Here is a 288358-nt window from a genome sequence, read left to right on the forward strand (position 1 = left end):
GAAGAGCCGTATCAGGCTGAGTTCCCGCGGCCCCCTCAGGCACATTGCTAGTCTTGGCAGGTACTGATTGCTGCACACAAGCACAGTGGAGTAGAAGGCTAGAGTGAGTAAGGAGGAAAAAGCAATAATGACCCTCTATTTAGGTCTTTGTTCATCTCCCAATTCAAAGATTTTGAAAACTCTGCTCACGGTTTTCACAGGAATGAATGAAAAGAAAACCTAAAGATGGGTTATAATGTAAAACGGAGGAATATTCTTAAAACTGTTGCTTAAAAATAACTTCACAAATGTGCTAAAATATGCTTAATAAAACATTGTTTATAGAATTGTTAATATACATAGGTACATACATGTGTGATGAAAGTCTTTTTATCGTTTTTTTTAAAATATATGGGAAACAAACATGCAATAATGCAAAAAAAAAAAAAAAGAACTTCTCGGTGATAACATGTCTTCCTCCCTTTGTGAACAGAAACCTGGCCCGCCAGGGATGCACAGACGCCTTCTCAAAATAATTAAGCCATCAGAACTTTGCTTCTTTGTTTAAATCCCTTTTCTCCATTTCTAGAAAAGTCAAAGCTTTCTCTGACCTCTCAACCCATGCACACCTTATCTTGACTTAATACATTTTAGATTTATAACTCTGATCCTGATGGATGATCTAAACCATTCTTATCCTTCATGTCCTCCAAGCACCACAGTCATTACTTAACCGTTTCCTTTTCAACACTGATTTAAATACTACGGTCTAGCACAGACATCGAAGACAAATAACATGACTTAGCCACATCACAGAATAACATTAAACAGCATATACAATTAGATACCTTTCAGTTTTTCAAGGTATTTTCTCTTTTTTTACAGTAATGTTTCTCACAGAAGTATTTAAACCCCTTGCACTCTTTCCAAATTTAGTCTCATTACAGCCACCAGCTTCATCATATTTTATTGGCATCGTTCAATCCATCATCCAAGGATGGAAAGAATATGGCACAATTGCAAACCTAGGAAGATGTGCCCATCCACCAAATTTGCCAGGCAGAGAACCAGCTAAACATGAGGAATTCCCCAAAGAAAACCTGGCAGCAAATCACTTAGGAGTGGAGCAGAGGATCGCCTTCCAGCAGGAAAATGACCCTAAACATACAGCCACAGCTACAGTGAAATGGTTTAGACTGAAACATATTCATGTGTTAGAATGGTCTAATCAAAGGCTATTCTGTGTCAAAACTAAAAATGATTAAAACTGACATTATTTGAGCTTCTTTGCAAAGAGTTGAAGCTGTAATTGCACAGAATTTCATTAGTAATATATGTTGAAGCATCTGTATCATTTTCTTTCCACTTCCCAACTGTGTGCTACTTTGTGTTGGCCTATCACCAAGTATTCTAATAAAATACACTGAAGTGTGTGGTTGTTACGTAGCAACATGTGTAAAGGTTTCAAGGGTATAAATACTTCTGAAAGCCACCATAAATTCTTAGACCCATTTGTAGGTGTTGTAGCTGGAACATCCTGGTAATATAGCAGGAGGCAAAGATTTTGGTTTAAAATAGATCATTTAGTCATTTTGATTGACACAAAATACTTGTTGAAATGTTAGCAGACCACCATGTGACAACTGTATGCAGACAATTTGGTTTAACATGAACAACAAAAACATAAAAGGAACGTATGAGGAGGATTTTATAAATTTTCAGGTATTTAGACTAACACCACTGGGGTGTTGGTGTCACATATTCAATAATGGAATTTGCCAGATCAAGATGGTGGAGGTGTTATCCTCGTGGCGAGACTGTTTGGTCTTTTTGTTGACCCTGCGGTGCCCCAGGCCTCCAGACACAACTAGTAGAGAGCTGACATCCACCTTGCTTGAGCGGCGCCCCCTCTGGTGATGGGCGGGGTCATGAAGCAAGTCATACAAGGCTCCGTCCTCCGGGCCGTGCTCCAAGGGACCTTGTGAGGGGGCTAGGGAACCACAGGAGGAGGAGGACAGAGACTCCTGAAGAGCCATGGTGGTACAGCCCGCCTCTCCCAGCCACACCCCACGTCCCAAAGGAGGACTGGAGGCTGTAGCTGACACAAGCTGGGCACTCTCTGAATCCACAGACTCTATCTGCTGGAGTGAGGAGGAAGTGGTGGAAGATGGCAGGCTGGACGACCAGTTACGCACTGCTGTAGCCACGGTGAGGAACTTGACTGGCCCGTTGTGTGCATGTAATGACACCATTCCTCGACCTAAAGAAAAAGTCAAACAAGATGAATCCAGGTCTGTAAATAAGCTCTGTGCCCAAGCACTTACTGTAAATGTATGATGTATAACAAATATACAGTGCACAATCAAAAGCTTATGAGGAAAAAGCCTACCAAAAACCAACAAATTTACTGTATAAGACAGGTGGTGTGAAACCAGTGTGTTACTGGGGATACAGCCATGTGGCACTATTTCCAATACCAGCTGCAGGTCATTTGGGCTGAAGCTACCCCCTTCCATCATTCAGGGGATTACAGCAGCAAAGCTGATTTTCAAACCATGGGGGGGCAAATTCAGTGTGAACTGGTGGTGCACAATATCAAGAGGATATGTAATTGTGATGCTGATGTCGATTCTTTCTTTAAGATGCCTCCACCACTCTGTGATCTTTAGTATCTCAGCCTCTAAAATATGCATGTTATGTGGGCAATAGGTGGAGTTAGAATCAACCTATCTGGCCAAATATATCAACAACATCCAGAGTGGAAATAGGTGACATATAGTATCCCACCAAGTATTTGGTCCAAGCAGTCCTTTGCGATTGCTTTATTACACACTGATATTGCAATGACGATTGTGGTTCGATATATTGTGCAGCTCTAGTGCGAAAAACCCAATGGATAACGTAGAAAATTGTGAGCTGGATAGAACTTAACTGGATCTTCAGGGAGCTTTAAAAGTGTAGCATACACACTTACAAATGTTTGGAGGAGGTAAATCCTAATGGGGTGGAATTTTTGCTGCCTACGATTTTTTATTCCACTTCGGTTTCGTAGTTTCAAAAGCTAGACAACGATACATAGCAAGATTACTCAGCCCTTCTTTAAATCTGCCTAGCACATCTAAAATGGATCTTTTCAAATTGCTGAAACAGTGGGCAGCTATATTCTTTTGAGACCGAGCACTGACATTTTCACACAGAGACATTTCAAACCATCTACTTAGCCTTTAAGAGAAAAATAAAATTTATTATCTATAGTAAACTCCACATTTACTTTTTTATAAAATGATGTGTACTAGAGCTATCGGCACCTCTGCTAAATACTGTGATCTTTGACATTTCCTCTTTGCTTAACCTCTTGAGAATATCAATGCAGTCACGTGAAAGCCTGACTGATGTCCAATTTTTGGTTTTCTGGCATGGACCATCAACTTTTTATTTCAAATTCCTTTGTATTGCAGACAATCCATGACTCCAAGCACTCTGGCAAAGTTCCCAGGTTCAGACCCAAAGCATCACATAACCTCTACCATGCTTAACATCTTTTTCCACATGCTAAAAAACACACTCAATCTTAGTTTCATCTGACTAAAGCATGTGGTTTCAGTTAAAGCCCCATTAGCAGGTAGAAAACTTCATGTTTACAATTAGTAGGGACAGAAAAGGCTTTTTCCTAGCATGCATCTCAAACAGCCAGCTGGCATGTAGATAGTATCTAATGGTAGTTATGTAAACCTGGTGACTTCAAGATGCCACTCTTTGTTGCAGTTTTCCATCAGTAAACTCTCCTGTTTGAACTCCCTTACCGTCCTGCACATTGTGTGTGGTGCAAAATTAACTTCAGCGTAGTGGCCAGGGCTGAAGTTGGTCCTTGTGTGTTGTTGTATTTAAACGCCAGGGAAACGGAAAGAGATGGATTGCAGAATTTGAAGTCTCAAGCCTCTTTAAAGTAAGAGCTTTAGTTACATTTATTCAGTAGAAATTGTTAGGACTGTCAATATGTGTTGGACCAGTGACATTTACTTCTTAACGTGTACTCTTTCCCCCACTGAATAAATGCAATCCAATTAGAGGTTTGGTCTTTCCAAAGTTTCAGTCTTAGATTAAGCTACTGCAAACAAACATACATTTACTTTAGGGCTTTTTACACATCTTTATCAAACAAATGTTTACATGGCAGGTGTAACGCAAACTGCTAACTCAACTTAATTATGTATTTTCTAAAACCTTCATAGTACTCTGTGTCCTTTTCCAGGATGCTCCGAGTGAACATATATTAAAACGTACATCTTACACTAATTTCTGCAGCCCTGCTTGCACTTTGTGAAATATAATTCACTGTATTTCTGTGTTACCTGTTACTTTAGGGATCCCTTGTAGTCTAGGGACAGAAAGAGCCACAGTCACTCCCAAGTTAGTCCCTACTAGTAGCAAACCATGGCAAACCAGCAGACTGCTCACAGAGACTCTCTGGTTTCCTGCAGAAAAAGCAAAACAGGTTATTCTTACATTAATTAAAGTGTTTGATAGAGTAAATCCAAATATATCTGCATATAAAGAGGCAAGGCTTTGGCAAACATATCCTTCTACACAGGGGGTCTCCTGGAAAATTAGAAAAATGCACAGTTAATGATTCACTTCACCAAAAAGGGAAGGAGATGCTTTGTTTCAGTATGTGGCAGCATTTTCTGCGGCCATGATGTTCAAAGCGTGCTTGTTTCCAGGGCAACATGAAGAGGAGCGTGGATAAAAGCAGCCCTTTTCAAACGGCTGAACAAAGAAAAAATCAGCATTATGGCCAGCTTTGAGTCAAACAAACAAACACAAGCAGTGTTATGTAACTGGCTGAGTGAAGCGTAATGTTGTAATTAAGGAGGAAGAAGCTCTGCCTCTATTCAGAAAACTTATGGCTATTACAGCAGTACAAGCTGACAGGACCTTTTTCTTTATCTTCTGTTCAGAAAAATAACTGAAGCCTATTTGGACTGTAAAAGCTCCGATTGTTAAGTTAACAACACCTTTCAGCAAGGATGCCAATAAAATTAGGCAGCTGGCTGTCCTTTTAAATACGAGCAACTTCGGCCATTCAACGCATAAACTCTTTCATGGAAGCTTTTTGAATAATCAGCTATGCCACAAATGATACGTTAATAGCCGAATATTTTTATCATATTTGTAGGGATACAAAAAGATTCTTACAGTTTGCTAACACAGTCTTTTCCGGGCCTGCTTCGTGGGAGGTGAGACTGCCATGAGACATTACTGCTGTAACAGCTTGACTTGAATTTCCTCCCTCAAAGTAATCCTCTTGGGGTTTTTGAAAAATTACTGCTGGTCTATGTGCCTGACACCCCCCCATATCCCGCCTTGTACCCACCCCCGCTTTACTAGTGCTGACCCCGTGCATGGGGCACACACGCCAGGCTGACATACTTCTTAAATTCCTGTCAGATAGGCAGGCTGGTACAGTTTAACACAAACATCTTGCCCACATGTGCTTCTAATGAGGGCTCAGAGTCAGGGGAAATGCACAGATTTCTGGTCAGAGGCCTTGGTCAACTTCCTCCTTTCATAATATTTGGAGTTCCCCACTCAGAGGGTGAACTAAAATAAACCCTAAGAAAGCATCAATACAGCCCTGCCAGGCCCTGATCCTGCAGGAGAGAATTTCTTTGATCCAGACCAAGACCTGACAATGAGCAGCAGGAGGGAAGAGTAGATTTCAAAAATTACAAAAACACGCCCCATCAGCCATTCAGTCAGTCTAGAAATAACTCGGATCAGCACATTGTGAGTAATTGCCTACTGCTGTAGCTGTGACCCAAAATCTTTTCCTACATACACAGAAACTGCTACGACAACAAATTGAGTAGCTTTAACCAGAGATTATATAAAAAAATTGTCACTCAGTTTGTTGGGTTTGACAACGGAGTAGAACAGAGTTGCCAACTTCTTCATTATTGTGTCCAGTTAGCCCCTAAATTAACTGGTACCTCCATTTCGTACCAATTGGACCTCGTCTTTTGAGTTGTTTTTCGATGCATTAGCTGAAATATGCAATTTTCTTTTTGTTTTTAACCTTTTGAAAATGATTCGAAAAATATTTCAATTACAATACTGTATGTTTTTCTGTCATTGTTTTCATTGTTTGTTTCATCAATATGTCCTATATCTGCTTTAAGATGCCTGCAACAGCAGTGGTGGAAAAACAGAGAAACATGGAGGTGTTATTTACCAGCCCCCTGATATTTGTGTCCCATTAGACCATGCATGGCTGCATATTTAGGTCACACAGCATGAGACAAAGGCAGACCTTCACCGTTGCAGCCAGCCAGCCACCATCCTTATTGGCATGATCACAAAGCAATCCAATCCCATGGTGGACTACTATCTTCAGTTTGTTGGACAATCTTTCAAAGTATTAGTCCTAATTTGACTGTAATAAATAAACCTTTTCCCTTTTCCATAATGACATGCTTATTTTGATGCAGATTGCTTGTCCTGGTTTATTTGTGAAATTCGGTAGAACCAACTTTTCTCCAAATGATTGCTATTACAGCATATTAGTCATCTGTGGGCATGCTGCTTGGATAAGGAACCTCTGTCTGAAAAGGAAGGAGTTGGCAGAATTGCTTCGACGTGCATTAACATGAGAAGGATAACTCCACCTGGAGCACCTCCTTGAATCAACTCTGCACCATTGAAAAAGCCAGTCACACTGAGGACAACACCCTGTGCTTTTTTAATTTTTTTTATTTCTCAGAAATAATATTGCCGAATCAGCAGTGGTCTTGGCTGTGCTGAAAAGTCATAATCCCATTAGAACTTCGTACAAACTGGAGAATCATACCTCAGTGTAATGTAATGCCTTGCTATCTTCTTTATAAACAGATGATGTTATTCCACCTCTGTGAATAAACAGCAATGTGGTGCAGGATTGCACGGGAACCAGGCCTCACTCTTTCCTTCTAACACACAGATTGCAGTCAATCCACCCAGTCCAGTTTGGCTCGCATTCCCAGTTACATCAGAGTTTGTGCAGAAGCAGCAACATTTTGGGTCTCGCTATGTTCCTCAGCAGCCATAAGTGTAACACAAATAGCAGGAAATGACAAAAACGGAGGCAGACAGGAGTTTGTGCAACGTTTTTGCTAAAATATCCAGAACTTTGTTATTGTTGCTCAACCTTGCTCACAAAAAACTTAAGACTTCCATGCAGAATGACAGTCTCCAGTCCCAATATCATTATAAGAGGAAATGAGCTATTGATGGCTCTGCCCAAAATATGAACACTTTCATGTCTGTTGGTTTGTCCCAGAAGCAGCTTCCTCAGTGGCATCAAGGATTCTATTAACCAATAGACATGGTGAGGTCCCACAACTGATCGCTTTTATCACCCACATCCGTCAGACAAAGAGCACTTCTACTTCGTCCTCTAAGAGGTGGACATCATATGGACGCTCAAACACAGTACATACTCCAGGCAGTGTGTCAGCTTCTACATATTTACGTTAATTTGGACTTTTTCTTTATCCCTTGATCATTTGAAGTTACTTCCTGAGCGTAATGTGGTGTGGGCCAAAGCCAGAAAAACACATGCTAACTCAGATTGAAAAACGTCTTAGGAAGCTCCACAATGAATGCATTGTGGCAATAACAAATGCAAAGGCTGTATATTGTATTTCAGACATTTCAAAAAATTAAAAAAAACTATACTAAACTAAAAATTATTTGACTTAAAACACTTAAGTCAATATATGGAAAAAAATACCATGCCAGTGGTCCCAGTCTAAATAATTAATGATCAACCTCAACAGAAAAGCTTCTTAAGGCTTTCTGTTAAAAGATTTTAGAAATTAGCTCAAATCAATAACAGGTGAGAGCTATAAGAAACTGGTGATCTGAAATCGGACAGAAAAATCTCTAATCGGTGTGTCTCTGGTACAGACTGAAGCAAAAACAACAAATAGAGAGAGAGTAAAAGCAGCTACGACTGAATGGTTCACACTTCCAATTGCTACCCACAAAAGCAGCAATGCTTTTAGGTCGTGTGTTTTTGGGTCATGCTGATATAATGCAGCAGATTACAAGATCCACAGCAGCAGGTCACTGATGATTTCAGGCACAAACACGTGTGATATAAACCTAATGTTTTACTTTAAGCCTAAATGCTAGGAACATGTCCTGGTTTCGAACTGCATGGAGTATTTTGTGTCTTAATGAAACTGCTAAAAGATGCATCCAGAGATAACAGCAGGCCTCCTGGTGCTAAAGGACATATCCAGATATGCAAAGCTGTGTTTAAGTAGAACTCAATTTTTTTTTTGGCACAAACTCCATGCTGCTTCCAAAGTCAATTTTTCTTGAGTGTTCTCCTTTAAAGCCCTTAAAATAAACATTTGCTCTCCACAATAAAACCCATCTGGATTCGAATCTTCTATGAGCCATGGCTCATTTCCCTTAGTTCTGACAGTGCAGTGCAGATAGCACAGCTTGTTAATGATAGGTTTACGGCTGCACTGCCTTACACAATCACAGACTAAGAGGTGACCCATTTTACCAGAAGGTTTTAAAGGAAAGAAAACTGTTCCTTAAAGAGAAAAGACAAACCACTGTTCTCATAATGCCTGCTTTTACTAGTTTCGCTTTATACTGCATTTGTCGGCTTGTTGAAGGTATTTGAAACCACAGAAACTTTGACATTTGGTTTTCTGTTCTCTGTTAGTCCTAAAGTAGGCTTTTGCACAGTCAACATAATCACAACTAATATTCTGTTCATGCATTACTTTTTGAATAACATTCTTTTTATCTGGTTGGACAGTTATTTGCATGATCAATTTTTCTTCTTCCACAAAGGTGAAATTTATTATTGAAATTCAGGCTTGTTTTCTTGTTAGACGGCCAAAATCCACATCACACAAAGCTGCCTTCAAAATGAGTAGCAAAGGACAACCTGTGTCATAAAACCCTATGAAAAGAGGAAAAGAAGTGGGTCTTGGTTTATTGCCAAAGAAGCTTTTGAAAGGGACAAAAGTGTGAAAAATCTCTGTAACAGAAGCTGCCTTGATGTGAATCTATGCTGTGGTCAGCTGATACCTGGGTCATGATTTGGAGTGCACTTTTAAAATGTGAGAATGAAACCTCTGTCATAGAGTTGCTGAAATAACTATCATTTGCTGTTGTATATAAACCTGATATAGGCCCTGTCCCAATACCCACACTCCACCCTACGCCCATCTATGAAGTGTGTACTTTGTACAAGTGCATGTAGGGGTTGAAGTGCGCAGGTTACAAGCGTGCAAAATTGGAGAATTGGGACAGTAGGGGTGCACCATCGACTTGCACCTCTGCACCGTAACTGCAACTTCAAAAAGGGAGGGAACCAGCGCTGTTTTCACAGTCTTGATGCTAAAAAAAACGATTTAAAACTGCAACAAGCAATTGTTTTGAGGAGAAGAAAGTGCAGGAAGCGAAGGAGGCTTATACACTAGACTCTCACCGCGCCAGTGTTTGTTTGAAAGGTAACTTCATTGTTCTGGCCTACTGACTGCCCAGACTCACCCTGAACCCAATGGTTTCTTACAATGTTGAGCCTGGAAAACCAGTAAAAAAATATATTTGTCGGCTTGCTGTCTAAAGTTTACGCAGTTCTTATTATTCTGATTTGATGGCTGGTTACGTTGACGGTTGTGATTGGTTTTTGCTCAGCAGTGAATTGTGGGTAATATACTTCGGCGAAGTCCGCTTAGATGTGGGCTTCGCCGAAGGGTGGATGTGGGGCACAAAGGGGGTGGGGCTAAGGACGACTCTGGAGAATTGGGACACACTACGCACTTGAACCCATCAACGGGAACGCGCAATTCAGGGACACAAGGGTGGAAGTGTGGGTATTGGGACAGGGCCATAGAGTGTTTAGTTTTTGTCAGGCCTATAGATTAATTTACGGAGTAATGTATGATATCAAAAATAGCAAGGAAGTTTTAAATTTGGTAAGAAACAGTGAAACCAAATCTTCAAATCCTATGAAAGGCTTTGGACAGCACATTCCTTGCTCATTTCCAGACCACTCAGTGAAGGGAAAACTGGTGAGATGGGCAAACAATACTGTCTGTCAGTGTAAAGCAATCCAATAAAAAACTAGAGTATAAAACATCTTTACTTTAGCATTATTTGCGAGAGAGAAATTTATGGCGTTGTGCGTTTAATCAGGTAAAAGCAAATATTTTGCCCCTGTGGGAAACGTGGCTAATCAGTAATGCAATTTCAAGTCTTTGCATGAGTACATGCAGCAGCAAGTGTTTGATCAGTCCTACACGTCTGTTTGAATGAAGAAATCTTCTAAAACTTCGATTTGGCAAACAACAGCAGAAAAATATTAGGGATAACAAAAACAGCATAAAGTCAGAGTGCCTTGCAAAACTATTTATATCCCTGGAAAGTTTTTAATATCCACAATTTATGTGCTAGACCAGCAAAACATTAACAACCAGCACACATAAATGAAAAGTGGTAGGAAAATGATTAATTGAATCTTATAAATATCTGAAAAGTGTGGCAAGCCTTTATAATCAGCTAAGTAATCAGCAAAGTAAATATTTTGTAGTACCACCATCACTGCGATTCCAGCTACAAGGTTTTTTTGAAACTGATATTTTCACAAAGCAACTCGGTTGTCATTTAGATTTAGCTCTGGACTTTGACTCTGGTTGCAAATTTATCCTGTTGAAAGTTGAACCTCTACCCTAGCATTAAGTCTCCTAAACCCTCTAGCAGGTCGTCTCCCAGGATTGGGCTCAATCCTTCTTCCCATAAGATTTAACCAGTTTCGCTGTACCTGTTGACGAGGAGCATCCCCACAGCTTCATGTGGCCACCACCATGTTTTAGGGGCATGGTTTGTTCAGGGCGATGTGCTGTGTTACTTTTTAGCCATATATTGTGTTTAGAAAAAGGGCTTCTGGGTGTATTTGGAAGTACAAACTAAATTAATTCTTATGCTTCATTTCTTTAATGGTATGTTTCAGATAAAGTCTCATTTAGGTCTACAGCCTTACCAGGCAGGATATTGTTGACGGTTGTGGCGATGTTTATGTCCTGCAGGTGCTCCAAGGTTTCAGTGTGGAAGAGGCGCAGGGTTGAACCGGAGCTGAACGCGATCCAGATGCCCACCCCGGCCACCACCATGTGAGACACCACCATGCCCTCTTCCTGGTGGGCCTCCAGCTGCCTCTAGATGGGAGAGACAGAACAAGGTGATGATATTTTACAAAACCAAGACACATCAAATTAAGACTGAATCATCCTTTCTTTTCATGACTTTGAAATATAATTAAAGTGAAAAGCTCTGAAAGCTACAGTACCTTTCACTGTTATAAAATGAATTATAATTGGAGTGAAACTGATTATATGAAATTAGAAATGAATGTCATTTGTTTATTTTCCCATACAGTGCCTTTAAATGTGTTATGTTATGAATTGCTGCTATACAGTCAGATTGAGTTGAATCAAAACATAGCTTTTAGACAAATAAGGAAGCTACACAATCTTAATTATCAGAACATCATATAAAGCTAAATAACTCTGTATTAAACAATAACTGTCACAAGCTTTAATTCCCATTCATTAAAAAGAAAAATCACCATCAGCACAAATATTGGTATCTCTGCTGTCAATCCTTTCCACAGTCCCCTTTTTACCAACAGGACAACACTTGTTCTATAACCTGTCACGGTTGGAGACTCTCCAATGATGGTGCAGGTTCTCAGTCATCCAAGACATGATAATCCTAAATGCTCAAGTAGAAGAAAACTGGACTTCCTCCATATCTTGAAGATGTCTCACCACTTACCCAAAATGCCTCTTTGTTCTGAACATGGTTGGAAGTAGCAGGCTTATGGGTTGTATTTAGAACAATGGGGCCATTAGGGTCACTAATGGGGCCATTAAGGACATGATGCAACCCTCCATTCAGTTCACAATGTTTAGCTCACTGTCACTTGACGATCCCATCGCTATATTTAAACAAGTGTCCCGATACCATGAGATATAAATGAACTGCTAGGTCTTGACCTGATGAGTTTGCTCTTCTGTGTTCGGTCATCCAACTGTTTTTTAGTTTCCTCAGCGTATAGGTCTGAACCTTCCTTGCTGCACTGGACTTCACATACCACACCCATGAGCGTGTGTTTGGGTGTTTGAGGTTCTGGGTGGACCAATCTTTGCCTTAGAGTGCTGCTTAAAATTGGTCCTTCTTAGTTTCTTGGATACCTAAGCTACATATGGAATGACAATGTTATTCAGCCTCTTCTTTTTTCTTTTACTGGACTGAGGCAAGTGCTATTTTAAAATCCTTCACATAAGCTTACTTAGGTTACCAAAGACATGACAGGAGAAGAAATCCAGTTAACTTCTGCATGAGCACTTAAGAGTCATCTCTTATGCTCTTTTCTCTTCAGCTCACCCAGGTTTTAATAATATTTTGGTCTGGGCTGAGATAACTATGGAAGGTTTATTTTGTCTCTGGTGAAACATGTCTGTGAATGTTTTAGACAATTATTCTACTCAAAGGTCAACTAGTGACCCATTTTCAATGAAACTGTCAAGGCCAACAGATTTTTCTTAACGTACATCTATTTCAAAGAGTTCATAATGCCATACACTCTAACATAAGAGAAATAGGCCTAGAGCATCATAGATCCACCACCGTACTTTACACTGGACGTAAGGTGCTATTCCACAAATTCATTCTTTGTTTTAGGCTTAACTCAAACAGTGTTTGCTGCAGAAAAGCTCAATCTTAAAAAACAGCTTTTTGTGTTTTCTATGCATTGTAGGAAGATAAATGAGTCCTCATCCAGTCCTTGTGAGCTAGAAGAAACCAGCTCATAAATATAAACAAGGAAACAAATGACTCATTACAAGATTCTAATAAAAATTATACAGTTATATATCCGTGAAATTTAATCTAATAGGAATGTTAAGGATAGCAATAACTGTACCACTGGTGATTTTGTTTATTTTAGGATTATTTTTCAACTAAAAAGATGTTAGATTTTTCCAAATCTTTCAGTGAGAGTTTGTGCTACTAGACTAACGATGAATGTGTCTTGAGACGTTTTACACACCATTAGCAGGGTGCTAATAAATGTGAAGGGCACTGTAATTGTGGAGGTGTTTGCAGAGCATTTTATATTCTGCCACTTGTTGACTGTGCATGATGAACAACCTGCAACACACTAAATCCTTGCTTAGACTATGCTATGTTAGTGGCTGCTATGTCTGCACAGCTTTACAGACAAAATAAAACATAAGAACATTTTTTAAATATTTAAAACAATTTGAAGAGACCAGCTGGTGAATTTATTTTATGTATATCACATTTTCATCCATGTAGAAGGACACAAATCATTTTAAATAGTGTTGAAATTTTTTTATTTTGCGTGTAGACATGTAGTAGTTGTTAGCATGACTTCATATTACATAATCTCAAATGCTGCTTAACATGTGGGTGGATTCAATCTTGGCAACAAAGAATCAATGTACAAGGATTTTAGAGCAGATTTTAGACAAAAGCCGACGTTAGAAAATCTGGATGTCCTACATTTTAGATTGCCAACACATATAAACCAAATCCACATGTTTAATGTAACACTGAGACTTTTGCCCTCTTTTCTGTCTGACTTTTAATTACTACTCTGGACTAACTGTAAGTCCTGTGTGAAGAAAAGAGAGCTAACAAGCAGGTGGTCCAACATAATGAGCTTAATGAGGCTAAACCCATTATAAGTGAGTGCATGTCACAGGAATGTTACTATTCCTGGATGCACAGCAGGTGCTCCCATTTCATAAACCAGTCTGGGACTTGCATGAAATGCCATTTGCAAAGGTTTTCAGGAAAAAAAAGTGAGGAAAAAATGGCTGCTTAAATTGCATATAATTTCTTCCTTCTGCACGTTATGATCTTTATTTTTTTTGTCTTATCTCTTAAGAGAGGCTCAGACTTCTTACATTCATAAAAGAGATAGAGTGATGATATCTTTCTTTGCTACAGCTTGTTTACTGAGTGATTTACACAAGGTAACTGGGAGAGATGCACAGATAAGATGATATCTCAAACCCAATTTATCTTTTAAATCACCCTGTCCATGAAGAAAAGATTGTAAAACCAGCCGAACAAGATTCTGATTGGGTTACATACCTCCACACAGTGTGTGTGAGTGCTGATGATAAGAACTTGTCCACCTGAAGAGGCCCAGAGTTGATCTTCCACAGCCAGCATGGCCTTAACTGGAAGGACTCCTAGCTTCAATAACTTGGGCTTCTCAAAGCTCCAAGAACCATCTGAGAGAGCAAACACAATACAGCCAATTCCGAACATTATGATTTTATTCAACATGTACAAAAAATACAACACACCTCAGATAATAAATCCTATAAAAGCTCTTAAATTGGAATTAATAAAACAAAAAAACATAGTCTACAATTTATCCAATTTAAAAATGTTATTCTTTTCCAAACAGAAATTTCTAGATTTCTTCCTGCAGACTACCAAGAACACTCCGGGTTTTAAATATATCTTCTTCATATCATAAAACTGCCAAAAGTGCCACAATGCAATACGAAGTCAATAAGTTGTAAAATAAATATTTATGTATGTGATAATTTAAATATACCTGGAAATTTTTACATTAAATAAATACAATGAATTTTTACATTTTAAATATTTTATTACATATTTAAATGTGAAATAATTCATGAAAGTGCATTATTATTTTAAGTAAAAAGCATTACAATTATTTAAATATTTTATTTTATTTGTTTTATAGTCCTGTGTTGCAACAAACCAACAAACACCTTAAATGTCAAAGTCAGTGGGCGGGGCAAACACTGCAACGGACTAGGTGAGTCAGTGGGCGGGGCAAACACTGCAACGGACTAGGTGATTGGTCTACAGTTACATTTTAACCAATCAGATGTTAGTTTTTATTTGATTAGCCATGGTAACTTTAGGTTACTTTCGTAACCCCGGTGCTCTGAGTAGCATGAGTGAGTGTCACATTGGGGAACGCCCTCGGCGTGACTTCATCAGAAGCTCCTATTGCATTACGCCAGCCACAATTGGCTGGAAATAAGCCTGTCAGTGTCAGAGAGGGCAGGGTCCCTCCCCCTATTTATAGGGCTGTCGCTGCACTGATAGTTTATTCAAAACATTCACCTCTTCCTCGCAACGTCAAAGCAAGGAGGGTGACTTGGTGAGACACTCACTCATGCTACTCAGAGAACCGGGGTTACGAAAGTAACCTAAAGTTCTCTTTCATAGCATTCGTTTCGTGTCTCACATTGGGAACGAAAATATACCGACTCCCATATTGCTCAGCAGATTACACACTGCATGTCAGCAGATTGTAAAACAATCAATCACAGTTCTCTATAGCGCTCGGTGCCACACCGAGTACTGAATGAGCCAGCGATGATGCTGTGATGTCTAGTTTGTAAAACCGAGCAAAAGTGTGAGGAGACGCCCAGCTTGCAGCAGCACAAATCTCTTGTGGAGATACTCCTCTGAGCAGGGCCCATGAAGAGCTTAAGCCCCTAGTAGAGTGGGCAAGCAGGCCCTCTGGAGGCTGAAGCCCTTTTGAACTATAGGCTAAGGAGATTGCAGCAGTGATCCAATGGGCGAGCCGCTGTTTTGACACCGGTTTCCCATAATGATTCTTAGCCCAGGAGACAAACAGCTGGTCACTTTTCCTGACCTGTTTTGTTCTCCCTAGGTAGATCTGTAAAGCACGTATCGGACAGAGGTTGTGCAGCTTCTCCTCTTCCTGTGAGGAGAAAGGAGGGGGATGAAAAACCACCAACTCAATTGGAGAATATGACCCCAACACTTTAGGCTCAAAAGCAGGGTTGGGGAGCAAAACCACCCTAGTTTTGTCAGGAGAAAATTTTGTGCAAGAAGGATGCACTGATAAAGCATGAATTTCTCCCACACGCTTAGCAGAGGCCAGTGCCAACAGGAGTGCTGTTTTTAGAGCTACTATCTTTAATTCCACCTGATCCAATGGCTCAAGGGTGGGCTAGTGAGAGCATCCAGCACTAGTGGCACATCCCATGATGGAGCAGTGGGTCTTGAAACGGGGAGCTTCCTGCGAGCCCCTCGTATGAACCGGCCAACTAATGGGTGCTGTCCTGCAGTTTTTCCTTCAAAACCTACATGGCAGGCTGAAAATGCAGCTAAGTAAACCTTAATAGTGGAAAAAGCTTTTCCCTTTTCAATCAGGTTCTGTAAGAAGGCTAAAATCACCACCACAGAACACTGAAAGGGGATTTCTTGAATTTCAGAGCACCGTTTTTCAAAAACGGACCATTTGCGCTCATACAAAGATCTTGTAGCAGGCGCTCTGGCATTCTGTATTGTTTCAATGACATTCTGAGGGAGACCTACAGATTGCAGATTGAACTACTCACGGGCCAAGCCCACAGAGCCAGATTTTCTGGGTGGGGATGGAATATTTGTCCTCGTGCCTGAGACAGCAGATCCCTGCGTGCAGGAAGATGCCACGGCTCCTGGCAGAGGAACTGTGTTATGTCCCTTAACCAGTGTTTTGCTGGCCAATGGGGTGCAATAAGGATCATTGTCAGGCCTTCTGCTCGTACCCTGGCTAGCGTTGGTGCAATGAGAGCTATTGGGGGAAACGCATAGAGCAGAACACGAGGCCAGGTGTGGGCTAGTGCGTCCACCCCCCAGAGGTGCGTTCTGATCGTGCAGGGAGAAGAACAGGGGGCAGTGATTGTTCTCCTGTGAAGCAAACAGGTCCACTGATGGATGACCGAACTTCTGCCAGACCAGCCTGGCCACCTCCGGATGGAGCTTCCACTCTGCATACAGAGGATTCCCCCTGGAGAGAAGGTCTGCTCCACAGTTCAGTACTCCTGGGATGTGAGTGGCTCTCAATGACAGAAAATGTCTGCTGCTCCAAATTATTAGTTTGTGAGTCAGCCTGTGGAGCCTCAGTGACCTCAGACCTCCCTGCCTGTTGATATAAGCCACCACAGTGGTGTTGTCTGTTCTGATCTGCACGCGGTGTCCCCTCAGGATAGGGAGAAAATGTTTTAACGTCAAGTGAACAGCCATCAGCTCCAGGTAATTTATGTGAGCTGACAGCATGTTTGGGCCCCAAGACCCATTCACCATTTGTCATTCGCATATACCTCCCCAGCCCGACAGGGAGGAATCCGTCGTGACCACCTTTCTGTTTTGCACGACTCCGATCGGAACACCCTCGGTCAGCATATCGGCATCCCGCCAAGGACGTAGTGCTCTTGTGCGGGCTGTGGTGACCCTCACTCTCTGACGGAAGTGTGGGTTCAGCCTCTGATGAGAGGCCACCCATCGTTGGATCCCTCTCATGTGGAGCCGTCCCAGCGGGACTACTACTACTACTGTGAACGATACCAGATTTCCTCTGTGAAACATGGACAAGCAGTTGAGTATGGTTTTCACTCTGTCCTCTGTTAGTCTCACTCTGGCCTGGACTGAGTTTAGAGAGAGACCTATGAAGGATGTGTTGAGAAGGAAGCAGGACACTCTTCTCCACATTTATTTGGAAACCCAGATCCATCATGTGCTGTGCTAATACAGCTGTGTGGTCTGCAGCTTCTTGGTGGGAGGACGAGGCGATCAGCCAGTCGTCTATGTACATCACCACGCGGATGCCCCGCCTCCTGAGCGGACCCACAGCAGCCTCCGTGCACTTCACAAACACTCTGGGGCTCAGAGACAGTCCAAAAAGCAGTACGAGGTATTCGTAACAGTTTCCCTGAAATGCAAATCTGAGATATTTTCTGTGTGGTGGGTATATGGGGATGTGGAAAAAAGCATCCTTGAGGTCGATTGAAGTAAACCAATCGCCGGGACGTAGGAAGCGCAGCAGGGAGGTGTGGGTCAGCATCCTGAATTTGTATTTTCTCAGATGCTTGTTCACCGCCTGGAGGTCTAAAATTGCACGCATCCCCCGCCCGACTTTCTTCGGAACGAGGAAATAGCGCGAATAAAAACCGACGCCACAGTGTTTGTGAGGAATCAGTCTTATCACTCTCTTCTCCAGCAACGAGGAAATTTCCTCCTGTAGGAAAAGAGCGGCTTCCCCTTCTGCTTGTGACTGAATCACTCCCCTGAAGCATGGAGGGGATACGGCGAACTGCAGCCTGTATCCCCTCCTTATTGTTCTTAAAACCCACTCTGAGTATATGCATTTTTCCCAAAGATTGATTTTCACTGTCAGGCGGCTGACAGGCCAGTCTTTGGAAAACGGGCTGAGAGCGCCGCCTTCTGGCGCTTGGTCGCAAAAAGCTCCGTCTTGTAGTGCGCATGCGCGCAGTATTGGATGCGCAACAGAGCTGCTCACACTCGGGAAAGGTCTCACTCCTTCCGAAAAAGGAGGGATCAAATCCCCAAGAGATAGTGCGTTTATATTTTTCAATGTTTTTAACTGCGCCCTCGGCTCGTGGCCTGGAAGCGGCAGTTTGTGAGCATTTATTTTTGTTGAACAGAAAAATGTGCTTGTGGGACGTGAATGGGGGTCGCTGTGGAATTTCCCATAATGAACACAGTCTCTCAGTTTCTTCGTGGCGTGCTGAGCAGGCTCGAACGTCCTCTCGGTCACGCACTGAAATCGGCTGAACTCCTTGAACGGGCTCGGGAACAGAGCCGTGGAGGGAAGCGATCCCTGCTCGCTCCCTCCGTCCAGGGAGGAGGTCAGGCCAACCGCTTCCTCCTCCTTACCACCTGAGTGGAGGTGGGAGGTGGCTGGTCAGGGCAAGAGCTTTCGGGCTTCCTCTGCCACTGTGCCTTGGAGGCAGAGGGTTTCTGTGGAGCCTGAGCAGCTGATTGCGCTTTCGGTTGTCTCGGGATCCTGAAGGTGGGGGGGAAGCGTGCTGCCGCCTGGGTAAAAGTCTGGCGCTGGGGTGGCGGGGCCGTGGTCCCAGTAGCAAATGTGCGTCTGGGGAGACACAGCTTCAAGGCTTCATCATCACTCTTCTTCTCCTCCCACCTTTTTTGCATCGAGGTGACCGCTGCTCCGAACAGCCCCTGAGGTGTGATGGGGGTGTCCAGGAGGTCCTCCTTCTCTTTAGTGGAAAGCATGGTGAGGTTCAGCCACCTGGCTCTCTCCGGCAGAACCATGAGCCCCATGGTTCTGCCCAGAGCCTGGATTGCCACTTTATGGAGGTAAAGGCAGTGATCTGTTATGATGCACACTTCCTCCCATAATGCAGCAGTCAGGTGAGGCGGTCATCTGCTCCTCGTGTTCCGCCTGATAAGCCATCAGCAGCGACGAGGCGTTCAGAGCACGGACTGAGAGCGCCGCAGCCCTGTAGGACTTATCCGTCAGGCTGGACTGAAATCGGTCCGCTCTTGAAGGGAGGGCGGGACCACCCGCTGACATGGAGGTCTTCGGGTGTAGATGCGCTGTCACCGCCGGCTCGACTGGTGGCATCTGGAGGGGACCACTTTTTTCCATGTTGCGCCAGGAGACGGCCAGTTCTTCCAGTAGCTCTGGGAAAAACGGCAAGAGTTGTCTGCCTGTTTTCCCGTGCTTTTGGTAGCTTCTTTCCGTCGAAACAGGAGCGGACTACATCCGCCTGAACCTTGGGCCACTCGATGTTTAACTTGGCAGCAGCGCGTTTCGGTTACACACGAATCCGAATCCGGGTCAGAGAGTTCATCGTCTCCCGTCACCAGGAAATCCAGCGGGCCGGATGCGGGGCCGTGCTCGGACATTTCAGGCGGCAGAGGGTCCACGGCGTTGAGGATTTCTCCCCAACTTGGTCCGGCTACTGCATCGGTGGTCAGAGAAACCGCTTGATCGGCTGGTTCCTGTACGGATGCTGTCGAAGCCAACACTGGGTCGTTGCTGGACAATGTCGACTGACGGGCCAGACGGCGACGGAGCACCTTGAGGCAGAACCGGCTACAGTGAGAGCACTCTTCCCCGGGCTCAAAGGCTGCTTGAGCGTGTTTCAGACCGAGACACACCACACAAGCCAGGTGGGTATCCCAGCTTGAAATTTTATTGCCACACGGGTAGGTTCGTGCCTGTATGCTCTCCTCAGTTTTTGTGGAAGACTTGGAAGTCTCCATGTTTGAAGGAGATTTGGCTGTGAGGCTACGAAAAGGAAAAGAAAACTAGCTGGTGACAGCTAAGCTATCCAGGTGTGGCTAGGTTGGGGGGAGCGTTGCGGCTTCCTTATGGGTAGCTTACAAAGGGAGTATTGCTACTCTGTAACGGACAACCGTAGCAAGTAAGTTGACCCACTTTTTTTTTTTTGTGAGTATTTCTACTCTTCCCGCGGTATTTCTACCGAGGGAATAGCTACTCTCCGTGATACTGGACAAACCCAGAGCAAAGCGCCCGGTGACCGAGCTTGCGCACGTGTCTGTGGACAGTTTAGCTAGGCTCCGAAGAGAGGCCGTATCTAATGAAGAGCTAGTTGGAACTTCTGCTCGTTGCGAGAAGAGGTTTTTGAATAAACTATCAGTGCAGCGACAGCCCTGCCCTCTCTGACACTGACAGGATTATTTCCAGCCAATCGTGGCTGGCGTAATGCAATAGGATCTTCTGATGAGGTCACGCCGAGGGCGTTCCCCAATGTGAGACGAATGCTATGAAAGAAAACTGTTTAGATCATTTCATAATGAACTGTAGCACAGGAAATAAGACATAAAGTTATTTTTTACACAGTTAATATAAATTTAATAGCTGATCATAACATTTTGTTGTATATTATGTTACCTATCATTTTAAATTATTATTTTTTTAAATAATTAAAATGTAGTGTATTGTTTTATTTTAAATGATCATTCATCTTAATATCTAACAATTCTGTTTGGATTCTTACTTTTGGTCATCAATGGCTGGCATTCGATTCAGCAATGTGGTAAAGGGCCATACCACCACAGCTTTTTTTTTCCTAGAGCAAGACCAGCTCCATTTCTATTTTTATGTATTATACATACCAAAGCCTTGATTGAAATATCCTATATCAAATACAGATTATTTCAATCAATATTTAGAATTTGTTTATCAGTTTAAAAACCTGATGCAAGATGGTATATAGGCAAAAATAAGTCGTGAAATGCCTTTTCTTTTTTTTATTTCTCCACAGAAAATTGTTAAAATTAAATTTCATATTGTTCCAGACATCTAAACACTACAGGAAGCCTGCCTTTAAACAGTGTACCGCACATTCATAAGGATTTATTTAATTGACTGACTAAGAAATGCACAGTGCATAAACAATACAGTAACAGTCAATCCGTCTTTATAAATGTCATCTATAAAGGTTACCTGCATTTATAACTCTGCTAATGGTTGATAAGTGGCCATTAATGGTTTTCACAGCGCTTCACTATGAATATAGATGGGCTGTTAAGTGTTAGTCAGAGCCAAGCTGTTTCCCACATGCACCTCCTACACACTCGGTTCTGCATGTGCGTGGTTACAGGGTGGGCTCGGCTGCAATAAAAACACCCCCCTGGCTGCAGTAGCTTTATGAATATCAACAGTTCGATAACTTGTGCATGTACTTGAGAATTCAGTTGTTAAATGGAAACAAAGTGCGCATAAAGGACGATGATCACATTCCCTTTGGCTAATCTAGAACAGGAGGCGAATGAGACTTCATGGATAATATTTGTTTAAATGAAAGTACAAAGATGGCTAATGATGGGGAGGCCATAATGCAGAAAAACATGAATTTTTAGAAGTATAGTAATCACTAAACAAGCTAGATGGAACTAGCACTGCAGCCATGCCCCGTGTATATTATTGGTACAATGGCACAGTGCAGGTGAATGTATGAAGCAAATGCTGCAAAGAAAAAAAGGAGCAGTGGTGAAACAATAAAGACAGAAGAGCCAGCTTTCAGGCTTACGTAAGTCCTCTCTGCTGGTGTATCTGCCCACTTCTTTTACTTGTTGAACCGTTGCATTCCTCTGTCACTGTCAGCTACAAAAAAAAAAAGCACCAGTGCAAGCGCTCAAACAAAATAAAAACACTTCAAACAAAGAAGCTCATAATTCTCTCTGGGAAAAATTTGACATTACAGGCTGGCTGCACAGAAGAAAACCGAGCTCATGTTGTGCTTTCTGACTGTGACGTGCAACCATTGCTGAATCATTGCCTCCCCCTTTCTCAATTTCTCAAACAGTCATTCACTTGGGAAACAGCAAACATGGCAGAATGAGGCTGCCAGCTTCAGAAACACTGCACAAACAATAGAGTCACATTTCCCATGCAGCTTCAGAAACTCAACACTGAAGGCATTAGAAACCCCTATCTGTTCGCTTGTTTTGATATCCGTAGGTTTTGAAGATACCCTTCAAAAATTATGATACGATTCAACTCTCAGCAACATAAACCATAAATCTGGTTAAAATGCAAGTGGAATATAGACACTGACAAAACACAGAAGCTGAAATGTTTCCAGCATGAGTCAATTTTAGCATTAAGCATCAGGTTCCAGATTGGGTGTGAGAGTTAAAATGGGATAAAAAAAGGAAATCATATACAGTATTTCCAACTGAAAATGTTCAGGACCAAGGCTTCCACCTGGTCAGAAAATACTGCCATATACTATGCAGCTGTCTGCTAACCAATAAGACTAAAGAGGGGAAAAAAAACTGTCATATTCACCCCAAACAAGGTGTAACGAATTATTCAAAAACATTCCACAAGCGTTGCACACACTGATCATTTCTTCCGAGTGCAGCTGGACAAAAAAAGCAAAGAGAGAATACTTTCCCAAAGTTTTTTTGCCTGTAGGCAACCATCTATATTCATCCGTCTTTGTTTTTCATACTCTAATGAACCCAAACCTTTTCGAGCTAATGACAGCGCCTTGCAAAAGTGACCATCAACCTTTAGACTTTTTCTACCTTTACTGTATTTTATTAGGACTTTATGTGACAGAACATCTCAAAGTAGCACTTAATTGTGAAGTGGAAGGAAAAGGATACATGCTTTTCAAATGTCATTTATATTCAGCCCTTTTTACCCCTAAATAAAATCCAACATGTCCAACCTGTGTGTAATTTAATCCCAGTGAAGATACAGCTGTTCTGTGAATCTTCAGAGGTTTGTTATAGAACATTAGTGAACAAACAGCATCATGATGAGCGAGGAACACAGGAAACAGATAAAGTTGTGGAGAGGTAGGGGACACATTTTTTTTTTACATAAGTAAGGTTTTAGTCTGCAAGCAACACACCATCTGTGGTGAAAAAAATAACATGCAGCAAGTGACCGTAAAACATTCCCATTGTGGTGGCAGCATCAGAGCTTCAGAAGAGACAGGGAAGCTGGTCAAAGCTGATGGGAAAATGGATCAAGGGCAATTCTGGAAGAAAACCTCCAATAAGCAACTAAAGACTTTAAACTGATCTGGAGGTTCACCTTCCAGCAGGACAAACCTACAATAGAACAGTTTAGATCAAAATACATTCAGATGGTAGAATGGCCCAGTCAAAGTCCAGAGCTAAATCCAATTGAGAACCCATGGCGAGATTATAATGGATTTTCATAGATTCTCTACATCCAATTTGATTAAGGTGGAGCTATTTTACAAAAACACAAAAATAAAAAAGGATTTGAAGAGAAAGGGGGTTAATAAAGTCTTGCCTCCGGGGAGCTGACAACAAAAGGATGCCAAACATGTAAAGATTTTTATTTGTTTTCACTTTCTTATCACCTCAAAATTTTGTGTTGGCCTGTCACTTGAAATCTGAATAAAATATTCTGAAGTTTGCGTTTGTAACATGGCAAAACGTGGAAAAATCCAAGATACATAACATTTGCAAGGCACTGTTATAAGCAAGAGCTAAATGACTTGAAATGTACAAAAGTGGAATTTTACGATTGTGATTCAGATTCATTCTCTCAAAAAAGAAAGAAAGAAAGAAAGCATATTTCCACTCAATGAGAAGATGGGATACAGAATCCCAGACACACATTGTCTGCATCACCACGACAGATGATGACAGTTGGGACAAAATGGAGAATGTGAAAAAGTGTGGGAAGAGTTTGGTCCAGTGTGAGGCGTCTGGGCTCGGAAGCACACAAGGAAAGACGGTAAATAGGTCAGTTAATATAGCGGCTTCACCCGGACAACAAAGCAAATGGAAACAGAGTTTAAACACACAGCAGAGGACCCTGACCCAAGCTGCACCCAGAGCAGCTGACTTACACACCAACAGTCATACCATAGACATTGGATTGTATGTTAAAGCGTGTCAGTAAAGCACCAAACTATTAAAAAGAAATAACCAGATCCAAAGCTGAGGCAAAAGTTGTCACGGTTAGGATTTTTAAGCACTGACCTATGAAATCCTATAACTGCCTTGTATTTATACTGTCTTTTTAATTGATTTCACAAACTTTATCAATATAGATTTGAAAGGACAGAAAAATAAAGTTTTCAAAACTCAAAATTGCTTCTGCAATATTTAAAGCACACACCTTGTGATTTGGAGTAAATTGCGATGGAGCCACTAACCAGGCCGGCGTACAGACAGGCCTTTTTATAGACCAAGCTGGTGACTGTGGACTTGTCTGGGGTGAAGAAATGCTGCAGACGTATTTTCTTGGACCGCTGGCTGCTCTTATACACAATGATGCTAAACAGGATGAGTGGAAAAGAAATTACAGCAAAAAATTACTTCCATATGCATAATTGTAAATAAGGAAAAATAAAGTAATTAATATATGTATATTTGAATTGTTGGGAGAATTTCTACATTTTCAGGAGATTTTCCATGTGTGGGTGCATAATTGTACCTTCCCTCCTCCATGCCTAAACAAACGGTGGGGGTATCACAGGCCTTTGCAGGGGAAACATCACTGCTCTCAGGGAGCTTTTCCCCATCCTCCCTAAGTTGCTCTGCTGGGACGTAGGCCATGCATAGGATTCGAGACTCCACATTGAAACACTCGGTCACTTTGGGGCTGGAGTTCTGCATAGCCACTATAGCTATTTGGCCCATCTGATTGGTGCAACTCGCAACCTGAACCAAGATAAAGAAACCAAATAAATCAGTTGAAAATTATAGACTTATATTGCATAATCCTGTCATCTTATTGTTTTTGGTTGTGTTGGGTAATTTGGAACTTCTTCTAAGACATATAGAAAATAATCTCACCCAGACACATCCGTGGCCAACAACAGGAGAGTCGGCTGTGCTTTCTGTGTTTATGTAGGGCTCTGGGTTGTGAACAGCACATTCCACCTGCCACAGAACAAAGAAAACCTCTGATAAACGCATGCACTTGGTCACCATGACAAAGTCACAGATGTTTGTGCTTTCAAGCTAATCGTAAGAAGTTGGACATTTTATTCAATACTCAGCTCTCCTGAAATAATCAAGCTTGGTAGAGTTACAGTTAAACAACTAGTCACAGCAAATGCACCAGTTGTTTAACTGTGATCCTGCCAAGTACATCTTGGATTACCTGTTCAATACCAAGGATCTATTACATTATGCTGTTCAACAAAATCATTCAGAACAAGTGTTTACTCGTTTAAACTTCTGAGCTACAACTTTTTGCTCAGAGTTGTCAAAATCAACTGGCCCATACGGGGATTGAACCCACAACCTTGGCATCAGTAGCACCAAGCTCTAACCAGCCATGTAAAAGTCCTCATTGTTGGCAGCCCACCGTGTGACTCAATCTGCCTGCATTCTCATGGACTACTGTCCTGTGACAGATCAGCTCACCAGTGTATGATCCAGTTCATATTTCAAGTATCTCACTTGAGCAAGACCCACACAAGTTTCCTACAAACCATTGCAACATGTCATTCTTTTCCAGATTTACATTTCTAAAGGTTTCTGCAGTAGTTTTTATAATATACTGGGCATCTGAGTACAAAACAATTTACCTTGTTGGGCTTTTCTTATCTACATGTTCTACAAATCATGAAACAACTATATAACAGAAGATGGCTTCCAATTCAGCAGTGTGGTGACTATTTCACTGCTTTTGTTTTTCATCTGGACCATTTTAGTAAACTAAATCAAATCAAATCAAATCTAAACTGGATTATTGTTCTTTAAAGAACAGTTCGTCATCAAACTAAATTCAACTGAAATACCAAACCACAGGTTCAGTTTAAAACTCTTATTTAAAAGGGTCTATTTTTTAAAGAATATGCACTTATCTGTAGGCCCTGTTCAAACCTTAAAGCAACTTTTTCCTAGAAAGTGAGAATTGTATGTTTTAAATAATGGAAAACTGAATAACCTCTAAAAATGCAACAACTTTACTCAATTTATTTTTTTAAATACTTATCAAGACTTTGAAATTGCCTTATCATGTCTGCATGGGAGCCCTACTCCTATCTGCCCTAACTGTGTTACACTAAAACATAACTCATCAATCTACAGCTAGAAACCTTTTGGGACAAAATAAATAAAAGCAACAGCATTAAGATTGTGAGAAACAGCAGCATTATGTGAAGTGTGCGCAGGTAAAAACACCATTGCAGTTCATGTGGAAGAGTTGCACACCAGCTGTGCAAACAATACATGCAGCACTTCACTTTTGTTTTTGTTCTTACATCACCAGTTTAAGGCTTGTAAACAGCCTGCAATGGAATAGCATTTTTAGTGCAACTCAAAACAAGCAGTAGCACCTTGACTTCTAGAGTTTCTCAAGTGTGGCAACTATGTTTCCACATCTAAGATCATTTTCAGTGAAGTAGAATCAGATCATGAATCCTATTAACTTATCAATTAACAACACATATTTCATTGTATTTACAGTGTGTAAAGCGACGGAAACGGATGTTTGAAATGATTTGTGGCACCTTAGGATCAATACTTTCTTTTATATAGGTAATTTAATTTTGTTGCACAACCCAGTGTGGCCAAAAACTTTAAATGCATTTTGACAGATTTAGCAGATTTACAATTTATTTTTATTCTCCTTCACTAATTGTTTGGACCTTTATTGAGTCAAACCAAAATCCAAATAGAAGCAAAAACTTGTTAAAAACTGCTTAATTAAATCAATTAATTATTGCTTGAAATTTAAGCTTTACAGCCTGCCCCTTTCTATGCTGTAGTGCGAGTAACTACCTTTCTTCCATTTTTAAACTTATACCAGATTTGAAGGAACATGCTTTCTCTCTAAAAACAAGGATCAAATAGAAATGGGTTGTTACTGGTGTCAGAGAACACCAAGGTTTTAAAAAGCTACAGTTTCTACATCATACAGCTAGAAAAAGTGACAGAATGGTCGCTGCTTTTTATGATTGTATTTCGCAGAGAGTAATGTGTGATGCCACTCCCCAACCTGTTGCTGCCTACTGCTGGTCAGCTGGCTGAAAGAAGAAGACTTTTCTATATAGAGAAAGACAGTCAGCTGTTTGGTAATATTTTCAGTTGTGACAAACACTAAGAGTCTCTGTGTGGCACCACGTACCACTTTGATTAGGAAAACGGCACTTAGAGTTGGTAAGCTATGAGATGGCTTTGAAATTTTTATTTTTCATTACTAGAAATTTACAACAACAAAAAACAACACTTTTTTGTAACAGAGTGAAAAGGTGGTTTTCTTTGGTGTATTTTTGTTAAGGAAATCTTTATATGTTTTCAATTTCTATGAATCTCTTAAGAAAAATGTTAAGTATCTACAGTAAGTTATCCAACATTTTATCGCCCATATTTCTGTATTTAATAGTGGAAATGTTTTGTAATTTATTTTGTCTGCAATATTCCCGCTGTTAACCTACGAGTGTCATTTTTCAGGATAGCAATCAATCAAATGTTAACTAAAAAGAAGACAATGACTGCAGCAGATCTCTAAATTTCCTTCACAAAAAAAAACCAATTCTTAATGGCATAAAAGAGTTGTGCGAAAAGAAACTCACCTTGAACTCTTGCAGTTTAGACATTACCACAGGCATCTGTCGAAGCAAAAGGGGGTGTTTCTGCTTCTTGATTTGATTACCATCATCATCTGCAAAGAACCAGCCCTGCAGGTTGTCCTCCTCTGATTTAAAACACAAATAACACACACAAGTTATGCAGAGAACAAAGCCATCTGTTTTCAGTTAGAATGCTTCAGGGATCAGATTGTAAAAACTTAAAATTGTCATCTCAGGAATTCAAACTTTTAACAGAAATTGTGATAAAACTTTCAGGTTCTTGTTGGATGTGAGCAATCTCAACAGGTCCACATTTGGCTGTTATGTTGAATGAAAGGACAACAATTATATGTGGACAGAAAAGGGACATGGAAGTACACTAAGATACCTAGAGCCAACTTTGCCATCTGCAGATTACTGATCCATGACTGCTTGATGGCTGGGCTGAGTGTATTAAATACCGCACTGAAGTATGTGAGCTTACCCGCCCTGCCAAAATAAGAGAGGACAAAACAAACACACACATCATTAGAAAAATAAAAGATCTTACAATTCTTCAAATTAGTGCTTGTCTCATAAAAACCCTAACATTTAACAGCAAAGAGCATCTATCTAAAGAGACTTGAACTGCTTTTGCATCCCAAAACTGGATCGAGAATAACTTTTCTAATATTTTTCTGTTCATAAGCTTTATCCATATACATCTGTCTGTTTTCGATCAAGTTACCTAGAGTGCCTTGCAAAAGTTTTGATCTATCTTGAACTTCTTCACATTTTGTAACTTTACCACCAAAAGCTTTAAAGTATTTTATTAGGATTTTATGTAGACCAACACATAAGTGATTTAGTTTTATTTTTCTTTCACTAATTAAAATCTGAAACGTTTGGCATGTGACTGAGTCTGCTAAGTCTAAAAAAAAAAACATCTTTCACAACAATTACAGTTTCATCTGCAAGTGTTTGGTGCACAGCTGGAGAATGAGAGTTTTACCCATTCTTCTTTGCAAGTAAACTCAAAATCAGTTAGATTAGACGTCTGTGAACATCAATTTTTTAAATTGGCTTTCAGATTATGAATTGAATTCAGGACTGGACTTTGATTACACAATTCTAACACATGAACATACGTTGATATAAACCCTTCCCTTGTAACTCTAGCTGTTTGTAATGGGCCCCTGTCCTGCTGGAATGTGAACCTCTGTCTCAATCTCAAGTCTTTTGCAGTCTCTAACAGGTTTTCTTCCAGGATTTCCCTCTATTCATCTTTATCCATCCTCTCATTAAATCCAAACAACTTCCCTTTCCCTGCTACAGAAAAGCATCAATTCAGCTTGATGATGCCACCATGTTTTAAGATGAAGACAGTGCTTTCAAGTTTTTCACCACACATGGCATTTTGAATGTAGGCTAGAAAATTCAATAATTGACCAGAGCACCATCTACAAGATTTTTTCTGTGTCATAGGCTTGTTGCAAACTGCAAACAAGACCCCTTATTGTTTTCGAAAGTGGCTTTCTTCTTGTCCCTTTTAAATTAAGGCCAGAACAGTGTTTGTAACATGAAAAAAATGTAAGAAAAATATTTTAGGTGTATGCATATTTTTACAAGGCACTGCAAACTGATATCTAATAGTTTAGAAAAGGGGAAAGTGTAACACAAGTCAAAGTAAATTATGTTTACTATAAACAGCTTGTGTAGCCATGAGTGTGTGTCTGAAATGCATCCCTTCTCTAAATAGCTGGAGCTCAGAAGTGTTGTATTCTGCAAAGAAGGGATCAGGAAAGGACTGAGAGGGGGCAGCTGTGTTTCCAAACATACTCTTGGATAACCCCAGAAGTTAAATGCAACTGAGAGGAATGACATAATTGAGAAGAGAAATAAAGAGCAGGAGACTAAAGACAGTCACGATCGAGGAACCCTTGGGGGTCCATGTGTAGTGTAAAATAGTGTGGCTTAATGTGAAGCATGAATATTTGTGTACCACAGCTGGGTAGAGTCTGGTTGCAAACACTGATGTGCATTTCCTCCCTTGTGATTCGTGCCTCAGATTAGAGCTGGCGGAAAAACTTGTTTATCCAAATGTGGTCTAATTCTCTCTCATAAAGCCCAGTGCATACATGGGAGGCAGTGAGGATGCAAGGAAAAAAGCAGGTTTAAAGGGAATAAAGTAAACTGTAAGATAAACAAAACATTTGCGGGAGTAAAGCCAGGGACAGGGCAGGTGAAAAAACAAAAAGAAAAAAGGAAAAAGATGTGTGCTTTTCTTTAAGTAGAAAACAGACTTGTCATGTTTGCCAGGCAGCTGGAGTTGAATCCTGCACCGGTCAGCTGCCCTGATCTCTTCTTCCTTCTTCAATATTAGCCTCTGGAGACCTGAAACCCAGTCCTGCGCCACAGTGGAATTTACATTCTGCACACAAGAATAATGGAGAAAAAATGAACAAAACAGAGTAAAATAATATTGAGGAGAGAAAGGATTGTATGGAAACTATGAACGAATGAGGAAAACAAGGGAAGGAGAGGAATAAATGTTTTCCAACAAATGATATTCTGGTAAAATCTGAAGAACACTGTTTGTAAGGGGTTAATATTCACATTGCAAGCCCAAATAGTAGGAAATTGTGCCTTAAAATCTCATTATCAATGACATCCCAACCCTGCACATGTATAACTAGAATAATGTGTGCATAAATTAGGACGAGAAATTTAGTGCTGAAATTCTTGGTACAGTATGTCTTGCTTTCTTCTTTCTTTACCCTTTTCCTCTGCATTAGCCTCCATCCCTCCCTGCATCTACTTGGACACACAGCTTCTCTGTGAGTCTCTTCTTGACTGCTCTCTGAATTAGACAGACCTACCAGCACAGCAGAAACACAGAGTTACTATTTCATCACCACAGGCAGTCTTGTGTGGACATCTGATATGACAGCCCTGAACTATTCAAATCAAGGCCTACGAGGCACCCAGTCTCCATAAGAGAAGTTTCTCACAATAGTACAGACCACAGATTGAATGTTGTTTGTAAGTATTGTGAGGGAGTAGGACAATCAAAAAAACAGATCTTCTTCTGATCAGTAAACACACCATACCTTCTCTTCATTGTGGATGCTGTTACTGAGGGAAGAATTCTGGTAGTTAGCTATTTCCAGCTTCACTGAGGGGTTAAAAATAAAGTCAGAGAAAGTACAGAGATGTAAGGAGACCTGCAAAAGTAAAACTGTAGCTTCTGCAATATCGACATATCGAGCTGTATCTGTGGATCATTCAGACTGCAAGAGAAAACTTTCAGCAGATGCCAGTAGGGCTGAAAGGAGTACAGTGAAGTTGATCTGCTTTATCCGTTTGAGGTTATGACCTGTGTGTCATGGAACATGCAGGATTTAGAAAAGTTGTCAGTCTTTTGCAGAGCTCAGTTAAGGTAAGTATCCATATTCTCCAGGGCATACAGAGAGATGGCTTGTGATGCTAGCCTTGCCACCCGCTGTAATCGTAATGTAAAAAACTGTTTAAAATGTCAATTATAAATCCATGCGTCCATTATTAAATAGTAAAATCTGTCTTCTCATACATCAGCTTGTCATTGCCTCCGCTCATAATATAAATAATTAATGACCACCTATAACTTTTTTGCTGTTCTTCCGTAATTGTATATTACAATTCAGTACGAAATCAGTATAAGCAGGTCATATTTTTCTTTTTCTTGTAAACAAAAATCTGAAATCGAACAAAAAAACTAATTGGTGCGTTTCTATATTAAAAGATCTAAATTATTTGAAAGAAATACAGTCCTGTGAAAAGTATGTGCTCCTTTATACATTTCTATTGTATATCTAAATAAACCTGGCTATATGTGAACTTATAAATGCTCTCCTTGTTAAATCATTGACCTGTAGAATCAGGAAATGACAACATGAAGTAAGCCAAAAGAACAAAAAGCAACATATCATGTTCTGATCTAAAGAAATTCAAGAACAGTTGAGAAAGATGAGAGTCTGGAAAGTGTTACAGAGCCATTTCAGGGGATGTGGGACTCCAGTGAACCACAGTGAGAGACGTTATCAACAAATGGAGAAAACCTGGAATAAGTGTTGAACTTTCCTAAGAGCGGCTGACCTACCAAAGCAACTGGACATCCCTGACTTATCTAGGAGATCACAAAAAACCCAGAACATCTAAAACACTGCAGCCCTTATGAGCAGAAACTCCATAAAGATAATCAATTTAATGTTTTTCTGACGAAAACATTTAGTCAATGTCTTTTTTTCTCGAAATGTATAAAAACTAGAGTAAAACTAAATGAAGTCAAGTAAAATGATGATGACAAAAATATGTGACACTTTTGTCCTCAATCCAATAAAATCTAATTTTAGTCGTATGAAAAGGCAGGACTAGTTATTTCTAGCTAACTCTATGCCATTAAAGGATAAATATTTCCTCCAAGTGCAATGAAATGATTTTCATTTTAACTTGTAAGAGAACCTAAACAGGATTTCCTCTTTGACTTCATAATTATGTCAACTAAAGTTGCAGGAAATTTAATCGACTAAAATGTAGTAAGATCTAGTTGGCCAAAACTAGACTAAAACTAAAATGTTTACAAATGTGACCAAAATTTAACTAAAATGTGTTGCCAAAATTAGCAATGCTCTGGTACTGGAATCTTATTTTTGGGTAATAGCCTCTGGCTTTATTTCTGTGTGAGTTTAGTGCAGGTATAGAGTACCTGGTAGTTCCCTTTGAGGCTGCCAATCATGCCAGCGATCTGGTTGACCAAACTGAGATCGTGGATTAGGTTCTGCAGGTCTTGGTACAGCTGCCCGGGGCCCATATAAAGTTTGTCTACAATAGAAAAAAAACATCATGGTTTTATTACCCCAAATAATTTTATGCACTGACTGAAGCTCTCCTGACAAAAAAAGAATAATCTGTGTATGGAAACTAGCAACAAGGACTTTGGCAACAGTCTCAGTTTGCAATAGTTCCCTTAGAGAAGACTGGATACTCAGGCAACAATGAGAAACATTGGAAGCATTAGTTGGAAATGGGACAAAGATCAATGAAGGGTAAATACTTAGTTTCCCACGGGCTACAATGACAGCTTTACAAACTTGCCTTGATTTTCCTCCACATTAGTGTTTGCTCACAAGGAGACCAATGTTCCACAGTTGGCTTTCACAACCCGGCTTGTTTAAAATTATACTTTTATTTCTTCCGTTTTATTTCCAAGTTTCTCACAATAAGAATTTTGGATTTTTTTAAAACATACTTTAAACCTAAAAACATTGCTGTACAGAAAACGCATCCAAGTTGCAGCACTTTTTGATAAACATTTTGATGACACATATTAGTGTTTTTTTCTATATTCACAATCTATTGTTGCATGTTTTATCTAGCTTTCTGAATAGCTCTTTGTGCAAGTGCCAAATGTCAACGTTTGCTAACATAATAACATGTTTATCACAAGGCCAGTCAGTTATGAAGTAACAAACTTCTAAAAAGCTAACCGCTGCAGGAAATTGCGACTTTGAATTACCTTTTTTTTTTTTTTTTTGCCAGCGTAGAGACACCATACAAAGAGAAGCAGTGTTTCCCCTGTTGTCATATTGGAGGGGCCCAATATGTATATCTCTACCAGCTTAGCGATACACACCAAACGATTGAAATTTTTGGCCAACCAAATATTCAGAATAGCTAAAGCCCAGTCATACTGGATAAAGAGCATCTGAGAATCTGTCTGGACACAGATTTTATTTGTTTTTCCTTTTAGGAAACCCCTTTATTTAACTCCACCCATCTCACCATTACCTCTAATCCCCTTCCATGTCCCTGCCAATTTGAAAAGTGAGAAAACGTTAAAGTACGTATTTCTGGAAAGGTGCAGCAATTAGATCCTGTTAGAAGGATGCAATATGATTTTACATGGCATCATAGGAATATATTTAGAAGAAGCTGGGGACCTGTGTCAGTTACAACTCTACAAAAAAATAAAAACGAATAGTCAGAGCAGATCCTTGTGCCATCTGCACACACACTTAGCTAAAACCTGAAGTGAAAAACAAATAAGTAAAAATAAAAAGCTGACAAAAAAGGCAGAAACTATATCCAAAGAAAAGAGCTTTGAAGTAATCAGACAGATTCATGTGTACTTTATGCTCAATAGCATTGGAGGGTTTTTAATGGGAGATAAACATGACACAAGGTAAAAAGACTGAATGCATGGTAACTGTACAAAAGAAGCTAGGACATGGGTGCACTGAAAAAGGCAGTGTATAATTTAAAAGGTAGCAATTCCAGCCTGGTGCCACAGTAATAGTGTGGGCTTTACAGACAAGACATAACTCTTTATCAAAGCATTTAACAACTCAGCAATAAACCAGAGTATATCAAAAATAAAAACAACAGCAGTACAACCACAAAATCATACACTCTTTATGCTTGTTTGTCTGATTTGGGTCTTTTAAAATGCCGGAGAAGCTGTTTGTAACAGAGGAAAGGACTCAGTAGATAGCAGATCAAAGGTCTGCAGAAGAGGGAAAAAAGGTTCAGCTTCTGAATTTAGCTAGGATTAAGGAAAAAAAAAAAATGTGACACTAGTGACCTTCACTCACAGCCAACTGACAGGAAATGGGCAGAGAGAGAAAAGGGTAGACATGCAGCAAAGGTCACGAGGTTGTGAGTCAAACCCCGGATGTCTGCAGCAGAACCAATCACTATCCCTACAACGCATGCCGCCCCTAGCAAGCATCATTTTACTGTATACAAGGAAGTACACAGTTGCAATCTTCATCTGTTGGTACTGCCAACCAAAAGTTATTGTTTTTTCAGCAATGGCCATAATAAGATCCTCAAGGTAGGATAAAAACACAATGGTTTGAGCTTTCAAGGAACACTGTGTTTCATACTTGGCTTAGCGTTGATCACCACCTTCTCCCCAGCGTGAGGAGCTGGATATCGGCTGTTATCGACCATTTCCTCACTGGATCCAAACTCCAGCACCTCCACAAAGCTCAATGGTACACTCCACTTCAGAAGAAACCTCTGGTCAAGTGGAGCATTTCCACTGCCACTTCCACTGCCATCCTGGCATCTGTTGAGATTAAAATGGAAAGAGGGATGTCACATATGGGGAAAAAATAGAAACACATCTTGGAAGGAAGATTTACCTTCACTTCTGTGAGAAAGTGACACCAACATGCAAGAAGAGTTGGTGTCAAGAGTGGAGAGAAAGTTAAGATTAGAAGCCCTGGAATATGGTTCTCTGCAACTTATAGTCAAAAATTATACAAAATGGAGAACACATGTCTATTATTCAAAGCGGTCAAAGGTCATCCCCAGGACAACAGCACCATTCAGAATTCTACAGCATTTGTCCTGAAAGGGTTAAGAGCTCCCTTACCGGATATTGGGCGTGGCACACATGAGCACATCATTCAGCAGGAAGAGACATCGCTCTTTGGTTTTCATGATTTCACCACGCTCATTGTAAACTGTCTCCACCATGTCGTCTGAGCGAATCAGGTAGCGGCTACCATTACTTAGAAGCTAAAGGGTGAGGATGAAAATGACAGAGTTTTAGATTCCTGATAAAAATCTGCAATTTCTAAACCAAAAAAAGAAAAAAACACCACAGAAAAGAATTTGAACCTATAAAATAAAAAGGATATCCAGATTTCCTCAGGCTACAATGACTCCTTGTTTCCCACATGTTTGCTGTGACTCCTCTGTGAAAGTGCTTGTTATGGACAACAGTATATAAAACTATAATTGAGAGTAATTAAAGGCTGAGATGAGTAAAACTCTACAGACCCTCGCTGTATGACCCATAAACAAGAGTTAGCCAAGACGCCAGAGTAGGTGACACAGACACACAAATATTTCTAACATGAGAAATGTTTGGATTATCTGCAAATGTTAAAGACAATTAACAAAAAAAGGCAAAACTAAAGAGGCAATACAATCCTAAGGCAACAAGAAATCAGCTGGTAAATGGAGTCGGACAATTTTGCTGCTTGATCACTCCTCGTGGAAATTCAAAAATCTAAACTTTTTTCCTGTCAGTGAATGCACCATATTAAACCAGGTTGCAGTGACAACATTCTTTGGGGTGGATGCTGTCACCAAGGAAAGAAGACCAAACGTTTGACATTTTCAGCATCAGTGGGGGCTTTCAAAATAAAATCAGAGGTGGCGTGGCGCTGATGGTATAGGGGTTAAGCGCGTGACCATATGCAGAGGCTGCAGTCCTCAAAGCGTCTGTCCCGGGTTCGAGTCCCGGACCTGGCGACATTTGCCGAATGTCTCCCCCTCTCTCTACATCTCTTTCCTGTCTGCCTACTGTCAAAAGAATAAATAAAGGCCGCTAGTGCTGAAAAAATATCTTAAAAAAATACAAATTAAATCAGAGGAAGTACAGAGATGTAAGAACATATTTAAACCGAAAATTGTTTTTTGTTTGACATGTGGAGATATCTCTGAGGCTCATTCAGGCAGCAAAAAAGCAAGAGAGAGCAAATCTTACAGTAGATACCAGGAAGACTAAGCAACATGCAATAAACCTTTATCCTTTAACTTTCAAACTCTGTCTGTTACGGAGGATTCTGAAGTTGAAAATGTAGGCAACGTTTTGGAAATCTCACAGTAAAGGTAAGAATCAACATTCCTCAAAATAGTGGTTACAAAAATATTGAGATTCTGACTCACAAAATAACAGTGGAAGAGACTTTTGACCCAGAGTATCAAGCAAATATAATAGTCAATTAAACATGGCCAAAACAATAGCTCAAAGATCAATATATCACTTTATTTATTCATAAGTACTGATTTAAATTATTTCAACCATTTAGAGTATGAATATGATTTGCTATCATTTTTGTTATTCAAATATAGAATCTCAAAACACACTGGTCAATTCACGACCCCCAACTTTGGGAACCAATTTTTAAGAATACCCACATGGAAACTGCCATTTTTATAATAATAGCTGAGGCCATCGCATATACATATATCTTATATTTCATCATTAATTATAGTTTTCTAAGGAAAAGTCAAAATCAGCTAAAAATCTGTATCAGCAGGTCGAAGTTTTACAAATATCTGCATATCAGAAATTCAACATATGCACAGCCTTCCACCCAAGCCCACAAATACAGACCTTATTAAGGTAGCGTTCATTCATGGCCTTTGCAATGTGACGGATTTCACATCGCTGGTCAGCTTCCTTCTTTTTTTCATTGAGCTTCTCAGCCAAGGTCTCCAGCTCAGTCAGGGCCATCTGCAGGGGCAGACGGTCTGCATGACCCACCGGTGTGTTCTTTAGCATGTCCTGATGACAACGACAGAAACCCAGCATTAACACTGGAAAGCAAACGGTTCAGTTGAACAATTATTTTCCAGCTTTATGTGTATATTTTCATATTATATGCCTGTATTGTTTTACTGGTACACACACTGACATTTAAAATGGAAAGCAAAACTGTGCTTTGAATTTTGTGAAAAGACACAGACAAAAATAAAAAAAATTAGGGCAAAGGAGAGCAAAGCTGAAAGGAAAAGAAAACCACCAGATCCCACCAGAGCAATTCCCTTGCTGTCAGTGCTAAAGAAACAAGGGGATTCATTAGCGAATGCCCCACTCCCCCTGCTGGTGAGAGCGTGTATAACCAAGTGTTCTGCTTACCTGAAGAAGCAAGATGAACTGTGGGAATCTCTGAATGGGTTTCATCATCAGGCCGTAAAGAGTCATGCGGTCACCGCTAGTTTCTTGACGATGCTGTACGTGAGCAAAGTTGTTATTATAATGCATTAAAGAGTACTGTATATTATTGTTTATAAAATAACTACAATAATTTGGTTTTTTATTGTACAAATAAGAGTGAAGTACGAAGCTCTGACATAGATCAAAGCGATTTAAATAAAAAGCTGTAAAGACTTTTAATCAAAACACAACACATGGAAATAAAGGAAAAAAACATAAGACATCAATGCAAGACCAATATGAATCCCATTGCCGCTCTAATAGTTAGTATCAGTTTTTCAAACCTTCAGGAATTCCAGGAAGCCAGGTTTTGAGACGCAGGTCTTCCTTACAACTGCCATCGCTGTGCTAAAGTTGTTGACATACTCGCTGTAGGCATCCAGCACCATGGATTTAGAAAACTGTACAGAAACAAAGATTGCATATATATATACACTACTGGTCGAAAGTCTTAGATACACTTCCTCACTTAATGGGTCTCTTTATTGTCATGACTGTTTGCATTGTAGATTCTCACCAAAGCCAACAAAACTGTGAATGAACACACATGGAATTATGTAGTAAACAAAAAGTGTGAAATTACTCTAAACATTTCTATATATTAGATTCTTCAAAATAGCCACCCTTTTCTTTGATTACTGCTTTTGAACTCTTGGTATTCTCTCCATGAGCTTCATGAGATGGTCATCTGAAATGGTTTTCCAAAGAGTCTAGAAAGAACTTCCCAGAGGTTCATTGAGACTCGGCCAAAGGTTAATATTTCAGTCATCACAAAGGGTGGCTATTTTGAAGAATCTAAAATATAAAACATATTTAAAGTTCTTTTACAATATTTCGTTTGCTACATAACTCTATATATGTTTATTTAGTGTTGATGCCTTCAGTGAGAATCTATGTATAATGTAAGTGGTCATAAACATAAAGAAAACCATTTAATGACAGTGACTGCTTGGCTATTGATCACTTACTGCACCACTAAAAAAGAAAGCTTTAAGGGTAAAAAGCTAAATGGAAAAAAAAAAAGATGACCTGAAATAATATGTTGTATGCATTTATTATACAATGAATTCTTACGGATGCCACAAAAACATCCCCGATCATCTCCAGGCTGTCCCACTCGGACACACGGCTTGCTAGTGCGATCTGGAACAGGAAGTGGCACTGCAGGATCTCCCGTACTCGATAAAAGATGATCTTCAACTTCCTGTCACTGAGCAGCCTTGGCTCAATCTGGGAAAGGGGTTTCTCATATTGCTAAAAAAGCAAAAAACATTTGACCTTTAATAACCACCACTTCAAAACGAAAGCGCCAAATTGCTCCAACTGTACTTACACACCTCTAAAATCCTTTTGAGAGCATCAAGATAGTTCTTCTCACTTTCTAAAATAGAGTCCAATATACATCTTCGCACAAGCTGTAGATAGAAAACACAAAAGCATTAGTATTTGCTATGGTTTCCTGTTTCTAAAGAGTCCTAATGAAAAGTCATTACCTGCTGCTGAGTGAGACCGTCTGGTGTTGGACAGAGCACAGGCTCAACATTAAAGCAGTCGACCTCGATGAAGAGCTCAGACTCATCCTCAAAGCAAGCTGACTTTCTCTCTGAAACATTAAAGCAAGAACTGGTGTTATTAACAGGGATGTTAGCTGCGTGGTTTTGCAAGGATCACGTACCTTGACAAAATGACTTTGTTTTGATGAAAGAACGTCCCCTCTTCACCGCAGCTTTAGTTTTCTCAAGTCCGTCTTTCGTCCCCTCCTTAGCTGCCTTCACCAGCTTTTGCATCTTGGATGAGAGTGAGACACTATAATCTACAGCCTAATAGTAACTCAGACTTGTGTTTTACCATCAGAGCTCTGTCTAAGGTGATGTTTAGTTCACTTCATCTAAACTTAGAGGTATTAAGCGGCTGAGCTACAACGGGGTAAGAGGGTTAGAGTACAGATAAAGATGTAGGAGACAACAGGATCAAAGAATGGCAGAAACTGAGACTTCAGCACAAAATAAAATTTGGATTTTATTTCAAAGTAATACATTTAAGATATAAGACTTTGACTGCAGTAAACATGTTCCGCAGATTTACTGTACCTTCCTAAACAATCATAACTTTTACATTTTTGACATTATGTTGCATTATAATCCCAACCTTTCGTGTATTTGATTGGGAATGTATGTGTTAGGCCTACAAAAAGTACAATATATTTGTGAATTGTGAGGAAAAGGATACAAGGTTCTCCAAAGTTGTTTTTAAAGAAGTCTGAAAAGTGTGGTATTCAGCACCCCTGAGTCAATACTTTCTTAATGCAAAATACCTCAAAGTCAGTCAGATTGGATACTGAGCAACTGTGAACATTTTCCAAGTCTTGCCACTGATTCTTAGAATGGTCCAGTCAAAGTCCTAGACCTAAATCCAGCTAACACATGGACATGCTTTGATCTAAACCACTGCATTGTAGGTCTGGCTGTGGGTTTATGGCCGTTGTCCTGCTGGTAGTCTTGGCTACTTCTAATTAATGCTCTCCATGCCCGGCCTGTCAGTTTTGCTGGAAGGTCATGTCTTAGTATTTTTGCAGCTGTGCTATACAGTTTCTATTTAAGATGGATTGAAAAGAGCTCTGAGAGATGTTCCAAGCTTGGGATATTGTGTTAAAACCAAACCTGTCTGCTGTTTGTGGCCTTCATGATGCTGTTTGTTGACTAATGTTCACTAAAAAACCTCTAAGGTCTTCAAAGAACAGTTGAATTTATATTAAAAGAAATTACACACAGGGGGAGGGACTTTTTTCTAATTAGGTGACTACTGAAGGCAATAGGCTGAACTGAATTTTATTTTTGGGAATCACGTAAAGGAGGCATAATTTACATCCACACCACACTTATTTTTATTTGTATAAAGTATTAAAAACTTTGTATAGTTTTCCTTATATTTCACGCCACTTTGTGTTGGTCTATCACATACAATCACAACAAAATCCAGTGAAGTATGTGTTTGCAATGAGATGAAATGTCAAGGAAATTCCAGATGTATAAACACATTTGTATGTGAAGGTGTTGGCTGAACACTGAATAAGAGCTGGTGTTGCTGGTGTCTCAGTTTACCGTCAGCTAAACTCAGCTATGTTAGAAAACAATTTATTATAACCTTTACAACCTCTGGTGCAAAAACATATTGCAAGACATATCAATTAAGCAGATGGTGAGGTAAATAAACTGGATGTTAACCCATCACCAGTACCACCACCACAAATATTACACACCAAACCAGGATGAAGGTACCGAGTCAGTGGGGTTAGCCAGACTAATAGTCAAAAGGGTTGGGACTAGTTTTTTTTATCTAACACAGACACATTAAGTGAGCCTCAGGTAATTTACCTTCTGCTCGTGTTTCTGTTTTAACTGCTGCAGCTCTACCGTTCCCACTGTACTTGCCATTAGATCTTTCATCTTTTTTTCATAGTGTTCTTTCAAACGTGTCAGATCTTGAGAGAGCTAAACAAAAGCAAAGCAAGCATTACTGGTCATGGTTTTAGAGTTGGGCTGCAGCTTCTGGTGTAAAGAAGCCCAGAGTTTGGTCTTAAAGGCACTGGATTTAGTTTTCTCCATATCCAGGTACAACTCTATTTATTTCCTCTGGGGGCAGAAATTTTGAAAAGTGCATTCCCCAAACATCCTAAAAAATAAAAAACTTAAGAAAAAATAAAATAACAGATTCATTATATTTAAGATTACATGTGGTTTAGATACAGCTGATGGTCTTAATTTTAATTATTGTTTTAATCATCAGTTCTTTGTTTCGCCCTAAGTTGAGGAATAAAAAAAAGCAAAAATCAAACTTAAGTGCATATTTAGTAACTTAGCACAAATTAAAACCAATAATTTCAATCTAGATGCAACTTCTAATTAATGGGTTTCAGTGACGTATTTCTGAGGCATCATAACTGTTTCTCCTCTCTTATACGTGTGGATAAGAATGAGACCAAAAGGTGACAGTGTCGTGTTATTTACAGAAGACTTTAAACCCAAAATGTTCCTACACACAAATCATCTAAAACTTCTATATCTTTCTAGACTTAACTCAGTCATTAACGTCCATTTAAAATAGAAAGTTCAAAAATTCACATTGAATTTATTGTATAAATATTTTTTTAGTGGGCAGACTTTAAATATAGGAACCTGAAACATTACAAATGGAAGGAAAGCAGGAAGAATTGAAGGAAGGTAGGGCACAAGGAAGGAAAGAAAGGAAGAACAGAAGAAAACACTTATACTGAGAAGAAGAAAGGGAGGTGGGACAACAAAGAAGAGAAAGCAAAGAAGGATACAAAGAGGTGAGAAAGGAAAAAAAAATTTAAAAACTTAAGGGAGAAGGGAAGAGAGGAAGGACACTGAAAACAGAAAGATGGGAAGAAAAAAAAAAAGGAAGGGCATAATGAAGAACATACATGTATGAACGCCACATAAAAACAAGACACGAAGGACAAGAAAAAAAAGAAAGAAATAAATGACAAAAGAGAGGTAGGAAGGAAGTATACAGGGTGGAAACTCTGACAACATCATCAAATTTAGTTTTTTTTTCACCCTCACCCAACAGGTGAGCCTGGCACTAGTCTGTGCTTCATACAGCTTGAGCAATCTTCAGTCAGTCAATCCCCTCGGGAACTGAAAATAAATAACTATTAAGGGAACCCACAAGATACACATCCCTTGTTCTGATGACTGGCTATTCAATTTCATAAGCATTAATAAACTCAATTCTGCATATTAATAATTAATTAGGACAAACTTTTTCTGCACATAAAAAAAGTGTCCACTACAGCTTCATGTAAAGGAGATAGAAATGTACAAGCACTGATTAATAAACTGACACAGTTCTTGGTTACTGGCAGGAAGCAATGCTGGAAATGAGAGGGTGATTACTACACTCACATGGATTTTCCTCTGCGGTGGCTTTCCTCTCATGAAGGCATGGGGAAGGCCGTTCTCAGGACGACCCTCCCCATCGCTGGCCTCGTCGTAGCTTTCAAACTCACTCGAGCTCCAGCCATTATCGAGGGAACTGCTGCAGCCGCCCTCCTCACCGAGCTCCACGTCATCATAGATCATCTCATCTGGATCTGTGTTGGACGACAAAAAAGCGTGAGGAAATTCTGTACCTTCACCAGGCCCTTCAGGAAATACTTGTTAAACAATGGTTTATTGGGTTTTTGTATCAAAAACGGGTCACATTAAATTGGCCTTACATTTATTTCAGTGCATACTGAACCTAAAAACATAAAAAAATACTGATTCTAATTTAATATACTATAGCTGCGTTTCATAAAGTTTTCTAGATATATTGCGAATGTTTTCACATCAATAAGAGAAAAATCGCATTTTTCAGAAATGAGTGCAAGCTAAGGAAACGAAAGAAACAGTGCTGCCTCCTGCCAACCAGAGAGGAAGCTTTGTTCTGAGCTTGAAAAAGAAAGAGTACCAACCTGTGTTAGAATCCGAGTTCTCTCTGGGGACATCATCGTAGATCACCTCATCGGGGCCTGAAGCACATATAAAAACATCACACGAATAAAATGTTCGGCTGCTCACAAAACGACAGCAGGACTATTCATGGCACATTCGGAGCATAATTTAAGGATCATTCAAAAGAAAGGCATGCAGAAGGGACTGCTTCCTCAAATAAAAAAGGAACTGTCAATTGTGTAAAAAGGAAAAATGAAAGGATACTCTGAGCGTTGTGTGAAAACACTGTAAATAACAAATGAATTTATGTTTTTTCCCCAACCAGTCACTTTACTTACTTTCCATCCAAGCAGTGTTGGCAGGATCTGATGCCCATTTAGCCAATGCATCTACCTCTGCAATAGGTGGATACTCTTCACTGAAAACACTTCAAAAGAAATATGTGTATACACTCTTTTATATTTGTTTTCACAGTTAAAAGGTCCAATAACAACAGAATTTACTTTTTAATGTGATAGACAGTAACTACACAATGAATATCTTAAAATGATTTGAAAGATTTCAATAAGCATGTAATGGTTTTCTACTCTGGGACTCACCTGTCAGCAGAGGTGTTGCTGGTCCCTACCACTGTCACTGAGACAAATAGGAAAGATAAAAATGTTACACACCAGTATAAATAACATTTTACTGCCAGTAACTGAGTTTTTCCACAGTTCTGTATACAACTGCAGTCGCCAATTGTTAAAGACTTCATCTAAAAATCAGCAACAAGCCTGTTCAAAAGGCTGTCCCGTGTAGGCTGTGGACCAACTGTAGCATAAGCCAACAATATCAGAAGGATGGCACTATGAGGCAGAGAAAGGTTACCAAAATATGTATGGAGTACTTCCTGGATCACATATAGACAGAATAGTACAACATTTATATTTATGTTCATATTGTTTAGATACATTTCCTTGCAAAAGTATTGATAACTCTAGAATGTGTTTTACAATATTGCCATATTAATAATGAGAGAAAACCTAAAGGGATTTAACTGGTATTTAAGGTGAAAGACCACATCAAAGTCGTGCATAATTGCAAAGTGGAAAATGAGTGGGAAAATCTTCAAATGTAACATAATTAAGTAAATGGAGTCCGGCTGTGGGCAATGTAATCTCAGTATTAATGCAGCGGTACTGTGAAGGCCTCAGAGGTCTGTTAGAGAACAGACAGACAGGTTAGGGACAAGGCTGTGGAGCAGTTTAAAGCAGGGTTAGGTTTTCAATCAATACTTGAGACTTTGAATATGTCACAGAGCACTGTTCAAGCCATCATCTGAAAAACAGAAAGTGTATGATACCAACAGAAACCTACCAACACACTGCCTTCCACCGAAACACCGAAAAAACACAAGGAGAGAACTATTAGGGAAACAGCTAAAAGGCACATGGTAACTCTGGAGGAGTTGCAAAGATCAAAACTCATTTGCGAGAACCTGCATACAGGATAACTATTTTAAATGCACTTCATGTGTTTGATCTTAATGGAAAAGCAAAACGAAAAGAAAGGAAATAAGAAGTCATGTTTGGTACAAGCCATGTAGAGATTGGGACCAAAATTAAACTTTTTGGCCTGCATAACTCCATGAAGAAAACATCTGAATGGTGAGACATAGGGGTGGCAGCATCATGCTGTGGGTATGTTTTTCTTTTAGGACAAGAAAGCTAGGAAGTTAGACGCTGAAAGAGGAGGTTCACCTTCCAGCAGGACACAGATCCTAAACACACAGCCAATCAAATTGTGAATTTGTGGCACGTTCACAGATGCTCTCAATCTAATCAGATTGAATTTGAGTTATTTTGCAAAGAACAATAAGCAAAACCTGTCATCTCTACATGTGCAAAGCTGGTAGAAGACTTGCAGTTAAAATGTAGTTGTACAAAATTTGTCTCACTGGGGTTGTAAACAAATGGATGCCACACATTTCAGATTTTTATGTGTAAAATGATGTTAAAAATCATCCATTTTTTTCTACTTTACAATTCTGCACTACTTTGCATTGGTCTATCACACAGGTGTCAAACTCTATGGGTGGCTGGTCTCCTGCAACTTTTATATAGTTTGTCTATATATATAGTTTGTAAATATTTTTGCAATGTAATCAGGGAAACCCCACAACCAGTCACAAATGTGAATACTTCTTCTGCTAAAGGTTTAAATCAACACTAATTAGCATGATTTAATCAAAACAGTTTTAACTATTTTTAAGCCTTTTAATACCAGAATTTCAAATATATTATCTGCCACTAGGTGTCACTGACTGCTCCCTACATAACATGAATGATATTTTTCAGTAAAGCTGCTATTTAACTTTACTTAAGCAGGATCTTGATATTTTTATTTTTTTTTAAAAGTCCTCACCACGTCATAATGCAGCCATGTTTGGCCCAATCGTTTTTCAGTGGGGAGAAAAAGTTATACAACTTTAGGATCAAACACATAAAAGTCATTTACAACAATAAAATTTGTATTTCTTTACTTCTTTAGTAATAAAAGAGCATTTCAACACAATGTGATCTTGGAAAGATAATAATGGTGCTTTTAGACTGCTAAGTGTGCTTGTTCCACACGATTTTCGGGAAACCGGAAAGTCCTCACAGCCAGCACAGATCTGTGGGGAGGTCTAAATTTAGTCTATACTTCCTTGTGGCAAGGCTTTAGGAAAAACAAGAAAAGAAAAGACAGGGGCTGGAAGTAACTGACAGTGTTGTGGGCTCAGGCTTTGACAATAAAACACTGAGAATCATATGATTATCTGAATTAAAAAAGCAAAACGTTCTGCTTTCATGGATGTCTCCAGCGAAACATCAGAAAATTGTCCCATCTGCAGCCAAATGAATCACAATTATCAAAAGAAGCATTTTTAAAGGTTTCATGGTTACAAACTCTACTTTACCATCTTCATCCATGGAGAGATGTCGAATGATGACAGGTGTGGTGTATGCAGGTGTGATGAGCGGTACACCAGAAGGGGTTGCATAGCCACACGGCACAGGCACAGAGTATCCTGAAGTAATTCCGGATGAGCTGGTGTGGATATCCTGGCCCTCTTCCTCTCGTACTTTTGACTCAGTTGGTGAGGAAGTGGAAGAGGAGGGTCCATGTTGCTGCTCTACCTGCTGTAGCTGGACAGGAGTGATATGAATCACAGAGTAAGGGTTGACTTTACTCTGAGAGGAAGTCCTGGGGGGCAAAGCGTGTGGAGGGTGAGGGTCATTCAGGGATGCACATTCCCCTTCAGTGTCTGTTGAGGGACAAAGGATACAGCTTCAACATACAGTTAAAGCAGCAGCTTGATGCCAAATCCACCACTTTAAAGGGTTACTAAGTTGAAATGATTTGTAATGCTTTCAAAACAACAGACTTGTTAAAAAATATTGGCTTAAATATAATGGTTTCCATTTTCAGACAATTTGGTACTAGATAATATAGCTTAATTTTCATTACTGACATTTAAATAAGGCCGCCTCCATGTGGAGTTAGGACAACGCTACATTCTTTAGAACTTTCAAAACTGGAGAAACTCAGTTCAGTGGGAAGGTAAGTATGACCCCATTTTGCTCTTGGTCCTAAACACAAAGTTTTTTCCCCCCACTGTTTTCTTATATAGCCTATCACAATGACACCACCTTAGGTTTCACGTCTGAACTACGACTTCTCCTCACAATCAGGCAAACGTTTTCTGCACCTTGACCATCAGTTTTAGTCTTGTTGTGGTTAAGTATTTTATGAGGTTATCTGTAACATGAGAAGATGCAGCTAAGGGTGGCTGGTGTGAACCGCAGATTATGCCATGTTGTGCAATATTTTTAACTTAGCAATGGGCTCTGTGCACATCTAAGCTTTTTATTTTTCAATGATAACACTGACGTTCTGAAAGTAAATACCTTATGTTTTTATGAGTGGTGCTGTGACTACTGAAAGATTACATCGTAAACCCTTTATAAATTGCTGCTTGCGCTTTTTAGTCCTTCTAGTTCTACTGTTTTTCGTTCTCCTCCCTCCTCATCATCGGTAAATACAACGTCAAGGCTTCTCACTGAGGTGTGATACAAATACATTTTGAATTTTAACAGCCTGAAGAATTCAGAACTTCCCTTGATCGCACAGCGACTTATGCATGATTTGGAGGTGTGTGCGCTTCTCTTGCTCTTTAGCTAGGAGTTAGAGGAGTGGTTTGCTCAGTTAGGAAGCTTGGTGAGATAATATGTGTAGCAGCCTGAGCAGCCAGAGGCAACACACTTAACAGTCAGAGTGACAAGACTGTTACAATAAATTACTTACTTACTTGCTCTGCCAGCCTAACATGGGCGTGATCAAGTTGTAACCTCAGGTCAGCATGGCCACTTCTCCTTCAGATTCTTTAATGATATCTATGTGCCACCACTGCTGCTACAATGCTCCTCAATGCTCAACCCAACCCCCACATATTCTGGTAATATGATAATGAACCATCACAATCTCACCACAGGGGTTTTGTGCAGCTTTAAAACTGTCCAGAAACATTAAAGCTCCATCAGGCATCACCGGCATCACCCTGTGGTTTTTGGTGCACCCCGAGTTCTGAATGATTTTTGATGCTGAAATGCAGTCTTAAGTCTTACAATGAAGGTCCAACCATACAACATATAGCAGGTCATACAAACGTAATTTACTCCCTTTGTACCATGATCCAAACAACTTTGTTGAAAGCATTTGGTATCAGATGATGGCCTATTTAGAAAGGTGTATCTTAAGAATAGCTGAAACATTTACAGTGGGAGCTAGAATCAGGAAATTTGAGTATGATTTATTTTAAAGATAACAAAACAATAAGGGAAAAAAGAAGGTGCTTTTTGATCCCTTAAAACCACAAAAGTTGGAACATGGTGCAGTGGGGATGTTTCTGGATTATGAGGCATCAGAATGAAAATAGGCTGTGATGATTTTCAGTGATAAACCATGAGAGAGATGGACAATCTTTCTTTTTGTCCTAACTTTAGCCAGAGCTGTAGGGCTGGAGACTGTAAACAGAGAGTACCAAAAGAATGTGTGGAATTTAAGATCACTGCCAAAACGGCAGTGATCTTATTTATTGTACTTAAGGTGCCAGTAACAAATAAACATTTTCTGAGCACAGATTTGGTAAAGACAAACAGTTAAAATGACAGCACATACCCTCACAATAAATACAAGTGAAATGTAAACACTCTGGTTTACAAACCTGCACTCCTGGCATCTGTCTGTAAGCCATAACTAACAGGAGGGGGTGGAGACGGAGGTGGTGGCAAATCTTCTTCCCTGTCATTAGTTCCCTCAGCAGATGTCTCTTCAGCTTCTGTCGTTTCTCTGACTGCTGAGGAGGGTTTGCTTCTGGCTACTGCAGCGTCTACTGATGATGGTGCCGAGTTGGAGAATGGTGCTGGAGGGTCCAGAATGCTGTGAGAGCCCTCAGGTTGACTGGTCAGAGAATTATCTTGGCTCTGATCCTCACTGGGGAGGACTGTAGGTGCTGGAGGTGCCTCAGGGATGTCATCGCCACTGTCAAAGTCAAAAGCTTCTCCTTCATCTTCATCATCAAAGGGGACATTGTCTGCCAGCACTAAATGCAGAGGTTTTGAAGAGTAACAGATTTAGACGTAGAGAAAATAAAGGAATGTTCTGCATATTACTTCATTAATTTCACTGCATTTTCAAAACAAAATCAAAGTACAGTACTACTATGACAACAGCATGAGAAAGTAAAGAGACCCTTAATATTTAGGTTGTGTTTGACCCTGTGTCCAAAGCAGACATTTAATTAAAGGGGTAGTTCACGATTTTTTGTAGTGAATTTCTGTTAGAAGGTTAAAAAAAGTAAAAGTAGGCATCCTTAATTAGCATAAATCAAGATGAACCGGAAAGCTTAACCCAAAAGCTAATATAAAAGGGGAAAAGACACAAGTGGACCTCTGCTGTTTTAATCATCGGCTGTGTAAATAAAGGCCCAACCGTGGCAAAGCTAACAAGTGACTTGATGGGTATTTTTTCCTTTGTGTTTGTGTAAATCTGCAACCACATTGATTTTTCAACAACATCATCTGCAATACCTCTGATGCACCTGCAAGTCAGCAAAAACAAAAGACATTAACTGCGTAAAATTCAAAAGCAAATCCTGAGTATGGCCAAATCAGTCTTTGCCTGAAGTTTCTTGTGCATGTATGAATGGATGGATAAAAAATATATATTTTAATGAATAACATTCAAGGAGAATCTTTGCTAATAAGTTATATCTTGAGTTTTGCTTTTAAAAACAATACTCGACCCACTACACTATTACTCTAAGCTGTCAAGATAAGACATGTGCAAAAAACAAACAAAAACTACATGAAGATGCCATATCGTACATTAACTGTATGTAAAATATTACCCGTTTATAAACATTTAACAGAACTTTTCAAAAATCCTGAGCTATCCCACTAGAAGTGGTTTTAACCACTGTTGTAAGTTTCCAGAAAGTTTTACTTTAAAGATTTGTACCGAAACAGAACATCAGCTGCTTTGCTTGTTATGCTCAGTTTATCGTAAAAACTATAAGAATTAGTTACTGCAGCCTTCAAAGGCATCACATTCACACTGTAGTACTGGCTTGGCAGCAGACAGGAAGGAAACATGAAATATTTTTCCAGTTTCCACTCTGCAATTAGGCCAGAAGTGAAAGAAAGCCGTTACTCCCTTTAGTGAGCAGTACATCCTGAATTTTAGGATTATTCTTTAGGTGATGATAAATGTGTGGGATTCTAATTAAAGAACTAAATAGACTGTAAAATAATTAGGAAAGCAAAAGCTTCACCATCTCTAACCCACCATCTCATCTTTCATAAAATCAACTTGAAATCAGTGTTGTGATCAATAAGTCAATTTATGTAAACAGAACATGAATGGACGATGTATTCCGAATGTTTATTGTTCTTATAGTAACATTTTATTTAAAGAAACCAATTTCATTATTTCAATTACTTCAAATAGCTTTGTCTTTCACAGTGCTGCTGACAAATACCACAGATTCCTGAAAGCACGTTCATCATTAGAACAGCTTGACTGTATAAAGCTTTGGTCTACCATCTTATCTAAACCCTGTAGCCAATATCCTGACTGTTTTCCCAAAGTAAACAGAACATTCCCAGTTCATATGGTGTCACCTTCAGAGTGGTGTCACATTGATGGGTGTGCCAAAATAGCTCAGCAGAGAGAACGTTAGATTGAAGACCCAAAGGTCCCTAGTTCAAACCTGGGTTTTGGCATTTTTAATCCAAGGCTTTCTTACAGCCCATGTTGGATGCTAATTTATGTGAAGAAGGACCAGGTTCCTCTTTACACAAAATTAATGTAAATTCTTTTGACTTTCATGTGTAGCTATCAAGCAAATTTTAACTGAAAGACTGAAAGAAACCACAAGCAGCAAAAAATAAATAAAATAAAATAAAACACTGAAGTTCCTGAAAGCAATCCATGGAGCTCTAAATCACCAAAATGACTCCTTCAGGCTCTGCCAGGTAGCTGTTCTATCTTTCCAGTGTGTGAGGAAACACTGAGTAATATCCCAGGTCGGACCCGTAACCCCATGTCTATCTGATCTGTTCGCATCTACCTACGACGGTGAAAGAAAAGAGGAAGGGGCGAAGTGCAAACCTGGAAACTGAGATGTTATCTATAGTTTTCCACATGTGGAATAATAAAACGTGTGGAGAGCAGTGATAAAGTACGGATAGCCCTGTACAAGACTGGAGTACCAGCACAATGAGATCAATGTTCATGTCGCCACTTCCAACAATAAACAATATAAATATAAAATAAAGTAAATGGGCTTGCAGCACTGGCAGAGCTGTAATCCTCTATATATCTCCAGGTGATCAGCATTCCCAGGGTAGTTGTGATATTTATGGTAGCGTAGCCCCAGGGTTTGCTAGAAGACCACTGGTGAGCAAACCTTTTCATTCTAAGCATCATTATGGAACAGTGTACCTCCAGATATTATGGAAGACATTATCAGTTAATGTTTTAGTTCAAATTAAAGAGCATTTAGTTTTGAACTATCAGTATTTTGCCTATGTAAGGTGAAAAGCACCAAATCTGTGAGAAACATGATTGAAGGGTGACCCTATAGATGCACAGGCATGCAGCTTAATTATAGAGTATGTTGGATGTTTACCTTGTAGCATTATATAAATACAAATAACAAAACAAACTTGCATCATGACTTAAGAATTTTTCTTTTTTGCTTTTCTCATACTTTTCTCCACCTTTGCTAAACAGAAATAAGTGAACTGTGCATGCTAATGCCTTGAAGAGTTACCCATTGTCAATTCATACTAACAGCATGAATTCTGTTCTCAGAACTTATCTCCACTGTGCTATATAATGATCTGTTGAAATGAGTCATCGGGTTACGACCCGTTTCTGCAGCCCCCTGGCAACAAAGCAAGTGCCTAGCCAGCTGGAGGCGAAGCATTTTTCTGTCTCCATCACAAGATTGTGTGTGTGAGTTTATGCTTGTGTGCGTCTGCAGCAGTATTCAGCCTTGTACTGACTGAGGGACATTGTCTGGTATTCAGCACATTTTAGCCTCCTTATTCCTTGCGTTCCTCTGCCCACACACTTCACAGCGACAGAGAGGAATTTGTTGTTTACTCATACTGTCCAGCTTCACCAACCCCCCCCCCCCCCCCCCCCCCCCCCCCCCCCACCGCCAAGAAATAATGGCCAATGCCAAGATCTACAGCTGTTAGCATATACTCCTAAGGGCTTAACATTTTAATGTCTCTTTTAATAGCCAACATGTACAGTATTTCATTAGCAATGGTGTTAAGGTTTAGATTTTTCAGATTTTAAAAATGACAGCAAATTCAACAATAGATGCAAAATATTTGACTTCGTTCAATCCACAGTCTCAATCCAAACATAATCATTAAAAACAAACTACAGTGATTTTAGTTTGGAAAAACAAATAATTGTTGCTACTTGCCAGTGTCATTCAAATCAATTGCTCTTTAATTGCTGAATTTAATTTCATTTAATTGATTTGTATATGGACAAGTGTTAAGTGTTAGCAAATACCATTCAGTTAAATATTTATAGTCTAGTTAATTTGTGATGTCTGTCCCACCTAGGAGTTTGGTTATAAAAAACAGTAAAACATGATACAAGATTTAATACAAAACAAAAAGGAAAACATAACACTCAATTAAAACCCTTCAGAAAAATAATGATGTTATGCAGATGTTTGGCTGACATTGTTCTGAATGTAGGCATTACCACAAAGGAGATTTTTTTTTTTTTATCTGGAGAGTCTTTTTCTGCAGGCATTTCGGACAAAATACTTCAAAACTTAAAGGGATCACAAGATTTGTATTTTTTCAGCTTTTTATCATCTTTTATTTATTTTTTCAAATTCCAGTTTAGGTTTCAGGAAATGTTTTATCAAATATCGCATTTTCCTGCATAAAGCTGATGATGAATTACTGTACTGTTCAGGTGAGTTTCTACAGTCCAGTTTTTGCAAATAAATTCTTCCTGTTGCCACATGTTTAAGCATACATAAAAATATAGAGCAACATATATTAAAAGTGTTGCTATTTTATATAATGTGACTTTGAAATAAAATACTAAATAACAAAAAACAATACAATAGCATATTAGCTAATACTAGTATACCAGTTAACATGCTACTAAAGGCATATTACTTAATGTTAGCACATCAGTTAATATGCTAGTAATAGCATTTTAACTAATATTAGTATATCAACTAACATGCTATTAATACCATGTTAGCCTATTTAACAAGTATTAGCTAATGTGTTGTTAGTAGCATACTAGTATTAGTTAATATGCTACTAATAGCATATTAACTAATACTAGCATATCAGCTAATATGCTACTAAAAGAATTTTACCTAATGCTAGCACATCAGTTAATATACTACTAATAGTATATTAACTAATACTAGTATGCTACTAACAGCACATTAGCTAATACTTGTTAAATAGGCTAGTATGCTACTAACAGCACATTAGCTAATACTTGTTAAATAGGCTAATATGCTACTAATAGCATGTTAGCTAATACTAGCATATAAGCTAATGTTAGCATACTACCTCATTTGTAACTAGCAGAAATTGTGTACCATCAACAGTAAACTGCAACAAATAGTATGTTAGCAATGTATTTTATCACTACTGTAAACTTTAAGACCTTCCACTATTGCCTCTATAGTGGTCTACTACATTGCCTTCATTGCACCATGTCTAGTTTTTCCTTTGATAGTTTTCAATGTATTTCTGTAACAGATTTCTTTAAAGATTTGTTTCCTCTTCTAAAGTTGCAGCTAGTTTTTACTCTAATACAAATGCGGCTGTTCAGCTTTTTCCACAAATCAGTTTTCCAAACAAAATTTGGGTTGGTCTGTACAACATTTTCATAAAACACCATTACATTTTTTAACAAAAAAGTTTTTAAAATGGGTATTAAAATCATATAAATGGGAAAAATCTCAATATTATATTTAATTGCAACTTTCAATTGAAATCCAATGATTAAAAACCAAAAAACTATGCTCTAATATGCCTCTTTTTATTTTCATATACAATATGAAAAATACATATACAATATGAAAATAAAATAATTCATGCTGTTAGTAATAGTTTCAGAGTCAGACCAGACACCAACTGGAAACAAGGTACACCATATCTATATTTTCTGAACCTGCACATAGTACAGAAGGAGGGTACCTAATTACACAAAGTAAGTTTTTAGCTAAAGTGTAAATGTGTCTGCTTCTGCCTGTCAAGATGGCATTCAAAATATTTGGCCCGTACGGGGATCAAACCCACAACCTTGGCGTTATTAGCACCACACTCTAACCAAGTGAGCTATCTAGCCCCTGAGTCAGCCCTGTATGTTGTATGAGGGTTGTTGATTTTACTTTCTGGAGGTGGGGGAGGAAACTTGTCCACGTCCATGGTTGATTCTCTTCTCCTGGTCAAACTCCACAAACACCAGTCTGCAGGCCGTAAACTATGCCAGCAGACATTCCTAAAACAAAAAGACAAATGTTAGAGAAAGCTAAGCTATTTGACAGAGGAAAAATAATACTGAATTCAGTTTTTCAAACACATCACTGAATTTGTACACATGAAGTTTATTGGTCAAAAAATTTTAAAATTGTTTTGTATCATGGCATCCTTATTCAAATTGTTTGGGACTGAAATACAAATAAGATGAACTACATAGCATTAATAAATTTGTCACATTCATTATTCAGAAACTTTCAAAGTAAAGGTTAAGCCTTTCTAGATCACAATTCACCAGCCACAATTCAACAAAGACTGCCCACACTTATCAATTTGTGAAAGCAGCACACAATTGGCATCTCTATGTGGCGCCTGGCATCTTTTTACTTCAAAATCTTGATCTGAACTGCAATTAAATTAAAACAAAATTGGTACAGCAACATAAGAAGCTCTACCATAAATGATCTATTTAAGTAAGCATAACATAACACTTTAACATAATAATTGGAGCTGCTTGTAATGCCATGGCTTGTGTGTTGTAACAGATAAAAAATAAGCTGTGGAAAGGCTTATGAGGGTGTGACACTGCTCAAACAAAAAACCTTTCAAACCAACTTAATGTTCAATTATCTTGAAAATGAGTCAGTACAGTCATGCATCAATTTAATCACAATCAGCTAATCTATGCAGGTCTAAAGTTAGTCATTTAACTGATATTTTTAGCAAATAAAGTCAAATGTAGGTCATGCAAATGCATGACCTAAAGCAACATCGGTTGTTGTTGCTTTAAAAGGCAACAACAACTTGTTTGCATAAGACAAGAGAATATGAGGTTCTAGACAACTATTAAAGCCTCTTGATCTTTTCTTTCTTTGGGGTTTAATGAAAAAGACCAACATAATTATGCAGTGCATAATTGTTAAGTGGAAAGAAAAGATGGATACATGGTTTTAATCTTTCTTTTTACAAATAAAAAAAAATCTTGTGTGGCATGCATTTGTATTCAGCCTCTGAGTCAATACTTTATAAAAACCACATAGGCCACTAATTCTAAAATTGAAGTTAGGTCTGGCATTTTGCTGTGCAGTTTTAACAAATGAATATGCTTTGAATGTAAATCTGTTGCTGCTAAAGAAAAGCCTCTTTTTTTGATGATAAGTTCAGGGTGGCGTGTCCTGTTATGTGTCCTCCACAGAAAACACTTTGCATGTATACCAAAAGGTTTACCTCTATCCACGTTTGTTACTTTGCCTAAATGGCTTTTGGAAAACTGGAACTTCTTACGGCTTTCTTCTTGCCACTCTTCCATAAGGCCCTGATTTGTGAAGCCCACTATTTATAGTTGTCCTGTCAACAGAATCTGGCACCTGAGCTGTGGATCTCTGCAGCTCCTCCAAAGCTTGGACTCTTTGGTGCTTCTCTGATTAATGCTCTGCAGTCTGTCAGTTTAGGTGGACCAGATGGGTTGGTAGGTTTGCTACATATGGTGTTCCTTGGTCCTGCTTTTCACTAATATTCTTCAACCTCTGGGGACTTTACAAAACAACTGCATTAATACTGAGATTAACTCTATTTGCCAACTAGATGACTTTTCAAGGAAATTGGTTGCAATTTCTTTTTTAGGAGTATCAGATTTAAAGAGGGTCAGTGTAAATGCAGATCACACTTTTCAGATTTTTACCTATGTCTAATGTTCATTTGACTTCACAAATATGCTGTACTTTGTGTTGGTTCATTACATGAATATTCTAATTAAATACATTTAGTTCCGTGGCTTAATGTGACAAATTGTGAAAAAGTTCAAGAGATGTTGTATAGCATCATGTTTAAGTAAACAAACATAATGCTACAAGTTGGAAAAGAAATGACAACCAGAACTATAGAATTCATAACTTCCCCCAGAGGACAATAAATTATAAACAAACAAAAATTGTCATTAACACTCTTGAATCTTTGCTAAGAAACGCTGAGTTTCACACTTTAAGTTCTTCAGAACCACAAATTTTTTTGGTATTAACCCGAGTTAATACCAACAGCAGGCTGCGGCAGGAGAGACTTTGGGTCCTGCACAGGATACATTACATTACTGTGCAAGAGAAGCTTTGTCCGCTGATGTACATCATGTATTAACAAGGACAGTTTCTGCCAATGGCTCTCTGACAGAAACAGAAGAAAAGGCTGTGCTATTCCTTGACTCGTCCACATTCCTAATATACCCACTGAGAGATGGCAAAATCATGACATCATGTTATACCATAAAGCAGCAATTGTTGTAGTTTGTATAGCCAGTATTGTACCCCAACAATATCCATATAAAACAAGACACAACACAGGTTCACAATCTGTCTATTTCTAAGATAAATCTACTTAAGAAAATGAGGGACAAGAGCCACAACTCATCCTGAGACTCAAAGATTGTTTTGTCTAGGAATAATGTGAGGTCTTCTGCCTCTTTGTGCTCTTTCCCGCTCGTGTTGCCCACTGCCAGAGCAGAAGATTTGAACATACAGGGCCAGTGTCTGCTGAAAACAGTGCAACTAACAGATAATGCTAGCGCTAGCAGAGACAGGTCGAAGGTGCATCGCCTGAGGTGATGTTGGCCTACGCAATACAGAGAGGAGTCCACAGGGAGAGACAGGAGGAGTACCAATGCTGTACAATCTGAGGAGGAATCCGTCGATTACGGAGCACAGGATGAGGAAGGTGATATGGGTGTATGAAACAGGTAGCTACATGACAGAGGTTTGGAGTCAAAACTAACAGCTGGGAGCTTTAGAGGGTGAATCATCTTTCCCCTCAGATCCACTGAGATTTAAGACAGCGAGAGAAGGAAGGAAGGGAGGATATACAAAGGAAAAGGCATAAAAAAACTTTTCTTTTACTTTAGTTTTTTGGGATTGTGTTGAATTTTCTTCCCACCTTTACTTTGTTTTTACCTGTTTTCAGTGATTACTCAGATTTTCTCCTTTTATTCGCAACTGGAAGAAAACCAAAAGCCCCAGCCGTGAATTATGTCTTGCAAAGCACTTATCATGTTGTGACCTGAGTACCAAACTACCACCCGTCTCATTCTGCGGGAATGATCAGGTCAAAGAAAGCATTCCTTACACCTGCAGCATGTCAGACACAGTACCACAGTAAACAGCGAGATGTGTGTGACAGCTAAACAAAAACAAGTTTCAAACCACGAGGCCAATAGAATCCAACATAACTATTTCTCAATCACTCGCCTCATCAGCAGAGTGTTTAATTAAAAGGCACTGTAACACAGTTGAATGTGAGTAAGAGCAGCAAGGTAAAGCCATCCCCATGGTTGATGACAGACTCAGCTGAGCATGTCATTACACGCTCTGCAGCTTAGCTGTATTATGCAGACAGGAAAACAGTCATCTAGCCTGTTGGTGAAATGTACACAAATTGTTTGTCTGAGTCCTAATATCTCCACTATGTTAAAGAACAAACAACAGGTACACAGAATATGTAAACACAATCCCTAACCTTGGGAAATTGCTACCTTTGTGCCAATTTTACAGATGCAGGTGGAAAATTTAACTAAAAATGTACACATCAATACTTCAAGAAATAATAATTTCAAAGAAATACTTTCACAATAGCACTGCGATGGACTGGCAACCTGTCCAGGGTGTACCCCGCCTCTTGCCCGTAAACTGCTGGAGATAAGCACCAGCTTCCTCGCGACCCACTATGGAATAAGCGGTAGAAAATGACTCAATAAGTGATGACTTTCACAATGAGATTTGTGTTAATAAAAGTAAAAAAGTGATTAATTCTGTGGTATAAATACCGCTGGTGGTATTTGGGCTGCCTTTAGTGGTACTGAAAATAAAGTTTGGTATCTGTAATTATTTGCATCGGTAATTATGTGCACGGGTAATATTAAGGAACTGATGATGCAGCACAACTAAGAACCTACCACCAAAATGAAGAGTGGTTCAAGATGGATGGTGCTGTGGTTCGTCAAAAACTTTCCAAAAGAACAATAAAGAAGAAAATCTTTCAAGAACTTTCCGTATGAACCCAAGCAGACGACAGTGAATCAGGAACAAGCTTTGGCAGCTACTGACTCTTTGTTCAACTCACCTCTGAAGTCTGAACTTGGATACTGGAATGACCTCAAACCCAACTTAAACGTGTTCCAGGTCCAGTTTAAGGGATTTTCTAATTGTTGTCCACAGTGACCAGGCTACAATACACTACAGCTATCACTAAGTCTTAAATGCAAGGAAGCCATTTTGGATTTTGTGGTCAGGGCTCGTGAAAAATGTCTGACTTTAGAAGGACCGTTCTGTTAATTTTTCAAACCAACTTCTGAATAACAAAGAAACATAATTAAATTGCATCCTACAACCATTCAAGAAACAATGTTTATTAACAGAAATATAAAGTCAATCCAATCCAATCATATAAACATATTGACAGCCAATTAAATGCATTCCGATTTATTCCTAATCATAAAACTAGGGAATAAAGTGGAACTTTAAAAACCTGATACTTACAAAATGGAAAAAGTAGAATTTTTCAGTTTTGATAAATTTACTAAATTGAGAAACCATCTGATTTTTTCAGGCAGTAGAGGAAAATAAGCTCATTCGATCATCGGCCAAATGAAGGGAACACATGGAATTTTTTTTGATTTAATAGAGATTTGTTGAACCACGGAGCAGAGATCAATCAGCTCATGTTGTGAGGTACTTTTAAACATCCAACACTCTGACTTGGTAAGAGATTTTGTTTCTGCTGTTGAGTTTTCAAGAGTCCACTTAATGAAAAGTGGAATTCCTCTTATGAGCTAAGAGTCATCAACAAAAGCCCAGAGGGGAAGGGCGGTGGTGGTGCTTGTCGGCTGCGTCGGTCTGTCTTTAGGTAGCTGTTTTATTTGGCAGTGTACCCTCCGACCGGGATTACAGCAATCGCACCATGGGCACAAAAAGAAGAACCCGGGTCAACAAAGGCTTTAAAACAGAACTGTAATGTCATTTGTCAGGAGGGCATGGTAGCACACAACAGGATACTGAACAAGAGAATAGGTAGCTCTTTATAGGTTCTTCAGTATTAAAATTTTCTTTTGTGCCAAAGACCCTTGCTATAGTTTCATTCGGAAAAGATCTGCTGCTAACCCAAAAATCAGGCCAGCGTCTGGGTCTAGTAGCTTCCACAACGCAGCTCACTGCACCACCCATTCTGACCTCAAATTGGGTGGGGAAAGATTTACAAGCAGGCACAAGATAGCTCACATTTTAAAGAAATTTGAGTGCTGGGAAGTTGAGAAGGAAATTGATGATGAGTTAGAAGTTTTGAGTAAATACCTAGTAGCTGTGGATTATGGAGACCAAGCTTCAAATAATGAGGCCCAGACAGAAGCTTCTGATTTTGAATGTGAGATCAATCCAACATGTGAGATTACATCTGCATTCAGTGGCTCAACATACATGGAAACTCTGCTTCTAAACCGAATGTGGTCCATACTAATCCACCAAAGAGACTCATCACTTCATTACATTATATAAATAACATAAACAGGATATATGAGATTGCCACAGTAGTGCAACATCATTCCCATTTTAATATAGCTGCAATAAAAGTCACTGTTGCTTTACCTGCAGCTTGCTTAAATAAAAAATAAAGTCAAAACATTGTTAGCAATTGAAGAGTAGGACTGTGCAGTAAAAGCAGTGTACATTGCACAGTCTTGGCTATCATTTATAACTGGTCTCCACCCATTCAGCGAGCCACACTATAGCATTTAGAGCCCAACATGTCACCAGAAGAACACTAGTGAGTGTGTGTGGAGTGGCGGATAAGCAGCAGTTTCAAAGAGCTTTTGTTGACAGCCTGGAAGTGAAGGATTTGTAATGGGAATACAGTGAAAACTCCTGATCCTACCACTGTCTGTTTCTAAACTGGCACTGGAAGGGTGGAGAAAGCTTTGTGAGGCCAAAACTGGATGGTTTGTACAATTTAGGAGAATGGTGATAATATATGGACATAAATAACAGTATATGACTGTGATTTACAATGCCTACCATAAAGGGTTTAATTGCCATGCTATTGGGTTAATTCTGCTTCCAAATATAAACAGGTTCCCAGCTGTTAAACAAGCATGTAGCGTGTGATTTCTCACACGCACCTGCAGACCAGCCGAGGGTTTTCTTTCCCAGCTGTTGCCTAAATATTTTGCTAAACCCTATATAATCTTAGTGGATCACTTACTGGGTGATGGGTGGACAGTTACTCCATGTCAGACCTTCTGAAAATGAAACAGCTTTTCAGGGAGTTGTTATTGCCAAATAGAGCTACTGTCTCATCACACTGAAGAATTTGGCAATTTCTCCAATCTGGTATTTCTCCTCGAAAAAGCATGTCTTCATGGAATATTATTATTTCTGTTAATTTTGATGATTATGTCTTACAGCTAATGAAAACCCAAAATACTGTTTCTCAAAAAAAAAAAAAAAAACCTGATTTGACAGTTGTCCAACAGTCACTCACTGACATTCCCCACGAGGAGGGTTAACCACAAAAGGTCAATGATAAATAAGCTGGCTGTTCATAGAGTGCTGGTTCCAAATATATTGATGGAAGGTTAGGTGGAAGGAAAAAATGTTGTACATGAAATTGCAGAGGTGACAGGGATGACAGCAATCTTGAGAGAATTGTGAAGCAAAGACCATTTAGCAGTATGAGCTGGATTCACAAGGAGAGTGGAATCAGTGTTGAGGTCAGTGTTTCAGAAATCACCACACACATACATGTCCAGGACATGGACCATAACTGTCCCATTCCCAATGTTAAAGCTTTACCATCCTTTATCTTACCAAGGCCAAGAAGAAAATGAAGAAAAATACGTTTTGCTTAGAGGTGCAGAATCCAAGTTGCTTGGGTTCAGTGAAACTTTCCAAATTCAGTGACAATTTTAGGAGCCATGTCATCCGTTGGTGTTAGTCAGCTGTGTTTTTATCAAGTCCAAAGTCAGCATGCCCCTTTCTCAAATTTTAGAGCACTTAATGCTTCCTTCTGCCGACGAGCTTCATGGAGATGCTGATTTCAGTTTTTAGTAGGAATTAGCACCTGCCCACATTGCCACAGGTACCAAAAGCTGGTTCTGTGACCATGGAGTTACTGTACTTGATTGGCCTGTAAACTCACCTGACCTAAACCCGATATAGACACCAGATCCAACAATGCAGATGAGCTGAAGGTCACTAGTGTGGCAACCTGGGCTTCCTTCGCACCGCAGCAGAGCCACAGGCTAATCACCTCCATGCCAAGTTGCATTAATGCAGCAATTCATGCAAAAGAAGCCCCAACCAAGTATTGAATACATATACTGTACAGTACATACAAAAACCTCTCAGTAGGTTAATATTTCCGGTTTAAGGTTAATATTTCAGACTTAAAACCCCCTTTTTTTTAATTGTTGTTACTGGTCTCATTTAACAAGGCATCGGTATTTGCAGCCGGGCCACCATGCTTATTTGCTAAACAAATCACTCACATGGACTTTTGTATACTTGCATAGGAGTGTGACCCCCACCAAATGTTCCAAGTCAGCATTGTCCAGACAGAATGAGCCGGACGTGCATGACACCAGACAATACACATCAAAACCAAAGAGCTCTTTGTATTTTAGACCATTTTCTGGTGGCTTATAAAAGCTGAGAAGTTCCGACAACGGGAAATGGTTGAATTACACCGAGGTTTTACGACCTGCTTAGAATGAACTTCCAGTTGACTAAATCTGTGCAGTGCTCTCTGACTGAGGAATGCTATGCATGACTACTTGAATTTGTAGCTGAGCCGCATCTCAGGAAGACTGCCTACTGCAGGCTAGTTTAAGGTCCAGAGGATTTTTGATGTCCGCTACTTAATGCACAGGGTACATTTTCATTTAGCGTAGTTTTATGTACTATTAGGGGTGAAAACTACACTTACTCTTTATTTAAAATCAGGAATGAGCTACGACTTATAATGTAAACGGAATACTTTAAAAGAGACAGTTTCTGCCTATTATTAATGCAGACAACAAGTGACGAGTGATTTGTAACACAACAAAGTAGTAGTAAACCTGTCCACTTCTTGTATATTATTATTATTATTATATAGTAAGATTCTCAGTAACACACACTCGTAGGGCTGTTTGTTTAAGAGCGACCAAATAAAGAATATGTAGAAAAAACAGAGGGTCTAAATTAAGCTGCATGCTATATTGGGGGGCTGACAGAGCTGGGAAATCACAATGTTGACGCCACGTTACATCCATTTCACAATACTGTTTATCAATAGCAAAATACGTCCATAAAATTGTATCCCATTTTCAGCCCACTGTAACACATACTTAAACAGCAAGTACCAAGAAAAGACCTCTTAAACTTTCCTAGAAAGTTAGAAAATATGTGTCCAACTCACCATTTTATTGCTTTCCCATTGTCCAATCCCCGTGTAGCTCCACGATATTACGGACACGTTTTAAACTGAACACATTTCTGGCTGTAAGACAACTTGTCCCGCACCAAAACATCCACTTTTCGACCCTCTTTTCGGCTCTTCCCGATGTTAGCAGATTCTACCCGTGAAAACTCTGCACCTCCACTCAGCAGCTGATTGGTGGACAAGTGATGTGTGACGAGCCGTGATTGGTTCAGTGTGACGTCAATCAACATTCCAAGGCTCTTTCCCGTAGGACGTATCAGCAGCTAGAAAGGTTCCCCCTTGACATGCACCATAGACAGAATAAAACCCTGAGTAACTTGATTTTTGTACGTGATTTAATTATATTTTAACATGTAATATGCTGAAAGGGTAAACAGATTGCTTATGATACTTCAGGTCAGGGTTTGATAAATGTTTCATGCATATAATGCTTTAAAGCTTGAAATTCATCAGCAACATACAGATGCAACTTAATAAATTACAGTATCACCAAAATCTTTTTTTCAGTATTTCAATTCAATGATGTATTTTAGGCATTTATTCCTGTTCATTTGGATTATTATGCCTTATAGGCAATTAAAAAAAAACAAATTCTGTTTCTAAGAAAATTTGATTAGAACATAAGACCAAGCAAAATTGATTTTTAAATATGGTATGTTATGGTCTATACCATCCCGGGGAAACCCGCTAAATTGACTGTTGTCCAGCAGACATTCACTGAGACCTTCCACAAGGGTGAGCCACAATAACTCATAAATAAGTTGGCTGTTAACAGGGCATTGGATCCAAGAATGCAAATAGTAAGATGTCTGCAGGAAAAACTGTGGCAGGAGAAAATGCAATAGAGGCAAGGATTCTCGCAGCCTTGAGATTACTGAGAAGCAAAGCTTATTCAAGATTTACATTGGGAGGTGGAGTGAGTGCTTCAAGAGCTACCACACACAGATGTATCCAGAACATGGGCTACAACTGTCACATTCCTTCTGTACAGCTAATCCTGACGTAAGACAAAGTCAGAGGCACCTTACCTTGGCTAAGGAGAACTTGCCTTAGTGGTCCAAGGCCCTCCTTTCAGATGAAAGCAAATTCTGTGTTTCATTTGGAAACCAAGTTCCATAGTCTGTAGTAAAGGTTTTGAGACACAGAGTCGAAGTGTTAAAGTTTCATTGATGATCTACTCTATGATAGTATTGGTCCTTAATTGGTTATTTTATCAAGTCCAAAGTGAGTTCAGCTCTCCTTCTCATCCTTCCCTCTGCTGACAAGTTTTAGGAAAATGCTGATTTAACTTTCCAGCGGGACTTTTGACCTGTCCTCACAGACAAAAGTCCCAATACCTACTTTAATGACCTTTGCATCACTGTGCTTGACTGGTCAGCAAAGTGACCTGACCTAAACTTCATAAAGAATTTATGGGGCATTGTCAAGATGAAGATGAGAAACACCAAACAAGCTGACAGCCGTTTTTAAAACAACCTGGGCTTCCATAACACCTCAGCAGAACCACAGGATGGTTGCCTTCATAAAACACTGGATTGCTGCAGTAATTCAGCCAAAAAGAGCCTCAACACAATTTTGAGTGCAAATAATATACAGTACCTGGGTATATTTTTCAATACGTCAACATTTTTGAATTAAAAATCGTATTATTATTATCTCCTGTAATATTTTTTGAGAAACGTAATTTTTGGTTTTCATTAGATGAAAGCCACAACCATCAGCATTAACATAAATACTTGAAAATTATCAATATGTTTAATAAATACATAATGGTACAAGATTACTTTTGGAAGTCTATTATTACTAGTATTAGATTAATTAATCACATATTAACAGCAACATGTGGAATTGAATGAAAATTATATAATTTATGCCTATATATTTCTGTCCCTCTATCTATCTATCTATCTATCTATCTATCTATCTATGTTAAAGGAACAGTTTTGAAACTAAAGGAGTATTTGTGTAAGATAGCTCCCACAGTGCCACCTAGTGTGGTAGTCCTCAAGATTGCTCTTGGTCCTACAACTCAAGGTGTTTTACACTAGAGCCACCTTCACCCACTCGCACTCACAAATGTGCACACATTGATAAGCAGATTGCTAGGTCACTTGGCACCTAGTGCCTTGCCCAACAGCACACCAGCATTCAGCAGGAACAAGCTGGAGTCAAACCGACAACTTTCTGATTGCTAAGCAACCATGCTACCCGTTGAGCCACAGTTGCTCCACAGTAACAAAAACAATAACACACAGAAAAACAAAAAAAGACATGCATTGTTTCAGAATTTTTTTTTATTGTGAACCTAACATTCTTGTATTTTCCCAGAGCACACAAAAACACAATGGTGCCAAGGTGCAACAGCTGAAATTAAAAGCTGCAAGGTCTATTTATAATAAATTAAGCCTTAAAGTTGGAAACCAACAATGTAAGATACTAAAAGCCTTTTTTATTGAAACAAAGCCACTTTAAGATACCAAAAGACAATTCTACACTTACACAGTATATTGATTATTATGCCAATATGTATGTCTGGCATATCTCAACTACAAAGTACTACTTGAATGCATTATTTGGTAGAATGTAATACTTCACACTCAAACTCTGCCTACCAATAATACATTTGGCTTCTTCGATAGATGTTCATTGGTCTCATGCCTACATCTGTTATAAACATTAGTAACTAAGATGATGAAGCTTAAGCTGAGTTGTTAGGGACGTTCAAATAATAAAAAAAGAGAGTATCAAGGAAATCGTGGGTTAACCATAATCACCATTGCCATTGCAATATTTGATAAACACACAAATGCATATTCTTCTAATGTGCAGCCATAATTTCTATATCTATCTATCACAAACATATAGCATTTCATGGATGAAAAGCAATTGTCAGTTTATTCAGACCAAGACCATATTATGTTTCGACCTGAGTCAAAATAATATATTTAATCCAGATCAGAAAAAAAAAAAAAAATCACTTTTCCCCAACATCTCTTATTTAAATGCTGATCCAATTCAAGAATATTTATGGTGATTGCACAGTCCTTTCCAGTGCCTGTAATTTTGTCATTTAACCGTTCAAACACTTCATACAATTTTTGCAGTGGGATTTAGAGACCAAATAATAATTAGTACATAGAAAAACAATAAGAAAATGCTTGTAGCACTGACAAAAAAAAAAACATTCAGATGCAGTACAGTGAAGCAACTGTGAGCAAAGAAATGCAATAATAATAACAAAATGTTAAATACACCCAACTTCTGCAATTTAAAGTACATTTCTTACAATATAAAAATACATTTAGGTTTAGAGGTAATTTGCTTGTTTTGTTGTCAACACTGGTTTGGTTTTGTCAGACTGCATCTCCATTTCAGACAGTAAGGCCTTTGTTAAGGCAACAATTCCAGGGCTTTCTTCCAGCCAAGGAAAAAAGCTTTCTGTGTCATAGCACTGATGGTGGAAGACTTGCACTCTGAGACCACTGCAAACTAATTTTCCCAATTAGGCTTAAATGGATCCAACAAATAAAGTCACTTTCCTCAAATTAAACACCAAACTCTCTTATGTGTGCAGTAAGGTCAGAGTAACTTTATTAGTGAGAGCGGAAACAGCCTATTGATGTAATTTTTTGTCATCAATGGCAGATATTAAAGCATCTGATAAAACAGAGATTGCCAAATTTTAAACCTTACACTGCTGCAGTTAAACCAGTTTTCTTTTGTAAATGAAAAATAAAAACACAATGACGCCAATTTGGATCATTGCAAAATATACTGGAGATCACAGCAAAGCTTAAGAATTAAATACACCCTCTTTTAAAAGCAAACAAGCTGGACAAAACCAAACCAGCCCGATGCAAGACTAGGTTGCAACACGCAGCATGATGACATCTCATTTAACTAAAGTGTTTTTCATGTTTCTAAAAATCTCAATCTAAAACGTCAGAGATGTGGATTAGAAAAGCAGTGTAAGTTCAGCAGGTTGGGACCTTTTAAATGCTTTTTAGCTTTCATGGGGTTTTTCAGAAACCACAGACTGATCCCCCACGCCGCCATTAACCGGTGCCGGAATGTTCCCAAAGTTCCAGTCCACAGGATTTAGCAGCTGCATGGTCTTCTTCTGTGTCCAGATTGGGTTGATGATGAATGTGAGCAGAGCGAGTCCCGAGAAGAAGATCAGCCTTTGGAATAGCGCCACGTGGGTGTTGATCCCTTCCCAGTGGGTCAGAGTGATCCACCACATGTAATAAGTGAGCACCATGCGGCAATGGAACATGTGGATCATCACCCACTGGTTGGCTCTCCAGAAGAGAGTGCGAGCCCAGCCAGCCTTTCACGGGGGGAGAAAGGAAACAACCATTTATTCATGAATAACATCACATGTAAATATGTTGTGAAAAAGTACAGAAAAACCTTAGGCAGCGCCACAAATTCAACAACTATGAACCTTATATGTTTAGAATCACATGTTCCTGAAGACCTAACGGGAACTGAAACTTGGTAGCAGAGGAAGTCAGTTCAAAATTAGGTGACAGCAATCAGTTATGGGCCAAAAAAACAACAAAAAACACTGTAGGCCTGAGTCAGATAATGGTCTCAAGGTAAAATCGGGTTTTGAAGAATAAAAGAAACATATTGATGCTGCTTCAAAACATTTTTATGGTTTAGAGTCCTTTAATCAGTGCCATGGTGACCTGAGTTTTTGTTCAGCTGTAAGTGTAAAACAGTGCTGCCCATGCCCCAAATGTTTCTACGCACTGCTGGGCAGCTGGTATAAATAGGCAACAGCGCTTTAAAACTGTATTTGGCCAACCATGAGCAGCTAACTAATTACCCAGCTAATATCAGGTTATGTAACAGTGTATATGAACACTATGATATTCTAAGAAAAAGCACCCAAATCCTACAACTTTACTGTTTTTGTTTAAGCCTAGGTATAAAAACTTTTACTTAAATAAAACAACAGAAACAAAATAAGAATAAAATGCAAATATAAAATAAACTATATTAATCAGTTCTAACAAAAAACAACAAAATGTTTTGATTTTAATTTTTAAACTAAATTCGATCATGTTTTACATTTGTTTTTAATTTTTGGAATTTGTATCATGGTATTTTACTAGACATGCTGCCATCAATGAGTCTGCAGCTGACATTTGTGCACCAACTGCTGGATTTATGGATTATAGCTAAATAGCTCAATGTCACTGTATTGTGACAATTACATATTCACCCCTGCTTAAACTATAAGTTAATAAGGATAGAGTAAAGACATCTTTTGTAATAGGTACTTTAAATTGACAAAGAGACACCACAAGGCCCTTACCTTAAGCAGCATCCAAGAGATGCAGGTAAAAGGCGTACTCATCTCCAGGAGGAGAGTAACCATTGCCAGGAAGTGTCCCTGAGAATCAAACACCACAGCACCTGCAAATCCTGACAAGGCAAAGAAATGGTGTGTGGCCAGGGGAAGATCAAATGACCGGAACGCCACACTAGATGCATGAAGTGCTATGTTCTCAAACACAAAAAAGCCTGTAGCTGTGAGGATGTGAAACCACGACCAATCCTCCTGGCCCCTCACTTTGTCTTTATTTAAGGCAGATTCCTCAGTCAGAGCCCGAAGTCCTGCCACCGCGCTCTGTATGCCAAACGCTGCTCGAGTGGCTGCCAGGTTCCAGAAGACCTTCTCCTTGCCTGGGAGAGCATTGTAGGTGCGGCACAAAGCCAGTGAGAGGAGGTGGGAGAGGAGAAATACAGATGTGTAGAACCCAAAGCCAAGGCTGATGAGCTGGAGGCGATAGTCCCAGGAAAAGCACTCTGGGCTGGGCTGGGGTAGAGCAGTAGTCTGCTGTTCAGTGGTCATGGTGATGGAGGGAAGAAGCCGAACTTTAGCTGGAGAAGATCACCTGGAGGTGGGAGCTTGAACTGGCACATGCATACTGTGGGATACCTGCAAAACAGTTAAATGTAATGCGATGTAACAGAGTGAAAGCTTATGAGTAATCTAATTAGCACTTGAAACAATGGCTATTTCACAGTATATTATGACTCTAGACTAGGGCTGCACGATGTAAGGAATACATGGACATAAACGACATTAAATCATTTTACAAATGTCAAAATGCGGTTTTCATAATAATGATTGGTAATAATAATCTGAAAACATCTCTTGTAGTTATTTACCGGCTAAAAATGAGGAACAAAACGTTATCTTCTAAGAGTCTGACATGACGAGTCAGACTAAACTTTTAACCATAATTACAGTAAAAATCAACCAACTGCCCGGCCAGGACAAGCTCACAGTTAATCAGGTAATTAAGGGGAATTTTACTCACCGTATATCCCTTACCAGAACATCATCCAAACGACTACAGGTCTGAGGTATTTATAATGAAAACGATGGCTCTGTATCACCAGGCTCAAACAGGAAGTCTCACATCATGAGACCAATTTGGTCACGTGACACCCAAACAGGAAGTTACGCCTCAGAAGGAATGTCATTGATACTGGAATTGGCTGTCAACAATTGCCCGAAATAAACGCAAAACAAATACACGACCAACTGAATTCAAGAGAAAATTATCGTTAAGATACAGACCATCAAACATTTTATTGCAGTTTTACTTTACCTGCATCCGAGTCTTTGCTGTCTGCCAGGTTGTATTTGTCCAGCAGGGGGCAGCGTTGCTCCGCACATTTGTGATTTCACATATGACTTTTCCTTTTTATCGAGAGCCAAAAGATTACATAGATTTTAAATAGATTAAAAAGTCGTTGAATAAATGTTTATATACGTGATATCTTAAATAGAATTTGTATATATATGCATAGAAAATGTATATATTAAATTTAAACACCTCTTGCAATAATCAAGTACGTGTCAATAGCATTTGAAACACAAAATAAAAGTCAAAATCTATTAAAATGTGAATATATAATATTTGATCATTTAACATGCACAGTGACCCAACAGAAAACAAATTGCTTTTGTCTATAGCAGGGTTAGCTCCCCTCACAGACTTTGAATGGTGGGTTTAATAGATAAATATACCCACTATGACTATAGAATAATTAAATGAAATATGTATTTATATAACTCTATATTTACCACACAAATCCAAATTTCAATGAATAATTAAATGTATTTATTGATTTAATGTATGGCTTTCCAATTTTATTTAAAATATCACATACATTATTGAACTTATTATAGAAGTTCTCTAACTCACATAGGTTCAATGTTATACATACAAGCTTAAATATATACATACACCACCACTAATATTGACAAAATTTCCATTACAAAGTGCAAATTTGTAGCCATCTAATTTCTATAATAATTCTGATTGGAAATTTGATCACTGTTCTTGGCAGAATTGGTTGTTTGATTAAATTGTGTGGTTTACTAGCACAGACCTAACTTTTAAGCATTGTCCAAAAATGTTCACCATGCTTGAGGTCAGTGGCACTCTATAAGCTTAATGTCCTAATCCTTTCCAAAACCAGATTTGAAGTGTTCTTGGGATCATTTTCCAGTTGGAATATCCAACGGTGTCAAAAATTGTGGTCCATTTTGCAGCATTACAATGGGCCTAAGAGCTCCAATGGAATCTCCAAAGTTTAGAGTTAAATCCAATTGGGAATATATGGTAATACTTTAACATTTATTTTCACAAATGCTTTCCATCTAATTTGATTGAGCTTGATGTATTTTGCAAAGTAGAATTGGCCAAAATCTCAATTTCTAGATTTCACACAGAATCACAGGTAAATGCATTGAGAGTTGTGGTTGCCACTTGAAAATGTGGAAGTTTGTGAATATTTATGTAAAAAACTCAGAGGCAATTGTCCAGACTTTTCTCCAAAAATTTAATTGCAGAATTACTTACAATGGATGTCCTAAGCAATGACCAAACTGCTCAAAGAGGGAAACATTTTCAATTGCTCAGTTTGGAAAGAAAAAAGGAGGATGCATATGTTTAACACAAATTATACAAAATAAAGAGCGGAACACGTTGCAAAGATATCACCCACACTGAGAAATGCACGCGTGTTTGACCTAAATAAATACAAAACATCAGTGGGACAGTGCTGTAACCCTGAACAGAAATTAAATAAATAAATAAATACATTCAAAATCTCAGTGTTTTGCATGCCATCATATCAGCTTATAAGCAAATCAAAGTAAGAATAAAAGCAGAAAAGACAGAAAAAGCAGAAAATAGTTATTTTCCAAAGAAGCATATATTATATATTTATGTTTCTGATATATATTTATATATATATATATATATATATATATATATATATATATATATATATATATATATATATATATATATATTTATCTTTACAAATAATGAATATTTGGTATTATATTCATTCTTACTATAGATAAGATATACAAGAGATGAAAATAGTTTTAGCTAAACAACTACCTTTTTTACTTTATCTAGTAATCATAGAGTCATCTCACATTCCAAGTTAAAGGAAGTGTTTTATGAGTCTCAGTGATGCTCTTTCAGCAGCGCTGTTACAAAAAAGTCCCCTTGAAGAATTTCATACGGTAGGTTCTAGAGTTAAAACATTGACAGTCACCTTAGATGTGAGGCCACAGAATGCTAAAATACAAGCATAAATGTAAAATATTAAACGAGAGAGTTGTTCCCTCATTGCTTCATCGCATAAAACCCATTGAAAGTGATGCGAGAAATGATTTTACTGTATGCTGAACATGTCAACATGACACATTTTGTGTCCTTGTCATTTTTGTAATGTTGTGAGCATATCAGAATAAAATAATAAAACAAATTAAACAAAAACTGCAGGTGCATTCTTAAGCAAGGGCACACATTATGATGCCCAAATCTGCGTCACCCAAGCAGGTCCAGCATAGAAAACCCTTTAAAAGGAGTTTCAAGGGAATAGTGTCTGTTTGTAGGAGGTGGCCTTGTAGTTCCTCATGAAATAGACTGCTATTAATGAAAAGGTGAAGAAAAAACACTTTTTATGGAAGGAGCATTATTCACTCTTGGAGACAAACTTGACCCTTCCGCTGCAGCTGTTTCTATGCATGTGTTGGAAAAAGACTTTGACAGAGAAGTTTTAAAGGTATATATGGTCAGGTGGAAAAATTAGGGCACCACCTGAAAGCCTGTATCTTTTTCTAATATCTTCGGGCATATGGATATTTAATACCAATTTCAACAATGCAGTGTATTTAAAGTTATAGAAATAACTGATTAAAACTGGAGAAAATAACTTTTAAATGTGCTGTAAAGTATCACTTAAAACATTTCTTGTGAATAAAAAATTGGGACTCTTTATTTATTTCCATTTTAAATGGGGAAAATTATCATATTGGTCCCCATGATTCTAAAATTATTAATCAGCATTTTGACGGGGGTTTGCCCTGCTTAAATCTAAGACATTGAGTTTGGTGCGCTTCTGACTGTTGAAGTTGTCTAAGGACTACAGAAAGAAAATTGTTTTAGCTAATGAGTTTGCTAAGGGATTTTAAGAGTTCTCAAAATAATATGAAACCAGCCATTCCACTGTACAGAAAATAGTCTATGTAAGTGGAGAACTTTCTAAACAACTGCCACCATGCCCATGTAAGCAAATTCATCCTGACAGCAGACCACAAGGTGCTAAAAGAATTCTCTAAAAACCCCTAAATTGTCATCATTGAACCTACAGTAGGGTATTTCTACTGTCGATATGAAAGTGCATGCCTGTACAATCACAAAGAGACTGTGCAACTTTAACCTTCACGGGAGGTGTGCAAAGAGGAAACCATTGCTTTCTAAGAAAACCAGAATAAAGTTTGCTAGGGAGAACATAGACAAAGACCACGACTTATGTATCAGAGGGTGTTTAAAAAATTACAGCTGAAGCCGAACTGAACAAAACCCTGAAACATGACAGTGGCCCAAAACATACAGTAAATCCACCAAGGACTGGCTAAAAACTAAGAAATGGAAAGTTCTGGAATAGTCAAGTCAAAGCCCAGATCGTGATCTCTTTGAGATGCTGTGGGGTGACCTGAAACAGGCTGTTCATAAAACCCCTCAAACATCTCATAGCTGAAAGTATGGTGTGTGGCAAACATTCCTCAGACCAATATCATAAACTGGTAGATGGATACAAGAAGCATCTCACTGAAGCTATTTTAGTTTACTTGACAATAACTCACTTTCACTTCAGGAGGTAAATAAAAACTAAATTAAATGTTGATATTTAAACATTTCTAAATGAAGAACTGAATATTTAGTAGGGTTCCCTAATTTTTTATCATAAGGATAATGGTAATTTCTGCAGACCTACTTCTGTTGCTCACATCTGTTTAACCCTTTTAACGCCCTTGTGAGTTCTGGCACTGATCTTGTTTTGCTACTTAGAGCTGTTCATTCGTGGAAAGCCGAGATAAATGGTCCCATTGCAGTTAGTGCTACTTGGAGGAGCAGGAAGCCATACTTTGAACTGAACCCAGGTCATGGATATGCAACACTTCTTCTCAGTTCTGCTCATTTTGCATAATGAAGATAGTTCACAGCTACTTCAGTGACAGCCTTCAACAAAGTGAGCCTGGGAGAAACTGACAAAGGCCAATGAATGTAGTGCTGATGCTTAAAGTTTTACAGCGTGGGCCACCATTCAGCAACACATTTATCAACACAAGCTCTGAAGGGCCTTGGAGGGTATTTGCTTGATCTCACCGAGGACCCAAAATCTTACATAAGCTGCTTTGCTTAGTCAAAGTCAGGCTTGAAATTACCCAGTGCAGCGCCTTGCCATTCTCACTGAACAGCCTTGCAGCTACACACAGCGTACAGCACCAGCAGTTCGGGGCTCAGAGCAAGAGCTCTCTTCTCTATTAAGCCAGAATATGTCAAGCCGAGTCTGTCTCTCTACCTCTTACTGCCTGCCACTCTGGCAACATCAGGGAATGAGTTGGCTGTGCCAACAGCCTGGCATCAAACACATAGACAAAATTTGGAAATCCAGTATTGTATTGTCTGCAGTCTATTTGACCAATTGCTCACAGTTAACATATTTTTAATGATTCTCTTGTTATTGTTGTCTGTCTTGTCCACTATGACATGTGCTGCTGCCTTTTTAAGCCAGATCATAGTTGTGAAAGAGGTCTTAATCTCGGTGGAGTTTTTATCTAGCTTAATAAAGGTTTAATAAAAATAATAAATAAAAAAATACAACATGCTGCTTTCAAATGATGATTTCATTTAATAAGAGAAAGAAAGCTATTAAGGCCAACCTAGCTCTATGTGAAAGAGTAGTTATCCCCTAAACTGGCAACAAGCATTTGGGATAACTGGTGATAAGACTTTTACATCACTGTGGAGGAATCTTGTCTGATACGTCTTTGCAGATTTTTTAATTAATTGACTGACTTACAAATGTTCAGTTACTAAAAAAGACTAACAAATGTTTGATGGACCTTTTGTGTTCTTTTTGGTGAGCGTTGGTTTTCCCCTTGGAACTGTAAATAAAAACAACAAAACGGGTGTACCACTAGGTTCAATTTTAGGACCACTGATCTTCTGCTTTAACATTACTCTATCTGACAGTTGTAAAGATGTTCAGTGCCTGATGTACGCTGTCATTTATGTTAATGGTCTACCTGTAATTAAAACAAGATAGATTTTAGAGTTTTGATCTGCCCAGGTGAAACAATTACTTAAAACAATGGAAAACATGTGAAAACTTAAGCACAATAGTTTACAAAACCTACCCTGGAATGTAAATTTGTTTATCTGTTATTTTTGTTTTTAAATAAGTTTATTTTGTGTTAAAAGCCCAACCAGGGACTGGGCCTGTAAATTAGCCTGTAGCCACAGGACCAATAGACAGGACAAGGGTTTCTCTTTTTCTAAATATGCCATTATTCTGTTCACACAAAAGAAGGGAAGCTTTCACAAAAAACTGTAGGACAGGGATAGGCATTGTGCTACAAAAGAACGTTTTGGCAGACCAGCATGTTTACAGTGAATGTTTTAAAATTCAAACAGAATAAAAAACAGGATAATCATTACATCTAATATTTAATAGATAAATGTTACTAACCGATTCAAAGAAAGAGACCAAAATTTGAATCCGTAATACAGTTGTTTTTACCAAGTAAAAGTTTTTTTTAACCCATTTAAAAAAAAAAGAATAAGCAGCATCAATGATATTCATATTTATTCTTGACCTCAAGCAAATTCTATAATATTTCTGATATTGTGATCCTAGTACAAGAAACCATAGACACAGGCACTAGAAGAGCTGACAGAATTGAGGATGAATTAGATTAAATGGTAACCAAAAGATCCATCTTGGTACCTCTGTTTTCACAAATGTTCTTAAAATGCTGAACATGTCAGTCAAAAATGTGATCAGTTTGCACCCAAATAATAAAAAAAAAACTTATACCCTCAATAAGTTAAAGTTGCAGGTTTTATACTCATATATTGCACATTAAATATTAGGTAACATCCCCTGTTCTTAACTCTGTTTCAGATGGCACATTTAAATGTGTACAGATAATATGTGCGCATATGTCCAATCAGATATTTCACATCACCTTTCATATGTTCAACTAAATTCTACCATGCTAACATTTTCTCTGTTGGTTCTGTTACCGGGGTAAATGTTACACATTATATGGTAGACGTCATCCAAATATCTAATGGCAACTTTGTCACTGAAACTTATTTTAGTTATACTAAAATGCCATTCAACTGCCATTAAACACACTATAATAAAATGAAGCAGAGCCAATACACAGTAAGGGGTGGCTCAGACCTGATGCTAACATGATCCAATTAAAAGTGCACAGCTCTATGTAGGCATGAAAACAGCTGAAATTAAAATGTGTGTTCTTGTGATCAGCTATTATATGCTCTGGGAGAAGGTCACGTCACGCAGTTGGAGGTCAGCTTGACTCAGCCCGTAACAAGAACCGCATCACTATTAAGACACAAAACACTTTAGATCTGCCAAAGCCACTTAAATTTCATTTCACTCAAGTTCTGTGTATACCTCAAGTAGATGCACATGCAACATACTGTTGGAAAGCTACAATTTGCTTGACTTGACTAATCAATTGTGTTATGATATGACCATAGTTAGAACAATAAAGTTCAACAGAAGTCAAAACCTAAATTTGGTCTTAGGAGCATCTTACTTGTTAATCCCCTAGAACTATTATTATTATTATTTTTTTCTGTTAAAAGCATTTATTTTAACAAGGGAAGTTTAAAAAATCCAGATCAGTTAATATTCTAGCTTAAAAATATACTAAGCAATGTCCCAATCCAAACCAAAGTATTAGCTGAGAGTCCCAATCAAGGCTTTTTAATTAATTTCAGGAGTTCCTAAAAAAAAGACTCAGTTTCCTTTTTCAGTGGGACAAAAATCCTGATCTAGATATCTCAAAATAATATTTGTATTAGGTTTCAACTTATTTCTGTTGCCTTGTTTCACACTAGTATCCGTTCCTCATGTTGACACTGCTTTTTCTTAGTTTACAGTTTAGGGTGGAACAAAATACGTTGAAAATGTCCAAATTTGCCTATTATAGGTTCCACTTTACTGGAATAAGTAGAAGATGAATAAACAATCTCAATCATTAATCTAATTGTATTGGTACCTTATCCAACTATGCTTACAGTTTTAATCTGTGATGATAATTATTGACAAAATATACAGTCATTGATCAATTTTAAATTATATGCGATTCTTAGAGATCCCCCGGACATTGTCCACATAGAAAAACACTGGACACCACTGTCTAAGACCAACCCTGAATATCGCCAAAATCTTGCAAGAGTGGCTCTGAATGTATTAAGATCAGCAGGGAAATGTGTTGGCATCATGTCTGAACAGTCTTAATGTTTTACAAATGTTTAAATAAATAAAAAAATAAAACTATTAATATCACTAAAAGGTGTTTGCCCACCAGAAGTATCGTCTTATTATTTATCTTGGATCATCAGTCGTTCAGAAAATAGACGTATTTGTTACTTTAATCTACTCACAAAGCAAATCTGTTCTGACACAGCAATGGAGCCAATTCCACCATACTGTTTGCCGCTAACAGGACACATCACCATAAAACAAACAAACAAAATGGAGTTATCTTGCAAGAGAAAACCCCCTTTGAGCAAGAGTTGTAGGACAGGAGAGCACATTCTCTCAGACCAGTATTGATTTGGAGTGACTCCTGGACGAGAAAGAGCTCTGATTTGTCACATCGTTGTGCATGATTTCAAGATAGATCGCACGTTATCATCCACACCGACAATTAATATTCCATTTTATGTTACTTTTTAGCAAGATACTTAAAAGGTTTCAGTTATTTGAGACTTTATGTTTGCATTCCCCTGAAATTTCTTTGCCCCAGTTTCAGTTTGTTAACTCTGATCTTTTCGTTAGAGGGACTTCATTATGATAATGCTTGGGGACACTGTTACAGACTGGGAGATTTTCAGGAAATTTGAAAATTAAGACAGTTCATAGCTTAAAGAAATATTGACATTTTGTTTATGTTTTGATGGTTACTTTTATCATTTCTCATTAGCTGTGGAGTGAGGGCGCATCTTCAAAGGGCTTGGAAAATGATGTAAACTCAGCAGAGCAATTCTACTTGCATGATCACCCAGATTTTTCAAAAACAAAGAGGAAGAAGAGGAAAAAAAAAACAGCATAGCTTTCCCACTCACAATTAAAAAATACAACAGTACTATTGTGAACTTGGGTATGCACATTTCCCTTGGAAATAGTAAGAATTATATTAAGTGCATAAGTGCATTTGTCTACACATTTTAATCTAAGGAGTTACACAAACCTTCATAGTTTTTTGTTTCTTTTCTACTGCATTGACGAGATGAAAATGTGGGCACAAGACTTGCACGTTTACAGCTTCATGTAACTTACTGAAAGTTGGCAACATGATCATTGGATATTGAGAATATAGGTGTGAAAGGTGCAGAAGTGGGCAGATGTCATTCTTACGCCAGTTCACTTAACTAAGGTGCATCTCAGTAAATTAGAATTTCATCAAAAAGTATTTTTTTTCAGTCATTCACTTCAAAAAGGGAAAAACATATGTTATATAGATTCAATACACCCTTCACAAGGAGTGTAAGCCACAAAAGTCATTGTTAAAGAAGCTTGGTATCCAGAGAGTGCTATATCCAAGCATGTGAGTGGAAGGTTGAGTGGAAGGAAAAAGTGTGGTAGAAAAATGTGCAGTTAAATATTTCTATATGAAAAAACACCCTTTTTGTTTGTCTTACATAATCTTCAAAATTTGCTCATTAGCTGTAAGCCATAATCATCAAAACTAATGTATATAAAGACTTGAAATATATACATTTGTGTGTGATTAAGTTTTACTTTTTGAACTCAATTACTGAAATAAATAAACTTTTCAATAATACTTAGATTTATTGAGATGCACTCCTAAATATTTGATCATAACTAGATATGATAGAAGGCTACATTTTTAATGTGTAACCAATCAAAAGCTTAGTAAGGATGGCCTGAAGCACCTTGAATAGGTAACCTGTGCCATGTGCACATAGTAGAGGTATTTCAAGCATTGGCACTTTTTAAAACAAAACAAGTTGGTGATATTTAGCTCTGATTTACTCTTTTAACAAGTGCAGAAACAAAGGTAATCTGAAGAGACAAAAAAAATAGTGAAGGATTACAAACTTTGACCAAATCCATTAATCTTCAAATAAATGCATTGATGGTTAGCTCAAATGTCTGGTTGCTGGTAAGGTTTTCAAAGCTGCACTTTTCTTCTTCTTAAAATGGCACTTGCAAATGCTGAAAAACTACAGATGTGCCCATCCAGGACATGAGGGAGCTTGTAGATCTTGAACAAACAAAGACAAATATCCAACCAACCCATGTCAGATGTACATTTTTGGCAATGGAAGTAGAGCCATGGCACATCCTACAGTCCAGTGAAGTTGGCGATGGGCACTGAGGATGGCTATCGGACCAGAGATGGATAAAGGAGGAGTGGAGAGACAAGCAGTCTAGAAAAAAAAGGCTAGTTTTAAAGTTGCTGGAGCACAGGAGCAGGGAAAGATATAGATCCCTGATCCAACATTTTTTCAAAGTCTAGTCTGAGCCTCTGGGATATAGATCTCAATGCTGTCCGCTCGCTCCGAGGCTGAGTTCTGCCGGAAGGAGGCTGCGCGCTTGACTGCCATTAGCCGCCGACGTGCCTCCTGCCGGTGCCTGTCAGGGAGGTCCAGGGATTTCTCCCTCGTCACTGCACTTTTCTGTCTTACTGTCTTCTTTGGTATAGGAGCTGGTGGCTGCAGAACGAGGAGACAATGGTTATAAAACCCCTTTCCCCCCCCTTAAAACTTAAGTTTGTCTGTTAGAAAAAAATCATGCAGGTTAAAGAAAACAGTGATATGTGGAGTCTTTTTGACTTCTTACCTTCTTTTCTGGGCTGTCAATTGGCCTCCAGTTGTTGTTCTTGATCTGCTGCAGCTGGTCAAACTTCATGTTGACGTCATCAATGGAGAGCTGCAGCAGGTCCCAGAACCCCGCCAGGTCCTGAGAAGTGGGTCGCGGCATGGCACTAGGGTCCTAGGGAAAAAAAAAAAGATGCAGGAAACACTACTTACAGCATTTCAGCTCAGATCCACTAGGTGTCGTTATCAGCCTCAGGAAACACACAGTATGAGTGTGTGGGGACTAATTCTGGCATATTTTCATGGATGAGGTATGAAATAAACTCTCTTTGTCACGTCGGTCCTATTCATCATCTGATTTCGCAGACGAAAAGAACATCAGATTGAAAAACGCTTCACTGTCTTTAAAGATGGCCTGCTGCAGGTTTTAATGAGTCATGAGTTCCTACTTAATGTATAAATTTGCTTTCTGCTCACAGTTTCTTCCCAATAAATCACCCATTTCTAACAGAATTACTTGTTTTTAAACTTTCTAAAACAATATAAGACAGAATGAGATATAAAAGGGCAATAACTAATTTGGTACCGGATCATTCAGACGTGTCTTAAAGAAATTTAATTTAATTGAAAAAGCCAAACAAAATCAGAGATAAGAACAGACTCTACAAATTGTAAGGACTTTCGACTGAAACTCCTTTTGCTGTTAACTATCTTCATATCTGCTAAGACAATTCTGTACAACAGATGTTTTTTATCATAAAGAGACTGAGGACAAGCATGTGAGGAATCATCTCTGTCGTGTATGAATCATGTATAGCAGAGGAGCATGATGCAGCAGCTTGAATATGCTATATTTACGAGCCACATTGGGGAATTATCTCAAAGCATAATCTTTACTTCTAAAGTAAGAATTAGTTATTGACATACACTTTGTAAAAATACACATAACCTTTTAGTTTCAGTCTCATGCCACAGCATCAACAAATTAGAGTAAAGGTTTCATGTTTTCTGTCGGTAAGGATTACCTAAATAATTTTTTGGTGTTAGATGACAGAATTAATGAGAGATCCTTTGTTTTTATTACTTAATATAAAGCCTGAAGGTTACATAAACTACTATTTGTAGCCTTTAACAAATTTGGGAAAGACCAGATGATGATACAAAGGCTGATGGGTTAATTCACAACATTTGAGTGAACTGGAGGCACACCAGTGGGTGTATTTTAAGGCAACCTCTCAAACACACTGGTTCTTTCTGTGACATCATGGGAACATCAAAACCAATCAAGCACGATATCAGGAACAGAATGGTGGACCTCCACAAGTCTAGTTCATCCATGGGTACAGTTTTTTAGAATCTGAAGTGCTGAAAGTGAAGGGGGGTGGTTGGGGCATCATGTGGTGAGGGTGTTTTGTTGCAGGAGGGACTGATGCACTCCACAAAATAGATAACATATTGTGAAATAAATATTATGTGGACATTTAAAAAATGCAAATAAATTGTAGTAATCCTAACCAACCAAAAGCAGGAAAATATTAGTTTAAATTTCTTGTCAAAAAGATAAGAAAGGTCATGCATCTTTTTATACCGTGTGCATAAATGTCAACTGTATCCAATCACAAATTAGGCAACAACACGACAAAGATTTGAACTCTAAACCTACAGATCCATGAGAACTTTCAGCTTTATGTCTGTTATTTGCCAGATTTTATATTGTTTTCACCCATTTTCATGAGACATCTATGAATAGACATGGCAATTTGATAAACCAGGAGATACTTTTTCTTGTGACATTTGGATGGTGCAACTGCTGATTGTCTCTTGCAGCTGTATGAAGGTTAGATAAAAATCACAGTTCTGTAGAAGAGCTTGGAATTCTTCATTGTTCTATTGTCATCCCTTTTTTAATTTTGTTTTCTCTATTTTCCTTTTTCTACAGTGCCTTGAGGCAGTGTTTGGTCCCTAAGGGATTTAGTTTGTTGTTGTTTTGTCACACTTATATGTTTTAGATCATCAAACAAATTTTAACAGCAGAGAAAGATAACCTGAGTAAATACAAAATGTTATTTTCAAATGATGACTTGATATTTTGAAGGAACAATCTATTCAAACCAATGTGAAAAAGGATTGTTAAATATCGCTTGTTAAATCCTGAATAAACGATTAACGTTTTTTTGAAAGGCTTTTAGTGGCCAGATTCAGGCCTGATTATGGACACACCTGTAGACTTTTAGGAAAATAGTTAAAAATAACCTGTCTGACAGTATTAAATGTGATAACACTCCTGAATAGCTCTGAAAAACTTAATCATGGTTCTGGACTGGCCTTGTTAAAGTCTTAACTAAATGTCAATGCTCATGTTTGAGAACCCTCCATTGCAGCTGAATTAAAATAATTTTGCAAACAGAGTCGACCAAAATTCCTCCACAGCGGTACAACCAGTTATTAGATCAAAGGGGCAATCATGTTTAAACACAGAGCCAGAAATAGCTTTGGATAGCGTTTTTCCTTTAATAAACTAAATCAACCTTTGAAAACTTGTGTGTTTACCTAGATTATCTTTCTCTGATCCAAAAATGTGTTTGATGTTGTAAAACTTTTGGGAGTGACAAAAAAAGCAAAGCCATAGAAACCTGCAAGGGAGCAAATACTTTTTTATGGCACGGTACTGTGGATTTGCAGCATGGGTTCATGAAAAATGTTAACAAATCCTAAAGAAGAAAGAGAGCGTATCCCTCAAGCTGCCACGTTTTATAGACATTTATGAAAAGGTTCAAACTGTACATCCAGTATTGACACAGAACATATCTTTTAAGTTTGAAATCTCAGCTAATTCTGTATTTTAAGGGACATTTAACAGCAATTTACAGAATGAAAGAGAAGATATTGAAAAATTGTACTGGTGCTAAATAAAGGGCTCTTTAAAATCAGTCTGGACAGCATTTTATCATCGAAATTCAAAATCTACAAGACTGGAAAATCCTAAATTTATTAGATTTATCAAACCTTTATTCTGTGTGAAAACACAAAAAAGGAGCGTATAAGGAAATTTTAAGGAATGAGCTGTTTTGGCACATGAATCACCCTAAAATTATGACCATTACAGATTTTTTAAAACAGATTTTGTGATTTGAGAAACCTTCTCACTATGTGTAAGACATATTTTTGTCATCCCAAATTGTCTTCCTAAATGTTCTTACTCAATTGTCTTGTGAATTGGGTGCAGTCGTAGAAATTATACTTCAAGAATATGGCAGAATAACTCAATGAAATCAAAATATATTTTGGACCAGATAAAAAAATAAATGCTAAACTTTTAATGTTAGGCAAGGCGTTCATCTAAGTGGAAATCTGAATTGTACTTTGGCAGAGCTGTAAGATTTTATATGAGTTGGGAGTTCTTAGCCCTGGCTTTGTGAGTATGAAATCCTGTAGCTCCTCCCAAAGAAGTGCTAAATGTTTGTTGTCTCTCTCTGAAGCATTTCAAGTAAAGCCCTCTGAAAGTTAATTGAGTAGTTCAAGAGGATCTGAATTAAAATAAGATTTCCTTTTACGCCTCTAATTTGTGGGGATTTTGCAAATCAAGCTAAAATGTAAAGTAAGGTGATGTTTTTTACATATAGCATTTTGCAGTCAGGCATTTTTAACTCAAGTAAGTTCTTCCCTAAAGTTACATAAAACGTTCTCCTTGAGCAGGAAAATGACATGCCGTTTCCTGTAAAGCTGGTTCACAGTTCCTAATCCCCAGTTACCATTCCTTCTGAATTAACATTTTCTGCTGCATATTACAAAAACAGCAACTCCACCTCTTAAAACCCCAAATCTATGTTCTATAAAACAAGTTACAAAGAGCACAATTTTCTTGTGCACAGGACAGACCGTGAAGCACATATCCATTTCGAAGCTACGTTACCACATACGCACCCACCCATCCTCATATCGGTTTGATTTCAAAATGTTCAAATAAATAAAATGGATAGCTATTGATTGACAATGTTGTAGATTTCATCAATCGGTTCTATATTCAGGCAGCTCTGAATCAGTTTGTAAAAGGCAGCTAAAGCATTAAATGTGTATTGTAGGCCAAGGAAATAGATTTTGAGGACACATGTATCCAAAGACAAAATATTATTTCACATTGTAGTCGAGACTTTTTTTATCCTTTAAAATAAGAATGTGAAGTGATTAATGGATTATGGAAAAAGTTGCACAGTTGCAGTCAGATTTTCAAAAGTTCAATCTGGACTTCATTAATCAGTGCAACAAAACTCAGTAAGACCCATTTAAAGCTTGAACATTGGAGGCACCAGAATGACCCTGCAAGGATAAGTGGGTGTGGACAATGGATGGATGTCTGAAACTGTGAAAAACAAAAAGCATTAAAGGAAAAAAGTGAGCACAAGGCAGCCGAGAACATAGCAGTGTTGACGCTATGTTTGGAATGCTGAACTCAGGCATCAACACACAACACAATGGTTGGCCAAGATAAAAAAAGTGTCCGGTTCGAATTTGAGTGCAAAAAGTGAAGATTTATAGGGTGATTCATCTATTCAGGAGGAGCAGGTCAGAAGAGCACTTGCCTGGAGACATAACAAACTGACACTCTTACAAAAGCAACTTAAAAGGTCTCTGTGGTAATTCCAGTATTCCTGTAATTTACCACAGTGGTTACTGAATACTTGTGACAAAAACTGTGCATTCAGGTAGAGATTTTCTGTTCTGGTTCTGACCAGCATTGTTACTCTTATCTCTGAAGGGGGTCAGCAATCCCTCCTATCAGAATACTTTATAATGGTGGGTCATAATCGAGCAAGCCTCAATTTTCTTCACATAATCAGTTTCTTTTTAAGTTGTCAAAACTTTTATTTACTTAATTTATTTGTCTAACATCAACAGGTTGTTTGGCTTTAAAGAGTCACTTTTAATGGTAGACAGGGGGAGTTGTGTGGTTCAGCTGACAGAATGGGTGCACAATATGCTTGGCTATTGTCCTGGCCTGTCCAGAGTCTCAGGCCATTTGATACATGTCTTCCCTATCTCCTTCCACCCTTTTTCTTGTAAAATTGCTGTGGACTCACTGAGCCATCAGTCATAGGCATGGAACAAACTGTGTTATGTAATCTTCCCATTGGGTCTGGGTTGCTTCTTCCACTAAATCCAAGATTCAAATTGTTTCATAATCCCAAAGACCAAAAAAAGTTTGCAACAAAGAGTGTTTTTCGTGGGTGAGAAGAAATCCATTCTCCCTTCCTGTGTTTACTTCCACAGATTTCACCGCATTTTCTGCATTGACGATTTTTGAGGTAAGAGTGATTGCTCTATCCTTCTGCAGGGACATGTCCAATTAAGATGGTCTTTTTTTGTCAAGAAAACATGCAACAAAGCTTGAGACAGTTTCCAGTGGTGTCTCACTGTTTGGTTATTTATTTTAAAAGACAACTAAAAGGGTAATAATTATTTCTGTTTGACATATTCAAGATTTCAAGGCTTTAAAGTATGTCATGTGACCATTAAATATCCAATATAATAAAAAAAAAAGTCTGCTTTGCATTTTTTGCATTATCAGTTTACATGTGGAAAGTATGCAGAGCTTAGTATAACCACGTTCCCAATGCAAAACTGTGTCTTACCAGGTTTTGCTGACACAGCCAGTAAAATTGTTGGAATTTCTGAGACATGAGAAGCTGAGCACTTCCAACAGCACTTCGGATTTTACCTAAAGCTGAAGAAGAGAAACAGTGTGACATGTTTTCATTACAATGCATTCCTGGTTCAGGCTTGAAGTTTAAAGCAGAACACTTACTTTCCTCTGAGAGGTCATTCTCCTCAGCTTCTGCCTCCATCTCTTTACACCAGGCCTCCATCCTTTTGGTCTCTGTGTGGAGCAACTGCATGAACCAGCTTCCATCCCTACGCAAGGACGGAGACACCCTTCCTGACTCCCCTGACGAGGCTGCACTCTCCCGTGGGGAGGGAGGTTCTAGCTGCCAGCTTGTCTCGCTGGTCGTCTCGCGTGGACTCGGGGGCTCAGCGGGAGTGCGGTAATCCTCGCGGTAGCTAAAGAGGCCCTGTGTGCGAACGGTGCGCACCGCTCCGTATTGGGTGGGTGTGCTGGGCTCTGAGTGGCGCTGAAAACCCCCGCCAAACTGCAGACCCTTGTCCTCCATGGTGGGAAAGCCCTCCAACTCCAAGTCAGCCTGGACAGCTGCCGTCACACTATTGGAGCGTTTAAACCTCCCCTGTCTGAGGAACAAAGCAAAAAATAAATGAAAATCTACAAAGTGGCACTGAAAACATTGCTAGCATTTATTACTGAGAGATCAAACATCAAAGGCAGAATTTTTATAATAATGTTAAAACCTAGGTGCCATTAGCTCACCCTTTTTTGTTATCCTCCACTTGGATCCCAACAGAGTGGTACTCCCGTGAGCCTTTGCTTTCAGACTCGGAGTCGGTGGCTGCCTCCACCTTGTGTGGAGAAACAATAAAAACCAACAGTGGTTCTCATTATGAGGGCTGCCATTCCTCTGCCTCTGGGTTTATTGGGCTGGGACTGTACTGAGCAACTTAACTGTACATGACACGTCAGAGAGTAAACATTGCATGATTTATGGGATGCTGCAAAGGCTAAAAGACAACAGAGGTTTCCTACTATGGACTATGGATTTGTATAGAATTTAAACGAAACAGGAAACATTGTATCAGAGACCATAAAGTAAATTGTAGCTGGGGGTTTATGGTGGGCCGATATGCTAAACCATTTCTAGATTTTTAGAAAAATGAATCTCAATAAACTCTGTAAAATATTTGAGGTCATCAACCAAAGCTTTTTTCTTGACAGTTCACACCTTTGCTGATTAATTGTTGGTTGCTTTTATTTATTTAAGTTCAACCTATTTTTTACCGGGTAACAAAACGCTTGGTAGAGTTTAAGCGCCATTTCTGGCTGACATTAGGAAAGCAGCAGGGTCAACTAGAGAGTTCACAGAGAATAGCAGAGGTACACACACTACGCTTAAAGAATAAATCACTTAAAGCTTCCCAAAAACTTTAGTGTATTTTAAACAAATTTTAAGTGATAAAGAAACAAAAAGGAATGTGAAGTGAAACGCAAAGGATGCAAGTGTGCTATGTATTTGTATTCAGCATCTCTGAGTAGATGCGCTTTTATAGCTGCTATTATAGCTGCAATCCTTTTGGTTTATTTCTCTACCATCTTTGCACATCTAGACACTGAAATTTGTGTCATGTTTCTTTGAAAATAGCTCCAGCTCAGTCAAAGTAGATAGTAGGGGTCTGTGAACAGAAATGTTTCTGTTTTTCAACAGATTCTCAGTTGGGCTTAGGTGGACCGAGGTTTCATAACTGTTTTACATGGGTTTATGTGTTATTTGTATGTGGGTGGAAATGAAGAATTGCTCATTTGAAGGACATGGCAATTCTGGGCAGACAGTTAATTAGCAGTGGGATCTTTTTAGTAAACAAATTCTATTTTGGTTGCACCATTTCACAGATAAAAATCGCAATGTGTTTCACAAAGAGAATACAAACATTAAAACAGGATTACATTAAAACATGATAAAGAGCAACTTAAATTATTAAAAAAAGTATTAATTATTTTATGGCAAATAACAGTTTTTTGTTAAAATATGCAACAACCCAGTATAGTTTGCTTAAACTTAGCAGTAAGTTTAAGATTTGGTCAAATTTGCTTCTGAATGAGCCCTATTAGCTAATCTCCTCAGTTAGAGCACCTCCATGATTCATTGGCTTCTTATATATACTCCATAAACATCCACTTTAAAATACTGAACTATTACCTTATATCTAATGCTAAGGAAAACAACAGATTGTTGCCCTTGTTGCACATTTTTGCCCTAACACTATATTTCTGTTGTGTAGAGGGGTAGACAAAGGGGAAGAGCCTTTAAGCACCTCTAAACAAATGGATATGACCTGTGCTTGCAAATTAAATACCAAAAATGTAAATATTTAGTCATTTTAAGTATTGTATTGGGAAAAAAAACTAAACAAAAAGATAGCACTGTCTAGATTGAAGTGTTCTGATATATAATGAATAAAGTTTGCTATTATTGATGATGATCCTTCATTTTAAATGTCACAATAAGCATATTTACATCTAATTTGACAAAAACCAATGTGGTATCATTGTCAGCTTTTCTCAAAAAGCACAGATATAAAAACTCTACAATTTCAACTATATCCGAAGTTTGATGGGTTATGCTAACAAGCATCAGCTATTTTGCATGCCGATTCCTTTTGGCGGTTTGAAAACAGTGGCTAACACATAGAGAATAGGCAACAACTGAGGATGTACTAAATTCATGAAGGACTATTTCATTTTTCAGTGGCCACTCTCAAAGTTCAAACTAAGAACAGAGAGGTAGGCATAGACAAGGGGTAGTATTGCTTTACCAAAAGGTATTCAATAGGAAATGACCCATACTTACATAGAAGCTTTCCTTAGATTTAAAAAAGGTCTTCACAATTTGTTTAACACACACACACATACACACACACACACACACACACACACACACACACACACACACACACCAAAAATAGCTGTATTCCTTCCAGGACAATCCTCACTGCACCTCCTCTAATGGCACTTTTAAACACTTCAAAACTCTTAATTTTTTCTATTTGAGGGTGGTATTAATAGATTTTTTATTTTTATTTTCAGATTGCTCACTTATGTTTTTGCCATATTTTATTCCTTGTAGGATCTCAGCTCCTCTCCTCCTGGTTGGTTCTGGCAGCTCGTTATCAGCAGCTGCGCTCACTGGGCTTCTTAAGGCAGCTGTTGGAACAGGTCTTCGCTGGAACATAACCTCAGTTATGTGGACTGCCTGTCTGCCTACTTGCCTGGCTATCTACCTACCTGCCTGCCTGTCTACCTGCCTGTCTACCTGCCTGTCTACCTGCCTGCACCTTGTAAATACTCACCTAAGGACTGCACTGTAAATATACTCACCATCAGCACTCTCACCTTGGATTCCTGGATTCCGTCCTCCTCCTACGGTTCCTGGACAACACCAACCCATTATCCTGTGCAAGCCTACACTAAGAACAAACTTCACTTACCGTCTACATCCTGTGTTTTGAGTCTGTTTTCATCCTCTGGTTTGTTCTACTTCGACTACTTTAGTGATTCATAATATTATGTTCCAGCCATCTAACATGTTGAAGAACAATTCAGATGATGAATAGACTTCCATTAAAGAACGTTTACAATCTAATGAAACCATGCTCCAACAGCTACTGCAACAACAAAAGACTACAGATTCCCATCTCACAGAACTTGGTGGTATGGTTCATGCTCTAAGTGAAATGCTAACCAAACTCTCACCTGCTTCTCCAACTCCTCCAGTTCAAATAGAGAATCCTCCAACATCCTCAACCCTCACTTCTGGGATCCGTGAGCCTGACTTCCGTCTATCTGAACTTTTTGATGGTAATCCTAATAACTTTGGTGGCTTTTCTCTCCAGTGTGAGTTAGCATTCAGTCGTTCCCCCTCTCTTTTTCCTACCGCTGCCTCCAAAATTACCTATATTGTAACCTTGCTAAGGGGACCTGCTCTGCGCTGGGCACACGCCTATTTTGCATCTAACCCTGTTGAGTCTCTTAGTTATGCTACTTTTTTCAGTCACTTTAAGAGGGTCTTCGACCAACCACTCCAGCAGGAGGCAGCGGCTAAGATAATACTCACCCTCAAACAGGGAAGGAGAACGTTGGCGGAGTTCGTCATTGACTTCCGAGTTGCAGCGCAGGAGGTGGGTTGGGATGAAGCGACACTCAAGGGTATTTTTGTTAATTCCCTTGCAGATCAAATAAAGGACCAGTTGGTTTTGAGAGATGAACCTGAAAGACTGGATGAATTAATCAACCTATCGATACGCATTGACAACCGTCTAAGAGAGAGAGACGAACAGAAAGAAACTACAATTCCCAGTGGCATCACTCTCTGGCACCTCGAACCACTTTCCTCGACGCACCCACTTCCGTTCAAGCTACAGAGGGGTCTACGGAACCGGAGCCGATGCAGATTGGCCACACTCGACTCTCCCCAGAGTAACGACAACGACGCTTTGAAGCTGGTCTGTGTTTATATTGTGGACAAAGAGCACATTACATCGCAAGATGCCCTAAAAAGGCAAAGGAGAGAGCTCATCAATAAAACAGGGGACGTTGATGAGCATATCCCATTCTTCCCCTGTCACCCGTCTGTGTTTTCCGGCCACTATTATTGTCGGCCAAGAGAAGTTTCCTGTTGACGCCTTTATTGATTCTGGTGCTGAACAAAATCTTATTTTCTCTGACCTGGTTAATAAACTTCAAATACCCTCTCAGCCTCTCAACCACTCCATCTCTGTCACTGGCATCACTGGTCAAACCATGTCTCAAGTGAGATTTAAAGTTGCTCAGCTTCACATCATTACCTCTGGTAATCATCATAAAAAGGGTGAGTTCTTTATTATCCCTTCCATCTCTCCACAATTAGTTTTGGGGTATCCTTGGTTGCAGAAACATAATCCCACTATTAATTGGGTGGAGGGCAGAGTAGAGAGATGGAGTAAGTTCTGTCTCCAGAATTGTTTAAGAACTGCCATCTCTCACTCTACTAAATAACTCAAACCTTCTGAGCCTGTTGGTTTATCCAAAGTTCCACCTGAAAACCATAATCACGCACCTGTGTTTAGTAAACAAGGGGCTCTTTCTCTACCTCCGCATCGCCCCTATGACTGTTCCATTGATCTCCTCCCAGGCGCTCCACTACCATCCAGCAGACTCTATAATCTCCCCGGACCCGAGAAAGAGGCCATGAAAGAATACATTGAGGATTCTTTAGCATCTGGGATCATTCATCCGTCCACCTCCCATGTTGGCGCCGGATTTTTCTTCGTAGGGGAGAAGGACGGCACATTAAGACCTTGCATTGATTATAGAGGGTTGAATCAAATTACTATTAAAAATAAATACCCACTACCACTTATTGACTAAGTACATGAACAACTGCATTCTGCCAAGATCTTCACTAAGCTCGACCTGCGCAACGCATACCATTTGGTCTGGATCCGTGAGGGCGATGAGTGGAAAACAGCTTTCAAACCCCCCTAGGACGTTTTGAGTATCAAGTCATGCCTTTCGGTTTAACTAATGCACCTGCTGTTTTTCAGGCTCTCATTAATGATGTTCTTCGCGATTTCCTCAACCTCTTTGTTTTCGTTATCTGGATGACATTTTGATTGTTTCCCAGGACATAGAACAACATCACCAACACGTCAGAACAATTCTCCAAAGGCTTTACGAAAATCAACTATTTGTTAAAGCCGAAAAATGTGAGTTCAGCATCACCTCCGTGTCTTTTTTGGGTTTCATTTTTGAAGCAGGCGAATACAGAACTGATCCTGAGAAGACCAAGGCAGTGGCAGAGTGGCCTACTCCAACTCATCACAGGCAACTTCAAAGGTTCTTGGGATTTGCACATTTCTACAGGAGGTTTATAAGGAACTACAGTCAGGTCACTTCACCCCTCACTCAACACACCTCCTCTCTGAGAACATTCCATTGGACCCCTGAGGCGGAAAGGGCATTTGGTGAGTTAAAGACTTTATTTTCTTCGGCGCCCATATTGACCCATCCTGATCCGTCTAAACAATTTATCGCAGAGGTTGATGCTTCCGACATTGGAGTAGGGGCCATTTTATCTCAATGGTCCCCTGTGGACGATAAAATACATCCATGTGCCTATTTTTCTCATCGCTTGTCTCCAGCAGAGCAAAATTATGATGTGGGCGACCGTGAACTTTTAGCCATAAAGTTGGCCCTTGAGGAATGGCAGCATTGGTTAGAGGGTACTGAAATCCCTTTTATCATTTGGACTTATCACAAGAACCTCTCCTACATTCAAAATGCCAAGAGACTTAACCCCAGACAAGCCCGTTGGTCTCTGTTTTTTGCTCGCTTTCATTTCTCTATCTCCTACAGACCCGGTTCCAAGAACACTAAGCCTGACGCTCTCTCTCGCCAGGTCTCTCATTCTAACCAATCCAAGACTGAAACCTCCATCCTCCTGGACTCTTGTATAGTGGGCGCCCTCACCTGGGCTATTGAGTAGGACATTAGAGGGGCACAGGGGTCTGAACCTGACCCAGGTACTGGCCCAGTGTACTAGCAAGATGTTTGTTCCCAACTGTGTCGTCAATAAAGTTCTAGATTGAGTGCACAACAATAAGCTGACTTGTCATCCTGGGGTGACTCGCATGACCACATTTACCAAGAGGTATTTCTGGTGGCTGACTATGAATCTCAACATTAAAGACTTTGTTGCAGCTTGTCCCACATGTGCTCGGAACAAGAACACCAATCAACCCCCTGCTGGTCTTCTTCAACCTCTGCCCACCCCTAGCTGCCCCTCGTCCCACATTTCCATTGATTTCATTACTGGTCTCCCTCCATCTGACACCGTCATCCTTACTGTTGTTGATAGATTTTCTAAAGCAGCCCATTTTGTTCCATTATCCAAGCTCCCGTCTGCATTTGAGACAGCCCAACTCCTGGTTCTCCACATTTTTCCCATCCATGGTATTCCTATGGATATTGTTTCTGACCGAGGCAATAACCAGACTCTGGTACCGGAGTAATGCCACTGTTCTTTTTTCTTTCTTTTTTACATAGAATGCTTTTGCAATCAGAGACAAAGAGATGAGATGAAAAGTGTAGTCTTTACTGGAGCTGATCTTAAATGAGGATGAGCAAATAAAAAGGAATTTTCAAGACAAAGACGATCTGCTGGTTATTAAATGGCACAAGCACACATAATTTAACACTACACCATGTTTGCAACTCTGTTACTGTAATTTCCTGAAGGAATGGTGGATCACTATTGCTGTTTTTTTCAGAAATTACTTGGCCGGTGCTTGGGCTAGATCGAGGGGCACATTCACACTGCTGGTCCTGTCCAGCAATTCATACCTTCAGTTTGCTTTCACACAGAAATGTTTTTACACTGGACCAAAAAAAGTCATGCAGTTCCAACGGATTGTTTCAAGGCATTATTGCGCGGATTGAGAAGAAAAAAAAGCATGAAGAAGAAAGCCAGTTTCATCTGAGTTTCTGTTGCTACTTTGGTGTTCAAATGTAATTGTGTGTCTGTACATCTTCACTATTCCACGAAGCCCAACGAGACATTTTCCAACTCTTTTGTCTTCGAAGTCGCGCTTTTACTTTGTTTTTCCCTCTACTTCTTCTTCTACTCAAATGTGCTGCTCTTACATTACATCCTCGCTTCTTGTTTTCGGCATGTAGGCCTGGTACACATTTATGTTGCAAGCGAACCGATCCAGGGTTTGGATAAACCGTGTCGAGATTGGCAGTTGTAACTGTTTCAGGATCCAGGATGGGTTCATACTGGCGTGATTACAAAACATTTCAAAGGTTTGGTGTGAAAGCACTGTAGGTCTAAGGATATTGGTAATACTTTTACAGACATGAGCGGGGTGTCTTTTTTTAAAACTTAAACTACTTAAAATCCTTGTCTTAGACCATGCACATAAATTTGCAAATAATTCTTAATTTCCCTTTGGGATTAATAAAGTATTTTTGAATTGAATTGAATTGAATTAACAGTACCTTACAATATGATCATTTTAGGCATGCTGGGTAAATGCTGAATTTAGGCTTACTACAGTGTAGGTTACAGGTGTGCTGTGTAATAACAGCTGTTTTTTCTTTTGTGTAAGCCGCTGACAAATTTCTTACCCAACTAGATGTAGACTGTGTGCATTGCTGATAACACTAAATAGTTATCGATATGTAAAATGGTTGGTAGCCTGAACACTCATATTTTGACTAAATTTGCTCTCTGGCATCTAACATGGGTCCATGTCATTGACTAGATTTCTGATTTTCGTCCTATCTTCCTTTAATATCTGCTTTCAAAACTTGCCTTCCTGCATCTGTTGCCATGGTAACACTATTTGTTTGTCTTCCAAGATGGCCCATCGGTACTTCATTGTAAACACCTTATACAGGTCCTTCTCAAAATATTAGCATATTGTGATAAAGTTCATTATTTTCCATAATGTCATGATGAAAATTTAACATTCATATATTTTAGATTCATTGCACACTAACTGAAATATTTCAGGTCTTTTATTGTCTTAATACGAATGATTTTGGCATACAGCTCATGAAAACCCAAAATTCCTATCTCACAAAATTAGCATATCTCATCCGACCAATAAAAGAAAAGTGTTTTTAATACAAAAAACATCAACCTTCAAATAATCATGTACAGTTATGCACTCAAAACTTGGTCGGGAATCCTTTTGCAGAAATGACTGCTTCAATGCGGCGTGGCATGGAGGCAATCAGCCTGTGGCACAGCTGACACGGCAACCCAGACTATCACTGACTGTGGGTACTTGACACTGGACTACTGGCATTTTGGCATTTCCTTCTCCCCAGTCTTCCTCCAGACTCTGGCACCTTGATTTCCGGATGACATGCAGAATTTGCTTTCATCCGAAAAAAGTACTTTGGACCATTGAGCAACAGTCCAGTGCTGCTTCTCTGTAGCCCAGGTCAGGCGCTTCTGCCGCTGTTTCTGGTTCAAAAGTGGCTTGACCTGGGGAACGCGGCACCTGTAGCCCATTTCCTGCACACGCCTGTGCACGGTGGCTCTGGATGTTTCTACTCCAGACTCAGTCCACTGCTTCCGCAGGTCCCCCAAGGTCTGGAATTGGCCCTTCTCCACAATCTTCCTCAGGGTCCGGTCACCTCTTCTCGTTGTGCAGCGTTTTCTGCCACACTTTTTCCTTCCCACAGACTTCCCACTGAGGTGCCTTGATACAGCACTCTGGGAACAGCCTATTTGTTCAGAAATTTCTTTCTGTGTCTTACCCTCTTGCTTGAGGGTGTCAATAGTGGCCTTCTGGACAGCAGTTAGGTCGGCAGTCTTATCCATGATTGGGGTTTTGAGTGATGAACCAGGCTGGGAGTTTTAAAGGCCTCAGGAATCTTTTGCAGGTGTTTAGAGTTAACTCGTTGATTCAGATGATTAGGTTCATAGCTCATTTAGAGACCCTTTTAATGATATGCTAATTTTGTGAGATAGGAATTTTGGGTTTTCATGAGCTGTATGCAAAAATCATCCGTATTAAGACAATAAAAGACCTGAAATATTTCAGTTAGTGTGCAATGAATCTAAAATATATGAATTGTTAAATTTTCATCATGACATTAAGGAAAATAATGAACTTTATCACAATATGCTAATATTTTGAGAAGGACCTGTATAAGCTGCTAGAGACAGTTTAAAATGTGACCTCCATAATTACTTTTTCTCTATTTTAAAATAAAAGTGAAATCCTATTTAACAGTGACCACTGTCACCTTTGCTTCTAATATAAACAGTTATGGAATGCTCATGTCAGGAAGGAAAATAAATCAGAATCAGCCGGATTGGCAGGTTTCTGCATGTCAAAGCTTTACGCAACACTGAGATCAGAAATTGGTCACAAAATTCTGATTGGTGCATTTCTAATACATTATGTTTCACAATTGCTGTGAAAAGCGACAGTTTCAGAAACAATTGCTGGTTAAAGCATTATTTATCACACTATGTAGCACTCCCTGCAGTGTAAAGGTAAAACTATCTTTTTTTTCTTTTTAAATATAGCTTTTTACAATGTCTTTTTCTGGTTGCTTGCTGCTCATCACCTCCTAATTTCTGTCTTTCACCTCTCTTTGTGAAGCATTCACATTAATTTCCTGCGCTGTATTGCCACAGTCTTTCTTCTTTCTTTCCAGACTGACAGAGGCTTCTTTTTGTCGTTTGTGTTTTTTCTTCTTCTGTTCAGCCTAGGTTTTTTTTCTTTCACTGTGACAGTAACAGCTACAATTTGAGAGGAAAAAAAGGCTACTGTTAGATATGTTTGTTTTTATTAGGACTTATGGGGTGATATTATTTTGTCAGTCCCCTTAGTTGTAGTGAGTGTTTTTATTTAAATAATGCCAAATTTATATAAAAAAATTAAATAATAGATAATATACACGTAATCATATATAATTTAGATTGACACCCTCCTAGCTTCTCAAGGATTTTGAGGATGGCCCGACTTTACTCAGGGCCAAACAACGCATGCAACACGGTCTCTGGAAAAAATTATCAAAGCACTGGCTCTATTTTTCTGCAGCCAAGCACAATTCTCGCAGTAATTCCCAGGCATGAGTCAACTGGAGTTAATTTATCTAATATTCAGATCATGACAAAATGCCTACTCAACTAATGACATTTCTGGCTGTCTCATGCTGTCTGCCATGGTTTTAACAGTCGGCTTAACACACAGCAGGCTGGCAAGGCTTTAGGATTAATATATCTGCATTTCTGTTGTGGAAACATGTTTCTCCCTGCTTACATTTCTACAAAAATCTGGGAAAATAATCTAGAAACAAATAAATGGATCATTCTAAAACACCTTCAGCATTTGCTAAGCATATTGCTATAGATTGACTACGATCAAAAAGTTCCAGAAGGTGCTTCCATTATAGATATATAAACTGCCTTCCAAAAGCAATTATTACATTTATCACATTACAATCACCAACTTCTATGTCTTGAGAATTTTATTTGATAGACCAACAAAAAGTAGTGCATAATTGTGAAGTTGAAGGAGATTCAAGTTTTTCCAAAGATTCTACAAAAAAAATCAGAAAAGTGTGGAGTGTGTTTGTATTCTCTGAAATTGCTATGCAAGGCTATTGTGGAATGCCTCCACTGGCTTTGCACATCCAAAGACAGACAGACAGACAGACGGACAGTCTATCTATCTATCTATCTATCTATCTATCTATCTATCTATCTATCTATCTATCTATCTATCTATCTATCTATCTATCTATCTATCTATCTATCTATCTATCTATCTATCTATCTATCTATCTATCTATCTATCTATCTATCTATCTATCTATCTATCTATCTATCTATCTATCTATCTATCTATCTATCTATCTATCTATCTATCTATCTATCTATCTATCTATCTATCTATCTATCTATCTATCTATCTGTCTGTCTGTCTGTCTGTCTGTCTGTCTGTCTGTCTGTCTGTCTGTCTGTCTGTCTGTCTGTCTGTCTGTCTGTCTGTCTGTCTGTCTGAACCCTACTTACTGTTTGACTTCTTAAGGCAATTGATTACACTTAATTTTATGTAGGATACAGAATAAAAAAAGGCATTAAACATGCCATATATCTTGTTTACCTTGAAATAATGTGTACTTTGTGTTGGTCTATAACATAAAATCGAAATATAATAAATTAAAGTTTGCATTTGCATTGTGAAAAAATGCAGAAAGGTTCAAGGGGTGTAAATACTCTCACAAGACACTTTTTCAACTCAGCATTTGGAACGGAGCGGTCAGTGTTTAAGCTGGGGAGTGACATTTTTGAAGATCTACTTTGTATTCTGTCGGCGTGTCTGAGAGAAGCTGTTAGCGCGAAGGAAATGAGTGTGCGGCAGCTTGCCGGGGTGACCTCCATTACTTTGTTTTAGACACAGAGCAAAGTCCGGCTCATGAAAAGAGAATGAAGGCTGATGAAAGACAAAACAGCCAGGAGGCTTTGCAATTTATGTCCAACAGGATTACTTACCCTAAAGGTGCTTTGGTATATGTGTGCAGGAACACCTAGGCGTGCACATGCTTTCACACACAGCCTCAGTGATCACGGTCACAGTGACAACACAAGTGTGGAAAATATGAGTATCAGCAAAAAGGTGAATACCGGGCAACTTTTCAAGCTTAAGGTTTAAACCTTCAGTTTACATGACCTCATCATGATGATGCCAATTAAAAGAGGTTGCTGAAAATGTAATTGTTTTTTAGTTTAAAGGCAGAAAACGTGCAATGAAAGTGGTCCCTGTGGGAAGCCCTGTGAAAGGTTAAGACAAGACTGTCCATGAGGTTAAAGATTTCATTCTTAAACCGGCTGACCTCCTACAGGACACAAATCAATCCAGAACTAAATTTGGGCTGATTACACCACGAATAGAAGGCTGATTGTCTGTTTAGAATGATGAGGTCGACAGAGGTTCTCAGCAATGAATCGATATTTGAAAAGTCCCTGCAGTGTATATAAGTCTTATCTATATGATAACAATAGGAATTTTCAAACCAGGAAAGATCTGAATAAAAACAAAAATAATAAAATACAAATATTACCAACAGGGTAATATATTATTTGTCCCCTATACTGGCAGCCCAGGTAGAAAGGTATGAAACGGATTTACCACTTAATGACTGAATTTACTTACATCTGCATAAGATAATAAATAATTTATGTTTGCTGTCAGACTGTGAATAAAGATTGCTCATTTGAATGTAGTATATACAATGCATACATAAATTTAGGTATTACGCAAATTAGCGAAATTAGGCATATGTGGGCATAACTGCAAAAACAAGGTAGTGGAAAGTTCCAAATTAACTTGTATGTGTTGAATAAGCATCAGCAGGCATTAGTGATACACATACAACACTTTGGGTGGGTAGTGGTTTAAGGCAAATTTACAACTATAGTCTACAAGGTGTGAACTAGCTATCTCACAGAGAAAATATTTAATATCCGGTCTTAAATCTGAGAACATTCAAAGACGGGGGAGAACAATAAGATTTATTCATTAAAAAAAAATCACTGGTGACACAATCATTAGGCCCCTTCCTGTAAAATAAACTGTAAAAGAATCAAATTTTCAGTTAATAACTTTACTTTCTTTAAGTCGATAATATCATCTAGAAACTTTTAATTAATTATCCATAACTTTCTGCTTCCCCTTGGTATAAAAAAGACGTAACACTGAGAAAAATGAGAAAGACAGAAGAACAAGAAGAAAGTGCCATTCAAATTGTCTTTATCTTTATAAGTCAGGAAATAGCTAAAATAAATTATTGACTCACCTAAACCTACTCATATCTAAGGTTAGAGCAACTTTTAATAAGCTTGAAACAACTGAAACGGTGTTAACAGGCCAACACAAGTAAAAAGAGGTAAAACAAAATCACAAAATATTGATGTTAAAGTTCTGCAGCACATAGCTCTTGGGGTCACCTATACTCCATAATAACCATCCATTTTAGCTTTCTGTACTCCTTTTTAGCTTGAGTAAAGCAACAGAAATACTTCCAGGATGTAGGTTGGGTTGTAAATTGAAGTCTTCCAACCATTTATCAATGTGTTAAATTATAAAATCCACTTTTTTCTGTAGTATTTTATTTGGGCTTATTTATAATCACTCAAAACCCTTTTTTTTCTTCAAATGTGCCTATTCAATAGATATATTGTAAAACTATCTCAAAAAATATGAACTTATTACTCTTCTAATTGAAGCTTTATAGTTACCTACACAAAGGAGGTTTTTCTCTGTTCGTCTGTCTGTCTGTTTGCAAAATATCTGAAAAAGGTAAGAACAGATTTGGATGACATTTTCAGACAAGGTGCGTATTAGGACAAGGAACAGAAGATTAGATTTTGCTGGTGATACGGTACACCATCTACATACATGGTTTTTTGCCAGACTGTGGCGCGACAACTTGGTATTCCCCAAAGGTTTTGTCACCATGTCAGCAGTTGACATACAGTGGCCAGAAGTCATCCTGAGTATAGCTTATCAGTACAGAAAAAGCTAACATCCGTCAATCAACCTATTGCCTTGGCGGAGGTCTGCACGCTGTGTTAGCTTTGTAGTTGTTTTTTTAAATCTCACAATGTAAATGTTAATGCTCCTCAAATATTACTACTCATTGTCATAAAATTATTATCGTAAGACTGTAAGTTACTATCCAGAAATGTACTTGAGAGGAATTCGGGATATTTTTGGAAAGTGGCCTGTAATCCTGTCACAGTTTGTGTAGCGGAGGACCCCGGAATACAGACAAGCAGGCAGCATGACGGTAAGTAAAAGATTTAATCTTAGAAAAACAAAAACTCACTCACTAGAGGAGGCAGGAACAAAACATTGCACAGGCAGGCAAGACAGGTATGGCATGATCCTTAATGCAACTAGTAAACCATGAAACTAAAGCATGACCTGGAAAATAATAAACAGAAGCATGATTCAAAATCTATCAAGAATAATAATAATAATAATAAGAAGAAGAACCCAAAAACACCCACAAATCATGGCGGGCAACTAGGATGTCACCCCGCGCAGGCACAAAGTTCAGGCGGGATTAAGAATCCAGTGTTCAAGAACCATGCCGGCCGGCGACGTCGGCGAAGACATGGAGACCAGCAGTGGTGATGAAGGTGAGGACGAGGACCTGGAGACCAGCAGAGATGAGGAAACCTTGGCGGTCAATGGCAGAGACGTGGAGGCTGACAGAGATGTTGAGACCTTGGTGGCTGTTGGTCAGGAAACCTGTGGTGACTGAACAGGAGTGTAGGAGGCCGGCGAAGAAGGAACTGACAGTCTAGAGGTCAGTCGAGCAGAGTAGAGGACCCTCGGTCTGGAGGTCGGCCGAGCAGAGTAGAGGATCCTTGGGACGGCAGATCAGGAGGTTGACAATGGAGCGTAGAGGACCCTCCAGGAACTCTGTGGAACTCCGGAGGTTTGGAGCCAGGCTTGGTTTCAAGGCTTGGAGTCAGGCTTGGCCTTTACAGTGCCTGGCGATCCCTCAGAGACAGGAACAGAGCCTGCGGGACCCTCAGAGACAGGAACAGAGCCTGCGGGACCCTCGGAGACAGGAGCAGAGCCGACAGGACCCTCGGAGGCAGATGCAGCGCCGACGGGACCCTCGGGGGCAGATGCAGAGTCTGGGAGACCCTCAGAGGTCCGAACGAGGACAAGCTGCTCCTTGAACCCCTCAGAAACAGGATCCGGTGGTGGTTCCTCCTGGAACCCCTCGTCTCTGTTTTCAGAGGCTAAGACGAGGACGACTTCCTTCTCGAACCGCTCAGGAACAGGATCTGGTGGCGGTTCGTCCTCGAACCCCTCGTCTTGGGTTTCAGAAATTAGGACGAGGACCAGTCTCTCAGTGAACCCCTGGAAGACCTTGAGACCAGGAGCAGAAGCTGAGGCGTCACCGAGACCCTCAGTGGCTTGCGCAGAAGCTGAGGGGTCGCCAGGTCCCTCAGTGGCGGTAAGTAAAAGATTTAATCTTAGAAAAACAAAAACTCAGTCACTAGAGGAGGCAGGAACAAAACAATGAACAGGCAGGCAAGACAGGAATGGCATGATCCTTAATGTTTTGGCGAGAAATGAACAGAACAGAGGTGTATATATGGAGCAAGAACCAGGTGAAACGAGGAGACTGAATGCTTGGTGCAGTTGAACTGAATAAAGTTAATTGATAGACGGGAGAGAACAAAACGTGGCTGGAGCTAAACAGAGACTCTTGAATACAAACTAATAGAAACACAACTATTAAACCATGAAACTAAAGCATAACCAGATCCAAAAAACCTAACTTGACAAAACATGAACAAGAAGACAAAAACTAAAGCATGACCAGGAAAATAATAAACAGAAGCATGATTCAAAACTTATCAATAATAATAATAATAATAAGAACCCAAAAACACCCACAAATCATGAGAATCAACACTGCATGAGGTATTTTATAATTCCATCATGTACAATTTTAAACCAACGCATTCTGAAATGTGGTCTAGTTGAATTTAATGCGCTGCTCTTGCTAGAACTGCAAAATTGTCACAAATGAATGAAAAGCAATTTGTTGAACTAAAACCTAATGTGACCTAATTATGAGAACACAAAAGTGAAAGCTAGAAAGGGTTTCCAGATTTATTGAAGCCTCCTGAATGTTTGGCTGGATTTCTGACTAGAACCATTAAAAATCTAAGAATGGCAAAATGGCACAAGAGTGCCATTTTGATAGTATATTCTCTCTCACTGCATTTGTTAGAGCATTGAGTTACATATAGGTACAAGAGTTACAGGTTAGGTAGTAAAATAACAGTTTAGTAAGTGAAATAACAGTGTTATACCTTCATTTATTATTTGACAAGGATTTTGTTAAGCAGTGGTCTATCAGGTAAAACATTTTTCTTTTGTTGTTTGCATGTTATTTAAATCTCTAATTTTAACAGGCTACACGTGTTGATGGAGTTACATTGAAATATTCTGAGTGAATGAGCAAAATGTCTCTGCTAGATAGTCTTTAAGCATTATTCAACCAAACATGTGAAGCAGGATCAATTGACTTTGAAGGAAATATTCATTAACTGACCGGCACCCTTAAGGTAACATCTGGCAATCGATAGAATTAATGTAATTTGGGTGTTAAATCAATCTCGAGCAACAGACTTTCTGGGAAAAAAAGGAAGAGAACGCATTACTTTGATTTTATTAGCAAAGAGTTAAAGAAATTCAGAACCTTTAGGGTGAGTGTGATATAACAGAGTTTTTTTTTTTCCCACATACTCAATGGTTTTAATACTGAATGTGACCATGCAGAATGGGCAGCCAGTTTGTGTATCAAAAGGTGAAATTTACCTTATGAGAAAAACAATAAAAGCTGAGCTTTACTGAAGGGAAAGTTCCTATGTACTTTTTATTTAGAAATTTCATACATTTCCATTGTGAAATTTTGGGATTTCTCTGCAAGGATGGAAAAAAGAAAGGTAATAAAGAAGGAAAGAGGAAAAAGAAGGAAAGAGGAAAGGGTAGGAAGGACACTAGAAAGTAAAGAAGGGCAAATTGTAGGATGTAAACAAATAAGAAAGGAAGTGGATAGAAGGAAGGATGGAAGGAAGAAAGGAAGGAAGGAAGGAAAGACAGAAAGAAAATAATGGTAGAAAGAAAGGAAGGACTAACGACAAAAGGGTGGAAGGGCACTAGGAAGGAAATGGACACAAGGAAGAGTTTTATTGCATGTGGAAAATTAAAGTTTGTAGGACCAATACAACTGCGCCTTAAATATTGCAGGCATGATACATCCGTAACATTAGATTTTAAGCTACACTATCACCGCATGAAACTGAAAAGTGACCACATCAATTACTGTCTGAATAGCTCTGCTAATAAATATCTCATGACATGACAGCACTCATAGAGCATTGAAATTTAATTTATAAATAGCCAGTTGTTCAATAGTTATAAAACTTTTTATTAACAAAATGATGTTGTTGCAGTAAAATCACGTACCCGGGTTTGACACAGCAGAACACTGAATTCCACACCACTGATCCCAGTTTACACACACTAATAAAAAGTGACAGACATTAAAGATGTGACAGGATTTGAATGTTGACTGAATCTCCTTAATTTTTCTAAAGCTTATACCCACATAACCTGTGTTTTTCAAAATGTCAGCATACATTGCAAGATAAGAAAGGATGATGGCAGGGGTGGTAGTTTCTTTAAAGCTTACACAAGGAGGGAGATAAAAGTTTTAGCTCCTTTTCTGGTCCTAACTGGTAACCTTTCCACTAGAACAAGATATCAACAACACATAAATCTTGAAGATAGAAATATTAAATGTGGGTATTAATTTCCTTATGATGATAAACAGAGCATTAGAGAAACTATATGGGGTTGAATCATCAGTGTGGTAGGAAACAATAAGAAGAGCACAGTTAATAAGAGAGGAGTGAATGAAACAATGAGTATACAACCATTCACCCAAAGTTGCTCCAGCATGCACTGAATCTTAATTAAATGGTTTGCAGTGAGATGACTCACTCTTGCTATTTTTAGCTGCACAAAGGACAGCACTTTCTCTGTTAAATTTATGAGTGTGATGCTTCTCTGGATTATTAATACTCTACATAATTTAGGGTTGTGACCTGATAGACACATGTGATCATGTGCGGGATGTTTATGCTGTGCACATTTATCTGCTGACTGACCTGTATCCCTATAGAAGATCGAGGTGTTTTCAAGTACTCCTCAGCCTTGGACACCAGGATTGCCTTGTCGCAGGTGAGCACCGAACTATGAGAATCTGTGGATGGATGCCTTTTCCCTGCCATGATTCCTGCTGCCTCCATGGCTATAGTTACGGCCTTGGTGCTGTCCAGGCTGTCGGTGGAGTTATAGAGAGCCCTGCCTGGTGTCAGCCCAAGGGTGAGGCCATCGGGGCCCCACAGGCCGCCATGAGGGTGCTGTCCCTCGTGGTAGGCATCCTGGGTGGACTCAGTGCTGCTCTGGGCTGTGATGGAGATGAGTGGTTTAGAGGTGGTGCGAGGCGGTACAGGAGGAGGGGTCTTCTTGTAGCTTGGTGTGTAGGTGATGGCTAAAAAAAGATAGGGGGACATTGTTTTAAAAGCTAATGATCAAATAATTTTCCAAAAATAATGAATTTCTTTAACTAATTATGTGATTTCTGAAAAAGGTCGCTGGACTTTATTTAGGGGTTCCAGGAAAAGGGGCTGAATGCAAATGCAAGATACATGTATTAAATTTTATTTGTAAAAATTATGATAACCATGTGTCATTTCTCTTCCACTTCCACATTATGTGCTATATCTTATTAGTCCCAACCCCAATAAAATACATTGAAGTGTTTTTAATGTGATAAAAGTTGAAAACATTTTTTAGATGTGAAAAGATTCACAGAAGTTCAAATATATTGAACCCGCACCTTGAAATGTAAATGCCTGTCACCTCATTTAGCATAATAACTAAAACAAAAAGCTCTTAGTAAAAGCAGGACATTTCTTAACTACCAGCTAATGTACATTGGAATTAATTCAGAAATGTTCTAGTTAACTCCTTTCTTTTAATGGATTATGAATGTTCAGTTCAATTCAGATACAACATGTCTAGTGGTATCAGTTAATTAGTCAAATTGTAAAAATGTATGGTGTAAGGACTGTGCATTCACCTTTGCTCTGAAATTTTATTCAAGCAACATGACTTATCTAACAACTATAGGAACATCATAGATGGCAAGCATCTGTAATAAAATGTACTATATTTACCAAAATAGGCCTACGTATGTGCAAAACGTAATGAAGCCGTTTTTAAATCTGTGCATGCTGAACATATGAAACACAGTGCACAAGTGTTTAACTGGTGTTTTTAAATAAAAATGTCATTTTCCTCTGCCCTTTTGTACTCAAAATAACTCACAAAATTAAAAAAAACATTTTAAAATATTGAACAAGTCTATAAAGCACGGAAACATGGAAATCTTTGCAGTGGGGAACATTTGTCAGGCATGAATGATGGTGCAAAGTCAGAGAGGCAATACATAGCACTTATGTGTGGACAATCCTGCTCAAGGAAAGCTGATAACTCCGGTCTTCTTACTTCATCCATTTTCTGACAGAAAGAAGGCGGGAAGGAGGGATTATTTTTTTAAATGCAAATGAGAGGTTGGACGTAATCCGTAGGAAGATAGACTGATGAACAGGTCACAAACACATTCTGTGGTTTGACTAGCCTTTATATTTAAACTCCAAATGAGAAGCGCTCACGCAGCGGAGTAACATCCTGAAACATTTAGAGCACAGTGTGTTTCATTAATTTTTGATCAAAGCTTAAAGAATGTGAAGTTACTTTACTCTGAGCCAAGGATAAAAGCTGGAAAGAAGAAAAAACACTCATTGAAGATAATTTTGTAGGTTCGTCATTTTTTTTTGCAGTGATTTAAGATGTGCTGAACTCTATGTTTCTTATTCAGTTTTACAGATGATACATCACACAGAGCAATTTAAAAATCCCTTTTGTTAATCTAATAAACTCTGAGCAAGCCCTAAAAAACTGTGGTGCTGAATTATTAATATTGCAACCTAATTACACTGCACCCTGGACAACATAATTACAACAAAAACAAATTGTGTCAAAAATGACGGATTTGTTTGTTTTGCAACTTAAAAACTGCATTTATTTACAGTGAAAAGAAAAACCTTTAGCAACATTTGGCCTTTTGTTCACCTGGTCCGTGCAGAGCATTTTGCTCTGAGCTCTTAATGACTCACCTTGCAAAAATGAACCAGTAGTTGCTGCAGAGGTGCATGCTGAAGAAAACAAGAAAAATAGACAACCAGACAAGGTAGAATGGAGATTATAAGGTCAGGACAATCAGATGAGTCTGCATGTTTGTGAAAGACAAATAGAAAGGATAAATTTGGAAAAGTGGAGGGATCAGGGGAGAAAAGTGATGACCCGTTCTGATGGCAAGATTCAGCAGGACGAAAATAAAGCCATTATTAGCCATTGTGGCCCTCTTGGCCGTGGCATTACTACTCAGCATTTACATTAACACAGCTAGGCCATGCTTGCTCAGTCGCTCGATTCAAATAAATCCCTCTGAATAACACAATGACAGGACTATACAACCGTATTCCCAGCCCTTCAACTTTTACATATTTTGTCATGTTACAACCGCTAACGTTATTGTGTTTTTGAGAATTTTATTTGATAGACCAACAGAAAGTAGTGCAAAATTGTGACATGGAAGCTGTGATCACAGTGAAAGGTGGTTCTACAAAGTATTGACTCAGTGGGGCTGAATACAAATGAACGTCATACCGTCTTTTGTAAAACACCTTGAAAACCATATCCTTTTACGTCTACCTCAAAAGTTTACACTACTTTGCTTTTGTCTGTATCAGAAAATAACAAGAAAGTAGAAAGTTTATGGTTGTAACATGACAAAATGTGGAAGGTTTCGTGGAGTATAAATAATTTAGCAAGACACTGTAAATGTTTGAAATAGAGCAGTGGGAAGGTTTTAAGGAGAGAGATAAAACACTCAGTGTGAACACCATTTGAATCATCTCCCTTTATTGCTAGTACAAGTGCACACCAACATCTAGCACTCTGCCAGCTGTTCTGGTTAAAGTAAGACAGAAAGACGGTGATTCAAGCACTCCATCTCTGTCGAGACCTCTCTATCTATCAGGCTTGCCTTGTATACCAACACGGGTGTCAGGTTTTGGGGTGGTGGTGGTGTTAGTGGGGGGGAGTATATACGTGTCAGGTCATTAAGTGTCTCTCTCTCCCCGTTCGTATTTATCAATGTGAAAGGAACATGGCTGCTTGTTTTGCAGCGAGCTGGGTTGTAACAATATTCAAATAACCTGGAGGGGGAGGAAGATGGATGGTGGACTCCATTATTGGCACAATCACGAGCGCTGCAGACAAAAACAATAAGCAAAGTAACTCAAAAATAGCCAACGACAGATAAAAGGGAGATTGGATGAGTCATTATTCAAGCTAACTCAAGCAACACTGGACGGCTGGGGAAATTTTAAATCTAAGTAACACAGGGATGAATCACTGCAATAAAACTGTAAATATAATGTTGTTGCCAGTTCTGCTTGCAGATAACAGGGAGGTTCTATACTGTCCTAAAATGCCTGAGATGTTCTATTCTTTGTAAAAATCTAATGGTTGAACCACCTCATTTCTTTTGGTCCCCTGAAATATGGCCTTCAAGCTGCTAATTTTTATTTATTTTATTTAACCTTTATTTAACCAGGTTAATCCCACTGAGATGAAATATTTATTCTACAAGAGAGACCTGACATGGTAGACTGCAATGATTTAAACAGAGCTTTAAGGTTATACTTGATTCCAAGTATTGGGGGCTGAAAACCAAAATGATTTTGTGCCTTGTTCAGTTTGAACTTTGGAAACAACAATTTGCAGAGCATACACTGATCGAAGATTGTGACATCCATTTTCTTTGTTAAAAGACAAGACCGGTAAGGAGGGTGGTGCCTAAAATGGTTTTGTAAGCAAATAAATATCAATGACTGAGACATCGGGCACACAGAGGCAACCAGTTAGTATAGAGTGCACAGTAATGACTAAGGGGGCCAGAGTTAGTAATGAATCTCGGTGACCCATAGTACACACTATTGAGCTTCCCGAGACAGTTAACAGAAAGATTCAAATAGAGCATATCACTGCAGTCAATTGCAGGAAAATTGTTGTTTCCATCAATTTCTGTTTTGCAGTGAAATAAAAGCAACTTGCTTCTGTAGTAAAATCCCAATAAGAGTTTCAGTTTTAAATAAGCATCTTTATGTCACCGGCTAGATGCACATCAGCTCAGCCTTCATGAAAATAAATTGGCTATGCCGGTTGAGGTGTGTAACTTTGCTAAAATATGATTGGAGGACATAATAACACAAACTACATTTTTTTAATCTTTATTTATTGTGACTATTTTTCTTGATTGCTCGTTTCAACGTGGGCGAGATGTCCCAATGTTTTCCAAGTACAGCTATGAGAATCAGAAATGCATAAATGAAAGAATGTGCTCAAATCAGCCTAAAAAATAACTAGTTTTATAACAGCATCTATTATGACTAACTTTCTACATTTGCTATAAATTCAGTACCTTTCCCAACACACTAACATCTATTTGGTGACATTTATTGTAACCTTAAGAAAGTATTCTTTCTTTAACTTTGAAAGTAACTGCAGATACAAGTACATCTCAAATAACTAGTATATCATGAAAAAGTTCAATATTTATCGTCACTCATTTCAGAAAATGAAACTCATCTTATATAGAGTAAAATATTTCAAGTGTTATTTCTTGTTATTTTGATTATTGTGGCTTACAGACAATGAAACCCCAAAATGCAGTGTTTTAGTAAATTAGAATATTACATAAGACCACTAAAAATGATATTTTAAAGTGAAATGTCAGGCTTCTGAAAAGTATGTACATTTCTATGCACTCATTACTTGGTTGGGTCTCCTTTCACATAGATAACTGCAATATTTTGGCCTGGCATGGAGGCCATTAGCCTGTGGTTCTGCTGAGGTGTAATGGAAGCCCAGGTTGCTCTAATAGCGGCTTTGAGGTCATCTGCATTTCTGGGTCTGGTGTCTCTCATCTTCCTCTTGACAATACTCCATATATTCTTTGTGGGGTTCAGATTAGGTGAGTTTACTGGCCAATCAACACAGTAGCACCATGGTTATTGAACCAGTTTTTGGTACATTTGGCAGTGTGAGCAAGTGTCAAGTCCTGCTGGGAAATAAAATCAGCATCTCCATAAAGCTTGCCAGCAGAGGGAAGCATGAAGTGCTCTCAACATTCCTGGTAAATGGGTGCCTTGACTGTGGATTTCAGATAACACAGTGGACCAACACCAGCAGATGATATGGCACACAAATCATCACGGACCAAAGAAACTTCACACTGGACTTCAGGGAATGTGGATTCTGTGCCTCGCCACTTTTCCTCCAGACTCTGGGACATTAACTTCGAAATAAAATGCAAACTTCCCCTAGTGTGCTCACCATCTGCAGGATGAACCAAGAGGGACTGGTGCAAAGAGGATCGGGCAGCGGACGAAGGTGGAAGGAGCCTGAACTTGTGCGGGAGGTCGAGAGACTAGAAATAGTCGGGCTTGCCTCCACGCACAGTGTAGGCTTTGGAACGCAGCTCCTTGAGAGAGGCTGGACTCTCTGTAAACTCTGGAGTGGCCCGCGGGGACGGGCGGCAAGCTGGGCTGGGTTTGCTTGTTGCCCCCCAGCTCAGCCATCTCGTGTTGGGGTTTACCCCAGTGGATGAGAGGGTCGCATCCCTGTGCCCTTGGGTTTGGGACAGGTCTCTGACTATCATTTTGGCCTATGGGCTGAGCGGTAGTGTGGAGTACCCAGCCTTCTTGCCGTCCCTGTCGGGGGTGCTGCATAGTGCCCTTCCCAGGGACTCCATTATTCTGCTGGGGGACCTCAGGGGTGCATGAGATCCGCCCTGGGTACCTCAAGTCTCTGGATGTTGTAGGGCTGTCATGGTTGACATGCCTCTTCAACATTGGATGGCGTTTGGGGACAGTGCCTCTGGACTGGCAGATCAGGATGGTGGTCCCCCTTCATAAGAAGGGTGACCGGAGGGTGTGTTCCAACTGTAGGGGGATCACACTTCTCAGCCTCCTTGGCAAGCCCTATGCCAGGGTATTGGAGAGGAAAGTCTGGTTGAAGAACATCGGCTTCAGGAGGAGCAGTGTGGTTTTCGTCCAGGCCATGGAACACTGAACCAGCTCTACACCCTCTGCAGGGTACTCAAGGGTTCATGGGAGTTCACCCAACTGGTCCACATGTGTTTTGTAGACCTGGAGAAGGCATTTGACTGTGTCCCTCATGGTGCCCTGTGGAGGGTGCTCCAGGAGTATTGAGTCGGGGGCCCTTTATTAGGGGCCATCCAGTTTCTGTACAAGCAGAGCAGGAGTTGGACTAAGCACTAAGTCAGAACTGTTCCCGGTGCATGTTGGACTCCGGCAGGGCTGCCCTTTGTCACCGGTCCTGTTCATAACTTTCATGGACAGGATATCTAGGCACAGCCAAGGGCCGGAGGGGGTCTGGTTTGGGGACCTGTGGATTTCGTCTCTTCTTTTTGCAGATGACGTGGTCCTGCTGGCCTCCTCTAGCCAAGACCTACAGCATGCGCTGTGGCGGTTTGCAGCCGAGTGCGAAGCAGCTAGGATGAAGACCAGCTCCTCTAAGTCTGAGGCCATGGTTCTCGACTGGAAAAGGGTGGCTTGCCCTCTTCAGGTTGGAGGGGAGTTCCCGCCTCAAGTGGAGGAATTCAAGTATCTTGGGGTCTTGTTCACGTGTGAGTGGAGGATGGAGCGAAAGATCGACAGACGGATCGTTGTGGCTGCCGCATTAATGGGGACGCCGTGCCGGTCCGTTGTGGTGAAGAGACACCTGAGCCAAAAAGCGAAGCTCTTGATTTACCATTCTGTCTACAATCCTACCCTCACCTGATTACACAACAAATAACTAAAAATGACCAAAGCATTTGGGGAAACTGTCTAACATGTAAATGGATTTAACTTATATAGCGCTTTTCCAGTCATACAGACCACTCAAAGCACTTTACACTAGAGCCACATTCACCTAATTGCACTCACTAACACTCACACACCAATACACAGATCAGTAGGAAACTTGAGGTTAAGTGCCTTGCCCAGGGGCACATCGACATATGGCAGGAGGAAGCTAGAATCAAACCCACAACCTTCTGATTGCAAGATGCCTACTCTTCCTACTGAGCCATAGTTGCCTATGTGCTCCTACATCACTTTTTCATGCATTCATTTTGAACAAACACCTCTTTGCCTGTAAAAACAGTTATAAGTTGTGTTGATAACTATTGCAATTGAAATACACTTGATTAAGTGTGGAAACCTCTTTAAGATGTTTTGGCAACCTATAGCTGCTGAGCATTCAGCAGTGTGTTCATATAATATAAGTATGGGAAGACAGTACTATATGACTTAAGAGAAAAAAAAGATTCTGCCCATCAATTTGTGAAGGCCATGTGCACATATTTTAAAAATCATGGTTGACAAGGCTTTTGCACAAGAAAAAGAGATTCAAGAAAGTTGCCAACCTTCCCAGGGAAAGATGACTCAGCAGGGTCACCTTAAGGTCAGGACATGCAATGATTAGAGAAACTTAAAGAAGTTAATCTCAGACTCTACAGGCCTCATCCAGCTTGCCAAACGTTAAAGTTTATCTTAGTTCATTTGGCAAAACAGACTTAATAAAGCTTATTTGGAGGGATAGCCAGAGCAAAGCATCTTTGTGTAAAAATAACAAGACTAGACTGTATAGCTTTGCAAATCTGAATCAGTATAGACAACAAATACAAACGTTCTTTGATTAGACAAAAGAGGAGATATATAAACATAAATAGACACGTCTCCATGTTTGGGGTAAAAGCAAATGCTGCATATCAACACCAACATCTCGGGATGGATCCTGCCACTGTTAAGCATGGTTGTGTAGGGCTGGCGATTTGGGCTTGTTTTCCAGCTACATAAACTGGGCACGTTTTATTAATTGAATAAACCATGAACCCATTTGTATACGAAATAAGTCTAACCCAACACAGGGCAATGATCTCAAACACAGCAGCGAATCTACAACTGAACTTAAGGAAAGGAAAAGAATCAGGGTGCAATTGCAAAATCAGTCACCTGACTAAATGCTTTGGAGAGAGATTAAGAAAAGTGTGCTAAATCAAATGTTTGAAAAACTCAATGAGATGAAGCAAGATAATAACAAACAGTGGGTTAAGAATGTTATGTCAGTGAGAGATAAAAACATATTGTAAAGCATCATGTTGTTATCAAAGGTTCTATTTACCTACATTTATGAAAATATAAGAACCAGATATTTAATACATTTCAAGAATTACATCTAAACACCTTTAATTATCATCAAAAAGGTATTTTATTCCAGCAATTACTCACCATATTATTATTATTTTGTAGATATATAAAAGATTAAATTAAAAGATGATGTATTTAGTTTTTTAACCACATATTTATTTGCAGTTATGTTACATAATAAATAATCTGTTATGACAAACAGAGGTCAAGTGCTCATCAATAGCAATTCAGTGTGTTTTCAGATAAGTGACCAACTGTTAAAACAGTTATTTTTGAACTCCATGGTACATGTAAACATAATGCCAGTGTGCTACTTTGATAAAACATTTTACAAAAGAAGAATAAACCACTAAAGAAGTCCAGAGTGGTAAAAGGTGGTGCACTTCAAGTTGATGAAAATGTTTAAATAAATGCATATTTAAGTTCCCTGCCTTTTGAAAAGCTTTCAGATTCATCCATTTTAGAAAACTTTCATAAAGTGCTCTGCACATATTAAATGCAAGACAATTATTCTTATGCTTTAAGATTAATTTTGTTCCAAAGCTCTTTATTAGAGTACAGACTCAAGTGGGCGGTTCCATACAGATCCCAATAAACAGACATAAATCACAGACACAGAACATCCTCTGAGTCGCCTGGTGGCCATTAATGGTTGCAGAATTCTGCATTTGTTTTGGTGTAGAGGTTCCTTTCATTGTGCTGAATATGAAAATCAACTGGACCAAAAATTAACACTGAGGCACAATATATGAAATGCACAAAATATTGAGGCAATCATCAGTCATGCACCATTACAACAGTATTTTCATCATTCAGTGTCTAACATATTAAAAATAGCCACACAATGGTGCATGATTCTTTTTCCGGAAGAAACACAATTCAACAAGTAATAACACTTATGTCTCATTGGTATTACATTCTTAGACTTTGATTCCTGAGGAATAAAATATCTTTAAATTAGAAAATACACAAACACCTCTTGCTATGTTTGTTGTCATAATCAGAGTCAAATGTTTCATTAATACTTTATTTACAGTATTATTTATATATATTTCAAAAAACAAATACACCTAGAAAAATAAGAATTAAACACATAAATGTTTTTTCTCAGTAAATATATTTCTATGGGGACTATTGACAATAAATTCACACAAGACATTGGAAACAACACAAGTAATTTGCACATATAAAGAAACCAAAACAAGTCAGTAAATTAGCTTAGTTCAAATAAAATAAGCGTCAGAAAGAATTAGAAAGCCAAGAAAGTAGCTGAAATTTCTTAGTATTTAGAAAATGATCCTCCTCCTGTCAGTGTCAATTAATATGGGCTGGATTAGTCATCATTGATAGTCTATAAAAATATTTTGCATTGCAAAGGTATATGATGATGGGTACAGGCAAAGAGTGCTTTCAACATTTTATTTTTGCCAAACATTCTGATGCTATTAATTACAAACAAATTTCTAAAGTTTTGAATGCTCAACTGAGCACAGTTTGGACCTCTCTCCAAAGGTGGGAAGACACCAATTACCTATAAACCAGCCACAACCAGGTGCTCTTTTCAAGGTTTCTGGTAGTCAAACATCTAATCTGAGTTCTTCAAGGACCCAAGAGCCAAGGATCACTTGCAGATGGATTAAGAAAGACTTGTAATTTATAGGTAGAGTTGTTTTACAGTAAACAATAAGTAATGTGCTCAACAAACATACTCTCTATAAACACTCACAGCATAAGAAAAAACTGAAGATCAAAACACCCTGGTTGAACCTTCAAGATCTGAAGGTAGTTTGTGTGTAATTTCTTTGGATTACTTCAGTTGTAACCAATATGTGATGCTAATTTCATGTCACTTGCACCATTAGAAATATATTTACTGAGAAAAACGTTTAATATTTACTTCCACCCCAGTGTAAATATTTCAGTCCAGCAGAGATGTATGTGCATGTGGGGTAGGTTTGATAGCAAAGTGATTGTGTGCCTTTAGGAAATTTGAGGTTTTGCATTCAAAAACGCTACATATGCAAACTGTACTGGTTAGTAATTAAAGTTGATAGTGTGAATTATTAGTTTTGTTTACAATATACTGCAGCTATTTCATAAAAATGTTAACTCCTTAGTTCAAATGTAATATTTTGGCTAACAACTAATCATTTTAATCTGTCTTGATGTTGGAAAATTTTATGAATAAAATACAGTCTAGCATTTTGCACATCCAATAATGACTGATTAATTATTTTTCTTAACAAGTTAATACATAAAATGATGAAGATTATCTAATGACAATCAATTTTTTTCAAGTAACTTGAAGGAGGGAGTCGTTTTAAATCATTTTAGCAATAATTAACATTTCACAACTTTTCTCTGGCTTTTCTTGTTACAACTGTAACAGTACAATGGTCAATCTGTCTCTAACATTGTGCAAACAGCATTTCACAGCATCAGAAGTCCATCAAACAGCTCTTCTTGTAACAGTGCATCTTTATAGTTATATGATAACTACCAATGTATGTTTCGCTCCATACTAGAGTGGCAAAGCAGTTCAAACTAGGTTTACAGAAACTGTCTATTGATTTGCGACAATTGCCAAGATCTTGTACCACCAGTTGTTCATAGTCTCTCATAAGAGTCTTTTAAAGCAGACATTTGGACATTTACAGAACAAGACCATTCCTCATTATTTTGTTTCAAGACATGAATCAGTACATTTAAAAAAAGTCCTAGATTATGTTTTGCAGCAGTAGCTGCTGCTTCATTATATTTATCCAGTTTTAAGAACATGTTTCAGGAGTAATCAGTATAACTGCCAACACAGAGGCTTGTTATATTCTTGCAGAATCCTGTAATCCATGTAATATCATTTTGCTGCTGGCAATGTCATTCTTTCTAATAATTCTTGAACATGTTCTAGAGACAAGCAGTTCCTCTAATGCCTCTTTAAGGTAAGTGTATTGTTGTCAAATCACTGGAAGCTACAAACAATGGCCTTCAAATATATTTCGAGCTACATTTTGTCTGCTGAGAATGAGGTATGTGCTCATAGGGTAAGAGACACATATGTGATTTCTGAACTGTTGTATTCATATCTACCACTCCACAGTTCAACACTGGCACTCCTGCGCACTGAAGTTCTCCTTTTGCCTCTCTTCTGCCATCTGTACCACAAAAAGCCATGCTCAAATGAGGATCTCTCTGAACTGTCTGGGGTCTCCTCTTCAACATGACCCACAATCCCCTGGGATACAGCCACACACTCCAGTGTCTCAGTTATAACATCATCAGATTGAGTAAATTCTTGAAAGTCTGGTGATGATGGTTCTGTATCAGGTAGTGAATGATCTGGTGTTGGACTTGTAGGTCCAAAGTCTATTTCCAGTGATGTATCTGGAGATACAGAACTGGGCAGGGAAATTGTAACAGTGACCTTTGGAAATAGGACCTCGGGTGATTCTGAGACATCATCGTAAGCATCAACATTTGGTAAAGGGGAACTCTGAGAATCAAACTGATATGAGGGGGGTTCAACATCGTCAACAGTAAATGACGAGTCTGCACTCAGGTTAAAAGGCTCTGGTTCAGGGTCCATAAATACAGAATCAAGGTCATCTTGATCAAGGGAGGTTAGCATGACTATATCAAAGTGGACTAGGTCAGAATGATAAATTGGGGTGTTATCTAGCGGTTCTGGTAGAGGTGGCCACTCTGATTCTTGGAATTCTGGTTCAGTGTTTGGTTGAGATTCTGTTGAACTGAAAGCAAAGTCTGGACCAGGTTTTACTTGCTCTGCAGGAGTCTCAGAAGGATAATCGGTACTGGTGACACAAGGATAAAGATTTGTGTCGCTATCAGTTGGACTTGCTGGAGAGTCTGTATCAAAGTGCTCTGACACCACTATAGACGGACACTGGATGCCAGTCTCTGAATAGTTTGGTTGAACATTATGAGAATCGAGTGACTGTATATTACAGACCGATGCTGAGTCTTTATGAAGAGGGTCTGATGTAGACACTAGGGCTATTTTTGATGTTTTTGGATCTATCTCTGTTGAATCAGAAGGATCAGATTCCTCTGCTCCTGAAAGATGAAAAGACACTGTAGAAGGGTCTTCAGGGATGGCTTGTGACTTTTCAACATTGACAGGATCGACAGACTCTTGATGTGGTGTTATGTCATAATCCTGTTCCTCTGGTGGAGACACCGTTACTGTAGGGACTGGATATGGTAGTTTTATCTTATCTTTTACAATTTGTTCTAAGACTTGGGATTTTTTGTCATCAGTATGAGATTGTTTAGAATGTGAATGAGACTCATTAGTTTGGCCTACATCTATATGTTGATGAGTGGAAAGCATTTCTTGTTTCACTGTTGAATCCTGAGAGCTTTCGAGAACTTTTTCTGATGAGGGCGACACTGCCTCTTGAGTGATTTCTGCCTCATTTGTGAGAGAAGCAGATAAAGTTACAGTATCTTTGACCAGCAGCTCCAAGTCTGGCTTAGATCTTGAGGAAACAGATGAATCAATTGGGTCTGGTTTAACTGCTCTACTTGAACAAGGAAGTATTGGATCCAAAGAGAGTGGAATGGCACTCTCTACATACATTGACTGTGGACAGGCGAGAATACTTGGGTCCATTGAAAGCTGTTTTGGCAGATTTCGGCGAGAACTTTTCTTTTCCTCTTTCTCTTCTGGACAATTAACAGCTGCATCTGCAGTGCTTTGTCTTACCAGGGCTTTGCTTCTGGCCTGAATCCCTACAGACACTTTGGATATCTGGGGATTTTTCTCTCTTGCTCCCCCAGTGCCTTTGTTTGTGGATGTGGTTGCAACTCCTCCTCCACCAATACCTGTCCCAACTCTTGTTCCTGTTCCTGAACCTGTCACAATCCCTTTGCCTAAGGCTGTTCCAGCTTCTGTTGCCATTCCACCACCTTGAGGGGACCATGTGTTGTAATGTTGTGTGAAAGTGTTGAAATTACTGTTGAAAGCACGAAGCTCCTTACACAGATCCCTCCTGAGCTCGGCCAATTCTCGACGCATGGCAGAAACTTCTTCTTTCCACTGCATGCTGATAGCGGCAGCCAATGTGGCGGACTCTTTGATACTAGCCTGGATGGCTTTTGGGGAAGGTCTTTCAGGAGCATTAGATCTTGGGGATCGGAAGAGGCTTGGAGAAACAGGTGGCCCAGACATGGGTTTTGCTGTAGCACCTTGGTTGTAAAGCCTGTCTCTTCTGATGGGGCAGCCTAGATCATCATGTGCCAGTGGGGCTGCATCTGCCAAGTCCTCAGGTATACTGTCCTGGTCAGGTAAACAAGTTTCTTCCTGCACATAATTTCTATCTGCAAGACAAATGTAAATATGTATGTGTAATATGGCCACAGGTGTGAGCAGCTGGAGATATTGTGCTTTTCATTATTACCATTATGTCATGCCGCAAATCTCATGAGTCAAAACAAGACATATCTAGAATATAAAGTATCCAAGCAGTGATTTAAGGGAACTGTTCCACTTATCTTCCAATTAAAGTTGAAACTAGAAATTTACATACACTTTATAAAAAGACACATAAACACTTTTTTTTCTGAATTTGTGACTTTAAACCAGACTAAACCTTTAGGTGGATTAGGTAGGCTTGGATTAAAAAAATATTTTGTTTGAAAAGTACCAGAAAATGTAAGAAGAGAATTACCTGAGAATCTTTGTATTACTTTCTTGAAATTAAGAGGTTTACATACAGATTAAAATTCCTTTAGAGAATTTGGAAAAGCCATGATGATAATTTTATAGCTGTGTATGCTAAATTCGTTAATTCAAGGTACACCTATGGATGTATTTTAAGACACAACAAACACACTGCTTCTGTCAATATTCACATTGAAACAAGTCCTGTACAGACATGGGTTGAAAGGCCACTAGGCAAGGAAGAAGCCATTACTTCTAAAGCAAAGTAAAAGGCCAGACTACAGTTTGCAAAAGCACACAGTGACGATGTCCTTATTTTTTTGAGATATGCCCTGTGGTTTGAAGAAATAGATACTTATGTTTTTGGACATAATGGGGGAAAAAAGGGGAAACTTGCTGGCCGGAAAACATCCAAAATGTAGCCGGGGTGGCAGAATTATGTTGTCACAAAATATTTGACATCATGAAGAAAGAAAAAAGAAACACGTTTCACATCAGACACTAAGGAAATATAGGATATGTGTCATTTTATACATTGTATTTAAATAACTGGTTTCAACTTTAGATCATTGAAGTGGAACTTTCCCCCTAAAATTGAAGATACAGTCCTAGAAACTTGGATAATATCATTATCCTCTCCTGTTTTGACCCATTTCAAGTAATAGCTTACACTGCCTTCTCAACTTTAATTTGTGGCATGTATTCTTCACAACTTTTCAGTGCACAAAGCTGAAACTTTTAGATTTAAAAGTCCATCAAAGAAATGAGAATCTACAATAAAAAAGGGTTGTAAAAAATAATTGCACTTCCGTTCTTTAACTTTTGGATGAGAAAGAAACAATGAGAAACTTTGTGCAGTAAAAAGAGTAAAGATGAGCAAAGCCTCCAAACCTTCTCTAGTCAATCGGGAAAGTATAGCATGAACCCTATTGAAACAGTGAAGTCCAATTAGGCTGACTGAATCAAAGCTCTTATTGCTTCTTGTTGGGAAGAGCTGCTGAATCAATTTTACACAACTCTCAGTGTGTTACAGATGCAATATTTTGAAGGGTATTAAGAAAGCAGTGTAAGCAGACATTTATATAACCATGAGCATATCTCCAGATGTTCAGACCTCTAACTCTCCCTAAAAATCCCAGCCTTTGTCATTTCTTTAAATTACTAATGTAGGAAGCAGCATCCATTCATACTTGTTCTCCGAGCTCCTTTTTCTTCTTTTCTTCCCATATTATTCATCTTTTCAAAGCTGTTCTTCTGTCTCATCTGTGTATCCAGCAGCCATGAGGGAAGTTGAGAGCACCAGCAGTTTATACCTAAAGGCCAAGTATCAACTAATCACCTCTAATGTCTCTTACCAGCATAATATTCATCTTTACATCTCTGAATACCGAAGTTTAGACATGATAACTGTCAGCTCTGTTGAGAAATCTCTTATTTGTAGAAACACAAATTTTCAAATGAGTTTTGAAAAATTCGGGTAAAGTTCGGGTAAATCAAAAATCTTTTAGTGTTGAGGTTTCACCTCTGGTGTTACTGTGCTTTTAGCACAGTCTGAACTTGAGATAAATTAAAGAAGGATCTGTATAAAGCAGTTGCACAATTTGTTTGCCCAGTTTCACATCTCCAATGTGTTACCATCAAACCAGGTACCCCCACATGAAAAGTTTGTAAAATAATCCATTGTGTTGCTATTCTGACTTGGTTTTCCTTTTAGACAATTTGTGATTTTCAATAGGGTTCATAGCTTTACTCTCCGATACATTCAAGTAATGAGCAAATCAAGCACTGCATCCAAAATGACCATAGTTCACAAGTTGTGATTACTTTAATCCATGAAAATGGAAACATACAAAATGATCCATGCGGCAAATATATGAACTAGTTGGTACTAACTGCTCTATATTCATCCATTACCACACATGTAAGTTGAAATGTTTTTGTGTTAATTAGTTAGATCTTTTTCTCACAAAACACTGTCTTCCACAATGTAATTATGGGATTTTCTATGTTATCCTCACCTGTGGTTGACCTGATGGTGGAGGTAACAGTGGACGCCATGGGAGGGATGCAGTCATCATCTTGGGAGTATCCAGCCTGGATGGCTCGTAGGTAACTGTGGCTCCTGGTTCTGAAACAGCCAGGGAGGTCCAATGCCTCCATGGCTTGAGATTCTACCTCACTGAACACGGACTCGCACACAGATTCGAACTGGCCATTTACTTCAGTTTCACTAACCTGAAGGAAACAAGGGACTCAATTATTTCTCCTGTATTCCTAAATGAAGAATATTACCATATGTTTCAGCCAGAAAACATACAAATCTTGAAATTATGAAACATAAATCAGTCTCAGTTGCCCTTTCCCTCTGTTTTCTAAGCAAATAAGTAATATTGAAATGCACTTTTCTGAAACAAAACAGCCCGTTGGGCGATGCCCACTAAAACAGTTAGGCACCACCAAATATCAATGATGACACATTATATGTAGCAGCACCATCTGGAAATCTCTCATTGTTTGCTTGACAAAAAAAGACCTTTTAAGATGGGAGTGGAAGTCTGACTGCTTACTGACAATACGAATTTAAGCAGGAAATGTGGGTGAGTTTAAAAAAAGTAAACACTGGCAGGGAGATCTAATTTCTTCCCATCCACCATAAATAGCCTCTCTGTTGGAAACATGTTTTGCATCAGGATTATGAATCAGTTGGAATATTGGAATTAATTGAAAAACCCAGACCCGAGGGGTGAGAACACAATACAGCTTATGCCATAGCCAAAAGCTTAAGCAGAGTCGACAGTCAGACCACAAAGACCACTGCATGCAATGTTTACAAACATCAAGTTTAAGGCAAGAAAATGCTTTATTTTATTAATAATTACCTGTAACAGTTTTTTTTCTTCTGTTTTTGGACCAAATAATCCAAAGAACGGATTGCATAGCCGGTCTAAATATATGAACTTCAGCACCAACCATTTGAAAGTTTAGGACAGAGTAACATTTTGAAAGCTACATCATGTGGAGAAAAATAAGACTGTATGGCTTCCTGTCTGTCTGTCATTTTCTACCGCTTATTCCATAGTGGGTCGCGGGGGAGCTGGTGCCTATCTCCAGCAGTCTATGGGCGAGAGGCAGGGTACACCCTGGACAGGTCGCCAGTCCATCGCAGGGCAACACACAAACAACCATGCACACAGTCATTCATACACCTAAGGGCAATGTAGAGTTACCAATTATTCTAACATGCATGTCTTTGGACTGTGGGAGGAAGCCAGAGTACCCAGTGAGAACCCACACATGCACGGGGAGAACATGCAAACTCCATGCAGAAAGATCCCAGGCCAGGAATTGAACCCAGGACCTTCTTGCTGCAAGGCAACAGTGCTACCAACTGCGCCATGTATGGCTTCCTATTAAATAATATTCTGGGGAACCAGCTGTTAGGGAAAATGGGAGTGTTAATGACAGTAGGCATCAGAGCTCTGTAATGACATCAGGGCACCTCAAATCAGAAACAGAGAAACAGATGTTGGACCATTTTGTTTGCTGAATGTTGGACCTTTTGCACGTTGCTGGACGCCACCAGGCCATCTGGCATCATCGGCCATTTTGTATCCCAGGACAGTCCGCTCTACAAATCCCAGCGGGCACCGCGGCTGATAGGACGGGGGCGTCGCAGCTCTGATGCCACAGTCAACTATATAACAGAGTATGAGACGGCCCACCATGGCTTACCATGGTTACCGCCATCTGAAGCGCATTATTCTGGAGAAGGAAGTCCCGCGTGGACTTTCATTCATTCTTCCCGTTGGCCAACGAGAAAACTAAGCGAATTAAGCTTACAGGAATAAGGTTTGTAAGTTTTCAACTTTACCGATCGAAGGCATGGATTTAACACGTAACCAAAAAAAAACCACGGAGTTTTCAAGGAGACGCAATTTTTCCTCCTTGTTTTTGTTTGTTCCAGTCGACTAGTGACAGTCCGTCATATTCTTCACCTTTCTGCCAAGGAGGCCAGAAAGAAGGAAAACGGACCGTTCTATTCTGAGTTATCCACAGACGCGTGGAAACTCTTCACCCCTTCTCTCTCTCCCTTTGCTCAGAGGAGACAACATCAAGTAAAATCCATTCTTTTATTTTTATTTCTAATAAAGACATAAAAATAAAAGAATGGGCAGGATAGAGTAGGGTTTAAGTGCAATTTAGAATCGCCACTTATAGTCTAATGTGTTCTGAATTGTATGTGCATGCCAGTGTTTTTTTTAAACTTGACTGCTATTGAATTTTGGAGGCCGCCGAGTCTCGCAAGTTGTGTTTTACTGTCTGGTCACCTGAACGCAGGTGGGCTGTGGAACCGAACTGCTATAATAACCTTATGGTGAAAATCAACCATTTTCTTTGTCTTCAGCTTCATGTTTTATTACTTGCCGCCAAACGTTTTACAACCTTTTATGTGCTCAGACATCCACAGCGGTGGGGGATGTTTTTATGACTTTACAGTGTAACTAAGCCCCACTTTGGGAGTGGCGTTCCAAAGATTCTTTCAACAACATATTCCTCTTGTATTTTTGCCATAACTGCCATAACTGCTGGTTTGATTTTCATACACACGCAATGCTGTTGTTTTATTTTGTTTAGTTACATATTTTACCCTTTCGTGTAGAACATAACTTAAGATTATTGAATCGGAAGAGTGAGTTGTATCAGGGCTGTTGATTTAATAAATTTCACATAGATAAAGAGAAGGCGTTTGTGTTTATTTTGTGCAAGAGTGATTTGTCAGTCAAAATAAGGTTAAAGTTCCCCACGTTTCGGCAGAAACGGTTGATTAAACAGTGACATTTAGTAATAGTTATCAACTATTACTGAGAATTTAATAATTGTAATTATCAAGGGCTTTGAGCCACAATTACAACACAAGAGGACATCTCTGGTTTCGATTCATAAATGAGGATTTGTGGTTAATAAATTAATTTTCTCAAATTATGATTTTTAATTACAATTCTTGATAAATATTAATTAATCAATAATCATAATCCCAACACAGAGAAGAAGCACAGCTTGTGATAAAAAACAAACAAACTGTGATTTAAAAAAGGCCTTATCTAATGATGTAGTAAAAGGTAAGTTTAAAGCGCAATAGAAGTAATGTTAGCTTTTATTAATACAAAACCTGTTAGCTAATCTTTCTTTACAATCTGTTTACTGCAGCGTCAGGGGGTACCAAGTGGTGGTAAGTGGTGATACTTTTGTCAACAACTGATATTTTGTGCCATTATAATGCCCTGTCCACTGGTCTTCTCCTGTTTTTGGCTTTAGCCCCGCCGCAAGCACAGCACCCACATCCTGCCATGTGAAAGTACCCCAGCAGTGCTGGTAAGAACTAAAGCAGAAATGTTGATGGCTAAACTGAAGACTGTCAGAATTTTTGTACTTTAAATTGCAGTTTTTCTACCAAGCAGCATTTGATACAGGCAGACTGAACTCCCCAAAGATATCTTTTAAATCCCCTCCTTCTCCACAGCCCTGGTTTGTTAAGGGTTCAATACTGCTCTCAGATAACAGTTCTCCTAACTTCCTCCACCTCCTCGGATAATTCACCGCACGAATCTTTACTTTATGACCCCAATTAGAGACTTTACTATCACTACTTTTGTCTTGTGTGGCCTTTGTGTTACCCACTGATGTCCCTATTAAACATTTCAATCATAATGTCATTCCTCTTTAGCACCTTTGTTTTTCACAGTTTTTTATGTATTTCTTACTTTCTGACTTGTAAATAAATAAAACTAACATGAACTACAGTATGAGCCTGAAGACAAAAGTTGTAAAGATGAGATATAATATATTTGTTCTCTGGTTTACAGAGAAATGAATTGGCTTGTCAAAAAACGCTAAGCACAACATTGTCTTTCTATCATTACTATTAAGCTAAGTCTTATTGCTAAAAGCACACACATTTTTTATTTAAATTTCTTCCATGTGAGATGGTAACCTGTGGGCTGGTGCCATTTACCTGTGTTACAGTACGTGTAGCTCTCTGCAAATATCAGACAATAGGATATACATTTTCATTGACTCAATCTCAACCTGTGAGGTAGGTATGGCATATTCAGTAAAATCACTAATACTAATACTAATTTACTAATACTAATTTATCACAAAAGGCGTACAGATTAGAAACAGTTTGATATTCCTATCTGGTTACGTGAAGAATCATGAAGATAAACGTCTTCTTCTACTGAGATTTGGACTTAGAAGGTATTAAACCGAGCTGTTAGGGCCCTCAACAAATTAACAAGCCACATTTTCAAGAAGGTGAAGAATATCTCAGAATATTGTTTGAGTGTCTTAATTAATACAGATAAACAATGTGAAATAAACTACTGCATAAAAGTTGTGTAGCTAAATTAGTGTCAGATAAACTGAAACAGCTGCTATAGCAGTAAAAACTGGACTGTCAAATATGCAGCATTCTTCATCTTCTGTCATGTGTGTAAAAAGATGTGTTGATTCTAATATCGTCTCTAGGTTTCAGCGGTCTCTATTTGGAAGAAATGTTGCAGAGTTTAAGCAACACACTCACCTGACTCACTTGGCTGACACAGCTAGCCTGACTAAGCGTGCTGACAGCCCGCATATAGCTCTGGTTCCGGGAGCGAAACTTGGGGGAGTTGTAGTTGGTAGAGGGATCCAGGGCAAGGCTGGGGTGTATTTCCCTGGTGGCCTGAAGGTGGTAGTTCTGACTAAACAGACAGAGAAATTAAGAAAAGGGCAGTGAGTTGTTTTACAAAATACAAATACAACCTAACTCGTTTAACTGGTGCTTACACGTGTAACATGAAATATAAATGCTTTTTCAATGATATTTTGTGTCTCAACAGGGGAAGACCTTTTCTTTGCTATAGCGATGTGCTCACTGGTGTCCTTTTTAAGCCAGTTCGATTTCTGTTGTGCTGAAACATCCAATTAATGCTTAGAAATAAAGGAAATGCAAATCAGCAGCTAGTTAGTGAGCAAGCACTTCTGAGAGAGCACCCCAGAGTCAGCCTGGTCAATTAAATGTGCTGGGCGAGAGATGTTCAGAAACCCATTACTGGTTAGAAAATCTGCTGGGGAGAAGGAGAAACAGAAATGGGCTTTAGGTAAACTGAAGAATATGGTGTGAGTCACTTTAAGGAAGTATGGTGTGGTCTACTTCTAAAAGCAGGCAGTGATGAGTAAGCCGTTCCTTGGCTTGTTACACAGACAAACAGATATGTTTAGCAGCAGGAGAATGCCAAGCTGATATAAAATTGTCAGCCAAGGCCCAGCAAATTAGAAAAATGTATAAATGACACTCATAAGATACTATGCCTTAACCAAAGACAAATGCAGACAAAAGTCAATATATTTTTGAAACCTTTCACATTTTGACACATTACAACCTCATACAATGGCTTTCTTAACTGGGATTAATGTGACAGACCAACACAAGTTAAGGCAGATGGTGAACTAGAAGGAAAGTCAGGCGCGTAGATGTTTTCTGAACAGGACTACCCCAGACTTCTTGATAGAAGAAATTTAGAAGTATTAAAAAGATGCAGCCACAAAATGGTACTGGATTCACATTTTTATTTAAAAACAATCAGATTTTTAAAATTGTGTTCCATATAATCACCTGTCGCTCCACCTAACCTGACAATGAGTTAAAAGGAGAAGACAGAAAATAGCTATTTGTTCACTCGCGGCACCGCGAATGCGCAACTACGCACACAGCCAGAGATGGACTCCATTCTGGAGAAGTCCAGAACAGCAGTTTACTCCAGGTCGACCTGCCTCCTTCATTACCTGAAAAGTTACACTGAGCGCCTCAAACAGGGCTCATTTCAGAGCAACCATGGAGCCAACCGGAGAGAGGGAGCCTGGTGGGTGTGTGTGTTCAGGAAAAGGTGGAAGCAGAGCGGTATAACCCAGACGAAAATAGCGGTAAAACCTGAATGCTGACTCAGAATGGATTAATTGTAAGTTACAGCTAATCACTGATTCACCCAACAAGACATGAGGTGGAGGTTCACTCTAATGAGCCTCTTCAGGGTCATGATGAGGGACTTTCACGTGAGATACAGGTGAAGTTAAATGATCTGGCTGTGATAGAAAACAAAAAACCTTCTCTGTGAACTTCTAGCCAGATTTGCACCATAATGTGAAAATATCTGGTCCTTTACTTCAGTCAAAATAAAAGCATTTAATCCTAACGTATCTGAACACATTAAAAGATCCTTCAGATCAACACATTGGTCTCATGGTAGCAGCTGAAAAGATTAATAAAAGAAGGAACAATTTTAATAAAATGTTTTGAATGTTCTTGGCATAATAAAATAAATGTGTTTGACTAAGATTTCGGAAAAGCCACTTTATTCCACTTTCCTTTGTTGAAAATAAAGGATAAAGACAATGGAGCCTCAGGAGTGGAACACTTTGATGAGAATGTAACGTTTAAAAAGGTCATTTATGTAGAAGACAAAAGAAGCATATTTATCTGGTTCTGTTCTAAATACCTCAAAATGTTTCATTATTTGCTTCAGCAAAATGGTTTTTCATCAGGCCTAAAGTCTGTTTCAGTTTCATTCAGCTTCTAACAAAAATAAAAAGTAAATTTATTGCAAACCTTTTTTGTTTGATTCACAATAATTTACATTTAATCTAAAACCAGCCGAGACAGAGAACTGGTACAATATGTCCTATATTATTTTAACTTTAAATTACCTATAAATGGTCTTATTGAAATCTAAATATTTTGGATTTGGGCTAAAGCCCCCAATGTTTTGAGACCCTGAAAACGCCCCTGAGGAAAGTAAAAAATGTTCTTATAAATGAAAATCTGACAACTTTGGCATGTACATGTTTGAACCATACTGTATGTCTCTATCAGCTCTGAACATCCAGACACTGAAAATTTGGTTAATTTGTTTTGTAAAATACTTCAAGCTAAGTCAGATTGGATAGAGAGTCTCTGTAAACACACTGGTACATCTTAAATAATTACAATATCATAAAATAGTTCTACTCTGGAGTGGCCCACGGGGAGAGGCGGTGGGCTGGTGTGGGTTTGCTTGTTGCCCCCCAGCTCAGCCGTCTCGTGTTGGGGTTTACCCCAGTGGATGAGAGGGTTGTATCCCTGTGCCTTCGGGTTGGGGAGAGGTCTCTGACTATCATTTCAGCCTACGGGCCGAGTGGTAGTGCAGAGTACCCGGCCTTCTTGGCGTCCCTGTCGGGGGTGCTGGATAGTGCCCCTCCCGGGGACTCCAATATTCTGCTGGGGGACTTCAACGCCCACGTGGGGAACGACAGTGACACCTGGAGAGGCGTGATAGGGAGGAATGGCCTCCCCGATCTGAATCTGAGTGGTGTTTTGTTATTGGACTTCTGTGCTAGTCACGGATTGTCCATAACGAACACCATGTTCAAACATAAGGGTGTCCATCAGTGCACTTGGCACCAGGACACCCTAGGCAGGAGGTCGATGATCGACTTTGTTGTTGTATCATCAGACCTTCGGCTGCATGTTTTGGACACTCGGGTGAAGAGAGGGGCTGAGCTGTCCACTGATCACCACCTGGTGGTGAGTTGGATCCGCTGGAGGAGGAGAAAGCTGGACAGACTTGGCAGGCCCAAGCGCATAGTGAGGGTCTGCTGGGAATGCCTGGCAGAGCCCTCGGCCAGGGATGTATTCAACTCCCACCTCCGGGAGAGCTTCGACCAGATCCCGGGGGATGTTGGAGACATAGAGTCCGAGGGGACCATGTTCTCCGCATCTATTGTCGATGCTGCTGCCCGTAGCTGCAGTCGTAAGGTCTGCGGTGCCTGTTGCGGCGGCAATCCCAGAACCCGGTGGTGGACACCGGCAGTAAGGGATGCTGTCAAGCTGAAGAAGGAGTCCTATCGGCTGTGGTTGGCTTGTGGGACTCCTGAGGCGGCTGACAGGTACCATGAGGCCAAGCGTGCTGCGGCCTGGGCTGTGGCAGAGGCAAAAACTCGGGCCTGGGAGGAGTTCGGTGAGGCCATGGAGAAGGACTACCGGTTGGCCTCGAAGCGATTCTGGCAAACCGTCCGGCGCCTCAGGAGGGGGAAGCAGTGCTTTGCCAACACTGTTTATAGTGGGGGCGGGAGACTGCTGACCTCGACTGAGGATATTATCGGGCGATGGAAGGAGGACTTCGAGGATCTCCTCAATCCTGCCATCACTCATTCCATGGTGGAAACAGAGGCTGGGGACTCGGGGTTGGACTCTTTCATCACCCAGGCTGAAGTCACCGAGGTGGTTAAAAAGCTCCGCGGTGGCAAGGCTTTGGGGGTGGATGAGATCCGCCCTGAGTACCTCAAGTCTCTGGATGTTGTAGGGCTGTCATGGTTGACACGCCTCTTCAACATTGCGTGGCGGTCGGGGACAGTGCCTCTGGACTGGCAGACTGGGGTGGTGGTCCCGGAGGGTGTGTTCCAACTACAGGGGGATCACACTCCTCAGCCTCCCTGGTAAGGCCTACGCCAGGGTATTGGAGAGGAGAGTGCGACCGATAGTCGAACATTGGCTTCAGGAGGAGCAGTGTGGTTTTCGTCCCGGCCGTGGAACACTGGACCAGCTCTATACCCTCTACAGGGTGCTCGAGGGTTCATGGGAGTTTGCCCAACCGGTTCACATGTGTTTTGTGGATCTGGAGAAGGCATTCGACTGTGTCCCTCGTGATGTCCTGTGGGGGGTGCTCCAGGAGTATGGAATTGGGGGCCCTTTATTAGGAGCCATCCGGTCCCTGTACGAGCGGAGCAGGAGTTTGGTCCGCATTGCCGGCACTAAGTCAGACTTGTTCCCGGTGCATGTTGGACTCCGGCAGGGCTGCCCTTTGTCACCGGTCCTGTTCATAACTTTTATGGACAGGATTTCTAGACGCAGCCAAGGGCCGGAGGGGGTCTGGTTTGGCGACCAGTGGATTTTGTCTCTTCTTTTTGCGGATGACGTAGTCCTGCTGGCCCCCTCTTGCCAATACCTACAGCATGCGCTGGGGCGGTTCGCAGCCGAGTGTGAAGCAGCTGGGATGAGGATCAGCTCCCCCAAGTCCGAGGCCATGGTACTCGACCGGAAAAGGGTGGCTTGTCCTCTTCAGGTTGGAGGGGAGTTCCTGCCTCAAGTGGAGGAGTTTAAGTATCTCGGGGTCTTGTTCACGAGTGAGGGAAGAATGGAGCGGGAGATCAACAGACGGATCGGTGTGGCTGCCACAGTAATGGGGGCGCTGTGCCGGTCCGTAGTGGTGAAGAGAGAGCTGAGCCGAAAAGCAAAGCTCTCAATTTACTGGTCGGTCTACGTTCCTACCCTCACCTATGGCCATGAACTTTGGGTCATGACCGAAAGAACGAGATCACGGATAGAAGCGGCTGAAATGAGCTTCCTCCGTAGGGTTGCTGGACACTCCCTTAGAGATAGGGTGAGGAGCTCGGCCATCCGGGAGGGGCTCGGATTAGAGCCGCTGCTCTTCCACATCGAGAGGAGCCAGTTGAGGTGGCTCGGGCATCTATACCGGATACCTCCTGGATGCCTTCCTCGGGAGGTGTACCAGGCACGTCCCACCGGGAGGAGGCCCAGGACATGGCCCGGGACATGCTGGAGGGACTATGTCTCTCGGCTGGCCTGGGAACGCCTTGGGCTCCCCCTGGAGGAACTGAAGGACGTGTCTGGAGAGAGGGACGTCTGGGCGTCTCTGCTGAGTCTGCTGCCCCCGCGACCCGGTCCCGGATAAGCGGAGGATGACGTGTACGAGTAAAATAGTTCAATGTTTTTGTTACTCATTTCAGAAAGTGAAACTCATATATTATAAAGATTAATTACACATAGTAAAACATTTCAAGCATTTATTTCTTGTAATTCACATAGTATTACTTATAGATAATGAGAACCCAAACTTCAGTTTCTCAAAAGATTAGGATTTTGTGAAAAATAAAAAAATATCAGCTAATTAACTGAAAACACCTGCAAATATTTCCTGGGCCTCTTCCTGGGTCTCTCAGTCTGGGTCAGTCAGTCACACAATCATGGGGAAGACGGCTGACTTCACAGATGTGCAAAAGACAGTCACTGACACCCTCCACATGGAGGGTAAACAACAAAAGGCCATTGCTGAAGAATGTCGTTCACAGTTTTGTATTCAAACATATTTATAGAAAGTTAATTGGAAGGAAAAAGTGTAGTAGAAAATGTGCACCAGCAACAGGGATAACTGCTGCCTTGAGATGATTGTCAAGCAAACTTCTTTTAAGAATTTGGAAGAGTTTCATAAGGGGTAGACTGAGGCTGGAGTCAGCACATAATGAGCCACTATACACTGACAAATCCTGCACATGTGCTACAAACATTTTACCTGGACTAAGGAGAAAAAGAACTAGACTGTTGCTCAGTGGTTCAATATTCTCTTTTCAGTTTAAAGTAAAGTTTGCATTTCATTTGGAAACCAAGGTCCCAGAGTCTGGAGGAAGACTGGAGAGCCACATAATCTATGCTTTTTGAAGTCCAGAGTGAAGTTTCCACAGTCAGTGATGATTTGGGGTGTCATCTGCTGGTGTTGGTCCACTGTGTTATCTGAAGTTCACAGTCAACACAGCCATTTACCAGGAAGTTTCATAGCACACCATGCTTCCTTCTGCTGAAATGGAGATGCTGATTTTATTTTCCAGCAGAACTTGGCACCAGCCCGCACTGCCAAAGGTATCAAAAGCCGGTTATCAAAGCTTGACAAATCTTTTCTATGGTTCAGTGACCATGGTGCTATCGTGATTAATTGGCTAGGAAACTGGTCTGACCTGAACCCCATAGAGAATCTATGGAGTATTGTCAAGTGGAAGATGAGAGACACCAGACCGAACAATGCAAATGACCAAAAGGCCGCTATCAAAGCATCCTGGGCTTCCATTACACCTTAACAGTGCCACAGGCTGACTGCCTCCAGGCCATGGCACACTGATGCAGTAACTCATGCAAAAGGAGCCCAAACTAAGTACTGAGTGCATAGAAATTAAAATACTTTTCAGAAGCCTGACATTTCAGTTTAAAATGTCCTCTTTTTTTTAAATCTTTCACTTTCTAAAATGAGGGACAAAAAATATCTAACTTTTTTATGATATTCTCAATTGGACTGGGCATTCTCACACATGGATATGGTTTCATCTAAATCGTTCCATTGTAGCTCTTGCTGTGTGTTTGGGTGATCCTCTGCCCTGGTCTCAAGTCTTTTGCCTCTAACAATGTTTCATTCAGGATTGTCCTGTATTTACCTTCAACCATCTTCCCATCAAATCTAACCAATAACCCTACTCCTGCTAAACCAAAGCGTCTCCACAGAATGGTGCTGTCACCACCAGCATCTTTATTCATGTGTTTGCTGTGTACATGGCTAATGACAAATTTGGAACTGGACCACTAAATAAAGGCCAAATTTGTAGACTGCACAACGAGTGATAAATTGAGCAGTGAGGTGATCAAACCCTCTTGTAAGGTTTTGTAAACTTTTCTACAACTTCATCCCTGACCTATGTTGAATGTTCTTTGGTCTTCATGATGGAGTTCACCAATGTTCTCTAACAAACCTCTGCTGTGATTGAAGTAAGATTAAATTACGCACAGATGTACACTATTCACTAAACCAGATTCTTCTGTAGGCAATTGTTTGCACTGGGTTTTATTTTGGGGTGTTAGAATAAAGGGGGCTAAAAACAAATGCACACTACACTTTTCCGATTTGTTTTTGGTAAAAATGTTGAAAATCGCAACTCCTATTAGATCCACTACACAGTTGTGGACTACTTTGAGCTGGTCCATCATATAAAAACCCACTAAAAGAAAAGAAAAGTTGACGCTGTGTAAATACTATAGTAAACCATAGAAAAGATCAAGTAACTATCAGAAGAAAGATTGTAAAATCTATGTGAATAATGTTCGGCGCAATGCTTTCATTTTCTTTCTGTTTAATACCATTATTTCTAAAGTTTGATAAATAATTTGAATAACCTGGTTATTCATATCTGCTTTATTTGAGTTATAATGTCTCATGCTTATTACTACATTGCCCCAGGTGACCTCTCGTTGACAGTTTTTTTTGTTTTTTTGTTTGTTAAATGGCAGCAGTAGTTAGCATATCAGCAGAAAGGCGAAATATGACCACTGAGCACATGGCAGCAACAGAGAAGTAAGCCTGTATTCACCTTAAATCTGCAGCAAAATTGGTGATGTAGTTACGCATGTCACTGTTGATTTTATCCAGGCGGTAAGAGCTGCGGGTAGAGAAAAGACAAAGTTACTAGGTTCCAAGAGTGGTTGCTGGATGGGATGTGAGGTCTCTCAGCAAGCCTCCAATGGATTTACAGCTCTGAATGGAATTTGTAACCCATCAAATGTTTGCTTGGAAGTCTTCACCAAAGTGCTGCAAACATTAGAGTGATACAATATTACCAAGGAGGCCTTTGTGTAATGAGAAAAGTGGGAGGGTTTCACCATGAGAATGAAAAAATGGTCTAGTGCAGGTAATGGCTTAACAAACGTATGCACAAACAGAAGCTGTGTGTAATGGGGAGAGTGTTATGATGTTTTTAAATGCACAAAGATGATTTCCAGCACCATATCCGACCCAAAGTATTTAATGGTGATATGCTGTCTGCACAAAACAATTGGACTCCATCATAAAACACCACTCTCATTCTGTAGCAAGTGGATAATCCAAAAAACACCCCTACTGTAGTCCTTGTGCAAAAAAATAAAATAAAATAAAAATGTTAAAAAAGCTTTTAGCTGACAAGACCAGACAGAAGCAAGCAGACAAAGGCTTAAAATGTGTATTTTGCTGCATGTACAGATATCATCAGCTGAGTGAAGGCAGTCAGTTCTCAGAATGTGTTGGGTGCTTTTTATCAAATCCTGCCACAGCAAATTTCCTCTAATGTTTCTGATTGAGGCTAATGCACTTCCATTGTCTGCAAATATCAAGGTGAGGGATGACGGGGAAAGACACATTCCCCTGTCTGTCATGCTGCAAGCAAAAGTATTCAGTGAATTGTTGAACCTAATTCAAACATCCAAGTATATTTTTCTGGAAGAGTATTTTTCAATTCGGAGCCACATAAGAATATAAAGTTCTGAAAGAAAATCTGCTTGAAAAAGTAAAAGGAAGAAAAGGTATTTGAAATCTCAGAAATTAGGTTGCATTGTTAAGATACAAAATGTATCAAAACAGCTTCTGGAAAACAACCTTCCTTGAGGTTTTTCAGTTCAATTGCTGACTACATTCCCTCTTTCTAAGTCTATATTGTCCCTTTAAAAACTATTCTAGGTATGAAAAGATATTGGTCTGCAATTATATATGTTCTCTAATAAAAAAAGAATCATCCATTATCCAATGGCACCAAAAAGACAAGCTGTTGACAACCAGATCTTGATGCTTCTTGCTGGAAGCTATTCGTGCAAGTTCTAAAACCAGTTCTAATTATTATAAACCCATTTAATTTGTTTAGATTTTGCCATTATACAACAACAAACCTTTTATTTTCAAGGTATTTTATGTGATAAAGCAACAGAGTAGAGCATAATTTAAAGTAGACAGGAAATTATACTGTACACACAGACAGACCTACAAGAGAAAGGTTAAATCAAATCACATTTATGTGTTGGAAAGGCTTAGCCTAGGTCCAGACCTAAATCTAATTGTGAATCTGTTTCAAGACTTTAATATTTTTATTCACAGATGTTCTCATTCAAGCTGACTGAACGTGAGCTATTTTGCGAGGAAGACTAGGCAGAAATGTCAGGTTCTAGATGTAGGTGATTTGACCCAGGTGTGCTGAATAGAGAAGCATGCTAAATTTCTCAGATTTTTATTTGAAAAAACCTTGTATGATTCTGTGTGACTTCACACCATGCACCACTTTGTGTTGGTCTATCACCTTTTTCCCAAAAAATAATAGCGAATAGCAAAATGCAGAAAAGCACAACAGTTAAAGAGCGTCAGTTTTGTCCAAGAACCTAACATAGCAGCTGGGCCAGGATCTGTGAAGTACAGTTGGTGTAGCATACAATACAATGAGTCAGTGGAGTTCAGCAGATGGTGTTTTTCCAAATGATGTTTGATGAGTTTGGCCCAAATAAAAAAAGTCCTGACACTAACTGCCTCTCAAGATGTCAACAAAAAATGGTATTCCCCAACATGGTAGAGAAGTACATTAGAAGTACAAAGCACCAATGGAAACACTAGTATCAGTGACTACAGATGGGGGCCCTATCATGATGGACTGACATGGAGCAGCAGGCAGTTTGGACAAAGGTTTTGGGCTTTGATCATGTGATGACTCCGGTCATGAAAACCATAAATGCCATTTACTGTAAAGCCAAACAACACAATACATTTTAGGTGCTGTTGGAAAATCTGTCAGCGGAACAAGGTTCCGCTTCTGGACAGAAATCTGGTCGTTCAACAGGGGAAGAGTTTAAAAGCACTTCTTGTTGCTTTTGCATGAAGTCAAAGAGCTCATGCAATCCAAAGGAGAAGACCCCTTGCTGTTTCAGGTCACTAAGTGGATACCTAGCCTTGCATTTTTAATAGACATCATTGGACAACTAAAGTATTAGAACTCTTGGCTTTAGTGCAAATGTAAGACTGTCCCTTACATGTTAAGCGCTGTAAACATATTTAAAAATGAGGCATTTTTCTGTTCCCTCACAAAGTAAAAGTTCAGCATTTTATCTCCATGCAGTCACTGCTGAATGTTAATGCTTCTTCACCTGAAAAGTACTTTATAGTTACTATAAACCTTGGGCAAGAGTGTTAAAACATATGTTAAAATACGTCAGTAATGTATGTTGAGTAAAGCTGCATCTTAATTCTTTTTTCACATTAATGGTATGATTCTAGCCTGTGCTTGCATTGGATTGGTTACAAGGTGTGCATTTCAAAATAATGTGCCCTCCCTGCCTGCATGGATTCTTATCAATGCTTAATACTTCTTCTTCTTCTTGTTTACATCAAAGTACAGCTGATGGAGCAGACTCGTTTTTATAAAGACAGATTACTATGCAAGAATAAGAGAGAGTGAGAGTTAGAGCAGATAACAGGAAGGGTGAATGGAGTACAGCAAAGTTTCACTATTTTCTACTGTTGAATTTTCAATATTTGTCTGCGATTGAACATGCTCTTTTTGGAAATGTTTGCGGCCTTTTGGAAATCTCAGAGTTAAGGTAAGGACATTCTCTCAGGAATATATGTGGACACAAGACTGTTGTAGCTAATCTGAGTTGCATGGTCCAGTTTAAAAAACAATAATGTTATTGTCTCTTTGTTTTAAATGATTAAAATGTGTTTTTTAACAGCTGCTCTCTCATAAACGTGTGGCTTGATTGCACTTCTTGTGTAAATAATCAATGACTTATCAATTGAGGAAGACTAAAATTTTGAATGCTGTTCTTATATCTTCTTATACACTGCTCAAAAAATAAAGGGAACACTCAAATAACAAAAAATTAAAATTAAAGTCGAAAAACACACTACAGGCTGATCCAACTTTGATGTAATGTTCTTAAAACAAGTCATAATGAGGCTCAGTATTGTGTGTGGCCTCCACGTGCCTGTATGACCTCCCTACAAAGCCTGGGCATGCTCCTGATGAGACGGTGGATGGTCTCCTGAGGGATCTCCTCCCAAACCTGGACTAAAGCATCCGCCAACTCCTGGACAGTCTGTGGTGCAACGTGACGTTGGTGGATGGAGCGAGACATGATGTCAACATTCAAAAGTGACCAAAAAATCAGCCAGAAAGCATAGGTACTGAGAAGTGGTCTGTGGTCCCCACTTGCAGAACCACTCCTTTATTGAGTGTCTTGCTAATCGCCAAAGATTTCCCCCTAATGTCTATTCCATTTGAACAACAACATGTGAAATTGATTGTCAATCAGTGTTGCTTCCTAAGTGGACAGTTTGATTTCACAGAAGTTTGATTTACTTGGAGCTATATTGTGTTGTTTAAGTGTTCCCTTTATTTTTTTGAGCAGTGTATTAAAGTTTGTAGAGAACTCTGAATCTGCAAAAATCAATGTCAGAGAAACTGATGATTTTGATTGGTGCATCTCTATAATAATAATATAGACTTTATTGATCTCACAATGGAGAAAATGTCCTCTGCATTTAACTCACTTTAGGAGCGATGGGCTGCTATTGTGTGGCGCCCGGGGAGCATTCAAGGGCTAAGGGTCTTGCTTGGGGACCCAGAGTGGCAGGCTGTGGGATTTGAACCAGGGTTCTATCCAGAATGGAAATGCCTAGTCTCTAACCATTAGGCCACCACTCCCCTCCAAAACTTGGATTTTAGAATGTTATGCCTCCATGTCCAGGCAGCCTCAGCCCCAAGCAAACAGACACCAGTCACCCCCACAGGATAAGTATTTGCCTGACACAGAGGTAGGTCGAAAATAGGAGCGGAACACAGGAGCAGCAGTCCACCGAGGCACAGGAAGAAATACAGTACAATGAACCAGCCAGTAGATTGGTTACCGCTGTGGCCAGGAGCCCACACAAGCCCATGGCCGCAAGACCACCCCGCACTGAGGAGAGCAAACCCCTAACAGATTCTACAACCCCCTGGTGCAGTCATCGGCCCGCTGGGGTGGCCAGAACTCAAAAGTACCAAGAGGAAGGTATCTCTTAATCAGCAAAGGTACAGGGACAGAAGAAAAAAAGGGTAAAGCCTCATCTCCTGCAGCCAGCTCCTACTTGCACATCCCTGGTGTGTGCATGTGTGTGATCTTCTAATGAAACTTGAGAACCCTGGCTATTAGGGTTTGTAAATGCCACAGTGCTCTGTGTCATTCAAATAGAGATAAGTATGTGTGGGAAAAAGGCCTTGCAAACAGATAATCATCCAAATTATGCATGACACCTCAGCTTTAGGCACAAATCAATGGACAGGAATTGTACTCTGACCTTGAGAACTTTAGGAGGCATGCTTGTACATAACGCAATTCTGTCTGAATGAGTAATTACAAAGTGTTCAGTCAGTATTTATTGGACTGAATTTATTGCCTGTGTCGACTAATAAATTGTAGCCATGCCAGAGGTCTGTTATTTATCAATGACATAAAAATGTCCTGTGTTGGGCGCAGTGCTGGTGGTGTAGGGGTTAAGTGCGCCATCATGTGCAGAGGCTGTAGTCCTTGATGTGGCTGTCCTGGGTTCGAGTCATGGATCCGGCGACCTTTGTTGAATGTCTTTGCCCTCTTTCCTGTCTACCTACTGTTGAAAAATAAAGGCCTCTACTACTGCTAAAAATCTTTTTCTACTTTTTGCAAAAAATTGGATCACTTGATTTGCTTTTGTGATTGAACACAAGGTCAAAGCCATTCAAAGACAAAATTGATGTCAAAGCAGCAATGCTCCTCTGAGCATTTGTGTCAATACAAGTTATCAGATGTAACACATGGCTTGATTCATAATCCTAATGGATAATAATGAATTTTACCATGTGTCCCTGAGTCAATTATCATTAATACAATGTTAAAATCTTTAGCAGGCCTGATTCTTGCAAAAAAAACCTGGTAGATTCAAAGTGAGTTTATCAAAGCTGTCGGGTCTGTAGCTCACAGAACCAGAGCTTATTCAGGGCTCTGGGTAGGTAAATGATCTTTAATTAAAACATTCACTGATATCTAATTTTACGTCAAGGGCTCAGGCTGTTCCAGTTCAGTGCACCCAAGACTGCAATGTGTTCTTCATTGGTGGGATGAACAAAGGTCCTGTCAACTGTATGAGTGATGGAGAGCTAAGAAGAAGGAAGGACATAGGGGAGGTGACACAACTTGACAGCCTGTTCTCACTTTAACATGATTTGCTTCAGGGAACCGCTGCTGTCAGATTTATGTTTGGCCCATCAGAACTGCCCCAGAGGGACATCAAATTGCTACAAGTGCAAAGGAAATCTAACCTATGTACCTTCTGTCTTCAATTCAATCTAATTATATCTCAAAAAGTCAAATGAACCATAACAGCATAAAGGTCTCTGTGTAGGTACTTCTGGCCTGGCATTACTGATAATTCGTTGTTGTGGACTCAAATTAGAAACAGAAATTGAGTGAAGCACAAAATGCTCAAGAATTAACATTTAAAAGACAAGAAGCAATAATTGAGATTGTAATATGACGTAATAATACACAACCAAAAACAATATAAGATTTTTGTAAATGTTTTATACATTGTCAGGAAAATTTTGTGTAATGCAAAATTTCCGAGTCATGCATCTCTACATTTTCCTCCCCAAAAAATTTTAACATGGACTTAAGAAATACTTCTTCAGGGTTTCTTGTTTTTATGCTAGCATCTGATAATTTTTCAGAGGAATGTTTTATAATTTAATCATTCAGGCACCCAAACTTTAAGTATGAACCAGCAGTGAATCAACACACAACAGATCACTGCATAAAAAACAGTTTTAAATAGGATCTTTAGAAACTATGTTAATAGCATCCTGACACAAAGACAAATTTTCTTATTTCTTTAGTGAAGTACCAAAGACAACATAATTTGACATTTATAAAATAGTTTTATGCATCTACAAGGTGATTCCCAAATAGCTATTTTCTGAGAACCCTGGCATGCAATTGAAGACAGATGCATCCCTAGGGGCCTGTGTCAGGATCTCAGGGATGCTGTTCATTTGCACGAATAGCAGTGAGTTTTTATTCCCTGCTTCCTTTTCAATGCATTACCCTGTGACAAAACTGCAATCTGACTAAGATTAACAGTCCATGGAAAAAGCATACATACCCTCTAGACCAACACAAATAAAAATGTGGAAAGTGTCTTGCACATTTATATTCATTACTGCATACCTCTAAATAAAACTGTTGACCTTTAGAGGTTGGTTAATTAGTAATGTAATCTCAGAATAAATATAGCTGTTCTGTGGAGGCCTCAGAGGTTTACTAGAGAATGTCAACAAACAGAATCAAGATGGTCAAGGAATCCAGCAAACCGATCAAGGAAACAGTTGTGGAGAAGTCTGAATACGGTTTAAGCTATAAAAGGCTATCCAAAGCTTTGAATATCTTACACATTATTTACTCGGTATGATCATTGATTGAGTATGGCACAACTACATACCTATCAAGACATGTTAGAGGCTGCAAAAGACTTGAGACTGGGGTGGAGGTTCACCTTCCAGCAGAACAACAACCCTAAACATAGAGCTAGAGCTACGATGGAAAGATTTAGATCAAAGCATACTGATGTTTTAGATTGGCCAGTCAAAGTAAACCTAAAGTAGACCTAAATCCAACTGATAATATGTGGTGAGACTTGAACATTGTCCAGAACTTGAAAATTCGTAATTATCCACGACTTTGTTGGTCACAAAAAAAGATGAATGAAATGTTTTGAAGATTGTATTTGTAAAGTAACAAAATGCAAATCAATGCAAGAGTCATGAACACCATTGCAAGGCACTGTATCCTTACACCAGCCTTGCCTGTTGCCCCATAGGTCTGAATAGGATAATGTAAGAAAACAAAGAAGGAATGCATTGAAAACATCCAAAACAAAAAGTATATCTGAACATCATCACATACACTGCAGAAGGGGAGTTCAAATAGTTTAACTCAGGGCACAGTGCCTGATTTGGTTAAATAGAGAAGTTGTAGGGCTATGTCCAATCAATCTCTTTGTTTTAAAATACAGTTGTGTGCTGAGCCGAGGGCCTTAACAACGCCCTTGAGAGCAGCCACATGGGCTACACAGGATGTCCATTCTAGGACTTTCATTGCATTGTGTGAAATTACATTGCGTTTAGTAGGTCCATAAAGTCCTATGCACCAAGACAATGTGGACCTGGGTTGTTCAGTGTGTTGGTTTGTGGATTAGCGGGCAAGTGTTTACTAGTGTGGAGTTAGTCTAAATCTTTGTTAATCATGGTGTAGGTTTGGTTGTAGTTACTTTTAAGGAAGTTGTATTACACTGGAGGGAACTTGTAGATTTAAAAGTCAGATTCTCAACAAAATCAATATTTCGTTGTTGTGATCAGAAAAAAATATAACAACGCCACACCATGGCATCATTCTTCTAGTGGATTTGCAGGGGTATAAGGATGGTTCGCAATGACACCCTTGGGGACACTTGTGGGGTAAGAAATGAAAGTACCAACATACCCTCTCCTGCATATTCAATAACATGGCTGCTTCAGTCAATGGACTCAGAGGCAAGCCACACAGTCTGAAGCATCCTGGTCAATATCTTGCTTTCTAGCAGAGCTCAGCAGACTCCCGGTCTAAACCACCGAGCAAGCCATTTATTCAGTGAGGCCTTGGAGTAAAATAACTGTTATTGATATCCCTTCCCGCTGTTGCATCCTCATGAATCATTTACTGTTTACAGCTATTCAGAACGGAAAGTGAGGGGGAGCTTTACATGATGTGAAAAAGCAGGAAGCCTCGCTGTGGCAACATCATACTTTACGGCGTAATCTTGGAGAGATGTTAAAGGAGCAAAATGACTGCATCTTCTGAGACAAATATCATTATGATCCTCCCTGTTCACAACCCATAGCATTCGATTTGCCATTATACATCCTCAGAGGGAAATATCTGGCTTATTATGTGGGTATAAAAGGGAACCATTTGACAGTAATAGTGTGTTTTGGGGTTTTTGCTTTCTTCTCTGGCATAACGCAAAGAAAATAATTTCTTTCCATGAGTCCTTTTCTCTGCAAGGATTTTAATACAGTCCCACTAGAAAGTATTCACACCTTGTTTTTTCTACATTTTGTTATACAGGTCCTTCTCAAAATATTAGCATATTGTGATAAAGTTCATTATTTTCCATAATGTAATGATGGAAATGTAACATTCATATATTTTAGATTCATTGCACACTAACTGAAATATTTCAGGTCTTTTATTGTCTTAATACGGATGATTTTGGCATACAGCTCATGAAAACCCCAAATTCCTATCTCACAAAATTAGCATATCATTAAAAGGGTCTCTAAATGAGCTATGAACCTAATCATCTGAATCAACTAGTTAACTCTAAACACCTGCAAAAGATTCCTGAGGCCTTTAAAACTCCCAGCCTGGTTCATCACTCAAAACCCCAATCATGGGTAAGACTGCCGACCTGACTGCTGTCCAGAAGGCCACTATTGACACCCTCAAGCAAGAGGGTAAGACACAGAAAGAAATTTCTGAATGAATAGGCTGTTCCCAGAGTGCTGTATCAAGGCACCTCAGTGGGAAGTCTGTGGGAAGGAGAAAGTGTGGCAGAAAACGCTGCACAACGAGAAGAGGTGACCAGACCCTGAGGAAGATTGTGGAGAAGGGCCGATTCCAGACCTTGGGGGACCTGCGGAAGCAGTGGACTGAGTCTGGAGTAGAAACATCCAGAGCCACCATGCACAGGCATGTGCAGGAAATGGGCTACAGGTGCCACATTCCCCAGGTCAAGCCACTTTTGAACCAGAAACAGAGGCAGAAGCGCCTGACCTGGGCTACAGAGAAGCAGCACTGGACTGTTGCTCAGTGGTCCAAAGTACTTTTTTCGGATGAAAGCAAATTCTGCATGTCATTCGGAAATCAAGGTGCCAGAGTTTGGAGGAAGACTGGGGAGAAGGAAATGCCAAAATGCCAGAGGTCCAGTGTCAAGTACCCACAGTCAGTGATGGTCTGGGGTGCCGTGTCAGCTGCTGGTGGTGGTCCACTGTGTTTTATCAAGGGCAGGGTCAATGCAGCTAGCTATCAGGAGATTTTGGAGCACTTCATGCTTTCATCTGCTGAAAAGCTTTATGGAGATGAAGATTTCATTTTTCAGCACGACCTGGAACCTGCTCACAGTGCCAAAACCACTGGTAAATGGTTTACTGACCATGGTATCACTGTGCTCAATTGGCCTGCCAACTCTCCTGACCTGAACCCCATAGAGAATCTGTGGGATATTGTGAAGAGAACGTTGAGAGACTCAAGACCCAACACTCTGGATGAGCTAAAGGCCGCTATCGAAGCATCCTGGGCCTCCATAAGACCTCAGCAGTGCCACAGGCTGATTGCCTCCATGCCACGCCGCATTGAAGCAGTCATTTCTGCCAAAGGATTCCCGACCAAGTATTGAGTGCATAACTGTACATGATTATTTGAAGGTTGACGTTTTTTGTATTAAAAACACTTTTCTTTTATTGGTCGGATGAAATATGCTAATTTTGTGAGATAGGAATTGTGGGTTTTCATGAGCTGTATGCCAAAATCATCCGTATTAAGACAATAAAAGACCTGAAATATTTCAGTTAGTGTGCAATGAATCTAAAATATATGAATGTTAAATTTTAATTATGACATTATGGAAAATAATGAACTTTATCACAATATGCTAATATTTTGAGAAGGACCTGTATTACAGACATATTCTAAAACTGATTGCAAAGATCAAAGATCTACACACTGTACCCAACGATGTCAAAGCAAATACAACATTTTTGTGATGTGCAATTTCCTTCCAGAACCTTCTATATATAATATTCCCTAACGTATTATTTTCTCAAAGTAACTTTTGTGGTATTCACAGCCGTAAGTGTCAGGATCTGTCTGGTTTGAGTTTGTTTACTTTTCTCAGCCAGGTGTTTTCTATTCATTCAAGTTTATTAGATCTCCTGTTTAGTTTTTGTTACTTCCTAGATTCTGATGTTTCATGTGTTTAGTTACATTTCCCTTTAGATCTGGTTTCCTTTAGTTTTGTCATTCTGTCTGGTCCCTTGTTTACCTTTTGTTCTGTGCTTATCTTGTTAATTGGTCACTCTCCTTCTGTCTCCCTGCAGCCCTGGTTCACACCTGTGCCATTTCGCTCCTGATTAGCTTGTGTCCCAGTTCACTGGTTCTCACTTCACTTCCCTCAGTTTATAACCTCTCTGGTTTTCATTGTTCCTTGCTGGTTACCTGTGCCCTGATCCAGTTATGAGTTCTTCCATGTTTGTTGCCTGGATTTTCATGCACCTGCTTTCATCTGGTTTATGTTTTTCACCTGCCTGAGTTCCTGTACCTGGTCCATTGTAAGTTTATTTTTCTATTTTGATCAACTCTGCTTATTCCTGCATTTGGGTACTACCTTTAAAACACATGACAGTAAGGTTTTCTTTAGTATGTTTCTACACATTTTGCACACCTCATTTGGGGTATTTTCCCTAATTCTTCTATGCAGATCCTCTCCAGCTCAGTTATATAGGATAGGCAGAATAAATACGCAGACATTGGTAGGTCATTAGAGATGTTCAATTGGATTTAAGTCTAGGATCTGGCTGGGTCTCTGGTTGGGTAGAAAGATCTAGGGAGGGTCCTAGTGATCCCAAACTTCTTGCATTTTGGAATAATTACAATTGCCAAGCTTTTTTTGTATCCTTTTCCAGGGTTTGTGCCCTGACACAGTCTGGTCCTTCCTTTGACTTCATTGCCTGATTTTGCTATGCACTGTCAACTGTGAAACCTTACAGTTAAGCCCAAAAAGAAATTAAGAGCCATGGCAGATTTAGATGAAAAATTATTTTCATTCAGCCAAACAGTTTGTGGCTGCATGGTGGTGCAGTTGGTAGCACTGTTGCCTTGCAACAAGAAGGTCCTGGGTTCAATTCCCAGCCAGGGGTCTTTCTACATGGAGTTTGCATGTTCTCCCTGTGCATGCGTGGGTTCTCACCAGGTACTCCGGCTTCCTCCCACAGTCCAAAGACATGCCTGTTAGGTTAATTGGTCAATCTAAATTGCCCTTAGGTGTGTGTTGGGTTGTTTGTGTGTTGCCCCGCGATGGACTGGCGACCTGTCCAGGTTGTACCCTGCCTCTCGCCCATAGACTGCTGGAGATAGGCACCAGGTCCCCTGTGACCCACTATGGAATAAGCGGTAGAAAATGACTGACTAACAAACAGTTTGTTCTGATAGACAATGTTACAGGTGTCACCCAAAAACTAAATTGATGTTAAAGCAGTATCGAGTTTTATAAAAAATGCTATGTTGCTAAATCTCTACTGGCATTTGGATGATCTTGAAGTCTTTGAGGTTTGAAGGCCTGCCTGCCATCACTCTATTGTTAGAGTTTACAAAGTTTTCACTTTGACATTATAGGCAATGGTTCAATTTTATTTAATTTTGTGTTATCTGTTTTAAGAAAACTTTACACAATTTAGTCTTAGAATAAGTACGTGACATAATGTGACAAAGTGAAGTGGTGAGAATGTTTTCGAGTGGCACTTTTGAGTATGCATTAAGAGATTTTGTGAATGTGCCCATGACTGTTTCAATAGGTAAAGAGAAAAGAATTGAGTTTGAATCTACATCTCTTCTGAAACACAATCAGCATAATTTCAATCACATGAAAAAGCCAAAGGCTAAAACAAAACAATACAGAATCAGAATCTGTCATTTGTCTCCTAGTGTAATTTTTGTCAAGAATATAGATACAAGGTCATTTCTAAATGTCTGCAATTTAAATTATGTCATTTGCCTGCAGGCCAGTTGTTTGATTTATGCAGAAGTGGCAGTGACTCTGTAGGGAGGTCTTCTATGCAACCCCGTCAGAGCAGAACAGGCTGCATGAAGCATGAGGGAAAGAATTGATAGATGTACCACACTTTAACTTTTTTAATTACTGAAGCCAAAAGCAATCCTAAAAGGGTTGCAATTTGTTAGAAAACTCTTAACTTTCGACAAAAAAATGTGTATAGTACTGTATATTATATAGTAAAAGAACATACTTTTCAGTCAGATGACATATCTCAATCAAAAATCCGTTTTTTTTTTGGGTTTTATGTAATATATATATTTTTTGTAATTCTTATTTGAGAAACTAAATTTGAGTTTTTATCATCTGTAAGACATAATCACCAACATTAACAGAAATAAACTATTGAAATAAACATATGAAATGAATCCATATGAGTTTGACTGTAAATTTAATTGCTCCTTTCAATTATATTCTAATTTATTTACATGAAGCTGTCCATGTTTCTCTGGATTGAAAATAGTAAAGAGAACATCTACCAGCTTTGAGGAGAAATAAATGCCTCCATATGAGGAGAGTTTGTCCTCTTTTATCAAACCAAAATCTCCCTATCTTCTCATTGTTTTATTTGGGTGCATCCTAAAAGAAATGTTCTGAGCTATTTCTTAGGACTGATGTGAAAAACCCATGAAGGAATTCTAAGACAAACCAGGTTCAGATATGAGCAGTTTGGCACTGATGAAATGTTGGGTCTATGCATGAAACATGAAAACTAGGAACACTGAGGGTGATGTGCATGAGAAAATAACAACACTGACAGTGAGCTGAGATGAAACGCTGCCTTGACATATACTCATTAAAAGCAGCACCAAAAAAAAATCACACTACAAGGACAGACGACTGACATATATTGATACATAAGTTTATAAAAACTTCCTGGAAGATCTCAGCCAAATTTTATTGCAGTGCTGCACTGACACCATGAAAATGCCCCTTGGCAGGCTATGTAAAATGCTAAGGTTATGAGGGTAATTCTCAAGGCAATTCCATCCAGGTATAGAGGGAAATTTATTCATATACAGATTTTACTTTTTAACCTTAGAAAACAAAAAAGTAATATATAATAAAAGGGTTACTTTCATTATTAAAATGTGTATTCTGAGTTTTAATTCTGTGATGCAGCAATGCTATAGACAAACAGGATATACAAACAAGATCTTGCAAGAAAAACTAACACAAAACATAAACACTATACAGAAAAGAAAAGAAACAAAGACAATGAACAACAGATTTGTGATTTTTGGATGAGCCACACCTCTGAGAGTCCAGCAAGTCCTTGGGTCTGATGATGGCCTTGATCAGGGCATCTGGCCGTGCCGACTTCTGAGGTGATGTCTTTGGGCTGGAGTCCGACTCTCCGCTCTCCTCATCCCCCATGGCTTTAACATAGCTGCTACTCCGCATTCGACGACAAGGGATCTCATCATCCTTCCCACCGCCAGGATAACTGGCCCACTCATCCTGGGGTACCTGGTGAAACGAGACAAAAGACTGAGGTTGGGTTATATCCTGAAACACAGGACACATAAGGTGCTTTTATTTTAGAGTAAAAATCTCTAAATGTTATATTTTTTAATCACTGGAACAGCTATACAAATAAAATAATTTCAATACATACAACATTTACTTACTAATCATATTGCACTATGGATATAGTGCCCTGCTCAGTTTTTGCATGTTTTTCAAAATTTCTTTTAATATTATTGAAAACCCCTTCCAAGTGGATGTATCCCCCTTTACACCCATCATCACACAACCTTACCAGTCGTACAACAATTGAAAGTGAAATAATTGAGCTGCAGACAAATGTCATCCTCCAATTGGAACTCAGAGAAGGTGTTGGTCATTTCAGTTTGGTTTCTGAAGCAGACCTTTCCACTCTGAAACCACTTGAGAGATGTCTTTCTTCATGAGCACATAGACCTATGAGTCAGCATTTTCAACCATGAACCCTATCTTTTATTCATTGTTTTGAGTGACAAATTGGGGCTATCCCTTTTGATAAAAAAAATTGTTAGGATCACTTAGTGAATTATTTTGAAAATACAGATATTGTGTTCGTTCAGTTTCCTGTTGCTGCAGTGTGATCTGTGTAGATTGATTTCAACCTGGCTCCAGCTTCCAGCAAAAATAGACTTGGGTGGAACTTTGGTGCGTTGCACTGTGCTGACCTGCGGGGGCAGTGCAAACGCTCTCATTGGCTATAAAGGGTACGTAATTATTGCCAAGTTCAAAGCGTGGCGTGGCAGAACAGAGACATATGCTGTGTAAACTCAGAGTAACCAGCTTCCCTGGCACTGGTGGAAAATGCACCCCCACAGCATAATCTTAGAAACATTATGTTTTACTGTGGGGATGGCATGTTGCAAGTGGTGTGCAGTGCCAATTTTTCTACAAACATAGCATTATGCATATTAGCCGAAAAAGTTAAATTTTGGTCTCTTCTGACCTGCGTACGTTTTCAAAATGATCGTTATGTTCCCTGCAGGGCTAATGGCGAACTGCAAACATGACTTCTTGTGGCTTTCTTTTTGCTACACTTCCATAAAGGCCACATTTCTGAAGTGCAGTGCAAATACTGTTTTATCAACAGATTCTGCTACGTCTTGGTTGCTTTTCTGATTAATGCTCTACATGCCTGCTCTACGTTAGGTGGACAACCAATTATTGGTAGGTTTGCAGTTGTGTCACATTCTTTCAAGCTGGTGATGATTTATTGAACAGTGCTCTTTGAGACATTTAAAACTTGGGATATGTTTTATAATCTAACCCTGCTTTAAACTCCTCCATACCCTTATCCCTGACCTGTTTGCTGTGTTTCTTGGTCTTTGTGATGCTGTTGGTTCACCAATGTTCTCCAACAAACCTCTGGGGTCTTTAATGAACAGCTGTATTTATACTGAGAATAAATGACATGCAAGCGGGCCGTACTTACCGATTGGGACTTCTAGCTGCAATGGATTTTATTTGTGGGAATTAGAATAACCTTGTTTCAGAAAAGTGTTAAAATGTTTACTGTGCCAATAGAATTTGAAGAGGTTACATTAGATTTAAATCCAGAAAATGTACTTGCAAGAGTTCATAAATGCTATTAAATTCTTAAGTCATAAAGAAAATGATACACACCTTAATCAAAACTATTCTCCTAGAATTAGTCCCACCCGCTGCACTGCACACAGACATTTTCTTCATCAGTCAACCCAAGTGAATTTATCCACTCAATTTCTGCAGCTGCTCAGTATACATAATGCCATCAATTTTGACCAAAATACAAGATGCTGAGAACTTGAATAAAAAGTGAATTTAATTGATTTGCTAATCATAATTTCTGATAGATGAATACCAGACAAGAATAATAGGAGCCATGTTTGCTCATGCTGTCGCAGCTCTTGCTCCTGCCATCAAAAGAAGCCAGGTGGAATACATGTCGCAATTTTCCTCCAGTCGTTAACGCAGGTAATTAAATACCCAGCATCCCTATTATCCCATTTACAGTGAGGACTGGGAGTCCCATTTTCACTTGCTGCCTGTTTTACTACAAATGGAGGTAAATATTTCACACCGCACACACAAAGTAAAGCAGGTCTTAAATTTTAATCTTGGAGCAAGCAGGATGATCAAGCATCTTCCATGTAGGCAGGATAGCAACCAAAGGAGATTAATGCACTTTAATATTAGCATTATGTACGTTTTAATGGTGGAAATCAATTTCAAGAAGGGCACATTTTACTGGTAACAAAGTGTGGTGAGAATACTAAGTGAGTCATGGTCATACAAGACTGATTCTAGTGTAAAGCGCTTTGAATTTGTCGAACTTGATAAAGCGCTTTACAAGTGCAGGCCTTTTACCATTTAACCATATCATAATATTATACAATGTTAATGCGTTTTTGTAATGACGGTGGTGCAGCTTATTAAAAGTGTGTCATTACAGTGCTGTTTGTTTGTTTGCAATGTCATTACCCAAACTGGTATTGATATATTTTAGTGTTGTACTCATACTCACACATTTATTCTTTTATAAACCAAACTGGGGAGGCCCATCTGGGGTCAAGAATTAATTCTCCTTTCTTTTGCAGAAGAGTACCGCTATGATTGAGACTAAAAAATGACATATGATGAAATTAGAAATTAAATCTTTAGAGTATCAAATTAATAATGATTATATTACATGAATGTGATCTCATGAAAAAGAGAATAGAAGAAGATTTGAATGGAGGAAAAGAAATACTGTTAATCATTTCTAATGTATGAATAGAAAGAATGAAGTTAAAGTGATGGTTTTAAACTGTAACTGAAGTTATGGGGAAAGTGAGCATCCGTTAGCAGCAGCTACTCAGTCAGGCCAGTTCACCGGTTGAAAAGGGTGTGACTTCTGGGTGTAGGCTGTCAGAGGCTAGCCGTATCCTTCCTGAAACCAAATAGATTCTTCAGTAATCCTGTTCAGTGTAATACTTGTCAGGTTAAATCCAGACCCCTTAGATGGAGAGTTTGTTTGAGCAATACTCTCAGAATTAGGGAGCACATTGGACAATGAAAACACAGTACTATGTTTTTTCTCACTGTCTGGCATTAAATCAGGCTAAACTTTTCCTGTTTCAGGTCAGTTAGGATTACCAAAACTAACTATATTTACTGTAAGTGCTTATTATGCCTTTCAACAACTTGGGAAAGCCCAGATGATAATGTTATGGTACTATTAGCGTTTGATTGTCTGGAAATTAAGTTAGTCTTGGAACGAAACTTAGACAATAATTGGTCTACCTTCAAACAACCTTTCATACTGCAACATCAGATAAAACATTATTTTATTAAAATAATATTTCAAAGAATGATTTGTTGAATAAAACCAACCTTCTTGATGACTTACGCTCATTGGTGTTTAATTAGCTGTCATTATTTAGTACAATAGTATTTAAGGAAATAATTTAATGAAATATTAAAATAATATTTAAGGCAATATTATTTTGAATAAGAACTAACAACCTTCCAGGATAAATGATTTGTAACTGGTGTTTAATTAGCTATCACATTTAGTAAAATAATATATATGGAAATACTATTTTCCTAGATTGGAAACCAACAACTTTTCTAGATAAAGGATTCTCAATAGACTCATAAGATGGCGGTCACGTGTTACCTTAGTGTTAGAGGTTAGCTGAGCAGCTATTCTGCTAGCACTTAGCAGAATAGCTAAGTGCTAGCAGACACAAACAAAAACCGAACGTCATTAAACAAACATTATTTAGATTTTTTCATTCTAAACTAATCTTCTCTGCCCAAACACTATCTTTTACGTGAACCATCCTGAGGACAAGATTTCCGGGCAACGAGTTCAGGGAAACGAAGCTGTCCGGTCATCCACGTGTGGAATGAACTGTACAACAAAGGCAGGTTGCTGCAACTTCAGTACCTGGACGTCCATGCAGGAAGGCGTGCAATGCTACGGTCCCAATGCCTTCTTCTCCAGGGTGTGGGGGAAAATCCGCTTCAATTAGGGCTGCTTCTGGAGGCCTCAGAAGAAAAGTTAAGCCACGCTTGTCTTAATACTTCCTTTTTATGAATGAATGCCAGGTACTCAAACAGCAAATCATTTAACTTTTTTGCTTTCAGTCGGCTGAGGTTCGATCAAAGGTTCGTAGTTACTTTGGATCCAAGGATTCTTTTAAGGTAGGTCATGGCTGGGATCCCAACAGACAGTGTTTAAGTGAAATCAAGGCACACCACTGGATGTATCAAGACAACACCTTAAACACACTGCTTCCTTGTGTGACATCATAGAAAGATCTAAAGAAATGAGGCTAGATATCAGGAAAAGCACTGTGGACCTCCACAAGTCTGGTTCACCCATGGCTACAATTTCCAGGATTCTGAAAGTGCCACATTCATCTGTTCATACAATTATGAATAGCAAGAAAATTGTAAGCCATCATCATTTTCATTAAGGAAACAGGTTCAGTGTCTCAGAGATAACCGTGCTTTGGTGTGGAATGTGTGTATCAACCCAGGAATAAAAGTAAAAGACCTTGTAAAGATGCTGGCAGAAGCTGGTAAGAGATTGCCAATATCCACAGTGAAACAAGACCTGCACCAACATGGGTTGAAAGGCCTCTCAGCAAGAAACAAGCCATTACTCCAAAAGCAACATAAAAAGACAGATTACAGTTTTTTAGATGGACTCAGGGAAAAAGATGTTCATTTCTGGAGATATGCTTTTTGGTCAGATAAAACTAAAATTGAAGTGTTTAACCATAATGACCATCATGACATTTGAAGCAAGAAGGGTGAAGAGTGCAAGTCAGAAAACGCCACCCCAATTGTGAAGTACAGATTTTGCAGCATCATGACCTGTGGGCATTTTGTTGCAGGAGGAACTGGTGCACTTCACAAAATAGATGGCATCACCAGAAAAGAACATTATGTGGAAATATTGAAGCAACACCTTAAGATATCAGCCGAGAAGTATGACAAATTGGTCGTAGAAATGGACACCCAGATCATACCACACATTTAGTTACAATGTGGCTTTATGATAACAAAGTCAATGTTTGGGAGTAGCCATCACAAAGCTCGGATCTCAGTCCCATTAAATCTTTGTGGGCAGAGAAGAAAAGGTTTGTGTAAATAAGGTGGCTTACATACTTAACACAAATACAACAGTTCTGTCAGGAGGAATGGGCCAAAGTTCCAGCAAACTGTTGTGAGATGCTGGTGGAAGGATTCCTAAAATATTTGACCAAGTTTAAAAGGCAAATCTACCACATAACAGGGAAATGTATGTAAACTTCAGATGTGGAAGAAAACTAAAGGAAATTCTCCAAAATTTGTCTTTCTTATTATTCCAGCATTGAGCTTACATAAATATTTTAGGTAATCCTAAACACTAATTGAATCCTAAATTATTGTGTTCATCTTGTTTTTTCAGTTCACACAATCTGCTGATTATCTTTTATTCTAGATACCTTGGCTTAGTCATGCAGTCATAAAATAAAAAAATCATTGTCAGTAACTATTACAATCTTTGGTAAATGAAGTCTTCTCTGACGCCATGTCCATTCATCACTTTAACATCCTGGAAGCAGATTAACCCTGAAGCAGTTCAAATCCCTCTTCTTCTAAGACTTGTGTTGGAATTTTATAACACTGGAGTGGAGCTGCAGTCAAAAGGTTTTCTAAGTTGTGCCAAACCACTATTGATAATTAAAAGACCGGACAGATGTATCACTCTCATTATAGTGATATGTTTTTTTTTTATCTATCTCTTTGTCAGTGACTAAGTCACTTTCACAGGTTCATAGCAAAATGGGCGGCAGTAGAGCCTCTCTTGCAAATGTCAGGAGGACAGAGGACACATCCAAATGTCACTAACCTGTTAGACTGATCACTGTTGATGCAAATGTAGACTCAAATGGTACCATCATTTCTAAGCAAATAAAAACAGCTGGCCCTTTCCAATATTAATAGTGAAAACAACCCCACACGCTCTCCATTGAATTTTTGTTTATATGAAAATGAATGAATAGCTTCAAGAGGAACAATTTACCTGGAAATCATTTTCTAAGACAAAATACAACAATGACAGTTTTTTTATTTAACTGGACAATGGTTACCAGTATCGAGGTATACCAATGTTTAAAATGTTACAAGTTTAAAACTGTTAACGTTTCCTCATATGACCTTTCCAATCGAAACACACTGCAGGAATGACTAGAGCTTTTTCATGCTCCATGCTGCACATTTAAATGCAGCTTCACCTCTTTCCCACCTGTTGCTGAGCACTGTCAGTCAGCTGGTTGAAAAAAAGTCTCCTACAATCCTCCCTCACATTAAACATTTGGTAAAATATTTCCAGTAGCGAAAGACACTGACCCATTACTCCTATTAAAGTGATGTTTGACATATTCCAAGCTACAAGCAGCATGGTTTCATGAGAAGATGAACTAACTCATTACCCAGCTAATATTAGTATTCATATTGTCTATTTAAGGGATGCTTCTGCCATGTATTTTTATTTTAACCTACAGTTGTCACGATGTGGTTTTGAGGTGGACCAAAGCGCAGACAAGAGGTTGGCAGCAGCATTCTGAAGCAGTCTTCAGCTTTATTCAGAGATTTACTAGTCGAAGCAAAACTCACTGCAGGTTCAAGGCATGAGTCCAAACTAAACTTACTTGAGTTGTACTGCAGGAACGTAGCAAACATGGCACTTAATCCGGTAATGTGATCGGGTGTGAAATGAGGAACCAGCAAAGGACAATGAAAACAAAACCAACTAATATACAGAGGGAAAACAAAGGCAGGTAATCAAGGAACTAAGAACAGATGTGACAAGGAGGCAGGAAGGCAGAGGGAACAGGTGAAAATAATACATAGATTAAAACATGACGAGGGACTAATAAACAATACCAAAACGAAGCTATAAACAACCAAATGAAGCATGAGAGTAAAGAATAATCATGAACCGAGAAACTAGAGGGAACGTAAGAAATACCATAACCTAAGAACGAACAAGGAACCCATAAAGCAAACCAGATTACAGAGTAATGAAACCTAACACCACACAGACTGAACTGACAGGAAGGGAAGCAGAGAACATGAGGACTAGGATGTAAACAAACAAAATGTAAACAATAAGTAAACACAACCTAACCAGAGGGCTGGAGAAATAAGATAAACAGAACACCATAATAATAATAATAATAATAATAGCAATAATGACAACAAAGAGAAAATCATATGCTCATAACTAAGAGTCATAACTAAGAAAGACAACACTAACTAAAGGAGCTATGAATGAAGAGGGAGAGAAACACAACCTAACACTCAAAATAACTGAGGAGAAAACACAAAGCCAACACAGAGTCCAAAAGGTGACACACCCTGACAGCATCTCCCTCTCAAAGTCCGATTCCAGACGGCCAAAAAGCATAAGACGAAGTCCAAAACAAAACAAACCGACCAGGGCGGGTGGAGGGGGCCTCGGAAGGAGGGCCAAAGTCCAAAAACAAAATAAGTCCAAAGAGGGCAAAACAGGAGTCCATAGTTCAAAACAAAATCTAAATCCTGGAGGCCAGTGGCACATAAAAACGAGGGTCCAGGAATCTGGCTTCTAACGAGCCAGAGCGAGAGCAGCAGCCGGTTAAGAGGCCTCTTGCGAAGTAACCAGAGGCGAAACAGCAGGCGTCTAAGGGGCCGGCGACGAGGACGCAAGCATCTGGGGGGCCGGCAACGAGGACGCAAGCATCTGGGGGGCCGGCAACGAGGCCAGAGGAACCTGCCAGGGCCCGCAGAGGCTTGGGCCTGGCGTCCGGCTTGGACCTAGGCAGGAGATCCAGAGGTTGGCCAAGCAGGGTGGATGACCCTCCAGGAACTGGGTCAGGGAGACAGGCTGAGGTGTGTCTGGCCTGGAGACAGGCTGAGGTGTGTCTGGCCTGGAGACAGGCTGTGATGCATCAGGGTGTGTGTCCTGCATGAATTCAGTGAGCACCCCCCAGAGAAAACCGAGAAGGTGCTCGGGACCTGGAACTGGAGGCAGCCCGCCACCGGGCCCCTCCGGAACATGGCGAGGAAGTGGAGGCAGCCCGCCCTCGGGCTCCTCCGGGACATGACGAGGTTCAGAAGACCTGGCGGTGGCCGACTGAGGCTCTGTCGACCCGGCGGCGGCCACAGCCTCGAGAAGGGGAGTGAAGGGACCTCCAGCTGAGAGTGGTGCTGGAGCGTCTAGCCACCCCTCCTTGAGAAACTCTGCCTGCAATATGGAGTGCACATGAGGCAGGTCCTGAGGGTAAGCCATCAGATGGGGAACACACTCCATACAACGTTCCCACATCCACTCCCTGTTGGCAAACTGCAGTCCGGCCAGGAACCACGCCGGGGTTGGAGGTCGCACCGAAGACCGGTGACCTCCAGAGGGCGCTGGGCAACCGCCCCCCAACTCTGGGGAAGACAGCCGCAAGGAAGCCATGGCGGAAGGAACCTCCGTGGAGAAGTAGGAGGTGCCTGACCGAACCTCCCCGATGGAGACTGGCCTCCGGCGACGATGTCGTCCTGGACAGGTTGACAATCCAGCTGGAAACCCGGTTGCGGCTGGTGGAGGTGGAGACGGCTCGGCACGAGCCACTGTATGCGTGGGTGGCTCCGAGAAAGCTGCTGTGGGCAGGTTGGGCTCGGCCGGAGCTTCTGCAGCTGGGGTGGAGCGCTTGCGGTGGGGGCGTTGTCGCCTGGAGGAGGAACATGCTGGAGAAGTACGGTTCTGATCCGGCACATAATCCATAGCAGTCCAGTTGGTCTCACCGAAGCACTCCTCCATCTCCTCCAGCAACAAAGGCGAGGGTGAAATCTCCACCTCCTCCCCATACAAAGCTCGTAGTGTCTCCTCTTGCTGTTTAACCCACTGTTTAAGCTCTTTAGCTCTGTCTGCTTGGTCCGTTTGGCTGGTTCCTACTGTCACAATGTGGTTTTGGGGTGGACCAAAGCGCAGACAAGAGGTTGGCAGCAGCATTCTGAAGCAGTCTTCAGCTTTATTCAGAGATTTACAAGTTGAAGCAGAACGAAGCAAAACTCACTGCAGGTACAAGGCATGAGTCCAAACTAAACTTACTTGAGTTGTACTGCAGGAACGTAGCAAACACAGAACTTAATCCGGTAATGTGATCGGGTGTGAAATGAGCAACCAGCAAAGGACAATGAAAACAAAACCAACTAATATACAGAGCGAGAACAAAGGCAGGTAATCAAGGAACTAAGAACAGATGTGACAAGGAGGCATGAAGGCAGAGGGAACAGGTGAAAATAATACATAGATTAAAACATGACGAGGGACTAATAAACAATACCAAAACGAAGCTATAAACAACCAAATGAAGCATGAGAGTAAAGAATAATCATGAACCAAGAAACTAGAGGGAACGTAAGAAACACCATAACCTAAGAACGAACAAGGAACCCATAAAGCAAACCAGATTACAGAGTAACGAAACCTAACACCACACAGACTGAACTGACAGGAAGGGAAGCAGAGAACATGAGGACTAGGATGTAAACAAACAAAATGTAAACAATAAGTAAACACAACCTAACCAGAGGGCTGGAGAAATAAGATAAACAGAACACCATAATAATAATAATAATAATAATAGCAATAATGACAACAAAGAGAAAATCATATACTCATAACTAAGAGTCATAACTAAGAAAGATAACACTAACTAAAGGAGCTATGAACAAGGAGGGAGAGAAACACAACCTAACACTCAAAATAACTGAGGAGAAAACAAAACAAAGCCAACATAGAGTCCAAAAGGTGACACACCCTGACAACAGTAGCATAAGTCATTACACACCATGGGCCAGTGTCTGGCTATACCAAAGGGTTTAAAAAGTTACAGTGTTTAAACCATGAATATTTTTCATCATAGTGTTCCAACAGTCAAGTGAGCCTGTTTTCGTTTTAAAATTGGAGAGCAAATTTAGAAAAAGGCTTCCAGCTATTCACATCACTCCCCCAAACAAAACAATTCAGTCACATAAGTGTTGAAAGTGCACTACATGTGCAAACCTCCAACAACTAATGAAACAATACCATCAACAACATCATGATATTATCTATCAGTCCTACTGCGCACTGAAGTGGTAGCTTAGTAGGTTAAAATGCTCTCTTTTGGTGTGGGAGATCCCGAGCTTCATCAGCTGTGAAAACATTTTCTTTGTTTTTGCCAGTGTGTGAAGTCTGGACTACATTCTAATTTACTGAGCCTATTTAAAGAGCTTGAAGTTAGATTTGTTTCATAATTAGTCATTGGGATACTCTTTTTATGAATAACAGGGAACCTTGCTGCTCGATCAATCAAAAACAATTAGGCTATGTTCACACTACAGGTATTGATGCTCAATTCAGATTTTATTGCTAAAATACAAATTTTTTTTGTGTGCTTGCTCAAATTACTAATTAAATGTGACGATCATCACACCCCAATCTGAAGAGTTCGGGACCCCAAAGCGACCCACATGTGCAGAAGTAGGATGTAGACGCCACACAGCAGCAACTGCAACCTGTTTACGAAAGTAATAACGGATGTCGGCGTCTCTGTGTTGTTATTAAGTTGTTGAGCAATGGGAGCTGACAATAATGGGACCACATCATAACAAGACGTAGAAAGGTAAGAAAAAATAAGCACAAATATTAACAATGCCTTTGGTGGAGCAGTGACTGCTACTTGTGTAGCAAAGTCTATGTGGTGCGTAGTCGGAATCAGGACAATGACGTAGAAGTTGGATGAAATGCAACATGACCATTCAGATTATGGATGCTTTGAAAACTCAGATACATATCTGATTTAGCATCACCTATGGAAGTGGCACTATTCGGATTTTTGTGGAGGTGAACACATCAGAATTGAGCCATTCTTACTGCCATGAAAAAGTCGGATTGGGCCGCATTTGCCTGCAGTGTAAACGTAGCCTTATTTTCCCTAAAGCTAAGGTTGATCATACAGCGGAAATACTGTTGTTTTACACTGTGAGAAATGGCACTAAAACTTACATGTGTATTAAATAACACTTTTAATAATAGGTCAAACATTAAATTAATGCGATGGATAAAAGGGCAACATGTAGACATAATCAGATGAATCAAATGTACTTTTTTACTTTTTATTCTAAACATGCATTGGAACCCAAACTCAAACAGACACTAATAACAGTCATTCATCTCCCCTTCTGAGACAGGCACACACCATCTACCAAATGGAGTCGATGGGTTAATTAAGTCTTCGAGGGGTTTGATATTTTAAGACATCTAATTAATGAGCGGGATGCCAGAGGACAGACACAGGCTGTGGAGAGATTTGTTTAATTTGGATTTGCTGATAAAGTGTGTAGATTGTGGGGTGTCTCCCTGTGAATTTAAAAAAAGAAACAGCAAGCAGTGCAGGATGCTTGTGCTGACTGCTGTGAAAACACATATATCACCCAATGATTCTAAAAGGACCTGACTAAAAGTGTCAATTAAAAGTTTATATACTATTCAAGTTTTGAATTGATTTGAAACTCTTTCAAAATCTTGAAAATTAGTTCTGAGTAATTATTACTCAGAATTACTACACTATTACTTTTTGCTGCAGTTCCCTAACAGTGAGTTTTGGAGATTTACCTCCCTTACAATCCTGCTCACTGCCTTTGGAGTCACATGTAGATCCTCATGTAGTCTAGTTTGTCACAGTTTCAAACTTAGATGTGTAAATTATTTTTCTCTGGTTTTAGATTTAGAAAAATGTAGGCAAGTAGCTGCTTTTGGATCCATTTTTCTGACTTATGAAAAAAACTGGGTTCTCACCGGGTACTCCGGCTTCCTCCCACAGTCCAAAGACATGCCTGCTAGGCATTAATCGGCCACTCTAAATTGCCCTTAGGTGTATGAATGAATGAGTGTGTGTGTGCATGGTTGTTTGTGTGTTGCCCTGCAATGGACTGGCGACCTGTCCAGGGTGTACCCCGCCTCTCGCCCATAGACTGCTGGAGATAGGCACCAGCTCCCCTGTGACCCACTATGGAATAAGCGGTAGAAAATGACTGACTGACTGACTGACTGATGACTGACTATGAAAAAAACTCCCTGTCACAACTGCATCACTTGATGGGCAAGTTCTCCTGTCTTTTCTATTTTAGTGAGTGGCTAAAAAAAAAAAGGGCCTTCATTTTTATAGCACTGGAAAACTGGAAGTCATGGCATATTAACATTTTTTTTATTTACCAATTCAGCCTAGCATAAGGCAGTGCCTTTTGAGACAAAGGGTAATAAGGGACTATAAAAGAAGACAAAACTTAAATAGAAACAAACAGAAAAAAACATAGAAACTATATATATATATATCTATATATACAGGGGTTGGGCAATGAAACTGAAACACCTGACATTTTAGTGTTGGAGGTTTCATGGCTAAATTGGACCAGCCTGGTAGCCAGTCTTCATTGATTGCACATTGCACCAGTAAGAGAGGAGTGTGAAGGTTCAATTAGCAGGGTAAGAGCAGTTTTGCTCAAAATATTGAAATGCACACAACATTATGGGTGACATACCAGAGTTCAAAAGAGGACAAACTGTTGGTGCACGTCTTGCTGGCGCATCTGTGACCAAGACAGCAAGTCTTTGTGATGTATCAAGAGCCATTGTGGAAAATTAGCAAAATTAGCTCTGTCTTTGACTTATCTAACTATAAAGGTTCCTCCAGAAGACATTTGGGTTGTCGATGCTTGTCCATGAGCAGCACCGTCTAAATCCATGTTGATGTGCCGCTTGTTTCACTGCGGACAGTGACACTGGTGTTCTAGCTGTTTCCATTTCATATCAGACTTCAGCCATGGTGCTTCTTGGGTTGTTTCTAAGAATCCTGATCAGTTTCCATTCATATGACATTAATTTTTAGATCAGAACGAGAATGATCCTAAACGCATATCAAAAGTGGTTTTGGAGTGAATAAAGTTAACATTAGGCTTCTGGAATGGCTCTGGCCTCAACCCCATTAAAAATGCATGTAGCATACTTCACATCCAGCTCTGTGTCAAAAAACCAACGATTTTAAATCATCTTTGTCTATTCTGATGTTTAAAATGGTACAATATTCAGTCATAATTCATAATTATTCCAAAAGCTGGTGTCCAAAAATGTTATTGTACCATGATTGTTTGATTGAGTGTGTGAACAAGTGTCTTTTAGACAGATAATGAATTTAAACAGGTGCAGTTAATACAGGTAATGAGTGGAGAACTGGATGGCTTCTTAAAGACGAACTACAGGGGTTGGACAATGAAACTGAAACACCTGTCATTTTAGTGTGGGAGGTTTCATGGCTAAATTGGACCAGCCTGGTAGCCAGTCTTCATTGATTGCACATTGCACCAGTAAGAGCAGAGTGTGAAGGTTCAATTAGCAGGGTAAAAGCACAGTTTTGCTCAAAATATTGAAATGCACACAACATTATGGGTGACATACCAGAGTTCAAAAGAGGACAAATTGTTGGTGCACGTCTTGCTGGCGCATCTGTGACCAAGACAGCAAGTCTTTGTGATGTATCAAGAGCCACGGTATCCAGCGTAATGTCAGCATACCACCAAGAAGGACGAACCACATCCAACAGGATTAACTGTGGACGCAAGAGGAAGCTATCTGAAAGGGATGTTGGGGTGCTAACCCGGATTGTATCAGAAAAACATAAAACCACGGCTGCCTAAATCACGGCAGAATTAAAACTCTCCTGTTTCCACCAGAACTGTTCGTCGGGAGCTCCACAGGGTCAATATACAGGTCCTTCTCAAAATATTAGCATATTGTGATAAAGTTCATTATTTTCCATAATGTCATGGTGAAAATTTAACATTCATATATTTTAGATTCATTGCACACTAACTGAAATATTTCAGGTCTTTTATTGTCTTAATATGGATGATTTTGGCATACAGCTCATGAAAACCCAAAATTCCTATCTCACAAAATTAGCATATCATTAAAAGGGTCTCTAAACGAGCTATGAACCTAATCATCTGAATCAACGAGTTAACTCTAAACACCTGCAAAAGATTCCTGAGGCCTTTAAAACTCCCAGCCTGGTTCATCACTCAAAACCCCAATCATGGGTAAGACTGCCGACCTGACTGCTGTCCAGAAGGCCACTATTGACACCCTCAAGCAAGAGGGTAAGACATAGAAAGAAATTTCTGAATGAATAGGCTGTTCCCAGAGTGCTGTATCAAGGCACCTCAGTGGGAAGTCTGTGGGAAGGAAAAAGTGTGGCAGAAAACGCTGAACAACGAGAAGAGGTGACCGGACCCTGAGGAAGATTGTGGAGAAGGGCCGATTCCAGACCTTGGGGGACCTGCGGAAGCAGTGGACTGAGTCTGGAGTAGAAACATCCAGAGCCACCGTGCACAGGGGTGTGCAGGAAATGGGCTACAGGTGCCGCATTCCCCAGGTCAAGCCACTTTTGAACCAGAAACAGCGGCAGAAGCGCCTGACCTGGGCTACAGAGAAGCAGCACTGGACTGTTGCTCAGTGGTCCAAAGTACTTTTTTCGGATGAAAGCAAATTCTGCATGTCATTCGGAAATTAAGGTGCCAGAGTCTGGAGGAAGACTGGGGAGAAGGAAATGCCAAAATGCCAGAAGTCCAGTGTCAAGTACCCACAGTCAGTGATGGTCTGGGATGCCGTGTCAGCTGCTGGTGTTGGTCCACTGTGTTTTATCAAGGGCAGGGTCAATGCAGCTAGCTATCAGGAGATTTTGGAGCACTTCATGCTTCCATCTGCTGAAAAGCTTTATGGAGATGAAGATTTCATTTTTCAGCACAACCTGGCACCTGCTCACAGTGCCAAAACCACTGGTAAATGGTTTACTGACCATGGTATCACTGTGCTCAATTGGCCTGCCAACTCTCCTGACCTGAACCCCATAGAGAATCTGTGGGATATTGTGAAGAGAACGTTGAGAGACTCAAGACCCAACACTCTGGATGAGCTAAAGGCCGCTATCGAAGCATCCTGGGCCTCCATAAGACCTCAGCAGTGCCACAAGCTGATTGCCTCCATGCCACGCTGCATTGAAGCAGTCATTTCTGCCAAAGGATTCCCGACCAAGTATTGAGTGCATAACTGTACATGATTATTTGAAGGTTGACGTTTTTTGTATTAAAAACACTTTTCTTTTATTGGTCGGATGAAATATGCTAATTTTGTGAGACAGGAATTTTGGGTTTTCATGAGCTGTATGCCAAAATCATCTGTATTAAGACAATGAAAGACCTGAAATATTTCAGTTAGTGTGCAATGAATCTAAAATATATGAATGTTAAATTTTCATCATGACATTATGGAAAATAATGAACTTTATCACAATATGCTAATATTTTGAGAAGGACCAGTACATGGCCGGGCTGCTTTAGCCAAACCTTTGGTCACTCATGCCAATGCCAAATGTTGGTTTCAATGGTTTTAGGAGCACAAATCTTGGGCTGTGGACAATGTGAAACATGTATTGTTCTCTAATGAGTCCACCTTTACTGTTTTCCCCACATCCAGGAGAGTTACGGTGTGGAGAAGCCCCAAAGAAGCGTACCACCCAGACTGTTGCATGCCCAGAGTGAAGCATTGGGGTGGATCAGTGATGGTTTGGGCTGCCATATCATGGCATTCCCTTGGCCCAATACTTGTGCTAGATGTGCGCGTCACTGCCAAGGACTACCGAACCATTCTTGAGGACCATGTGCATCCAATGGTTCAAACATTGTATCCTGAAGGCGGTGCCATGTATCGGGATGACAATGCACCAATACACACAGCAAGACTGGTGAAAGATTGGTTTGATGAACATGAAAGTGAAGTTGAACATCTCGCATGGCCTGCACAGTCACCAGATCTAAATATTATTGAGCCACTATGGGGTGTTTTGGAGGAGCGAGTCACGAAACGTTTTCCTCCACCAGTATCACATAGTGACCTGGCCACTATCCTGCAAGAAGAATGGCTTAAAATCCCTCTGACCACTGTGCAGGACTTGTATATGTCATTCCCAAGACGAATTGATGCTCTATTGGCCGCAAAAGGAGGCACTACACCATACTAATAAATTATTGTGGTCTAAAACCAGGTTTTTCAGTTTCATTGTCCAACCCCTGTACTTACAAACTAAGTAGCAAAAGTTCCCGAGTCACTAATTTAGTAAAAAAATAGTCAAGTATGAATTCAAAAAGTGTATAGCCAAAGGGCAATTACAAATTTAACAAAACTTTACAGACTCTGTTCTTCCTAAATGAACACGAGAAAGCGTCTGCACTGAAGTGCCTCGTTGCCCTTTTGTGGATATGAAACAAGGTTTGTGGAGGTTGTGTGAAAATATCAGAGAAAGTGTGAAATTTTATATTTAACATTCCATTTTTAACAATAACAAGTTTTATTCTTTTTAATTACCTGGGTATATTTCAATAATTGTAAGGCATCTCTGGGGGGAATTATGTTAATATAGGTACTTTTGAGGAACTCTTACAATAGTTCTGCAGCTGCTGTACGCTGCTGTAAGCATGTTTGAAATAACGTTACATAACCCCAGTTTCTCATTCACTGCATGACTGGCCAGACTGGGGAAGTAACCGTTGTACAGTAAGTCAACATTGAGTGCTTGCATTTGTGGCCACAGGGAATATGGTCGGTGAATGCAGTGCTTCAGGGAAAAGATAACCTTAAGTGATGATCCTGCAGTGTGGCACTGCATTTTATTGATTAACCCTGCAACTCTATCTGCTCACAAAAAAAAAATTCACTCTCATTAAGTAAAGAAATAGTGTGAGAAAGACTAAGACACAGAGGATGGGATGATATGGTAAGAGTACAGTGCAGGAAGATCGGTTGGGACAGAAAGAGGATGGATAACAGAAATAGAAAGCTGTTAAAGCTTCAGTCATGGGTAATCCAACTTGCTCCGAGTCCAGCCTTTCATTTTCCCCAACAGATTGCACCGACACATGGGATGTTGGATTTTTGCTTCTCTGTGGAAACTCCTCATACAGGTCAAACACTTGTTATCTCTTTTGTTAAATGAATTCACCCAGTCGACATTTAGAGGTCTGAACTGTAATCTTTTCTTGTTTACTGACATTTTATGTTATCAGGTCTTAGCTTGAAAATGTTTAACAATCGAGTAAAAAGAAACAGTTCACGATCATTGATTTAAATGTTAGAGTTCTACTCATTGAATGTATCCACTTTTTTTGCTCCAATTTTACAGTCTTAATTTTTACCTGGCCACTTAAATTCTCAATTTTTAGTACATGCTGGAAATGTTTACACCTGAGGGTTATCTTTCTCAGGCTCTGAAGGCTTTCTACTGAGAATGTAAGGTCATCAACTCACCATAATGAATCCTGGCACAGGTGCTTAGTCCTGCATTTTCTTTTAGTTGACATCAACCCTCATCCTTCATTGCACCCTGGTGACCTACAGTACGCATCACATCCTGAAACGTCCATGGGTTGTTTTTTTTTAATCATTACTAACTAACTTTTGTCATTACTGCACTCATTAATTTTCTGTATAAATAGTCATGATTTTGCATGTGTATGCACTAAATCTACTGTTGCTGATTTATGTTGGAATACTCTATATACATTTCATGGAAATATACCTACCTTGCTTTAATGACAATTTTAGTTTGATTTCTTTGTGTGTGTGGATTACATTAGTTTCAATGACCCGGTAAATATATTTATGGAGAAAAACATTGATATGTTCAATACTTCTTCCCCCCATAGTAAATAAATATACACATATTGTAGAACACAGCTACACATTTATTTAGAGGTGATGTATTTTAAAGTGCACAGAATACGTCCATGAGACTTTATTTGGTGTGCATATCAACTTTAGGTACTACATATTCAGTTAAATGGCTTTTAAACCTCTTAAGAATTAGGATTGTTGTGATTATGAATATGAATATATTATTTATTATTTAATATTTTATTAAATAATAATCCAGTCTGTTAAGGGTTGTCCTGTGAATACCAGCCAAATAAGGCGGTGGTATTAGGTCAACATTAAAAGGGATGAGCCAAGCTCTGACATTATTGAACAGCAAAACTCTGTACACACGGAATGAATTCACACAATTTCTTAAAATACAAGAATTTATTAACAAAAATAAGTCAACTCAAAGTCAAACATATTTCAATCAACAAACTCTTTACTATAGTAAAACAACCCAATTAAACTACCAAGCAGAATGAAAGAATAAGGAAGACTAATGGGCTATGTACAATATAAACAAGTGAATCAAAGATGGTTGAAAAACATGACCGAAGGTGTGATGCCACATTACCATTCAATGCAATGTTTATGTTTGAGAATCAAGGATTATCTTGAAAAATCTGGAAATGAAGTTAAGTTAGTCTTGGAACTAACTTAGACAATAATTGGTATACCTTTAACAACCATTCACAATGCAAGATCAGATAAAACATTATTTTAATAAAATAACATTTTAAAGAATGATTTTCTGAATAAAACCAACCTTCTGCATGACTAATTCTCAACGGTGCTTAATTAGTTGCCTTTATTTATTGAAATAATATTTAAAGAAATATTATTCAGGAAGTGTTAAAATAATATTTAAGGAAATATTTTGGAAATGTTAAAATAATATTTGAGAAAATAGTATTTTGAATGAGGACCAACAACCTTTCTAGGTAAATGATCTTAAGTTATGTTTAGTTAGTTATCACGTTTAGTAAAATAATATTCAGGGAAATATTATTTCCTAGATTGGAAACTAACAACCTTTCTGAGTAAATGATCTGTAGCTGGCTCATAAAGTGGGAGAGCTTGTGTTCTAAGCCGTTAGTGGTTGGAGCTAACAAAAGAAGCTTATAGCTTGTCTTCAGAATCAATGCAGTCAAGCTTAATACATGCATGTTAAACTGTTTATCTTTTACCCTTTTTTGGAAAAATTCTCACTAAGCAGTGGTTCATGACTTGGCTAGTAACTAGAAATTCCTTTAAGAAAGTTTTAGGAAAGCCCCTGTGCTCACAATGACACTGTTAGTAACCATTTCCCCAGTTTATACTTTATTTTTGTATTCCAACAAGCAGTCTGCATCCCTCTAAAGTTCATCTTTGGCAAGCCAACTTGACAGTTAATTGGCTAATTAAATCTTAGCATAATGCCCCATCAGCAAAACAGATCCTCCTTTTCTAAAGCAGTGAGAAAAATAGACTCAGTATTTTGACAGCAAACAATGACCAGGGCTAAGAACTGTCTCTAAAATGATTGTTTTGTTCTGAAGGTTTGTTCAACTCCAGTGGAACACTGAAGACACAGAGACTATAGTTCTTAGAATAAAGACCAACACATAGTCCACAAGAACAGAGATATTTGCTCTCCCTGCCGGGGAGGTTCTTTCTGACCAGGACATTTCATAGAAATCTCAAGGGCAGAATTCCTGGAAAGTCTTTATATGTCTTTACTTCACACTCACTTATTTTTTATATGTCTTTGAACACACCCACTTCATTTTGTTTGGACATCCCAAAAGAAAAAATGCTCTGCACTGAATATGTGTCAAGAACAAGCTGCAGGAACTTGAAAACCAGAGATGCAAGACCACAATAATGTAATGTTGTTCTTGGACCCCTGGGAGTTCTGCAACCTTTACAATCCAGTGTCCTTTTTGTACTTCAGCTAAATAAAGCTCTTATATTACTGCAAATGTTACATGATTTTTGAAAAGAGAACTTTTGTTAAATATCTACTACAGGAAATTTGTTCTTATTCTAATTTTATTTCTATTTTTATGTTTTAAAATGAGTAAAAACATAAAACCTTTGCAAAAAAGGGGTGGATACCTTTTCTTCTATGGGATGTTGAAATATGTGGTAAAAGATTTAAGAAAAAAAGCACAAAGTGTCCAACCTATGAGAAGAAAATAGATCTAAACAAATATTACCGGAACTGCTGTTCTGCTGTGGAAAATCAATGCAATTATTGCATGAGAAAACAAAAAACGACTAAAACCTGCATTTGGTATTATATCTACAGTAGGGAGAACAAACACTGCCTATTTTGCAGGTTTTCTTTGCAAACCATGTAGAATTCTTAAATTTTTATCATAGGTGCTCTTTAATTGTGAGAGATGGAATAAAAAAAATAAAATCCAGAAAACCTTAAGTTTTTTAGTAATTTTCTCACAAAATTACAGGGGTTGGACAATGAAACGGAAACACCTGGTTTTAGACCACAATAATTTATTAGTATGGTGTAGGGCCTCCTTTTGCAGCCAATACAGCGTCAATTCATCTTGAGAATGACATATACAAGTCCTGCACAGTGGTCAGAGGGATTTTAAGCCATTCTTCTTGCAGGATAGTGGCCAGGTCACTACGTGATACTGGTGGAGGAAAACGTTTCCTGACTCGCTTCTCCACAGTAAAGGTGGACTCATCAGAGAACAATACATGTTTCACATTGTTCACAGCCCAAGATTTGCGCTCCTTGCACCACTGAAACCGACGTTTGGCATTGGCATGAGTGACCAAAGGTTTGGCTATAGCAGCCCGGCCGTGTATATTGACCCTGTGGAGCTCCCGACGGACAGTTCTGGTGGAAACAGGAGAGTTGAGGTGCACATTTAATTCTGCCGTGATTTGGGCAGCCGTGGTTTTATGTTTTTTGGATACAATCTGGGTTAGCACCCGAACATCCCTTTCAGACAGCTTCCTCTTGCGTCCGTCCTTCTTGGTGGTATGCTGACATTACCCTGGATACCGCGGCTCTTGATACATCACAAAGACTTGCTGTCTTGGCCACAGATGCGCCAGCAAGACGTGCACCAACAATTTATCCTCTTTTGAACTCTGGTATGTCACCCATAATGTTGTGTGCATTTCAATATTTTGAGCAAAACTGCTCTTACCCTGCTAATTGAACCTTCACACTCTGCTCTTACTGGTGCAATGTGCAATCAATGAAGACTGGCTACCAGGCTGGTCCAATTTAGCCATGAAACCTCCCACACTAAAATGACTGGTGTTTCAGTTTCATTGTCCAACCCCTGTAGTTCGTCTTTAAGAAGCCACCCTGTTCTCCACTCATTACCTGTATTAACTGCACCTGTTTAAATTTGTTATCTGTCTAAAAGACACTTGTTCACACACTCAATCAAACAATCATGGTACAATAACATTTTTGGACACCAGCTTTTGGAATAATTATGAATTATGACTGAATATTGTACCATTTTAAACATCAGAATAGACAAAGATGATTTAAAATCGTTGGTTTTTTGACACAGAGCTGGATGTGAAGTATGCTACATGCATTTTTAATGGGGTTGAGGCCAGAGCCATTCCAGAAGCCTAATGTTAACTTTATTCACTCCAAAACCACTTTTGATATGCGTTTAGGATCATTCTCGTTCTGATCTAAAAATTAATGTCATATGAATGGAAACTGATCAGGATTCTTAGAAACAACCCAAGAAGCACCATGGCTGAAGTCTGATATGAAATGGAAACAGCTGGAACACCAGTGTCACTGTCCGCAGTGAAACAAGCGGCACATCAACATGGATTTAGACGGTGCTGCTCATGGACAAGCATCGACAACCCAAATGTCTTCTGGAGGAAACTTTATAGTTAGATAAGTCAAAGACAGAGCTAATTTTCCACAATGGCAAATATTAAGAAATATGTCAGACGAAATCAAGATCAGAATACTGTACCAACTGTTAAATTGAGGGTTGGCTTTTCAGCTCTTCAGCTTAAACCTAGATGGCTGAAACTGAAACAAACAATTAGATGATGATACTAAAAAATACATGGGAATAACACAGGCTAACATTAAACTTCTTGAATGGCCCTGACCCCAACCCTTTCAAAATTGTATGGACCATGGATAAAAACCAAACTCTATCATTTATGATAAGAATGGCAAAGTTTCCAAAAGCTGGTGGACCAAACTTTGTGTTTAAAAATCATTAAAGTTGTATTTTTGAGCCACCCTAAGAAAAGGATTCAAAAGCATAATTGAAATCTGTGTCCAAAAGACATATATGTAAACCTCTGACCTGCACTGTATTTTTAGTTTACTGAGCTCCTACAGAGGAACATTTACTGTTCCAAACACATGCACAAAGCCTCCGACTGACACCTCTCTCTGTTTGCAATCTCACACTTTCAGAGCGCTTCAGAAGTTTTTCATTTATGCATCATCAGCCAAGGACGCAAACAAGGTGACTAGCACATCATCAAGCCATCTGGTGTGCAATAAAAAGAAATAACACTTCCTCACACACTCACACATGGACAAGCAGTCTTTGAGTACAATCTATATTGATACAGCTCAGACCGTTGAGGGTAATCCCAATTTGATGGCAGCAGGACATGAATCCTTCTCAATGTGACCCCTCAGTTTGTGCAGTGACTTTCCTGAATATTGGTTTTGGGTCTCCTGTCTGAGTGCTACTGCTGTAAGTATCAACAGTGGCCAAAAGGGAGCAAAAAGCGACATCTCCTTCGCTTCATTTCCATCTCCTTCTGCACCCCGAAGTATGTGAGCATCAGAGAGGCACAAACCTCAGCAGTATGCATCTCTAACTGCCTTTTGTTTCAATACATCTTCTGTGAGAGGTCCCTGAGTGGGCATTGATTCTTCTCTGGGGAGGGAAAATGTGTCTCACCCCTGGCGGATTGGATTGATAATGTTGAGCTAAATATAGCCCTGCGGCAGGGAGCAGGAGCGGAGGTTTATTTTTAGAAATGTTTATAGTGCTGCAACTTGGACGCTACGTCAGCTGGATAACTAAATGGAAATAAGCAAGGAAGGAAGGAAGAGTGGGATAGGAACGCCAACACTGCAACTCTCTGTCCAAGATAGGACTTTACTTAGTTGAATTACAAGAAGTTGGAATGGATAAGTGCTTTCCTTGTTTCAAAATGATGAACAGTGATGTTTAAGTGATATGCCTGTCAAAACTAGACTGAGCATTTCATTTGGATGCTTTGGTTCATCTGAGTTCTATATTGGCTTTGCATATTTCTCTCTCTACCTAGAGAACAAAGTCTCCTTTTTTTTCTTATTCTACACAAGGGCCGACTTTGTTTTGGCTGCAAACATTTAGCATCTGCAGCACAACTTCGTATGCTTAGACTTAAAAATTTGGGTTTTAGAAATATGAGCTCTTATACGTGCATGAAGATATAACCCAAGAAAACCCTCTATTAATTGTGGTGATCCTGGATTAACTCCCATACAACCTGTCATATTGTGTATGGGCTAAATAATCTTTCTCAGAACTAAAACCCATGCAAGAACATATCAAACAAAAGAAAAGAGGTAAGAATCTACTTTGATTTCTGCTGTTTTATTCTCATTCTCCCAGATCTTCCCCTCTGGCTGAGATCATTTACAGAGTTAATTGATTTGTCCTGCTGTGCTAGTTATTTCCGCTGGCAGCCTCATGCTGCGCCATAGGACGGGATCACATTGGAATATCCAGAACAGAAACAAAACAAATGGAGTGTTTTAGATCAATCGCAACCTGGCCAAGAAAAGCTGTTTTTCTTTTTGTCGATTGGCTGATTTTAAAAAGCCTCAGATTTTTATATATATTTACACTGTGAAATAGATTATCTGTACTTTCCTCTTTTCAAAAGTCACAACAGTGCCACTGACATGTCTAATACAGATTTTTTCAGAACCAGTGTGCTTTTTACTTAAACATTGGGTGGTGTTTTTGAACCACACAGGTACTGTCAGCTATTGTATACTGCAGCAATTTGTGCCTATATCTACAAGACCGATAGTTACTTAATAGGACTCAGAATAATCCTTTTAGATCTACATAATGAGTAGAAAATTATTCATACCCATAGCAGATTTAAATAACTCATTAAAATCAAGCTGGATATACAAATAAAAAGAAGAGTGTATTTATTCTTTACACTTTATTAAAAAATGGTATGTCCATAATTATTGATACTCCTCTCATTAATCAATGCAAAAACCTTCATTGACCCTTTTCTATAATTGCCGACCAGGTTTTTAAATGTTCGACTGGTAATTTGATGATTTATTTTGGTTATGATTTTAAAGTATTTGAGCTTGGAAGTCCTCCTTGCCATCACCCTAATCTTCAACTCCACAGATTCTTTTTCAGAAGAATCAAGTCAGGACTCTGGCAGAAGCAACATGCTGAACACACTAAAACATTACTTTATAACTAAAGCTGAAAGGAAAATGAATAACTTTAGGCTGAACTGTTAAAGGGTTTAAAAATGCTGGTGCTGTGAACTCTTTAGCTTTGATGGGTTGTAAATGTTTGTGCTGTGGTCTAGAGAGCTGCCACATCTAGCATACCTGTTTAACGTGTTTCTGCCGTAAACAGTAATTAATTATTCACGAGTGGAACTGAAACCATCTCTGTGCACAAAAGATTGAGATAAATCACACAAAACAGCTCAATAAAATATTAATTTCCCTTTTTTATTAAAAAATGAAGTCCAGAACATATAGAGACCTTTTTGAGATGTTGTTAACTGGTTTTATTACCGATTAGCAAATTTAGCATTGTTAACTGTAATGGCAGCCTGCCCATGTAACTTCTATATTGTGAATATTCCTGGTTTCAAAATACTTTATACTCAATGGCAGATGGAGGTTAAAACCTCATGAAAGCTCCTCACAGAAGCCACCTACAGGCTTCTGCTATGGGCTTCTTCCCATGTTTAACGTTGCAAACACATATTTTGATACCTATTAAACATTTTTATATATTATTTATGAGATTACATTGTATATGTTTAATTGTACAACAATTAAAGCAAACTATTACCATATTTATTTTGTATTGGTGTGTTCTAAAGTTTTAGTTTTCTTCTAGTTTCTATGTTTTTTTATGAAATTTGTCACAGTTTGTATTATTATTATTGTTTTTGCTGCTGCTCTGAAGAAGTCTCACCACCTAAAATGACAAGTTCTTTTCTAATCCATGTCTCGGCTACCTGTTGTTTATTAGTCTACCAAATCACAAATACACTAAAGAGAATAAATATCATTGTGTCTGGAAAAAAACAACTGTAATGCTTGAGTAAAATTCTAACATTGTTATAGGTACCACTGCTCCAGAGGGAATCTAGAATGTGATGGTAAACTGGATCAAACATACCTGTAGATAGTGACATGGTCTCAAGCTGGGTTTGAGGTCAGTGGGGGTCATGGGCTTCTCCAGGTTGAGTGAAGACTTCCTGTAGGCTTCCTTGGCTTGGCTGACAGTTAATGTTGACCAGGAGCTCCTTTTCATGAACTTGCCCTCAGGCGCCATGCTGATGCTTTCGCAGGCTGAGCACTTGACGTCGTTGTTGCTCTTGGAGGTCTTTAGCGATAGGTCCCCCGCCAGGTGGCTGTGCATTGAGTCTGGGTAACAGTGGCTGATGTGGTCGACAGGATGCCGCGACATGATGCTCGGCGTCCTGTACGTGCTGTCGCTATCGAGATTGTCGTCCGAGCTCCACCATCCGCCATGGCGCTGCTTTCCCCCACCATCAGATTTGCGGTCTTTGCTCTTGCTGCGTTTGCTGTGTTTGTGGTGGCCTTGGTTGTGGTGATGGTGGTGATGCGAGCCGTCCCTGTGGGAGTCACCTTTGGTACCGTTCATCTTGGAAGATCCTTCCAGGGAGTGCGACTTTGTGAAGAGTTTCTGTACTGAGTGAACTAAGTGGCGAATTCGGCCGGGGCTTTCATTGCGGTGCTCTGTCGTTGTAGTTGTGGTGGAGGTGCGTTGGTACTGCAGCGTGTGGAAACCATCCCGATGCAGCGGCATCTGTTTTTCAAACTGGTCCAAGAGGTTTGCTGGGATTCGATTCATTTTCCCACTTCCACCGTGTGAGGAAGAGCCGCCGTCGTCTCGAGAATCCCTCCCGCTGGAACTGTTTCCACCTCCGTCTCTCAAAGCGCTGCCATAATGCATACGAGGGAAAGTGCTACTGGATATAGAGTGGTCAGTAGTTGATAGGGACACTGGCATCATCATGCAGTCAGAGTGGATGGAGCTCCGGGGGGAGCAACGGTGATGACTCTCAAGGGCACAGCTGTCAGTGGGGCTAAGGAGGTAGGTGGGTGACCGTGGGTCACCATGGTGATGATGGTGATCCAGGGAGTGGTCACATTCAGCCAAGCCACAGGTGTGCGGCGAGGTGGGCGACGTGATCTGGAGATGGGCAGGGCGGCCACCAGAGAGACCCTTCATGTTCCTGGGTGGAGGGGAGTAAGTGTCCTCATCGAAGTTCTGCGAGGGTGACCATGAATACTTCTGGTCTGTAAATAAAGGTAAAACAAAGAAAATTACAAAAAAACCTTTTCACTGTAGAGCAAGTATTTTACACCTAATAATGAGGGACCTCCTCACATACATATAGAATATTATCCTCTACTTTTACTTCAGTTACAGGGCACCAACAAAGAGCCCCAAACTGTGGACATGAAATCCAAAGATTGCAGGGACAAAATCTCTGCACTTTTATAACGCCATTAAAATCACATGTGAGGCGACATAATTCTGCAAGGAAGGAGAAAAAAAGTAGAGAACATATAAGAAAGGAAAGGGCAGGTGACAGGTACAAGCCTGCATCGCCATTTTTTCAATGCAAAGTGAAATAATAGCCTATCACTCTACTGTGTCGGCATCATCTGTCACAGCCTCGAGGAGTGCGCTGTGAGGCATACGGCCAGATAGGAGACCTTGGGAGGCAATCACCAAATCTACTATCCTTCACTTTTTCTCTGGGTGTGCTGTTACCTTAGATTATAAAACCAACTCTGTGTGATCGGTCATCAAGGGCAAACATGCTAAACATGTAATGAATTAATAAAAATGTAAAGTAATAAATTAATTAGAGCAAATGTTCACCTTGCTGTTAAACCTCATTACAACCTTTTTGCTGTGATTTCCCAGTTTTATTCAGGATTATAGTATGAAAAAAATCCAAACACTATAAATTTTACAGCGCCTTCCGAAAGTATTTATATCCATTGAACATTTTTCAGGTTAGGTAACATTACAACTAAACACTAAAACTTAAAAAACAGAAAAAGCATTTCTTTATTTTTTTAACGTCTGCAAAGCACCTCTTGTAGCCCCCTCCAAAACCCCTAAATAAAATCCATAAGTCTTCCATCAAAAATCATCTAAACAGATTCCACCTGTAGGGAAATTAATCTCAGCATAACTGCTGCTGTTCTGTGAAGGTCCCTCAGGTTTGTTAGAGAACAAAAAGCCTCATGAAAAAAGCCTAGGTTTACAAAACAATATCATATATAAGCTTAGGACACCTCCATAGACACTGTTCATCGGTTGAAATGGAAAGAGTATGCCACAACTGCAAACCTACCCAGACAAGGCCGTCCAACTAAACCGGCAGGTTGGGCAAGGCGATAATTAATAAGAGAAGCAGCCAAGAGGCCTATTGTAACTCTGAGGCAGCACTGGAAATCCACAGTATAGGTGGGAGAATCTGTCAACAAGGCAGAAGAAAACCTGTTCCAGCAGGACAAAAAACTTCAACATACAGCTAAAACGAAGTGGTTTAGATCAAGATTACTAATGTGTTAGAATCTAGGTTGAGAATTCAACCTCCAATTGGGCCTGGTAGAGATATCCCTCAAAAGACTTGCAGTTGTAATTGCAGAATGGTGGTTCTACAACGTATTGACTTGAAGTGGTCGATAACAAATACCCATGTATTGATTTCCATCCATTTTACAATTATGCAATATTTAAAGCTGGTCTAGCACATACAATTCTAATAAAATACAATAGGCATGTTTTCAAACCTTTTGTTTTTACCTTGTTCTTATGAAATAGGAAACAAACAGGATAACAAAGCTAAGCTCACTTGCCTCGCAAAGATACGGCTCATAAATGTCGACACTCAGGCTGCAACCTCATAAACTGAAGGAGAGGTTTTATGAGCCACACGCGGGGGGGTGAAAAGAGAGAAGCTTTAGACAAAATGGTAGCACCTTCAAACCACATAAATGACCCTCGGTACAAACTCAACCAAGCTCAAGGCTAAAAATTAAAATAATATTAGACAAGAAAATGTCAATCCACAAATATTTGTGCCATTTTGGACTGAAACAGCATTTAAACAGTTCCTGTATTTTAGCCCTCCAGCCAAACCTTATTCATAAAGAGTACTATTTTCGCTTTTATACTACCTAATCTTAAACCTGATAATTTACTTCTTCAGAACAACAAAGTTCCTCATTACCTTTCTATTCAAGTCATTTTAACCCATAATGTGGCACCACCACGTAATGCAGTGTTGAGAGGCTCCAGACATCTTAGCCATTTCTTTAAGGCCAGACTAACCTCAGTATTTTGTCTGTGTTTGCAGCTTCCCGTACCTTGAGTGGTGGGCACATTCTGAGGTCACCATAACCAGAACACAAGCTACCCTTTATTCTCCTGATAAACATTTCAGTTTAGCAGTAAAAGCTTTACTCTGAAATGAAAGCTACAAACATGGTGATTGTAGCTCCTCTGGATGTTGTCATTGCTTCAAAGACGTTCTGGATTCACGATTTTCCTCTTGATTATTTTGCCTCTGAGAGAATCGCACATCAAATCATGTGTTTAATCATCAAAGCTGTTTTCTGAGCAGTTAAGAGGATCCTTTTCATCTATCAAATTGGATAAAATTATTTAAAGTTCCAAACCTATTTTCAACACAGTCTTATATCTCAACCCTGGAGTGCAGCCGTGCTCTTCTGTCTCCGCCGTCCTCCATCTACTGAGATCAAAACAAACTTGTATTTACCAATTCTCTATGAGGATCCCTACTTGGCAGCATTTTGCATAATTAATCCAGAGTACTCTAAATATTCAAGAGGCAGGGAAAAAAACAGACATCTTCACTCAAGAGGAACTGGAATTCTGACACCGTAACTTAAAACACATTTAAAACTATTACTAATTAACAAATTTAAACAGGCCAAATCCTGTGATCGTTCTAGCTCTGACTCAGACTAGTTCAGTGTTGCAACCAGAAGGATGACAGAGCATTACTGATTTATATGACTCTACATTCCTGCCTGGTGTTAAATAACCGTCTTATTCCAAGGCCTTTCTCTGACGGCTGTCCTCTGAGATACTCGCCAAATAAATTATCTTTCCACACAGTTGGGGCACTTCATGGGATTATACAATAGATGACAAAACGTGTCTACCTTCTCCTTCTGTCTCTATTAATCTTTCATAGCTGCAACACATTTTGAAATCACTGAAAAAACAAACCTTCAGAAATATTTTGAAAGTTGGTTTATATTTTGCATGAGGCATAATAAGGGAAATTAGCTCGCTCATCAGTTGGCAAGTAAACAGGAAGAAAATTATAATTGGCAAACATATTAGGTCAGAGGTTTACTTCACCAGAATGTTGGCTTGACTGCACTCAATGAACTGAACAATGCTCAAAACAATGGCAAAGTCCAACAAACTCTGAAGATCCAAGATGATTTCTAGTTTTGCCCAAGTTAGTAAAGAAATGCTGATCTCCAGATTATTGGGTTTAAAAACAGTTTTTACAGTGATGTGAAAAGGTATTTACCCCCCAGATTTATGTGAAAAAAATAATTTTCACCTTTGTTAAACTGTGATTAATCACAATGTTTTGGAAGGCACAGTTCAATTTTACTAGCCATGCCCAGAGCTGATTTTATGACCTGTATAATCAAGATAGCACTTAAATAGAACCTGTGTTACAACATTAAGTAGGATAAAATATCTAAAAAAGCAACACATTATGTCCCAATCTAGATGAGAAACAAAATCATTGATATCTATAATGCAGAAAAGAGTTACAAAGCTGATGAGAGACAATATCCACAAATAGAAAAAAACATGGAACAGTGGTGAAGCTTTCCAGGAGTGACCCGCCTACCAAATTTACTCCAAAGGTTCATTAATGACTCATCCAAGAGGATACAAATAAACCTACAAGATCTAAAGAAGATTGGGTAAAAATGGCATCCATTAGAGAGTTTTAAAGTGAAACCACTGCTGATCAAAAGGAACACACAGCGACTTCAGAACCTGGGCAAACATAGTAAGGTCTTGCTGTGTTTTTTGGTACCAGCACTTTATTACCTTATTGTCCTCTTGTCGCTGATGCCCACTGCTTACAGTGCCTTGCAATAGTTTTCATAACCACATTTTCACTTTCTGTCATGATTCATTTACCAAGTTGAATATATTCTACTGGGTTTTTATGTGATAGAGCTACACAAAAAGTCATGAAGTGGAAGCAAAATGATACATGGCTTTCAAACTTACATCTCAAAACCTTTGTTATCTTGAAAAGGTTTAATGCTTTTGTCACTCATTTCAGAAAGGGAAACTCATATTATATAGATTCATTACACACAGAGTGAAATATTTTGAGCCTTTATTTCTTGTCATTTTACAGATAATGAAAAACTTTAAATAAAAAAATTTTATATTGTGAAAATGTTAAATACTGCAAACTCATGGTGTTACATCCTTATCAGCTAAATAACTCAATACACCTGCAAAGGTTTCCTGAGGCTCTAAATTGTCTCTCAGTCTGGATCAGTAGTCATGGGGAAGACTGCTGACTTGAGAGATGTCCACAAAACAGTCATTGACATCCTCCATATGGAGGATAAGCAACCAGCTAAAGAAGCTGGTTGTTCACAAAGTGCTCTATCTAATAAGCATGTTCAGGAAAAGTTAAGTGAGTAAACTGAAATTGACAGTGGCTCAGTGGTCCAGGGTCCTCTTTTCAGATGAAAGTTAAGTTTACATTTAATTTGGAAATAAAGGCCCTACGGTCTAGAGGAAGAAGGAAGAGGGACAGAATCCCCATTGTCTGAATTCTGGTGTGATGTTTACAATGGGGTGAATGTGACTCAGTGGGAAGAGTACTTGTCTTGGCTGGTTAGTGAGTGCAACTGGGTGAATCTGGCTCTAGTGTAAAGTGCAATAATATGCATTAAAATAATATAGAGTAAGCTATGAGAAGTCTTCTCTATACAAGAAGCCCCTACATAGCAATAACCTAACTTTTTTAACCGTGAGAAAGCTGTGTTTCTCTTTATCTTACTCAAGCTTTTTCCAATCTTCCCCACATCCAAGAATCCAGTTCACTATGGAGGAATAGTTCCTCCAAAGAATCAGAGCATACCTTTTCTTAGGGTGTATTTACACCTACCACGTTTGGTCTGCTTAAACCTGTCCACACTGCTAAATGTACCAAAAGCTGATTCAGTCATATTGTGTTTGATTGGCCATCAAACTGGCTTGACCTGAACCCCTTGGAGAGTCTATGGAGTATGGTCAAAAAGAAGATGACAGACCCAACAATGCAGATGACCTAAAGGCAGCTATCAAAGCAATGTGGGCACACCTCAGCAGAACCACAGGCTGATTGCCTCCATGACACGCTGCACTGATGCAGTAATTCATGCAAAAGGAGCCCCGACCAAGTATTAAGTGCATAGAAAAAAAACATACTTTTTACAAGTCAGACATTTCAGTTTAAAATATCCTGTTTTATTGATCTTATGTATTATTAAAATTTTTTGAGACACTGAATTTTGAGTTTCTTGTATGTATAAGCCAATAATTATCAAAATTACAAGAAATAAAAGCATGAAATATTTTACTTTATGTGGAATGAATCTACATGAGTTACACTTTCTGAAGGAGTTACAAATATTAAACTTCTTCACAATTTTTATTTTTTTGAGATGTACCTGTACATAGAACATTTCTAAAGGCCATTTGTTTGTTGAACTGGATTTTATTGAGGTGTTTCAGGGTAAATGGGGCTAAACACAAGTAGATATAGCACTTTTCATTTTACTATTTTCTTGTTCCGTTTTCTTTACAAATAATAATCTGGAAAAATGTGCTGTGAAGTGTTTTTAGACCCAGGAAACAACATTTTTAAGACTATGTAACCTTTTACTTATACTTCAAAATTGTACGCTACTTAATGTTGGTTCTATTGTATCAAACTGCGATAAACTAGAAATCAAAAATGTATTTATTTATAATTTGAAAAATTAAGTGGAATGAATGATTTTTCTAAGTTGTTCCCAATAATAGTTCACAGCAAACTGTGTTTTACAGAACCCCTGATAAATAAATAAAAATGAAAAAGAGAAAGAAAAAAAGAAAAAGAAAAATGTAATAATTAACTTTTAACATGCACTTATTCATCAGTGTCAATTTTTACATGTTAACTGAACCTGGTTCTATAAGGTTTAAAAACTCCAGGGCTGAACTGTGATACACCTGTATTATACCTGACATAAGGTGTGCAGAGATGGCCTACGGAGTCAGAGGAAGATGCTCATTTATTAAGGGCCTCTGTTTGGGGCTGCCAATCTGATCACATGCAGGGTGAGAGTAAAGGTCGTTTTGCTCCCCTTAACACATTAGCATTTAAATAGCATTATATCGTCACTGAGTATCACTGACAGCCCTACTCTTCCCTTGGCTGAGACTCTAACTGGAGTTGAAAACAAAGTTAAAAGATAATAAAGCGCTGCACTAAACTGAGAGATCAGAGGCATGTGACCTTCAGACTTGGCAGCGATAGTACTGCTCCTAACCATGGTGCTTTTAAGAGAGGATTTGGATGAAGGTAAGAGTGAGTCCCAGCACTGAGGCAACACATGTGAAACGGTCTTTTAGGTTTTGCATCAGTGAGGGAGAATGTGTCAATTCTTTGCTGCCTGACATCAAGCTGTACAAAATGTCCTAGTGTGTTAATGGAAAAAGATAAATTATCTAATAGAAGACTTTATAGAGGTAAAACAAAAAAGATCTATTGGAGAGATTTCTCATAAAATCCTTAAATGGTAAAAGCTGTACGTCCATAATTTTGGGTTTATTTTAGAAACTTCCCAACAATGTTAGCACTGACATTTGTCTTTGGGAGATATCCTTGCCACTTGTCCAGGTGACAGCACAGAGCATTTTATGCACGTCAAGGTTGACAAATGGGGTTAAACTGATATTACGGTGCCTTCGTTGCTAATGTGATTTTTAGCAAACTGGGAGAACAATTGGGATCTAATCTGTTGTTAGAGGTAGCTCTCCCCTCGGGTCAAACGTCTCTGTGACGAGCAAAAGAAGAGAAAGGCTCTGATCTTTTCCTGACAGCTGATTGACACCATGGTGGGACATGACGACAAGAGGTGTCAGCGCTGCATGTGTCACATGCTTGCTTGGCTGCTCTCACTCTTAAACAGCTGCCAGAGCTTAACTGTAATCAAACTTGGATTGCTTTCTTGTTGCTGACATAATAAATGTTAGACAGAAGGTATATTATTTAAAAACATGTTTTCAGTGATGCTTTGTTAGTGCCTGTATTTGATTTACTTTGGAGAAATTTCCCACTGGATAAAGTTTGAACATAAATCTGTTTTCTTTTTTTTTTGTTCTATCTTGTTTATCTTCCTTGTGGCATCTGCATGCTTCAATCATACATGTTAAAATAATACAGAGAAACCTATGAATAGTCTTCTCCATATAAGAAGCCCCTACATAGCAGCAACTTAATTTGTTTTGACTGTGAGAAACCTGTATTTTTTTTTTTTTGTATCTTAGTCAAGCTTTTTTAAATCTTCCCCACATCTAAGAAACCAGTTCACTATGGAGGAATAGTTCTTCCAAAGAACCAGAGCATACCTTTTCAATTTAAGAGCACAATTACTAAATTCAACTCACGTTTGGTCTGCTTTAAACAGACACGAGATTGTTTCCATCTTTGGATATACCAATACACTCAAACGAACCCTGGTCCAGACCGGGACCAACTTTTTAAGGTGGTCTCTGTCCACTTTCAAATGGACTCTGGTGCAGTTTGCTTTTGGTGTGAATACGAACCGGCCTTGATCTGACATAACTGCAGGAAACATTTGTCTTTTTGGGCTTAACCAGCCACCATAGACGGGCATCGCGGGAAAAATGAGCCTTTCAGCAATGCTAGTGCTACCACAGAACAAATTGTCTAGTTTGGCCTACATTTGGCTTGCAATGAATGGGTGCTGCAGAAATAGAACGTCATGAAATCTGTGTTGAATGAGCTGCTCTTAACACTCACAATGATTCTGCAGCTGTAATAACAGCACAAATATGCAGAACAGAAATGCAGCAAGCAGAACTTTCATGATAGTTTTCTTCCATTTCTGGGTCTGTGCTCTCCCCGCCCCTGTCATTTCTGTCCTATGGGAGCAATGACTGTCACATACGTTTATTTGTTTACAAGTAATTGTTCACTTGCAAAAAGTACAATGTGAAAGTCAACCACACCAAACACAAAAAAATTAAAGTCATCTTTTGGATTGGAATAAACAAGCAGACCACAGGACTTTCCTGGTGTGAATATACCATTAGATATTATACTGTTTTCACTCAAAATGCAGCTCTCACTAATCTGGTTTGTTTAAAAATATGCTTTGTTCTCCCTCAAAAGAATGATTCTGCTAAATTCTTTTTACTTTTACTCAAAAGGAGACCCGGCTGAAATCAAATCTGCAATTATTTGATTTACTGAACCTGGCTAAATATAGCAAACATTTTCAAAGAAAGAAAGGCCCAATCCCATTTTGTTGCTTTATTTGTTTCACTAATATAGTGCATGTGTAGTTTATTGTTGAGCAGGAGAATAAAGAAAGCCTTTACATTTTTTGAGGGGTTTAAAAATATATATTTGTGTGGTCTACCAGCAATTTTGACTTGATGATTTTGGCACATGTTGCAAAACATTTGGACACCACTGCTTTGAACGAACTGATAACTCCGCCTGGTCACAGTTCCAGCCAATAAAAAAGAGATCTCTGTGCAGAAAGAACAGAGCTGAGAAAAGCGAGAAAAGCTGAGGTTTTACCTAAGAACAGAGGAAATTTGAGCTTGAGGAACAGCATTCAAATGGGAGCAAAACTGATATGTCTGAGATTCAATAAATCTAACTGCAGAAACACATTTTTGGGTATGGAGCAGAGTGTTTTTGTAAGACTGAATGTGAAAGTAGATATTTGGGGAGCACACACACATGTTTGCATTCTTGCTTGGCAATCAAACACTACATCCCACAATGTTTCTCACAACAGGTTGCAAGCATTCATGAGAGAGTGGCGGGATAGATTAAAGTGAAGAGGAGCCAGCCGAGGCAAGTGGATATTGTCTACTGAGATTCTGTAAACAACAGCAACACTCAAGGGAAGACAGTTGTGTGTATGGCTGCATGTTCAAGCAGGGTCCATGGATATAACACCTACAGCAAAGGTGCTAAAATAGCAGATATTAATATTCTGTCACTCTCTGCACTAATCTATTTAAAAATGATTAGGCAATTGACAGTCTGTCGCATAAGGTTAAAAAAGGCTATTTTTCCTTCTTTAGATCTCAATTTTACTTACACTAGGGTGAGTTGAATGCCTCCATAAAGCATTTAGCGGCAGAGAGATTACGGTGGCCCGATAAAAAGAAGCCGCTGAACGTCAGAATACTTATAGTGAGTCAGCTAATGTTGGAGTATGTTATCTGTGCTACGCTCAGCACTCCTCAGCTCCCCTCTCCGTCTGCCACTCAAAGTGGGGACGGAACAATAAACTAAACAAATAAAAAAGAAAACACAACGTCTTGTTCTCCTCAGAATGACAACATTTAAGGCTTGTGTGTGCCCTGAGGTTTTGGGCTTAAAAACTTGTAACGTTGATATTTAGTATGGTAACTGTATCCCACACAACATCGAAGTATTGCCAAAAAAAAGTATTGCCTGATGTCTTCATATTGCTTCTTATTCAACCAACAATCTCTTCTAAATCTTACAAAACCCCCTTTCCAATCAAAGCAACCACAGAAATAGACCGGAAGTTCAACAGTGCCCACTTTCCCCCTACGCAAAACCTAATTAAAACAAACTGTGGTCGATAGCAGGGGTTTTGCATTTACATGCATTCAATTGTAAATCCTGCAGAGTGATCCAGCTATGAATAAATCATGATGAATGTGAAATTCTGCCACAGGAAAAGCCCCACAAGTGTGTGCGAGTGAGGGGAAGAGAGAAAGTCCCGTCTTATGCAACAACCAGGACTGCATTCCCAGGCAACTTGTTAGAGGATGCCTCAGAACTGTTGTTGCTGTAGCAACGCGCTCTGAAGTTCACATCTTCTGTTGTCTTTGCGGCAACTAAGGATTTCAGGGAAAAATCTGAGATAAATTGAACATCTCAATCCCAGCATGTTTAAAATCCAAATGAGATGTCTTTATAAAGGTGTATTACAATGAGGTGAATTTATTTCAGTAATTCAATTCAGGTGAAATATTTATTATAAATACGCATTACACAAATAGTGATATATTTCAAGCATTTGCTTTGGTTATAAAATCTGAAATTCTGTTTTTCAGAAAATTAAACCAAGGAAAAGGGATTTTCTACAAAACTAAAATGTCATCCTACGGTACTGTACTTTAAGACATATGCGTTCAAAAGCTGGCTGTGGCTCCTTTTGCATGAATTACTGCATCATTGTGGTGTGGCATGTGGAGGACGCCCATGTTGCTGCCCATGTTAGGAGCGGCCTTCAACTCAGCAAAAGGTTTTTGGAAAATTAGCAACAGTCCATTCCTTTTTCTCCTTAAGATGATCTGATCTAGTCTCTGGTTAAGGATTGTCTAAATAAAAAAGATGTAGCAGTCCTAGAAATATATTTTTGGAGGGTCTTGAAAGCTAGCTGCAGTCCATGCCCCAAAACGTTAATTATGTTTTGCACCACAAGCCTATCAATAGAGAGGTTATCCCTGTCACACCTGTTACAGGTGCACTATGTTCATCTACAAATTCTTTCCACTAAAGTTTGGACACACCTTCTCATTCAAAGAGTTGTCTTTGTTTTAATGATTATGAATATTGTAGCTTCACACTGAAGGCATCAAAATTATGAATTAACACATGTGGAATTATATACAGAACAAAAAAGTGTGAAACAACTTAAAATATGTCCTATATTCTAGATTCTTCAAAGTAGCCACCATTTGCTTTGATTACTGCTCCGCACACTCTTGGCATTCTGTTGATGAGCTTCAAGAGGTAGTCACCTGAAATGGTTTTCACTTCACAGGTGTGCCCTGTCAGGTTTAATAAGTGGGATTTCTAGCCTTATAAATGGGGTTGGGACCATCAGTTGTGTTGTGCAGGAGGTGGATACAGTACACAGCTGATAGTCCTACTGAATAGACTGTTAGAATCTGTATTATGGCAAGAAAAAAGCAGCTAAGTAAAGAAAAACGAGTGCCCATCATTACTTTAAGAAATGAAGGTCAGTCAGTCCGAACAATTGGGAAAACTTTGAAAATGTCCCCAAGTGCAGTCGCAAAAACCATCAAGCGCTACAAAGAAACTGGCTCACATGAGGACCACCCCAGGAAAGGAAGACCAAGAGTCATCTCTGCTGCGGACGATAAGTTCATCCGAGTCACCAGCCTCAGAAATCACAGGTTAACAGCAGCTCAGATTTGAGAACAGGTCAATGCCACACAGAGTTCCAGCAGTAGACACATCTCTAGAACAACTGTTAAGAGGAGACTGTGTGAATCAGGCCTTCATGGTAAAATAGCTGCTAGGAAACCACTGCTGAGGACAGGCAACAAGCAGAAGAGAGTTGTTTGGGCTAAAGAACACAAGGAATGAACATTAGACCAGTGGAAATCTGTGCTTTGGTCTGATGAGTCCAAGTTTGAGATCTTTGGTTCCAACCACCGTGTCTTTGTGCGGCGCAGAAGAGGTGAACGGATGGACTCTACATCCGTGGTTCCCACCGTGAAGCATGGTGGAGGAGGTGTGATGGTATGGGGGTGCTTTGCTTGTGACACTGTTGGGGATTTATTCAAAATTGAAGGCATACTGAACAAGCATGGCTACCACAGCATCTTGCAGCGGCATGCTATTCCATCCGGTTTGCGTTTAGTTGGACCGTCATTTATTTTTCAACAGGACAATGACCCCAAACACACCTCCAGGCTGTGTAAGGGCTATTTGACCAAGAAGGAGAGTGATGGGGTGCTGCGCCAGATGACCTGGCCTCCACAGTCACCGGACCTGAACCCAATTGAGATGATTTGGGGTGAGCGGGACCACAGAGTGAAGGTAAAAGGGCCAACAAGTGCTAAGCATCTCTAGGAACTCCTTCAAGACTGTTGGAAAACCATTTCAGGTGACTACCTCTTGAAGCTCATCAACAGAATGCCAAGAGTGTGCAGAGCAGTAATCAAAGCAAAAGGTGGCTACTTTGAAGAACCTAGAATATAAGACATATTTTCAGTTGTTTCACACTGTTTTGTTCAGTAAATAATTCCACATGTTAATTCATAGTTTTGATGCCTTCAGTGTGAAGCTACAATATTCATAGTCATGAAAATAAAGAAAACAATTTGAATGAATGAGAAGGTGTGTCCAAACCTTTGGTCTGTATTGTATATGGATGGATGCGGCACACTGTGAACAGTCAGCTTCCTCAGCAATTGATGTTTTGTGACTCACTCCCCCTGTGGAGTGCATCAGTTAACTTTTGTGGATTAAAAATCATTTTTGTATTTTTTGGTTATATATAATATTATGATATTTTTGGTATCTTACAAAAATGTAGCAGCATACAGGATTGTAAAGTGACATTCAATGATCCAATCCTCCCTAAAACACCCAGTGTGGGTAGTGGTGGTTAGATGCCCTTGTTTGCATATTTTAAGATCTTAGTTAAAGTTATTGTTCAACATTATTGAAGATCTGGATCGTACTGTAAAAAATGTTGTAACACAAATTCCTCTCTGAGTTGCTCCAGCTACATATCCAGTTTGATGCATTTGTTTATACTCTTAGTCTATCTAAGAAGTGACAGTGTTAAAATAGAAATCAACTGGACCTTTCTCTTGTCTAGCCTTTGGACTTTCTTTGGTTCTGAACGTGGGTTGAAAGTATCAGGCTTGTAGTTAGAACAATCACTCTAAAATGGCCATAAAGGTCACTCTTGGTACCATTAAGGTTACATAAGTAATTTACCCTAACTTCAGGTCAGCTCAGTGTTTGGGTATTGTCACTTTATGATCCAATCATGTCACTGACGATGCCAACATGTAGGTTATTTAAGGACATAAGTCTCAAGGTGTGCTGTCTGTGTGTAGAATGACTACGATTTCTAAGTCTGATACTTCTAACCCTTGTTCAGAAGCCTTTTGGATGAGAGGTAAAATACTTTCACAATGCATGAGAAGAAGCTGAGTTGCATTTTATTTAAGCACCCAGAGTCCAGTTAGATGAAGCTCTGGTTTAAGAGTTTGTTTTCAAAATAATTTCTTTCTATTTATGTGTTTATAGGATCTCTCTATGTTCATAACAATTTCATTCAAATTTTCTGAGAAACAGTATTTTTGGGTTTTCATTAGATGTAAGCCAAAATTATGAAAATGAACAGATATAAATATATGAAATATGTGTAGTGAATCTATATATAGGTTTTGTTTTTAGGATTCATATTTTGCAACAAAAAAAAAAATCTAACTGATATAACGCACCTGCAGTTAAAGTCAGAAGCAGGGTTATCATTGCATCCAATTTAAAGGATTGAGTTACTGTTTTATGGTAGTAAAGATCCAGTTACCTTGAAAGATGTCTCATTACAAAATGTATCTTCACAATCCATACAGTCCACAAAGACACCCATATTCCTCAGCTTGACAATGACAAAATAAAAACCCTTTCCTTCCTAAAGTACTTTTCCTCTCTGCAGCGCAATAATCAGAAAACGGGATGGCCTGGATTTTTTTGGAGATGGCAGCAATAATGACAGTCCAACTTAGATCCTTGCCTTTTTTCCTCTGAAGTCAGACAGCACGTCACAGGAACAAAGTCAATCAGAGCGTTAAAAGATTTCCTGTGATCCTAATCTGAACAAAATGCGATATGCAAAAATTAGGCATATTAGCAACATTTAAAGGGTGCTTCTGATAAGGCTAATTCATTAATTAGCCTGTGAATGATCTTTGTGCCATTGGAGTTCAATGCACCGACAAACACAAAAGCAGAAGTTGCTTTGAATATAGGGCGCTGGCATATTGCTCTGGGGAGTAAAAGTAAAAGGACATCTGACAGTGAATGTATTAGTACAAGTAAACATCCCAGTTACAAATATAGATGCTGGCCTTATTTCCCTTCAGTGAAATGGAAGAACTACCTTCAACCCCCCTGCTACAATTTAAACATATCATACAAAGATGAGCTTCTTTTGTAGTCTGCTGCTGTAATTATCCTGTAACTTATGTAAAACTGCATATTCGCTTCAGCTATATGATGACACTCAATCTCACATATCCTGATTTTAGCTTCACATACAGGGCTTTGGAAATGTTTTCATACCCCTTGAACTTTTTCACATATTGTAAGTTACAACCAGAAAACTCAAGGTATTTTTAGTGGACTTTTATGTGATACACCAACAGAAAGTATGAAATAATTGTGATGTGTAAGGAAATTGATGAAAAAAAAACATGAATTTGTATTCAGCCCCATTGTGATAGTTTATAGATCAGCTTTGGTTAAACTTACAGCAGCAAGTCTTTCAGGGTATGTCTCAAATAGCTTTGCACAGCCGGGGGTGCAGCTCTGACAAACCTAGATTTGAAATTGATGTTTGCAGCTTTTATATATGACAACCTCTGTGAAAAACCTCAAGGAATCTATGCAAGACACAGGGGTACTGTGCAAAATTCTCAAAATGTTTGCATATTTATCTTCTAGAGCGGTAGTCTTTATTTATTCTAGTTAAATGGTCTTTACTAATATTTCTTTAGGTAAATTTTCTCTTTGGGCATTGGCTAAGTTTTCTCCCTTTTCCTTCAAGTATCCAAACATTTACAGAGTAAAGTTTCTCTTTTTGTCTAATAAGCCAGTTAACACTGATTTATTAATCAATCAACTGAGATAAGAAGGCTCCTAAACTTAAGGGATGAACCAATACATTGTCTACACATAAACGACAACTTAATAAAGAACAATTCTAAATGTGATTTTCAGGTTAATCTGCTCTAAACAGAACTGCAGGCCTGCAGATCTTCTTTGATCATCCATTTCTTCATTCTTCTCATTTTTAAACATACTCTGCACAACCTGCATTTACTGTATGTACACTAAATCAACTTTAATTGTCAATATTAGTGCAAAAGCACTACTTTGAGCCCATTACATCCTCCAGACAATTAGTAAAAACACATGATTCTGGTAATAACTCAATGGGGACAGCTGGGTGATTGAGTCACTCACTCCAAACAACAACAGGATGAGCTGTAAAATGCTGAAATGAAACATGGAAAACATGGATATTGGCTTTAGGATTGGATGAGGACTGCTGTTTGGCTGGGAGAAACGCAGAGTAGCAGAGGAAACACATTGACAGCAGGTGTTCCAATTGATTGATGACAGGCCAACCTTGCAGCCCATTTTAAGCTGATATCCCTACTTCACGCTATTTTTACTCTCACCCCCAGGGGTCTGCTGGCAGCCTCCTCCACTGAATCTTGTCAACAAGCAATTTTTGAGTCTCTGTGAGGTAAGCTGGAGTAATTCATCATGTCAGACTGACTCACACACGTGTAGTTATGAGTGAGAATCTGTGTGTTGTCAGCTCGAGAATGACAGACATACTGAGGGAAAGTGGTTAGGCAACAGCAACGTAAGGGTTTCTCACAAACATGGTGTCTTTAAAGTAAATACAGATGCAAGGTGAACTGGCCAACAAGTACAGCATGACTTCTTCCATACTTAGTTGCAGTACAGGTACAAAATAGAAAAAGTGTTAAACTAATCTTCTCACCAAAAAGAGGGATCATTGATCATTCCTCTTTGCACAATCTTACTGTCCAGATTTGTGGGTCCTTTCAAACTCGATTTTCTCTTTAGCTCATTGATCAAACATTTTGGATTGTTATCCTTGATGAAACCTGCACTGACATATTGTTTTTAGTTTACTGACAGATTTGTATGTAAAATCTTCTGGTAGTTTATTACAATAGTTCCAAGCAACTTTGGAGGAGAAACAGGGCCACGGCATCATAAATCCTCTGCCTTACTTATGTGAGAGCTTGTGGTAATGTAGCAATTTCAAGAGTTACAGAGAATTCCACTATCATTCCAGTAGGGAGTACTGTTGTAAAGGTAAAAGTGGGTTGTAAGTGTTCCTCTCTGCTATTGAAGGCAAATTCCTGTAGGTTATTCCAGTGTAACTATGTTATATTCCATTCCATGTCACATGTTGTCCACCGGTTTTGGCAAGATAGCAGTTAAGACCAACAAGAAATTGTTGCGTGTTTTTTTCATGGCGTGGAAGTTACCACGGTGGCCAAAAAGACAAGTAACAAGGTTCTAGCATAAGTCCCAGGACATTTATCTTTGTGATGGTAGGACAGAAAACCTTTTTCCTAACATGCTTCCCATACCTCTGTTCTGCCAAAGCATACAAAGCGGCTTGGTTTAGCCATTCAACGTAAAGTTCTGAATCCTAAGTTAGCCAGCACACACCATAAACACTCCTCTCCAGCCACCAAAGATCTACACTGTCAACAAAAACTGGAAAATGTGGATAATTTACATACCTGGAGGCCTCCTGCTGAGCTCAGTAGTGCAAGTAGAGCCTTCTCATAAGTCAAAAAAAAGGTTCTTTGAAAGCCTTGACCTCCAGACTAGGACTAAAATTGGTATACAAGGATATAGTGCTGCTTACCCAACTGTATGGATCAGAAGCCTGGACCAAATGCAGCAGGCCTATAGAGCACTTGTGTCAAAAGTTCGCCTTTGAGGCTGGTGTCTGACATATTTTAGATCTTTCCTAAGTTCAACAGTGATTAATCAAATGCATAAATCATAAACACCCAAACACCGGTTTCCTGAAGAAAGATGTGATGCCTACCATCAGAGCTACCATCAACCAGACAGATCAGCTATATAATCTGTGAGCCTGACTCCCACCTCCAAAAAAGGTAAAAATGCTCTGGGTATTTTGAAAAAAACAAAAAAAAAACGTATGAAGACGGTTTCAAAACAAACAAAAATTAGAGAAAAGATCCAGAGATGTTCACAAGTCCAACTCAAGTCTCAACTCTTTGAGGGACAAGTCCGGGTCAAGTCTAAAGTCCTTTGCCCCAATTCAGAGTCAAGTCTCATGTCTCTAATAATTGGAATAAATATGTTCTCATCAAATCTGCAATATCTACTGCCCCTCTAACCCTGCAATGCAGTATGTTAGGATTCCAAACCGTTAAATATTTATTCACAGTTAGCTTTTAATCATTTATATAATTAAATTTACCAATTTAACAAAAAAAAAAAAAAAAAACTGCTAAAAGGTTGCTTTATATTATTTCAAGAATTTACCAAATGCAATATTTACCCTGTTTGAAATGTAAATAGTAATTTATGCTCTACGAAAAATAGGAGAAAGAGATTAAAACTTATTAATTTTAATAGCTGAATGAATCCAAAATGAAGTACTTTTCAGTTGTTGTATTTATTACTAAGTTAGCACCTGTTCATCCCTCTCTTCTTATTGCCGACTCTTTCACTATAAATTGCACTAAACAGGGTTTGAAGGGTTTTCTTTTCCTCACTCTGAGCTGGATATTTTTTAATAATATTGGGAAATCATTTTCTAAATCCACATTTAAACCTTTGTTCACATTTCTAAATAGCAAAGATGTTTAAATTAAGGTATACATTATATAATAATGAACAAGACAAAATGTAGTAAGCAATAAAATGAGTGTTAAACTTCTGAATGAACAGAATAGGAATTACTTTTTGTGATGGCCCTGTAATGTCAGAGCAGGCAGAGAATGTCAGAGGTAAGCTAAGTTTATTTTATTCTGAAATGATCAAAATTGCTTTAAAACAGCATTCATTTAGAGAGATATTTATATGGTCATTATTATTAGGCTAAACCTAACATGAACAGATTATTATGATATTATGAGCCATTACCAGTTCATAATCTATGAACGTCACTGGCTAATTATGAAGCAGATTATTTCACAGCAGCTGCAGTCTGTAGTTCATATACGGCTTCCCTTGACTCCTCACTACATGAGATAAAAACGTTTACCAAGACTCGAGTCTCAGACCAGGAGTCCAAATCAAGTCAGTCTCAAGTCATTAAAGCAAAAGTTGAGTATGAAGTCTTTTACATCTTTTTTGCATCTTAAGTGTGACTCAAGTCAGAGTCATAGAACTCAAAATTTGGGAACACTACCAACCAATAAGGTGACCTGGAGAACCCTTGTCCAGGATGGTGCTGCACTACGCAATGAGGACCTCCACCCTGCTGTCAAATACTAAATCCAGACAAGACAACCGTGATATTCAACGTAACGGACCCACAAGGACAAAGAAAGTTGACAATAATAATCAACCACACCAGATGTTTGTTGCAGTTCTCGAACCGTGGGCTTTGAAGATTGCTTTGTCTCCCTTACCATCCTGAGAACCTACCCATGGAGTTATAGTTCTAGGTTCAAACTTAATATGGGTCTGACTTTAGATGTAGGCAGGTTTGGGTCAGTAGCCATACCCTTACTCAGTAAGATCAATACACATCTGCTTTACTTAAATGGCATGTTCACTGCACCAGCTGTCATTATTCTCGAAATAGATCTGACCCACATACAGAACACTCCGGAGAGAAGGAATACTTAAGATAATGTTTTTATTGTGTCTCAAACAATCAGGAAACAAGAACGGACGAATCAGCAATACAAAGGGGTGGTCAGATCGCCAGGGTTGAGGGATTTGGGATTCAGGTTGTGTAAGAGCTTGGAGCAAACAAGAATGAGTACAGTGTGCAGATGTTTACGTTGGAGGGTGGACAGGGTACGCTTAAAGGGTATGCATCAAGCTGGCAGGGTAAACTGCCAGCTTGATGCAAATCCAAACGAAGACAGGAGATGGGAAACGAAGTCCTAAAAACGTAGGTACTCTTGGTTATCCAGAAAACCTCCGGACACGTAATCAGTGCTTAGCGAAGTAAATCCAAAGTTCAGAGTTTCAAGCTGCGAAGGAGCATAAACAAAGTTACATGAGGTCGGAGAACAAAGCATAGACTTAGTGTATGGCTGAGCTTGTTAGTACTGAGGTCAAAACACGCTGACGTCGAAGTGCTGGCAGGCTCCTGCTTAAGTACTCCTCAAAGTAATCAGTGGAATAAGTCGCACGTGTCACCCAGCACACCTGAGAACTCCAGCACCGTCTGAAAACACTGAGCACATAAAGCAAGCACAAAAACACAAACACAACCCAGATCCTGACACCAACCTAGGAAACCAGGAAGTTATGGATTGCAGATTAAAAGTTCCAACAAATGCTGATCCAAATAAAAAGTAAAAATTACACAGGTGCTTCAGTTATATTTATTTCATAGAAATTGTTATGACCTAAATTACCCCAGCTCATTAATGTTATGCCCCAGCTGATTGGGGCACCAATTGGATCATAAAAACACTTATTTGCTGATAGTATTTTCCACCATTGAAAAAATTTATTTGAATTAAAATTTGGATTTTCCTAATTTTTTATTTTGATTAAAGATTACGGTTCTGTAAATGTTTCTTTTTACAACTTTTTAGCAGGGGTACCAACAAAAAGTGGAGGGTGCACTGTAGCTGGTGACCTAAAAAGCTTATGATTTTAATCACCAAATGATATTTTTGACATAAATACCGCTAAAAGGAACTCTTTAAATAGAGCAACAAACACAAAAGATATCCATCCCTACACCCACTGCTACAGCAATTCTCTTTGCTCCAAGGTTTGAGCTGGAGGTTGCTTAGAAACAAAGCTGATGCAGATCACAGCCAAGACTAGAACATGGTGTTACCCCTCACCTTGGGCAAGTTTCAGTTTATGATGATGTGCTGCATAAGCAGGTAGTAGTGAGCCAGCTTTATGACCTGCAGCTGAAAAGTCTGCATGTCCAGAAGGTATCTTATGATAAGCTTACGTAAAAACAATTGATCTTAAAGGCTATTCGTCTTCCATTCATTGCTAAAACTGAGCCACATCAAGGTGTATTCACTAGTCTGGAGCGGCATTCAACTCAGCAAAAGGTTTTTGGAAAAATTAGCAACGGCCCATTTCTTTTTCTCCTTAAGATGATCTGATCTAGTCTCTGGTTAAGGATAGTCTAAATAAAAAAGATGTAGCAGTCCTAGAAATATATTTTTGGAGGGTCTTGAAACACAGAGCCCTAGCTGCAGTCCATGCCCCAAAACGTTAATTATGTTTTGCATCACAAGCCTATCAAAAGAGAGGTTATCCCTGTTACAGGTGCACTATGTTCATCTACAAATTCCTTCCACTAAACCTTCTATATATATATATATATATGTACAGTACAGACCAAAAGTTTGGATTAATGCTCTGCACACTCTTGGCATTCTGTTGATGAGCTTCAAGAGGTGGTCACCTGAAATGGTTTTCTGCGAGGGGTTCGAGGACGAAACGCCTCAAGTTCCTGTTACAGAGTTTGCCAACACGGGTGTCCAGGTGGGCATGGCTCCTGTCCACATTCCTGAGTTCTCCGACAAGGGTGTCGAGGTGGACGAGCCTCGTGTTTCTGTTCTATGAGTTCCTCTACAAACAGGTCCAGGTGAACTTACAACCGTCCAAGTCTCCAGAGCCCTGTAACGGGCTCTCCAGGTTACCACGTCGCGATGCAAAGCCTCATCGAAGGTTCTCCAGTCTTCCATATTGCTCTTCTAGGCCTCACCATAGTTCCAAGCCTCTAGGGTCCCAACATGGTGCTGAGACCTTCTTTCAAAGCCTTCTTGTGTAATGCTACACCCTAGTTACACTATTTCACTTTAAAATATATTAGCAGCAGCATTGAGCTGAGGGAGAGGTTTCTTGAACAGGGACAAGACGCTCTCCATGAAATCCACCTGAGGTTAGGTTTTTTTGCCAATAAGAACAGGCAAGTGTCAGGCTCTAGGTGAGTTGTTAGAGACATACCCCAGAAGACTAACAAATGTAACTATACAAAGTATTGAATAAGCAGGACTAAATGCAAGTCCACGCCACACTTTTTAAACTTGTATTTTGAAATACCTTTAAAAACATTCATTATTTTCCTTCCGCTTTATAGCTCCATCTAAAAAAATAGGAATATTGTGGAAAAGGGTTTTTGTCACTCATTTCAGAAAGTGAAACTCATATTATATAAATTCATTAAACATAGAGGGAAATATTTCTTGTAATTTTAATGATTATGGCTTACAGATGATGAAAAGTCAGAATTCAGTGTCAGAAAATTTAAATATTGTGAAAGAGTTAAATATTTAAAACTCTCATCAGCTAATTAACTCAAAACACCTGCAAATGTTTCCAGAGTCTCTAAATGGACTCTCAGTCTGGGTCAGTATGCTGCAGAATCGTGGAGAAGACTGCTGACTTGAGAGATATACAAGGAGGGTTCGCCATTGCCAAGGAGGATGGTCATTGCTAAAAAAGCTGCTTGTTGAGTGCTATATCCAAGCAAGACAGTTCAGAGAAGGAAAAAGTGTTGTAGGAAAAGGTGCACCAGCAAGAGACATAACTGCAGCCCTGAGAGGATTGTCAGGGAAACTCCTTTCAAGAAATGATGCAACATTCCACTTGTGAGATGCTGAATTTTAGGTTTTCATTATCTGTAAGTCATAATCATAAAACTGCAAAAACATAAAGGCTTGGAATATTTCACTCTATGCGTAAGAAATCTGTTTAATAGATGAGATTCACTTTCTGAAATGAGTGACAAAAATAATATATAATTTCTTCATGAAATATAAATTTTTTTCAGATGTACCTGTAAATGTTACTTTGAGACTGAGATTATGAGATTATTTATGTGATCGAGGTGATCATGTAAAATCTCAATAGATAATGAATACATTTGCACTGTAACAGCTCTGTTGTTGCATCTCACTTGTTCCTGATTGGTGTCTAATTTTTGTATTGCAGGCTTGATACTTCACAATGCTCACACTGACTGCAAATAAATGAGCCCACAAGATTATACCATGAACACTGGGGATCACAATCAAAAGAGGAACAAAACTGTTTCTAGAGCCGGTTCATCCCTGTTCATTTCTTTGTCTCTTGTTCTTTGTCAGCAAGATTATACAAGTCTAGGAAAACATGAATTACAAAGAACTCAATATTTGCAGGTGTGACTCAGAGTCAACAAACTGTTGCGTTCAGGGAAATCTGTGTGAGAGTATGTGATCCTACTGTAAACGAGAACAGGTGTTGCACAGCCTTGCAACATTTTGTGCCGAGAAAAGTGGCCCATTGGAGCAAAACAGAAGTATAAATTACCATGGTACAAGGTGAGACAAGCATGCACCCAACCATGTGTAAAATGGATTATTGCTGTTCTGCATGGATTAACATGTGATATATGAAACGTGCTGTGAATCTGTTTCACTCAATGGTCAATTATATACAATTTAATACCTAATTATGTTTCACCTGTAATACTTTACCACCGTACAAATGTGAAAAGGGAGATCTTGGGATTTAATTGATGTTTGTTCAGCTTTTTGCTAATGTCATGGGTTTTGTCAACCAGATAAAGCCAATAGATAATAACTAATTACCATGTGTTATTAATGCTGCACACTCTCAAAGAGGACAGGGCATCACTCACTAAGTCTTATAGGGCTGCTTAGAGCAAAAACCTGATCACAAACAAGATTAAGAGGGATGGATGTGCAAACACTGGCTGAGCTACATTTACCGTAGCCAAGAAGAAAAGAGCTCCTGCTGATTATGAAGATTTAAAGTTAAATGGTACCAATTAAAGACTTCATGTGTCTGAAGACTGAAACAATAATTTAGGGTCACATGATAAATCTGGATAAAGACAATGCGAAATGTCTGAGTATCTTTACTGAAATGTCCTTGACTCATTCACAATGCCGAACTGTTAATATTTTTTTTCTTTAAAACTAAAAGGCAGGGATCCTTCTTCAATCTGAGAGAAAACTGAACAGAAAACTCAAAGTTTTGTCATTTCTATGTTGTCTGCAACAGCAGCCTCTATGCTTATGTTAATCTTTGCAGGCTTGTGGTGGGTCTGGTGAGACTGCCAGTCTATCACTGGGTAACAGAGGACAAACAACCAAGTACATACATTCACACCCAAGGGCAATTTAGATTATCCTACGAGCCAGACATGAAGGTTTTTGTACTCTGGTAGGAAAAACCTGGATAGCAACCACTCGTGTGGGGCGAACATACAAACTCCAAGAAGAAAGGTCCCTGGTCAGGATTTGAAGCATCATTATGCATTTCCTTAATTATGAAAATCAACAAACATCTAACTTACATGAAGAGCATGTGTTCAATCCGCCTGTTTTTTTTTTTTAGAGATTGAACTTAATAAATAGAATGTGTGTATGTGTAAAAAGATAGTGTCTGCACCCCTTCTTATTAGCAGTGGTAGAGGTTGTAACGTTTTAAAGGCTGGGCAGTAGGTCTCTCTCTGGTGGTTGAGGAAGGGGAATCCATGTCCATTGGCTGTCAAAAATACAAAAAGGTTTTGACTTCGTCCCCAAATCTTACACCCAGAAAGTCATTGATTACTAATTTAAATTACCCAGAGTCTTTATAAATTTAAATAAACTTAAGAGTGTTTAAATCACAGTTTGGATTTTTCTAAAATATTAATGCCAAGTTATGCTACTGTAGAAATAGATTTATTTATCTTGAGGCTTTTTACACATCTTGAGGTGCCAATAAGTGTGGTGGGTGCTATAAGTGGCACTGTGAGTGAATTAGAATTTAAACATTAAGGGAGACTGTTAAGGTGCAAGGAGGAAACCTGGTAAAATACTTGTTGAAAGTGATAAATTGTTTGGACATCAAGTGTCACCAGTTGTGAAAATACGGAGTATTTTTGAGCCCCAATTAAGTTGCTTTGTAAAAGCACTCATTATAAGTAGTGGCTCACTGCTTCTAAATGGGAATGATGGGCAAGTTGTAGCTAACTTTGCATGTTAAATAAAAAAGTGAGAAAATGTGAAAAGTCATTCCTTGGACAAATGTGTTGACTTGATGCCATGAATTACAAACATTCATCATCCACAAGGAAACATGTGGTTATTAACAACACATTCAGTGACAAATGACTGTTTTCTATGTCCACATTAAACTCAGACATTAAGTTGTCATAATTACCCCTTACCACAAACTGTTAACCCCTCAATCCTGAATCACTGTCAGGCTGGTGCTGCTTGTCACACAGAATGACCAGCGTGTCACAAGGTTAGTTTGCCACGGGATGTAAATTGATTGAACACACTGAGCGGCTACAGAAAGAAGCCCACATGTCACTTCTAAGAAGCAGCAGGTTAACATCCTGAAGACATCCATTCGATAGCATTTTAACAACTTTTACATGACCCATGGTGCCTTGTCTGCTCGTACTCGTACTCGTCGTCTTCCGCTTTATTTGGGACCGGGTCGCGGGGGCAGCAGACTCAGCAGAGACACCCAGACGTCCCTCTCCCCAGACACCTCCTCCAGCTCCTCTGGAGGGAGCCCAAGGCGTTCCCAGCTGAGAGATATAGTCCCTCCAGCGTGTCCTGGGCCGTCCCCTGGTTCATGGCCATAGGTGAGGGTAGGAACGTAGACCGACCGGTAAGTCGAGAGCTTCGCTTTTCGGCTCAGCTCTCTCCGTGCCTTGTCTGTTTATTCTTAAAACCAGCTCTTCAGTGTGAACTGATTTCAAACAACCCTCAACTCGTGTGGGAGGAGAAATCACTTGTTGATAATTCAAATGTTTCCTGATGGCGAGGGAATGGAGAAGGAAGGGACTGGAAAGCTTAAGCTTGAAAAAATACAGTTTTATTATAAGTGATGCTAAAAGTAATGACAGCTCCCTCTAGAGAAGTGGTAGCAGTGAGCATTGTTACATCTTTATTAATCACTATTAAATGTCTCCATTGGCAAGGCAGAATAGAGGAGTATGCAATGTTTCAATACAAGAGGGCTTCACATCTCCAGGTTTGCACCCCGAAGGAAAAATGGCATTATTATTATGCAACTGATTATTTATATAACAAGCGAACAGCTAAACCATATGCAAAAAAACGTGAGCAGCTGCATCAATCACAAACAGGCACATTTATTGTGTAAACGTCTCTTCTACTCTATTAAAATGGCATGAAAGGTCCAAGGTAACCAATTCATACTTTTCGGGTTCCTTTTGTATATTATTTCAGGAAACATGGTATGAATAATTAAACACCTTTCCTTCTAATTCTGTTCCAGCAGTTTAAACAAACGTGTAAATACTTGTAGAACACAGACCCGTTTAATTTGTTCTTAACACAATTAAGGAACCACACAATCACATGCCAGCAGCTCAATGAATTTAAGTATTCATATGTGTTGAGGAAAAGTTATTCAAGTTCAAACTTAAAGTCTGAATGTTGATGAAAGGGGATTTAAGTGCCTTTCAACACAGCATTATTGTTGGTTTCAGACTGGCTGGCCCAAGTATTTCTGAATCTGATGATTTAATGGGATTGTCCTGCACAACCATCTCTCTGGTTTGTAGAGAAAGGTCAAAAAAGGATCCAGCTGTTGTGCAAAGGACTTTTTTGAAGTCAGAGGAAAATGGTTAGATTGGTTGGAGATGGTAGAAAGGCAACAGTGGCTGAAACAACCACTAATTAATACCATCTCTGAACACTCAGATGCCACTCCCGTCAGTATCAGATTAAAAAAACATTGTCATGTCCAATGAAGCTCCATTTCAGATTTAGGGTTAGAATTTGGTATAAAGAACATGGTTATTTTCTTGGCATACTTTGAGCCCCTTAGTGCAAACCAAGTAGGAGAGCAGCACATTGTGGTTTGCAATCCATTGCATTATGTCATTCACAACCAGCGGCACTTTCTCTTTTACTTTCTAAATACTGACCAAATTATTGTCCAACATCGGTATTCAAAGCTCTTTATGTATTTGATTAAGGAAAATCTTTAATGAACCAAGAGTAAAAATATAATGTAAAATTTAGTTTGAGGGGAAGCTACAAGTCACATCGAACACAGAGTCAAATGGCAATTTAATAAGAGGCTGCAGTCAGTTGTCAACCTGAATTATTAGGTAAGGTTTAATCATGCAGGATGCAGTGTTGTCAATGTGACCATTTTCTCTGCATCTTTTAATCATCCTAGCCAATTGTTCTGTCCTTTGAGCATATGTCCGCTATGTTCCTACCAGCTCTTAACTCGACTGCAGCAGCAATGATGTCTGGGCCGAAGGGAAATCTCTCCGTCTTTCCAAGCTCATTTTGTGTTCACCTAAGTTGCACTGAGGTTAAGAGCTAATAGAGTTGTACACTAGGTAGTCACTGAAGTACTATATCCCCAAGATCCCTCACAGCGGATGCACATGTACCCAAACGCATCACCATTAATATGAAAAAAGCTTGTCTACTCTCATTAGGACAGACCAGATAGAAAATAAGCCTCATTTTGTGCAGGCTGATGAGATTTTAAACCAAAAAAATCTTTCCCTAGAGCTTGTGAGTCAGAGCATGATAATGTGATTTTGGTGCAAGCACATGAACTAGAAAGCAAACAACATGAAATGAGGGATAGTGTTTGGCCATCTTCCAATTGTGCAAAGAAATAACTCCAATGTTGTACTGTAAGACATGTGCTGTATTCATTATCTCCCACATCATGGTGATTCAGTGCCAGCATCTGTCATTGGCCATCCATGCAGGACTAAGACTCATTGTTACGTAAAGGGATCATGCTTTTCCGTGACCTCAAGCTGTTTAAACTCATCGAGTTGTAAACATTTTGCCAAAATAAACCGATGAGCACTGCGCCATGGGAGGAGGACAGTGGCAGCGCAAAGTCAAGTGTCAATTTGTTTTAAAATGAAAAGACCTGACCTCCCATTCCTCAACCTGTGAAGCTGTACGAATAAAACTCTGCTGTTCAAGTGGAAATTTAGACCAGTGAAAATAGAATTGCTCATGATTCACCACTACTGCTGTCTGGCCGCAGCCATCAGTCTCATACTCTTCAAATGCATTCATTTGATCACTCACAACATACACCTGATATAGAGACACTTGTGTTTGATCATCAAACAAATTTTAATATCCAACATCAGTAACTTGAAATCCAAATGCAATAAAATCCCATCTAGGGAAAAAGCTATCTAACCAGCCTGAAATTTTGTGGAAATATATCAGCCCCCTTGTTAATTAATGAGTTAACTATGATTAACCACATGATGTGGTTCAGTTTCACTGGCCACTCCCAGGCGTTATTGTAGCCAGACCTGTAAAACATCTCAAAAAGCAACACATCATTCCACTGTAAAAAATCTAAAACATATCAGGAAAAGATGAGAGACCAAGTCACTGAAGGTAAACACTTCTAAATCTTTTGGGCTCCACAGTAAGAACCATAATCAAAACATGGAACAACCTTAAACAGCAGTGCACTTGGTTTAAGCAGCTGGACAAGATCCAAAGCAAACCAACAAGTCCACCTCTGAATTGCTTTAAAAAGAAGGCGCTTGTCAAAGTCTTGCCTTAAATCCAATTCATATGCTATGGTATAACCTTAAAGTGGCTGTTCATGCTTGAAAAACCTCCCATTAAAACAATTCTATAATAAAAGAAGAGTTTCTTACTAACTGAAATCATCATCTGTTTCTAATATTAAAGTTTATTTGAAAATCTGAAACATGTAAGTGTGACACAAAAGCCAAAAAAGAAGATCTTTGTAAGGGGGCAAATATTTTCTTTTTCACAGCACCAAAACTCCAGTAGAAAGTCAGACATATCTAACCAGAATTGCTCATGATTCACCACTGCTGCTGCCTGACAATAGTCCTCGCTCTCAAACTCTTCAAATATATTCTTTTGAGCACTCGCAACCTATACATAGCATCAGGGCACTTGCAATCCAGAGCCAACACGGTGCATCATCTGATATCCCTCACCTGTCTGACGCTCGGCTGGCCAAGAGAAGCAACTGCAGAGATTTGACCAATAAAACCACGGCAAGAAACTTTGATTATAATCATAAAAGCCTGCAAGGGCCTAAGTACGGAAACTTTATCATCCTCTGTAATCACAAACTTTTCTAAGGTACCATAATTTCAGGGAGCAGTGATTAATTTTCAGAGCAACAAGATACACAAGAGGCCCTCAATCAAATATGCAGGGCGAGTGTGACAAAAGAAAAAGAAGTGAAGTGATGGTAGAGCTGTTTCATCAAGCGAGATTTAGTCCTATTGCTTTAATTGGGTCTTGTTGCTGAAAATGTGAAGAGTTAATGGGTGAAAAACCAAAGAGAAATTCTCACTTTTACCCCATGCTTGTGTGTGTGTGTTTAAAGAGAAAAGGCAACAAAAAGTAAGAATAGGAAGAAAACAGTGAGAGGCTCCCAGAGGCCAGATATGGATTTTTAACAAGGAACTCCGAAGGGAGTTGCAGAGTCCTGAGGGAGAAGGCCCCAGCTCTGGTGGGCACGGCAGTGGGAAGTAACAGACACTCATATTAAGTAGAAGACAAAAGGCAGGAGAAATAGAAGTAAAAGAGAGAAGACTGGATAAACAATGAGAAGTACAGAATGCAGAGATCCTAAAGTGTGAGGATGTTTAAAGTTGTATCGATACGTGCTAAAAGAATGAAACTGAAAGAAGTGACATGAATAGAAAGTGAACAAAGAAGAAAGAAAAAAGTCAAAAAGCTAACAAGGTATCATAATCATCAAGGAAAGGTTCCTCATTAAATATCATTTTCCTTCCCAAATCAAAATGTTAATGACCATTTAAAGCTGACCCTGTATTTGACCTTGTGCTCTGGGTGAAAATATCGGGAATAAATGTTTCAACTGACATCATTATTATCTAATTCAATGTCATTGTCCTTTCCTTGAGTCCTTTAAATGCTACTATTCCTTAATCTGATCACACACACTGCACATACTGTGTCAATGTAAGTAACGCATCAGTCCAACCTTCTAATAGTAGTTCCAAGTGACAGTCAAACTTTTACACATATTGTCGTGTTATAACGACCAGCTTCACTGTTTTTTATTGTGATTTTATGTCACAGGTCAACCAAAGTAGGGCATAAATGGGAAGTGAATAGAAAAAAACACATGGCTTTCTGAAAGGTGTGTTTCAAATCCCAATTTACACCTAAATAAAAATTGTTTGCAACCAATTTTTTTTTACAGAGGCGACAGTAATTTGATTTTGTGACAAACCACGAAGGTGACACCAAAGTTCAAGTTTTTGGAATACATGCAAAACAACGTGTGGCAGAAAACTAACACTGCACATCACACTGAACTCACCATCCCATGGTAGTGGCAGCATCATGTTGTGGGGGAAGAATGATGGAGGAAAACCCAAGCTAAATACAGAACAGTCCTGAAACACAAAAACCATCAGAGGCTGAAAAAGACCTGAGACTGGAGCAGACGTTCACCTTCCAGCAAGAAAAAAATCCCAAGCAGTCAGAGCAACAATGGCACAGTATCAAAGCTAATTCATCTCTAAGAATCAGAATCAGAATCAGCTTTATTGCCACATTCGTACATACAAACAAGGAATTTGACTCCGGTACACTTTGCTCTTTGGTTTTGTTTTTGTATTACATAATATACATATTAACAATGTACAATATACACATATATAATAAAATGGTGCATTTGCAACAAGGCCTAGTTGTAGTACATGGCCTAGTTATAGTACAGAGCTAAATACAATTCAGAATTTGTGGCAGGGATCTCCCCCAGTTTGACTGAGCTTTAGCTATTTTACAAAGGGGAATGGACAAAAATGCCAGTCTACACATGTGTCAAGTTCTGTGAGAATTACCCCAAAAGACTTGCAGCTAGAGCTACAGTTAAAGGTGGTTGTAATAAGTATTAACTTAGTGGGAGCTGAATAGAAACACCTGACAAATCAGTTCATTGTTTTCTTTCTACTTTACAACTATGCACTACTTTGTGTTGGTGTTTTGTATAAAATCTTCGTGGTAGATATGGAGATGGACTTTCTTTATCGCTTCCATTGGACAGATGATTATGATTGTCCAAAATATCATAATGTGTTTGAAAGCTGGGAACATTCTTTGCTATTTCAGCTGTTTTTCACATTTTATGTTACAGTTATAATATGATCTTAAAATGTAGACCTAGGCTGTTTATTAAGTAGAAATTATCTTTCAGAAACACAATTTAGCTTAAAATTCTCTTGTACGCAATTGTGGGATTTTTCTGATATTCCGGTATTCATTAGGGAAGTAAAAAGGAGCTGTTTCTCAGTGTGACAATTCAATTTGTTGTGCTGTTGTAGTGAAATCCCACCATGCATTCCAAAGAGTTCTCAAAGCAAATGAAACAGACATTCCCTGGGCTACAGAACCAAATCCTATCCATAAAGAAAATATACTATGTCAGGAACTGGATAAATCAAAAGCCTAATGCATTATAAGGAAACCGGAGAACCCTGGCAAAGTCCATGAAAGACAACAGTGGTGGATAACTGCAGGAGGCTTTAAGAGTATTGAGAGCCCTAACATTTTATCTACCCAAGCAAACACTTTTCTGAAGCTTCAATTTTCATTGGACTAAACTTAACCTATGCCAGATGATAGGAAAATAAGGAAGGCCCTAGTCCAAAGTTACATGACTGTGCACAAAAGACACGTAGGCAGTGTGACGGCATTGACATGTATATTTCAGATATCACTAATTCACGAGCCAAATACGAGTAGGAAACATAGTGGCAAGTTTTAGAGTAAAAAAAAAGAAGCTACATTCTGCAATGGTTCGAAGATATCAACCCTAAGCTGCATTATGGTTTTGACCCAACATGACTTACCTCAGTCAGTCATTTTCTACCGGGAAGCTGGTGCCTATCTCCAGCAGTCTATGGGCGAGAGGCGGGCTACACCCTGGACAGGTCGCCAGTCCATCGCAGGGCAACACACAAACAACCATGCACACACCCATTCATACACCTAAGGACAATTTAGAGAGACCAATTAACCTAACAGGCATGTCTTTGGACTGTGGGAGGAAGCCGGAGTACCCGGTGAGAACCCACACATGCACGGGGAGAACATGCAAACTCCATGCAGAAAGACCCCCGGCCGGGAATTGAACCCAGGACCTTCTTGATGCAAGGCAACAGTACTACCAACTGTGTCATTTAAATAGGATTTAAACACATAATCATCTCCTTGGGTTACAGAGAATGTTCCAAAAAAAAGAAAAAAAAAAAATCCAGTGATTGCCAATTTTTGATGTCAGAGATCAGAAGACAACGAGCAGGACTGGTTATAGATCATGGAAAGGCATGGGAAACTCAATTAAACACTTATTACAGCCAAGTTATGTGGAGGAATATCATCTCTGAAAACACAACACATCTAACATTGAAGCAGATGGGCTACAGCAGCAGAATACCACAGTGGGAGCCACTTCACTTAGTAAAAACATGTAACTGAGGTCACAATTCACACAGACTCTACCAAAAGATTGGAGAAATGTCTCCTGGTCTTATGTATTTCAATTTCAACTGCATCATACATACAGTAGGGTTAGATTGCGGCATAAACTACATGAAAGCATTGATCTATTGTTTCTTGTGCCAATGGTTTAGGCTTGTGGTGGTAGTGTAATGATATGGGGGAAATTTCTTGGCACACTTTGTATCAAATGATCATTGTTTAAACAAATTAGCCTTCCTTAGCATTTTGGTGACTGCATACATGCGTTTTTGGCCACACTGTATCCATCTTCTAATGACTGCTTCCAGGAGGATGATGTATCATATTACAAAGCTTAAATTGTCACAAACTGATTTATTAGACATAGCAAGGAGATCATCGTTCTTCACATGATGTCAATACAGTAGAGCACCTTTGGGATGGCATGGAACTTATTCCACTAGCATGTGTATGTAATCTCATAATATGTTGGTTAATGGCAATGATGAATTGCCAGTACTCAATTAATGTATTAATTTCGGAGTCACAATACCAAATAAACTATTGCATTTTTGTGAACATTCAGATCCTTTCGCAGTTGCTCCAAACTATGTTCAACAATCTTGCTCCCAGTAACCAGAAATCTCAACTTTCCTTGCATTGTCCAAGAATTACCTGAGCAAAGTTGCTTCAGTGCTCCCCGTGCATCTATGATCTGCACAGTGGCTCATATAGGACACATTCAACTAAGACTCATTTTCAGCTGCAGCATAACTGGGAATGTTGTAGTTTCTAATGTCAAATTTCAGATATAAAACTGTGGCAGCAGTAGAGTGAAAAAGACAAAAGGCAGCTTTGATGTCAACTTCTGCTAAAACTCTTCCTTGGTATCTTTGGCTCCTCATTACTTTAGCCACTGATTTGGCACTCCTGGTGACTCAGAGACAGACAGATCAATGGCAGGAGAGTGTGAGAAATGGAGAGGAGCTCCATTCCAGTCCCCAGAACAGCTACATCCCCGCATATTTGTCATGCCTGTACTCAAACTCAAGCCAGATTAGACAGGATGAAATATCTAAGGCAGTGCCAGCCAACTGCCACAACGTTCTCCTCATGGACTTCTTCATTATGTTTGGCTGATAAGATTTTATATGTCAAACTTGGGGACGGCTCCCCACAAGCCATTAAAAATCCACTTCAAATGCAGCGAGGAGTAGTATTAAGTGTGAAAATGTTAAAGTAAGTGAGAAAGGAGAGCTGAGTGACAATAAGTGGTGCTTTTGGGATTTGTGCATTTGTGTGTGACTCAAGAGACCTGCGGGTGGAGAAAGCAGAGTGAGCAACTTTGGTTACTTGTAATGAAGTCAAAGGATTGACTGCCTGCTGCACTTTTCCTTTTGGATGGTGTACGTAAAAAAAAAGCTATGAGTTTTGAATAGAATGATTTCTAAATCCCCCTCCTGCCCTGGTCAGATGCAGGCAATTTTTTGTTGTCATATTCCCTCCTCTCACTCCATCCTACACACGTGGACAAAATTGTTGGTACCCCTCGGTTAATGAAAGAAAAACCCACAAGGGTCACAGAAATGACTTGAATCTGACAAAGGTAATAATGAATAAAAATTCTATGAAAATGAACAAATGAAAGTCAGACATTGCTTTTCAAACATGCTTCAACAGAATTATTTAAAAAAACAAACTCATGAAACAGGCCTGGACAAAATGATGGTACCCTTAATTTAATATTTTGTTGCACAACCTTTTGAAGCAATCATAGCAGTCAAACGATTCCTATAACTGTCAATGAGACTTCTGGACCTCTCAGCAGGTATTCTGGCCCACTCCTCATGATCAAACTGCTCCAGTTGTCTCAGGTTTGAAAGGTGCCTTTTCCAGACGGCATGTTTCAGCTCCTTCCAAAGATGCTCAATAGGATTTAGGTCAGAGCTCATAGAAGGCCACTTCAGAATAGTCCAATGTTTTCCTCTTAGTCATTCTTTGGGTGTTTTTAGCTGTGTGTTTTGGGTCATTATCCTGTTGCAGGACCCATGACCTGCAACTGAGACCAAGCTTTCTGACACTGGGCAGCACATTTCTCTCTAGAATCCCTTGATAGTGTTATGATTCTAGCATGTCTGCTCTACCCTGTCTCCCTGGCTGCAATCAGCAGATTAGATGCATCTGGTGGCTGCTGCAGTGTAGTGCAATCTGTGGCATGCCAAGCACCTGTGTCTTCCTGATATATACTGACTCTGACAAGCAGATGGTGCCAGATTTTTGAAAGCCATCGTGTGAGTAGATATCCAGCGTTCCTTCCTGTCTGATCATTGTTTCTTGACCTTGCCTTGCCTCTTGGATTTTTGCCTCTCTGCCTGCTCCCTGTCGGACTGTTTGGATTTTGGTTGTCGACCCTGTTTCTTGCATCTGGTTTATGCCTCTGCCTGCCCCTTGCCTGACGTCTCTTGTTCCGATCATTGACCCTGTTTCTGTCCTTGGATTTTTGAGCCAGCCTAGCCCTTGGATTATTCAGCCTGAAGTCACATCTTACCTGTGCTGTGGAGATCACTGCCTGCCACCCACCGAGGTTTCCCCTCTGGGTTTCAAGTTCTACTCAAGACAAAAGCAGGTTAGTGACTTTTCTGATCCCTGCAATATCTGGAGAAACTACAAGTCACTAATCCCTCTTTCTGCCCCAGTGATTCCCGGAAGCTGTGTGGAGTTTTACCTGAGTGACGTTTTCCTGTGGCTGAATAAACCTTTTAAATTTTCAGCACTGTGTCTGGCTGAATCTTGGGTCCGCCTGTTTCTGATTCGTAATAGTTCGTCTTGAGATTTCATTATACCCTGCACAGATTCACGACACCCTGTGCCAGATGCAGCAAAGCAGCCCCAGAACATAACAGAGCCTCCTCCATGTTTCACAGTAGAGACAATGTTCTTTTCTTCATATGCTTCATTTTTCCATCTGTGAACATAGAGCTGATGAGCCTTGCCAAAATGTTCAATTTGTTTCTCATCTGTCCATAGGACATTCTCCCAGAAGCTTTGTGGCTTGTCAACATGTAGTTTGGCAAATTCCAGTGTGGCTTTTTTATGATTTGTTTTCAACAATGGTGTTCTCCTTGGTCGTCTCCCATTAAGTCCACTTTGACTCAAACAACACCAGATGGTGCGATCTAACACTGATGTTCCTTGAGCTTGAAGTTCACCTTTAATCTCTTTAGAAGTTTTTCTGGGCTCTTTTGTTACCATTCGTATTATCCGTCTCTTTGTTTTATCATCAATTTTCCTCCTGCGGCCACATCCAGGGAGGTTGGCTACAGTCCCATGGATCTTAAATTTCTGAATAAAATGTGCAACTGTAGTCACAGGAACATGAAACTGCTTGGAGATGGTCTTACAACCTATACCTTTAACATGCTTGTCTATAATTTTCTTTCTAATCTCCTGAGACTCTTTCCTTCGCTTCCTCTGGTCCATGTTGAGTGTGGTACAAACCATGTCACCAAACAGCACAGTGACTACCTGTAGTCCTATATATAGGCCCACTGACTGATTACAAGAATGTAGACAACTGTGATGCTAATTAATGGATGCACCTTGATTTAACATGTCCCTTTGGTCACATTATTTTCAGGGGTACCATCATTTTTGTCCAGGCCTGTTTCATGAGTTTATTTTTTTAAATAATTCTGTTGAAGCATGTTTGAAAAGCAATGTCTGACTTTCATTTGTTCATTTTTATGGAATTTTTATTCATTATTACCTTTGTCAGATTCAAGTCATTTCTGTGACCCTTGTGTGCTGCTTTGCCATCACCACAAACACTAAGCTGCTAAAACAATGTGTTGGCCTCCCAGAGCTGAGAACAGCACTGCAACATTTTTTATTTATTTTGAAACACTGACCATTATGGTGCTTTGGTTCCTGTGAACAAAATATGAGGCAAAGCCAGATCTGCTGAAAAAGTTCAGGAAAGCTCCCATCCATAATCTGATGAGAGACATGACCAGCTGAACACCAAATAGCTTTCAATATACGTCTCTCAGGACAACACTTAAACATTTTTAGCACTGAGCACTTGAAATATTAATAGTTTTCCAAAATCTTTTCTAAACAAGAACCAGATACAATATTGTGTTTCAAAGAGCTAAAATCCATGCATTCTTTGAGGTTGGGTCATCAGGGTAATCTATCCATCATAAAATCCTGTCCATAAAAATCCAAAACAGGAAAAACCCACCCTAGTGGGGAAAATATCTATCCACCTCAAGAAAAAGAGTAGGAGGATGAATAGTGTCCAGAACATAACTGGTAAGAGAGTAAGGTACTGATTAAATGTAGTGTGTTATTTTAATACACTTTAAAGCAAGCAAATATACAGCATTAATTCTATCAACCTACTGTAAATGAGGAATTTGACTGTGACATGGTTTTGGTCGAAGAGCCCTGATTGGTAAATCCTCATTAAAAGCTTTTGTTATATAAAAACAAGAAATGTGTGTTATGATTTGTGGGTGTTTTGGGGTTTTGTTGGTCTTATTTCTCAGTTGAGGTTTTGAATCATGTTTCTGTTTATTTTTCTGGTCATGTTTTAGTCTTGTTCATGTTTTGTCAAGTTTGGTTTTTGGATCTGGTTATGCTTTTGTTTCATGTTTTTCTAGTTATGTTTCTATTAGTTTGTATTCTTGAATTCCTGTTTTGCTCAGTCACGTTTGTTCTCTCCTGTCAATTAAGTTTATTTGGATCACCTGCATCTAGTTAATCTGACTCCTTGCTTCACCTGGTTCACACTCCATATATACACACCTGTCCTGTTTCAAATCATGCTCAAGTCTTGTTTTCAGATCATGTCACCTCTGTCCTGTTGCTCACGCCAAGCCTGTTTTGCCAACCTGCCCATGTCTGTTTTTGCCTATCTTGCCTGTCCGTTTATTGTTTTGTTCCTGCCACTTCTTGTGAGAGAGTTTTTTGTTAATTAAATCCTTTTGCATTCACCGTCATGCTGCCTGCTAGTCTGCATTCTGGGGTCCTCAATTTCGCTAGCCCTGACAATGTGTCAGTACATCAACCCTCATTTAGGTAAAAGGAAACTCCTCTTTTTTTCACTGCGGTCCGCTCGAAACAACAAGAAGCCCGGCATCTCTAGTGTGCTGTCCAGAGTATGCTCACTGAGCCAAGTTTCGGTAAAACAGAGGGTGGCAGATCTGAAGAAGATGACAAGCAGCAGTTTGTCCAGTTTTTACAGCCAGGTCACAGACATTTGCTAGGTGGATTGAGTGCAAAGGTGTGCTGAGTCCCTGTTGCCAAGCCTTCACAAGCGCACCTGCCCGTTTACCTCGCCTGCATCTCCTCTAAATAAAGGTAAAAAAGAAACAGTTCTAAGCCAAACCCTTGAATGCTTATTCTTTGGATAACCAGAGACAGAAAGTACCTTGAAACAGAGTGCATTATTATGGATGTTTAACCTCCTTGCATTATAATTTGTGGCATTAGTCCTCTGCTCACACCTACCAACAGCGCTTTATTACAATGAATGCTGACCTTGGCCAGCAATCTGGCACATGGCACATCTTATTCATCTAGCTAACATACAATGTTAATGGTTTTCTGAAAATTAAAAATCCATATGACCAATTTAATAAAGGATAAGGTTTCTGGTCTTAGAGGGGGATGTACATTAGGGCCTACTTATTACCTATGACTCCAAGATACAGTTTGCCCTCTCAGGGAAACAACCAGTTGCCATGGCTGAATATGAAACATCTGAACAACATTGACAAAAGATAGCAATCTGAAATCTAGAGAAAACATTATTTTGAGAAGTAGTGTTTTCAATTAGATTTTTTTTTTTAAACAAAGGAGGAATGTCTATTTAAATTATGAGGAGTGGTAAAGCCAAGGCCTTAAGCCAGGAAGGCTTAACTGGAAACAGATGAGATTTGAACCTGACTCACAAACATGTTTCTGAAATTCACACTGTGGCAGCAAAGAGTTGCTTATGAAAGAGCAGCTGCCAGTTAGCCCTGGCCTGGGTGAGAGACTCATTTAGTGGAACAACAATCCAGGAATACACATTTTTCTAATTTCGTTGAGCTGAACATTTCACCATTTTATCTCAGAAAACAATGACTATAGCTATAAATGTTACCTCGTGCAAAAAAACAGGTTATCTGCTGTGGAATGTGGTGCATGGATTAATGCTCAAATAGGACAAAGTTTAAAGCAGTGATAGCAGGTTGAAATGCACTTAGAATGAAAACCAATGTCTTTGTTGTCAAAAAAGCTTTGTTTAGCTTATATCTTATGTCCTGCAGTGAAAAACCCCGCAGGTTAACATTATTCAGAAACAAAAAATAGGTCTTATTAAAATTCAATTTAATTAATTGAAATACAAGCAAAGATGCCATTTCCCAGAACACGTTTACTCCCAGTTTCCTATTTCCACTTGCCTTTGCTCTTCATTGCATCCCAAATGCATGACCTCCCTCTGCCTTTCTCTTTTCTGTCATCTTCTTTTTTTCTTCCCTCAGTGAAGTTCAGGGCCTTTGTGAAGGTCTGGTTAATGATGAAATGCTTTCTGCCTCATTTGATGCCAATAAAGGATATTTTATGCTTCAGTGTTGTGCCAGCTGAAGGATAGGCATCTAACAGCTTCTTTCCTCGTCACCACACAATAATGTAAAAAAAAGACTGACACCACATGTCCGACCTTGACCGAATCTGCTAGTCTGTCTTGAGTGGGTCAAGCTCCTAACTGTTGATGACTTGGAGTTTGAAGTCATGTACTGTCTATCAATGCAAGTCTTCTCTCTACCATTGCTCTGTAATAGCTCAGAGCTCTTTGTTTTATTACATGTTTTTGGAACAACACTTTGTCTGTGTGTTTAGCACTGTGAATGCCTTTTCCTCTCTATTATTTTGAGTAATGTTTTCCAATTTTGTGAAGCACGTTTGAGGCATGGTCCATTTTTCCCAAAAGTCCAAGGAAAAGCTGTAATTGGTAATGAACAATGCCTTTGGGCTTCTTGTACCGAGAGCCACTGCGGAATGAATGACCTGAATGCAGAGTCATTCTGCATGTTCACTGAGCATTGTGCCTGAAACATTTTAAGCTACTATGCAAACTGTGCATTGTTTGGAAAGAAAACCTTGCAAAAGAGTACTGTAGATCAGTCGCCAAAAACAGTTACTATTTTCTAGAGTTTTGATATGCTCGGGAGGTGCATGTTTGTGGGATACGGGCTTAAACATTCCTACAAGATTTGTAGACTCTTTAGCAATCTAAATAAATTTTCTTATATATTGTAAAAGAAAATATAAGAACTATCAGTTCTGAATAATATTTACATTTTGTTAAAAATGGAGTGTCAAAAATTATTTAGAGCTCTTTTTATTTAGCAGAATAATCTTCATTACAGAACATCATTTAAAGCCTTCCTTATAATTGTTAACCAGCATATTTCCACAGGGTGTGGAAAAATACAAAAACTTTAAGTTTGTAAGACCATTTTGGGTTCATGTGGGGACTCTGGCTGGGTCCCTCCAAAACATTAGTATTACCTCCAGTTAAAAGAAATATGATGGTAAGATTTAAAGAGTGCTTTAAAGTAACATTAAACAGACAGACAGACAGACAGACAGACAGACAGACAGACATGCTGTATCTTGCACAAGAAGCTGCTCAGAAAATGGTCTACATATGCCTGGAATTATCGAGGCCACAGGCTGAGAAGCAACGAGCCATTAAATAGAAATTGACACAGCTGACACTCGATTCAAGCAATATGTGTTGATCAGTATTCAAGATATCCAGTGGGTCAATGAGAAGGACATACTGTGTCTCTCTTGACATATATCTGTTTTCCAGGGTTGAAAGTGCCATTACCTTTTTCTCTGTAGCTCAGTGGCCCAGATGGCCTGTGTAGTTCTGTGTAAAAGTCATGGGCCACATTTTATTTTTATGTTTTTCATTTGTTGAGTCAGTTTTTCATCTAATTTTTAAACTTGTCTTGAGCAGACTTTCTGAAGGTCTATCAATATTTTTTTTAAATATATACTACTTTTCACTCATTTGAATTCTTATTGTGGTGACATTTACATTTTTTGCTGTTTTGTTTTTAAACTATGTCACTCTTAAATATAGTTAGCTGAACATCTGGAGCAGAGTTGTGTTTTTTACATGTCCAACAAATTAACAAAGAACTTCATTGCATGAGCTCTGTTGCAAACATGAACAATTTTCTACCAAAGAAAACACAATTTGGCAGATGTTTGATTTTTTTAATCAATAATTTAAGCGATCAAAATGTTCGGGAAAAAAAACAAAACACTTGTTTGGACAAATTTGCAAGAAAGTCCAAAGAAGCAACACATACTAAAATGAGGGAAGGCTAAAGACTGTGGCACACAGTTTCAGGATCAGGATCTCCCTTCCGGCCACCGCCACACATTTTCCCGGAAAAATCATCCATACATACACACACTACCAATACTTCTCACTGGTTTCCCCTCCCCTCTCTGCATGTCTGAGTAAGAAGGTCACAAGAACACAGTTATCATGCTCGATTTGGTTACGTCTTAATCCAATCAAGCAAAGCAGAGAGAGCCCCATTGATTCTTAAGACCCAGAATAATGTTTATTGTGCTTAGAGGCACATGGCTGATTCCTGGACAAGGTTAAGCCCACAGGGAAATATTACATTTGCCACCGAGACACTCAAGGAACACATTTGTGTTGTATTTATTTGCTTTCACCTGCTGTATTCACAGACGATTTCTCGTCGGGTTTTGTGAAAAACATCAAGCACATTCAAGAAGAATCACATCTTCTACACGGAACACATGCAAAGGAAAAGACTTTGGAATAAAACAGAAAGAAACACATGGGAATATGGGAATGGTAGGCACTCAGGCTATGAAGAATGAGGATGTGTCAGATGCATGAAAAGCGCACTTAATCTAGTGGCAAACTCAAGAGCTTTGCAGCTTTCAGCCATTCAAACACATTATGAGGACTTGTACACAAACTGAAACATTGAACTAGACATAAAACTGAAGCACTTGCATTTAGTGACAACTCTAAAGATGTGTACCACAGCAGTAATGCTGTCAGTGAGAATACATACAGATGCTTGCAAGGATATTTATCACACTTGAACCTTTGTCACTGCAACAACAAACGTCTATGTACAGTGCAGACCAAACGTTTGGACACACCTTCTCATTCGAGTTTTCTTTATTTTCATGACTATGAATATTATAGCTTCACACTGAAGGCATCAAAACTAAGAATTAACACATGTGGAATTATATACTGAACAAAAAAGTGTGAAACAACTGAAAATATGTCTTATATTCTAGGTTCTTCAAAGTATGGATGGAATAGCATGCCGCTGCAAGATGCTGTGGTAGCCATGCTTGTTCAGTATGCCTTCAATTTTGAATAAATCCCCAACAGTGTCACCAGCAAAGCACCCCCATACCATCACACCTCCTCCTCCATGCTTCACGGTTGGAACCAGGCATGTAGAGTCCATCCGTTCACCTCTTCTGCGCCGCACAAAGACACGGTGGTTGGAACCAAAGATCTCAAACTTGGACTCATCAGACCAAAGCACAGATGTCCACTGGACTAATGTCCATTCCTTGTGTTCTTTAGCCCAAACAAGCCTCTTCTGCTTGTTGCCTGTCCTCAGCAGCGGTTTCCTAGCAGCTATTTTACCATGAAGGCCTGAATCACACAGTCTCCTCTTAACAGTTGTTCTAGAGATGTGTCTGCTGCTAGAACTCTGTGTGGCATTGACTTGTTCTCTAATCTGAGCTGCTGTTAACCTGCGGTCTTCCTTTCCTGGGGCGGTTCTCATGTGAGCCAGTTTCTTTGTAGCGCTTGATGGTTTTGGCGACTGCACTTGGGGACACTTTCAAAGTTTTCCCAATTGTTCGGACTGACTGACCTTCATTTCTTAAAGCAATGATGGCCTCTTGTTTTTCTTTACTTAGCTGCTTTTTTCTTGCCATAATACAAATTCTAACAGTTTATTCAGTAGGACTATCAGCAGTGTACTGTATCCACCTCCTGCACAACACAACTGATGGTCCCAACCCCATTTATAAGGCTTGAAATCCCACTTATTAAACCTGACAGGGCACACCTGTGAAGTGAAAACCATTTCAGGTGACTACCTCTTGAAGCTCATCAACAGAATGCCAAGAGTGTGAGGAGCAGTAATCAAAGCAAAAGGTGGCTACTTTGAAGAACCTTGAATATAAGACATATTTTCAGTTGTTTCACACTTTTTTGTTCAGTATATAATTCCACATTTGTTAATTCATAGTTTTGATGCCTTCAGTGTGAAGCTACAATATTCATAGTCATGAAAATAAAGACAACTCTCTGAATGAGAAGGTGTGTCCAAACTTTTGGTCTGTACTGTATTTTATTGGGAGTTTATGTGATAGATGAACACAGCACAGTGCATCATTGGCAAGTGAAAGCAAAATTACCTATAATATTTAAATTATTTTGGGAAAAAAAAAATCCAACTTTGCCCATTTAGAAAAATACCTTTTTCAGTTCTTTGCAAAATTGTACAATCTCAGTAAGACTGGATGGAGAGCATCTGTAAACAGCAATTTTACAGTCTTGCCGCAGATTCTAAGTTTGATTTTTTTTCTGGACTGTTCACAGTACAGACCATCTTAACACGTGGATATGCACTGATCTGCAATCCAGTCTCAAGTCTTTTTCAGTCTGTAACATGTTGTCCTCCAGGATGCCCTATATTTAGCTCCAGTCATCTTTCCGTCAGCTCTGACCAGCTTCCACGTCCCTACCGAAGAAAAGCATCCCTACAGGATAATGCTGACAGCTCCATGTTTCACCCTAGGGACAGTCTGTTCAGGGTGAAGTTTTCACATATTTCAAAGGTAGCCTGAAAAGTTCAGTTGTAATCTCTTCTAACCAGAGCACCTGCCTACAAATGTTTGTGGTGTCCCAGACACAATAAACCTCATAAAGCACTTTGTATGGCTTTCTTCTTGTCATTCTTCCCTAAAGGCCATTGCTGGAGTGCATGAGTAACAGTTGCCATGTCGATAGACTCTCCCACCTGTGGTGTGTATCCTCACAGCTCCTCCAGAGTTACCATAGGCCTATTGGCAGCTTTTTATTTAATACATTGATTTATTGTGATTTATTATTGGATGGCCATGTCTTTGTAGGTTTTATTTTTAAATAACCTTTTCTATTTTCGGATGTTGGATGTAACTGTGCTTAGTGAGCTGTTTAAAGCATGAGATATAATTTTAAAACCTAATTTTGCTCTAAATGCCTCCCCAACATTATCCCCAACCTGTTTGCTTTGTTCTTCAATCTTCATGATGCTGTTTGTTCTCTCGTGCTTCATCTAATAAACCACCGAGGCCTTCACAGAACAGCTGTGTTTGTATTGAGAATAAATCACACAGAGGTGAACTCTTCTGATGGCAAATTGTTGCACTGCATTATATGTAGGGTATTACATGGGGTTAAATACAAATGCATGCTTTTACCATGTATCATTTTCCTTTCGATTCACAGTTATGAACGGTTAAATCCAAATAAAACCCATAGAAGTTTGTAGATTTTTATGAAAAAAGTTCAAGGGGAAAAAATGTTTTAATTTAAGCATTTAAGATTACACATTGCTTGGCCATGCAAACCACCAAGTTCACTTTTTGTTATACTCTGCCTTTACTAAATCAAAAACCAGAAGGTCTTGATGCTCAATTACGATTTTTTGATGAAATCCAATTTGTTTTTTAGTGGTCGTTTGAACTACTAATTCAGTGCGACCACCATCAGACTTCAATCTGAACAGTCCATGACCCCGAAGTGACCCACATGCAGAGAAGAAGAATGTAGATGTCACACAGCAGCACCCTGTTTATGGAAGTAATAATGAATGTCAGCGTCTCTGTTATTATTAAGTTGTTCAGCAATGGGAGCAGACAAAATTATGACCACATCCTAACAAGACAAGGAAAGGTTAGAAAAAAGAGGACACAACTATTAAAAATTGCCTTTTGTGGAGCAGTGACTGCTACCCTTTCAGAGAAGTCTGTGGATGGATGCGTAGTTGGAGCCTGGACAATGACCTAAAAGTTGGATGAAATGCAACATGACCGTCCAGACTGCGGATGCTTTGAAAACTTTTAGATACATATAAAATTCAGTACCACATGTGAAAGTGGCACAATTCCGACTTTTTGGAGGTGAAAAGATTGGAATTGGGCCGTTCTGACTGCCATGTAAAGTCTGATATGGGCAGAAAAGTCAAATATGGGCAGCATTTGCCTGCAGTGTGAACATAGCCTGAGATGACGACTCAAGAACTGCGGAAAAGTGTCGCCCTCGCTCTACTTCCCACTCTCCTCTAGCTGCAAATGACAAGCCAGCTGATGACGGTGACAAGAGCTTTTGGGGAAATGGCGAGGCCCACTCACCTTCTGGTTCACCACACAGCGTGCACTGTGATTCTAAACAAGGACCAAAAAAAGAGATATCAGGAGATTAATAGAAGCGACACATATGTGAATGACTAAGCATGTGTGTGGCGACAAACACGAGTGTCTCCGCCCACTGTGTGAAAATATCAACTGTTATTCATGATTCAGCCTCTCTCTCTTGCTCTCTGTCAACAACAGAGGTGGAATGAACAAAGACCAGGCATCTACAAACTAGTTTTTATCCTTTTGATGTCCTTGCAGTGCAACATCTATGTGCAACATAATAGAAAACTAGCCACCATGCATATTATGACCATCAGCCACATGCAGTCACATGAAAAGATAAAATGATGCAGAGGCAAGAATCAAATAGAGGAAAACAATGAGAAATCATTTTGTTTCAATTTGTCACCTCTCAGATGGAGGTGGTGAGATTGAGAAGACAAGCGAGAATCAAACAAAAATGTGTAAATGTCTGTCTTTAATTTAAAGAGATATCGGGAATCCCGAGTCCAATCCAGTTTAGGGTAAACAAAAAAAAAAGATCTGGTATTTAACTCCTGCTATCATTATTCCTTACAGTTTTGCAAATACAACAGTCCTCACACTGCGAATTTGAGACTATCAAAATCAGTAAAGGGGTTTTGATGTTGCGGTGTGCTGGCAGTTGGTGTAATGAGCTGAACAGTGATGACGATTATTATTATGTCCTCCAAACTTGTGTTCTGCAGATGCCCTCCCCCAAAAAAAACAGCTTTGGTGTGTCAGTGATGTGGCCAAAAACAGGGGCCATGTTGTGTTTAATGCCAAGCCTCTCCTTCATCTAATCACTGCTAATTAGGAGCTTAATTAGACCAGAAGCAACCTTGGCTCGACTTGTTTTGCTAAAACCACTGAGACAGTTTGTTGTTTTTTTTTATCCTTGGGGACACAGACACAACAAAACATGGCGGCAAAATGCTCCAGGCTCCAAGGTGCAGCAATTTCTCCCTGCTTTTTCCCTGAGATGACCTCGGTCAGTGACAACAGCTTGCAGAGAGAAGTGGTTGAATGAAAGTGTGCTCTTTAAAAAGCTGTTTTAAAAGGTGGTACTAGCTGTCAGTGTGGGCTGGTTGTAAAGTGTCATAGCCTTGCAGTCATCTCATCATTAAACTGCCTGCTGGTGCTTCCCTGTGCACCTTGGCTTCATTTGACCTGAGCGTTTCCCTGCTAATGTTTTGCCACCATCCCAGAACAACTTCTACATACAAAAAATGCATATCTTTATGTAAAGACAAGTGTAGACCATGAAGCCAAGGCACATTATTGCTTGAACTGCCAGATAATTAATAGATTTCTAATGGGTTCTATTGCATTAAATTCACACCAGATGTCAGTAGCAGCCCAGAACATACATGTATACAAATAAATTAGAACAGATAAGTCTATTAATTAGGTTATGTGTGATGAAGTTGAATCACCCAGGGAATAATGTTTGACAACATGAAGAAAATGAATCAAAAGGAAAATGTAATCCTACCCCCTATCTGTGCAAGTTAACATCAACTGGTTTAATCCTAATCGATTGCCCATAAAATCTCATTACTTATGATGGGCAAACGCAAAGAGCTCTATTAAGACCTTCAATTGCCTTATTGTTGCACATCATTCTGATGGTATTGGCTAATGATGCCATAGTCCAGAAGTGGAAATAACAACATTATTATTGCACCACAAACCAGCCACAACCAGGTGCTCCCCACAAGGCGTCAAAATAATAATCGGAAGAGTTTTAGAAGGGATGATTCACGGACAGCTTCAGAAGACCTGGAATGAGCAGAAACCGTCTTTCCATAAAAACAACAACATATAGGAATGTTCACTGCACAGCACTACATTTCTGAAGAGCATTTTGCAGCTCAAGTTAAGCTTTCTGCAGAACATTTGTCAATTGTTAATGAAATCCTGAAAGAATATAGTCTGCTCAGATGGGACCGATGTTTAACTCTTTTGATTTTATTACATACTTCATGTTGGTGCAGTTGCTGGCACTGATTCCTTCCATCCCACCTGGGACCTTTCTGCACTAATGTTTGGAGGTAAGAAGATCATTGTGTGGTTTTTGTACTTACGATAAAGGCAAACTTCACATATATGAACACACTGAGAATTGAACTGGTAGATCATTTATACGAATGAAGATAAAACAAAAGTTAATTTTCAAACAAAATAGGGAAGTAAAACTCTCAACTGGTTTCAGAGAAAGAACACAAAGCTCCCAAATGAAACAACCTACTAGAACCTAATTAAAAACGTATAGAAATAGCTAAAGATCACAGTGCATAGAATAATCTTCAATATTTGAAGAAAGGTTGTTTGAAAGATTGGCTCAAAACTGAGCTATGTATACTTGTTTCTCCATACAGGAGACATCTTGACCATGTCATTACCAAAAAGGGGCTTAACGTCTTCAATATTAACTCTCTGTGTCATCACACTTATTTAAACGTAACTTAATGAATGAACTCTTGTTTGTGGTGATTTCTTTGTATACCTGGATTACTTTGGTTGTTACCGACATCTGCTGTGAAATTAATATCAACGGCCCATAAGAAACAGCGTCAGAAGATTAGCAACACAGTTCAATGATGAAAAATAGCCTCACAGTCCAGATTTTGTCATGCTTTTTTAGCCGCTTAAATGTTGCGGACTGTGGGGTTGAATACTGCGAAATGGCACAGGTGCAGCAGCAGACAGGGAAGGCCTAGAGAGAATTTACTGGTTTAATTAGCACTTTCACTTCCTACTCCCCACAGTGTAATTCCACAGAGTCGAAGCAATTGGCTCTGTTAGTTTCTCCTGTCTGTTGAAATTTAAAGCATTCTTGAATATTCCTGTGTGGAGCACATATTGATTTTACTCAGGCTGTTTTTACAGTATGTGGGTGTGCTTGGGCACTTTTCATTAGCTTACCAATTGAAAGTGTTAAATTGTTGCTGCCATTTAGGGGGAAAAGGAGAAGACCTTTTGGTAATGTAGGTCAATATGGCATTAGAGAGTAAAAAGGTTTTCAATTCATTTTCAAATGTAATGACAAAATATTGCCTTAAAGATATTAAAATACGGTAATCAAAATTGCCCCAAAAAACCCTCAAATGCATTTTAAAAAGCAACCAAAATGTCCTCCCTTGCAAATTCGCTGTTAATGTGTAGCAATCACTATAAATCAGAATCAGAATCAGCTTTATTGCCAAGTTCGTGCATACAAACAAGGAATTTGACTCCGGTACAGTTTGCTCTTTTGTTCTGTTTTTGCATTACATAATATACAAATTTACAATTTACAATGTACAATATACAATGTACAATGCAATATTCTGCATTACAAAATATACAAATTTACAATTTACAATGTACAATATACACATATCTAACAGAAAAGGTGCATTTGCAACATCTGTATGCTGTTGTTTTGTACTCTATTGAATGTTCATCAGAGAAACAGCCTGGGGAAAGAAACTGTCTCTGTGGCGGCTGGTTTTAGTAAACAGTGCTCTGTAGCGGCGGCCTGAAGGTAAAAGTCTAAACAGTTTATGTGCAGGATGTGTGGGGTCTGCAGAGATTTTAGCAGCTCTTTTCTTGACCCTAGACCTGTATAAGTCCTGGATAGAGGGAAGGTCGGCTCTGATTATTCTCTCTGCAGACCTGATTATTCATTGCAGTCTGCACCTGTCCTGTTTTGTGGATGAGCCAAACCACACTGAGATGGATGAAGACAGGACAAACTGAATGATGGCAGTGTAGAAGATGACCAACAGCTCCTGTGGAAGGTTGAACTTCTTGAGTTGCCTCAGGAAGTACAGTCTCAGCTGGGCCTTCTTTCGAACAGTGTCTATGTGCGAAGACCATCTCAGGTCCTCAGAGATGGTGGTTCCTAAGAACCTGAAGTGGTCCACGGCCGATACAGTGTTGTTGAGGATGGTGAGGGGGGTGTATGGGGGTGGTGTTCTCCGAAAGTCCACCACCATTTCCACAGTCTTGAGTGGGTTCAGTTCAAGGTAGTTCTGAACGCAGACTCATCACCGTCCTGGATCAGTCCAATGACAGTGGTGTCGTCTGCAAACTTAAGGAGTTTCACGGACGAGTCCGATGAGGTGCAGTCATTTGTGTACAGAGAGAAGAGGAGTGGGGATAGAACACATCCCTGGGGGGCACCAGTACTTATTGATCTGGATCGGGAGAAGATGCTCCCCAGTCTCACCTGTTGCTGTCGGTCTGTCAGGAAGCTGTTGATCCACTGACAGGTGGAGGCTGGGACGTTGAGCTGTGTGAGCTTCTGGTGGAGGATGTCTGGTATGATGGTGTTGAAGGCCGAGCTGAAGTCTACAAACAGGATCCTGGTGTACGTCCCTGGGTGGTCGAGGTGTCACACGATGAAGTGTAGACCTAAGTTAACAGCATCATCTGCTGACCTGTTTGCTCGGTAAGCAAATTGCAGGGGGTCCAGCAGGGGGCCTGTTATGTCTTTCAGGTGCTTCAACACCAGCCGCTCAAAGGATTTCATGACCACAGACGTCAGGGCTACAGGCCTGTAGTCATTTAATCCTACGATGGTGGGTTTCTTGGGAACCGGGAAGATGGTGGATCGTTTGAGGCAGGAGGGGACCTCACATTTCTCCAGTGACTTGTTGAAGATCCTTGTGAGGATCGGAGCAAGTTGATGTGCGCAGGCTTTCAGACATGATGGGGAGACGTTATCAGGTCCTACAGCTTTCTTTGTTTTCATGCGCTGAAAGAGCCTGTTTACCTCTTCCTCGGAGATCTTTAGTGCAGGCAGAGGATCTGATGGTGGGGGGTTGGTTGCTTTATGGGAGGAATTTGTTCCTGAATGGGATGTAGAGGGGATGATTTGAGGTGTGAATGGCTTCTTGTCATGTCTGCAGTAGAAGCCATTCAGACGGTTGGCCAGGAGACAACTCTGTTCAGGATGGGTGGAGGGGCGCAGTGTGTGCATTCAAAGCAGGCCTGTAGCATCTGCTTTGATTCCTCAGTCCACTTCTTAACAGTGTGAACCTTGGGTTTGGAAGCTCTTAGTTTCTGTCTGTAGGTTGGGATGAGGTGGATTAGATAATGATCCGAAAAACCCAGAGCAGCCCTGGTAACAGCATGATATGAGTCCTTTAAAGCTGTGTAACAATGGTCCAGTGTGTTTTTGTCTCTGGTGACCCATGATTCAAAGCAGAAAAAAAAATATTGCAATGAAAAGAAAAGTATTAATCCAACTGGCTTTTTTGAAAGGAAAACCATGGTGTAATAGTGGCTGGGTTTCAGTCTAAACTAAGGTACTGGAAAAAAAAAAGGTTTCCAAGCAAGTGACTAAATTGCACAGTAATCTGATTCTGTGTAAAGGCAAATATATTAAAATAAATTGTTTCATTGCATCAGGACAAGAAGCTTCTATTTCTTGAAAGGTAGCTCAGTAGCCCACTATGCATTATGAGTCAGTAAATGCAGCATGGTAGTCTTACGGAGCATGCTGACTGAACAAAAACTGGATTCTGAAGGATGAGAGAACTCACATAGAGATGTCTGCAAAGGTGTGCCTGTGGTGACATCTTGGTATCACCCAATCTCCACACTCAACATACAAGCCTCAGCCTTGATCTGATAATGTATTCATCTATAATTAAAGCCCCGATTTCAGCACAGCCAGCTCACACCTTCCCCGGCGGCTGATCTTTTACCTTCACTCCATGCCTTCTCTCTCTTACTTCCAGTCATATGATGAGATACAGATGTTAATTAGCTAGCACTAAGACTGTGTTTCTGCACTCACTTTTTTTTTACAAGAATGCAGATTCCTTAAGAAAGAAACAGATGGTTACATAAGACACTGTGAAAAAAGGAAAAAACCCTGTGCAGCAACATACAGTAGGTGAGAGAGTTAAGATGTTTAATCAGCTAACCTGACATTGTCTGAAAAAGTTACAGGCCTCATTTGTTCATTCTAGGTCCAGAAGCACAGAGATTCTGACACTAAAGCCAAATAAAAGTTACACTCAACAGCCACTTTATTAGGTACATCTTGCTAGTACCGTGTTGGACCCCCTTTTGCCTTGAGAACTGCCTCAATCCTTCGTGGCATAGATTCAACAAGGTACTGGAAACATTCCTCAGTGAGTTTGGTCCATATTGACATGATAGCATCACACAGATGCTGCAGATTTATCGGCTGCACATCCATGATGCGAATCTCCCGTTCCACCACATCCCAAAGCTGCTCTATTGGATTGAGATTTGGTGACTGTGGAGGCCATCTGAATACAGTGAACTGTTCAATGATTAAGATTAATTGTAATGTATGTACCTGACTTTTGTGAAGTGCCTTGAGACGACATGTGTTGTGAATTGGCGCTATATAAATAAACTGAATTGAATTGAACTCGTTATCATGTTCAAGAAACCAGTCTCAGATGATTCGTGCTTCATGACATGGCACGTTATCCTGCTGGAAGTAACCATCAGAAGATGGGTACACTGTGGTCATAAAGGGATGGACATGGTCAGCAACAATACTCAGGTAGGCTGTGGCGTTGACACGATGCTCAATTGGTACTAAGGGGCCCAAAGTGTGCCACAACAAAATATATATGATTGTAATGAGTGGTTATTGGAGTTACTGTTGCCATTCTATCAGCTCGAACCAGTCAGGTCATTCTCCTCTGACTTCTGGCATCAACAAGGCATTTGCGCCCGCAGAACTGCCGCTCACTGAATATTTTCTCTTTTTGCGGACCATTCTCTGTAAACCCTAGAGATGATAGTGCGTGAAAATCCCAGTAGATCAGCGGTTTCTGAAATATTCAGACCAGCCCGTCTGGCAACAACAACCATGCCATGTTCAAAGTCACTTAAATCACCTTTCTTCCACATTCTGATGTTCGGTTTGAACTGCAGCAGATTGTCTTGACCATGTCCACATGCCTAAAGACACTGAGTTGCTGCCATGTAATCAGCTGATTAGAAATTTGCATTAACAAGCAGTTGGACGGGTGTACCTAATAAAGTGGCCGGTGAGTGTAGTTTCAACACTCTTAAAAGTTGTAGAATGGAGATAAAAATATTGAAAGGATTTCCACACTATTATACTGTTTTATTTTGAATTAAAGCAATTACAGTGAAGCCCAAATCTATCACTATCCCTGGGAGTTTTAGGTGTAAAGTAGTTTTAATTCTTCAAAATGGAAGTAATATTAACATTTTAAAGGGCCCAGCCAGAGTCCCTCTTGAATCAGATATAGAATATGTGGAGGGATCTTAAGATTAGGGTGATGGGATAAGAGATTAGACAGAAAATACAAATTGGAAAATATAAATTGGAAACATCCAAAATGCCTGTTAGCAATTATCAGAAAGGTTTGATTCATGGCAATAAAGATTTTTTAGTATAGTATAGTATAGTATAGTATAGTATAGTATAGTATAGTATAGTATAGTATAGTATAGTATAGTATAGATTTATTATTTGTTCAACAAATTAACCAGCTTTGGACAAACCATCATCCGTAGAGTTAATGGTTTATCCACGGGACTAAATGAGATATTTACACAAATTCATATCACAATAACAATTCACTTTATAAACTTCACATTTATCTATGTGAATCGGCACCAATTGTGGTTACCTTCCTCTCAAGCGGGACAATCCATCTTCAGCTTAGTCTTGTGGAAACTAGTAGTCCTCCCCCACAGCTGATATAGCTCTTCTCAAAGAAGGCTGGAGGCTGGCAGTAAAAACTCTTTCTGCCTCTTCAGAGGCTAATTAACCTGCACTGACACAAACATTTATGCTATGTGGTGCATACACGTTATTTGCTGTATATGGACCAGCTTAATGACAACTGTTTATGTACTGTATATAACTCTTAATGACAGTTTATAGGTTAATATATATATAAATGTGTTGTCAAAGGAGTGCTTTAAAAATGTAAGGAAATTACAACTTAGGTGTGTTTTTAACTTACCTGAACACTTATATTTTTCATATAATGTAAAAATTACAATGCATTGTTTAAACTGATTTAACCTGAACTTAAAAAAAATAGATATATGGCAATAATTTGCTCGCTTTTTTTCTACCTGGGAAAAACAAATGGTTTCTTTAATAAATCGTGAGGAGATTAACCATGAAATAAATGTCGTCTTTACAAGTTATGGGACACTGTCTGATAAGTAAATTACGAGCCAGTTAAGGACATTAGTTGGTTAAACTAATCATCCATAAAGGAAAAGATTAAAGAGCTCTTTAGCCAAAATTCAGTGTGATGAAAGTAAAATAAATGTAGTAAAACAATACACGAAAACAGCAGAGATAAAACTTTATGAGAGATTGCAAAGAGTTACGGCCTTGTTACAATTCAATGAAGAGAAGTATATTCAAAAACATACTTCAATATAATATTACCCCTTTAAAACGAAAACTACAGTTGCCCTAAATCAACAGTGTTTGAAATCAAGATCACCAATTTCTGGAGAAAACACACCAAAAAAACTACAAGATGCCTTTCTGAAGTGGGATCTACAAAAACAACAAAAGCTTTTAGTTGGTTCCTTTGACTGGGCACTGAAAAAAGGCAGTGGGCGGTTTAGTTTGACAAGAACGAGGGATCCAAGCTCGACCTTCAGTTACAGACAAACGGCGTCCTTCTGCTGCAAGTAAAGAGACATCACACGTCAAGATGAATCCCCTCCTGTCATTACTGTCTATGTGGGTGCATAAGTGGCAGTGGGGCCACTTTTCTCAAAGGCTGGGAACATCTTTCAGCAAAGAGACAGTAGTAACAAGCCGTGGAGAGCAGCAAATTGTTTTGTTTTAATGAATTTGTAAACAAGAATTGCAAACCATTCATAGATGAAATGATGATATATTTAAAAAAACATACATAGGATAAATAGCGTTGCAAGTTCTGCTAATACTTCCACTCATGAAGACTAATGTAAATAAAAAGAGTAGTTGGCATAAATTACAGGCCCTGTTTGAAACTATTGAGCTGAATAGTGAAACAACACTCGATACAGCTGCACAATAACCAGCAGTCAAAGATTTGACTAATCACACATTGAAAAACAGATTAACACATTAGTAATGTCATCCTTTTGAGTGATTGTGTGTGGAGAGAAATGTCTATGGACATGAGCAGCTCATGATTATCTACTGCTCTGCAGGCTGGACAAAATTTAAAAGAGAAGAATGATTTGCTGCCAGCAGTCTGTTCAAGTGACACTCTTTAACAGATAGTATGCGTGGTTTAAATGTTTTTTAAAAAAAATATGATGCCAGCAAATTGGCAAAGAATGAGAAGAAAATGGACAGCTTGGTGAGGACAAATATAGAGTTTTAGATTAAATGAATTTCATTAGAATATATTGCTTTGATACCTTATTTAAAATAATTCCAGCTAATTTAAATGGTAAAAAGCCAGTATACAACCATTACCTCTGATTTGTCTGGAGCAGGGCTCTGGAACCTTTACAATCCAAGGAGCAATTTTTGCCCTCAGTCCAGCTAAGTCTGCTTGTCCTTGCAGTGTCACAAGGAGGGTGGGGGTGGCTGGTGGTCATTGTAGAGTCATGTTTTGGGACTGTGGGAGGAAGCTTCAATGTTGGGAGAGAAACTATGCATTCAGAGGGAGAACACTCAACTTCCATGCAGAAAGACTTCCAGGAACTTACTGCAAGGCAATAATACTACCAACTGCCCAGTGGTGCAGCCACAAAAGTTACATGATCTTTAGCAAAACAGTAAAATATCATTTTTTATTAATATCTACTATAGAAAATGTTATTAAAATGATATTAATATTTGTGGAAAAATTATGTAAAATAAACACACCTTTCAACTGAATGACAAGAAAAACAGATCTAAAAAATGTACTGGTACTTGAGTGTCATTCTGCTGTGGAAGTTCAATGTAATAATTCTCTGAAAAAAAAGAAAAACTAATAAAATCGGCATTTGTTATTATATCTATATTTCAAAACATTACATGGTTCTTTATCATCCAAGGAGTCACTTGTGACTCTACTCTGAAGCCACAGTTCAGTTGCAGATCCCTGGTCTGGAGTAACGAGGTTGTAAAGCAAACTTTCACCACTTTTTTCACTATACTCTGTAATGTTGTCACAGTACGCAGCACAGCACACCAAAAGTTCACTTTTATTTAAAAATGAATGCATACATATAATTACTTGCACATCATTTTGTATTTATTGCACAATCAGTCCTTGTTTTACGGGCACAGTAGAACTATTTCACATTTTGTTACTATATGTCATTATAAAAACAACAGTCAATGTATTGTATTGAGATTTTGTGTGATAGACCAACACAAAGTAGTGCAGGATTTTGTGGGGGAAAGAAACTTATATGGTTTTCAAATGTTTAAACAAATAAAAATCTGAGAAGTGTGGAACAAGTTTGTATTAATTCCCCCTGGAGTTAATACAAGTGTAGAATCAATGTTTGCTGCAAATCTGTTGCTATGTGTCTCCAACAGTTTTGCACATGTAGAACATTATTTTTTTCTCCTATTCTTGTCTATGTGAAATAGCTGAAGCTCAGACAGACTGGGTGGATAGCCACAGAGGAGCGTTTTTTAAGTCTTGACACAAATTGTCTGTTGGACCTGGGGATCTGGGTTAAATTGTATCATTCTAACACAATACAACCTCTCTTGCATCTTCAACAAATTTTCTTCCAGGAATCCCCCATTTTTAGCTCACTCTATCACCTCATTAAATCCAACTAGTTTTCCAGTCCCTCCTGAGAAAAAGGAGTCTCACAGCATGCTACTCCCACCACCATGTTTCTTTGGGAGCATGGTAGTGTTAGTTTGTCTGCCACAGATATTGTTTTGCATGTAAGCCAGAAAGTTCTGTTTTTGTTTATTCTGACCAGAATACCTTCTTGTGGAAAAGTGCAAAGTGGATTTCTTTCAACTTTCTTTCTTTCAGCAATGCCTGTGTTCCCACCACCTTTTACTACTGCCAGAGTCGTGGAGTGCATGGCCGTGAAATAAAACTATATGACAACAGGTTTTCCTATGAAAACAATTCTCTGACCTGAGCTCCTGCAGACTCACAATAGGCCTATTGGTTTCTTCCCTTATTATTGCTGTCCTTGTCTGGCCTGTCAATTGGGGTGTGAAGCCCCGTCTTAGTAGGTTAAGAGTCTAGAGACTGGGATATTGTTTAATAACCTAACCCTGCTTTTATCTTATAAGCCAACCTGGATTTTATTTAGGGGTTTCATAGTAAAGCGTGGATACAAATTCACACCACATTTCTCAGGTCTTTTTATTTCTGTTTATTTTTGTTTTATTTATTTGTTTATTATGTTTATTTTTTCCTTTCACTTCACAAGGAGGCCCAGGGGACGGCCCAGGACACGCTGGAGGGACTATGTCTCTCGGCTGGCCTGGGAACGCCTTGGGCTCCCCCTGGAGGAACTGGAGGAGGTGTCTGGAGAGAGGGACGTCTGGGCATCTCTGCTGAGTCTGCTGCCCCCGCGACCCGGTCCCGGATAAGCGGAAGACGACGAGTACGAGTACGAGTACTTCACAATTATGTGCTGCAGTTTGTGGTTGAAATGTGACAAAAGGTGAAAAAGTTCAATCTGCCCTGAGCAATATGCCAAATAGAGAAAGGCAACTGCAATAATTTTCATTTATGGGTATTACAGTAAAGATGAGTAAATTAAAATGTTAAAATTTTCATATAGTTCTTCCACTTCACACGTTACCTACTTCATCTCTGTCTAATGAAGTTACATTAAAATTAGTAAAATTCTAACAAATGTAAATGCTTTAGAAAGTCACGGTGTTTGTGTGAGCACGAGTGCATGCTGTCTTCTGTAATTCGATGGGTGGAAGGACAACGTGTCTTCACACCGTCCATGTTTGCACATGAGAAGCAACATTTTGTTTAACAGTTTGCTTCCCATGTCAGTCCTTGAGCCTTACACATTCTCCAGCAGCCCTACCACGGAAATAAGAAACGAAAAGACAGACCGAAACCTTGTGTGTCGGGGGGGTTTGGGTTGGATTTGTTGGATAACAGAAAGTGAAGGTCAGTATTAAAAGACGGCGGTAAAACATCCTGTCGTTTTTCTATCCACCTCAAGGCTCCAGGGTCAGATTTATAGGTGGGTTCTCTTGACTCCCAAGGGGCAAAGGAAGTGGAAAGTCAGAGGAAGATAAATATTTCACAGAGGAGAAGACTGAAGCACAAGGGCAAGACTGTATTTGAGATATTTGATGCTTCTCAGCTATGATGATGTGTAGTTGATGGAAAGAGGGCTGAGATATACAGAAAATGACATGTTGTAAAATGATGAAAGGCCAAAGACAAGACAGGTATACAGACAAAGGTGGACAGAAAAAGTTGTGCAGATTAGATATTGATGACCTTCATCACGCCACAGCTGTCCTCTCACTTCCTGAAGCATTTATCAGGAGCACTCAGCCTCACAGATGATCATATTGACACCAACTAATGGAGCAGTGATGGAAGGGGCAACCTTACTTCCATTTCTGTTTCACTGGTACATTCTGTTAGCTTATTTTATTCTTACTCATATATCATCAGATATTTACCTGCCTGCTCAAGATCTTTTGTGACTATCTAGAGTTTCTGCAGGATCCACAGATGCTTGAGTGACAGATGTGTGACAAGAGCAAAGGTGGATCTGAGGTCAAATTGTCGCAGACTTTTGTAGAATTTCTTTCACATTCATTTTGTATTAGGAAATTATTTGTGTTGTTTTAGGACACAGAATAGTGTCAGAGATTAAGTTCTTTACAAAATAAAACAAAAAGAATGACCAATAGTCTTTCTCTGATTAAACAAGTACAGATGCATCAAAATAAATATTTTGATGCATCTGGAATATATTTCAGTATCTCAATTGAAAAACTTAAACTCATATATTCATATTACTCAAAATGGTATTTTCATCTTTTTTAATTTTAATGCTCTTGGCTAACTAGTTAATATTTTATTTGAATATCGCATAAGACCATTAAAAATGTTTTTTTAAACATAAATAAATATACTAAATATGCCAGTATATGCATTCAATATGTGGTCAGGGCTCCTTCTGCATGAATCATGGTTCTGCAGGGTGGTTGTGGGACCGCAGGTTACTTTGATAGCCTTCAGCTCATCTGCATTGCTGGGTCTGATCTTCCTCTTGACGATACTCCACAGATCTTTTGTGGAGTTAACATCAGATGAGATTGCTGTGAAATCGAGCATAGTAATACCATGGTCTTTAAAGCTGGTATTAGTACCTTTGGCAGTTTGGGCAGGTGCTGCTAGTCCTGCTGCACAATGAAACAAGCATCTCTATAAAGCCTGTCGGCAGAGAAAAGCAGGAAATGCTCTGAAAAGTCTAGGAAGACGACTGTGTTGACAATGGACTACATAAAACACAGTGGACAACATCAGGAGATTAAAATGCTCCCCGAAACATCACTGTGAACACATCACACTGGACCTCAAGCAACTTAGATTTTGTGCCTTTCCACTCCTCCAGATTGCAGGATTATAATTTCCAAATTAGGTGAAAAATGTACTTTCATCTGAAAAGAGGATATGGGCCAATGAGCGGCACAGTTTCTCATTATATATATATTTTTCTTTTTGTTGAATGGGCTTCGCTTCACCACATTGCTCCACCATAGTTTTTTCTTCCATTCAACTTTCCATTAATCTACACTAATCTGCAAACAGCCAGCTTCTTTAGCACTGACATTTTGTGGCTTACCTTCCTTATGAAGGATGGTCAGTGACTGTCTGAGGGACAACTGTCAACTCAGCAGCCTTCTCCATAATCTCAGGGATCCGGGTGTGTTGGGTTGTGTGGTGTTTCTCTTACTCGGAGCTGCAGGTTTACCCCAGAGGGAAGAGCTCAGCAATGTGCTCCCGCAGTCCTGCTTCTGATCAAGCTTGACAGCAGAAGCTTAAGAGGAGCTGGCTGCCGGTCTTCCAACGCCTCTCAACCCAAGTGGTACCTCTAGCCCTCTATAATTCTCCTTGTTGTTTTCTTAGCGTCTACATGGCTTTATACTAGTCCCGGTCTTTCTACCTTTTCCCAAGGTTACCTTCTGAGTCCTCCTCTGAACCTGTCTCTCAGTGACACCTCAACATACGCCTCTTGGGTTCGGTTTTCAAATCTCTTTGTGCCATAAACGTATGGACAAATTCCTTCACGACCTGCAACATCTAAGCTCCTCTCTCCATCGAAACCTCCAGCCTGATCTGTCCACCCTCCAACGCCTCAGCATCTATTCCATATTGGAATATCGCTCCCCACACGGACCAACAGCCCCGGACTTTGCTGACATCTACCTGGCTCCAATCAATCAACCTCAGACCAGTAAGTTTAACTATCTGATTCCCACCTCTATATATTCATCATCAAGTGTTCACTTCATCATTTCTCTCCCTTCTTTCTCACATTGATTCATCTCCCATGATAAAGGAACCTCCCCAGACCAGACATCTACCATTCATCTGTATTATAATAAACCTGTTTAACTTTTATTCTTGTCTCCCGGACAATTGTTGTTATTCTAAATCTTGAGCAGAGTTTTGTTCTAAATAAAAGCAAATGAAGAAAGAGAAAAAAGAAACTCCATCAAGCATGAAAATAATCAGTAAGGTCAGTTGAAGTGGAGCTACTGTCTGTTATTCCTATCCATTCAGACGTTTTACTTTGTAGATGTAAATCACAAAAGACACACAAAAAGGGCAGTGGGGGAGAAGAAAAGACGTGTAAGTAAAATGTAAGGTGTTAGAGATTTTCTGCAGCGTTGCCTCCTGATTCAGGAGAAAAAAAAAACATTTGTTTTTGAGTTGTTTTTTTACTCGTTAAATTAATTTTCAGTAACAGAAATAGATGCAGTCAAGCAAATAACGCAAGGTGAATAGAGAAAATAAGACCAATTCGAAGTTGACACCGCGTGTACAAAAATAATCCTGATGATAATTTTCTAACTAAACCTAACAGAAAACTGTTTAAATAGGCTAAATGAATTGAGAAAAAAAAATACTCAGCTCATTGTTGAAGAATTGTGTCAACCAGTTGCATCTCGGAGGTCACCAAGTCTCCATGACAACTGTTGTAGACATGCAAACAGATCGTTTGTGAGGCATACAAGGACAAATCCTTTTCTGTCCTACTATCACAAACATAAACATGTGGACTTTGCTAAACTCTACTTGGAGTTTAACCGGAATCATGTGCTTGGACATGAGATGAAGATTGAGCTTTTAAGGAACCAACCAACGGTCCAATTGGGTCTCGTGTGAAACAGAGGAAGAATGAAAGATAGTTATGGTAGAGGATCATGATGCTTGTTGTTGTTGGCATGGCATCTTCCAAACGGAGGGGCATTTTAATAAGAAATCCTGTTGCCTCTTCCAAAAACCATTCTATTAGGAAAAGGGGGTTGTACAAAGCTTGGGTACCAATAATTGTGCTGTGGTGATTTTGTTAGATAAATAGATACTTCAAATGCGATTTTTCTCTTCACCAAATTAATGTGATCAAAGTATATCTAGGATTTTTATGTTTTTTTTTCCAGTGTGAGATTATGCTAATGCAATAAAAGATAAATATATTTTAGGTCATACAGAGGATATTGGGAAACCAGTGAAAGATCAGACAAATTAAAACTACTCAATCCAGAAAACTCAAAGCTTTAGGCTAAATTCAATGATAGGTCGCAACAGCGTGTGACACCCAACATGTCCACTCACACTTCCATTTGGGCAAAGTTTGTGTGCTTGTCCAGGAAACATTGGCATAGTGTTGCTACATACATCAATCTCTTCACTTCCCTAAAGGATGATGTCAGAGACACCAAGCTTGGCTGGAGGCCCATTGTAATAAGAGGACCAACTCTCATTATCTTCAGTGCAGATTTATAGAGTAACTGTGCTCATTTTTTACTCTGAAGACAAGAAGGAGACACAGGGAAAGAGCTGAGTAGTGAGGGGAAAGCATGGAGAGATGGAGAGACGGGGGACTTTTACTGATAAATCACGCTGCCTGACTGTTCACTCTTTAAAGAAAACTTCTGGCTATCAACACTCTCAGCAGCATCAGATATCAAACTGTGTGAATGTGTGTTCAGTTTTTGATACCATATGTTGGCGCTGCATCGAGGCTTTTGTAAAACTTTACAAAGTGGAAAAAAGCCTTTAAATCAATGCTTTTTCTTTTTCACACATGACCAACAAATGTCACCTGTCTTTGACTGAAAAGTCATCTCAGTTTTTTAATATATGTGACTAATCATGTTTGTTTTTTCAAAATCCCCTAAATTGTGTAAAAAATAAAACTTCTTCCTGCATGGCATGCAGATGCAAACAAAATCTTGGCACTGCTATCAAACAATATCCTCTACTTCGGCGTCCTCCAAACTTCCGCTGTCTCTCTCGCCGTGTCGCCATCATGTTGTAGCATTGTTCCACGTGATTTGCTTTTTGTGTGCTGATGGGAGATTGGCACCCAGCATGTCGGCAGGGCAGATTTCAGCAGCTATAAACCTGCTGTCTCTGGCTTCCATCGCTAGTCTGGGGAATATTTGTGCTGCAGATGTAGTGTGTGGATATTTCTGTGTGTATGTTTGCTTAACAACTACTGTCCAGGGTATCACATTATGCTCCATCTCCTGGAATAAACCTAATGGGGTGTGAGGAGCAAACAGATGAAGAAAGCCCAGAGGCTGCATGGAATGTGTCTAACACCTGGTCAGCCATCTTACTAGGTGGCCATGCTGGAGCTGTGCCTTGTTGCTCTGTGTCTTTGTTAACTGGAAAATGCATCTTAGCAAAAAAAGCCAAACACCCAGTGCCCCATTGGCCTAAAAAGCCAATGGGGCACAATAACCACCTGCAAGTTGAAAGAACATGTAGATGTTGATTGTACATAATGCAACTTATTCCGTTCCAAGCGGTTGGCACTTATGATGGGAATCAACCAAAGCCTGCATTCTGTTTATCATATTTTTAATTCCTAGATACTTTTCCTGTCTTTTAATCCATAAATGGTAATGACGCAAATTACATTTCCCCTGGCTGTTTATCAAGGCAAGTACATCTTCCTCTAGGGGCAAAAAGGACTTCCTAGAAATATGTTTTTCTCTCTCCATTGTACTGCCAAAAGACCTTCAAAATGAGTTCCATTTAAAGATATGAAACTGGTAAGAAAGGCCTGGAAGGTAGGAGCTATTTAAACGTAACATTTCAATTTCTCAAGCTCATTATTGTTGAATTTAGTTTTTCCTCTGTATACCATAATAGAACTATAAAAAGTTCTTATTAATTCATGATTTATGGATGTGTCCAGGCTAGAAAGCCAACATATTAAAGAAGGTCTTCTTTTTTAAATTTTTTCTACATTGTTGAGAAAATGTAGAATTGGCAGAGCCAATGAGACTTTAAAGAGGAGAAAAATGATTCTGCAGCCAAGAAACATATCAGAGATGTTCTATTTGTCTGTTATAAAAGAAGGGTGGGCTGCCTCTCAGCATTATTCGAGTCAAAGAAATTCAAAGTAATATAGGTACATCTGTATGTCAGCTACAAAGACCTTATAAAGAATCCTCAGTAGAACGTTAGATCAATATGAACTTGCAGATTGCCTTTGGCAGTGAGGAAGACTAAATGAGGAAGTACATCTGGGAGCCTCACACCCACAGATACAAATCACAATCCAAAGAAATCCTGTGTACTTTGACCATATTGCACGTATTAAGCCATTTCCACACATCAATGTATGGTGAATAAATGTAAACACCACTCTATTCACTGGGCTTTCACTACAGCGTCTTGTTTCCTCTGCTGACATGTTATCATTGCAATGGTTATATGCATTTTTCTCCCTTATGACCCCCTCTCTACGAAGCATGAATCTTTGTTAGCAGTTTTCTGCAGCATAAATGCATTGGTTCCTAAAGGGGTAGCTCCCAGGGTAAAATGCTTGTGCTGCAAAAGCCAAAAGGCTACAAGAAAGTTCACAGTCATTTGAATCTGCTTTGAAATCACAGACAGACTGAGTGAAAAAACAAGCAACAGCAGTAGACATGGACCAGCTTTACTTTCCTCTAGATGTACATCACAAGGTGCTAACTTCAAAAACTTCCTTAATGCCAGAGGCCATCCAATCTGACAATTCATTATCGAGAAATTCCTCACAATGCTTTATCTGTCTGTCGCCTGGCAACTGCATGGTACATGTCGCTCTGCAGAGCCAAATGTTACTGGCAAGAAAGCAATGCTACCACCTTCCAGGAATGAGAGGAAAGGCAAACAGCCAAAGAAACCTGAAACATGAGAAATACCATGTTATGGACAACTCAGAGAGCTTATGTAAGACATGAGGAGACACCAAAGACATGAATAAAGAGAATCAAAACTAACATCCAATATTCTATAGCTGCAAAGGACAAATATTGGAAACCTTTATGGACATTGATTATACACTTAGACAGAAAACCAATGGGGCTATTTGACTACAAAAACGGAAACCCAAAATCTCCTGTGTTTAAAGACAACCCGTTGCCATGGCAATGGGCAAGGAGAGAGAAAAGCAGGTGGGGGTGATGTATTTGCAGTTTTGCCTTCCTGTGTGAAATGTGTTTTCCTTTGCAAGCTCTTGCGTACAGCAGATGAATAAGCATAAAGCTAATCCACAGTCTCAAGCAAGGCTGATTTACTGTGGACCACTTCCAGCCAAGAAGGGAAGATACACACAGAGGCGGGAGGCTCTTTCCTTCTCTCTACACAGCCTGCTCCAGGGTCCGTCGATTATGCTTGGAGTCAGAGGTTGGACCGCGGGAAAAGGATTTTTCTTCAACAGAGAGATGAATATTGCATGATGCCAGGTCATCTTCTATGGATATGCTTATGAGTCCTACTATCGTAGCAGGACTGTATTTGCAAATCCAATAAATATTACATAAATGGCCTCTTTTATGTTCTCTTTATAAGTGCACGGCTCAAACCATCTATCACAGCATGTTATTTCATTCATACTCTGATGGTGGGAAAGCTGGAGAGATTAAATCATTCACTTATTCATGCCGCCATTTATTCGGCTTAATCTGTTTGATTCGAAAACAATGTAGGCTCATTCCGAGGAAAAGTAGATGAGGGATAAATTTGGGGACAGCACGCTAATGTTGACAGTCTGCTGCATAAAACTTCCTTTGGTTCCCACTGATAACTCGGAAGCGTTGATTAGAAGGTGCTGTGGATGGTTGGGCAGTGATGTGCAACGAGCCAAGCATTACCAAATGAACCCCATGCACAACATACATGTATATCAACATGACCAGCAGTGTACACGTGTTAAATCAGACATAACTGAATATACGATAAAAAACTACCTTCACATAGTTATTTATAAAATCATAGATTTGAATGGAGCAGCTTTGTTCCTTATTAGACTGAGAGAGCTCTGAAATTACTTCTGGGGTATATTAGCCCCGACCTTGTGTTGAAAGTATGTGGATTAACAAGCTCTAACTAGCAGCATGACAGCAAGACTCCATCAGAGATGTCTTCAAGTAGCCATGACTAAGTGGTAGCTGGCTGTGGATGGGGCTCACTCAAGTTTTAAAGGGGGCTCTGCATTGCTCAAATGGCAGACACTAAAACTCTAAGGCATAGAAAGAGGTACAGGAGAATCTGTAGACTGTCATTTTTTAAGCCACAAAACATGATTAGTAAATAAGCCTGCTCCACAGAGTGCTAAGTCAAAGCATATTAATAGAAAGTTGAGCAGAAGGAAAAACTATGGTAGAATGAGGAACTTTAATAATTGCTGCCTTGAGAGGATTTTGAAGCCATCTACCAGAAGATGTAAGAGCTTCATGGTTCCCTCTGCTGACAAGCTTTATAAAGAGGCAGCTTTATGTTTACAACAGCATTGGCATCTGCACACACTACCAAAGATACCAATACATGGTTTTAATACCGTACCACACAAACTTAACTGAACTTAACCGAGTTCTACTTATCCGAGAATCTACAAAACATTGTCAAGAGAAGATACGAGACATCAGACCCAACTTGAATGCTGTCTCGCTCCACTCTGGGATGACTGATTTCCAAATGATATTTCAACCTGGAAAGACTCACATAAAAGATTATTTCTTTGGCGCTCGGACCCCTGAGGGAGACGTAAACGCTGAGGATGAAGTAGGTTTGAATAAACATCTTAGGATTATGATTAGATACGTCTTCCCCAAGATCCGATCCTGGTGGTGGTGTAGGCCTTAGTATGGAAGGAGTTGGGAGCCCATGGTGGAGAAGGGGTGGAGGAGGGTCGAAGCACAGCAGAAGAGCGGTGTTTTCCATGCAGAGGGTCGAAGCACAGCAGAAGAGCGGTGTTTTCCATGCAAAGGGTCATTAAAAGTAATGCCCTGGGAGATGATTGGCTGAGGAGGAGTGTGGACCTGCCGTTGATTGGAGCAGCCAGTGAGGAGTGATTGGATGTGGCGGGAGTGGTGAGTCTTCCATGTTGAATTTTCGTTTAAACTCCATTTCAACTGAAAAGCAGGATTCAGGCCACAGACCAGTTTTTATTACCAGTCTGACATTGTCTCTGGTTCAGGAGTCACTTAACACAACAAATGACACAGTTGTAGCCCATGCAGTAGATATCTCTGTCCGTGGTTGTTCATGACTGCAGCTGCAGTCCACTAATTGAAAATCTCCTTCCAAACTCTTAAATGGTTTTCTTCGCAATACTCTCAAAGCTGCAGTTACCCCTGCTGCTTGTACACCAATTTCCTTCCACTCAACTTTCCATTATTATGGAATACAGCATTCTGTGAAAACTTTCTTCAGGATTGACTTTCTTTGGGTTACCCTCCTTGTAGATATCGTCAACGACAGTCTGTTGAACAACCGACAAGTCAACAGTCTTCCACTTGACTGTCTATGTCATAACATGGCCCTGAACTATCATTAATTACATATATAAACAACTTTTTTTGTCATTTGTCAAATTTTAGTTTTCTGAGAAACAAACACTTAAAAATCCATTTGTGTGTAATAAAGCTATATAATATCCAGTTTTGAATTAAACTACTGTAACAGATTTACTTTTTAATGATATTTTAACTTATTAAGATGCTTATGTAAGCCACAAAAATGGTAGAGTTGATAATTGTCCAAACATCTCTTCTTTGTGTATTAAAATGAGTCATGGTCATTCAAATAGTAGAATACATTCATTAGAACAGTTTCCAGTTAGTCTGATATTGCAACTGGTCTGTTATGGCTTTTGTGGGTGGAAATGCTGGCAGCTGTGACCACCTGAGGGTGTTTTCACACTACTCTGAGTTTATTTTTAAATGTCACTTCCATGTTTGCCTAGAACTCAGTAGTGAGTGGCCATGGGGTAAATGGGGAAAAAAAGAGAGAGCTGTAAACACAAAAGATTATATCTGAAACTGGGGCAAAGTTTAACCTTACTTTCTGCACCTGAGCTTGTAGAAAGTTAGTAAAGAAGAGGTGGTATTTAATATTATAAATACAGCTAAAACATCATAAATGCTGTAGGAATCATTGGAACATACTGAAAAGCACAGTATAAAGATCCACTTTGGTGTATGTATTGCTAAATAAACAGGGTGTTGTTTAGGTGATCCAATACGTTTCAGAAGAATTAAGCAACCTAATGAGATGAAACTCACTAAAACCCTGTTTAATATAGTCTTTTTTTGTAGGGTATACCTGCAGATTTAAAAATGGTTTAAGAGCAGCTCTCTTTTCATTGTGTAGTTTAGTTGTTAAACTGACTCATCTACAATGCTCTCTTAAAAATTTGATATTTGCTGTTAAACAATTTTCTTTCACATTTTCTTAAAATCCCATCCTTTTGATTTTTTGTTTTTTACTTTGGACATTTCAGTTCAGTTTTTTTTTTCCAAGTGTCTGTGTTCTACTACCTGATAACATGTTGTTTGTTGTTGAATTATGATTGTTTACTCTTGCTATTACCTGGCTATTACAAAGGAATGTTTAAGACCCCTCAAAGACAACAATCTTCTTGTGATTCATACATTTGGCTGTTTGTTAAGTGTCACTAAACCTCTCCCTAAGTCAAGTCATAGGCTTCTACGTCTCTGCCGAGGTAAAGCATGCCCACAGCATGATGCTGCTACCACCATGTTACACATTGGGAAGGTGTGTTCAAGGATGGTAGATGTTTTTTCTTGCTGTCACCTATAGGGGTGCGTATTTACCAAAAAGATTAAGCTTGGTCTTTTCTGACCAGGGCACCTTCCTCATGTTTGCCGTGTACCCACATGGCTTTTTGAAAACTTTAATGGGACTTCTAATTGCTTTTTTTTTTTAAAACAATGGCTTTCTTCTTGCCACTTTTCCATATAGGCCAAATTTCTAGAATATATGACTAACAGCTTTTCTGTGAATAGATTATCTCAATTGAGCTGTGTATCTCTGCAGCTCCTCCAGAGTTTATCATGGAACTCCTGCTTGTTTCTGTGATTATTGCTCTTAGTCTAGGTGGACGACCCTGTCTTGGTAGATTTGCATTTGAGCCATATGCTTTCTTCTTCTGGATGGTTGATTAAATAATGCTCTTTGAGATGTGATTTGTCTGCTGTGTTCCCTCATCTTTTTCATGCTGTTCATTCAACAATATTCTCTAACAAAGCTTTGAGTGTACACCACTCTTTAGACTTCCATTTGTATAATGTAAATTTTCTCTTCCACTTCATAATAATGCAATACTTCACCTTGGTATTGCTGATCACAATAAAACTCAAAAAATACATTAAAGCATGTGATTGTTTCTTGACAAATTGTGGGCGAGTTTAAGGGGTATGAATACTTTTGCAATGCAGTATAAGGAATTTGACTCATATTAATTTTTAATCTACATTACTAAACACATTCTCTAACATCTAAAGTTTTCATTCAATATACTCAATAATTTATGAGGGGAAAAATTAAATATGGTCTAAATTGCTAATTAAACGTATCAAATAACAAATACCACATTTAGGTTGGTGACAAAAAACCCCACATAAAACAAAGTATATTTTTTGTTATTTTATTAATAACATTAAATTATAGGACTGAAAAACAACTATCCAAGCACATGTCATTATTTGCTTCTCTTACATACAAAATAAATTCAATAAAAAATAAAAGCAACGTGCATTGAACTTCTGTGACTATGATTAAATACTTATAACTCCAGGTAAACAAACTGCTTGAAAAAAACACACTTGCATCAACATTTCACAGATGGTTTCCTTTTGTGTCTACGTTTAGCTGCACACATCAATTTCACAGCGAGAAAGAGATAAAAAAAAAAAGAAAGTCACATCTCCATTAGTCTGTCGTCGGTTTGGAGGCAGCAGCAAGAGATTTATGGCCTAGCAAGAATAAACAGCTGGATCCTTATAGGATCCGTCTGTCTTTGTCAGAATCAGCCTTGAATTTCCAAGGATAAAAGTCAAGTCATGACTTGGTGGGTGAGGGTCAATAACACACAATGATAAACCAGTTCATCATCCCGTTTCCAAAGCGACCATAGGACAAATTATAGACTTCAGAACAAACGTGTAGAGTGATGGCAGATAAGGAACACCACATGTTTTAGAGTTTAATTATGTGAGTAAAACAAGGGTGTTCCAGGGCAAACCCTTAATACACAGCATGCAAGTTAAATGAATGATTGTCGCATCAAAATGCTTTGTTGGTTTGTGTCATAAAATACACACATGAAGACCGTTATATGGCAGCTCCAAAGAGACGGAGTTTAAATCATAAAGACAGGGCAATGCAGGGTAACTCTGTTGGGTAAGGGAACACTCAGGGGACAGATGTCATTCACATTTTCCCTCGCAAAGCTGGTGATTTATGCTGCTTAAATAAAAGCCATCATTCACTCTTAGTTTCTGGCCAAGACTGATTTAATTCATGGCAAGCACATCAACTCCCATATGTGGAACATTCCTAGGAGTTTGCTTGTCGATCAGCATCTGCCTCCGCTGCAACAAAATATGATTCCAATCAATGCTGTAACGGCTCAGAGGCTCTGGCCCTAATCGGCCCGGCGGCAGCTGCAGCTGCATGGGCAGGAACAATGTGCGTGCACTGCTGGGAAATTATTTCTGTATTGTGAAAGCTGATGATATTTTTATTTTTTAAACTGAATTGTGTGTGGTAATATGTTTAGTGGGATGATCTGAACATGTATCAATGAAAAAAACTTACATGCAAGTTTAAATAATATATAAGGAAGGCAAAGGCAGGTATAAACTTGAGAGGAGGAGGGTGGGTTTGAAACTTAGGGTGTAGTTTGTAAAAGGAAGATGAAAATCTATTCAACCTATTGTCCCTTTTTGTTTAACAAATTTTTTCCATCTTTACCAACAATGCAGCATGACTTAGCAAAAGTAGACAACAGAGATTTGTTGAATTTTAAACGCATTCATGTCAGATATGTACAGACTTGCCAAGCTTAAAGGCCCTCATTATGTGTTGAGTTCACAACAACTTACAGACTTTTTGGCTGAGAAAATCAAGAGTGTTTGGAATAATCTGCTTGAAGCTGATTGGGAAAGAGGACTCCTGAGCAGCAACACAAATGCCTCTGTGGTGATGCAGAGTTTTCATCTTTTCAACATTTTCTTCCAACCATGTACACTCACTGGCCACTTTATTAGGGACACCTTGCTAGTACCAGGTTGGACCCCCTTTTGCCTTCAAAACTGCCCTAATCCTTCGTGGCATAGATTCAACAAGGTACCGGAAACATTCCTCAGATAGTTTGGTCCATATCTGACATGATAGCATCACACAGATGCTCCAGATTTGTCGGCTGCACATCCATAATGTGAATCTCCCGTCCCACCACATCCCAAAGGTGCCCTATTGGATTGAGATCTAGTGACTGTGGAGGCCATTTGAATACAGTGAACTCATTGTCATGTTCAAGAAACCAGTCTGAGATGATTCATGCTTTATGACATGGTGCGTTATCCTGCTGGAAGTAACCATCAGAAGATGGTACACTGTGGTCATAAAGGGATGGACATGGTCAGCAACAATACTCAGGTAGGCTGTGGCATTGACACAATGCTCAATTGGTACTAAGGGGCCCAAGTGTGCCAAGAAAATATCCCCCACACCATTACACCACCACCACCCTCCTGAACCGTTGATACAAGGCAGGATGGATCCATGCTTTCATGTTGTTGACATCTAATTCTGACCCTACCATCCAAATGTCGCAGCAGAAATTGAGACTCATCAGACCAGGCAACGTTTTTCCAATCTTCTATTGTCCAATTTTGGTGAGCCTGTGTGAATTGTAGCCTCAGTTTCCTGTTCTTAGCTGACAGGAGTGGCAACCAGTGTGGTCTTCGGCTGCTGTAGCCCATCCGCTTCAAGGTTTGACGTGTTGTGCGTTCAGAGATGCTCTTCTGCATGCCTTGGTTGTAACGAGTGGTTTGGCCATTCTCCTCTGACCTCTGGCATCAACAAGGCATTTGCGCCCACAGAACTGCCGCTCACTGCATATTTTCTCTTTTTCGGACCATTCTCTGTAAACCCTAGAGATGGTAGTGCATGAAAATCCCAGTAGATCGGCACTTTCTGAAATACTCCGACCAGCCCATCTGGCACCAACAACCATGCAACGTTCAAAGTTACTTAAATCACCTTTCTTCCCCATTCTGGGGACCTGGAGAAGGCATTCGACTGTGTCCCTCGTGATGCCCTGTGGGGGGTGCTCCAGGAGTATGGAATCGGGGGCCCTTTATTAGGGGCCATCCGGTTCCTGTACAAGCGGAGTAGGAGTTTGGTCCGCAATGCCGGCACTAAGTCGGACCTGTTCCCAGTGCATGTTGGACTCCGGCAGGGCTGCCCTTAGTCACCGGTCCTGTTCATAACTTTTATGGACAGGATTTCTAGACGCAGTTTAGGCACATGTCACATCTTTTAAGTTGTTTAAATTTAAGTTTGTCTATATTTTCTTATTTCAAATCAATGAATTCTGGTGTTTCAGCCACTTCCATGGCTGCAGGTGTATGAGGTTTGATGTGGAGAAACTTCACTGGCCTGCACAGAGTCCTGACCTCTACCTTCTTGGACACCTTTGAGATGAATTAGAGGAGAGGCTGCAATTCTGGTTCTCTCTCCTAACTATGAACACGCTCCTACATCAACAAATTGGATCTTATAGATTAAGAATAGAATGTGATCAAAGTTCATATACATGTAAAAGTAGACAGACAAATACGTTGACAATATAGTGTGTGTTTATTTTGTCTTTTCAATAAAATGTTTGGAGAAAAGTTTGGTTTGGTCTATTTTTTTTTTCAGAGATGCAATAATCCACCATCTAGAGATTGGAATCTCACAATCTTTCCTTCATTGGCTCTAATTGGTTATCAGCAGGTCCAGTACTAAAGATTTTATTTTATTTTTCTGTTCTGCCCTAGAAAAATGCATTAAAGTGAAAAATTCGAGCCATGTACTTCAATGCAATTTTAGATTTGACAAGAATCCCTTAAAGCTTAGGCAAATAAGCTTTGATGCATAAATGGGAATAAATGTCAAAGTTCTGTGTTGTCCGCTGGATCCAAAGGTAGAACCTCTATCAAACAATATGAGGCACATTTTTGTTATTTTGTGTTATAGTTTTTAATGGTTTACATTCAAAATCTGAATCGGCAAGTCAGACCTTAAAGAAAAACAGATATTGTTAACCAGAAAAGGCCTGGTTGGTGAATCTGTGTAAAGAAATAACTTGAGTTAAATATCTTTACAAAACATGTTTTTCACAAAAGAACGACTAAGTTTTTTACTTAGATTGTTTTCTCTTGCCCTCCATTCAAGCCCTTGGGACTGATGTAAAACTTCTACACAATACGTGTTTTAAACACTTGTAGTCAAATGTTACGATGCATCAGATCTCGCAGAAAACAAGTACAAAGAAACATGATAAGGAATGAATTATACAATACCCTTGGTGGCTCAGAGACATTGCATTTTATAACCTTCTAGCTAACCATGTAGACTAAATGATAGATTGACAAAGTAAAATGACATCCTACTGATGAGATCACAACCTCGTGGATACCCAAATTATTCAGACCGGCACATGGTAATGAAATTCAATCTTACGTCTCTCCTATTCATTAAGAAAATCTGGACTGATGTCCTTTGAGAGACCTACCTCTAATATAAGAGTACTTGAAGTCTTCATTCAAATTCTTTGGTATGCGGCAGCAAACATTCTAATTTAAAATGGTTCAATATAGGTCCCAAAACATCTCCAACATATTATAGCTTTAAACGCTCTGCTTGCCAGGCTGAATGATATTATATTATAATGATAAATGCAAGCCTCCTGAAAATCCTGTGGACACATTGAGATTTGGCTTCGTATGCTAGCTGAAAAACAGAAAGAAAACCAACCCATCTGCAGAGTGCATCTGTTCGCTGATATCACCCACAATCCTCACTGTAAATTTACAGACTGGGTTTAATCTTTGCCGTGTTGTTGTTTACTGATGGCTTTAATTCATTCAACCAAAGTCCTGAAACCGCCCTGCTTCATATAAAGGAGTTGCAGGGATCTGTGGAAGTAAATACTGGTCAGTGCTTAAAATTAGCCATAAAAGCCAAGAGATAAGACTTGTATACACACAAGCCTCTGTGGAGACATCTTATTGTTGTGACTCTGTGAATGACCTGAATGAAGAAAGATAGGTTTCTGATTTTCCTTTTCTTTAACAATAATTAATGATCAAATGTACTAATCTATCGTCATGTCTGTAGGTGATAATGACAGACATGTGCTACACAGTAGGTTTCACAGCAGCACGTGCCTGGCCTAATGACCCCATCTCTTACTAGTCAGCAGGTCTCTGGCTCGATATGCTGCAGATCAGGTATGGGAGAGGAGAAGGAGGAAGAACGTGGGAGGTGGAGTAATGGCTGAAGATGTGTTTATCCTCCATACACACACCAACCTTGAAATGAAGTTGTTAGATAGCCACCCCATAATAACAGCGACGCCACATTTTAACAAAGCTAAAACAAACAAGGAGCTAATGTGGAAATTGGTCCTGCTGTGTGGCACGCGTTCCTAACAACATAGCAGCAAAATGCTTTTTGTCACATTCTGCAGTATTTAAACATACCTCTCACCTTCTACTTTCGACTGATTATTTCTTTATTATTCCTCTGCAATAAATATATTTCCCTAAAGAATTAGCAAAGTATTATTCAATTTATTTAGCAATAATTCTCACCCTGTCATCAGTGGATGGAAGCTTAGCAGCCTAAAAATAGATGTTTTGGGCAAAATACTATTTTGTGATCATTAAATGTGAAAAGTGGTGAGCAACAAAGTGACTCATGTTATCTATATTAGTATGGCTCCTTCCTGGTAATTTGGTGACTATAAGGAAACTTTTCCTGTCAATTCATCTTGGGGTCTAAAACGTATGAGGTAGGTGAGAGTTTGACTTCTAATTAAGAGTTGAATCTATTGTTTGAATTCATGTTAAAAAACATACTTGAGGGCGAAGCGCTGACGCAGCGGTAGAGTGCACGACTCATGTATAGAGAGGCTTCGGCCCTTGATGTGACTGTCCCCTGGTTCAAGTCCCAGCCACGTCAACTTGTGCTGCATGTCTTCCTCCTCTCGTCACCTCATTTCCTGTCTGTCTATGTTTAAGAAATTACTACATAATGGCCACACAAAACAATAAATGACACATTGCTTGATTTTTATGTCATATTTGCATCATATGTTGATATATTAGGATTTCGCAGTCATGTATTCAATATACCCAAAAACATATGTTTATGCTTTAAAAAAAATCCTGTGCACAATTAGACTGCATTTTCTGTTTGTGTAGAGCATTTGCAAATGTTGTTTAGCAACATATTTACTCAATACAGCAGATTTTTGAAGAAAGCACTAACTTTGCTAAAGCATTGTATAAAAAATATGTTTTATCATTACAGGTTTAAACATGGACTGGTATGAGATTCTAACATTATGTGTAAAAATACCACAATTGTAGAGTAGGAATATTTAACGTGAACGTCAGGACTTTAAAGTGTGGGTTTTTCAAATTAAACTTTTTAATACTTTGTTATACACTGATACAGTTAACCACACCTGATACAGTTAGGCCTTTCAAAACATTATATAAACCTTCTATTTACATTCTTGGATTACACCCGCTTGCAGGACAGAGGTCCCTGCAACTTCATGCCTTAGACCAGTACACATAGGCTCCACACAAAAAATCAGACATCTGAAAAAGTCAGATTTGAGCATTAAGACCTGCAGTGTGGTTTGTCATCAGTTTTCAAAAATAGAAATATAGAAAAAAAGTTATCCTCTACAGCCATTACTTCCTTGTGGGTTTACTTCTGACAGCACATAAACAATATGATTTTTGCCCAAACTGAGTTTCATTAGAGAGTTTTCTGACAAAATTGTATTATATTGTATTTATTTATGATGCCAAATCGTTCCGTAAACCCTGGCCACTATTTAATATCCAGCTGCTGGTTTAGGTGATGTTGTAGTGTGCTATTTGAAAAGCACTTATTTAAGTCATACAGACTATGTTATATGGCGTAAAGCTACAGTTTATTCACTAGATACATAATGTTTATTAGTGGTTTGCAGGTAGAGCTGCATTTTTCTGTTGCATGTACTCTGTCTCAAACTGTGGGCTTTTATTCAAAAGTCACTTTGAAGAAAATGTCTAGTACTTTATATGTTTTTATCATTCTGTCTTTTGTTGCACTACCTTTGCTTTTTGTACAAAAAATCTGCTTTGCCATCTCTTAGAGTAATGTAGCAGCTCGCTAACTGAAAAAGGTCCACCATAGCTCGATGTTCTTGCAGTAACTGGCAGTCGGCCTCTGTGTTACAGGCTTGTAAGGGTCACATGGTGCACTCCAAAGCCAGTTTCACAGTGAACATTGGTTGTCTCAGTGAGTGCAAGCTAGTGATTCAAACAGCCCTGCCTGCCTTCTTTGTTTTAACCCAGGCTTTTACTTAATTTTAACACCTGCCCTTTTGGCCCAGCAACCCAGTTGGCCCACTAGGAATTTTCCCTTTTTTCACACTCATCCACCCTGAAACTGTCTGCTTATTTCCGTTGGTACTGCAAATATGTTTCCTGCTGTATTTCCCTCTTCCAACAGAAAAAGTCACCAACTAGTCATACAACAAAGTCTGAAAAAAGTTTAAAATCTCAATAAACACATCGTTGACATGAAAGTAATTTATTTTTGTGTACATAGGGAAGATGAGAGATATAAGGAAACAAACTGCCACGAAAGTTACTTTTATCAGGTTACAGGCAACATTAATGTTCATCTCCTGAATAAAAACTAGTTAGTTAATCTAGTTAGCTCTGGGTAAACAATTTTTCTTGTTAACTTCATGGATTGATTTGAAATACAGCAAGTAATGTGTTTTTTAGCTTACTTTGCAAAAAAGCATGCTGACAAAAAAATAAAGCAATAAAAGAAACCATCACATGAAGTGCATTTCATTGAAAATATTATCCATTAAAGTCAGTGAAAAAAAATGTTTATCCAAATGAATAAGAATCTTCATTTCAAACAATTTCATCACATCATTTAATATTAACGGTGTAGAAGGAAATGTTCTCCCAAACATTGCCATTAAAATAGTGCCATCCAATTCGGATAGTGAATGTGCATTACAAAAGCCACTGCCAGTTTCATTTGACTTAGTGGCTCCATGTAATGATCCGATATGGGCACATTTGTTAAAAAATGCTTCTACACATCTCTATTTGCACAGTGTTGATCAGAAGTTTACATACAGTCATCAATGGCATGAATTTCATAATAGTTTTGTGCTTTGGTGTTTTATTTCTATATTTTCACAAGTTTTGTCTCAGTGTTTCTGACATACCATATGGAGAAGCTTGTTGCCCATATGTGCCAGAGCAGTTTTACTCCACTAAAAGGATATTTCAAAAATGGTGTCCTAATTGCATTATTGACTTTAATAAATTGAGCTTACATCCGACAAGTAGACAGGCCACATGAATGAAATAGGAACTTGTATTTGTATGATCTTCCCTCATTTAGATTATGTGTATGGCTGAGTGGGAGTGCAGAGTGTGTTAGTTTGTAACATAGAATTGCAAAGAGTGGTGAAGACTCCCCAGACCGACCAGGCCTCCTACGTTTGAGTTTTAAATGATACCTAGGAACCATTATTTATTATTGTCATGTAACAGAATTTCTAGGCGCAGTCAAGGTGTTGAGGGGATCCGTTTTGGTGACCTTAGGATTGCGTCTTTGCTTTTTGCGAATTATGTGGTACTATTGGCTTCATCAGCTCGTTATCTACAGCCCTCCGCATCTATTGTCGATGCTGCTGCCCGTAGCTGCGGCCGTAAGGTCTGCGGTGCCTGTCGCGGCGGCAATCCCTGAACCCGGTGGTGGACACCGGCAGTAAGGGACGCTGTCAAGCTGAAGAAGGAGTCCTATCGGCTGTGGTAGGCTTGTGGGACTCCTGAGGCGGCTGACGGGTACCGTGAGGCCAAGCGTGCCGCGGCCCAGACGGTGGCAGAGGCAAAAATTCGGACCTGGGAGGAGTTCGGTGAGGCCATGGAGAAGGACTACCGGTTGGCCCCGAAGCGATTCTGGCAAACCGTCCGGTGCCTCAGGAGGGGGAAGCAGTGCTTTGCCAACACTGTTTACAGTGGGGGTGGGGAGCTGCTGACCTCAACTGGGGACATTATCGGCCGGTGGAAGGAGTACTCCGAGGATCTCCTCAATCTTGCCATCACGCAATCCCTGGTGGAAACAGAGGCTGGGGACTCGGGGTTGGACTCACCCAGGCTAAGTCACCGAGGTGGTTAAAAAGCTCCACGGTGGCAGGGCTTCGGGGTTGGATGAGATCTGCCCTGAGTACCTCAAGTCTTTGGATGTTGTGGGGCTGTCATGGTTGACACGCCTCTTCAACATTGCGTGGCGGACAGGGACAGTGCCTTTGGATTGGCAGACTGGGGTGGTGGTCCCCCTACATAAGGTTGACTGGAGGGTGTGTTCCAACTACAGGGGGATCACACTCCTCAGCCTCCCTGGTAAGGCCTACGCCAGGGTATTGGAGAGGAGAGTCCGGCCGATAGTCGAACCCCGGCTTCGGGAGGAGCAGTGTGGTTTTCGTTCTGGCCGTGGAACACTGGACCAGCTCTATACCCTCTACAGGGTACTCGAGGGTTCATGGGAGTTTGCCCAACCGGTCCACATGTGTTTTGTGGACCTGGAGAAAGCATTCGACTGTGTCCCTCGGGATGCCCTGTGGGGGGTGCTCCAGGAGTATGGAATCGGGGGCCCTTTACTAGGGGCCATCCGATCTCTGTACAAGCGGAGCAGGAGTTTGGTTCGCATTGCCGGCACTAAGTCGGACCTGTTCCCGGTGCATGTTGGACTCCGGCAGGGCTGCCCTTTGTCACCGGTCCTGTTCATAACTTTTATGGACAGGATTTCTAGGCGCAGCCAAGGGCCGGAGGGGGTCTGGTTTGGGACCAGAGGATTGTGTCTCTTCTTTTTGCAGATGACGTGGTCCTGCTGGCCCCCTCTAGCCAAGACCTACAGCATGCACTGGGGCGGTTCGCAGCCAAATGTGAAGCAGCTGGGATGAAGATCAGCTCCTCCAAGTCCGAGGCCATGGTTCTCGACCGGAAAAGGGTGGCTTGTCCTCTTCAGGTTGGAGGGGAGTTCCTGCCTCAAATGGAGGAGTTTAAGTATCTTGGGGTCTTGTTCACAAATGAGGGAAAAATGGAGCGGGAGATCGACAAACGAATCGGTGCGGCTGCCACAGTAATGGGGGCGCTGTGCCGGTCCGTTGTGGTGAAGAGAGAGCTGAGCCGAAAAGCGAAGCTCTCGATTTACCGGTCGGTCTACGTTCCTACCCTCACCTATGGCCATGAACTTTGGGTCATGACCGAAAGAACGAGATCCCGGATACAAGCGGCGGAAATGAGCTTCCTCCGTAGGGTGGCCGGGCACTCCCTTAGAGATAGGGTGAGGAGCTCGGCCATCCGGGAGGGGCTCAGTGTAGAGCCGCTGCTTCTCCATGTTAAGAGGAGCCAGTTGAGGTGGCTTGGGCATTTGGTTAGGATGACTCCACGTCCCACCGGGAGGAGGCCCAGAGGAAGAACCCCCCTCCCTGGGCTACCACCTTACCATGGTGGAGGGAGTTGAGTGTCCCATTGATCCTATGTTGTCATGTTGGTGGCCCAAGTGGCTGGGGAGAGGGAATTCTGGGTCTCTCTGCTTAGGCAGCTGCCCCCGCGACCTGATCCCAGATAAACGGAAGACAATGGATGGATAGATGTCATCTAACCTAAAATGTCACATTCTGAAAAAAACTGGACAGGATGTTCAGCAACAAAGGATCTACCAAGGTGCCAATGTTTGAAGAAGTCCAGGTCATGCTATCAAACACTGTAACAAGGACCACCGGAAATTCTGTCTAGTATGGTGGTGGTAACATTATGCTTTCGGTGTGTTGCGCTGCCAGTGTTACAGGAACATTGCACAAATTCCAAATTCTTCTTCTTAGGTTTTTCAACAGACAATGATCCCAAACATACATCAAAGCTTTAAACCAATATTAGTTGGGATGTATGTATAATTCTGAGTGCAATACATTCAAACAGCCAATATTTGTATTTAAAATTAACTGAAGTTGTTTATTGCATTATCAACCAATAAATTGATGATGTTCAAGCTTGTGATGAGGTTTTCGTAAACGTCTGACCAGCACTTTATATATCATCCATGTGTTGGTGGCTCAGCACAGGGATGACCCAACACAGTGGCAACAAGTTGATGATAGGTGCTCCTATTTTGTGGTTTATCTTTTACTTGTTTATATTGGGTTTGAACGTCTTCCTGGCAGATGTCTTTTTTTTGCCTACCCTGGCTATGCTCGGGAAAGTGCAGGACATTGCGGGTAAGTAATTCGATGTTTATTCAGAAAGTCTTATCTCCTTACCAATCAATAGAAGTTGGTATTTCCAACAGTTCTCATCTAGTTTTCTATATACTGAATGTTTTTCTTACAGCTGGGCGAATGATGCAATGGATAAAAAAAGAGGTGAAAAATCTGTGAGAATATGTACATACATCTGAAGGGATTTGGGTCATTTGTTTGTACAATTTAGGTTCAGAGGAACTGCACTACTTCAGTAAACATATGCGTGTCTGTTCTGAGGGAGACACTCAGAGAGAATTTTCAAAAGTAATTTCCCTTTAGATCCTTTCAAGATGTCCACAGCAATATCCAACTTTATGCTTATTCTGCAAAAAAAATCACTGAGTAAACAAGAGAAAGGGAAACTCAGGACTGAAATAAGAAATGTGATGTATTAATATTGTGCATAACAAAAGGAAAGACATTTAAAACAGATAACATAAAAAAATGGGTGCAGAGATAGCTTCCAGATATTCACTGGGGTGATTATTTGATATTGAAAGAAAACATGTATGTTTGTGGGTTCAAGGAACAGTGACAAGTAAAAAAAAAGTTGCACATATCCATTAATTTTAATGGATTGATCTATTAAACTATATCTTAATTCTCAATAAAATCACAGCATTTGTTACTATTCAGGTGATTCAAATATTTGGTGAATCTGAAACAACTGTGAGGACTGCAAACTTAATCATGTTCAGAGGGCCATATCCAAGGAAATAACTCCTACCTGACCCTTGGTTATGCTTGAAAGATGCAAACAGTAACCCTCTACTTTCCTATTACTTCTTCAGTTTCTCTTTTCTTCACTGCAATTTCAGCAATCTGCAAGTATCCCTGTGTGACCACTGCACATCAAAGCATATGTTGCTATCTGTTACAGATCCCGGCCTCCCGCTATAGCAAAGGCTAAACCTTCTATAATAGTAGAATTTGTAAAGCAGTGTATTAAATGTTCAAGATACTATATATTCTAACACCAAGGTACAAGTCTGATGAAAAACAGAAAAACATACATAATACTACAAAATGTTTTGTCTCAACCGTAGTCAATTTTCTATCACGCTGATATAAGAATTAGCACTAGACTGACCAACAAAACAGGAATTGCTAGAAGTGCAAACAACTGATGAAAGATCATTTCAACAAATATTCTCAATAATTAAATTATCAATGATCAAGACACAAAGTAATATATATTATATATAAATAGTCACACCTGGACCAATTAAAAAGAATTAGTTATCTATTTATGCAATAAATACCAGAAAATAATGAGAAATCAGACTATAGTTAGGTTTTGTAAAGCTAAAAATACACCTGACATTTATCCAAAGCCCCATTTACTCATATTCATTTGTTATATAAAAAATAAGTTTGTGGGTCTCCAGAAACATTAGTGTAATTAAAATTGGTTTTAACGTTTTGGCAAAGATCCTCTTGGAGTCATTAAACAGGGTTAAACTTTTAGGGCAAATATTTGATCAAGTGAATGGCTCAAACACAGGCAAGATGTGGGAATATTTTTAGTAGCTTAATAAAATCATTAAAATTCTGAACTTCCAACACCAAGGAATAAAAGAGAACAAAAACACGCAAAGCCAAACTAGAAGCAACGGGAGAACATCAGAGAAACTAGTAAGAAGTGGATTAAGAATAAAGATCCAAAACACTGGGAGGAATGATTACCGGATGAGAAACAGGGAAATCTGATTAACCGATTGACACTCTGGGGGAAGCAGGGACATAGAAATAATTGAGGGCTGGTTCTGGAATGATGCTAAACAAAAACAGACAAGGGCAGGCTGAATTGAATTTGCAACTAAAAGAGAGCAAATAACTCAAAAATCTAAATAATAAATAAAATGACAAATAATTAAAGTATAGTATTTACAGAATGAATTAACAGAATTAACATCTGTTGGACCTTTTTTGTGACATTGTGCAAAAACAACAAATTTTTTAAAACCTATAGCTTATGCTGACAAAAATCCAATAAACAGTTCTGCTTTTATTATATTGGGAACCTACTGCAGGGATGGAGTGACTTTGTAGGTGCAGCATAAAATCCCAAAATCCCCGTATTAAAGACATTAATTGGCAGAATATGTGCCAACAGTATATGTAGGCAACTGAAACAAAACAATCACCCAGATGCAAATAAGCAGGCAATTCCAGTTTGTAAATTATATGTGATGGCACAATTATTACATAAATGTGAACGTTTTCATGGTCTGTTTTTATGGCTCGGGCATATGGCAATGACTGTATGGCTTGGTGGCACTAGGCAGAAGGCAAAGTTTGTAGAGATGTTTTTGACCTTTTCTTAAACCTGACTGGAGTATGAATAATAATTAATTAATTTAGTTCAACCTGTGCAAACGTAACTTACAACTCTAGTTCGCTGTAAAGCTCCTGTCACACAGTTTCACATCCTGCCATTTATGCTGACATTTGAAAAAAAAACAACTGGTGGTATGTTGGTCTAATTGTGAGAGGATTTCGTGGAATATTAGGTCAAGTCTTATCTAAGAAGTCACTGGGATAGAAGTCACTTTTGATGCATTTGAGCTCTAAACACTGCTTGTATATTGGGATAAATGCCATGCAATTCACTGTTTTCTGCTACAATCTGACTGGGTATGTTACTATTCCATTATGTCACAGTCTCATTTAACTTTTTTTAAATAAGAGGATCAACTGACCATCTAGAGAGGAAATTAAAATGCTCTAAGAGCATTTAAGATAGAGCATCTAAGATATTGATCTGACAATAATTATCCACATTGATCAGATAAGTTTCAGGCATCCAGCAACCTCAGGTGAGTGAACCATCTGCACAGTTTAGTGTGAGCTAAAGCAATGTTATTATTGGGTCATTGCAGTGATATTTAAATGGTTGTGTTGATTCTGCAGCAGTGAAGATCACAGTGTGTGACAGCAGCGACGCTAATGCAACAGAAATTTCTTGAACTTGAACAACACTGATTATTCTGAACAACAGTGACATCTCCAGACCAAAAGTAACAATACACAGAAACAAGAGCAAGCCCCACGGTGTTTCTATAATTGTGTGTATGTGTGTCAGTGAATTTAGTAACAATACTTAGAATATTGTCACAATGGAGGAATAAAAAAATGGTGCATGTGAAAATGTAAATACAGAGAATGACTACTTTAGTCTTGAACCATGTCTAAAACACAGATTGCTCTGAGAATTCAACACCCTTTTCAGAATTCAAAATCCATGTTGTCAATAACAGAATGTCATGCCATGAAATAATGAGAGGCAGTCTGTATTTGGCATCAAACTGTGTGAACCGCTGTGAAGTAATGCAGTGAGAACCCCTGTGAGAGACTTGCAGAGATCAAATCGAAGGCAGAATAAGCTGCACTGTTGCGGCATCCCTCTACCCACACATTCACCCTGCTCACTCACATGTGCGGACTGTCATCATCCTTTTTTTAAAAATGTGTGTGCACACATAATGTAGGTCTGATTTTAGTGTATTTGTCCCACACACACTCATCATTAATTTATCTTCATGTCACTCTGCCTCCTATTTTTTTCACTCATTATCACAATCCCTCCCATCTTGTTATGATATCGTCCATTCCTTTCTCTCCCACTCACTCAGATTCAGTAAAACCTGCTCATGCACCCATCTATCCACCCACAAATGCAGTTGGCACGGGTGAGCCCCCAACAAGCAGGACGGCTTGGCATGGGGCTACGCAAAGAAACACAAAAAACGTTGAGGCACCACTGCCTAATGCTGTCTCCATGGCAACTAAGGGAGATGGGGCCCTGCAATGTACTGTCAAACAAATATAGGATTTTAAACCTAATCAAAATAATAAGCTGTAAGTATCCCACTACTGTATACGACACACTTCACTGCATGATGTTCAGCATGGAGATGGCAAAACATTCAGTTTTCTATGATTTTCTTCCTTCCATAAAATGACATTTATGTTTATGCAGTAGTAATGACTACATTTTATCACAAACACAGAGGGGCAAAAAATCTGGAGTGTGTGGGACTGCAGGTGGATGTGCTAGTCAGGTTAAAACTAAATAACACTATACTGTGAAAACAGATTCATACTAGTATGTCCCAATCAGGACTTTTTGTTCCTATGAACCAATCCAAGAAGGGCGTTCTTCTCAAATAAGAATTAGTCTTAGCCTGGTACCACATTTTATGCAAAACATCTTTTTTAAGCTGAATAAAAAAAAATTTAAGTACGAAACAAATAAATCACAATAAGTCTTCAAATTAGTTTTTATAGCAAATAAATACTCTTCTGACACAAAATAAGCCCTTTGAGACATCTCCTTAAAACCAGATTTGCAATTTTGTATATAGATGTAGACTTAACATGTATGACCACAGCATCCTGAAGCGAGTCACTGTCTATGAACAACAAACTTGACAAAAAAAAAATTTTAAATTTTATTGGCAACATAGAAAAAGGATGGAGTTAGCACTTTTGCTAAAAAGATTAGGCAGGAAATCCAAGTAAACACAGGTAGAGGTTCCTCAACCACCAAAATCTCCACCACTAAAGTCTCTCTGTTGGGTCCACTTTTGCCTGGGGATAATGCAACAATCAGAATTTCAGGGAAACTGCATCCCAAAACTGAGCAAAGAGAAAGCATCTGCCGATGCCCATCGTTCATGTTAAATTTATAACCACTCTCTGGAAACATTCCCCCAGCTTTTTAAGCCACACTAACCATGTGTTGTACCTAATTATGTGGAAAAATGTGAGACTTGCACAACTATTGCAAAGCTCCCTAATTTAGAGTATTCTAGCAACACGTTTGTTTGAAAAAAATGCCTTGCGGGCATCTGTGTAACAATGCTGGTCAAAATGATCTATGGGTTAGGAGTTTCGAATTGCATGTTTGGTTACAAGGCATTCACCATTGTCGTGGTAACAGGAAAACTGGGCTCAATCACTGGGTAAGGTCTGTTTTTGGGTCTCCAAGCTACTGCACTCAACAACACTTCTTCTGACTTCCTCCTCCTCCTTACTGTCTAAATCACTATTTAAACACCTAGATTGTGAATTTAAATTAGAGCTGGGGACTCTTCCAGCACTACTTTTGCCTTGGGTGGACATTGTGTAATGCACTGATGCCCATGTTCTGTGTTCTAAACATCTTTAAAAGCATTTGGTTGGGTTTTCAGCTTTAATAGATTCAATCAACAAATATTAAACAGAAATCTTTCCTAGAATATTTTAGGTTTTAAGACTTAATCTCCTCTGAGATACAAGAATTTTTGCACTACAGGAAACAGGTTTTAATTGTGAAATAGTGCCCACTCCATAGTGGGAGGAAGAGAAGAACACAGGACTTCTTTGTGTGTTTATAAGTGTTTCATGTGAAGGAGACTAACAATATCAACACAGAACTGAAAGGTTTTTGTTGTCTTAAGTGTTTCATTATTAACGTGTTGAGCATTAAAAACATAGTTTTTACAAGTCTTGTCAAAGTATGAATTTAAAATTTGTGTTTCAATTGCAGCATCAGCTTCATTTTTGCTATCTTTCATCCGCTGTTTGCACTGCCTGTCAGGGAAGCAGAGGCAGTATAGCAGATAAGTCAACAGTTTATCATCCTTTGACTCTATACCAGAGAAATGAAGGTGTCAGTAAACTGCTGTTGGAGGTAAGGGAAGAAGAAGCATCCCAGCTAGGGAAGCTTATTCAGGTGTAACTGTTAAGAAGCTGGACCGAGTTGTGCTTTCAAGTGGCAAAAGGGTTGTTGTGTTTCAGCGCACTAGTCCTTTGGCTTTAATCTTTTATCTGTGGCTTAGAAATTCAGCTCTCGCAGTGCATTGCAACTTATTGACTGCCCAGGGATAGAGAAAGAAGGAGAGAAAACCAGTGCTGGTGAGTGACAGACTGAAAATGATAAAATGATAGATAGATGCTGCGGCTACAGAAGAAGGAAAAGCCTTCTTCTCTTGTTTTTGGGTTTAGTTCAAGACTCCCATCAGGAGAGAGCTCTCCTCTGAAGAGTCAGCTGTTTAGAGCCTAAGTGACACACAGCATGTTTGCTGATGGTGTATGCATGTTTTTGTGTGAGCCCTCTAAAAAAGAAGGGGCTGAAAGAGTCATTTGGACGCAGCATGAAGTCAAACCTGTTACACCAGCAGACGGATTGAGAGCTGATTCTTGCTCAAGCCTCATGCAGGCACAAACACATCCACTAAACATGCACAATCTCAAGTGAAAAAAGCAGCAGGTCCTTTAAGAAGGCAGAATGGCTCATCCTACATTAGAACATCAAACTGACTAAATGGGAAAAAATCTGTAACATGAAACATAACATTATTCTAAATAACAATGCAACAATTTTCTGCTGGTGGATCTTATTTATCCATTTCATAAAAAGGTGCATTTCAATAAATGAAAGTTATTTTATTTCAGTATTTTAATTCAAAAAGTGAAATGTATACATCATTTAGATTTATTACACACATAGTGATGTTTAGCACAGGTATGTTGATAATTGTGGTTTACAACTAATGAAAATCCTATAGATACTATCATAAGAATACTATAATATATTTAATATAAAATAGTATAATGTACCAATACTATACCAACAATACAGGATTTGTTTACTGAAATATTAGTGAAATGTTATCGTGCAAACAGTAATTAATACCAAGAGAAAGGTAAATACCAAAGAAGCTGGATGTTTATACAATAAGGTATCCAGGCATATTCATTGAAAGCTGAGTGGAAGAAAAACATTTCTAGAAAAGGTACGTAGGATATCGATAACCTCAGACTTGAGATGATTATAATGAAAAGAATTTGGGTGACATTCACTAAGCATGGACTGCAGCTGGAGTCTGTGCTTCGAGAGCCACAACATGCAATGTATCAAGGACATGGACTACAACTGTCACATTCATTGTTTAAAGATATTTCTGAACCAGAAACCACAGATGTGTCTTACCTGGGCCAAGGAGAAAAATGACTCTCCTGTTGCTTAGTGGTCCAAACTCGTTATGTTAGATGAAAAGAAAGTTAGCATTTCATTTGCAAATCAAAGTCCCAGAGTGTGGAGGAAGAGTGTCTGTTTATTTTAGTCCACTGTGTTTTATCAAGTCCAAAGTCAGCCCAGCCATCTACCTGGAAATATTAGCACCTCATGCTTTCCTCTACTGAGATGCTGATTTAATTTTCCAGCAGCATTTGGCATTTGATTACATTGCCTCACAAGTACCTGCTTTAATAATTTTGCTTGATTGTCCAACAAATTTGCCTGACTTAAGTACAATATAGAGTCTATGGAGTATTGTCAAGACGAATATAAGAGACACCAGAACCAACAATACGGATGAGCTGAGGCTACCATTAGAGCAACCTTGGCTTCCTTAACACCTCAGCAGAGCCCCAGGCTGATTGACTCTATGCCACACAGCATTGATTTACTAATTTATGCAAAAAGCACCCAAGACATATGTGCATATACTAAACAACAAATGGACATATTTTTTTTAGTAGCCCAACAATTCTGTAATAAAAATCCCATTATTTGGTGTAATGTAATACTGGGTTTTTATTAGCTATATGCATGGTGGTGCAGTTGATGATGCTGTCAGATTGATGATGCCTTACATCAAGGAGGTCCTGTGTTTGAATCATGGCCTGGGGTCTTTCTGGATAGAAGTTTGCATGTTCCCTCTGGGTATTCCTGCTTCCTCTCAGTCCAAAAATATGCATGAGGTGAATTGGCCTCTCTAAATTGCCTTTAGGTATGAGAGTATGTGAGTCTCCTTCTGCTACTACTGCATACCAGGAGAGATGACACACTCTGGGGATCTTATATTGTTGTCAATTGATCTTTATTTACAGATGACAAATGCTTTTATTTTCTTTTTCAGTGTTTGAATACCAGTGGAGTTTGCCATCAAGGCCATTGTCCCAAATTCCAATATTAGCCGCCAAGAACATAAACAATTGAGTCTTCCATCTGCCCCAGTTAAAGAGCTTTTTCTTATGTTCGTTTCTCAGACTTTATAGGGAACTGCTGGGAAATACATGTAGGAAGGACCAAAATGTGTTGGTAAGCAACAACAGGAAGGGTTTTTTGTTTAAGCAGACTATGTTGATATTTAGCAAATATTCAGTTTGGTTACAACAGTATGGAAGTATTGTTTTAAGGCTGTCTGTGTCTCTGCTTTATTGTGATGCCATTCAGAGAGGCAGAAAGAAAAAAGCCCAAAGGAAAAAGTTTCTGACAAGACACTCCTGAACTGTTGCTGTCAGCGGAGTTAATGTAGACTCTGGGCTTAAAATACCACACCCGCCAATGGACAGATAGGGTAACACTTCAGATTCGACAGGAAAATGATGGAGGTCACTAGCCTGGCCTTGTGTAAATCATTTGACATAACAGCTGTGTCTTTGTGAGTAAAATGTAACTATTGATGTCCACCAGTGCACAAAGCAGAAACAGATTATCTTTTTCCATTTTTAGAAAAATATGTCTATTCATCTCCCTAACACTGAAAAATTATGACTTAAAGTGAAAAAATATGATTTATAAAACCCTGCTAATGATTTATTCCTCTTGAACCTTTTCACATTTTGTTAAAATTCAATCATAAACCTCAGTTGCATTTAATTTGTATTGTATGTGATAGATCAATGCAAAGTAGTGCATAACTGGGGTGTAGAAAGAAAATAATACATGGTTACCAACATGTCTCAAATCCAAGTCTGAAAAAACATGGTATGCATTTGTATGTCCTACGTCCCCATGATTTTCAGGGTGCTTTTGCGATACCCCAAAATAAAATAAAATCTAGTGTAACCAGTTGCCTTTTAGAAGTCACCTCATTAGTAAATATGGCCAAGCTGTGCATAATTTAATTTCAGCTGTTCTTTGTTTGAGGTTTGTTGGAGAACATTAGTGAACAAACAGCATCATGAATTATAAAGAATGTAGCAGACAGGTCAGAGATTTGCGGAGAGGTTTAAAGCCATGTTAGATTATTAAACAATACAGAAACATCTTATGCGATCCACACTTGAATACATCATCCAAAAACAGAGTGTCACAGCTGCACACCTGAAAAATGCAACCATTAAAACCTAGTATGGTTCAGAGAAGCAACGTAGAGGCAACAACAAAGGCAACAACTATTAGTCATGCACTATACAAATCTATGTCACCCTAAACACACCATCCCTATGCTGAAAGGTGGTTGTGGCAGCCTTGTTCTGTGGGCATATTTTCCTTTACCACCTGATCTCTGAAATTATTTCAAAATATAAAGAAAATATTTTTCTTCTGGTGCCAACAAAATTTGAAATTAAGTAGAGGCTATTAAGCAGAATATACCACATGCAATAAATATAAATGTAGGTATTTGATGTGCAAAGTAGGCATTATTTAGCATACCCCAACTACTGAGTGGTGCCATAGTGCTTACAATATAATCTTTGGTAGCATGCATGAACAGACATTAGTAGTATACGTAAGCCACATTGGCTGTGAGGTGGTTTAAGGTGAATTTGTGACATTACTCTGCTGGGGTTAAATACTTTATTTTGCATCAACTTGACAGTTACGCACTACATTGTGTTGGTCTATGACATAAAGTACTGTGAAAAATTCTTTTTCTCTTGAAGATCTGTAGTCCTAACAAAAAAAGCAAGCAATGCCAAAGAAACACATTTGAATTGCTATCCATCTGTTCTCTTCTGCTTATCTGAGATTTGAGTTGCAAGGGTAACAGGTCCAAAAGGAAACTCAAAGGTCTCTCCCCAGAAACACTCTCTGGCCCTGTCCCAATACCCACACTCCACCCTACGCCCCTCTATGAAGTGTGTACTTTGTACAAGTGCACGTAGAGGTTGAAGTGCGCAGGTTACAAGCATGCAAAATTGGAGAATTGGGACAGTAGGGGTTACGTCATCGACTTGCACCTTTGCACCATAACTGCAACATTAAAAAGTCTTGCTGGTAAAAAACATATTTTAAAACTGCAACAAGCAATTATTTTGAGGAGAAGAAAATGCAGGAAGCGAAGCAGGCCTTTACACCAGACTCTTGCCGCGCCAGTGTTTGTTTAAAAGGTAACTTCAGTGTTATGGCCTACTGACTGCCCAGACTCACTCTTAAGCCAGTGGTATCTTATTGTGTTGAGCCTGGAAAACTAGTAAAAAAAATTTATTTGTCGGCTTGCTGTCTAAGGTTTAAGCAGTTCTTATTATTCTGATTCGATGGTTGATTACATTGATGGTTGTGATTGGTTTTTGCTCAGAACGTCATCTGCAGCAGTGAACTGTGGGTAATATAATTCAGCGAAGTCCGCTTAGATGCGCGCTAGCCAAAGTGTAGATTGAGGGCACAAAGAGGGCGGGGCTAAGGACCACTCTGGAGAATTGGGACACACTACGCACTCGAACCCATCAACTGGAACGCGCAATTTAGGGACACAAGGGTTGAAGTGCAAGTATTGGGACACGGCCTCTGGCTCATTCTGGGGAATGTCAACTCACTCCCAGCCCACATAGGATACAGATTACCTCAAGCAGGTTCTGGATCTCCCTGGGTCTCCTCCTAGTGGGATGTATCCAGAAAGCTGCACAGGGAAGCATCCAGGAGGCATTTGGAACAAACAGCCAAACCATCTTAATTGACTCCTTTCAATGCAGAGGAGCAGTGGCTCTACTCAGAGCATCCCCAGAGAGTGGAGCTTCTCACCCCCTCTCTTTCTTGTTCCAGTTTCCAGCATTACTTAATGTGACTTTCAGTTTGTACGCTCAGACAGAGAACAGAAAAAAGCAGCCAGATGAAAGAAACATGAAAACTGGTGCAAACTGGTGCATGCCTAAATACTAAACACTATAGACATATATGTTTTTTTCTCAAAAATACAGGCAGGATTCACTTTTTTCACTTTGAGGAATGTTGCTGATGCAAGCTAAAAGCTCCATGGATTCATTGTAACAATAACAAAGCTGTACTTGGTAAATGTCCATTTTTTTGAGCACACTGTTAACAAACGTTATTTTCATTTATTTATTGTTCCTGAGCTTGTTTTTTTTTTTACTTTTGTGAATCATAAAGCATTAATTTCAGTGTAGTGATTTAGTGCTTTAGCTCCATAATATTTCAGCAGGTCAAAGTTTTTGATGAATGCAGAGAGCTTTAAGTTTAAAAATGTGAAATGGGGGATGGCCAGATAAAACTCAGACATTTTCAAATAATGGGAGCCACATCACCTACTTGGGGATTCCTTCCTCCCATCCGCATATTGTGTGTGTTGAGTCATTTGGATAAAAGCAAAGAAACCCAACCTCGGCATGTGCCATTGGCCACCCATGTATGAGAATAATAATTCCCAAATGATGAGAACCTCATTACCTGGAAATACACCCAACAGACTTGTAAAACTTACTTTGGATTACAAGCTTGAACTAACAAATGAAGAGTCTCTCAAATCTAGCCTCGGCTGTGTGCCAGAGGAGAGCTTGGCCTCTTTGCAGATTTGGAAGGAGAGAATCTGCCTGCAGTGCAGCAGTGAACATGAACATTCAAACATCTCCTCTAACTGACTGCGGCGCCTCTGTGCTTCAGCAAGCAGCCTGGGAAAGCATGAAACTCGGGTTGCAGGAGTGACCATTTCCAATAAAACACCATTCAGTACCTGAGAGAGCAGGCACTGCGCTGCACCTGGGTGTTTCCCAGAAGAGAGGATATGCTGCTGACGTGTGTGCCCACAAATGGAGAGAACGGATGAGTGACAGTTGATAGTGTTAAATGAGAAAAAAAACATACACAGAAACATAAACATGCACATTTCTCTGTGAACAGAGATTAAAAGCACTTCATTCACAAAACAACACAAATGCTGCCCACGCAAGAGTTCACCTATTCCACTTTTCATGAGACACATGCAAACGCCCACACTAACACTGTGCACTCACTCACACACAAACACACACAGAGTGGTGCCCTCGATGCACACAGCTGTCACAGCACCTCACGGCTCTCATCTCTGGCGAATTACTCTAAGTGTGAGATACCTCTTCAGGGTTTCCCCCAGAAAGTAAAAAAAAGAATACTCAATTTTTCATTTCCTTACATCATTAAAAATATCACTCCATGTTGCCTAATTAAAATTGGATTACTAATGAAAATGTGTAGAACATGCAAACCATGTCTAACAGCATAAGCACAGATGCTTTCAAACAGTTAGCAATTTTAATTTGGTGCAGTCGAAAAAGATTTATTGCAGCTCTTTGGCACCTAACAGAAGCTCAACATACTGTCAGAAAGCACAGCATTGCAGACCCTCACACATACACAACAAATGCATATTGTTTTATGTCAGATGCTACTCATACCATATTTGAACTTGTTTGTACCCAACTTCAGCAAATATGTCTCCTCATTAGAACATGTCAACTCATATAAAAATGGAGAAACATGCACTCTTTGCAATAAAAAACAAGATCAAGCTGAAAACTTACCTTACACTTATTCTACAAGCAGGAAGCATGTATGGGCACAAGGTTCTCGATCGTCCACAGGCAGCAGAAGACCATATGGGGAAAAGTCTTCTCGTCTCATCTATCCTATGACTGCAACCATCACATTCATCCAGACAATCTGATTATGGGCATGTGGATGGCGGAAAGATGATTGCCTAAAAGGGGGGAAATACTGCTGGGGAAGTGAAGGAGAGATTCTCAGGTCTGCTTCCTCCACTGAGACGAGTTGCGAGCGCACTGTGAGGACCATCCACTGCAGCAGAGCTGAGTAGCATGCAGCAGAATGGGGAGAGGGGAAGAGAGAGAGAAGAGAGGCTGGAAAAACAGGCATTTACTGCTGCTGGTTCCACAAGCTCGGCAGAAGCGAAAATCTGGGACTGGAGTCTGGATTTTTGTGTTTTCGCTTTATTGAGTATTTACCCAGACAAATAAAGAGTAATGGAGACAATGGGCGGACAAACATAGGAGATGAATAGACCAAGATATAGTGAGAGGCATATTTTTTCTCATGACACTCCTCCACTCTTTTCAGTTTTTCCTTTTCTTGCCCTGAAATGGTTGTTGACTGAAAAAACTACGCAGCTGACAAAATATTTAGAGCTATTTCTAAAACAGGATCACCACCACTTAGAATGGCTCTTATATATTCTTTAGTTTTCCTTTAGATTTCCTTTTCTGGTGCTCTTAGTTGCGAATCCATGACATAATCCAGACATGTTTATTTTCATTTTTGTCTTTGAAACAAAAACAGTTAAAGAAATACAAAGTAACTCACATTAAAATTATACACAGTGCTGCTGTTTTTTTACACATACATCATGAACATACATTTTATATTAATTTTGTGGTGGAATTTCGGGCTTAAAGGAGTATGAATACAATGCAGAAATGTTCTGTTGAAGTAAAGCCTATGTGTTTGACAATGAAAACATGTCAAAAATGTGGCACATTTAGCCACCGATCAATTCCTCTTATAGAGTATTTGGGAAGCATCTATTGCCTGCTGTACTGTAACAAAGGAAAAGACTTTTAGGTAGAGTCCGTCCGCCTCAGCAGGGCTCAAGGTCACTTGGCAGAGCCTCTCGCCAGCAACCCAAAAGCTTATGTGACAAACAGTGGCATACAGGACAGACAGGCTGTCAATCCAAATCTGAAAGCGTATACAGTGTGCAACCAGGTGGACTGGTAATTCATGAGCCTACAGGAAAAATGTATTGGTCTTCAACCAAACTATGGGTGCATATATAAGACTGATACTGTTTCCTGTCTCAATGAGATGAGAAAAATTGTAAACGGCGAGGAAGACAATGAAGGAAATGGGCTGTCGGGGTTCATGATGAGACTATAGTTCATCTCAGATTGTTTAAAAGATTAACACCTGTAGAATTTCTCTTTTCATAGCACTTTCTTTCATTGTCTGTCTTTGTTATAAGTGCCATGAATTTCAATTACAAAAATGAAATTCGATTTTATGTCAAATCTGATTTCTTCTTAAAATGTTCTGACTTTTAAAAGTCAACATGCATCTGCCCTATGGTAATGACATGTTCTCTTGTGTTTCTCATTTTGAAAATCGGCTCACACAAATGTCTATTAGTTCCAAATGAGATTATTACCCCAGAGAAACAGTTAAGACAAGGATTATTATCTCTTATTACATAACATCTTAGAGACACTCTGATTAACTTATATTTTTAAATGATTCTGATACATTTATTTTAAGAGAGCCATGTGGCACTGGTAATCTCATGAGAAATTAGTATTTGTTAGAGCGGGATTGTTCTCCCCACTTAATAACTCTACTCAAACATTAGATTTTTAAAATTATTTAGCATGAGATAATGTCGTTGTAATAAATGATTATTTCAAGGCTTAACATGAATGCCAATAAGTGTGACTGGCAAAGTTTACAGTCAGACTCAGCACAAAACTGAAGAAGTAAAATAAACAAACACTAACCAAGACATTATTGATTAACCATTATCTATATAATCAGTGCCCTCTAAAAGATCAGATTAACATATTAACAATATTGATCAGTATGTCCAGTGCCTTTCATTACAGTTTACTTTTCCATTCCCGTTCTGTATATTGCTCATGTAATATCATTTTCCAAACTCTACACATCCCATACCTACCTCTATTATCCTCTGTCAGGGGGGTTTTCAGTCGGCTAGAAAATTAGGCACTCCTTTTGTGAGTGTGTGTGTGTGTGTGTGTGTGTGTGTGTTTGTGTGTGTGTGTGTGGGGGGGGGGGGGGGGGGTGTATCTTGAATCTCATCTCACAAAAATATTAATTTCACTGGCTGTCCTATACAAGCCACCATCCACAAAGGGAGAAGCATTAAGCATTATCCCCTTCCATATTCAAACAGAGAACAGCTAGGATGGGCCATGCCAGACATATCAACCCTCAACTGTATGCAGTTTGTCCTTGTAATGAGGTTGAAGCCACTGCTAACTATTCATTCTGGTCATTCACCAGCAGGCCTTTATTGGTGCTGTCGAATGACTTTTGCTAAATGATGTGCAAAGGAGGCACGTCTCATCTGTCTTGTTGCATTTGGCTGATGTGCTCTGGGAAGTTTTTCAGCATTTAATGATACACATGCCAAACCCTATGAAGGCCACTGACTTGCTAAGGGAAATGGTTAATGCAGAACAAGATAAAAATGTAAAACATTTGGGCTATGATTGCTTACAGAAAACATATACAAAAGGAAAGGAGTACTGAATCAAATTGACCCTCAGAGTACATTATCCACTTTAACTTAAGTTCACACAACTGTGTAAATGTTAAAGGGCTTCATGTTTGAGAGCCAAGAAACTTAAAAGTTTCCTATTCTTTAAAATGCACATTCTGAAACAAAGAGTGACTATTATAACACACATCCTAAAATGAAAAGGGTCAAGCATTAATGGATGATGCAATAATGTACTGTCCTGAAAATTCAAGGGATTGTTTTCTTGATGAAAAAAAAAGCTGAGCAGAGTCATCAACAAGACTGCTGATAAAGTTTATCAGGCAATTTAATGCTTTTGTTTTTGTGTCTGTGTGTGAGCCAAATGGGCCACACAAAGGAGAGAATGCCTTACTGCAGGATCTGAGTATTTTCAGCTTTCCTTCTAACGGAAAGTTTTTAAAAAGCAGAGATTGATTATGTGTAGAAAGGTCAGACTTGCACAATCACTGCATGTGATGCGGCTCCTCATTGGATAAATCACCAAATAAAGCTACACTATATGAATTGAAATTTGAGCTGTAGACTTTGTTAACACTAGTTTTGCCTTTGGTGGCCATTGTGTTAAACACTGGTATTATATATTCAGTCTTCCAAACATAACATTGTGGTCGTTCGATAACTTTAAGCTTTGTTCTCAGTTGCCTTATAATTGTTTTTTTGTTCTTCATGGTTTTTTTCTTACCTATTTCTTAATTTAGGACATATAGGTGAACAAAACTCTCGTGAAATACACGCCTGAACACAATTGCAAAGAAAATGTTGTAAGATGTAAATTTGAAATGTAATCTCAAGGAAAGCTAAGAATTTGTTCTTAATAGGAGTCTTGGCAAAAAAGACCTGTTTGCTTCTTAGTTCTAAATAATTTCACCTATTTTTTTTTTTTCAGGGGAGGGGAGTTCCTGCCTCAAGTGGAGGAGTTTAAGTATCTCGGGGTCTTGTTCACGAGTGGGGAAAAATGGAGCGGGAGATCGACAAACGGATCGGTGCGGCTGCCGCAGTAATGGGGGCACTGTGCCGGTCCATTGTGGTGAAGAGAGAGCTGAGCTGAAAAGCAAAGCTCTCAATTTACCGGTCGGCCTATGTTCCTACCCTCACCTATGGCCATAAACTTTGGGTCATGACCGAAAGAACGAGATCCCGGATACAAACGGCTGAAATTAGCTTCCTCCGTAGGGTGACCGGGCACTCCCTTAGAGATAGGGTGAGGAGCTCGGCCATCCGGGAGGGGCTCAGAGTAGAGCCGCTGCTCCTCCACATCGAGAGTTGAGGTGGCTCGGGCATCTATACCGGATGCCTCCTGGACGCCTTCCTCGGGAGGTGTTCCAGGCACGTCCCACCGGGAGGAGGCCCAGGGGACGACCCTGGACACGCTGGAGGGACTATGTCTCTCGGCTGGCCTGGGAACGTCTTGGGCTCCCCCCGGAGGAGCTGGAAGAGGTGTCTGGGGAGAGGGACGTCTGGGCATCTCTGCTGAATCCGCTGCCCCCGCAACCCGGTCCCTGATAAGAAGACGACGAGTACGAATACGAGTACGAGTATTTTTTTTTTCAGAGAATGGCAGTGAATTAAAAATGTATATTTTTCTATCCATTGTTGAAATTTAACTTTAAATGCAGACAAATTAAATTCACGCAAAGGTTTACAATAATTTGTGAATAAGAGAATACAAGATTTGTTCTAAAAATAAACTGTGCTTAGACTCCATGCTTTGTTAAAGATAAAGAGATTTTTAGCTACAGCTTCATAGCATATTTTGTATTTGAATGTCCTTCTATGTAAAGCACTCATGTTTCTTCAGTGTTAAATAAAAGAACTTGCATGATATCTATCATATATTTTTGTCAAAACTGAAAGTCTCCTGCACAGCTTTGCGTGATGTTACACTATCTTTTTTACAGACTGAACTGAGTTTGGCATAAAACATCTGCACAGTAACCCTTTCAAGATACAATTCGGTGGTGTGTTTCCTTAGCACTAACGAATGTACACTTGCTATAAAAACACAGCTGCATAACGAAGTATGGATTTTCACTGCAGGATTTTACAAAACACAGTCTGACACTAAGCGCACTGAAAAATAAGAGCAAATTCTACTCTGCGTGTATTTGGGAACAGGGATTGAGCTGATCACTTGGCATAAATAAACACTGGTGAGCGAGCATCTTTTGACAGATTCTGAAGCATTTGACTTGTATTTGAATTGCAAAGATTGAAGTCAAGATAGATACTGGCATCGATGGTAAAAGTCAAGTGAAGAATAATGATGATGATCATCAATAATCTCCAGAACTTTAATTAGTACAAATATTTTTCTTATTTGACCTTCAAACAGTAATAATGATGAAGAATGCTAAATTATGACACTATTAGTAGTATAACCCAAAAAAGCATAGTTATTTAATATGTTAGAGATATATTCACAAAATCATATAAAAATAGCTAAATAAGGTTGTTATTTTGAAGTTTGCCTGACAGATAAACTGTATTTCAAACAAAGAAAATAGCTGGCTTGAGCCTGTCAGAATCTGGATTTGTGTTTTTGTGCTTGCTACATGTGCTTATTCTCAGGTGGTGCTGGAGCTCTCAGGTCTGCTGGGTGACAGGTGTGACTTATTCCACTGATTGCCAGGAGGAGTACTTAACACTAGGACTCCCAGAATTCTAACACTACTAGAACTCCCAAGCCCGTCAATTTGACGGCGAGCATTCTGGATGCGAGGGTGGTGATGACGTCATCGCATTACATCGGTCAGAATGCTAAAGGTTTTCTTGCACGCTATAAAATTATGATTTTGACAAGAATTAATAATAGTATTTGATCAAAACCTACAGAGTAGCGGGTACATTTTGAAAAAAAAGCTTTACTAATCTGACCAATAGCTGGACAGCTCCATGTTACGCCCCCCTTTCACTTCGCGGATATAAACTAGTGCTAAAAATGCCTTCAGCTCATCCACGCTCATGTCCAAGGAGGAATCATCTCCTAAAACTCTGCGGGCCTCAGCCACCCTGCAGCCCTGAACATGGATGAGCATTTCGGCATCCACCACGTAGAGGAATGCGGTCTGGGCATCTTGGATCTGGCGCTCTGTTGACGTGTTCTGGATCTGATGCCTCCCTCTACTTTCTATCTCCTCCTCCTTCCCAGGTGTGCGCTCGTCTTGCGATGAAAACGCTGTAAAGCGCACAATAGATTGTTGTTACTGGGCTACTATATCTATGACCTAACTTATTGTTTATTTCTTTTTCCATTATCAGTACCTTGTTTTTTAGTTTCTCTCCTGCCAGTGAGCTGGTTTGCTGGATTTATAGCTGGGCACTGGGCATCTGGCTCGTCTCCTGGGCACCTGTCTCTGAACCTGCGCTGATTGTGGCACTGTTGCTGTAGTTTATAGATCATTAGTTTACTAATCTGTGAATTATAGCCTAAAATGATAAAATCGTTACATAGGCTAGTCTTTTACTACCTTGAAATAATGCGCCACAACCTCCTGCTAATGGGACAACTCGTGTTTTTTAGCTGGGGGAGATTCACTCTCGGATCCGCTGTCACTGGAACTGAATGCTGACCAAGAGCCGTCAAAATTCCTCTCGACCCCAGAATCACATTATGTAATTTTTGAAGTATTTCCAATGCATCTTGAGCAGAAAATATCCTTCTAGAAGCCATTTGTAGGATGCCAACAATCTCCTTCTCAGACTGCGTTCTAGAGTGGCGGTTGCTAGGCAACGCTCGCGCGTATAGTCAGCCGCAGGAAAAAAATATCAATGTAAATAATAGGGCCGTCAAAATAGCGGCTGTGGTAGTTAGAGGTAGAAATACTTAGATCTTTTAATTTACTTTGTTATTTTTTTAAAAGAGAGACAGGAATACACAAGATACAGGTTTAGAAAAAGTCAGGATGCCAGGAAGATAAGAGTTTTAATAAACCAGAGTTATGGCGTGTCAAATTTTCAAAACCGTCAAATTGACGGCTCTGAGAGTTCTAGTGTTAAGCAGGAGGCTGACAGCACTTCAATGCGAGAGTGTTTTGCCACGATGATTTTGAAAGCATAAGCTTTGGATCTATGTCACTGATTTTTCTGGACTACGTTTCTGAAAGTTACTCTGGAGGATCAAGCCTGTCTTCGTTCTGAGGATTCCTATCCTGTGATCTACCTTCGTTTGGATTCGCATCAAGCTGGCAGCTTCCTGTCCTTTTCGTCTCCTGAGCCAAGCCACAAGCGTACCCTGTCCACCCTCCAACGTAAGCCACCGCACATCAAACTTGTTCTCTTCACTTCTCTCCTTACAGTGAGATATTTCATCCGTTCCGTTCCTGACTATATCTTCAATAAACAACTTTTATTTTACTTCCTCCTCCTGAGTGTTCTCTGTATGTGGGTCCAAGCTATTTTCGAACTTAATGACAGAGTCTCTATAAAAACACCGTGGAACTGCAGAGAGAGGGAGTAAATCAATAATTAGTTTCACATTAAGCATGGAGGTATGCACAACAACACATTCCTGTGTTTTATTATATAACTTGAGTATTTCTAAGCTAATGCTACAAACCTTTAGTGCCCAAAGCACTAGCCTAATTCTTAAATCTAAGTTAAATCCCATTCATTGCTAATGATTAGCATTCTTTCCAAAATAAAGACTAAACAAGCAAATACTAACATCTACAAGCATAACAAAGCATCAAAGATTTAAGTAAAAGCTAACAGATGTGTCTTGTCCTCTGAGGGAAGGAATAGCTGTTTTTCATAGTAAGTGCAGTTTGTCACTCTGACACAGTAACAGAGCTCCTGCAGCAACATCATTGGGTCGAAATTGTCTCACAGCCACCACTTTGAAATAAACTTTACCATAGCTTAAAATCACAAGTACAACAGCCGCTGGTTGTGAAGAAAAATTCAGTACATTACAGTACTCAGTACATTTTGCATACAAGTGATGGTGAGGTTTTTGTGAGGTTTTTGCTTGGCTCTTCTCTATTATAAGACCATGAATGTAACATTATTGGTTCATTAATCCCAGAGGTTTGAAATACGAGGGAAAGGATTTTCACTGAAGTATTGGGTGGACATTTATTGCAGATAAAAAAGCCTATATTGGTCATAAATAGGAACACTAGATGGCCCTATTGTTAGCATGGTTGCCTTGGAGCAAGAAGGTCCTGAGTTCAAATCCCAGCCTGGGGTCCTGCATGGAATCTGCATGGAATATGTTCTGCCCGAGTACCTCCATGCATTGGTTTTCTCCAGGTACTCAGGCAGTACAAAATAATGCACGTTAGTTTAGTTGGTTTCTTTAAATTGCCCCTAGATGAGTGTGTGGTTGCATCATTGTCACTCCGTTGTGTCTCTAAGTTGCCTTGTGATGGATTGGCATCCAGTCCATGGAGTACCCAGCCTTCTGCCTAATGCCAGCTGGAGAAAGGCTCCTCATATAATCCTGCACGGATAAGTGGGCATAGACAAAGAATGTTTTCCAATCTCTTATGACAAAATAGAGTAATTAAACTGTGCTTTGCTGGTTAATATATTTTTTTAATGTTTTACTACGGGAGTTTACACTACTTTAACAATTTTTTTCTGCTTTGGCTAATTGGTTTCATCCTCCAAGACTTCTGAAACTTTTTGAAGATTTTTATCAAGCAAAAGTGAATACATTATCTACCACATTTGAATTATAAACTGTAATATTCTGCTTGTATCACCTAAACAGAAACACAATTGGCCATTACAATTGAAATACATGCAGACTAAAGTCAAAACTACTCCAGCTTACCCGCAGTCATTCTCTCTTTCAGACTACAGAATGAGGGGATGTTTTTATCCCTTCTGCCCTCTGGTGTTGACAGGTATGTTGATGAAGTGACAGCTTTATTAACGATGCATACATAGTGCGGGTTAACTGGTAGGACTGTTCACACTGTAAGTCTATCTCCCTGGTGACTATTTTCAATGGACGTAGCAGGTGAAGCCTCAGTTCTGCTAGAAACATTTTTGGGACTTAAGAAATATCTAAAAAAAACTAAATGAAGTCACCTGAGCCATGGAAGCATGTTTTTTGGGAGGGGGGGATTTTATCTTAACTATATAGTGACTTACAACAAAACAGTTAGACCAATATAAAAACTGACCATGACCATGCTCTGATTTTACAGAAAAAAACCCAGTTTGTAGCTTTTTAATTAATTTATGATGACGGAGATTTTGTTTACAAACCAGGTTACAAAGTTCAAAATTAAAGATTAACTGGCCCAACACACATGAAGCCCTCTGCTATCACCTGCACAATGTCAAAACACCAAAACCACTGTGACATTAAATGCATCCAAGAGGAAACCTCTCGGTCTATCAGACAAATCAAATCCAGAGTTAATTTGATTCTGTGCCTGTATTCCTGGCATATCTGGTCCTGCTTGCAGAATAATAGCTCTCTGCATCTATCTGCTCTCTCTTTGATTTCATTTGCTGTTATATTTTATTTGTGCAGAGGATGCATGCTTGTCTATTATGAAACAAGCACAACTACTGCTATACTGTAGTTTTTCAAGGTGATGTCGCCCACAGCTTTCAAAGAGGCTGCCTAATACAGACAAACCTCACAAGCTGCTAATACTTTGAGATTACAGGGAGAAGCATCGATCCACACCTCAGCTGTTTGTAGCACGCAAGGACGGACTTCTGTACAGCATCTATGTGATGGCTGAATCATTCACAGCAGATTTAAAACATGAGGGCTTTTGATGCCTGGAGGATCACCTCACATTCACAGCTTTCACTAGTTCACAATATTGAGTTGAAAAGACTAGTTTTACCGTATTTCTCATATTTTCTTCTAATTTGCAGATTTAACCACCTGGACAATTGCTTCAACAGCGTAGAACATGATAAATAATGCCCAGTTGGCCTATATGAAAAAGCACAGGAACAAATCAAAGGATTTGACTAAGCAGGTGATCAGATAGAGGATGAGATGGATTGCACATGCTCCTAGGAAAGAAAAACCCTTAACTGCCAGTGAATAGAGAAATCACTTATCCAAGAAGCTGTACCTCAAGTAATAATAAAAGTAATAACACATCATTTATAGACACCTTTAGACAAACATAAGAACAAATAAAGTAGTCAAATTTAATTAAAGTGTAATGTAAGAACAAGATTCAAATCACTCAAAAATAAAGTGGTTTTTTTTTATGTGTTTTGAGAAGTGATTTATATCTGCGTAGTTTGTGGAGTCTCTGATAAATTGAGGAAGAAAGTTCCAGAGTGAATGTGCTACAACTGGGGAAGGATCTGCTTCCCTATGTGCTAACTTGCTGCTGAGAGAAGCAGATGTAGGAGGATAACATCTGATGACTGTATGCAGAGGGGTGTAGTACAGTTTTGAAGTGGCTTGATTTTTAAGCTACCCCATTGAAAAGACTAAGCCCCTTAGATATAGTTTGAAGGTCTTTGTTCTGGTTTTCTTGCTGTCCATAAGGGGGTGCTCCAGAGTTCTATACTACGCCTACTTTTATTGACCATTTGTTTAAACATTTCATAAGCAAATTTACTGAAGGGTGGAGTGGCCTTCTTTGGCTACCTGAAGCCTCATCCATTGGTATACCCTTATCTACAGTAGAAGGCAATTTTTTGCCTACTTGTGATTTGACAGCATTGCAAAGTACTAGTCATTACTCTTCTCAATCTGAGGATTTTTATCTTTCTTTTTGCATTCTAGTCCATATGGCCTTACTGAAAGTGCTTTTGTCCATTCTGCTTCTTTTGCATGGAACAAACAGCAAATTGGTTGAATATAGCAGAATGATCTGATCTCATTTTATGTTTTTAGATCCAAATTATTTATCATCTCATTTACTTTTCATGTTATCATGTGTTATTTCCTTGCCAATCTCTTTATGGAGGGGTTTGAAGATTAGCAGCAGCACTTTAAACTTAATGTGTTGAGGGATGGGCAGACAGAGAAGGTTCTTAAGGACAAGATGAAATGATCTCTGATCTGTAGCTGAGTTGAAGAAAACTGACAGTGGTGAGGAATGTAGAGAGATTTGGACAGTTATGGATTTGGTGGAAATTGAAATCTGCGTGCCCTCACTACAGTGGTGAAAATTGAGTCGAGAATAATGTGGCCAATTAGGAAACTATTGGAGGATGAAAAGCAGAGGGCCAAGCACAGAGTCTTGTGAAGCACCGTGGGAACAGAGGAGCACAGGAGGATGAATTGTTCAAATTAATGTACTGTTTTCTGTACTAGAGATAGGATCTGAATCAGGAGAGCAGAGCTGTTGATGCTGAAGGAGAACTCCAGCTGGTTGAGAAGATAAAGATGAGATGAGCCGGACGTTTGACATAATCAAGGCAGCGCTTTTTCAGGGGGCGTGAATGCAGACAGTTTAACTGAGTCATGCACAGAACCAGAACTGAGGGGCAAGGTAATGATTTGTAAAATAAGCAGTGAGATGATTGGGAGAATTGTATTTATGAGGTTGGATGGGGAGTTAGTGGTGTATCAAAATAAATTATGTCAGCTGGAAGATGGTAAAGTCCTTTCTCTGTCAGAGTTCTTCACCAACACAATGGATTCCACTTTGATGCATTCATAGACTTACAATTGTGAATATAATAGAAAAACTAATCTTGTGTAGTCCAAAAGAGATAGGCGAAGATGTTCTGTCTGGATGAGCGAAGGGGCCTTGCAGTGTAAAAGCACTTTGAGTGCCCAGCACAACAAGAGAAGCACTATAAAAATTGGACTATTTGTGTTTGTGGTCAGTTCACTTATGTCAGTTTTCCTCTCAAATGTTTTCATACAACATGATATTTTACCTCCTTCTGATAGATAAAACTTGAGCTTGTTTAGTATTGTATTGTGAAAACAGTAATAATTGACATTTCTGCTTGCAGTTGGCATTTCTTTAGATTTCTTGAATCAATTTCAACATTTCTTTAAGCATATTTTGGGCAAAATATTTTGTACCCTTTGTTCTGAGACCTACTTCTAGTGCAGTTTCTGATTAGAGGTTTTCTGTTTAAAGGCCAGACTCAGACTGTGGCTTTCTAACAGGGTAAACTGTTGGGAGACCTTTGGCAATTTGTTTTTGCTTTATGTCAGATATCAGTTCTGCAACACGCTGTGGTGAAAAGTGTGCAAAAGTGTAAATCAGGGTGGTGCTTACTCCTGCATGGTGAAATTATCAAAGGTATTGTCAACAGAGTGCACTTCCAGGAAAACATTCTTAATCACAATTTAATGCACAAATTTCCATTTGATTGCACAAATTTCCATTTGTGCAATCTAACAATGACTTATTTCCCCCTCAAAGCTGAAGACAATAAATGCCATGTCCATATCTGCTTAAAATAACCTCAACATTACCATTAATGATTCAAAATATGGTAGTCATATAAGTTGGATCTGAACCAATAATAGCAACCATTTAGATTGTTCATTGCAATACAAAACATTGATGTAACATATTTTGTTTCTTTAACCTTAACCTTTAAGTCTGACAGGGGAGCAATGATACATTAATCTCTGCAAGATTTAACAACATTTTGAGGAAGACTAAGAATTTCCTATTTTTACATTTGTTTCTTAAATCAGAAATTGGCTGGGTGAGAGAGAGAGAGAGAGAAATGAGCTTTTGTCAAAATTAAATCTATTTGAATAATTCTGTCCAAGTTTGACCAGTCAATACATTATATTTCTCATGCATAGACTGTGTTTTTTATGCCAAAAAAAACCCCTGAAAATGCCGTTTTTCAGTTTTGATAAATACAATAAAAATGTCATAAGTCTATGTGTAAGCACTTTAAGAAAATACTCCATCCACAGCAGCTAACTAATGGTGCTGTAGTTGGGGTTTGCTTGACAGCTTTCTATTGCTGTTACACTAAAAAGCTGCTTTAAAGTTTTTGAGGATTCTGGACCACATTTAATCAACTGGAGTTCAAAATTCAAAGTACTTTGACCTTTCAAGCCAGAACTAGATTGTTCATCATTGAACAGAGGTTCACGTTCATCACTGTGAGTGTTTTGTTGTTGTTTTTGTTTTTCCCCAGGTACATAAAATGTTGCCACACAAAAAAATTATGTTTTTTAGTGTTTATATATGTTGTCAGCTGACCTGACAGTCCATCTTTCTGTTCTTTAAGTTATGCTGGATGTTTCTTTCTGTTAAAAGGGAGCTTTGCTTTCCACTGTCACCAGATGTATGCTCGGTATGTATGTAAAGTTAACAACTTGACATAATCAACTGTCCACAGTTACTTTCTGCTATTTCCTTTGGTTTCCTTGAACAGAACACATTTTACCAATTGGCATAATACACTAAACTTGATTGCAGTGTTTTATCGAGATGATTGAAATACAATTTTTGTAACTGACTTTGAAAAACTGTCTTTATTATTGGATTAAATTGATTATATATTTATCTGTATCAAAGGGATCTGTTTTGTAAAGTGCCTTGAGACAACATTTGTTATGAATCAGTGCTGTATCAAAGCCGAATACAATTCAATTGAATAAGTTGACTTTTTTAAAACCACAAGGCAAGTCAGAAATAACTTTCTTTTTGCTTCACAGTCTCAAACATAAATACAATTCGGTGTCAAGCATCATAAACCTCTTCAAAATACAAAGTTATACTGATTTAACTAGACAATCGGGCTGTCAGCAACCAGGTCCCTTGATGAGACAGACTTCAAGAAAGAGAAAAGGTTTATGGTGTTTAATATCTTGAGATCTTGTTACTTAAATTATAAAGCAAAAATACATGACTCAAACCCAACACCCAGCATTAAGAGTTGCATTTTGTTCTGCAGGTTCTGCAGTAGCCTGACCTCTACTGCAATGTCCCTTTGGACTGTGGATACTGAGAAAATCTGCTGGTAATCAAGTGGTTGCTAAGGTTAATGCATTTCTTTTTCTTTTTTTTTTTCAAAAAAAAAAAAAGTTTGTGCATTTCAAGGAGAAATATAAGGGACACCTTCCAACAGTGGTGGTTTAACATTACTGCAATCATGGTCTTAAGAAAGTATTGCAATTAATACATTATAAGGGAATTGCTTTATTACCAAGCTCATGAAGATAAACTAAATTATTTCCATCCAGAAACTCTAACTGGTACTGAAATCAGTGTTAATGGATAATAAAGATAATTAAAGTATCTGTGGCAACCCCTGGGCTGCAGAAGAAGAATCTAGTGATTTCGCTAAGCTCACCAGTGAAAACATGCATGACTGTAGACTTTATCCTGCTGCTCTCTCTGCTCTGTATGCACCACTCACACTTTACATGACAACCTAACAAAATAGGGCTGTGCATCTGCACAAAGAGGTGGACACCTTCTTTTTTGTTGAATGCCACTGTTGGCCTTGGCATAAAATCACATACAATTATATTTCTTTCCATGACAATAACGAAGGTAATTAAAACAATCCCAAAATGCTTTCAAGCATTGCCTGTTCCCAATGAAAATGTTTAATTTGCTAACAATGTTTGGTCTTGAATAAAGCTTCAAAAACTATAAAGATTGAATTTGAGAAAAAAAAAGTATTCATATTATTTAAAAAGTGACATGAAAGTGGTAAAGATGAACAAAATTCACAAAATATATTTGTGAAAAAGTCACCTAAGCCGTTCAAGCGAGGATGGGCAGTCTGAAAGTGAGGCCACATAAATGTTTAGGATCTACATTCAAAGATCTTACAAATTCAAAGAGGGTCGGTATTATTAAAATGAAGCTTGAAAGGTAAAAATGTGTCTTTTTAATGAGACTGTGTCACCAACTACAGCTACCTAAATTGGCAAAAGCCTTAGAAAAGGTATAATGTGTGGGTATGATTGTTGTGTTTCTGTAACAGAAAATGAAATGCATTACATACAGGAGCAATGATGATTACCTGAATGCCAGGAGATGGAGGTATTTCTCAAACAAGAGTTAGACCTAATGAAAAAAGGCACTTGATGCACAGAAATAGTGCTTGCTCTGAAATATAATACAGCTTTATGCTCATGAGATGAGCTTCAGCGTATCACTGCACGTATTGCAAAGAGGGTGATCTCATTTAGATTTGAGAGGACGACTTGTGAGCTCAATGAGGGATAAATCAGGTAGATTATACCTTATGGGATCCTACTATCATTGGCTTGATTAATTCCCACACTAGCTCTCAGTACAAGGTGAAATGAACTGAATGAAAAGGGATTGACACTAATTAAATAAGTCTAAAAAATATAAGAACTGAACCTTCACTAAAATATTATCCAAAATGGTGATTTTCCAGTATGTTACAAATCATGTAGGGTGAAAACAGATGTTTCCTGTCCATTTTTTGGACATTTGACATTATTATTATTTGGCCATATTTGACATGAGCATGAAACTGTTATTCAAGGATGACTTGAACTGCTCTATCACCTTCCCAAAGCAAAAACCCATCAGCAAACTATCTGAAAATTGATTGATCAATATGTACCATCATTTAATATGGCAAAAACCATAGTTTCAGCTAACCCAGAGTTAGTTATGACTTTCATGAATTTGAAAGAAGATCTGATCATGAGCTGAGCACTTCATTAAACAATAATTTGGAAGTGCTGCAAAGAGTTGAGTTGTTCATGTATTCAGCTAATGAGGTATACCCTGTTTCTTATGTTGCCACAAATGTTGATGCATGTAAAAACATTTCTTACATGGGTCTTAACAGGAAAGAATAGAGTGCATTTTGTGGAACATAAAGTCTTGATAAATCTGTGGATTTGACAAGACTAAAGATTTAGCTGCTTCAAGCAGCTCCTTCCTTGTATGTTTCAGACATATTCTTTTATAAGGCATATTTGGACCTAAAAACCCACTATGAATAATAATCTAAAAGAATATTTTAAAATGCACTAGCCATTTTTTTCTCCCTGTATTTTAACAAAATATATTATTCAGTCAATAGCACAGCATAATATACATCATTTGAGACAAGACAAGAACTTTAAAATTCACCCACTACTATCTAATCAAGTTTCTAAAAATTACTCATAAATGTCTTAAAAGAATACAATATTTTATCAAATCATCTTAAATAAATTGAAATATAAAAACCTACTTTATTGTTGGGGAAAGAAATTTTGACAGAGAAATATGATATAATCTACATAATGATTTGTTAGTGACAGGTTATTTACATCATTCTAACCTCTAAAAAAGCTGATTAACCCCAAAAAGGTTACATATATATATAAGTTGCAGCACCAATGTATATCATAATACCACAAATCAAAGTAGCTATTCTACCAATATTATAGTAATACTGGTGAGTGACGGATGTTGTCAACGGAAAAGGTAAGATTTTAAGATTACCTGAAAATCTTTAGCTAGCAGCTTGCTGATGACACAACAAACTACTGTCTGAGTGATAAAATCTGAATGGTCAGATAACAACTCCTCCATCGGTGATGATTAATTGCACGCGTCACACAAGCAAAAGGTCAAAGGTAAGGAGGTGACTGGGGGGCGTTTTCATGTCATTTCTCTTACAACATAACCAGAAATAACATTACTAATACATGGTTTTGTTAGGTCTCAGAGAAGGGCTTAGGGTTATGGCACAAAAATTATAAAAGAGGATTATATAAAAAATGTATGTAAATAATAAAAATAATACAATACTTATAAAAATAAATATATAATTTGACCAAAAGGGCACTTGTGAGCAAGGAGCATATCATTGCAATCCAAGGCATATACTGTCGCGGGAGGATCTTGGTCGGACCAAAGTGCAGACAAGAGCTCGGTAAGCGCATCTTAGTAACTTCCTTGTTTATTCACAAAGTCCAAAACGTAACAAAAACACTGCAGGGATGAAACAAAGACAAGAAACTTGCGCAAACCTGCAGGTACTCATGGCAAGGCAAAGCATAGACAAAGCGTAGCATAGTCGAAGCATAGTAATACAAAGCGTAGACGTGGTAGGGAACGGGATAGTAACAGAATAACAGAAGGAACCAGCCCAGAACAGGGACACCAAACCAACTAATATACTGGAGAAATAACAAAAGCAGATAATCAACGGAACAGGGAACAGGTGCGACAAGGGGGCAGGGAAGGAGCAGGAACAGGTGAAACAAATACAAAGGCTGAGGAAGAGTGAAAGGACACAAAACACAAACTAAGCAAGAGAATAAATCAGAGGAGGAAATAAAGAACTAGAATAACTATGAACTAAAGTAAACAGAGAAACTAGAGCGGAACATAGAAACAATAACCTAAGAAATAAACAAAGAGCCATAAGGAAAATCTAAATTACAAAATAAACCATCAAAGAACCCACAAAGTCCAAAATGTCACTCCATGACATATACTCAGTGTGATAGGGGTATTATCAGGGGTTTATCCATTAGGTGACCTCTTTAGGTTTGCTTGAAACATCGTTTCAGCTGCAGACAATATTTCAAACAGCTGTTACCAGGACTAATTACCTGAACAAGTATTATATTCTCCCTATTTTGTTTGTCACATTAGTCTACAAAAATAACAACAAATGTTAGCACTTCTTTTACTACATTTGTAGGATGTTTTAGATAATTATTTGAATTTTACAACACAGGTAGTCTTTAGTGTAGATATGCCTGTTAGAGAAAGTGTTTGAAAATAAAAAAATGTAATTGATGTAGAAATAGTTAGCTTAGTTTCATAAAAAAATCTTCCTAAATTATGTCAGTGTCTTACATTAGACTAATAAGTTGCAAAAACAATGCATACAAATCACCCAAGAAAGCATTCAGGACTATATTAAAATCAAGCATAATGTAGGAGGGAACATAAAGGCTACAAACAGATATTTATCTTCATGATGCTTACTGAACAAATGGAAATGTCTTTCCTTATTAAGATTTGTTCTGATCTTGCTTAAAGCACCAATTAACTGATAATTAGCATGTGATTTAAACTAATTTCACAGGCCCTCTTGCAGAAAATTCTGCCTGCAAATGTTCAACCCTGCATCTGGTGCTTGCTACAGAAAAGCGATTAGGGGTCACCTGTTGATGTTCGCAGAGAAAAATTAGAACAAAGTGAGCACACTGTAAACTAGTGGTGCACCTTTGCCCCATTTACCGTCAGGTTACCTCTATGCAGTTTGAAATACAGAAAAATATGTATTTATAGCAAACAATTATTACACATATGCTTCTTTCTGTGTGTAACAAGGAAAATTATTTCTGCTAGCTGGAACAACATTTGTGAAAGTGAGTTCCTTAAAAGTAAAATCACTGTATTCTCTTTTAAAATCTGTATATTTACAAAAAAGGCAGTGTATAAAACTTAAAAAACATTCCTTGTTCTTCATGGTGCCCAAACATTACATTTTGCTACAGCATCTTAGCACCTGCCTCACCAGTAAATCTTGTGTATATTTGCCTACTTACTGGATATTACCAGCAGCGCAGCAAAAACTGACAAAAGAATCACAATGGTTTTTGTGAAACAGCCAGTTATCTGATCTGACAGACTGCAGGAGCTCATTGCTGTTCAAATACACAGAGATAGAGGTGCTATTCACTTCACTGTAGAGAGCAGAGTTAGCCAAAATACAGATTTTAATAAAAAGCAACTGGCAAAATGTTTTATTTTCTATTGTTTTACTTTGTTGGGAACAAGGAAAAAGGCAACATGTTCAGCTGCAATGTATACAGCATTAAAGGTAATTTATGATTAATTCAGTTTTTCATTTGCAGTGAAACAGTTGGTAAAGGGAGGATATGAGCATCATATTTATAAACTTAAATTAAAGGATTTATGTATAAATTCATAGCTATAAGTTGAAGGTATTAATTTGCAATATTGAGAAAGTGATGAGGAAGTGAAGATCTTTAATCTGTAGAACATCTCTTTCAGGGAATCAAACCAACATAATTGGATCATTAATTCAAGTAGAAGTTGTTGATGGTAACTCACAGCATGTCATAAATAGACTATTAAACTTCTTGTCAAACTGATAAATATCAGAAATGAAAAAGCCCAGTTTCCAATTCTCATGAAGAAAATAGAAACACATTTCAAGAAAAGGTCACATCAACTGAACTGTACTTTTTTTAGACAATAATATCTAACCTCAACCTGTATAATGAAACCCTTCAAGTTATTAATGAGAGGACACTGAAGAAAACTCAAATCAGGCGAGTAGATCCAGCGAGAACATGGTCCAGTTTGTCTCAGAACATAAAACTGTTATCTCAGAACCTAATGCTGTGGCCTGTAACTCAGTAGCATTTACCTATTATACCTGAAGGGTAATATACTGTACATGAAGGGTGTGAAACTATACCTAGCTTAGAAGACTAGACGATACACGATTTTGGGTTCACGGGATGAGACTTTAACAGGATTTTAGGAAAAATCAAGAACCAAATGCTATTTTTACAAATAAAGTAAATGTTTTATGGATTAATATGGCCAGCAGTACAGCTCATCCTATTAAATCAGTTTAGTTATCTTATATATTTAATAATTAATTTTAATCTAAATACTATTTCTCTCTAAATTGTTTTTTTTTTTTCTCATGGGGTGATTCAGGGTGCAATATATCAAATCGGGTTTGATTAGTCCATATATTGTAATTGGTATGCTTGTCTGTTTACAAAGTCCCACTGCTAAAAAAGTATTCAAGTTGGACCCTTTTTACAAGTAGAATAAAGGTTTCATAAATCTCAAGCTGTGTAAAGAATTTTGTCTCAGTGTACAATTATCAGGTTCAGGTTTGTCCAGTCTAAATTTTGATTTTCAGGTGCACAAATCCTATCCAGATTCAATAGAAACAGCAAAATATCCCTTTAGTTTAGCCCTAATTGATGGCTAAGAAGGGGAGACCAACCTTTGCACTGCGAGCAACAGTTTTCACACAGATCTTACAAATTGTTCTTTGTCTGTCTGTATTATCGGCCAGTCCAGTGACCACTATTTATTAGCTGTCTTCCATCACAAGACCAGACAACCTAAGAACTACTTCTCATCTTAATCTGAAATAATATAAATTCTACCAATCTTAAAGCACTCACCTTATATCATGGCGTTTCATTTTAAATGATTTTTGCATATTCTGCTTTGCAATTATGCTTGACTCCTGACTCACGATTCCACCTATTTCACCGACTGAACACATGTGCTTAGTATAGGGTGGTTAGGTTTCGAAGAGCCAGCACAAATCAAGATGCTAGAAAGAGGAAAAGATAAGTGGGAGCTTTCAGTAAACAGAAGGATCCTTTCAGTTAGTTTGAATTTCAAGACAGAGTCCTGGATCCAAAAACACATTAGGTGCATGATTCGCTACTCGCTGTTGTCTAGACTAAATTGAATTAGAATAATTATTTAGTTTCATTTTAGTTAACTTATTAATATCTAAATATTTTTAAATTTATTTCCAAATCAGATGTTTCCCGGAGATTTTTGAAGCAAACTATATTGCAAATTTTAATTGTTCTTCAAGTGCAAAAAATGTGTTGTTTTTCCAAACTCATTGGGTAATCATTTTCAATGACCAAGAGTTTTTTAATTAGACCAAAAAAATCATGACTGTATTTTTTTTCCATAATCAAGCAAACCTTAATAAATGGGCTCTTGATAGTAGCTTGGGCTAAAACAACAAGATTTCCAGTCTTTGTGTTTAAAAACAACATCACGTGATCTTAAATTATATTCAGAATGTTTGGGGGACATGTGGCGTACAGGATTAAGGATGTTTCTGCAACACCCAAAATCTTACAAATGCACTTACTGGTTAAAATTGATGTGTAATTTGCTATGGCACATCTCACGGATGACATCTGTTTCAAAGCTTGCATGATTTTTTTTTTTTTTCCAGAGTCTGCACCTTTAGGTGGATTTTATGCAAGAGAAGATCCCTCTCTAATTGCCTGTTATAGAATCCCAAATTTGCTTTTATAAGTGGTAGAGATGAAGATTGCTGAAGTGAAAAAGAACAAAGGAATGCCGTGGTAGATAATTCAGTTGATATGCTTGATTCTTTTTTTGTAGTGTCTGCCTTTGTACCGAAAGAAGAGTGGTTATGTACATGCACAAAAAGATGAAGAATAAATCAAAGAAAGTATCTTTTCAACCTAAGAAAATCTTATTTTACTTTCAAAATTAAATTCAATAATGATCAAAAAAGTGCTAAAAAATGAGTGACTGCCTCTTAAAAAAAAGTATATAAATAAACATTTAATTCATTTATATGCTATATCTATATTATTAAATATATTTTTTGTCTCCAAAAGAGAGAAAAAAAGGCCACTTATCCTCCATTACTGACTGTTAATCTGACACGAGCGTTTATTTGGGATCTTTCTAAAATTTCAGATGATTTTTTTGTATATTAGTATATGTAAATACAATTTTTCATGTCTATTTCATTATTATATCATACAAAAAACTAAATCTGCCTGTTAACATCGCAGTCATAAAACACAAGCCAACCCACATATCAATAGTCATTTTTATATATAATCTGTGTCATATTCTATAAATTAGAAAATGCATTCTGATAAAGCTCACTTGTCAGATTAAAAGTACTTTTTGAAAATAATCTTTAAGCAGGCATTAAACATAATTTTTATTAAGTCCACATTTCTGGATCAAAAGTAGCTTTTTTTTTGGTCTAATGTAATACTGATGTAATACTACTTAAATGTCATGTTATATTTGACTGTGTCAAGTTCTTGGTTTGTGTCGGACCAAAGTGCAGACAAGAGCTGGGCAGCAGCATGTTAAAGGAAGACTTTATCTTTATTCTTTTGGTTGTCCTATGGCGAAGCAAAGACGCAGCATAAACTCTATAGGAGTAGACATGAGTCGATCCAAACTTACATGAGACTCCAGAGCAGGAGCAAAGTACAAACAGAACATCAGCAGGGTTGTGAACGGGAGGAACCAGCGAAGAACAATGAAAACCAGAGAGCTTATAAACTGAGGGAAGTGGAGTATGGACCAATGAGACAGGGAGGCAGGTAATCAGGGAAACATGAATCAGGTATGGACCAGGCTGCAGAGAACTGAGGGAATATGAATGGTTGCTATGGTGATCTGACTGGAAGACAAAGGGAACATAAGAGAAACTAGTCTATGAAAAAACCAAAGGAAAACTGGATCAAAAGATAAACAATACTAATACACAAAAGAAGCAGGGAGGCAGAAAAAAAGGAAAACTTGACTACAAAACTAAACTATGAGAAAGGGACTAAAACAAACTCAGGGAAAACAGAAGTAAGCGAAGCTATGAATATAGATGGATAACCAAAGGAACATAAGAACTTAGAAATAATAATTAACTAAAGTCAAACAGAGAAACTAGAGGGAACAAAAGAACACCATAACCAAAGAAACCATAAGGAAACCCTAAGTAGAAAAGTAAACAAAACTAAACCAACACTGACTGAAGAAACTGGAAAGGAAACAGAACGTGAGAACTATAATATGTGCAAACCAAAAGTAAACAATAACTAAAGCTAACCTATAAGGGAGGCTGGAACTATAGAAACTAAACCAAGGAACTAAACTAAAGAGAACAAATACCTAACATAATAAAACACAGAGATACTAAAGGAGAAACTAAACAAGAGAATCCAGGGAAGACAAAGGACTATAATAATACTAATAATAATAATACCACACAAAGTAATAAGAAACCAACCACTAAGAAACTAAGAACGAGAGGAAAGAAAACACACACTAGGAGGCAATACAGAGAGCAAAGTTATCAGGAATAAAAGGAAATAAACAAACATGACTACAAAACCCAAACTAGATGAAACAGAAAACAAACAGAACCAAAAACAAAGTCCAAAATGTCGCACCCCGACAAACTGTAAACAAAAAATCACCAAAATTACCAGAAATAAAGGCTTGAAGACATCCGTCTGTGTGTAATTAATCTATATGAAGTGTTTAATTTAGTGAGTTGAGTTACAGACATAAATGAACTTTTGAATGATATTTTAATTTATTAAATATGGCTTTAAAAATGATTGGACCACACCCCACAGATTCCACAATGTCATTATTTGTTTAAGAAAGACCAAACCAGAATGGAAAACGTTGCATGTTTTTTTATGATGACCCTAAGAAATGAGGTCAATTATTTTTGTTGCATTTTTGTTCTAACAGAGAAACAATAGCCTTGATTAATGGTTCAAAGCACCTGCAGGGTACTGATATACAAACAGTAGTCTGAAAAAATCAGCTGAGAAAACTAGGCTTCATATGTGATATTCTGTTTGAAAACAAGCAATAGATGGTTGTTTGGATTGAGTGAAGTGGGAAAGTTGGAGAGATTCCTTTACACTATAATAAAACCACATACATTACCTTTCCTGAAAAAGGCACACATCAGATGAGACATGACAATGCAACACACAGTGATTGTAATCAAAAGAAGTTTTAATCTGAGCTGGATGACCTCTCAAAAACAGAAACTCGTGAATTAAAAATTCTCCAAAACTGTGCAAATTTTCCTGTTGGGAACAGACAAAGACTGTCGATTGGTCTATTCAGTAATAACGTGTCACAGGGAGGTACACATTTACCTAACAGTTATTAAAGACCTCCCTGCTGATGCACAACATTTCTGTCATTTTCCGTTGTGTCAAGCTTAAACTGAACGCCACTATAGTAATTACAGGCACATATGCAGAACCTGATTTGTGTTTGGACTGTTTTGATCCTGTGGAGCTTCCTGAGTTAACATAAATATTAGCTTCATCTAAACCTTCAACTTGTATGTTAGACCCAATCCCAACCAAATTATTTAAGGAAGTGTTTCCTCTGATTACCAGCCCCATTTTAGATATGATTAATCTATCTTTAGTAAATGGATATGTACCACAGGCTTTTAAGTTAGCTGTAATTAAACCTTTACTTAAGAAACCTTCGCTTGATCGAGATGACTTGAAAAATTACAGACCTATATCCAATCTTCCATTCTTATCTAAAATTCTTGAGAAAATAGTTGCTAATCAAATGTGTGAGCATTTACACAGCAATGATCTGTTTGAAGAGTTTCAGTCAGGTTTCAGAGCTCATCATAGCACTGAAACAGCTCTGCTGAAAGTCACTAATGATATTCTTATGGCCTCAGATAATGGACTTGTGTCTGTACTTGTCCTCTTAGATCTCAGTGCTGCATTTGATACAGTCGACCATAATATTCTATTAAAAAGGCTGGAATATGTTGTAGGGATCAGGGGAACAACGCTAGGCTGGTTTAAATCTTATCTGTTTGACAGATTCCAGTTTGTTCATGTAAATGATAAATCATCTTTAAACTCCAGGGTTAATTGTGGAGTACCACAGGGTTTAGTACTTGGGTCAATTCTCTTTACTATATATATGCTATATATGCTTCCAATAGGTCAAATTATCAGGCAGCATAGGATAAATGTTCAATGTTACGCTGATGATACTCAGCTTTACTTATCCATAAATCCTGATGAACCCAACCAGTAGGATAGACTACAAGCATGTCTTAAAGATATAAAAACTTGGATGACTTTAAATGTTTTGCTTCTAAATTCAGACAAGACAGAAGTTGTCGTCTTTGGACCGGAGCCTTTAAAAAAGAAACTGCTTAGTCAATCACTTAACCTGGATGGCATTAAATTGACCTCCGGTAATAAAGTAAAAAACCTTGGTGTTTATTTTTGACCAGGACATGTCATTTAAATCCCATATTAAACAGGTTTCTAGGATTTCCTTCTTTCATCTCCGGAACATTGCCAAAATTAGAAATGTTCTATCCAGGAGTGACGCTGAAAAACTAGTCCATGCATTTGTTACTTCAAGGCTGGACTATTGTAATTCTTTACTATCAGGATGTCCACAAAATGCAGTTAAAAGCCTTCAGCTGATTCAAAATGCTGCAGCAAGAGTTCTGATGAAAATTAAAAAGAGAGATCATATTTCTCCTATTTTAGCTTCCTTTCATTGGCTCCCTGTTAAATCCAGAATAGAATTTAAAATTCTCCTCCTCACATATAAAGCCCTTAATGATCTAGCTCCATCATACATCAGAGATCTGATTGTTCCATATGTTCCTAACAGGGCACTTCGTTCTCAGACTGGAGGTTTACTGGTGGTTCCTAGAGTCTCTAGAAGTAGAATGGGAGGCAGATCCTTTAGTTATCAGGCTCGTCTCCTGTGGAACTAGCTCCCAGTTTTAGTCCGTGAGGCAGACACCCTGTCTACTTTTAAGGCTAGGCTTAAAACGTTCCTTTTTGATAAAGCTTATGGTTTATGGTTAGAGTGGCTTAGTTTATCAGGGAGGGAGCCTTCCTCTCTCCCTGTTGGTTGGAGTAAGGGGGAGTCAGGTTTAGCCTAAACCGGCTCAGTTATGGTTGAGGTGCAAACACACCCTCCATTTCTGCTACCTCTATGACCCCTTCTCTTTTCCAATGGTTATCGGTCTGACAGAGCGAGGTATCCCAATCCTTGTGGTTTTTAGTATAACAATGACCATCAGTGGGACCCTTTGTGGGGTGCCTTGAGACGACATTGTTGTAAATAAGCGCCGTTTAACTAAACAATCTGAACTGAAACTATCTGTGTAGTTATGCTGCTATAGGCTTAGGCTGCTGGAGGACATAATGACCACTTTCACCCTCTTCGCTACATTCTCACACTACTCTCCAATTTTGCATTATTTGCTGTTATTTCAGCTCTTAACTTTGTTCTCTCTTTTCTCTTCCGAGAAGCTACACCTGGCCTAGCTCTGTGTCTACCTGTGACACCTTTCTGGAGAGGGGAATCGTCCGAGCTTCTGTTGGCAACAACTTAATCCTCACCCTCTACCGATGATCCACATGGCCATGTCTTTTAGTGTTTAACCCTTTCTCTCTCCTAGATATGGCGATTGACTGAGCTTTTACTGTGACTAACTATGTGCTCTCTTTCAGACTCTAACCTTGAAAACTGGCTCAGACTTTATCTGTTCTTTATTTCTAGGTGAAACAACTAAAGGAGCTACATCCATTAACATTTAGTTCTCCTTCCCATAGAAAGGACTCCTGGATCAGTGCTTCTTTGTTCTCTTTGTATCTCTGCTCTGTTCTTTCTCTCAAACCCCCAGTTGGTCGTGGCAGATGGCCGCTCACACTGAGCCTGGTTCTGTTGGAGGTTTCTTCCTGTTAAAAGGGAGTTTTTCCTCTCCACTGTTGCTACATGCATGCTCAGTATGAGGGATTGCTGCAAAGTCAACGCCAGTGACTGTCCACTGTCTCTACATGCTCATCCGGGAGGAGGGAATGCTGCAAGTCACTGACTGGATGCAATCTGCTGGGTTTCCTTAGATAGAAAAACTTTTTATCCAATTTGAATAAATAACTAACCCTGACTGCACTGTTCAATGGTTAGGACTAATTGGAATGTATGTACCTGACTGTTGTGAAGTGCCTTGAGACAACATGTGTTGTGAATTGGCGCTATATAAATAAAACTGAATTGAATTGAATTTAATCTATACTGCCATGTTTACAAAGATAACTGAAAAGGACATTTATTAACACATTTACTAATTTTTGATAAAAACAGTCTATCAGTGTTTTCCTGGTTCAGCACTGATTAATCAATTTAAAACCTCTGCCATGATATTACTTAATCTAGAAGCAATTCTGATGCAGTCAATCATAACTTGCTGACTGCTAAACCGGAAAAGTGGTTGGAAACGTTTGGTAATCTGGTAAACTGGTGAATTTTTTTGCTTGGCAGTCCAGGACTACTTTGTGTAACAGGCAACTTCGCCTCCCGTTTTTAGTCTCTTTTAAAAACGTATTTCTATCCAATGGCCTTTGGCCCAGTGTGAGTTGACATTCTGCTTTTAAAGTCTCTATTTTATGATAACCTACCTACAATGTAA

The 288358-nt window shown here is 39.2% G+C and overlaps 3 protein-coding genes across 4 annotated transcripts; all 3 read right to left on the minus strand.

The window, feature by feature from the left end:
* Positions 1-298: 298 nt before the first annotated feature.
* Positions 299-62777, minus strand: arhgef10 (Rho guanine nucleotide exchange factor (GEF) 10). 2 transcript variants are annotated; one of them, XM_047344663.1, is made up of 29 exons: positions 62609-62777; positions 54094-54203; positions 48358-48735; positions 46051-46398; positions 43709-43745; positions 43448-43536; positions 43130-43186; positions 42579-42766; positions 41025-41141; positions 39326-39437; positions 39144-39253; positions 38988-39065; positions 38725-38904; positions 37935-38051; positions 37573-37665; positions 37048-37218; positions 35293-35438; positions 34799-34983; positions 32620-32735; positions 30179-30306; positions 28285-28385; positions 27900-28021; positions 25168-25254; positions 24806-25032; positions 24488-24645; positions 14173-14315; positions 11030-11204; positions 4332-4454; positions 299-2239 (listed from the first exon to the last, which is right to left on the minus strand). In XM_047344663.1, the coding sequence occupies exons 2-29, from the start codon at positions 54128-54130 to the stop codon at positions 1734-1736; spliced, it is 4329 nt and encodes a 1442-aa protein (XP_047200619.1). In that variant the 5' UTR covers positions 54131-54203; positions 62609-62777; the 3' UTR covers positions 299-1733. The 2 variants fall into 2 exon arrangements, with proteins under 2 accessions (XP_047200619.1, XP_047200620.1); XM_047344664.1 differs by lacking the exon at positions 41025-41141 and having other exon boundaries at positions 62609-62776.
* A 2131-nt stretch (positions 62778-64908) lies between these two features.
* cln8 (CLN8 transmembrane ER and ERGIC protein) lies at positions 64909-69109 on the minus strand. The gene is made up of 3 exons (XM_047392931.1): positions 68971-69109; positions 67959-68585; positions 64909-66962 (listed from the first exon to the last, which is right to left on the minus strand). Exons 2-3 carry the CDS (start codon positions 68496-68498, stop codon positions 66636-66638), a joined length of 867 nt encoding a protein of 288 aa, XP_047248887.1. The 5' UTR covers positions 68499-68585; positions 68971-69109; the 3' UTR covers positions 64909-66635.
* A 1883-nt stretch (positions 69110-70992) lies between these two features.
* Positions 70993-171638, minus strand: dlgap2a (discs, large (Drosophila) homolog-associated protein 2a). The gene is made up of 13 exons (XM_047345573.1): positions 171623-171638; positions 170172-171319; positions 144730-144944; positions 123482-123641; positions 118917-119133; positions 102967-103360; positions 99499-99522; positions 87885-87891; positions 85457-85545; positions 84881-85320; positions 84708-84799; positions 79100-79252; positions 70993-78972 (listed from the first exon to the last, which is right to left on the minus strand). Exons 1-13 carry the CDS (start codon positions 171636-171638, stop codon positions 78766-78768), a joined length of 3162 nt encoding a protein of 1053 aa, XP_047201529.1. The 3' UTR covers positions 70993-78765.
* Between the last annotated feature and the right edge of the window lie 116720 nt (positions 171639-288358).

Source organism: Girardinichthys multiradiatus, chromosome 19, assembly GCF_021462225.1.
Source record: "Girardinichthys multiradiatus isolate DD_20200921_A chromosome 19, DD_fGirMul_XY1, whole genome shotgun sequence".
Lineage (NCBI taxonomy): Eukaryota > Metazoa > Chordata > Actinopteri > Cyprinodontiformes > Goodeidae > Girardinichthys > Girardinichthys multiradiatus.

Coding starts and splice junctions, on each gene's coding strand:
- arhgef10 (XM_047344663.1), bottom strand. CDS start 54,130: ATGGACGTGGACAAGTTTCCTCCCCCACCTCCAGAAA. Junction 37,219..37,572: donor AGTTCATCTTGCTTCTTCAG/GTAAGCAGAACA, acceptor CGTTGTCATCAG/GACATGCTAAAGAACACACC. Junction 28,022..28,284: donor GATGGCAAAGTTGGCTCTAG/GTATCTTAGTGT, acceptor GTTTTAAATCAG/AGGAGGACAACCTGCAGGGC.
- cln8 (XM_047392931.1), bottom strand. CDS start 68,498: ATGACCACTGAACAGCAGACTACTGCTCTACCCCAGCCCAGCCCAGAG. Junction 66,963..67,958: donor TCTCTTGGATGCTGCTTAAG/GTAAGGGCCTTG, acceptor CCCCCGTGAAAG/GCTGGCTGGGCTCGCACTCT.
- dlgap2a (XM_047345573.1), bottom strand. Junction 103,361..118,916: donor CACCATCAGGTCAACCACAG/GTGAGGATAACA, acceptor ATCTTTTTTTAG/CCATCACCTACACACCAAGC. Junction 79,253..84,707: donor GGCTGTGTCAGCAAAACCTG/GTAAGACACAGT, acceptor TTTTTTCCCTAG/GACCCTAGTGCCATGCCGCG.